Raw genomic sequence first — 243,334 nt, forward strand, 5'->3', positions numbered from 1 at the left:
GGGGCCGGGCGTGGTACTGGCCACCAATCCCCTTCGTGTGCCGTGCCGGCCTTCATAGATGCTCGCTCACGGCACTTGTCCCAACAGTCTGTTAAGTCTATATGGGGGATCTTTGTCTTTGTGCGCATTCTGATGCAGTCAGCGTAACGGTTTCCAGTTGACACCCTGGTGACTGTGAAAATAACGTGGCATCCCAAAAGGAACGGAGGAGGGGGGGGCTTTGCCAAACACTGTGGGCTGGATTCCGATTCTCAGTGGGCGTATTGCAGGCACCTCTCACTTTTCTCATTTCTCACTCTGGGTGTGGCCCCGAGACATTTACGTGAATTGCAATGGGGTCTACAGTTCAGTTGACTGCAAGTTGTCACAATCTGCATGGGAAACGTTGCATTCCCATGTAATTATCACAGTAGTGTAATAGCATTTATGGAGGCCATTTTCGAGGTAACATTTATATGCTACAAAACAATGAAATTATCTTAATTATGTGTAGTCACGGGAATGCGGACCGCAAATATTCTATAATGTGTGAAAAAATGCCGTTCCCTCGTTTCGCAAAAAATGCATGATGTACCAGTGTCTTCAGCAATGAGTTTATTTCAGTGGCCCCAATAACCACAACGCGTTAGCAGGATGTAGCAGCACTATAACTGATCAAATGCACAGCCAAATATTTCAGAAATCAAGCAGAGGTGGAGACAACATTCCTGGTCACCACTGATGGTGAGCATGATTTGATTTTCTGTATTGCGTTTTTAATGCTTTGCAACTAAAGTCAAAAGTGTTCATGCATTCGCTGTGTCCATCTGTCTATCAATTTGTGGGGGGGGCGGGGGGTCACAACCCTAAGTCATGCCGCAATAAAGAGTCGAGTCCCGAAAGTGCCGACTGGCACAGAGTATAGTGAAAATGATTAACCCCTACTCTGGCACTGCTTGGCTCCGAGCCAGTCAGATGGTTGTTAGGTCAGCTTATCACACTTTGGTGTTCGCTCTGTAAATAACCAGTGGAAAACCACCCGTAACATAATAGCCCCGTGCTGGCATGGTTCAAATGTGCCAGTGGAAAAGGGGTATGATAGTCTTGGTAGGTGAAATTAACTCGTGGGTGGCGTCAAACACTCTAGGTAGAACTCTTGGAGGGAGAATCAGCTGGTGGGGGGAATCAATTATGCATCAGTGAGAGAATAAAAACACCCTAAAATTGTTTAACTTACATTCACCGAAGTAGCAGCTTGATAGCCAATGTTGTCAGTTGTTTAATAACACATCGGCTTCATCAAACAATAATTATATGGGACTATTGTAAATCACACAAGTAGGTTTAACAGTGCTGCTATTTTTTTATTTTGGAAGCCAACATCGGACGTAATTCTTGCGGAGGTGCTTAACAGGTACCCATCTATCCCCGCCCACCTCCCCCCCACCTGACTGCCACATTTAGATAAGCTTCTCCCCCCTCCCCTTAACAGTATATAAGATATTGCCTCTTGGACTTCCCTTCACTTGATACAGTAAATTTGGCTGTGACGGTCCCACCTGAAGACGGAGACTTGTGTTGCCTCCGAAACGTCGTGATTTAATTGATTTATTTTCATTTATTATTATTTTATTTCTATTATTTTTTACCGACGTGACTTTACCGAAACAACATAAGAGTACACAAGTAGGTATAATACTACAATCTCTCTCAGGGACACCATGTGCCTTCCGGAATTTTACTGCTGGCTCACAGTAGTTGACTTATAAATCTCTTTGCCGATACCTCGAAGAATTAAAAAAAATCGCACAGTGATTTAGTGCTGTTGTCCCTTTCAGTGATAATGGCTGCAAAGTGCATAGCAGCCACTCCCTAAGCCAAGGCTTGAGGCATAAATATCCAGCATACAAATGTAATAAGCCGCCAGATCACGAGGACACAGGTTTGCCAATAGCCTCGTGATGGTTTTGTTCAGCTTTGAGCCAAATCCACCAAATTGTATGACGCATTGTTCAAGCACTGCGTTAAAGACACACACAATCTGGCGTACCTGTGTGTACATTATATGAGTCAATTGTGATAACATCTCAAAAGTCTGGTGAAACTAAAAATTTAATGAAATATTAGCGCAAAAGGAAAATGTCACACAGTGGTTTTTACACTCACTCATCCCCAGCATTCAGCTCTAATTCAGCAATGAAAATTCCACACGCCATGTAATCATGATATCGTAGGTGAGGAAATATATAATGCATGCCTTGAATCATCAACTTGTAGAAGCGGGATTTAACAACAAAAATGCTTTCAACTTTTGCTCTTCTTTTACCGTCTACAATAATTCAGATTAAAAGACTTTGTAAGATTGGTTCCATTTAAAATTATTTAATTTTCTGGAGGGAAAATTCAAATTCAGCTGGCCCCAATGGTATCCCGGAATTGTTATTAAAGTCCGCATCAAACTCCATTACAAAGCCTCTGTGGAATATTTGAAATCTGTCAATTATCTTCAAACTCAGTACCTAATTATTTGAAATTGGCAAATGCAAATCCCCTTCACAAATGCGGTGGAATTATACATCCCCATCATTTTAGGGCCTCGTGGAAACGTGCTCAGTCCAAAATCCAAGAAATACTATCTACATTCTTAAATGGCACGCAATTTGGTGTCATATCTGGGCAAAATACTATAACTGCTACCTCCACAGTACCAACTGAAATTTAGATAACAATAGGTATATTCAACCATCTTTATTGATCTCAAAATAACATTTTATGTGGTTGACCAAGATGCCCTGCGCTGCCACAGACATCTACCTAGGTCTAAGGCCACTCTTCGACTCTGATTAGTCTAAAAGGGCCTAGTCCCAGCACACTATCTCTTATACCTACATATAACATGATACAATATTTACATTTTATTCAGGTGCTAAATGCTCTTCAAAATATCTTGGAGTAATCTCATGTACCTTGGGTTCCAGTGTATTTTTCACCAACAATTTGAATTAACGCATGACACAATATGGTATTTATACTAAATAGTTATGTTCAAATGCAATCCTACATTCCACAAATACTACTTGATGGAAATTGGTCAAATGCAATTTTCATAGGTGTACATTTGATGAAAGAGGCTGTAGCTATTTCTCATGCATCCCTTACTCACATATTTAACTACATCTGAACTATGTCAGCTTCTGTTATGTAATAGCATGCATAATGAGTTAATGTTGTGCTTCAAGCCATGCAACTCTCCCATGCTTTAATTTGCCACTGGATGTTATGTTCTTAAATAATGTATTCATCCGGAGCCAGTGGAGGGTGGGGTGGCACGTGCCCCCCCCCCCCCCCCCCCCAATGATCCGATCGAAATTCCTAATTTCGATCGGATTCCTAATTTCGATCGGATCATTGGGGTTTATTAGTAATAAATCGGCATTTTGCGACCCCTACTGCCACTGTGTATCGTAGTATTACGTGCCAGGGCGCCTATGAGATGATAGGACAATAGTCTGAGACCATTATAATATTAATAGTATGTGCCAGGGCCTCTATGAGATGATGGGACAATAGTCTTAGTCCATAACTGGCAATAAGTAACGGAAAAGCAGTTATAAGTGACTCAGAATTGCGCGCAGTTGCGTTTACAGTACACGACTTCCCTGAAGGCATTCACCTTCAGCGAACTCCGAAGCCATGTCTCCATTATATTGCCAGCATGGAATTCGTCTGTCCTACCATATATGTATATCACTGTGGACTCAAAAGTCAAAGTTTCTCCCTGTTCAAGTAATTGCGGGGTAGTCATCATTTCCACTGGTAACAATGATTCAGTATTGGAAACTGTGCATTCCTGTACTTAGTATTGCTAAAGTTGGGATAGTCTCTCAATGAGAGAACTGCTTTTGACTATTTTTCAATATTATGAAATGCCAAAACATGTGATGAATGTATGTTCAACTTCATTCACACAGTACATAGCCAACTGTGTTAATCAGAGGTGCTAATCGGGATGTTATGAATAGAATATAAATTTAATCATTTATCAATTAATATATATTTAAGACTCGCAATGCGTGCATTGTATTATGTAAGCCAGGCATGTCGAAAGTCCGGCCCGCGGGCCAATCACGGCCCGCGGTCAGATTTCATACGGCCCGCAGCTTCGGTCTTATAATGTGTTAGTTATGGCTCGTCAGCTCTGTCAGAATAAATACATCATAAAACTCATGGAAATTTAAGGTATTCTATACAGTTTGTTCAATGTTATCTGACTGAATGAAAGGCAGAATTGCGTTTTTAGAGTTGTTCCCGTCTGCCTGAGTGGCTTATATTTGGTTACATTGTCATTTGAAAAATAAAGATAATTGTGACAATGAAAATTGTTTTATAACAGTGTGTATTTCCACGTAACTTTTGTGGTTAAAACAATGACAAAAGGAACTATTGGCCCCCGGGCATCTTCACTTTATCAAATGTGGCCCTCTTTGCAAAAAGTTTGGACACCACTGATGTAAGCGAGTAAATGTTTTTAACAAAATGATATGCATGTGAAAAGCCAATGTTACATTTTATCTAACACCTGTACAAACGAGACCGGACAAATGAGAAACAATCAAATCATGAGAGTAAAAAAAACGAGGCTTAAAACAATCTGATTATTGGGTTAAATCGCAGCCAGTGGATCGTAATAATGCGTAGAATGGTGGGGCAGTGAGGTGGGGAGGGCGAGGTGACCCGACCCCGAAAGTGAAGCTCCACTTCTGAGCATTGACTTCTGAAAAGATAATCGCGTGGTGCGCGAGACACCGGCGCAGAACAGGAAAGGCAGTGCATGTGACGCGATTGATGTCTTCATTGGCAGAAGCGCTGGGAGTTCCTCTTCGAGCACAGAACAGCAAGACATTAACAGCCGTTTAAAAAAAGGAGCGCTTCCCGGCCAACGCGAACTTGCAAACTACAACATAAACGTGAAAACAGAAGACTTATATGTATGTGCTGTGAAAGTCAACAACGTTCACATGTTGGCCATTCGTTATAACAATTGAGATAATAGCGACTTAGATAGGGAATATTGTGCTCTGAGCAACAGTGAGCAAAATACATTGTCTTTGTTCATCATCATCAGCATGAGTATACTGATAGTCCATATATAATGCATGATGTGCACATCTGTGGAATCAGAAATGTGGCCCATGGTGGGTTTAAGAAAATCGGTTATTACCAACTGGAACTAAAATATGAATTTACACAATATCGTTTTTCGACTGTACTATCAAGTTATCATTTCAGTCATCCTGTGCAAAATGCTAAACTGCTATGCATCTGCCATTTTATTGAGGGACTGTTTTGTTGAGGGTTTTGCTGCCTTGCTCAAGCTTGATAAATCGGAATTATATAATAAAATTATATTTAGTGAGCTGCGTACCATTTTCACTATTTTGCAATCATATCGTGTTTGCTGTTGTAATTTGCTGACCCGCCCATACAGGACATCTGTGAAAAAGAGCTTCATAGCTCATCGGATTACTCCAGTCTAAGCTAGAGATTCTGATTCCGATGTTGGTTCCGTGAAAACAACGTTATAAATTGGAGCCCATTGCTCGAATGCTGCATTTCTATATATAGAGTATACGGAAATTGTCACGAAATGTTCTTGACAGATTTGCTTACAGGCTTGTAGTACGGCAGTGACCCCAGTAGGCTAAAACAAACCGTATGTGACCACAGTTTCAGGCTGTATTCAGTGTTCACTTTCTTATCGTAAAGAAATGCGTGCCTTGTGCTCGCTGCAATCCATTTTAAAGGGGATTTTTTTTTGTTACATTTAATACAAGTCGGAAATCATAGCAAATTACCAAAGGATCAAGTGGTACAAAGTGGGTGAATAACAAGCTCACATTACATTTTGGTGATTTAGTTTTTATGTTAATTCAATTAAATGCTCAATGTGCACCGTAGTGAAAAACCATCCGAGAGACGTGTCCCAAGTGTACAACTGCATATCTAATTTTACTCTCACAATTACCACCAATTTTATCATTCCACAATTGTGGAATGGGCTCCGAAGTGGGGCCTAGTTAGGTAGCGAGCCAACCGCGAGCGAAAACCTTCCACAAATAAGTGGAAACGTTCAGCCACTGTGTGGGATCCCACCGTCTCACATGTATGTATGTTGAACTTCCTTCGCACCGTACGTGGCCAACCGTGCTAATCGTTGAGAGGGCCTGTGGCCCATTATGCACAAATTCGTGTTCACGTTTGGCGCCTCAACTACGCAATGTTTATTCTGCGCTTGTACGTAAACTTGAGAACAGGTTTTTTTGTTCTCAAAGCTCTAACTTTGTGTGAAAGTGGCGGAATGAAAACAAAAGATAATGAAGATGTAAATGATATTATGATAGTTATAACAGCAGATTGTATATGAAGATAATGGAAAGTGATTATGTTTATCGCATGAATGATGGCTTATGAAGTTGATGGAGAGATGGCGATAATGCCGATGGTGATGCAATTCATATTGCTGTTGATGATGTTGCCTCTGCTTACAGATGATGGTGCACTAGAGTGTTCCAGGGAGAGCATCACTGCAATGAGTCCCAATACTTGTTTTTAAGAGTGTTTGGTATGTGGGACCTCAAACAACAACACATTCAGCTGAAATCAATGTGAAGTTAATAATTACAACTACTAATATACACATTTTATACTGGTAGGAACCACCTGGTTCCACCAGCCCACAGGGGTTTATTGTGTCCGTCCGTCCGTCGTGAATCCAAAAATGGGAGGGGTGGGGCTGGGTGGAGAGGGGAGGGTGGGGAGGGGCTGGGTGGGGAAGGGAGGGTGGGGAGGGGCTGGGTCGGGGGTGGGAGGGGCTGGGTAGGTGGGGCTGGGTGGGGAGGGGCTGGTCACCCCGTGGTGCCCTTATAAAACTCAACGTTTAACCTACTCACGCCGGCTTGTGCCCGCCCACACAGTCGGCCATATTTGCGGAATACACCACGCCGCCGTTGACCCTGCAGGCCATTGACCGAGCAACCCGACGTTCCTACCAGCTCCCTCCGCAGGAATGTGTTAAATGCATTGGCAACGGCATTACAACGGAAGCGCGCGGTGCTGCACGGGAATTCCCAGCGTGTTAGGCAATGCACGTGATTGACTCGACCCTAATTACAAAGTTTATTGTTAATTACGTCTTGGCTTAGGCATTTCACAAAGAGAGGTGGATGGGAGGAGTACGTAATAGGTTTTAAAAGTGCGTGCGTGTTTTATGCCTCTAAAACGGCGGGGCGTGTGTGAGCCCGCCACACTTTGTGGCCGAAAGTCGCAGTGGGAACCGCCGGCGTCTATGGCGGGGAGATTTGGGAAGACGGCGGCAGCATCCGGCCCGCGAGACATGGAAGCGGCCCATCCCCGAACACTGACAGACGGAGTGATGATCCAATCTCCTCCTTAAGATTATTTCTTTTCTTTTTTCAGGATGGACCTCGCATCACCTCGCGTCGACATCCTGCTGGCCAGTCAACTCTGCAAGCCGCCGCTGGGTGAAAGTCCCTCCGTTCAGGGTCGCTGTGGCAATCGTCTAACCACCACCACGACCACCGCCACTGCACAAGGCAACAACAACGACGACGACAACAAGAGCCACTGCCTGCCAGGTGAGAGCCGAGGACGCGATCTGGCGCGTTCTCTGATGAATGAGTCACGCTCCTCGTTAATTGGACACCCGCGCGGTTACAACCACATCCGTCGTCGACACGAAGCGAGGAGTTTGTACCAAGTGAGGCTGGGGGATGGGGGCTACTGCTGCGTTCGACTTGCGCGGAGCCCCCCGCGGGCGCCAACGGGCTCATAGAGGAAGCGGCGTTGGTGGAGCTTCCTTCCTGTCATTGTGGCTGCACCTCCCCCCCCTCTCTCCCTGTTGCAAGGTGACCCCCACCACATCCCCCCCCCCCCTGCGTGGCCGATCGTCACGAGCTGCGTGCTAACAACACTTCCCCTGGAACAACGGGCAGAGCAACACCGTAGCCAAGGGGGCAAGCGGGTTGAGAGGCGTTTTTGGATCCAGCGGCGCCGGGGAGGGTCAGGGTGGTGAGAGGATGTTGGATGAAGTCGCTTAGTTGGGGACTTCTGGGAATCTCGGCCACCCCTTCCATGTGAACTGTCGCTGTTTTCCTCGCCTCTGTAGTTCAAATCGTCTCGTTGCGGTGTACCTCGCCAAATTTATGATGAAAAACAAGATCTGAAAAATTGGTGAAAGTTTTGGTGGGGGGGGGGGGGAGCGTGAGGGTTGGGGGGGGGGGTCCCCCTTTGGTCCTGAGCACTGCACAGATGGACCCACATCCAGAGGGCCGCTCTGTGACTGCGGGTATTGCATACCTGTCGCCCCATACGGGTTTACGCGTATTCTTGTGCAGGGAAATTGAGTTATCAGGTCCATACGGGGTACATTCGTTTCAATATGGGCTAAACCCCCTTTTTTGTCAATTTGTTTGTATTTATACCTTGTGATGGGACTCTGTCGGATGAACTTTGAGGTTTTTAAGGGCACGGGGTGACCAATAAGGTCTGAATTGGTCTGTAATAATGTATGCATTGATAAGGGGTTGACGGGTATGGGGCCATCCATAAATTACGTCAGGCGATTTTGGACGATTTTTGACCCCCCCCCCCTCGTCACACGGCGTCACAAAAAGTTAGACCCCCCCAGGTGTGTGACGTCATTTATGGACGGCCCCTATGGTATTGCACGGGTTGGTTACGTACGGTGCTAAAAGACGTTCAACATAAGGTAGAGTGAAGTGCCTGCGTCTGTTGTGTTAGGCGTTGAGGGATTGGATACGAGGGATTGGGTACGAGGGGGGAGGGGGTCCCAGGGTGGGTGTGCTGACAGTCTCGTTGAGCATTGGATTTTTCTGACAAGCTATGAATTCTGCTGATATTTATGACGGAAGATGGTAAATCCTCTGTGCCAATTGGAACGCATTGCTGGCAGATTCATTCTCGAGATCACTGTCTCGTGATTGCAGTAACATCTTAAAGAAAATTGAGGTGTACAGTTTTTGGTCTTGAATCTTTGAGTGTTGGGGAAATTCGCATTCATTCATGTGATCAGGACAAATTATAATAATAGCAATATAACAATGTAATATCTTATTTTTGTTATGACTGTATCATTATCAGAAATGACCAACATGGTGAAGTATAGGTAAACAAAAGAAAACGCCACCGCATGGTGTGCAGTGAGGGCCTCATCCAGCAGTGCCTTGACAAAGGGCTTGCTGTACAAGTACACATTGTTAGTACGCACTGCTGTAAGCTGAGGTGTGGACTCGAGTCATGTGACTTGGACTCGAGTCAGACTCGAGTCATGAATTTGATGACTTCAGACTCGACTTGGACTTGCATAACAATGACTTTGTCCCACCTCTGGCTGTAAGTATCGAACCGGAGCACGGCATGCCTCGCATTGTCTTCGGAAGAGAGTGTTGTATTTTGCATTAATTCATTGGGTCAATTTAAGCCAGCAGAGCGGCATGCACACACACTGACCTACTTTAGAGGCGAGCACCATGGGATGTGTGTGAGCGGCAGCAGGGAGCAGCTGGCTGTTTGTGTGTGTGTGGACGCACTGAACACGTCTCCAGACGGTGGGGGCTTGCGCCCGAATCAGCAAACCTTGAAATAGAAGGCGAGCATGATTTCTCCGTGTGTCTAGCCCACATGCATTATTTGTGCGAGCTATGAATGTTTGTTGAGGCATTTAAACAAGGTGTGTGTGCGTGCGCTGCGTTAACCACGGCATAACGAATGGGACACGCCAACCAGGGCTCAGGCTGTGTCCCTGTGATCGTCAACATGCTCAAGGCCTCCTCAAACCGTCAATAATCCTCACGGTCACGCCATGCAACAATCCATCGAGCCGCTGCTACGCGAGGTGATCTCGTCGATCTGTCTCTATGGTGGACGTCCTCTCGTCTTCGTCCCTCGTTTGGCTGCCACTCTGTTGTTAGTCTCCACCACTGGCGATCGTCCCTTATAGCGACGGGTGATGCCAAAGCCCACTTACATTTTTTACCGGTCTACGTGCCGTGTCTACCGTTTGTATATTCTATGATCCACGTGATTGTCTTTCTGTCGCTGTACTGCCAGGCATGTACCTCAGATTACAGCCATTTTTCTGTAGGCACTAGTAAGTTGTTATTTATATTAAATAACAAAAAATTCCAAAAGCATTTGAACCGGTGGTTATCCACCACTTAATTTAATCAGTTTGAGTCCCATTCTCTCTTCAGTAACTGCCCTATGTAAACACACTACTGTGTTTCCCAACTGTGTCCAATTCTGTCCCTCAAACACATACCCTGCTTTTTTAAAGCAACTGTTACTTTACTATTGTTTTGTTCGTTTTTATCTGGAGCCTAACTTGGCAGTTTTCTTCATTACAGATCTATTAGATTATTATTGATCGTGACGATAATTGGGAACAGAATATCAGAACATGTAGGGGCCAAGCAACCACATGAGCAAACTGGGAATACGAAAGGATTCTCAATCATTGACCACATACATTTGATCAGATCCTGAAAAAGACTCGCATCAAATATCATTCTGCCGAGCCTGTGTAGCGTATGGAACAACATTTGATTCGGTGTAGATTTACACAGTCATCCAGATTCTCGCAAACCACAGCCTAGATACAAATAATATATACAGCAATCCCGCGCCAACCGTCCAATCATGTATACAGGATTTATTATATGTATAACAATTTACCAACCATGGAATGGAAATGTTGAGTATCCACGGGTACGCACGAGTCCGCAACACGTATTTACATATTTGGCGGGCCCGCGGTTCTCCTCCATGCCACAAATCCACCCGTGGCCACCCGTGGCGCTGCGTGGCTTATTAGCTGTCCATCTGCTTTGTTGTACTGTTTCGCATAGCAACCGCATTCACATTAACCCTTTCCCATTGCGAGACGTCAGTAAGTTGCAGGATTGGTCCCGTTTACCGCTGAATCTCGGAACGCGCAAGTAATTAGCATTAATTTGATTTTGAGAGGCATAATGCCATTGTTTTTAAATACATTGTACTGTCCTCACCGCACAGAACTGTAGCGACATGACCACACTATGATAGCTGGCGCCAAACTGTGCCATACACCCTTCCGAATGGCCTTGTGGGAGCCTCGGTATCTGAAGACGTACCAATAAAGTTATTTTAGTTTTTCTTTTGATTAAATTTCGATGGCATACACGTGTAGTGCTGTACTTTATGCGGACACCTTTTTTTCCGTCGTCACTTTACATTCCGCCACCCAGACTCCAGCGCGTTCTCCGCTCGCTCGCCGCGCTCCGCTAGCCTTGCTCGCTCCATTCCCTCCCTCTCTCTCCGTCTCTTTCTCCCCCGACTCTCCTCTCTGCTTCGCCCGTCTCGGCTTCGATCGTCTCACTCTGACTGCCTCTCTCTCCGTTCCTGTTCCACTACTAGCCTATCCTTCCTCGTGTCTCTTCTTCTCCTGCTCCACTATTCTATCTCTCATCTCTTCTTCTCTTGCTCCATTGCTAACCTATTCTTCTTCTGCTCCGACCGTCTCCATCCAGCTCCCAGCACAACTCCCCGTCTCACTCTCACGCTCCCGTATTTATCCCCGTCCTTATTAATTTCCAATTAATTAACCGTCGTCCCCCCAGCCCCCGACCGCCCGCTGCCCCGCTGCCCCACCGCTACCTGCCCACTCATCTGTCATTAATAATCCAGATGAAGAGGGAGAGGGTGGGCTGAGCCCCGCCTCTTTCTAACTACCCCTTCACCCATGGTCTCATTGTAATCATCATTGTTAATATTAAAAGTACGAAAAGTTAATGTAATGTTAATTTGTTTTATTATGTTATTCTGTATTATACTGTTTTATTCCCTGTTTACTTCATAAACCGGCAAGTTAGTTAAGCTATGACGAGTCTGACTGTGTCCGTTGGTTCCCCTAACCCCCAATTTCCCATAGGCCCCTGTACTTTATCAACCGCGGATTTGCCTACCGTGGCCTTTTTCAGGAACCAAACCACCGCAGTCGGTGAGGGATTGCTGTACAGGCGAACCTTGCTCAACACTGCTTTATCGAATGCATGCTTTGGCTCTACACGGTGTACGTAATGGGGACTGTTTTATGAAACATGTGGGTGATGGCTGTGCTGGTAGCATAAAAGGAGCCGAGAGCGGGGGCTCGAGGCTGCTGGTTCTGGGAGTGGACTCGTCTCGGCGTTGTTGTCGTCTTGTCACCGTCTTCGCTGCCGTCTTCGCTAGATATTGCGCTACAAGATAGTAGTTGGCTATCTCAGTCAGCGCCGTCGGTGTTAGACGGTTATGTTGTGTACACGCTAGGCTAAGCAACTGTGGAGAGTGTGTGGACGAGACCGTGAAAGTTGTTAAATGAATAAGCTTCCTCCACCAAACCTTGTCTCTGAATCAGACACTACACATGAATAACGTAGAATTGATCCATTTTGGTATTTTTCTGACTAATATACATCATGCATTAATAGTATTTGTAAATGCTAATGTGGATATACTGTATTTTAGGTATGTGTGTGTCTATGTATGCAAGTAGCGTTGCAGCAATTCGTACACAGCGCTACAGTTCTGAGTTGGATTCCTGGCCATGCACATCATTGGAAAGAGGTTTCTGAACCTGTACTGGACATCACCGAGGTCAACTCAACCTCAAATAAGTAGTTGGTGAAGTTTGTAAATATCAGCAATGGAGGGAAACTAAATGTGGCCGGGCATGTTGCTGGCCATGGAATACCCCAATTCCTGTGCCAACCTTAAAAGGAGCCCGCTAACCCCACTCATCCCGACGGTCTCCTGGGCGGAATTGAAAATGTACGTCTTGGTGTATTATTATGCAGTACTGTGTACGTATATTAACTGTGCTTGTGTTCAAATTTAAATTAAAAAAATACATATCATAAGGACTTAGAGGTGCGAGCACAACTTAATTCCGAGGTTGGCGATTTTAGCTTTTATTTGTGGTCGTGTGTGCGGTAGGGTGTTCATACGATGGGCGGCGAGCGTGGAATACATGTGCGAGCTTCGTCTCCCAGAAGATGGGCGTATTAATGTTTACACTGGCCAGGAGTCAGAGCTGCCCCAGCTAGCGTGGCACTGTACCCTCGCTCGGTGCACCGGCATCCCAGCGAACCTTCCTGCGTTTGTCTCCCAAGGAAGTGACTGCACAAGGAAAACAATGGTCTGTCACATTGTGTTATGCGGCTGCTCAACCGGATCACTTAATTATTAATGTTTGTGATTGCACGCAAAAAAGGACTCGCTGTCGACGTTACATCTCGCCGCAAATCACCGGGCCTTCAGACAATACACGTTGTGGAAATTTGAAAATATTAAAATAATTTCACGCGCTTGGGATGGAGGAGAGGAGTGCTTCGCTTAGTTTCGTGGCCAAAATTAAGTGTCGAGTGTAATTGGGAAAATGTTTTGGCGGAAAGACAAAGGGCCACCTGCAAAAACAGGTGAAGGTATTATTTTCGCTCAATCGTACGTTTTAAAATTAGTGACCTACTTTTTTTTTATTTGGCCTCATGTTTTGGACAGTCATACAGTGAAGACCAATTTGGCGATGGGGATTGATTGTACACTTCACTGACCTGTCGCATTAAGGAAGCGCAGACAGCAAGATGGGAAATCGGGGTCGGTTTGTGGGATCCGGCCCTTTGTTAAAGAAATATTCTGCAAGCTGGCTGACTCGCCGGCGCGCCTCTATGTAAGAGTGCCATGCTTTAAAAAAAAGGAAAAGAAAGAAAAAAAGTACATAATCGTTTATCCAAATGTAGGGCAGCCAAGAGCAGCTGGGGGTGTGTGGCCATGTGTGGCGTTTTCTGTGATCTGCGCTCACTATTAGCCAGCGTTGCGTTTTTTGTTTTGTTTAGATTTTTTTTCTTTCCCCCGCTGCATGTAGCCGCAGCGAGGCCGGCGCAGCGGTGGCGGCGGTGTCGGACCATGGAAACGTTGGAGTCGGAGCTGACCTGCCCTATCTGCCTGGAGCTCTTCGAGGACCCCTTGCTGCTGCCTTGCGCGCACAGCTTGTGCTTCGCGTGCGCCCGTCGCATCTTCGTCTCCCACTGCACTTTTGGTGGCGGCGACGGCAGCGGCGACACTCCCGACTCCGTTTCGAGCGCCTTCCAGTGCCCAACGTGCCGCTATGTAATCACGCTCGGTCAGCGTGGATTACAGGGGCTCAAGCGCAACGTCACTCTGCAGAACATCATTGCCCGCTTCCAGAAGGCCTCCATGAGCAGCAGTGGCCTCAGCTCGCCCGGCGGCAGCCGGGAGGAGATCTCGCCGGGAGGGTCCTTCTTGCCGGATGCCAACAGCGGCAGCACTGGTAGTGCCGGCAGCACCGGCAGCGGCAGCAATGGCAGCACGAGCGGTGGTGGCGGTGGAAGGGGGGGCGTCGAAGTCCTCTGCCAGTTCTGCGAGTCGGAGCCACCGCGCCCGGCCGCTAAAACGTGCACCACCTGCGAGGTGTCGTACTGCGAAGAGTGCCTGCGCGCCACCCACCCCAATAAGCGGCCCTTCACTGACCACCGGCTCACTGAGCCGACGGCCGCGGGAGGGCCCGCGCGGGGCCCCATGTGCGCCGAGCATGAGGCTGAGAAGGTCAACATGTACTGCGTGACCGACGAGCAGCTCATCTGTGCCCTGTGCAAGCTGGTGGGCCGGCACCGCGAACACAAGGTGGCATCGCTCGCTGACCTCTACGCCAAGCACAAGGTGAGAGGGGCACGCGATCTGCCTGTGTCAACAGGGCTCTTGGTCCTCTGATCTTATTTGTAAGCAGTTTGTGCATCTGGTTGCTTTAATGCCATCATTTGCTAATTGTGTACACATCATACACAAATATGCAATTTATTTAAAATCATAATTCTACGTGGAGAACGTTAATTTACCTGCGTTATGTACTGCAGATGGAGACCAATAAGTAGCCTATAAATATAGTGTCTTATACAATGTGTATGCTGTATAGATGTGGTGTACGTGAGCTGCTGTGGTGTAAAAGTTAGCGCACTGGACTTGCAATCCGTGGTCGCCAGTTCGATTCGATATCCCGGCGCAGCAGTTGAAACAATGGAGCAAGTTTCTTAAATCTTCCCACCTCTGTCCACCCAGGAGTAGAAATAGATACACCAGAGTTTGTCAATCGGCATGTCGTGTGTAGTGGGGTCCAAGCCGTCTGGCTAGCATGGAAGAGCAGGCCACTTGGCCTGTAGAGGAGCCTTCTAGAGCTCCCTCGAGCGCAAGTTATTTCATCATCAGTGGCATGAGCAATCAATTGCGGGGCTGTGCCTTTAGATGTATTGTAATATATATGTATACCCTCATTATTTACCTGTGTGAAAACTCTTCGAGATGTATTATTTTGTTTTCAAATAAAATACTGGCAATCACAACTACAATGGGTAAAATACTTTTTTATTAATTCATCTGGACATTTGGGATATGGGCTATGACATTGTGTGTGTCTTTGGATTCCAGTGCATGCACGGCATAACCCTTTCTCCTACTCGAGCTGAGCGCAAGAAGAGTTTAGCACGAGCGTGCAGCACTCCGTCGCTTAAGCTTCCTTATCCTCATACAGAGTGAATGCGGCGGGGAGGGGGGGGAGTCTTCACTCATAATGATTCCTACTTTCTCCATCCGCAAAATCAGCGAAGGCACGTACGTGTATTGCATAATGTATTTGCACATGTACGCTGTACAAATTTACCGTTGCTCCAAGATGCGTGTGAAGGCACGATGTTTCATATTAACGGGTATTACTGTTTAACTATTTAAAATATATTCGTAAACATATACATTATGTTAGTAATGTGCAGGTTCAAACAGGACTGAGTCTACACTGATAGGTTCATCCCTGTATTCTACCTGTTAATTTATTTTGGATATTTCAAAATCACTTAAACGTTTTAATGCAAGTTTGTACAAGGAGGCATCGGGTCACTTGGGATTTGTTTGCCAATATAAATCACGTTCCTAGCACCAAAAGTTTTCTAGAAAACTCAATGTGAAACCTCGCAGTATAATGTGCCACGACACAGTTTGGTTGGTCTGAATCACCGTCTCTTTGTGCAGCTGTTGAAAGAATGGAGCAATTATCTTAATTCATCCCACCTATGTCCACCAAGCAGCATAAATGGTTTTGCCGCAGTTTGTCGATCAGCAGGTCGTGTGCGGTGGGGTAAAGTGTTGGAACGCTCACCTCTCTCACCTAAGACATTTGGCCAATGTAGAAGGATAGGCCAAATACCCTTGGGTTAGAGTGTGGCTAGAGAGCTCCCTCAAGTAGATGAATCTCTGCCAGAAGTGGCGTGAGCAATAAATAGCAGCTCAGTCGGCCGTGCAGGAATGAGTCGTGAAATTGTGAGCTCAGAACCCAGCCAGGGTGAACTCAGCCCTCCCGTTCCTCGGAGGTCACCATAAAGAGAGATTAAGCACCACCTAATGAGGCTGCACCCAATAGCATCACCAAGAGGCAGAATGGCAGAGCCACTGCTTATTTGGAGCAATGGTCACAAACGTCGATTAAATACGATGGCATACAGCTACAGAATCCACCCTGTTTTAAAAAAATCTATCTGTTCTCATGGCAGTCTTCATCTAATTCTTTGTGCGACCTCTCGATTTTCACATTCAATATGTTTTTGTGTGTATTATATGTGGCTTGTTCTATTTTCCTCTGCAATGTTTTTTTTCCCATTCAAGCCATTATTAAAAACTTAACAGCTGGGCCACTGAGGTTTGAATCCCTCGGGGTGTTACGCTGGGTTCCTGTAGCATTAATGTAGTGAGAGAACGAAAGGGCTCAAGAAAAAAAGCAATTATAAGGCTGCTGTCTTGAGTTGGGGTAAAAGTTATTACCGGCAAATATTTGTTTACATCCTCTAAGCTGTTGAGAAGGCACTGACGTGGTTAAACTGTGGTGGTGAATCATAGTACCTGGACTTCACGGACGACTGTGCATAATTATACAATTACATTTTAGATGAAGAACCCATTATACCCAATAGCAATGACACCACCTCGCCTCACCATTATTGCTGCCTTCCATCTGACAGTTCCCACAGCAATTGCACAGTCAGCGCCGACTCCCATCATCTAAGTCAGGGTCTTCCCCTTAGGTCTCGGACCTCTTTCTGCCATTCCATTGCCTGTCTCCGTAACTTGCCTCTTTATCTGTCCTGACTTTATCAGAATACTCAGATCAGAGTTGTGGAATCGGCAAACAATGATATTGCAAGGTTGCAATTGCCCACAAATTATATTATCCATGTGACTTACTGCAATGCTTCTTATATGATCTGAATAGGAAATGATTAGCCGGGCGGTGGTGGTTATGCTGCACGTGGCCTGTAATTCAGCACTGTTGAGGCAGTGTGGGTTCGTGGATAACACGTGTTGTGAAACTCATTTCCCTTGGGCGTCAAAGAGGTGCCTTACCCTGACTTGCCAGGAGAAAGCGGAACAGAACATATAAACTCTGCCTATTCCATCTGTATGGGATAGTGTTGTCCCCTTGCACGCGTGGGATTTCTCCAGGCACTGCGATTTCTTCCTACATTGATTGGCTGAAAATATCTTCATATATAGGAGACAGCAGAGCTTGGGAAATTGTTAGTGCTGGCTCATGGCCTGATTGTCTGGTTCACTCTCTTCGAGAATAAGCGAATACTGCATGTTACAATGTGATATTAATTATCATTACATCATTATGATGGAATCTGCATTACTTCACAATGGTTATTATAATTTAACATTCACAGTATTATTTTTATTCACTGCTGGATGAAAGCCTCTCTGCACCATGCCAAATTTGAAACGAATTTTCTAGATTAGAATTGTTTTTTGTATTTAGTTTGTCCTTACCCTGCACCTTTGATTAGCACGGTTAGCTACATACAGTGCAAAATAAATTCAATATGTACACACACAGTTATGGGGTTTGACCATACTTCACCATAATGGTCGGTATGAGTTGGTGGAGAGGTGTCCTGGAACCAGTTCACGTGCCACTGACGTGAGCAGTGTTGGGGAATCGAACTGAGCCGGGTTCACCTGGCACTGTCCACACCTTGTCGCCACCGCTCACAGCCCATTACTAATTTATGTGATCGGCACTTTAATATTGAATAATTGCTAAGATATAAAGCACTGGTTTAGCTGCTTTATATATTTACAAGACTTATAGCAATCATGCACCTTGCGTCTACTGCCCCTGTAACACCACGGGACACGTTGCGCGTGCTGAGCAGGAGTTGCAATTTTTAGGACATTTTACTTCTATATTCTGTCATCACCACAGATCTTTGCTATTATTATTTGATGATACATTTTGAGATTTCTTGTCAAGGGAATCATGTAAGGAATACGGTTCAGGACATGCGTTCATTACCTTTACTGCATCCACTTGCTATGAAAAAATGTAACGTTTTTACGCAGATAAGTGGCCTTTTAACCAGTGGGCTTGGAAGTTCCTAATTTCTATCGTGGGGGCCAGTCTCTCCATAGTTCAACCACTGTTGACCTATTTTTATTGACGCTGCATGGGGTTAATCGGCTCGGCCGACTCGACGGGCCAGGGTTTGAGGCAGCAGCGGAGCAAACAGCCCCATCATCCTCAGCCAATGCCAAACAGATGCGGGAATGGCACTGCCGGCGTCACTCAAACTGGCTCAGCGATCGTCATCATTGTCAGCCGTGGTCAATCCACTGCTGGACGAAGGCCTCTCCAAGCTGCCGCCACCTCTCGCCATCCCACGGTGTAACAATCTACCTGGCACCTTGCACGCGAGCTGATTTCATCACTCCATCCCCTCGAATGACTTCCTCTCGGACGGTCTATTTCTTGGCTGTCCCTCCTTCATTACTCTTGACCGTCTTCCACATCTCTCTAGCAACGCACCCTGCTCAAGCCCACTTACTTTTCTTAAGAGTGTGGATGATGTCATTAACCTGGGTTTTTTTTTTAATTGCGCTGGAATTCCAAGCAATGCACCTCTCCTCACTTATCTACGAGATTTTCATTTTTTTTTCAATATCTTTTATGAATGACCGTGGTGGTGGTTCTGATGTTTCTGAGCCATATGCCATTAGCAGGATGAGTCCAGACTGAATCAAACCTTTCTGCTGTGGGCGCATTGGTATGTTAGTTTTCACGATCAATTCCAGCTTGCTCATCACTTAACCGTCCCTCCTCTCTTCACATCAGAATGGCTCTGGCGGCTTTATTCCCGGAGCAGGCACTAATTGGTAAATGACTCGAGCCCCTGTCTGGTCGCGGCACTGTGGGAATGCCGCACTTAGCGCAGCTGCGTTGGGGGGATTTTTCAGGGCAGAGAGGGCCAGGGGAGGGCCAGGGGAGGGCAGTTGCCCCTCCCCCCCTTCAGACTCCCGCAGGGACCACCATGGCTTTGTTTCACGATTATATCCCTTGAGTGCGTCCAGGCAACTATAGGCTAAAGGGTAAAACAACTCGTGGAGCTGTGTAAACGTGATAAGGCTTCACCAACAACTGATGAAGGCTCAGGTTTATTTAGGACCTGTTTTTTTATATTTGGCCAAAATAATTGTAGCCGCCATCATGTAATAAATCTAAAACCTGGCCGTATGGTTTTAATGGAGCGCTTATAGTGCACGGCATGAAATATAATCTATACGTTTATATAAAAAAACAGTGCCATCGGTTCTTCTACAAAATTCACACCTGACGTGTTCAACACGTGATACCGTCTATTTCCAACTTACGCATGATTTTTTAGTATACCGTATATGCATGACATTTCTAACGAAATTAAGATTATTGGAAACAATTGTTGGCACAAATACGCATAGTATTGTATGAAAAATACATCTGTACTATAATTTAAGCACAGTAGAGCTGGATATAACCACACTGGAAGCGGAATTATAAGCAATACATCCTTAAACTCATAATTGATGTTTGGGTTAGGTCGGGATGATGGTGGAGGGTCTTAGGAAACACATTTGGCCAGATCTTTGTGCCCTAACCCAAAAATCTATGATGGTTCATAATATTGGCTTTGAAGACCTACGTGTTGAAGTATACACATCCCTGCATTGCAATAGTGGGAGAAGGCTGAAGACAACTTTTTATATAAGCACACTACTTGGGATATAAGCACAGCTGGATTTTCTCCCAACGGGTGTGCTTAAATCCAGCGTCTACTGTACAACTATCAAATAAACGTTTTGAGATATTCAACAAATATCGAAACAGGGATACCATGGTGACGAGATGTTATCTCCCTCGCCAGCTATGCAGGAGCTCGTGGGTTCGATCGCGACCCGGATGATGCCTTTTCTCCCCATGGTAGTCGCATGGATTTTCTCCAGGTTCCTCCGGTTTTGCCCTCAACGTTTAGATTATTTGGCCGCCGCGATAAATTCCCACTTGTGATGATCAGAAAGCCACTTCGATGAGCTACCATGTGTGGCCAGGTCACCTCTGGACAACAGCTAATAGTTCAGTGGGCTTTACCTGGTAAATAAATTGTTTCATTTAGTCTAATATTACAAAGCCACGTTACATACAGCGCAGTACTATGGGTGAGCTATAGCCCCACTTACTTTCCGTAGAGTTTCCCCATTGCATGCATGTGTAATAAAAGACTCCGTCAGGCGATGCTGGTCTCCCTTTGTCTTTTATTCAGGTTCTTCTCCGCACCCCCACTGGCCTCCTCTCGGACCAGTGTCGTCTCGCGTGCCACGCACGCTCTCTCTCGCACGTGCTACGCACGCTCTCTCTCGCTTGCCCCACACGCTCCTCCGTTTGCTCCTCTATTCCCGCACTCCGCACACCGCTGGCCGATGGCATGCTGAGGTCCTTTGGCCACGTGGCCAATGGCGCTGATCTTTCCTCACCACCCAACGTGGCTCAGCCTCTTAACTTCCCCGACTGCCCCGATCTCTTCCGGGCTCCCACTTATATACATTCCCCCCACGTGACGATCCGGCCTTCCCATACTACCCCGCTGGCTCCGCCCCCATTCACCTTGCCTCCCATTGGAGCCGAGGTGAACGGTGGCCCCTCCCTCACGCCCCGCAGACCAGGCTCCGCCCCCCAATACCCCGGGCCGTGTGATTGGACCAGAGCCCAGCAACAACCCCATTTACGCTCGCATTACACATGCATGAATAAAAAATGTGCGGCAACGCAAACGAACATGGAGAGGTTAAAAACAGAAGCCAAAGTGAAATGGTTTCAACGTGCCACGATGCACGTCTCATTCGAAAATAATTTCTACACACGTTCCTTTTGATGTATTCCCAACGTGTCACACCCTGTCAACTGGATTCCATTGATTTTGAAATCCTTTATGAAGGAAAACATGTTTGTTTATTTGTATTGTCTGTGCATGAGTAGCTCATGATGCGAAGACACGTTTAAGTGATGGCCACATAACTACCGTACACTACTTGACCGACTGAAATGCCTTTGTGAACTATATCCGGTCTCTTATTTTACAATCTGTTGTACTTAAATGTTCATACGGCACACAATCACAGTATAACACAGTATAATGCACGACCGTTAATGCTGATGTTTACAAGTTGCCCTTGTAACTGAAACCACCAATCGAAAAACACGTTACGTTGGACAGGTGTTTAGTTTAAATCCTCTTTAAATCCAGGATACAATTCAGGTCGGGTACCTGCAAACTGGTGCCATTATTCTAAGCCTCTGTTTCAGTCTCAGACCATCTATTATTCGTCACAGCCACCTGTGTAAGCATCCTGCTTCTATGCCAGGGCCATGTGATCATTAAGAAAATATGTACAGTACGCTACTACTGTCCAATACTTGGGAGGCAGATAAAACACAAACATGCGAAGATTTCACTCCAGGCGTAGGCCGAAAAGACCGCCGCTGTAATGCACCAGCAATTATGTCATTTTGTTTAATAATGGGGAATTAGAGTACTTGTTAATTACTGGGAAATTAACCCACTTGCATTCCAGGCAAATGTAGGAGCTGCACAGACATTTGACATGAAGCAATGTCTGTGCATGCTAATACACATGACAATATACTGCGTGATTTATTGTGGCGTAACACACGAGGCTGGTCATCCAGCTTGCGTTCAGTGAGCATTCTTTCACCATCACCTGATGAGAAATTACAGTCTCCCACCACGCACTACTGAGGGGTTTAAAATGATTCGTCATGCAATGGCTTTTTTAATGTTGTTGTACCAACAAACCATGGCTAGAGTACAGTTGTGCATGATGGCAATAGCCAACACTGGGGCTGAGGAAATAAGTTTTTTTTTTTACAAAAATCTGATCTACGTAGGCATAACGCAACCGGTCACCAAAACTCTGGCTTTAGGTGATGCATGTTGAGAAGGAAAGAGCCAGAAACCACTCGGAATCGCCGATTTGTTAATGATGTTACCTCTAGTCTCATGTCATAAGCTCAGGTGGCAGCGAGTGTCATGGGTGGGATGACACGCGATAGCATTGGGCAACCGCAATCGGCAACCATAACGTAATGTCATTTGCTAACAATCTGATCTGTGTACAGAAAACTGCGGCTATTTATTGCTATTTATTTACTTGACTGCTATAAACTTCAAAATGTATAAGCCAGCTTCTGAAAAATAACTATATAGCTCAGTGGGCCTTACCTGGTAACATTAAAAATAGCAGTTTAATACTAATTTTAGTTTATGCATGAAAATAAGCCGTTCATCTTTCAATGCATCGATCTGTCCATCTGTCAGCTTATCCCTCCATCCCTTAGCACCATTATTGGCTGAAATTAGATCACAGTACAATATGTATGTATGTATGTTGAACTTCTACCGCACGGTACGCAACCAACCATGTTAATTGGAGATGTGGGGGAAGGACAACAAACTATAGACAAAAAGCAGTTCTAAAGAAATGAGTTGTCAATCTAGATTTAAAAGTGCATAGTTCCAGTGGTTTCTTAATATCGGAAGGAAGGGCATTCCAGACGGCCGAAGAAGCGCATCTGTAAGCGAGCGATGCAGTGACCGTTTTTGTTCGATGGCGAGGATAACCCAGAGAAGATAACCCAGATCAGCAGCAAGGTAATTGTGGTTCATTTATGGCAAGCACTTTGTGTAATGAGTGCGACCTTATAATGTATTCGTTTGGCAACCGGAAAAGTATCTGTACTATAGTGAATTCAAATTGTTAACAAAGGTGGGGGGCACATTATTTGTGGGAGGGAAAATAGGAAGGGCTGCTGGGTAATGGGTGAGTGCATGGCTGCCACTATTGCACCTGCATACAGTTCCAGTAGACAGTTCCAGTCTCAATGACAGCAATGCGTTACAGTATATTTCTAACTTATTTACTGTGCGGTAATTATCAACAGTTTAATTATAAACTAACTAAATTTAATTTGGAGCTTTCGTGACTTCAGGAATTATTCTTTGGTTCTTTCGGTAAAGTCACATATAAAGATAAAATAATAAATTAAATTTAATACTAGTGTAATGCGGTTGTAAACGGCCCTTCTGAGGTGCCGTCAGGGGGGGAGGAGTTAGGTCACGTGGGGGGGAGAGGGGTTGAGTATAGAAGGAGGGGAACCGGAAGAGCAAGGGAGTGACGGGGAACCAGGAACAGAGGAAGGCCACGAAGGGCGAAGCGGGGTGTGGCGAGATCGCCACGAACACGGGGGGAGCGAGGATCGGCACCGTTGGCCAGCGGTGACCGACCCGAAGCAGCGAGGAGGCTGCAGTCAGCAGCGGGGCTGCACAGAGAGAGTGGGCAGCGGGTCTGCATACAGTGACAGCCAGAGGGTCTGCACATAGGGGTAGCAGCAAGTCTGCAGGGAGGAGGTTACAGTAGATGAAGCAGAGAGTCAGAGGGGTGAGGAAGCTATAATAGCAGTGAATAGCCGGGGGCTACAAATACAGGAGTTATAACAGAGTGCCGTGTGGGTAAAGACGTGAACCTGAATAAAGACACGAAGACAGAAAGAAGTGTTCGAGTCCTTTTATTACACTGGAGTCAGAAGTGAAACGGCATGGCGAAACAACTGAGGAAGAAGAATATCCCATCTCCGGCGTCGGCTTCATCATCGGACGACGACGATCTTCCTCCTGAGGTCGGCTTCACTTCGGCGGACGGAGAGATCCGTGAGGGCCCGGGTGTGGAGGAGGTTGCCGCTGCGCCCGACCCATCTGCGTTGAAGGACGAAGATTTAAGATGGACCTGGATGGCGGAGCAACTGGCGACCCTAAAAACCGTCATCACGGAGTTGTGTGACCTTGTCACGCCAAGGGCGGCGTCGGAAGGTGATGGTGGTGATCGGCAGGAGCCCGGGTCGTCTTCGATGGCGCCGCCATCGACCACGCGGCGTGAAGACGCCATCTTGGGCGTGGCGCACCACGGAAGGCGGGAAGCCGCCATCTTGGGGCCGCCACGAAGATCGTCCGCCATCTTGGCGACACCGCGTTGCGACGCCTTGCTGAACTTGCCGCCGGAAGAGTCGGTGACGGACGGAAGCAGGCCAAGGAGCCGCAGTCGTCACCTTACAACTGTTAAGGAGTTCTCCATCGGGGGCGATTGGAGTGCGTTCGCTTGTCGATTTTTGGCGGCGGTACGAACGGCAAGGTGGACGGACGCCGAGGCGCTGGAGGTGCTTCCGACTCTCCTTGACGATGAGTCTGTTCGTTTTTTTCGCTCTATAAAAGCTGCGAAGAAGAAAACATTGCGTGGAGTGTTCGACGAAATGGCGGACGCGTACGAGCCACCGGATGATGCCCATCGCCGCTTCGTGCAGCGGCAACGCGCACCGGAGGAGTCGCCTGTAGCGTACAGGGGCGCCGTGCTGGAACTCGCGATGGCCGCTTACCCGGAGACGGAGCCTGACCTGCTGGAACCTCTCATCTTGGGGAAGATGTTGGAGTTATCCCGGGATCTGGGCATCCCTATGCCGGCTTGCGGTCACGAGAAACTCACGTCCCGGACCGCGGCTAAGTGTTTGGACGCCCAGTTCAATCTCCGCCGCTGGAAACAAGTCACGGCGTGGACGGGCGGTCCTGTCGTCGATGGGGGGGCCGTAGGGTGGGACCCTACAAAGGCCGTGTACGTGCCGGATGCGACCGGCCCAAAGGAGCTGTCGGCCGCCTCCACTCCGTGGCCGGCTCGAAGCGAGCCGGGGCCGCGGGCTCCACCACCGGCGCGGCCACGTCGGGACGGGGTGCCTGCTGCGCGCCGACCCGACGTCGACTGTTTCCGCTGCGGCCGTCGGGGCCACTATGCCAGGGACTGCTGGGCCCGGGTTCCGGGGCCGCCCCAGCAGGAGGCCTCGATCGCGGACGTCCCAAAGAAAGACCCTCCGGCACAGGCAAGTCGGTGCGCACCAGACACCCGGCAAGGCCTGACACCTCACTCATCGCCGTTGTTGTGCGACGCGGATGTTCTAAAATATGGGAGGCCAGTATCTGCGCCTTGTCGCTCGATAACGCAGTGGCGTAAGTTGGCTCGGCGGGTTGTCGCGGCCGCTACAGGTTCGTCCACTGTACCGGGGTCGATCCAAGGGGTGGACGTGCGTATTTTGGTGGATTCCGGGGCGTCCGCGACCATTATTTCGGATGTCATATTCCATCTTTTGAACATCCCACCGGGGGCCGTGAGGCCGGCTTACGCTTCCTGCATCGCTGCGAACGGGGGTAGTATGGGCATCGTGGGACAGGTGGACGCTAATATTTCTATCGGGGGGGTCTCGGCCTCGGGCGTTGTGTTAATTTCGAGGTCCCTGGCGGTTCCTTGCTTGTTGGGCACGGATTTTTTGGCTAAGATGCCCATTTTAATTAGAATCAATGAAAATTGCATTGAACTGCCAGGGGGCCGCAAATTGGCGTTTTTACAGTCCACCTGGGGGCGACCGGCTCCGGTTGCCCAGGTGCAGGCGTTATCGGAAGTTTCAGTTGATATTCCACCTGGCTCGCAGATGCTCATTCCCCTACGATACCGGAAGCCGGTTCCGGGTCGGCAGAGTGCTTGTGGAATTTTGCTGTCGCCGTCCGCCGCTGTTACGGGCGGATTGGCACTGGTGGGGGCGCAAACCATTGTCCGTCCGGATCAGCGCCCGTTTTTGCAGGTGTTAAATGCGACTTCTGAGAGCGTGTGTGTGCCGGCTGGTACCGTTGTGGCACACGCCACTACGGCGTTTACGGCTCAGAGTGACATTCCGGACGGGGGGCTGGTGGGTGGTGTTTCACACGACGGAGGGGTGGACGATCGTTGGATCGCCGAATTATGTGCGGAAAATTCGGCCCTTTCCGCTGAGCAGCGTTGTGCGATTCATAAATTATTAGCGAGCTATTCCGATGTGTTTAGCTCGGACGATTTGGACTTGGGACGCACCTCGCTGCTCTCTCATCACATCGAAACGGGGGACGCGGCCCCTATCCGCTTGAACTCGCGTCGGATGAGTCCGGCTGAGCGTGAGCACGTTCGAGGGGCAGTGGAAGACATGTTGAAAGCGGATATTATATCTCCGTCTAATAGCCCGTGGGGTGCGCCTGTCGTGTTGGTTAAAAAGAAAGATGGTAAATTACGATTTTGTGTGGATTTTCGGAAGTTAAATAAAGTGTCGGTGGCAGATGCGTATCCCCTGCCGCGTATGGACGATTCTCTCGACGCCTTGTCAGGGGCTAAGTTTTTTTCAACGCTAGATCTCTCTTCGGGCTTCTGGCAGCTTCCCCTTGACGAGCCCTCGCGGGAAAAGACAGCGTTCCGTACGCCGCAGGGGTTGTTCCAATTTAACTGTCTGCCGATGGGGTTGAATGCAGCCCCTGCCACCTTTCAGAGATTGATGGAGTTGGTATTGACGGGGTTGCAGTGGGAGACATGTCTCATTTATTTAGATGATATTATTGTCTTCAGCCGCACATTTGATGAGCATTTATTGCGGTTGGAGGCCGTTTTTGCCAGAATGCGTTCTGCTAATTTGAAATTCAAGCCTAAGAAATGTCATCTACTGCAACGTTCCGTTCGATACTTGGGACATATTGTTAGTGCGGACGGGGTGGCCACGGATCCAGAGAAAACTGCGTGTGTCCGGGATTGGGCAACCCCCGCCACGGTGGGTGATGTGCGTCGGTTTTTGGGGTTCGCCTCATATTACCGGAGGTTTGTTCCGAATTTCGCTACTATCGCCAGGCCTTTGCATCTCCTTACTGGGAAGGGGCACAAATTTGTGTGGGGACCGCCGGAGGAGGCGGCGTTTCGGAGCCTGCGCGACCTACTGGCTACTGCGCCAACGTTGGATTATCCGGATTTTGAACATCCCTTCATTCTGGATACTGATGCGAGTGACACCGGGATTGGGGCGGTGTTGTCCCAGTCAAAAGGTGGTGTTGAGCGTGTGGTGGCGTACGGGAGTCGGGTTTTGTCTCCCGCGGAAACTCGTTACTGCGTCACTCGCAGGGAACTTTTGGCTATTGTGTATTTTCTCCGCCAATTTCGACCGTATCTGTACGGTCGGTCGTTTATTGTCCGAACGGACCATGCGGCCTTGCAGTACGCTCTTAAGATGGACCAGCCATCCGGACAATTGGCGAGATGGCTGGACACGTTGCAAGAATTCTCCTTCCAAATTCACCATCGGAAGGGTGTGCGTCACGCTAACGCGGACGCACTGTCCAGGTTGCCGCAACAATCCCCTTGTGCGTGTGCGTCGGGGACGCATAGGTGTGGACCGGCTCAGCCCCCCCCTCAGCCTGTCGCGCGGGCAGTGGATGTTCTCGAACCTCCGCTTACACCGGGACCGGTTGAAGGGGGACCGGCTGACGGGATTTTGCGTCTTCCAAGGTCTGTGTGGGTTCGGGAGCAAATGTTGGACGATTCTTTGGTGTCGTTACGGAAACGAACGGAGAAGGCGGGTAAGGAAGTCGGTGCGGGTGGTAATTCGGAAACTGCTCTCCGAGATGGGTTACTGATGTGGAGGGAAGGGATACAGGAACACTGGCGTCTCGTTGTGCCTGCGTCATTGCGCTATGAGTTGATTAGATCTTTGCACTGTGACACACTTTTACACCTGGGGGTGCAGAAAACCCTATTGACGCTGCAACGAGACTATTATTGGCACGGCATGACGACGGATGTCGTCGGTCACGTTCGCGCGTGTCCCGATTGTGCCCGCCGTAAGCCGCCTAAACATCCATATGTTCCGCCGATACAATCGATTAAAGTATCTCGGGTTAATGAGTTGGTGGCGTTAGATATTTTGGGACCCTTTCCGCCATCAGCTAAAGGGAATAAGTATTTACTGGTGGGGGTGGAGTACCTCTCTCGCTGGCCGATGGCCTGGCCCTTGCCTGACCAGTCAGCGGCGTCTATCACGGACGCCTTTCTATTTGGGTATGTAATGGACAAAGGGGCTCCGGAGAGGCTCCTTACGGATCAGGGACGTAACTTTTCGTCTAAATTGTTGGGGGAGGTGTGTGCGGCTCTTGGAACTAAAAAGATACGGACGTCCCCCTACCACCCGCAAACGGATGGTATGGTGGAACGGTTGAATCGGACTCTGTCCGCCATGCTGTGCCATACAGTCGGGGAAAACCAATCTGATTGGGATTTGCATATCCCTGGGGTGCTTTCGGCGTATCGCATGACGCCGCACGCGGCTACTGGATACTCGCCGTTTTTCCTTATGTACGGCCGTGAGAACGTGCCGCCGATTCATGACCAGTTGGGAACCGGTGCGAGGGGGCCTGTTAAGCCTCTTCCTGAGTATATTAAGGACAACGTTCGGCGTGTCGCTGAGGCGAGGGAAAATGCCCGCATGGCTACTGCCAAGGCTCAGGCCAGGAATGAGCGGTGTGCCCGACGTTCAAAGGGGGAGTGTCCCTGGAAAAAGGGGGACCTGGCCTGGCTTCATTGCCCACAGGTGCGGCCAGGTACATCTCCTAAATTACATCGACCTTGGCAGGGTCCGGTCCGCCTCATTGAGGTTCCCAACCCACAGTCGGCGCGTGTTCAGGTTGGTGCACGGCGTTGGTTCGTGCACACGTCCCGGTTGAAGCCATACATTGCCCCACGGCCGGATGCGTCATCTCCCCAAGTTGCCTTGCCGGGGTCTGTTGCTGCCGACTCGCCCTTGCCTGTGTCTGCTGACCTTGCGAGAGCGCCTGTCGTACCCTTCACAGACAAGCCGGCCGTGACAGCGCAGGGAGGAGGACCTTCCGCTTGTGGGACGCCGACCGGAGCCGCAGAACCCACGGGACCTGCAGCTCTTCCTATCCCTCCGCGGACGCGAGTACGGGATGTTTCTGGACGCGAGCGGGACAGTGGCGGGCCTCCAATGGCGACGGAAGAACTTGCGCCCGTCGCCCCTAAAACCCTTCCACGTTCCCGCTCGGCGGGTGGGCCGCCGACCGTCCGGGACGGCCCGGCTACCCGTACTCGCTCGAAATCCCTCACGTTTCGTTAGATTGTGTTGTGTTGTGTTATTGTTATAATGTTCTTCAATGCTTCGTGTCTTTTTGCGTGTTGGCCCTTTACACCCGCATTGCTTTTCAGGTTGCAATTCAGCCGAGGTCGGCTGGATTTTCTTTAGGGGGGAGGGTGATGTAATGCGGTTGTAAACGGCCCTTCTGAGGTGCCGTCAGGGGGGGAGGAGTTAGGTCACGTGGGGGGGAGAGGGGTTGAGTATAGAAGGAGGGGAACCGGAAGAGCAAGGGAGTGACGGGGAACCAGGAACAGAGGAAGGCCACGAAGGGCGAAGCGGGGTGTGGCGAGATCGCCACGAACACGGGGGGAGCGAGGATCGGCACCGTTGGCCAGCGGTGACCGACCCGAAGCAGCGAGGAGGCTGCAGTCAGCAGCGGGGCTGCACAGAGAGAGTGGGCAGCGGGTCTGCATACAGTGACAGCCAGAGGGTCTGCACATAGGGGTAGCAGCAAGTCTGCAGGGAGGAGGTTACAGTAGATGAAGCAGAGAGTCAGAGGGGTGAGGAAGTTATAATAGCAGTGAATAGCCGGGGGCTACAAATACAGGAGTTATAACAGAGTGCCGTGTGGGTAAAGACGTGAACCTGAATAAAGACACGAAGACAGAAAGAAGTGTTCGAGTCCTTTTATTACACTAGCATACGACGTTTCGATTGCAACACAAGCAATCATCATCAGGTATAAATTAAATAGAAACACAAATCTAGTATACTTAGAAATGTAATGTAATACAACAGAGAGTCGGATAACATAACGGTCAACACCCTATCTGGTTGATTACGCTCTTCCTGAGAATCCAAAATTTGAGAGAGAGATTAAACACAGAACCAGAAACATAGACAGACATATAAGCAGACAGATATCACAGAGATACATAGAGAGAGCAAACATAGGCACAAAGAGAAACTGCGCCTTTGTGTCGAGGCCTTAAATAGAGAAAGGGGGGGCGGGGGCGGGGAGAGAGGGAGGGGTTAGAGAAATTAGCATGTCCATGAGTGGAAACGGTGAGTGGCAAGGTGTAAAAAAAACTTGAGAGAGGGGGGCAGGGGCGGAGAGAGGGGGGGGTTAGAGAAATTAGCATGTCAATGAGTAGCACGATGAGTGGTACGGTACGAAAGCTTGAAAAAATTAGGAGGCAAGGAGAGAGACACTAAATTAACGGGAAAATGTCAAAACTGGGTGGTTTTTAACTTTTGCCGACAAAACTGGATCCCAAATGTCAAAACTGGGTGGTCTTGGAAAACGACAGGCAAAACAGGGTGGTGCTTTTTGATATGACAAAACTGGGTGATGTTCAATGTGGACAAATGTCAAAACTGGGTGAAGAAGGTGTACGATTTAATGTATCATTTTGTACACGTTTAGGTCCTTGCGTTATTCATCCATATGTCGCCACAGATTTAGAGCGTTCCAAATGATGTTTCTCGTGGCTCATGTTCCATACCTTGCACCACAAACTTCCCGTTTGCATACTGGCACAGTGTGCCAGCTCGCTTACTTGCCGTTTGTATACTGGCACAGTGTGCCAGCTCGCTACTACAGTAACACTTTCAGCTCGCGAACATACACGAACTTGCCATTTGTATACTGGTACAGTGTGCCAGCTTGCATGCTACACCTACTACAGTAGAACAACGGTAGATAGTGTTTGCGTCGAGAAGTATGGTGCTGCACACTTAGAACAAAACATGTTTGTTACATATATATAACTACTTCGACGGGCAAGAGCGCTTGTTGTGGCCCTTGGCGCGACAGAAGGAGCACCGCGTGAGGCCCAATGGGCCACCTTCGCCACGGTTGCGAATCCGACGCTTCTTCGGGCGGCCAGCCTTCTTCTGGCGAGGAGGTGGCATCATGGTGTTGTCGCGTTGCAGCTCCTCGGCAATGGGCAGCTCGATACCGGCAACCGAGGTCCATGTCGTGTTGATGGCAGAGACTTGGTAACACACCGCACATGCGTCGTAGAGCTCGGGCATCCGCCCAAACGCCATGAGGGCACGAATGTAGTGCCGACACGGCAAGCCCATCTGCTTCATGTACCCGCACGTGCACGACCGAGAGCTGAGATCGACTCGGCGCTTGGCAGAGGCGTAGGCGTCTGGATCCTTGACGTATGCACGCGTCGAGGTACTCTCGTAGACCTTGTACCTCGGGGCCAACGCCTGCTGAGCGTCGATGAGTCCTTGAGCGTACGGCGTAATGACACGCCCTTGAGCGGCCCACTTCTCGGCGTCGCTGCGGTGGGCAAAGGCCGTCGTCATCATGTCTTCCATGTGGTGCATGAGGAAGTGGAAGGGGTCCATCTCGCGAGCCGGCAGGGCCTCGCTGTTCGTGGACTCCACAAAGTTCGTCGTGCGCCAGCCGTACAATGGCGTCGTGTGCAGGTGCGGGTAGAGCGCCCACGTGTGGGGGTCGATCTTATTGTAGTACGTGGCCGCCGCAGGCAGAGCTACGCCCAAGCAGCCCAAGGAGCTGCGGAACGCGGCCCCGGAGGCGCACCCTTGGGCATCGTAGATGATGCCTTGGAGGTCGGGCGTGAACGCGGAGCCGATGTTGTCCACGCCGTTGCAGATCAAATGCCGCGTGCAGTGGATGAGCATGAGGTCCTTCCAGTCGGAGGCTAGGATGCCCGTGCCACGATCGCAGAAGACCGGCGTGCCGTCGAGCTCGATGTCGTTGGTCGTGCAGCAGTTGAGAAACCAGTCGTAGGCCGCTGCCGTCTCGGACGGCACCAGCGCCACGGCGAGAAGGACGTTGCGGTTGTTGCCGTCGCGCCCAACGAGGACGAGCATGGTTCCGTTGTAGGCGCGCGCCTTCATGTGCGACCCGTCGATGCCGACGACGCGTTGAAGACTTGGCTGCAACGAGCGTGCGATCGGGTTGCAGATGAACGCACCCCAGAAGATGCCCGCGTCTTCTCGCACACTGCAGGTCGTCGCGTTGAGCTTGCCGAACGTCTCCACCAGCGAGTTGATGAACTCGAAGCCTGCATGGGCCGCACTCTCGTTCGCCGCGATGCACGTGTCCTTGGCGCGGTACATCATCCGGGTCGGGACAATGACGCGAGCAACGTCGGCGACCTGGGCAATGACAGTCGGTGCGGAGGTACGGGGGTTGGCGCGAAAGGCCGAACGGGCTGTCGTGTTCGCCTCCACTTGGCGCTGCGTGATCTTGGTAGTGCCCGTGCAGCCGTGGTGATCCGTGCACAGCGCCGAGACGCGGAAGCCGCGTCGTTCCCCCGTGAACTTCGTCAGCTTCACCTTGAAGAAACAAGGTGTTGAACTAGAGCAGACGATGGCAACGTGCCGTCCGCCGCTTCGCTTGAGGTCAAGGACCGCGCGCTTGCCTTGTTGCAAAGCAAAGTCTTGGATGCCGTGGATGGCCTCGCGGCGCGTGGTAAAAGTCTTCTTGTGGTGGAGGGTTGCCATTCGAATGTGAGCCGCTCCTCCACCTGTTTCGTGAAAAATGCTTGTGAAAAATCACGTTTCTACGTCTACTTTCAATTTTTGCACGAGACAATGTCTATTTTCATTGCCAGCAATTTGATTTTTCACACAATATTTCCGCCAATCACCGTAACGGTGGGCCAAAGGATTGACCAATCAACGAGATGCGCATTCGTTGGTTTGTTCCGCACCATTGGGACCATGGTCAGGAGCGTCAAGCAGGCTGGTCCATCTCCCAAGGACGTCGCCTTTGTCTCTGTGCTTGGTCGTTTGGCGGGCTATGGTCGAATGCATGGCAAATTTAAGGGTGTACAGTAGCGCGTAGCATCAACCAACAATCCAAAAGTTTGGTATTGACGCGAGTCACTAGTCTAGGTCATCACGCAAGGTGGCAGTGCGCCCGCCTGGTCGCAAGCCCGCCCCGAGCTCGCTTCCGAGTCCGAGCCGTAGCTTGAAATGTTGGTCGTTGGGGTGCTGGCACACTGTGCCAGCATACTAATACCAAGTGTTTAGATGAATGGGGTGCTGGCACAGTGTGCCAGTATACAAATGCCAAGTGTTTGGATGAATGGGGTGCTGGCACACTGTGCTAGTATACAATTATCAAGTGTATTTGACAAATGTCAAAACTGGGTGCACCCTGAGTGTCCAAAACTCAAGTTTTTGGCCACCCAGGGTGCACCCAGTTTTGACATTTGGGATCCAGTTTTGTCGGCAAAAGTTAAAAACCACCCAGTTTTGACATTTTCCCACTAAATTAACTAACCTAGCAAAAATTTCGAAAATGTAATGCAATGCAACACAGAGGGTCGGTCAACACAATTAACGCATAACGTAATCAACCAGGCTATGCGTTAATTGTGTGTTGACCGACCCTCTGTGTTGCATTGCATTACATTTCGAAATTTTTGCTAGGTTAGTTAATTTAGTGTGTCTCTCTCCCTGCCTCCTAATTTTTTCAAGCTTTCGTACCATACCACTTATCGTGCTACTCATTGACATGCTAATTTCTCTAACCCCCCTCTCTCTCCGCCCCTGCCCCCCTCTCTCAAGTTTTTAAATCCTTTATATTAAGTTCGCTTGCTTGCTTGTGTGCTTGCGTGCTTGCTTGCTTGCTTACGACCATGCAAATCTTTTGGTCGTTTTTTAACCCACTTCCCGTGATCCAATCGAGCTGATATTTTGCACACAGACTCGTTGTGCGAGACAATTAATGTTCGTGAAAATGTTTTTCCAAAATTTTACACTGTTTAGGGAAAACAAATTAAATATTTAATTACCAATTGCTTAATGCTGGCAGACAATCATCTGACCCATAGGTGGCAGCCATCTCAAGCCAGAGGACGAGAGGACTCTAGCCGCCACGCATATAAAGGATTTAGAGTGAAAAACTTTGTTTTTACGGGTTATACTTATTTACACCTTGCCACTCACCGTTTCCACTCATGGACATGCTAATTTCTCTAACCCCTCCCTCTCTCCCCGCCCCCGCCCCGCCCCCCCCTTTCTTTATTTAAGGCCTCGACACAGAGGCGTAGTTTCTCTTTGTGCCTATGTTTGCTCTCTCTATGTATCTCTGTGATATCTGTCTGCTTATATGTCTGTCTATGTTTCTGGTTCTGTGTTTAATCTCTCTCTCAAATTTTGGATTCTCAGGAAGAGCGTAATCAACCAGATAGGGTGTTGACTGTTATGTTATCCGACTCTCTGTTGTATTACATTACATTTCTAAGTATACTAGATTTGTGATTCTATTTAATTTATACCTGATGATGATTGCTTGTGTTGCAATCGAAACGTCGTATGCTAGTATTTAATTTAATTTATTATTTTATCTTTATACGTGACTTTACCGAAAGAACCAAAGTATAAACTAACTAGCTTTACTACCCGGTTTCGCCCGAGTCTTGGATTCTTGTCTTGGATTAATACCGACACACATTCTTAAATTTCCCTTTTTATATATAGATGATGGGCGGAGGGGGGAAGCAATGGGTGATAAAATTGTGGATCTTTTTGTTATTGTGACAAAATGTGAGAACCGGTACAACCCACTAGTGAACATTAAGGGGAGGGGGACCCAGAAAATCCGTGAGAATTCCGACTTGGCGAAACAGGACCATACATAGGGGAGAGGGTATTGGGCCCCACTGAAATCGTGGAATTTTACAAACAGGGATCCGGTGCTCACGTAAAAATCCTTCCCCTCGAGCCCCCACAAAAACGTAGCTCCTCTGCTCATGTCTGCGGACGCCTGGCCTTGGTTGAGTCTCCAAGAAACTCTTGCTCTAAACGTGTTTGAAAAAATATCACAGCTCCGGGCGTGAGTTTACAAAACATCAGAGACTCAAAGCATTTTCAAGATCAAAGCTTCAGTTGAGCATTATCCGCTTTACTGACAATTCTGAGAAACTAGAAATACCCACTCAATTCCTGACGTTCTGTAAATCTCTAGTATAAGCCCTGACATTTGAGATCTGGACCACGAACTAACATCAGCCAATTGAATGGGTTGATATACTCTGCGGTCTATTGGCGCACTTGGCTGCCACATGCCTTCCCGCCGCAGTTTTCTGCCGTTGACTGCAGACACTGGGTTTTGCTCTGCAGTCACGCAGGGCGGCCGCACGTCCGTCAACGTTTTTAAAATGCAGATTGTGAAATGCCAAGCCGTGGAGTCTACGCGCCATTAACGCTGATGCGGTAAAGGGAGCTGTGCGTGCTCACAGGAAAAGTCGCTTTTAAAAAGTGGATAAAAACCCGTCACATACTGGAGAGCGATACACGACTCTTGCGGAGAGGCTCACATACGTGCACGTTATACCTGCGTGGTTGGTGATAATTATTTTGACAGTAGAACTCCTTCAGATACCATCCCCCCCCTAATCCAGGTAACCCGTTGCACACACGGAGATGAGTGATTATTCCCATCAAGCCACGGTTGGCTAAAAAACAAATCTGACATCAGGAGAATGAAAATGTCATTGTTACCATGGCGAAGTCCGCCGTACTGCCTCGGCAGGTGCACACACACATTCTTTCACAACCCTCACGCATGCAGAACAATTACTGTGATGTTCTGTAATAGCAATTAACATTGTCCGTAATAACTTATGACCTGTCAAAATCACCAGGAAATGCGGGCCTGCTTGCCTTAGCACTTTCTCACATCTGTAGTAACATTCATAATGTACAGCCTCTTTGTCAATCTACTGCTTTATGATGGCCTTACCACATCCTGTCGGTCATAAGGTTAGTATGACCATACTTCACCACGCTGGTGAGTATGAGTTGGTGTAGTGGGTGCCCAACACCGGTTCAGATATCACTCGCCACTAAATTATCCGTGATCGGGAATTAAAATTAGGCTGCTGGGTAGATAGCACAGTGAATTATCCACTGTGCCACTACTTCCGCCAACCATCTATTTAGCAAGTACTGAAATCTCTTGTGTCGGTTCCAGCTCATGCGAAAACCTGGCATGGACTTCGCTTTCCTTTGGGCTTCTACAGAATGTAAGCAAAATGCTTTGTCCTGTGATACTAAAATTAAAAACCAAACAATTTTTTATTTTACCAGGTAAGGCCCACTCAGCTATCTAGCTATTTTTCAGAAGCAACAGGGCCTTAAAAGATTATTCTACGAAGTATCACGTGGGAATTTATAGCAGCCATATACTCTAAACTCATGTTTATTCTCTAAATGTGGATGGAAAAACCGGAGCGCCTGGAGAAAAATCTACGCAACCATGGGGAGAACATGCAAACTCAAAATATATATGCGCCAGTTGTCAGGATTGAACCTACGAATTCCTGTATACCAGGCAAGGTAGCTAACACCTCGCCACCGTGGCACCCTGTGCCCAGGTGCCAGTCACATAATTATTATGAAAGTTCGGTTCAGTAGCCTTTGTTGTTGAATGTCGGGTGGTGGAGGGTTACGACACATTTATAAATAACGCGATCTAAACCCAAAAACGTTGATTATGAATAACATTGGTCGCGAAAGCCTACGTGTTAAAAAGCCTTTGTTGTTACTAGGTGGAAGCCCATTGAGACAATAAGCTTCCTTAGAAAGTAAGACAAAGTGAAGAGACTGGTAGGTATTGCATTCAAGGGGTTCTGGTTCTCATGCCAGGGAGGCTCAAGGCTTGCAGGACACAACGTGTATAGACAAGCCACCATGCTGGCAACAGCGGCGGCGCAGAGGCGCAGGGCAGCAACGCCAGTGGAGCGACGCTGAAGTCCACATGACTCTCTGGGACTATAAAAGGCTGCTGTTTAATAATAGGCTGTTACAGTGTAAATAACTGGCTGTAGATTATACACGTGTAAGGACAGTATGGGGTGATGTAGGGACAGTATGGCTTCCCGTGGCCATGGTTACTAATTAAAAGTAATGGGAACAGACAGGGTCACGTTAGGGTAATGTCGGACCTAAGTGGTTGCTAATAATGATTTATGCCACAAGCTTTGACAGGGTCACGTGAGGGGAAGCACGGGACCTAGCGGTCGTAAATTGTAATAAGGGCAGAGACGAGACAGGGCCAGGTGCGTTGAGAGAGTGTTCGGGAATAGGGGCATGGCCGGGTCGTGAGAAGGATAAAAGCTGGCGCGAACCAGGGCTCTAGGCTGCTGTAGTCTGGGAACTGCCGTCGCTGTCGTCACCTTGAAGCGGGTCGTCTTCATCATCCTGGAGTAAGCACCTTGTAGTCTTAGAAGGCTAGAGTTATGTTGTCTCAGAATAGAGTTATCTAAGTTTCCCAAGTATATATAGTTACCCGCGGTTACTCGTAAAATTTTCAGTGAGTCGGCGGACTTTATTTATAATAAATATACATATAACTGAACAAGACGGTGTCTCTAAGAGCTACATTACACACGCACTAATTAAATAATACAGTGTTATACATCTAAAATTAGGGAGGGGGAGTGGGGGGTATTCCCAGACACGCACAAAAAAATAGTGCAGGCACCCCTCTGGCATCAAGTATATATGCTCTGCTGCCTCTGAATGTGAAATAAGATGACACACAAAGACGTATTGGCACTGCATATTCAGTGAAGTACAAAAGTGTGTGCTGGGAATGAATGTGTATAGGTCTGCTGTCGCTTGCTTGCCAGCGTGTTTGCTTCATTGGTTCCCCCGAGAAGAGCGCATGTGGCTTTTGTTCCGTCGTTATGGCCTGAGGTTACACTCGGTGGCATGTTGAGTACCCACGCTTGGTCATGAGCTTTTAATCAACCAGAACGTTCTGTTGGGTTATTGGAATGTACAAATGACTGCATTTACCCTGCTCTTCATTTTACTTTACACGAGGAATTTAGTTTTGTTTAAAAAAAAGTCATTCGATCACACTACACTTCCTATCCACCACCCTTATATATTTGTTTCATCCGTCTTCAGATGAAGACATCGTGTAAGCCGTTGTGTCATAACAACGTCGAGAAACTCTCTTGTTAGTGCTGTTTAACTTTCTTTTGTGAATTCTTATTTTAAACTTAAATTTTTGCAGTATCTCTACACGGACATTTCCAAAAATCTCTGGACTGAACTATAGTTTTACGAAAGTTTAAAATGTACGAATAAATGTTTTATTGCAGCAAAAGTGCCTTCGCTACACTTTCCACCCTATCGTGCGGTGTAAGTCATAGGCCATAGTACATGCAATGTAAGTGCAGTTGTGTAACAATACTTGGTCGTGTGGAGTTGATATATGTGAGTTTATTTCAGCCTGACAATATGCCTCGTGATGGCCTCAGTAATGGCTCCATTAACGGCCGTGGGTCACACACTCCGAGAGAGCCAAAGCCAGGCTGCTCACTCTGGCATGAGTCGCGTTGAGTTGAGTTGCCCTCCAGCCTGCCCTTGGACCACTCACATGGAGTCCTGAGACCATGACTGCGGTGGCTTAGAGCAGTCTCAGAGGGCCTTGAACAAAGGGGGTTCCACAGAAATCTTAATGCACCACTACTGCAAAGGTAAAATGGCAGCAATGCATTTTTGAACAAACATGGCTGACCCCTTGTTGGCTTCTCACTCGGGCGTTGCTACACCCGGGCATAATGCTGCCTCCTGTGGCCTGCGTGGGGCGATCGTGAATCCGATCATTACACGCAAAGTGCTTGCCACAAATGAGCCACAAATGAATTACAAATGAACCACAAAACTTTGCTGATCTTGTCAAGGAGCATATAAACTATCACGCAAACGCCGCTCATCCTCGCAATAACGACTTTTCGTTAACCATCGAACGAAGAGGTCACCGCATCGCGCGCTTTCAGATGTGCTTCTGTGGCCATCTGGAACGCTCTTCCAATATTAGGAAGCCATTGGAACTATGTACTTCTAAATCTAGATTGAAAACTAATTTCTTTAGAACTGCTTTTTGTGTTTAGTGTGTTGTCCCCCCCCCCCACCTCTGATCAGCACAATTGGCTACATACAGTGCAGAAGAAGTTCAAACACATACATAAGTGCCCATATATGTGGAGGTGTGTCAACCATCTGACTCTCGTGCCTTGCGGTGGCGCGCCACTTGTTATTGCACGTCACTTGTTATTGCACGTCAGCATTAATCAGTGGGGGAACGAAAGTATGAATGTGTGGGTTGGAAGCACTTAAGATCATGCTGGGTATGTGCTGATTATTTGAGTTGAATCTACATTAAAGTAATTTGATCGTATACTGAGATATTTCAACGAATATGTTTTAGATAAGCAGATTCTGTGTTGCAAATCAAAGTGACATATGAGTCGAAGGATGGTTCTGTTCCAGGTTTAGACTGATGAATATCAGATGCCAGTGTTTTTCTATGCCCTGCTGCATTTGTCTTCCCAGGGTTAATATTTAAACAACACGGTGTACTCATTTTAGACTGAATCGACCTAGAGGAAACTAAAGGTAGGTTTAGATGAAATGTAAATATTTAGGGATGGTCAACCAGCTTAACAAGGTGTGCCCTTACACTTAAAGCAGGACAATTTTGCAAATCTCACTCGCTGGGGACTGAGCTATTGGCGGTTGCGTGAAAGGGTCATGTATGTGAACATCTACATAAAACGACCGCTAAACCGCCACGCACAAACACTGTATTGGGTAACGGCAGTTACTTTTTTAGGGCAGATATGTGACAATCGGACATGGCACGTTGTTTCAACATTGTTTTGGTACAGAGGACATACACTGCTTTGGTAAAATCGTGGTGCTTGTAGAGTACAGTATTTAAGTGAGGATACTTAACACATGGACCACACACAGATGCACGCAACCACACACACAACTGTGCAATATGCAATGATGTGGCTTGCCATTAGACTCAAATGTCCATACACCCTGTAATACAGTACGTATCTGCGCATTTGAATTTCAAATGTTGTAAGCGGCTGTGCCCCAAAATATTGCTTCCTGAGGTGGCACTGAATTTGGATGTGTGATGGAGACTCCCTTCAGTAATTGTGCATTATGTATTATGGATATTTTGTCTCACTTGACCTAGGTGAAGAAGATTAAAGCTATTAATGTCATACTCGCAAGTAAATCCACAAAGCTCTTTTTGTGGCGTAAATTCATGAAACCGTCAGCAGAATCTACACACACCAAGCTGTCACCAAGTGGATAGATAGGAGTGTGTCCAATTATAACCATACAATGCAAAGATTCAATTTTTTTTTTTATTTTACCAGGGTAAGGCTCGCTGAGCTATAAAGCCTTTTTTCAGAAGCGACTGGCCACAAATAATAGCTCAACAAAGTAGCTTATCATGTGTAAATTTAAAAAGCAGTCAAATAGTCTTCATGCATGTTGATTCTAAATGTGGAGGGATAAACCGTAGAACCCGCAAAAAATCCACAACACCAAGGGGAGAGAGATATTCAAGCTCTAAATAAAGTATACAGGTGCCCGGGTCGGGATCGAACCGATGGCCTCCTGTATACCAGGTGAGGTAGTTAACATCTAGCGACTGTGGCGCCCAAATATAATGGTGCTCGACGATTGTTGATGTACTGCTGGTGGAATGACACGTGACAATTTCGGTATCCACTGCAGGAATCGTGAGAATCAGAACCTGTTCAGAGCTGGTGCAATGCCATCACCAGCGGACGTGGAGGAGTAATATGGATGGTACACCCAAGCAGATCTGAGGCCAATGCCTCAATATTAGTGTTGCGCCATACCAAGGCGCTGTAGGTCTTCTTATGGTCACCACCCTCACAGGCCGATAGGGGGCGGCCGAGAGAGTGAGCGGGAGGTGTGGTGGTTGACCTGGGGTAAAACCCCCCCCTGGGTACCCCATGACCGGAGGTGGAGACCCCAGACCCCCAAGGGGTGGGGGGCTCGGGGCTAGGGACCAACGGTTCATTTCCGACCCTTCCAGACACTTCTGGAAGGTTCGGGGTAGATGTGGTTAGGGGCAGGGTAAGCCCCAACTTGTGTATAAAAGCCGGTCCTCTCAACGGAAGACCCGTGAGAGCGTAGCCCGGAGTGTGTAGGGCCCGCTAGAAGGAAGGCTGTACCTCCCTTATGTTTTCGGGTGACAGGGCCGTACCTCGTAGTGTTACAGGGGCCATAGCCGTAAGTGTTATGTCTATTGGTATTATCGTTTATCGTAATAAACGTGTTGCCTCCAGAGAGAAGTCTCGCTCCACGTTTATACCCACAACATTAGTATACGTCCATCAAGCAGCAGGTAGAAAAAATCCCGTTGTTAGCAATGGTGATATATTTATTCATTGTATTATTAGTAATGTATTGCCCTTTATTTACCCTGCAACATTTAATTGGTCTCGACAATGTACCCACATTGGTACGTTTGGCCAATTCTATGAATGCTTGGCATGTGGGAGTGCCCTGAGAAAATAGAACAAAATCCAAACATTAACGATTTCTCTGCTGCACTACCATCTCCAGGCCACTTCACAACTAAAGCCTACATCACCTGATATTCCCAGGCAGACTCCCATCCAAGTGTAATACGAGAGTTCACCGCCGATCGGTGGGATAGGCTCCGCCGCCTGGGCCATCAACCAATCAGAGGGATGAGCCAAAGTTCAAGAGCGGTGCTCAAAGGCCCTGGGGAGTAACCATCTAGAAAGGTCGGGAAGGGGTGTGGCTGTAAGCCGGGCTTGGTGACGTAGGTCAGGGGATATAAGGGGAAGCCGGAACGTCGTGAGAATTATTTTATTATGTTTTATTTTTATTATTTTATTACTTCCCTTCTACTTGACTTTACCGAAAGAACCAATAAGATGAATCCCTGCAGTCACGAAAGCTTTAAATCGAAATTTAAAGATGGAATCAGATCACGGATTTTATGCACTGTACTGAATCGGACTTGGATCTTATGTTTGTTTAGAATTTTGGAGATCTTTTTGGTCATGCCTGCTATATATGGTAACGTGATAGTTTTGGTCGGAGTTTCATGTGGCTGTTTCTGTATGGTGGGAGAAACAGCTTGTCGGATGGTGCGGTCAGAGTATCCGTTCATCCTGAGGGCCCGATGTACATGTCTTAATTCACCGGTCAGGTGGTGTTGGTCAGAAATGCCATGGGCTCTGTGGTATAGCGTTTTGATGAGAGAATTCTTTTGAGATGGGTGGTGGTGGGAATCCGGTTTTAAGTAGGAGAGAAGCTCTGGGAACCAACCCAAAGGTTCTGGAAACGGGGCGTGGCCAGAGGTGGAGCTTGGTCGTGCCATGCAGGTATAAGGAGCACCGAACCTCTGGTTCGGGGCTGTTAGTGTGGGGTCTGGGTCCTGGTTGCACCGCTGCTGTCGTCATCTCTTCGTCTTCGACCACGTGGCTGTTCTTGAGCAAGACCAGCTCTGTCACCGCCGCTAAGCTCGTCAACCAGCCAGCATAGCGCAAGAGCGGAGATGGGCTGCATGTTTGGACAGCCTAGGTGTAGCTGCGTTATGAAGCGTATCGCCCTGTGTGCTCTTAAGGCTTCTACTCGACGTGTGTCGGAAGTCGCTCACTACACATGTAAATGTAAACCATAATATATTGCGATTTGGTTGCCAATGCCTTTTGTACAGCAATGGGTAATGGTCTGTGCATGTTGTGCGTCTCTTTGTATTTATGTATGTGAGCAAGTATCTGCAATTGCAAGCACATCCGTAGCAAGTGTGCCTGGCCAGCTTCTGCAACAATGTGCTTTCGGGTGAACTGCACACAGCCGACGGGCACCATCTTTCGGTTCACAGGTCACAATTGATGCCAGATCTGATCGCAATTTGAAGCGATTAAATATTCAAGCCGGAGTGAAGAGAGCCGTGCTAATTCACTGCATCGTGCTGCCCTGCATGCCTGGCTGTGCGCAGTGGGCGGCTGCCGCTTTGCGTGGCTGCACTATGAAAGGGTTCTTTCCTCCTCGCTGCTTGACTACTCGCGGTGTTCAGCGAACGAACGTCCCGTCAATAATTAATCAACGCTATTATTTTTTGGGGCTGCAAAAACTTACCGAAACTTTGACAATTTGTTTCACCTTTGTCACTTGTTGGGTGCTCTTCTCTGGGCCTGGCAGATTTTGTTTGTTTCCACGTATTTTGGGGACATTGGTGCAAAGGCTCTCCGCTGGGCCAAAATTTCCCATGTAATTAAATATCTGAAGCAGTTAAATGGAACGGGCTAGCATTTTTATAATCTGATTTTAAATGTAATGAGTTCCATGGTTTTATGGTTTTCACTTAAAAGTAAATAATCATAATACATTCCAAACCCCTACCAAACAGCTTTAATAATTTATAATCCTGTGTCGCGCTTGTGAGTACCATTAAACATATACGGGACTGTACGTTCATATTCGCGAAAGCATGATGGCTGATATAGCAATGGCCTAACAAGTTTTACATTTACATATTTGGAGTGGTTTTACCACAGACATTCACTAAAGACCAGTGGTCAAAATGGAGATTGAGAAGACCCGATGTGAGACCTATTCGTCATGTGGCCCATGTTCACTGCCATTTCCCATCAAAAATACTTATGTTGCTTGAGATTACAACGTTATACAAAGTGCCAGTGTGGACGTGTTTTTGCATTCTGAGAAGTTCCAGTGTGGCATACCATCTTGTACTGGGTCGTATAGACCACAGCTAAATATACCACAGGTAATCCAGCAGTGGGAGATAGGAATGGCTTCCCAGGAGTTGGACCAGCTGTACCCAGGAATTCTTGGACATGCACCAGAGGTTGGAAATACACGTCAGAGCGGTATACACAAGTACACATTGTGTGGTTTGTGACGTGTACGAATGAGGCGCGGATACAAGTGTGCACCAAGAGTGCTCTCTGGCCGCTGGCTTGATCGGAGCCACGCCGTGTGGGCCGGTGGCGTTGATCACCACTGCTCAACCCGAACTATAAATACTCTGACACTTGCATTGCCTTTGTACTGTTTGCCTTTTGGGGTTCTCTGGTCTGACACAAGTGAGAATCTGCCATGGTGTAGACTAATTAGTTGCAAAGACAATGCACATATTTTCAGAGCATGTTTGTTTGCATGTTCACCACAAGTACGTGTGGTCAATGCAGACTTGATGCCTTGCAAAAAGTATCTGTTTGGTGTTTGAGCATATTAACACCTGTTTAATTGCCAGAAAGGCTAAAACAATCTATTCTTATTTTTTCATTCTCTTCTGTGCATCTGTGGCATTGCCGTGCTCCGTGCGGCCGTGAGAGCAGCAAGCACTGGAGGCAACGCTGGGGCTGCTGGCGACGAGCAGCAACGAGCTGGAGCTTCTGCTCGCTCGCCTCCTCCAGCTTCACCAGCAAGTGGAGGTACGGAGGAGGAGATGGCCGCGAACCCACCCCTGTAGAACACTGCTCATCAGAGCATTGCAGTGGACAATAAGAATCTATGCTCTTCTCCTGGAACTGCATTTCAATTAACTTATCTTTTACTAGTGACCATTTACCAGAGCTCGTGCAGTTTGGTGACAGCTTGACGCATTGTGTCTATCCACACAAAGACAAAAAAACTAAAGCAGTTGATTTATATTGCCCTCAGTTGTCTAATTCCTTGCGTACTGCCATTAATCGCTGATCCTCACAAACGTAACAAGGTAGGGATCAATAACAGTCAATATTATTTATACCGGCTTTGAAAATATTTTCAACAACTTTGCAAACAATGCAGCCGACAAAACTTTCACTCAAACACGAGTGAAACTCGGAATTGCTGCGAGCCTGACCGGAGTGGAGCTGCTACCCTCTTTCTCTTTACGCAACAATTGTAATATACGTGCACTTACGTAACTCAAAGTCTCGCCATTTGACATTAAATAAATTTGCCAGAGTTGAAGCAATTTCTGAAATTGGAGGTGGTGGGAAGGGGGGTTAGTTTTAAATTGAAAGTGTTAGTCTTTTTTCACGTACATTGATATCACATTTAAAGGCAAGTCATATAAAATCTTACTCGGCACTTTTGTCTTACAATTTAACATTAGCACACAGGCGAGCAACATACTCTTGAAAATTTATTTTACATCCAAAATAATTGGTGAATCGTACATATAAATAAATAAAAACTGCTTATGTAAATGTACTCGACTTATAAACATTTACTGTAATAATTAAACTACTGCAAGATACAATTTAACCCGAAAACATCTTAAAATGCAAGAAGATAAAACATTATTAGAGGCAGTCTGTTCTCCGATAACGCGGTAGTTGCGTTCCTGAAGAACACTGCATTATGGAAAAATTGCGTTATAATAATATATATGTAGTGACATCGCGAGATGTCACTGTGTAATGCCGGCCCTCGAGAGGCATGGCATGTGGTGTATTGACATCGCAGACACCATTAGGATGTGGGTGCAGTACCGGCCCTAGAGAGGCTTGGTGAGCGCTGATCGATAGCACTGGATGGCACCACGCTTGGCGTGCAGTGCCGGCCTCTACAGGATAGGATGTGGGAGTGCCAGCCATGGAAATGGAGTTACTAAGGGCCGTAGCACTCTAGGGGTGGTCACGTGTCAGGGCCGAGATCCTGCTCGAGGATTCTGGAAGGTGGTCGTGGCCAAGGGTGGTGCCACTCACGCGACAGAGGATTTAAGCCGGGTCCCCCAGAGGGACCGGCGCTGTTGTTCATCCTGAAGAAACCTTCGTCTACGTCCTACGTTCTACAGGTCTCCAACATGTGGACCTGGACCCGAGCTGTTGGTCCTGGTCTATTGAAGCTAGTTACGTTGTAATTAGTGTAGTTAGACTGGTGGTACACCACCCTAGGTTGTTATTCTGTGAAGGGACAGTCGGTGTTAAATAAATGTGTTGCCTCCAAGAGTACGTCTGCGACTCAGTTGAACTCACTACATATATAATATAGGGTAAAGCACAGTCTGTGATAACACGTGAGATGCTTACGCAGGCTGAACAAAGACTGAGGAGCATGGGTAGCATCTAGAAGCATCCAGCAGCACCCGCCTTGTGTGATGTTATGCCGAGGCAGCCGCACAACTGTTGATTCCTACTCGCACGACGTAGTTCCGTTAACTAAATCGCGTTATATACAATTCGCATTTACGTTATAAAAAATGTGTTCTCTCATACATTCATCGCATTATATTACATTCGCATTATGAACACATGTGGCGTGATAGGAGAACATACTGCATTACGCAAATTAGAGACATCGTTTTGGCTGTGACTAAACGTGCTGAGTTGAGCAGGACACCTCATTGGAGACTCCAGCTTGTTTAGAATGCAGCTGCTAGAGTGCTTAGACATACACCATTCCGTGAGCACATTACACCAGACCTCTTATCTCTTCATTGGCTACCAGTCAAATTCCGAGTGGATGTTAAGACACTACTATTAACCTATAAGGCTTTAAAAGGGCTCAGCCCACATTACTAGCAGGAACTTATACATTTGTATATTCCATGAAGGTCCTTAAGATCTTCTGATCTACAACTGCTCAGCACTCCTAGGTCTTGGTTGTGCACTCTTTTGGTGATCCGACTTTTGTTCCTGTGGAACCCAAGCTATGGAACACCTTGCCACTTGAAATCAGGCACTCAGAGTCGGTAGTTATATTTAAGTATGCTTTGAAAACCCATCTATTTAAAGTGGCCTTCCCTCTATAGTGTGGTCGGTTGCCATTGTTGTGTTTTTGTTTCCTTATTTTCATGCATTGTGTATTTAGATCCTAGGATGGAATGCGCATTATGAATTTGAATTATCATTATTATTTGCTGGTGGTCAACACTAACGATGGAGTAGGAGCCAAGAAAAGCAACATGCCAGAGAGCACATCCACTGAGGAGATGGAGTGATGACACGTGGGTGAAGTTGGATTGCTACATCGAAGGACCATGGGAGATGGGAACAGCTTGGGGAGGCCTTCATCCAGCAGTCGATTGATCATGGCTGATTGATGATGATGCTTTATGGTTCTTAAATTATACTCGCCTTTTGCCCGTCCAAGGACGGGTGTATTTCAGTAAATCTGAAACTTGCAAGCGAAAAGCAGACTGCGACGTGATATTCATTGCATCCATTCGTGTGAAATTGGTAAGGCCGCGGTGACACAGACTTATTTCATTTTAAGATTATAATCCCTTGTTCATTATGACGTCCTTTTTACTTCTGTCTAAATAGCGTTACGGAGATCGCGTAACGTGAGGGTTCTGCTTGTAGTGAGGGTTGTAAGTTGATGCTGAGGAGGGGGGAGGAGGTGCCTCACCCCCCCATGTGGAGTGACGTCACCCACTAATTAATATTAATGGGAGGGAGGTGTCCATTTGGAAGACGTCACCTCTTCATGATTAATAATGTGGGGGCCTGTTCGATGTGGAGGACGTCACCTGTTCATGAGTATTAATGAAGGGGGCTGGCCGACATGGAGTGACATCACGCGCGGGACACACAGACATTCTAGGCTCATTATAGTAGTAAATTCCAAAATGATAAAAAAAATCCTTCAGCTATTCTACTGCCTACGCAATAGCAAACATCATCACCACTGCCACTGGAAGGCACGAATGGAAAATGTAAACAAGTCTCGCTTCCTCACTTCACTCACAGCGCCAGACAACAAACAAAACAATGCCTAATGCAATGAAGTAAACAACAGCAAAATACAGTGACAGCACTGGGTCTCGGGTCAACTGAGTTTAAATCGCTGACTCGTGATTCAGCTGCCCGTTCTTCCAGAGTCATGAAATAAAGGCCTCCATCTTACAAAATTGCCCACAGCCAATTTTCACTGTATGGGAGGTCGCTCCTTCTCGGCTACTGCTCCCGCTGTCTGGAATTCTCTTCCCCTTGAACTTTGCGCCGTCGAGACTGAGAACATTAACACCCCGTTTGTCTTCATGTGCTGGAGCCAATTCCTTTGTTTTGTAAAGCGACTTGAGATGTGTTTGCGTTTAGACGCTCTATAAAATGTAAATCGTGTAAGTAACAGCTTTGTGAACAAAAAAACAAGCGTCTAATGGATGTTGGGCCTTGCCACAGGTATGTGGAATTTTCACCACGGGCTTGGCGTCGCTGGGATGGCCCGGTTCTTGTTTAAGCATGGAGAGACTGACTCCCCGTGTTGTCTCTCCTCTTTGTTCGTGAAGGAGAACTCGTCGATTCAGGAGAACAAGCTCGAGGGGGAATGTGAGAATCTGATGCAGATCATCCGCCAGAGGAAGCAGGCGATCAGCACCCGCATCCACGAGGGCAAGGCAAGTGCTCTCCTCCTGCTCTGTGAGAATCTGAATCGGAAGTTGATTTCTCCATCAAGTAAAGCCCATTGAGCTAAGAAGCTCATTTTCAAGGGTGACTCGGCCTGCTTTGAAGAAGACAACTTCAAAGCAGACATGACTATAAGAGGGTTCAAAGAGGAAGCTGCAGAGTTGCATTCACCATGATAATCGCACCCCCTGATTTGGCACGGTTGGCTACGTCCCGTCTCAATGAGAGGTACACTCTTATTGAGACGGGACGATGGGACGATGGTCCAGAATAATGATGGAGCTGCAGGCAAGGAATGGAATACGTCCGAGATGGCACCTACTATGGAGACGGAGCGATAAAATTCTACTCGTGTGCCGGGACGAAGTGGTTCTTTACATCGCAGCGCCGTGAGAGATGGTGATAGCTTGGAGAGGCCTCCGTCCAGCAGTTGACGGATCATGGCTGCTGCTGATGATGCTGATGATTGTGATTGCCCCCGTGGTGTGCATGCAGTTTGCACGCTTGAGGAAGCTGGAGCAGCAGATGTCCGACTGCAGGCAGTGCCTGGAGCACTCTACCCTGCTCATGGGTCAGGCAGAGTATGGCCTCAAGGAGGCCGACCATGCGCGCTTCCTACAAACTGCCAAGGACATCACTGAGCGGTAGCGTCTCTCAATCACCCGCAGGCCTCACAGGCTGTTTCGTCTCCTCCACACCGCGTTCAGCTAACCCCGTTGCAGCGAGCTCGCAGCACTCCTCTTTCTGCTTCTTCCCTCGTACTGCTCCGCTTCACAAACTCCTCCCATTGTCGCTTCTGTCCCAAGCTCTTGCTTGACATCAAAATATAATGTTTCAAAGTAAAAAGGTCAATATTTTATAATAATTTGGCAGCATGCCTGAAAATCACTCGCTTCGCTTATATGACGCTTACAAATCACGTCCGCGAGCCTGGGAATCATACTCTTGGAAGGTGCCTATGTGATTCAAGACATTTGTGTGCACGGCGCTTTGATGGATCCCATTTGAATCATCGATTTGCGTAACGCTGCTTCTTCCACGGCACGCGATGTGGTGCAGGTTGACCATGGCCACCGCCACGTCCCAGATGCTGCTGCCCGAGGTGACGCTCAGCGACTCATTCGATCACCTCACGCTCGACTTCACCAAGGAGAAGAAGCTCCTGGAAGCCTTGGACTGCCTGACGTGTAAGGTTGCCGAGCCGTGTTACCCACGGAGAGGCTACAAACAAAAACACAATGGGGAGGGGGGTGCAATCACGCGTGGCCACGCCGGGTCGTGTGATGATACAGTACTCGGTTGGGAGATGCTGAAGTAGTAACTAATTGACACGTTTTGTTTACATGATAAACCTTACGAATTTGCTGCGTCGGGTGATGGCGGGTTGAACGACACATTTATATTGACGCAATTTAACCCAAAAAACCCTTTATTATGGATAATATTGGTCGCGAAAGCCTACGTGTTAAACTATAAAGAACATGACTACGGACACAACCAACATCCCATCTTGTCAGATCTCCGAAGCTAAGCATGTTTGAGCCTGGATAGCGTTGGCATTGGTGACCACCTTGCATAAAAACCGGTGATGTAGGCTGCCGCAGAGCACCAATCTGGATTAACCCACATGGTGAAGTATGGTCAAATGACCTCTACGACCCTTATCCAGCAGTGGATTGACAAAGGTCCACACGTGTGTATATATAGAACATACCGATCTAACTGACTGCAATTCAGGAATGTTTCATCAGCCAGGTGAGAGTCCATTGCAAAGCAGATCTATCCCCAGTGGCCTGTCACTCTGAGGCCTTGTCAACATTCCTGGTTAAAACGAGACCAGAAAAAAGAATACCATTCGGTCAGCAGAACTGAATGAACGCCTCGCCTTCACTTGAAACATAGTTGTATTATTCAATGCGAGACTAACATTTGAACCCATTTTAGGTCCCGATATGGTGTAACCTCATCCTGGAACACACATTTGTTTACATAACAAATTTTGCTTATCAGTAGAACTGGATAACAAGGGCAATGTAAAAAATTGCTTCCTCCACCCTGCTTACCAAGGTTCAGGAAGTTAAACATTTGCAAGTCCCTTTGATAGCTTTGATCCCAGCATTCCTTCGGAGCTTCTCTAATCCCTTTCAAATGGGATTTGAGCCCAGGAAATCATCACCAAAGTGCATAATGCAAATTATAACTCTATTGAAATTACAATTGAACCTATAAATGCTTCACTAAGTGGATTATTATATATAATTTTAACCTTCGTCAGGAAACATTATTACAGTAGTTTAATTCTTATCAGGCCCCCATGGTGTATCGAGTGCTGTCCCCAATTCTAATCCACTCTACATCTCTCTATGTACTGTAAAGAAGGACCATTGCCCAAAATGTCACCGATCATATACTGCCAAGTTATTGACAGGTCACGGGTTATTTTGGATCAATGTTAATTCCCATTACAGAATATCACAGTAATTGTTCTGGGTGCGTGAGGGTTGTTAAAGGATGTGTGTGTGTGTGGACCTGCTGAGGCAGCAAAGAGACTTTACCGCGGTGACGATGACATTTTCATTCTCCTCTCAGAATTTTTTTCTCGCAAACTGGATGATGGGAAAAATCACTCGTCTCTTTGTGTGCACCGGGTTACCTAGATTACGGGGGAGTTCCGCTGTCATAATAATAATTATCCCCAACCACGCAGGTATTACGTGCATGTGTGAGACTCTCCGCAAGAGCCGTGGATTGACAAAGGGCTGAAAATTATTAATTTTCTACACATCTCTCCCCTCCGTCTTGTAGAGTAGTGCATTCTCTCCCACCTCATTTACTTTCACTGAAATACCCATCGATTATATATCCCCTCTGCCTTATACCACCCTCAATCTGAATGCCCCAAACCTCTCATGCTTTACAGATGCATAAAAAACATTTTAATTCTGCACCGGCGTATTTTTGTTTCATAGCTCCTCTGCCGATAGAGACCATTGCAGTAGAGGCAGCCCTCTTGGCTGTCGCCCACGGCGCAGGAAGCTTCGCGTGAGAATGTTGGCATCTGTGCGCATCAGTGGTCATGGAATTTAGTGAACGATGGTCCAGTGTGCTCATCCTCTGGAAATTCACACCGCATCTCCCATAGCTCTTGACTGGATATCAAAACTTAACAGATGTAAAGTCTAACTATGGACAGTTGCTCTTCCCCCGTAGGACATCATCAGTCATCACGGAGGGCTTACCACATAACAACAGTGCACCCATAACGTAGTATGTGTCTACCAGCTACTATACATTGCCTGAAGGAATTTTAGACAAAATATCTCTCACCCGGCTCTGAACGGATATGAATTAATCATTTCACTACAGTTCTACAGATTAAATGATTCCACCAATATGATGCTAAACAGTGCGACAGAAAAGACTAAACTGCTAATGTATGTTCATAAAAGATGTCATGAAGCCATTCATACACAATACCTGTTACATCTTTTAATTTTGGGTGTTTTTATCATGTAAAAAACTACGTGTTCACTATTGTGGCAAGGCGGTGGAATAGTAGAGCACTTAACCCACAAGGGCAATGTTGTCAGTTCAAATCCACACGTGTTCTCACGTGATGAACATGGGTACCACTCTGTACAAAGTCAACAGAAGTCCTCAGTGGAGAGTCTCACCCTCGCCATAAGAAATTGAAATTTCCACCACCAGATCAGGACCACCAAAAGAGATCAGCACTACCCAAATCTCATCTCAGTATACATGTTGGATATATATGTTCAGTATATGTAAATTTATATATAATTTATAAAATGCCTCTGGGCAGTGTTGTTATTGTTCAGTAGCTTGTAAACGGAGAGAGACTGGCTTCTGTCATAGGAGAGTGTAAAATCGATGAACATCACCAGCTCTCTAGGTCACCAACAGCAACGTACGGACACTACCCCATCGTCGTCCATTTTCTTCGAGGAGACGCGTTGCCCTAAACTAAAAATTATTTATATTTTACTCGGTAAGGCCCCCGTGACCTATATAGCTCTTTATCAGAAGCGATGTGGCCACAAATGATAGCCCAATGAAGTGGCGTATCATGTAGAGATTTATAGCAGCCAAATACTCTAAATGCATTTTTCTGAATGTGAGAAAATTCAGGGACCCCGGGGAGAACATGCAAACTCCAAATATACAGTGGGCGCCAGATTCTGGGTTGAACCCACAGCCTCCTGTATAGCAGGCAAGAGGTAGTTAACATCTCGTCACCGTGTAGACCCGAGGTGTTGTGACGCGTGTCGTGGCAGCACCCAACACGCCAGTCATCAAGAAGGACCTGAGCATGGCGTCGCACGACAGCGTGACGGTGCAGTGGGTGTCCGATGACGAGTTCAACGTGGAGTCGTACGAGCTGCAGTACACCATCTTCACCGGACAGACGAACCTCCACAGTGAGCGAGCAGCTGCCAGCCAGCACATTCGTCATGCGCTCATTTGCACTCAAGCCAATTCTGTCATCACAGAGTGTGCGCATGCGCACACACACACACCTGCGACCTGTTTGCATAGAACGAGTGTCACGAAACGATGCGCTATTTGGTGGCCAATCAAACCGTGGTTTGTCCTACATCTATATGTATGTTGAACTTCTTTTGCACCGTACATAGCCAACTGTGCTAATCGGAGGTGCAGGGGACGGACAACACACTAAACACGAGAAGCCTTGTTCCCTGCCGTAGGAATGTTGGGTTTTACTACCCGATAAAAAAATATCTATACCGGGTAAGGTGACCTGGCCGCAAATGAGAGAGCTTAATTAAGTTATAGCATCTAAATACTCTAAACGCATGTTGATTCTAAATGGGGAGGGAAAAACTGGAGGACCCAGAAAAAAATCCACATGACCACGGGGAGAACATGCACATTCCAAATATACAGGCATCTCGGGTCAGGATAAAACCCGTGGCCTCCTGTATATGAGGCGAGCTAGTTAAAATCTCGCCGCCATGGCAAGCTGTTATGAAGATGGCCAAATGCTCAGGATCGTTTTGTGCACTCCTCGGTGACCAGGCTGCCACGATCAAGTTGCTAAAGCTGCACAAAAACTCAATGTGTTGCCGTGGAGCATTGTATATATTCATAACTCCATTCTGTATCTACACATATACATTAAACATATATTAATTTTATATATATGTGTAAACTGATACATTTTTTAGTTTTACATGTAGGCTTCCGCAACCAATATTCATAATACAGGTTTTTTTAGGGTGAGATCGTGTAAATATTTACGCGATCTAAAATACATTTTGTATTTATAAGTGGAATAATAGATCAGAGTTCTGTTTATTTACTCTTTTACCCATTATACTTCACGGAAATGCACAACGTTCTTGTATATGGTATTACTTTGTGTGTTGAACAGGGTGCAGACATTGAAATAGTCCCCCTTGGCCGTAACTTTCGGTATTTGTTTAACAAGCCTGATGAGGCCCAGAAGGTCAGAGCTGGTGGAGAGTTTGCTCGCTTAAACAAATGCTGCTTGATATTGGTCTGGAAAGCCAATGGGCCAATGGACTGATGCACACGTTTGATTAATAGGCAGAGACACAGACCCAAGCTTTGCTTGAACTTTCTGAACCTGAGAACGTGGTTTAACTCGTGGCGTACGCCGGCCGCCTCTCCGCGTAGGCCTGTGCAGCAGCATGGACAGCTGGCTCATCGTCCCCAACATCCGGCACAACCACTATACGGTGCACGGCCTGCAGAGTGGCACTCGCTACATATTCCTTGTCAAGGCCATCAACCAGGCCGGCAGCCGCAGCAGCTCCTGCGTCACACTCAAGACCAACAGTGAGCGCCACCCCGCGTCGCGCGTTGAGCCTGCAGCACCGCGAAACGTCGGCGTGCCATTAAGACATGTGCCCGCGAGTCTTCACCTGCAACGCGCCCGCTTCTGGCTTTTGGCTAACTATGGCACGAAGGCGGTCACCACATCGCACACTTTCAGATGCGCTTCTGCAGCCATCCGGAACGCTCTTCCGACCGATATTAGGAAGCCACTGGAGCTATGCACTTTTAAATCGTCTAGATTGAAAACTCATTTCTTTACAATTGCTTTTTGTGTTAAGTTTGTTGTGCTTCCCCCGCACCTCCGATTAGCACGCTTGGCTACTTGCGGGGCGAAATAAGCTCAACATACGTACAAGCTGTTTAAATACAATGTTGTACGCGTTGATATACAAGGGGACAATAACTTCCATGGTCTCATGACAAGAGTGAGGGTATTATGGTTTCTTGTTTCAAGATATGTTTTGCTTCAAGGATTCCAAAATTTGTATTTTACTCTCCGTCAAGAGTGTACATTTCCATTTTTACAAGTAATCAGATGCTACCAAGCGTAACAGATTTATTTGCATTTAAATGAAGAAGACCATTGTGACTTTGAACAGGCAAAACCTGATCTACTCATGTTACATACTTAATTTGGAGCTTTCGTGACTGCAGGAATTACTCTTTGGTTCTTTCGGTAAAGTCACGCACAAAGACAAAACAACAAATCAAATACCAGCATACGACGCCTCGACTGCAACACAAGCAATCATCACCAGGTACAAACGAAATAGAAACACAAATCTAGTACACCCAGAAATGCAATGCAACACAACAGAGAGTCGGACAACACAACAGTCAACACCTACCTGGTTGATCACGTTCTTCCTGAGAATGATAAATTTGAGAGAGAGATAAAACACAGAACCAGAGACATATAGACAGACATATAAGCAGACAGATATCACAGAGATACATAGAGAGAGAACAAACATAGGCACACAGAGAAACCACGCCTCTGTGTCGAGGCCTTAAATAGAGAGAGGGGGCGGGGTCGGAGAGAGGGAGGGGTTAGAGAAAATTAGCATGTCAATGAGTAGGACGACGCATGGTAAGGTGCGCAAGCTTGAAAATTAGGAGAACGGGAGAGAGACACACTAAATTAAATAACCTAGCAAAATATCGAAATGTAATGTAATGCAACACAGAAAGTCGGTCAACACACAATTAACGCATAGCCTGGTTCATTACGTATTTCAAAGATTGCTAAGTTAGAATTTAAGTGTGAAAATTCCAAAGAGAGACAAAACACAAATCACGAGGAACGGAGACACACAGACAGAGCAGAACATAAGAACGACAAAAAAACGAGTGGAGACAGAAAAAGTACAATAAATCAAATAAAACCTAGCAAAATGTCGAAACTTAATGCAATGCAACACAGAGGGTCGGTCAACACACAATTAACGCATATCCTGGTTGATTACGATCTTCAAAAAATTTCTAAATTAGAAGTTAAGTGTGAAATTTGAAAGACACAAACACGAAGATCGATACACAGGCAGAGAGAGAAAACAAAAATCCCAGAGAGAGAGAAAAAGATTAACTTCCCCGTAGAAGTGGTTCAATCTTAATTTGGAGCTTTCGTGACTGCAGGAATTACTCTTTGGTTCTTTCGGTAAAGTCACGTATAAAGATAAAATAATAAATTAAATAATAGCATACGACGTTTCGATTGCAACACAAGCAATCATCATCAGGTATAAATGAAATAGCAACAAAAATCTAACCAGAAAACTATAGACAGACATATAAGCAGACAGATATCACAATTTTTGGAAGATCGTAATCAACCAGGATATGCGTTGTGTGTTGACCGACCCTCTGTGTTGCATTGCATTAAGTTTCGAAATTTTGCTAGGTTTTATTTGATTTACTGTACTTTTTCTGTCTCCACTCGTTTTTTGTCGTTCTTATGTTCTGCTCTGTCTGTGTGTCTCCGTTCCTCGTGTTTGTGTTTTGTCTCTCTTTGGAATTTTCACACTTAAATTCTAACTTAGCAATCTTTGAAATACGTAATGAACCAGGCTATGCGTTAATTGTGTGTTGACCGACTCTCTGTGTTGCATTACATTACATTTCGATATTTTGCTAGGTTATTTAATTTAGTGTGTCTCTCTCCCGTTCTCCTAATTTTCCAGCTTGCGCACCTTACCAAGCGTCGTCCTACTCATTGACATGCTAATTTTCTCTAACCCCCTCCCTCTCTCCGCCCCCGCCCCCTCTCTCTATTTAAGGCCTCGTCACAGAGACGTTCTCTCTCTGTGTGCCTATGTGTGTTCTCTCTCTATGTATCTCTGTGATATCTGTCTGCTTATATGTCTGTCTATAGTTTTCTGGTTAGATTTTTGTTGCTATTTCATTTATACCTGATGATGATTGCTTGTGTTACAATCGAAACGTCATATGCTATTATTTAATTTATTATTTTATCTTTATACGTGACTTTACCGAAAGAACCAAAGAGTAATTCCTGCAGTCACGAAAGCTCCAAATTAAGATTCCCCCTGATCTTGTCACAGAAATGAGTACTGCGTCACACTTAATTTGTGATCAATGATTGTGAAAATTAAAATGTTTATGTTTATGAAAAATTACATTTTTCAGGATTCGAACCCAGGATCTCACAAAACTCCATTTATGAAACATATAAGTTTTCATTAAATATAGTTTTTCATAATCATTGCCGGGCATGGAGAACTGTAGTTTTATGGATTACTCAAGATCAAATATAGTTAGGAATCGGTGGATATGATGAATAAGTTGATTGGGAAACTGCAAAAAAACATTGCACCCTACTGGTAGACTAATGCCCACTTGTAGGCCGGAGCTGAATTCACCCTGGGCCTCACACTGGCGGTCCCTTGGCTAGGCTGCAGCAGAGCATTGAAACCATTGAGATGGGATGTGATTTAAGGGGGCTTTGAGTTACTGATGAGTTTAAGCAAGCACCACTATAAAATGAAATGCTTATCCTTGCTATCATAGTCGGTAATTACTTTTCAGAGGCGAGCAAGTCTCTGCAAAAAAGAAAAAAATACGTATTTATATTTAGTGACTTGCTTACCATTTTTTATAATTTGCACTCCTCCAGTTTTTTTTGTATTGGTTGCTGTTGTAACTTGCTGAGCCACCAAAGTACCGGACATCTGTGAAAAAGAGCTTGATAGCTCATCGGATTCCTCCTCCAGTCTCAATAAAGATTCTGAGGATTGTGAACCAAACGCGGGGTTTTGCGATGCACCGTCTCAGTCACAGCGTGGGCGTCCCTCCTCGCGCAGGCCAGCCGTTTAAGCTGGACCCCAGCTCGGCCCACAAGAAGCTCAAAATCAGCAACAACAACCTGACGGTGGAGCGCGAGGAGCCGTCTAAGAAGAGCCACACCGCGGAGCGCTTCGGGGGGCACAGCTGCTACGGCGTGGCCGGGAACGTCCTCATCGACAGCGGACGCCACTACTGGGAGGTGCTCACCAACGGCAGCACCTGGTGAGTGGATGCACATGCAAGCGAACGATGCTATAGTAGTTAGTTAACATTAATAACATACCGAACACTTGGTTTTAGGTACAGTTACCATCGTAATGCCATCCTGCTATAGGCCAGTTTATTCTTGAGTGATAATAAACAATGTACAGAATTAGATTCAAAGCTTACGTGACTGCAGGAATTACTCTTTGGTTCTTTCGGTAAAGTCACGTCGAAAGAAAAGAAATTTAATAATAATAGAATACGACGTTCCGATTGCAACACAAGCAACCATCATCAGGTATGAATAAGAAAACAAACATCTAACACAGTCAACATCCTACACGGTTAAATTTCGATTTAAAGCTTTCGTGACTGCAGTGATTCATCTTCTTGGTTCTTTCGGTAAAGTCACGTAGAATGGAAATAATAAAATAATAAAAATAAAACATAATAAAATAATTCTCACGACGTTTCGGCCACAACGCAAGCAGCCGTCCTCAGGTGGAGAGCAGGTCTGTCGAGGAGACAGAGTCTGAATGACACACTCCAGGCTTGGAGCGACTATTTAAGCTGGGATGGAGGGGGGAAGGGCGCCTTGACAAAAGAATTTGCATATCAAGAGGAATTTTGCATTTTTATGGGAAATGCAGATATGCGATTAGTACTACTTGTAAAATGCGTAGGAGGTTTGGTGGGGGGTTTAAAGTCATTATGCCCGTGCATTATGCAGGCTGCTTGCGTTGTGGCCGAAACGTCGTGAGAATTATTTTATTATGTTTTATTTTTATTATTTTATTATTTCCATTCTACGTGACTTTACCGAAAAAACCAAGAAGATCCTACATGGTTGATTGCGTTCTTCCAAAGAATGCTAACAACAACAACAACCGCCATTCGCCACTAAGTGGCGGTGACATCACCACGACGCTTGTGCCAAGAATGCTAAACACACACAGACACACACAGAGAGCATTCTTTGGAAGAACGTAATCAACCAGGTAGGATGTTGGCTGTTGTGTTAGATGTTTGTTTTCTCATTCATTCATTCGTACCTGATGATGGTTGCTTGTGTTGCAATCGAAACGTCGTATTCTATTATTATTTAATTTATTTTCTTTCAACGTGACTTTACCGAAAGAACCAAAGAGTAATGTACAGTGTTCATAATTGGCAGGGATGAATTAGAATATATATACATGTTATTATAGAATATGATATACTCATCTGTAATGGTTAATATCTAGTTTAAATCGAATTATTATTGTGCTGTCATGACATCTCTTTAAGAAGCTGGATCAGGTGACACTTATTCTGAATTCGTGGATTTTATTCTGACTTGGCTGTATGTTTTCCTGAAAAAGCTAATTTGTAGTTTCATGCAAGAGATATCTAATTGTTAAATTCACTTTTGAGAAATTTCCTTCAGCTTACTGGTGAACTGGATCCTACCAACTTTTAAATATACAATTATACTCACATGAGTAATCATGCAGAGGTAATCCTATTATTCCTGTTCATGAAAATAATGTCAGATATACATATATTAATTTATGGATATATGTGGCTAGGATGCATTTTCCACGACATCCAGGTGACTCCTTTTTATTCAAAATAAGAATAAGTTTTACTTTTCACATACATGTAGTTAATGCAGACTTGATTCCTTGCAAAGGGTCTCTATTTGGTGTCTGAACATCTTAACACCTGTTTCATTGCCAGAAAGGGTAAAACTTATTCTTATTTTTCATGCATTGATACTGGCAAAAAGGCAACCTAGATATGACTCCTCTTTATCTGCCAAGTCGTGACATTTCTGTTAGACCACTTTATGGCAAATCACCCGCGCATAAACACGCATAATAGACGACTTTGCTGCCACTTATGGGCGGCTCCTCATATCTGCAGATAAGCATTGAAAATAAATGTAATACATTTTGTAGCTCTTCATCGTGAGAGCAGGAGGCTTCGTTAATGATAAAAACAAAGTAAAGCCAAGGTCGCGAGCACTGGCACACAGTGCTCCCGTAACGTCACTGTGCTAGCCACCTCACGATGCGCAGTGCGGAGTGGAGCCTCACTGCCACGTGAATGGGGCTCGGCGTGCACAGGGTACGTCAAAGAGAGAGCCGTGCTGAATCCAGGAGAACATTACACAGGGTGCCACAGTAGCGAGATGTCTGGTTTGCACGAGGGCGTGGGTTCGACCCTGATGCCTGTTGTATATTTGGAGTTTGCATGCTCTCCCTGTGGTCACGTGGATGTTTCCTCCGGTTTTTCTCTTCAAAATTATAAACATGCGTTTAGAGTATTTGGCTGTTAAAAATGTCCATGTGATACGCTACTTCATTTAGCTATCATTTCTGATAGCCAGGTCGCTTCTGAAAAAGAACCATGGAGCTCAGTGGGCTTTACCTGGTAAAATTAAAAGAAAATAGTTTGAGAGGTGAAGTGTAAATTGTCTATTAATTTGTGTGGATAATCGTTGCATTTGTAACTAAATAAAACAATTTGAGTTTGTTAGGTTATGTCTTATTTTGCAAATAATAAATATCATTTAAAGCTGAGCAATATGACCACAGTTATTGGTTCCTCTTCTGATTTCTGTTTCCAAAGAAACTCACTACTTCTACCACCCTTAAAAAATAATTATTTATACTCTTTGGTTCTTTCGGTAAAGTTACGTAGAAAAATAATAATAGATCACGACGTTTCGATCGCAACACAAGCGATCGCTCTCTATCCCACCTGAGGACAATCGCTTGTGTGGCGATCGAAACGTCGTGATCTATTATTATTTTTCTACGTGACTTTACCGAAATAACTAAAGAGTATGAATTCCTGCAGTCACGAAAGCTTCAAATTAATAATTATATATTTAAATGTAATAGGAGCATAGAGGCAAATAAAAGCATGGTGTAGTCCATTTTGAATACTGATCTTGATATGGAAAAGCAGCACACCCATTGTGCCTTAAGCTGAAATTATTCAATCACTGGATTTTGTCTGCTGTGTGTGAATGCATCAGACACTTGGACACTGACAAAAAATAAACAAAGCTAAAAGGAAGCGTGAAGAGATGGATAATCAGAACTACACTGAGAGACAATGAGGAACGCATGGATGAGTGAAAAAACACACATCAGGGACGTCATATTGGCTGTTAAAAATGTCAGTGGGTTTGGGCAGGATACACCGCTCGAAGGGATAATTGGCGATGCATGATAATGGCGACAAGAGTGGCAGCCAAAGGAGAGAACACCAAGAGGATGACTACCACAACACCCATAGAATCTCACAAAGTAGCATGAGGGTTGACCTGCAGGACTCAAGTGTCCACACAGGTGGTACGAGGGAGGCATATTGTTGTCACACTTCTCAGCCCTCGGGCTGATTAATGCAGCTTGTCCATTTGTTAATATGACATGGCAGAGCCCTCTTCAGTACAGCCTCACTCCGAAGAGCAACTCAGTCAGATTCTATCTTTCATATGCACGCATCTGTGTAGCCGAGCGATGGGCTGAGAACATTTGTGTTTCTTGCTTGGGTCTATTTATATTAAATGGAATGTTTCTTGGTTAAAAATTATGTTCTACGACTACTTCCCAGGATGGGACTATTAAAAAAAAATCAGCAATTTTATATTCCAAATCTTACATTTTCCATATTATCTTGAATCAGATATACAGTAATCCAATTTACCTTCATTGAATAACCATACAATTTGTACACCTTAGCAAATGCACAGGCTACAGCATTGTACCATATCCTAACTTCTACACGTGTGGTGTTGTTGCGTGAAGAGCATGTAAAAGAATGTGATTTATTTTGCAAGTGAAGCCTCAAGACTTTTAAAGAAGGTTAATGCACTGGGATGTTTGGCCAATTCCTTAAATGGCTTGCACGTGGAAGCAAATCGGAGCAGCCAGAAAACCCCACGCATCAACGGAAAACACTCCAAATCATCAGGCACAAGGTCAAACACCCATTTGTCAAATGCCTGGGGCAATGGGTGGTGATTGACCCCCTCCTCCCCTCGAAACCCTGCAAATTGGTACAGTACAGTATGTCATGGATATTTGGCAGAGAAAATAAACATTGAATTATTTCTTTAAATATATTTCGATGTCGGGAAGTTTCAAGATCTACTTCTGAATCCACAAACCCTACCCTGCAAAGCACCGGTTAACAGCAGTGTACCACCTCCCGTGGGTACGCTGTACCGAGGCTTATGGTTCTCCCTTGACCTCACGGCACGTGACCTCGCTCATTCTCCCACCCTCCACCCAACAACGTGGCTTGTGCAGGTTCGCGGTGGGCATCACTTACCACAGCACTCCCAAGCACGAGTGGATGGGCAAGAACCCCTCGTCCTGGGTGCTGGGCCGCTGCAACAACTCCTGGGCGGTGCGCGGCAACGGCAAGGAGGCGGCGCTCGAGCCCCGAGCCCACCTCCGGCGGCTGGGCCTGCTGCTCGACTACGACGGTTGCCTGCTATCGTTCTACGATGCGGCCACGGCGCAGCACCTGCACTCGCTCTCCATCTCCTTCGTGGAGCCCGTGCTGCCGACCTTTGCCGTGTGGAACCGCTCCATGAGCGTGCTCACCGGCCTTCCTGTACCCGATTACATCGACCAGGATGACCAGATGCCCGAGTGAGTGTGGCCTGGGCCGCTACCCTCCAAGACCAGACGCCGGTTGAACGGCCATTCACCACGCCATCGCCATCGTTGCTCAGCAAGCTCGCGGTGGCGAGATGTTAACATCCTCGCCTGGTATGCAGGAGATTGTGGGTTCGATTCCAACCCTGATGCCTGTATATTTGGAGTTTGCATGCGCTTCCCATGGTCGTGTGGATTTTTCTCCGCGTGCTTTCCCTCCAGATTTAGGATCAACATGCGTTTAGAGTGTTTGGCCACTATAAATGTCCACGTGATAAGCCACTTCGTTGAGCTATCATTTGTGGCCAGGTCGCTTCTGAAAAAAGAGCTACATAGCTCAGTGGGCCTTACCTGGAAAAAATTAAATAGTTTAATAGTTCATAATACAGGTTTTTTTTGGGTTAGATTGCATAAATAAAGAAATGTCGTGAAACCCACCACTACCCAACACAGCCAATTAGTAAGGTTTGTTACGTAAACAGAACATGCCAATTAGTTACTTGTACAGCACACCGGTGTGTCCACAGCCACTCTCCCCAAGAGCATCCGATGGACAAGTTTAGCACACATTCCTAGTTTGTGGCAAAGACACAACCATTCCGAACTTTCAAGAATAAAGAGCTTTGTTATCCCTGGATGCATCACTGTTCAACCGTTCTGCTGCCTGACCTGTTTATCAACAACGATGGATATGCTTCACCAATTCAGCTGCATGCCCACTTAGTCGTTTACGATTAAAAAGGGACCACCACTGTCAAGAACACAAAGTGGCGTGCATGCAAAGACTGAATGCCAAGCTTGGATGACAACATAAAATAGACATTTATATATGTTTTAACATTGGTAAACAAACATAAAACCCACGAGCTCACTTGAACAAGACATTAAGCACGTTTCTGGAATAATAAAATGAGGCCATAGAATTCTGTTTTACTCGTGGGAAAACATCACCGCACGTGTGCAATTGTTGGTCGAAACGAGGATTGAATCTACTCAACTGGCAAACTGTATCGCAGCCAACAGGAGCCCGACATGTCACACGCCGCTCAAATAACGATGTTGAAAAGAAATTTCGTCATGTACAGACTGCGTACACACATAAGTATTCATCCAACAACCCCCATGACATTTGTGGTTTTACTTTGCGAGGAGAGAATTCGTAGAATGTGGCTTTGTTTGGTATCATAATTGTGAATTATATTACACCTTTATTTATAAGCTGGTGAGAGCCAACTGAGGCAACATGACTCATTTGCAATGGATATATGCGATTAAAGACAACTGTAATTGTGAGTTGTAGCAATACAGCAATGGACATATGTAATATTCAATAGAGAGTTAATATCTAATGTGTTTGCAGTGGCAGCGTATAGCTCAAATTTGCCCATGCAATACACTTCGAGCCTTGGATATTCAAGTCTGAGGAGACAAGTTCAGATTATTAATTGATAAACAGACTGTTAAGGCACAAATGATAATGTCTGGGTGCTTATCATTCCATAGATCGGCACACCCAGGAAGCTACGATGACTTCATGTGCTATGAGTAGGATTGCCACAGTATGGCGAAACGATGATATATTGTACAATATGAGATCTACACTAATCGTATTGTCCTTTCTTCTAAATATCATCATACCCATATTGTCGTTGCTCATTCTACTTTGTTAAGTATTGAATTTTCTAACAAAATATGTTATTAATTGTAAAGTTACAATGATTACAAGACTCATTGCAGGCACATGTTAAGCGAACTGCAGTCGAATAACTTTCAAGCAATCTTCATTCGAGGTTAAAGTGCATCAATATACAAAAACAAGACGCTACAAATACTGAATACAATTACAAAGTTATTGCAATAATTAACATTTCGTGATATTTAAAAGTGTTGTTGTGAAAAGTTATTGCGGCAATCCTAGTCAATCCCCGTTGTGCATTTGTAAGTCGAAAACAAATACTGTCAGGTGAATAACATTTTGTTTGTGCAGTGCTTTCCCCAGGGCTCCAAGCAATCTCGTGACCACACCACTAATTTGATTCATGGAGAGCCATACTCTTTAGGTGAAACGCATCTTTAAAAACCAAGACACAACCTGTACAACTGAATTATGCAGTTACGATCCACACAAACCCATGCTTACTCAAAATAACATTTCCATCTACCTCTGGCTAATTACTACAATTTGGGATCAATAGACACATGCCCTGTGCAGTTAAAATCTATACAGTATTCAAGAAGTAAATATTTTATCTTTTGCAATTCCACGAATAAAGTTGCCCCATTTAAGCATTTACGCATCACTATCTCACTACAAGCGATAACATTTGGTCTATACCTTCTTTCATTGTCAACAACATGTCAAGAGAGTTGACCTATATCAGTGGATTAACGCACAAGGCGGGCATACACTCAGAGTCTATGTATTCACAAAATGCAGGGGAGAATTGAGTGACCATATTTAACAGAGGGTCATCACCATCAACAGCCATAAACTAATATCCAACGCTGGATGAAAGCTGTCACCATCTCTTTTGGTCTCACAATGCAAGAATCCATGTAGCTCCAGGACATGAGCTGATCTCATCACTCCATCTCCGTGGAGGACGCAAACCCGGGGGTGTTCCCTCCTTTTGCTGCCACGCCTTAATATTGACCACCATTGAGTGATGTGTCCCACCCAAGGCCACTTTTCTTAACGGCCGACATAAAGCTTAAAACTTGTATTTGTTCTCTGATCCATGCAATCCTGTCTCTCAGTGTACTTATTCTTCAGTGTCCATGTATATGATGCATGTCATAGCAGGTAATATACATTGATTAGATATTGAAATGAAATTATCTGCTGGAGGGACAGAAAATGTGCACCTATGGCAGGTATTGGTGGTCGGCACGGATACAAATTATGAAATGAGGTGGGCGAGAGCAGGTTGGAATGCATTTGGAAAACTAAACTTGAAAACTAAAAGCCACACCCAGAGTAGGCCATGGATAATGCAGTGCTCTTCAATGTAACAACCCAAGGTTACTTTTCAGTCGTAATTAAAGATTAAAGCTGTAATTCATCGCAGGCGTGGCATTACAACATTTACAATCTGTATCCACATTTAAACTTTGCCTTGTTGCATCTGGAAACATTTTAAAACAAAGGACAGATGCAAAGGCGCCATGAATGTTATCATTCATTGCCTCTTGAAAAATTACACAGCCTGAGGACAACAAACTCATCGCTGTTTGTTAGATTAATTTTGACTCGTGGGGAAAAACGCACCGTATATAAAACAAACTAAACAAAGATGCATGTTACATTTTTTTTTATCTCGGCAGCTATCGCTGGTGTCTCAGGGTGCCGATCTGTTAACAGATGGTGTGGATGTTGTGAGTGCAAGAATATAAAGGAAAAAGTCCAAAAGGGCACACCTCGGAAAGTAGCCAGAGGGTTTAAATAATGTAGGTGGATGGGTGCAGGAACCACATCAGTGTTGGTCAGGGGCCACTCTCAAGTACTGTATAACGCCTGAATGCATGCATGGCCTTGACAGCTTTTACACGCTCTTGCACCGTGACGTGGCCATTTTCAATGCCCAATTCATGGCATGTGCTTTATTTGTATTTGCAGTTTCTGTAGTGTAGTTCGGATTACATTGGCTCTATCACAGTTTTTTTTATATAACATGACACTTTAAAATAAACGATCGTTAATGTAAAAAAATAGAAAATTTACTATAGATGATGCACTTCTCGATAATAACATTCACGAATTTAAATCTGAGAATGCATGAACTTGGTGGTGTGTGGACGTGTGCAACAGCATAGTACTACCATACTATGGTCGTGGCAAAACACAATTACAATCCTTTGTCAATCCACTGTTGGATGAAGGCCTTCCCACATCATACCACTACGATGTTTAGTGCGAGTTAGTGAAGGGAGGGTGGAATGTTCGATTTTAAAATTAACTCTGGCTACGGGGTTCATGAAACGGTGTGCTAACCACTGCCCCCCCCCCCCCCCCCCCCCCATTAGTCATGGTATTGTATTAAAACATCGTTTATAAGGATCTTTTCTGCATCTCAGGGCCCAAGCATGTGTTTCCGAGTTCCGTGGTCCCTTGCTGGATTTTGTCCCATACCAGCCCTTGCAGAAACCAAGCAACCATACCCACCAAACGGGTGCTGGTGACAAGGTGCAGGATAGAAATATTGATTGATTTTAGATTTCTGGAGTGCAATTTAAGCTATGGATATTGATCTTAATTAGATATATGGAACGGATTGTATTATTTGTATATTTATGAAATGTAATGAAGGTCACTTTTGTAATTTACCAGGAATATTTTTTGCATAAAATGTGCTGCACTATAGCAACAGTAAGTAGAATGTGGTGTCATTCAAATAATTGTATTAATATCGCAAAATATAATAGTTCCTATATAGTTTTACTAGAGTATGAGTATAATGCATCATTTTATGTGATCACTTATATTTTAGCATAAGATTCACTTGCATAAATGTAATAATGATTTACTCGTTGAGTAATGCCACTGTCACTTTTCATTATGAATCACTGTAATACTTAACACATATACGTAAGAGTGAAGTGGGGAAAATAGACGCACCGTCGCCAGGGATTGATGCATGTTATGAGTTTTGCTACAACAGAGCTGTGGTTCTCATACTTGGGTCCTAGGAGCACACCCCAGTGAGCCCACGTTGTCAGCCATAATACAGATGAATGTATCCAGCTTGTATAGGAATGGATGGAACATTACAAGCAAGACTGGAGTCATGCCAATAGACCAAAGTTTACAAACCAAGTTTATGTTACGAAGATAGAGTTGCTCTGTACATTAAAGTTTAAAATATGAAATTTGGTTTAAAGCAATGGTGGATTTGCACACCTGTCCTGGTTTTCCAGAATTAATTCTCTTTTTAAAAGAGACAGCTGTCCTGGGAAATGTGTACGTCTTCCCAGGACAAAAAAACCCCCAGGTTTATTCAATTGAATAATAATATACCACTCAAGACGATGCATTTCAAAATCATAATCTTTATTTATCCTGGAGAAATGAGCTATGAAGCTCTTTTTCACAGATATCCAGTACGAGTGTGTCAGAAATTTACAACAATAAAAAAAAACTATAGGAGTGCAAAGTATAGGAAAGGTAAGCAAATCACTAAAAACAAATAGGTAAACTAAAACGAAACTCTTTTCATTTTACCAGATAAAGCCCACTTAGCTATTGGTTCTTTTCAGAGGCAACATGGCCACATTATAGCTCAACAAAGTGGCTTATCGTGTATAAATTTATAGCAGCCAGATAATATAATAATTTACTCTGTAGCTATACCCTTTGCTGATATTGAGATATTATTCTTCCCATACATATTGGTGTTTTGTACCTCAAGAGGTGGCAATCCGAGGGCGGACACTCAATGCTAAACACGTATTTTAAAAGGGCATTTGGATTCTGTATTTAGGCAAAGAGGTTCTGTTCAACTTTTATAATCTATGAATTTGTCATAATATCTAATGTGAAATTGCACTAAAGACTACATTGACGCTTCTGATGGCAGTTTGTATATTGTTTTCTCACAATTGAATATATTGTAAATGTAGCAATATATGGGTGCACCCTCATACTGTAGTTATTCTGAATTAAAGATTTACACCAACACAAAATAAGTCTCTCTTATCACAAAATAATAATCGTATTGCTGTGTCTCCGTGTCTGTGTTTTGTTTTTCCCTCAAATTTAGTTCTACATGATGACGGTTGCTTATGTTGCAATCGAAACGTCGTTATTCGATTATTTAATTAATTTTCTTTCTACGTAACTTTACCGAAAGAACCAAAGAGTAAGATTTTTTTTTTAAAAATCCCCCGTATAGGGGCCGTCCATAAATGACGTCACGCGATTTTTGACCCCCCCCTCGTCACACGGCATCACGAAAGGTCAGGCCCCCCTCACCTCAAATATGACGTCACAAAGCTCCCCCCCCCAAAACCATATTCCATTTTGAATATAAAACATCCTTCAAATCGCTTTAAACTATTGTCATTGTAGTGCGTGTTGAATGTGGCGCTGCATTCTGATGTTGTAAAAAGGAGGCGTTGGAAAGCTTAAATTTAGCATAAAATTCACGTCTAACTAAAACTGCAGATTTCGATTAAAATTTTTCGTGACTGGAGGGATTTTTATTCTTGGTTCTGCAGATGTTCAGAATTTTATTTTGAAATTATCTTATGATTATAAAATATTAAAAGTAATTATAACTATAAAAAAATACTTGAAACTTTGTAGTAGAACGAAGCAAAATGCAGAGTACAATTATAACAATCATATATTCATTCCACAGAATGAAAAGCCCTGGTAGAGTTATTAGAATCAAGATGTTTAATAACAATCATTAAAAACTTTTTCAAAATGTATGCTTCTCCATTCTCCCATGGAGAAGCAAAATGCTCCTTCATGGAATAAATAAAAGGTGACCTTAGTAAATATAAATAATCAAATAGTTAATCATGAAAAGTAATCCAAATGAGTGTTATAACAAGTCTATATTTATTTAAAGTTGCGCTTTTTGATGTGACGTCACATTTCTCACCCCCCCCCCCCATCGTCACAAATGTCGGACCTCCCCCCCCCCCCCAGGTGCGTGACGTCATTTATGGACGGCCCCATAGACTTACAGGTGGTTTGGACAAGTGATGTTAGCAAGCTCCTATGAAGGCCGAAACGGTACACAAGGGGGGGGGGGGGTTGGCCAGCACCACGCCCGGCCGCCTTTGTCTCATCCAGAGTGGCGACGATTTTACACACCGCACCAGGTACTAATTTTTGGCTGAGTCTACCTAGGGGAGGCCAAGGACCGGTTAAGATAATCGTCAACTGGGTTGGTAGCAGAGCGCGCCAAACGCCTTGCAGCCACGCTCATGAATATTCGTGAGGTTGTGGCGCCATCTTGGTACGGGGTTCACGACAATCGGTCCGCCATCTTGGTACGGTCCCCCTCCACACAAACACGCCACCATCTTGGTACAGGGCTCCCCCCCCCCCCCACACAACCGGTGTGCCATCTTTGTACTGCGGCTGCACCGATTGGCTCGCACAGCGCACGTGGCCTCCGATACAGCTCGCGATTGGTCGTCTGTCGGCGGCTGGCTGGAGAGGAGCGGGGGGTGTAGCAAGATGGCGGGCGGGAAGTTGCGAGCCGTCGTCGTGTCCGTGTCGGCGCTGCAGCAGCAGCAGGAGGCGTCCGTGGCCCTGCTGGCGCTGGCCGTGTGATGGTGCCCGAGGCTCGGGAGGGCGGCTCCCCTTGTCTAGCATGACCACCACTCGCGGCGGCGTGAAATTAAAGTTTCAGAAGGGGGAACGCGTGCTGTGCTTCGAGCCCGACCCGACCAAAGCGCGAGTTCTCTACGACGCCAAGGTTAGAGGCGGATGATGATGATGAGGAGGAGGCGAGGATGATGGTTCACCCTCGTTTCTTCAGATTGAACACTGCAACGTCTGGGCATCGGGGGGGGGAGGGGCGTTCAGTGCGCTTCGTGCTTCCACTGACTGTGACCGAACCGCCCTCAATGGTGCGCGCCAGCCCCCGGGGTCACAGCTCGGAAGCTAAGCGGGGTTGACCCTGGGCAGTGGTTTTTGGATGGGCGACCCGCCTTGCATAACAGGTGTCATAGGCTGCTTCGTGGCAGCCAGCAGGGGGAGAGGGGTGGAGTGCTTCGAGCTCGATTGCTGAACGGCATTTTACCTGCGCGCTGCCACGTGGTTGTGCTCCCGACAGGTGCAATCCAGTTGCTATAAACGTCGTGTGTTTTGCTCGTAATCGTATTGCTCAGGTGCCGAAACATTTGTTTCTACGTACGGGTGAATGTTACATGGTGTATGGTTCTCTGCCTTTCGCGTGTTTGTAGGTGGTGGATGTAGATGTTGGGAAGGATGACAAAGGGAGGAAGATTCCTGAATATCTCATCCATTTCAACGGTTGGAATCGAAGGTGCACGCAAATCTGCTGCAACTAAACGTAGTTGCAAAAACACATTTCGGACCATCGCAGCTCCTTTCCATCCGACTTTCGAATAATGGAGCGAACTTAATAGATGTTGACGTGAGGGGAAGGGTGTTTCTGTTATTTGTAGTCGTATGTTCCCCGTCGCGTGATCTAAACACAACCTTCAAAGCTTTCCTCGTTGGAATTGAATACAGCGAAGATGAATATTAACTTGTTAACTCGACGCAACTAAAGTAGAGTGTTTGCTTGGAAGGAAACAAAAACACCTGAGCCAAACTACAATTCTAAATGCGCAGGAAGGCAAATGCTGATAATGTGACCCCAGGACGTTGAGTGCAAGAAGCAGCCGCAACCAAAGTCATCTCCTGGTCACCTGCGACCTCGTTACCAGCAGCAGCTCGAGACCCACACACCGTGCACCGGTGTTCTTCACTCATTTCCAGGGAGTGGGTTGGGGGCGCTTTCACCGATAACGCATCATCCGCGTGAGGGCCGCCACACATTTGAATCCATTATGGGTTGACATGTTGGCGACGATGGTGTTTTCAGAAGTGTTGTGTATTGTCAGGGGCCGCACTAAAGGCTACCAGGGGCCGCCAGTGGCCCGCGGGCCTTGCAATGAACAACACTGCCATACACCCTACGTGGCTTTTTCCATTGTGATACATAATGAAAGGCATTACTCAAAACATGCAGGAGATTGTCTACATAATAGGGCTACAAAGCAAACCTGTTTATATTGCACATCAAGGTTACATTTTTATACCAAACTTCCTAATTTTTTTTTTATGAGTTACGAGTTGGCTTGGTGGTGGCTCAGAGATCAGGGCACTGAGTTGGCACATGGAATCTCAGTCATGTATGTAAGATGCTATAAATATAAGTGCCTGGTGAAAAACATGCATTTTGATCAACTTTAGTTTCTGTCTTTTTAAAGGGGGCTCTGCTTTCATGTGGTTAAGGGAGTTTGCGAGCCTGGTAGACTTGATTTGTTACAGGATATGGGCACCCATAGACATCACTCAACGAATTGCAAGATTATGTGCTTGCTTCATCCTGTGCTGACCAGTGTGGTGGTGGATGGTCAAACATCCGCCTTGACCAACACTGACACAGTGGGGAGACTTTCATCCAACAGTGAATAGACAACATGATGATGGTGACTTTTAAACTATGCAGGGTTAATATTCCTGAATGCTTCTATTTGAAATTTGTGTGGATTGCATGCAACTGGCAAAAACGCCATCCAATTGGTGTGAATTGGGTGTGTGTTGCTTGCAGCTGGGATCGATGGGCAAAAGAGGATCACGTGCTGAGAGATACTGAAGAAAACCGACGTCTACAACGTAACCTCGCCAAGAGAGCAGTGGCCAAGATGTAAGTGTAACCAGGAGTTGCATTCCCCTTTGTAAAAAATGTTTATTCACCACTTTGGCTGGGATGGAGAAAGCATCCATGAAACAAAAACATTGTCTTTAATTGTGTCGGCATATCTAACCTGTAAAAGGCATTTTTTTTGTCTGTCTGTCTGCGTACGCGCGCTTGCAAAGGATTTGGCTCGTGAACCGTGGGGTTTACGTGAAAAAAAATTAGCCGGGTACCACGCCGTAAGGCTAGTAAGGTTAATTAGTTAAAATAGCGTTTTTGTGCGATAGCTATTTATTTATTTCCCTGCCCTGCTCAAGCTGCACGGGGGTTGCACTGCTGTAATCATAGTAGGTATCACCACAGTCAGTATTCACTGTGGTTATCATAGCAGGTACCACCACAGTCAGTATGCACTCATAGCACGTACCACCACAGTATGCACTGCTTAATCATAGCAAGTACCACCACAGTCAGTATGCACTGCTGTACTGAAAGCAGGTGCCACAACAGTCGGTATCCACTGCTGTAGTGAAAGCAGATACCACCACAGTCACTATGCACTGCTGTAGTGATAGCAGGTCACACCACAGTCAGTATGCACTGCTTAATCATAGCAGGTACCACCACAGTCAGTATGCACTGCTGTCACGAAAGCAGTTACCACCACAGTCGGTATGCACTGCTGTAGTGAAAGCAGGTCACACCACAGTCAGTATGCACTGTTCTAGTGACAGTAGATACTGCTATCGAGTTGGTAGATACTGCTATATAGAGTTAGTAGATACTAAAACAGTCAGTATATACCACTATAGTCAGTAAATATTGCTACAGTCCGTAGATACTACTATACAGTCAGTAGATACTACTACAGTCAGTAGCTACTAGAGTCAGTAGATACTACTATAGAGAGTAGATACTGCTATAGAGTTAGAAGTTACTACTATAGTCAGTGGATACTACTATAGAGTCAGTAGATGCTACAATACAGTTAGTCGTTACTACTATAGAGTCGGTAGGTACTACTGTAGGGCCAGTAAATATTACTACAGTCAGTCGTTACTCCTACAGTCAGTAGATAGTACTATAGGGCCAGTAGATACTACTTTGGTCAGTAGTTACTACAGTCAGTAAATACTACTAAACAGTCAGTAGCTACTACTGGCTCAGTAGATACTGCTGTACAGTCAGTACATACAACTACAGAGTCAATAGATACTACTTACTCTGTTGTATGTAGCGTGTGTAGGTATATATACCTACGCGGGGGTAAATATATTTTTTGAGGGGGGGTCGACAATTTTCAGAAACCTTTTCGATCAACCATTTACCCCCCCCCCCCCCACTTGTGCAAGCCTCTTATAATTTTATTTTGTTGGTGGAGAAATGGACAATCGGCCCACCGGGCTTTCACAATAACTTAGTATGTGTGTATGTATATGTAAGGTTTTTAAGAGAAGTTTTAAAATATTTTTTTCGCCCAGGCAATGCCGGGTACTTCGCGCTAGTATGTTATGAAAGATCCCTATTACCCAATTATATGCACCCTCCAGGCCTTCACCAACATGCACTAACGATCTTAGTGCAGCTCATCAGCAGCGTCGGACCTGTTAAAAAAAATTCTGCGATGTGGCTAACGATGGAGAAGTGTGGCCAAATAGCCCCCACAGCTTTCATGCCATCGGAAAGCCCTCGTCAGCAATGGATAGACAAAGGGCTCCACATGTACATATGTTGAAGTTTAACCCGGTGATAGCGTTATGGGGGGGGAGTGGTGGTGCAGTGGTTCGCACACTCTCCTGTGAACCTAGCAATCTCAGTTTGATTCCTGGCCTAAGCTAACACCAGTGGCAAGTGATGGCAAGTGATGTCTGATCTGGTCCAGGGTTCCTCTCCTTCAATCACCCACTATGGTCCAGAACCACTATGAAGGCCTTCATCCATAATTGGATGAAAAAATAGCTGTACATTACTGTAATATAGTTATATGCTAATCAATAATAAACAAAAATTCAGCCAAAGAGGTTACCTGATCAATTGAGCATTGAGGTACTCATCTTTTGGACCTCAGAATTTGAAGTTGCAACCTTCGGATTGTGAGCCGCTCGCTCTCCGACTGACCTTCCAAGCCAGATAATAAACAAACGGGAAAGATATTTGATGGATTGCCAGATAATAAACAAACGGGAAAGATATTTGATGGATTGCCAAAAAAATGACATTTCATTTGTTGACCAATGTGTTTTCCCCGATGAATGCACCTTGATAGCATATAAACAAATTTTACTGTTTGTTTTGATTAAACATCTTCTAGTAGTAGGTTTTTACCCTTTTAAACTGGTACAAAACTGATACCTTTTTTCAAGGCATCATGTTTGCAATAATCACAACACAAGTAGTCAAAAAAGCAAATAAAAATAAGCAACTCTGATAATGATAATAGTATGCACTGTCCTTGAAGTTGATTGGTCCACACCCGAGACGGCTTTCTTTAGAGCCTAGTCCCCATTGGTGTTGGACCAGATGACACCAGAAGGCGTACAACTCAAACACAGTGCAATATCAGAGTATTGAGAGCTCGGGTTAAGCATTTACACTATGAGATCTCTTTTACCAGTGGCTATTGCAAACATGATGCCTTGAATAAAGGTGTCAGTTTTGTACCAGTTTAAAAGGGTAAAAACCTACTACTATATTTTGCCACTGGTAAAAGAGATCTCATAGTGTAAACATCTGTTGGAATATATTGGCCTGGAAGGTCCATTATCAGTGAGTTAAATGTTTTTATTTTGGAAATGAAACAGACACCTGTTTATTAATTTACCTAATTATCCATAATTAACATTTCAACAATCACATTTGATTGTTTATCTTCGACACGACAGAATGCACAAGGTGTTCATTGTAAGCTGGTGTTGAGCCTGTGAAGTCAGTAAGTAGAAATCTGGCTTACATTTCTATGGCATGAGTACTTGTACACAGTTGCCTCTTTGCTGGCTCATTGACTTTAAGATGAAATGCAATTTAATGCCCCTGCAATGGTACGTGCCTGGTTTACAGCCATGCCTGGTTTACAGCCATGCCTAAGTTCTTGAGAAGCCATGCTTACAGGATTTCTATTCCCCGCAGGAGAAAGAAGGGGAAAAAGAGACGCTGCCACGTCCCTGGTGTTGATTCTGTGCTCAAAAATGTGGCAACTGATGCTGAATTTCAAGAAGAAGAGGAAGCCTGTAATTATCCTACCCACTGCACACACACAAATATGTACATAGCACAATTGTTGGTTGGGATCCAATAGTGAAAATAGGATACTTTTATAACAAGAGCTTGTGCTAAATAGTGCTACTAAAATGTATTGACTCTGGAGGTGATAATGAGCTGAGTTTACCCTAACCAGACTTTGAATTCACAATCTTAAAATTATTCAGATTTCTACCCAGCCTCCACTTATTGAGTACTCGTTCTGCATGCAAACTGTTATGAAACCATAGGGATTTAGAGTTTGTTAAATAAATTACCTCATGTTAATGTAGGTTTAATTAATACACTCATGGAGTTAGTCAGCTGGCCTACATTTTACAATATTTATGTCCGTAACAGTTTGTTAACGTAAAATGCATTATAAGTGAATACATCTCATAAATGTGTTATCCCTGATATAGGAAGTCTTAGAGTATATGAATGGCCTACCATATTTTAACTCAACGTGACAGTTGATCAAGCCACTATTTTTTCATGCAAGAGCTACCGAGACACAGAGACTGTTTTACGGGACGTCGTCTTGGCCAAAATGCACATTGCCACCTGTGTAGTGTGACATTCAATTCAGACTTGAAAGAGGTGCGGATGGGAAACATGAAATGAGCTTAGGCACCGACAAGGGGTCAAGTTGCTTTTAAGAGAAAGGGCACAGTAGCTGTGGGGAACTGATAAAGAACCATGTGGCTTTCAAAATTAAGCTCTGACCTTCAAAAATACTGCAGCCACCTACTGTTTGGTTACAATTAGGATAATTATACATAAGCCCCGAGGTGCTTGCTTTTTATTGCTGAATTGGTGTAATTTTAGCCTTAAACCAGCCTAGTAAGGATCCTTGGGTTCCTGAAAGTACAGAATCCAAGTGATATTTAACTCTTTAGTTCTTGCGAAAAACAACTAAATAGTCATTTTTAGTAAGAATAAACTTGAAAGGATTTTTTTTCAAAAGTGAACATCATAAGAGCCTATCTTCATGAATAATGCATTACAGTCAAGTTAAGTCAGCATAAGCGCGATGAAGAGAACGTGCTACAGTTGTCATCTGTTGTTATCCCCACTGAGCCAATAGTGGAAGTTACACATTCCTGGACTCGGAGATAATTCCGGCACATGATAACCATTCTTTATTTACGACAATTTTTTTTTTAATCCTTGGGAGACGATGGGATAAGTCGTCCTATGGCTGGGATTTTCATTTTTGCGAGTCGAGCACTCCACTACGGTACTTCCCGGCAGGTTTACGTTGTTTGTATTATATTACTTTATGCATATATGCACGTGAGGTGAAGAGAAACATACATAAAATATTTTTTTACATATTTCAGAAAGCATATTTCCTGAGAACTGTACAATCACAAACGTGGCAGAGAGGCATTGACTAGATCATTGCCTCTGCAGCATTCAGCAGCAGCTCGGACGTGGAAGAGGATGCAAGCGAGGAGGAGGAGGACAGCAGTGACGAGGATGAGAATGTTTTGGATATGAATGTGAGTGCCAGTGCCCCTTAATATTGTGTCGGGTTAGGGTTTTTCTCTTAAATCAGGGGTCTGAAACCTGCGGCTCCAGAGCCGCATGCAGCTCTTTACAGACTTCTTCGTGACGTTATGTACGTGTGTATTCACATGCATTGCGGCTCTTGAAATATTGAGTTTTGTACCGAATTCGAAAAAGGTGTCTCTTATTATTTTGGTTGACGACCCCTGCCTTAGATGCTCCTTAACTGTTATCACCCTTGCAGGCAGTGGGTAATGAGGAAGACAAAAACAGGGAGGAATCCAAAACGAAATCAATTGTCGTCGAGATTCCGGAGTCGCTGAAGAAGCAGCTGGAAGAGGACTGCTTTCTCATCAACAAGCGTAAGAAGGTGGGTAAGCTGCTCAGAACCATATTGTCTGGATGTCGAAGCTTCATTTAAATAGTTTTGTAGAGAAAACTCTGGGGAAAGAGAAAAAGTGTGACGCTCAACACTGCCCTCTTAACTGGGGATCCACAAATCCAGAGGGCACTTTCACTGCCCGCAGTCCACCATCCCTGAGAAATAAATGCTGATGATGTGGAAAAAGTCTGGCCTGAGGAAGAAACCTGGCATTAAAATCCAATGCCAGATCTGAAAGAGTAGCGTCAAATTTTATTGGGTCTGTGAAAGTCCAAATCGGACTTCCACTCTGCTCTGATCACAAATGGTGCCGAAAGCCCTAAAATAATATTACGTACAGCTGGTGTATTAACATCTTAACACCTGTTTTGTAGCCAGAAAAAAGGGGAAAACCTATTCTCATATTTTGGTACTGGCAAAGGAGATCCCATGATGTAGCTGCTCACCCCGAGCTCTCATTACTCTGATAGTGCTTGCCTTTGTGCTGTACATCTTTTGGCGTCTTCTTGGTTCTTTCGGTAAAGTCACGTAGAAGGGAAATAATAAAATAATAAAAATAAAACATAATAAAATACAATTATCACGACGTTTCGGCCACAACGCAAGCAGCCATCCTCGTCGGAAAGACTGCCCCTTTCCGACAGCCCTGTTCTTCACCTGAGGACGGCTGCTTGCGTTGTGGCCGAAACGTCGTGAGAATTGTATTTTATGTTTTATTTTTATTATTTTATTATTTCCCTTCTACGTGACTTTACCAAAAGAACCAAGAAGATGAATCCCTGCAGTCACGAAAGCTTTAAATCGAAATTTAAGTTTTTTGGCGTCTTCTGGTCTAACACCGTTTTGAGACTAGGCTCAAAAGAAAGATGTCTCTGGTGTGGACCAATCAGTTTCAAAGACAATTCATATATTACCAGAGTGTGTTTTTTGTTTGCATTCTGACCACAAGTATTGTGGTTAATGTAGACATGATTCCTTCTAAAATGTTTCAGTTTGGTGTTTTAACATCTGTTTTGTTGCCAGAAAAAAGGGGAAAACTAATTGTCATAATATTGTGTACTGCATTTATTCTATACATTACAGTGGTGTTTTTGTCTCTGTAAATTTCGATCATTAACACACTTATATAATTTGTTAGTTGTCGTAGGTAAATGGTTGGCATTCTGTGGATAATGTAGCCGCTTTAGCCTGAAGGTTTGTTTCGTGATGCTGACTTAAGTGTACTCGTGCGCAGTTGGTAAAGCTGCCGTGTTTGCCGAACGTCATCTCCATCCTGGAGAACTACGTCAAGCACTTCGCCATCAACGTGGCCTTCACGGGGAACGAGCGCCCACGGCACCCGGCGCAGCCAAGCCCCCTCACGCCCGCCTATGTGCAGCGCTGCACCCCGCCCGAGAAGAAGTGAGATCCTTCACCATACCCCCCCTGTGCCACATAGTAGTGCCTTGCCATTCCTCCGTGGTTGGCACCGATACCTGGTTATGCCTAGAGGCAGCTCCCGTTGCCTCCCGGAGTCTGGTACTTGTCTAATCACTCCTGTTAATGGCCACGCTGAGATGTGTCTATTTGTGCATAGCAATGCCTGGAAGTGTCTAATAATGTTAGTGGTGTCCAATGCTTCGTACATCACATTATATTTAATGGGTGTATACTGATGCTTGGCTATGCCTAAAGAAGCCTGATAATATACTGTATAGTAGTAGATGATAGTTCTTTAGCAGGTGAAAATGTGTTACAATTGTGCTGTCAGCATTACGTCATTAGATAAAGAATCTAACGGGAAATATCAGAGAGCACAGTGCCCCTTGTGTCATAAAATATTCCTTGGAAGTGAGTTTTTTCACAGGCCTTCAGAAAAATCCTTCAAGTGGATTTTGTGTTTACACATTAAGGGGAGAGCTCTTTCACACAAGCCTTGCTATGACATTGTCACATGACTGAGCTGGAAGTTAGCCCAATGGAGAGCAATACGAAATTTAACAATAACTTTTTGGGCAGTCTTTGGTGATGAGCGGACATCATTAACTCACTACACTTGAAAACAATTCATCACCGGCAGCGAAGATGCAGATTCTAACCCCGGGTCAATGCTATCCTGCCGCCTTAATAATGGATTGCTCCAAGACATAAATAACTATTTTCATAAATGGACATAATTTAATATTTTGGATTTTCTGTAGATTGTGTGTTTGGCCTAGAACACAGCATTCAATGGCAAATGCTTTTATGTAGTGCTTCATAAAGTCTTCTCCTGAAATCATAAGGCAACAGTGGCAGTTGAAATGTTGACCCCAGCAAATAATATACAGTGATGTCACCAGGTCACTCTTGAAAATAATACTCGTGAGAATGTACCATTACATACTTATTATTGCAGCTCATTTATCGCTCTTGAATTGTAAGCTGCTTGCATTCATAACTGAGTTAAAATATACTTTGTAATGTATAAACAGAAGTATACGTTTCTCAGTTGATTCTTGATGTACACTTACACAAGGGTTTTGTTGAAGTATCTGCTATTGTCATTATGTAATGTGTGTGTGAAAAATGGTGATCTGTATGGCTATAACAATGCATTAGTTAATGCATTATGCATATTTATACTCATGATAAGGTCAAATAGATTGTACATTTAAGAAGACATACCTTTCAATTTGTATACCTTGTATAAATGCATTGGATAAATATGACCCATACTGTCATTAGAGGATGCTACATTCGCCAGCAATAGAAGATATAATTGCCTCTTGAATTTTGACACCGAATAGTGACACTTCATCGATTCATAAGGGAGGCATTCCTTGTGACCAAAGTTATTTTCTTCGAAAAATACATGGCTCACAAATGCTGCCAGAGCCTGGCCTGGGGCTCTTTCATTGACATAGCTGTCAGGGAAAGGAGAAAATGCACAGGACATGAAGGTTTGGGCATGGTGTTCGTCACGTGAACTGTTCGCTAAAACTCCAACTTTAGTGCCACTATGACTTAAATCGGTTCTCTTTAACAGTAATATCCCCACGAGTGTGTCCATTCCAGTAGGTAGGTCGTGGTATTCATCATTCCTGCATGCTGATATGTGTGCTTGTACATGTATGTGTTTGTGTTTCCTTACTCAAGTGTGGAGCTGTGCAAGGAGATGGTTGATGGGCTGAGGATCACGTTTGATTTTGCTCTGCCTGTGGTGCTGCTGTACGGAGTGGAGCATGCACAATTCAAGAAAATCTCCTCGTCCAAATTCTTCTCCGCGGCTAACCAACATAAACGGGATGACTCCTCAACAGCCAGGTTTGTCAAGCTCAAGGTCTTTGAGTGCAGTTGACAGCAAAGGCCTCCAAACCTGTAAGATTGTGTTGTGATCTACATGAAGCATATACTTAACAGTATATTGAACAGACTGATGCATGAATTCAGTTTTCAACTCTCGGTCCCCCATTACCTAATGCAAGAATCTTGCCTGGTATCTCCCACGACAATTTTTACATTACTGGTTCACAGTTAAATTAAACTTGGCTGCAACAATCCTCACTCATCTGCCACCCCCTTGGCTCTCAGTCTTCTTGGCCCAGTCTCACCATACATCAAAACCCTCTGGCGGCCTTGACAGGAATTTTCACATCCTGTTGCTGGGGCCCAGGGAGAGAGACTACTAATAGTTCAACCACACCAACACCACTAATTACCCCCACCCCACAACACACTATGATGGCTACATCCACCGATACTCTCACGACTACACATATCTACAATGACCCTCCCGCACCTACTTCCTACTCTTTCAAACTTCCTTGCTACTCCGCTCAAGACCTTTCTCTTGCCTGCCTCTCACTGACGGCTTCATTTTCCTAGGATGCGGTTGCATTTATACGCTATATAAATTCAAATTGTGTTAATGCCAATGAGTGTTACTTTTCTCTGCATTGCAGTAAAGATTTGCCTGTCCTCGCAAAGCAAGCTTGCTTTATTGGGGAACCTTCAAACCAAATAGAAAATATGCATTTACAATGTGATGTGGGGAATGTCATTTATGAATTAATAAATAAAGCGGAACCTTCACAAAGCCAGCTAAGGAATTTCCCCTGTGATCTGAACATCCACAGGCCACATTGTTTTAAGTATTTTAGCCTAAATTATGATGAAACGATGATCAACAACGGATAATGACTGGAAATGCATTTGAGGATTTAGTATGGTACAGCACTTCCCAACTGTGAATGCCACAAGCAGTATTTCAGCTTCATAGTTGTATTTAAAACATTTACGTCCCAGATGACTGAAGTCTTTGCAATCTGACGAACAGCTTGTACTTTCTTCTTGGTTCTTTCGGTAAAGTCACGTAGAAGGGAAGCAATAAAATAATAAAAATAAAACATAATAAAATAAAATAATTCTCACGACGTTTCGGCTACAACGCAAGCAGCCGTCCTCAGGTGAAGAATGAGACACTACCAAGCTAGGAGCTTATATATACGCTGCGTTGGAGGTGCAAGAGCGCCTTAACAAAAAGAATGTGCATATGAAGAGGAATTTAGCATATTCATGGGAAATGCGTAGGAGGTGGGTGGGGGGGGTTTCATAGTCATATTATGCCCATGCATTATGCAGGATCAACAGCACCAAGGGGGGGTGCAGTAGCATTAACAAAGGAAAAGAATGTTAATAGTATGTAGCTGCAGTTACTAAACAACAACGTAGAAAACTAAAGTATAAACTACATAAAAAACTAAAGTATAAACTGCATAGCACCATCAGTATACTTACTATACTCTACAATAAGCTGAGTTACTAACAGCAAGTAATAAATTACAATTCTACGTCGTAAAAATTATATAATATGCTTCCATCTAAACGTTATTCTCTTACATCACACGAGCATACACCGTACTATATACTGCCATAGATAAACCCAACATTAAATTATATACTGTATTGCTATAAACCACCCTATACCTTATACATTTTAATATAACACTATGTATTATTCTACTCACCCTAATGTGTATCACACTGCTATATGTTTACTATACAATTACGATACTATATATTACTTTGTACATTGTATTAAGCATATAAATGTTATACTATTTGTTATTATACGCTGTACCATTGACCGTCGTATCAATGGGTGAGTCGTGGGGGGGAAACTTGCAGCGGAGCAAAGAATCCATTCCCTGCGGAGAATACAATGCCAGTGAGTGGAACGCGGTCTGAAAGTCACCGTAAACGTGAACACAATCAATTAAGATCCCAAATGGTTTATTACGTCCTTCCAATGATTGCTAAGCCAGAATCCATCTTCTCGGTTAAAATTGTCTCTGTGTTTGTATATGTGGATCGCCTCATGAACGAATCTCTCATGATAGCCAGATGGCTTGCAGAGAACCTCTGTCTTGGAGAAGTCAATGTCATGTGAGCCCACTGAGTTGTAACAGTGATCTGCCACGGCTGAGGTGTTTGTCCTACCGTGTTTCAAGTCCGCTTTATGTTCACGGATGCGGTCCGAGACATGTCGTTTGGTTTCCCCAATGTAACTGCTACCACAGAGGCAACTTAGTTTGTAGACGCCAGGGTACTGTATGTCTGGAACCACATCTTTTACAGACGGTACCAGATCACGGATTTTATGTACTGTGTTGAATCGGACCTGGATCTTGTGTTTAATCAGGATTTTGGAGATCTTTTTTGTGACCCCAGCAATGTAGGGTAAGGTGATGGTCTTGAAAGGCTCCTCAACAGGATCCTTCTTGATGGTTGGAGTGATGGCTTTGCGGATTGTGTAGTCGGAGTAACCATTAGCCTTAAGAGCTTGGCGTACGTGTTTGAGTTCACTGGCAATGTGTTCCTGGTCGGAGATGCATTGGGCTCTATGATATAGAGTCTTGATGAGGGAATTCTTCTGGGATGGATGGTGGTGGGAATCCGGTTTTAAGTAAGCATCCGTATGGGTGGCTTTCCTGTAGACAGAGTGGCTCATGGTTTATAGCAATACAGTATATAATTTAATGTTGGGTTTATCTATGGCAGTATATAGTACGGTGTATGCTCGTGTGATGTAAGAGAATAAAGTTTAGATGGAAGCATATTATATAATTTTTACGACGTAGAATTGTAATGTATTACTTGCTGTTAGTAACTCAGCTTATTGTAGAGTATAGTAAGTATACTGATGGTGCTATGCAGTTTATACTTGAGTTTTTTATGTAGTTTATACTTTAGTTTTCTACGTTGTTGTTTAGTAACTGCAGCTACATACTATTAACATTCTTTTCCTTTGTTAATGCTACTGCACCCCCCCTTGGTGCTGTTGATCCTGCATAATGCATGGGCATAATATGACTATGAAACCCCCCCCACCCACCTCCTACGCATTTCCCATGAATATGCTAAATTCCTCTTCATATGCACATTCTTTTTGTTAAGGCGCTCTTGCACCTCCAACGCAGCGTATATATAAGCTCCTAGCTTGGTAGTGTCTCATTCTTCACCTGAGGACAGCTGCTTGCGTTGTAGCCGAAACGTCGTGAGAATTATTTTATTTTATTTTTATTATGTTTTATTTTTATTATGTTATTGCTTTACCGAAAGAACCAAGAAGATGGATCCCTGCAGTCACGAAAGCTTTAAATCGAAGCCTGTACTTTTTTTTAGACTGCATAACTTGGCCCATTATTCCCTTAAATTTAAAAAAAAACAGTCTTCATGCATTTGAATGTCCAGTTAACTTGGTGAAGCCAGGAATATCAGTCGAGATTAGGACATGAAAAGATTATTAACACCACCAACAGAGAACCATATAAAAACCCATAAAAAAGCAAATATTAATGAAAACAGCTTCCATTATATACATTTTGGGTTTCATAATTAAGGCTTCGGATATATACCTTCTACTCTTTTCCATGCAATATTTTAACCATTGGTTACAATAAGGGCCTGAGTGTGCCCTGCTGCAGTACCCTATGGATTTATAGGGATCCTGTAACAAACTGTCGTATATTTGGCACAAGGAACATAGATAGTACTGTGGAGCAGTGTAGGTAATATACTACGTTTTGTCTTGATATAATTCTACCTTGCACAGTGTTCGCATAAGTTTAGCATGTTGCCATATTTTAGTTGTAATGTTTAAAAAAAAATAACATTTGCACCTAACTCATTCAGCCTTCGACCATAGGGGCCAGTGCTTTCTGTGAGCGTTTATTAAATCCATTTTGGAATACCAGGTTGTGTAGTCGGCACCCATCCTCTGCTATTGTCTCATCTGAGTGAACTTGGGGGGGGAGGTGTCCTAGTGAGGTAAACTTATCAACTTCACATGGATGAAAATTGGACCTGAAATGTCTGGAACTCCTTAACCGCACTACTTCTGTAATATAGTCCATGGGCCAAAACCATTCATTTTCTTTGCACCACCCAAGGAGGAAAACACTTAAAATAAAAATAGTACGCATAAGCTGCTCATTTATAAAGGCTATCACGTCATTCACTTTTATTGACTATATAAAGAAATTGGCACCCATTAAAGTTTTGAAATCTCAGGTGGTACCAATTCCACAGTGGCACGTGGACTAATACATTAGAATCTGCCTTAAAGCTTTCGTGACTGCAGGAATTAATATTCTTTGGGTCTTTCGGTAAAGTTACGTAGATAGGTTCAAATTAATGAAAAGAAAAACAAAAAACTACCACGTTTCGATCGCAATACAAGCGGGCATCATCAGGTGGGGAGAAAAGGGGGGTAAGCCTCTAACTGCAACTGTTTATAAAGGTTTAAAAGTGGGCGTAGCCCAAGTGTCAGAACGGAGTGGGCGGGGCACAAGAGTCTAGGCCAACAGTGGATAGAGCATCCTATAGAGATTGAGTCTGGGCCATGATAGAGCCAACGCTATAGAGATGGAGCCTAGGCCAGCAGTGGATAGTGCATGCAATAGGCATGGTGTACTAGAGGTCGTCTAGGCCAGCAGTGGATAAAGTATGCTATTACTAGTGGTAGTCTAGGCCAGCAGTGGATAGAGCAAGCTATAGCTTGTCTATCCACTGCTGGCCTAGACTACTGGCGATGGTCATTCCCTCCTTCCACACTTTATTATGTTTTATTTTTATTATTTGATTATTTCCATTTTACGTGACTTTACCAAAAGAACCAAGAAGATGAATCTCTGCAGTCACGAAAGCTTTAAATCGAAATTTAGAGCAAGCTATACAAGTAGTAGTCTTGGCCAGCAGTGGATAGAGCGGGGCTCCTCACTTCAGCTCTCTCCCCAGCGGTTGCAGGCGGAATGAGTGGAGAAGGTTGGTTGCGTGAGGGGTTAAAAAACTGGTGAGCATCGGAGAGTGTTAAAAATGGAAACAAGGCATCCATATATACAAACACTAGTGGGAAGTACCTGGCGTTGCCTGGGCGAAAAAGACAGACACACACATTGATTTACACATACCTACAGACATTGACCCACACACACAAACACATGGACTTACACACACACACACACATGGACTGACACACACAGACATCGACTTTAGATACACACATGGAGTTACACACACATATCGACGTACACACATACAGCAACTCACACTCACACATCGACCTAGACGCATATATGGACTTACACACATATCGACTAAGACACATACACATGGACTTACAACAACAACCGCCATTCGCCACTAAGTGGTGGTGACGTCACTACGATGCTTGTGCCAAGCTATGTGCACCTTGAGGCCACGTGAAGTGTCGAACACCCGCTGGCAGGAGCTCACCGATGGGACTTTTCCCAGAGCTTTCAAGAATTTGTGAGCTCCTCACACAATCCAGCCTGGTTAACCCAGGATGGATCGTAGGCAGGCCAGCCTAAATGTTTCCAATCGGCGAAGATGCTCCATTAGGGGGGTCCACGTTTCGCAAGCATAGAGAAGGGAGGGAATGACCATCGCCAAGAAGACTTGAAGCTTCGTGCGGAGCGACAGACCAGTTAGCTTCCACACAGCGTTACGCAACCGGTGAAAAGATAATGCTGCTCGACTGATTTTGAGTGAGACCTCTGCTGTCAAACCGGAGCCGGTCATGAGCACACTGCCAAAGTATGGGAAACTCGCCACTCTCCACAACCCCATCACCGATTTGGGAGTTGTGGGGGTGGAGTGCCCGTTGGTACAAAATACCCAGGCAGATGCTTAGTTTTGATGGGGCTCTTCGTGGCACGCTCCAGTTTCAGCAGCAGCGCCTCCAACTCCTCTGAGTGAGCGGAAATTACCAGATCATCGGCATACATAATGTGGTTGACCAATAGGGAGCCTTCCCTTGACCGCACCCAGGCATCGATCAGCCTCCCATTGTATCTGTACCAGATGGAAATTCCTCTGGTACAGCCATCAAAGGCTTCACGAACTACATGGTCGAAAAATATGTTAAATAATGTGGGAGCCAGAGGACATCCCTGTCGCACCCCAAGGTGAACACAGAATGGCTCCGACTCCCGGCTACGTAGTTTTATCCGGGCCCGCTCACCATCATGAAGGTCCTTAATGATCATGAGCAAAGGGTCAGGGACTCCGAAAGCACGAAGAACATCCCAGAGCCCAGGTCTACTGATGGTATCATAGGCCTTGACCAGGTCAATAAAGCAGAGATGTAGGTCTTGTTAGAATTCCCTACACCTCTGCTGTAGAAAACAGACAGAAAATATGGCATCTGTGCAGGACCGCCCTTTCCTGAAACCACATTGAGGCTCCGCAAGCCTCTCAGCGTGCCTGGTAAGGCGATGTTGAATAATCCTTGCCAGGACCTTTCCCGGCACACTGAGGAGTGAGATGCCCCTGTAGTTGTTACAGTCTGTACGGTCCCCCTTCTTAAAGAGGGGGACCACAAGGGGCATTCTTCCAATCCTGCGGAACCCATCCAGTGGTCCAGACTGTTGTTATGATGTCATGTAGGGCAGTCTGTGCACAAACGCCACCCTCCCTCAGCATTTTGCTTGGGAGATCATCTCTGCCCGTTGCCTTTCCTCGTCTCAGACTCTGGATCACCTTTAGTACTTCCTCAACAGATGGCACCTCAACCTGCCACTCACAGGGGGTGACTTATTCCTCCAATATTTTAGGCACCGCAGCCTCAGCAGGGTCCATCCCCTCTTTGTCCCATGATGTTTTCCATGTTGAGGGATTTCCTCTCCCCCAGGACTTCACAGAAATGCTCAGCAAATCTGCAAACCTGTTCCTGAGGGTCAGAGATTGGATCACCGTTTTTCCCCCCTAATGATGGTAATAGGTGTGGTGCTGCAGGTTACATTTTTGATGGAGTTAAATAGGGATTTGTGATCGCGGGCCATTGAGGCTGACTCCATCTCCTCAGCAACCCGCGACCACCACCCATCCTTGCAGCACCTCACGGCTTTCCGCACCTCCGAGCGAAGGCTGCGGTAAGCCTCCTCATTCTTTGATGTGGAATGCTGGAGACGATTAGAATGGGCCTGTCACTTTTTTTCAGTCATCCTGAACACATCCTCTCAGCCAGGATCTCTGGGGACCGCGTACCCAAAGTAGCCATTGCCGCTGCCTGAGTCACAGTTCTAAACCTCGCCCATTTACCTTCAACATCTGGAGGAGTGGGGGACGATGCCAACCCCCAGCCGCAAGCGATGCTAAAATTCTCGCTTGCAACTTTCATCAGCTAGCTGAGACCAGGCCACCTTAGGTGTGAATGGGGTCCTGGGTGTACACCCACCACCGGAGTGGAATAATGTCATTTCCTGGTGTTAAGGAAATGGGCCCGCATCCACTGTTCTATCACTATGTAGTCCTTCAGATGTTCTTGCTTGGACCCGGCATGCATCCATGATGTTGTGTGGATGCGCCGATGCCGGAACAGCGTATTGGTAATTATAAGCCCATGGGCTGCACAAAAATCTAGCAGCCTCCTACCGTTGTTATTGAGCTGATCTGGCCCATGCCTTCCAATCACTCCAGACCAGGTGCCAGCATCATGACCAACTCGGGCATTGAAGTCACCCAACAAGATGACTCTATCTCGAGGGGCCACTTTAGCCAGCACCTGTGACAGGAGGTCATGGAAGGCATCTGACTCATTGGCCTTGCCTGCATTTCTCCACGAATGTTCGTCTTCGGTGGGGGCATAGGTAACCACAACCACCACTCTCGCCTCCGGTTGATGGGAAGGCGAGCCCAAAGTAGCCTGGGGCTTACAGCTCCCCGCACCTCACCGCCACACTCCCACTTCCCCTTCATTCTTTTGTTCAGAATAAGAGCCATTCCCTGTTGTTTGGTAGTCTCCTGCCCCGAGTAGAGGACTGTCCACCCCTCGTGGTCGCAGGAGCCAGAGCCGGTCCACCGGACCTCCTGAATTCCACAGAGATCCAGGTGGTACTGGTCCAGCTCCCGGCAGAGGAGTGGCAGCCTTTCTTCCGCAGTGAGCGTTCGAACATTCCACGTGGCCATTCGTAGTGGCTTTTTGTTGTTTCTGGAGGAGCCCCGAGGGTAAAGATTCAGTCTCCTGTACCAGATGGAAATTCCTCCGGTACAGCTATTGAAGGCTTCACGAACTACGTGGTTGAAATAGATGTTAAATAATGTGGTCGCCAGAGGACATCTTTGTCGCACCCAAAGGTGTACAAGAAATGGGTCTGACTCCCGGCCATGTAGTTTTACCTGGGCCCGCTCACCATCATGAAGGTCCTTAATGATCATGAGCAGAGGGTCAGGGACTCCGAAAGCATGAAGAACTAGCCAGAGCCCAGGCCTACTGATGGTATAATAGGCCTTGACCAGGACAATAAAGCGACCCACACACACATCGACTTACAAATACACATAGCGACTCACACACATGGACTTTCACACACACATACATTGACTCACCCACATCGATTTAGACACAAACACAATTTATTTAGTATTCTCACACACACATTGACTCACACACACACACACACATGGACCTACACACACCTACAAAGAAATGGACTTACACACTCACATGGAGCCATGCACACGCATCGACTGACACACACACATCGACACACACACAAATATTGACTCACGTACACAGACATCGACCCTCACACACACACATCGACTCGCACACAAATCGACGCAGACACACACATCGACTCACAACGCACGCATGGACTTAGACGCACACATAGATATAAAAAAATATACGAACTAAATTTTTTAATATTAGTTGTCTACACATACACCACACACACACATTGACTAACACTGAGTGACACACATATGAACTCACACACTAATCGACTCACACGCACACATGGACTTAGACACACACAAAGATATAAAAAACATTGTAACTAAATTTTTTAATATTAGTTGTCTCCACACACCACACACACATCGACTCTCTCACACACCGACTCAAACACCCAGATACATCGACTCAAACACATCGAGGCAGACACGCACATCGACTCACACACACACACATGGACTAAGACACACACGTAAATATTTAAAAATATACTAACTAAATATTAAAATATTAGTTGTCTACACACAGACCACGCACCTACATTGACTAACACACACACACATCGACTGACACACACATATCAACTCACACACACACTAATGGAATCACACGCACACATGGACTTAGACACACACATTATTAAAAAATGTAGTAACCTAATTGTTAAATATGAGTTGTGTACACACATACACCATGCACACACATTCACTAACACACACACATCGACTGACACACAGACATATCAACTCACGCACACACACATCGACTCGTACACACATCGATTAATACACACACACACGGACGTGACACACATCGTCGCAGACACGCACATGGACTCACGTACACAAGGACTTAGACACAGTAATAAATATATAATTAATTGCCAAGTTACTTTTGAAATATTCGTTGTCAGCACACAAACCAAAATATTGTAATATTTTTAAGGTGATTATTAAAATAATAGTTTTCTATGTACGTGAGTTTAGCGAAAGAAGCAAGGAATAGGAATATTAGTTGTCTGCACGCAAACATTATTAATGTAATATTTCCAAGATGATTATTTAAATAATAGATTTCTATCAACATGAGTTTAGCGAAAGAAGCAAGAAAATTGTACTTAACATTGCCGTGGTGAGGCCTAGTCCCGGCCTCACCTAGATTGCCCAGCCGGCGGAGTTGGCACCTTGGCACGCTGGGGCTGGGCTGCTACTCCCCCCCCCCCCCCAGCCACAATGCCCCCGCGCGTTCTGCAGTAATATTTTCGGCCTATAGTGGTAGCATCTACCGACTATAGTAGTAACTGCATGCATCGGGGTGGGGGGGACATCACACTGTGAATAATTTAGCTCGGCGTTTTGTGTATTTTTATAGCATTTTTAACATGAAAGAAAATGTCCCCCTGACCCCCACCGAACACGTGTGACTTTGTAGGGGCCGTCCCCTCCACCGAAGTTGTGTGAGTTAGTATGGTCGAGCGCACGTAATAAATAAATAAAAACCTCACTAAATCGCTAATTTTACTAATTTGAAGTTGACGGATGGAAAAAAGGAATAGCGCTTGCTCACCATGGGGTTTACGGCGTGGTACCTGGCTATTTTTTTAAAACGTAAACCACCCCGTTTGAGAGCCAAATCCTTCGCAAGCGTGCGAACACACACACAGACAGACAGACAGACAAAAATGTACATTTATATATAAGACTAGCAGGAAGTACCTGGCGTTGTCCGGGCGAAAAATATATTTAAAAATGTATCTTAAAAACCTGACAAACACACATATACTCAGATATTGCGAAAGCCCGGTGGGCCATTTGTCCATTTCTCCACCATAAAAAAAATTATAAGAGGCTTGCAGAAGTCCAAAAAGTTATAGAAAGTGGGGGATAAATAGTTGATATGAAAGGTTTCCGAAAATTGTCGACCCCCCCCCCCCCCCCCGCTTAAAAAATATTTTTACCCCCCGCATAGGTATAAATACGTACACACCCTACATACAACAGAGTAAGTAGTGTTTATTGACTCTGTAGTTGTATATACTGACTGTACAGTCATATCTACTGAGCCAGTAGTAGCTACTGACTCTATAGCAATTTTTACTGACTGTAGCAACTACTGACCGTAGTAGTAATTGCTGGCCCTACAGTAGTATCTTCCGACTCTATAGAAGTGACTACTAACTCTATAGTAGTGTAATGCGAGCAAGGATTGAGGAGGGGTGGAGTCTGGGTCACGTGGGGAGTGGGTGGAGTTAGGGTCACGTGGGGGGAGAGGATTTAAGGAGAGAACGGGAAGGGGAAAGGGAAGTTGAGACAGAGTGAAATACGAGGAGGCCACGCTGGGCAAGAGGGAGAGTGTGGCGCGGTTGCCACGTGGTGGGAGACGTCGACACCGACGGCCATCGGTATCAGACGCTAGAGAGCGGGGCAGCGGTGTGGCTGCAAGGATCGCCTGACGGGGCAGCAGTGAGACTGCATATTGGAACAGCAGGGAGCCTGCACAACGGGGCAGCCGAGGGCTGTGGAGAGGTCGTCGAGCGGGACGCGGGCCTGAGCGAGACGCCGTGGTACGGAGATTCTATGAACCCAATAAAGGACAACGGAGATCGACATCTGAGAGAGAGTCCTTTATTACAGTAGTATCTGCTGACTCAAAAGCAATATCCACTGACTATAGTAGTAACTACGAACTCTATAGCAGTATCTACTGACTATAGTAGTATCGACTGACTCTATAGCAGTAGCTGCTGACCGTAGTAGTATCTACTGACTGTATCGTAGTATCTACTGACTGTAGCAGTATTTACTGACCATAGTGGTATATACTGACTGTTTTAGTATCTACTAACTCGAAAGCAGTATTTACTATCACTACAGCAGTACAATACCGACTGTGGTGGAACCTGCTATCACTGCAGCAGTGCATACTGACTGGTGGTACCTGCTTTCACGACATCAGTGCATATTGACTGGTGGTATTGTGCTATTGCTACAGCGGTGCATACTGACTGGTGGTGGTAACTGCTTTCACTACAGCAGTGCATACCGACTGTGGTGGTACCTGTGTAGTAGGTTCAAGGAGACTTGGACGACGTAGTCGGAGGCACACTTATTTATTGAACGTTCCACTATATACAGGCCAAGATATACAACACTCGAAGGGGTATCAGCCCCTTCACCCGTCTAACAGGGAACCCCACAATCTCTATCCCGGCTAGCCTACTCCCAGGTCCTCCACTACAGAGCTAGGGGAGGCTAGCTGACCCAGCTCTGGCCAAGCTGGGATTACGGCACCCTGAGTCCCCAGACCGGCTCTTACAAGAGCATCGGTTCTGGGCTCTCGGGGCCACGCCACTGGCTTGCCCTGGTCGGTCCTTAGAAGGACGGCGATCCAGGGGAGTCCCAGGGCCTATCTAGCCGGTCTTCCTTCTTCGCTGGTTTAAGCTAAACACTCAACCCCGAGCCCACCGGCTCACCGCCTTATATAGCAACTCCCCCATCGAGGGGTGGGGCCGTGGGGGATCACAGCACCGTTTTAGCCCCCCAGGCTAAACGGTGCGGACGTGGATGTAAGCATCCTTCCGCGTGCGGGCATAACCACCCCTGGTGTGTTTGTTCGCCCTCCCGTAACACCTCTACATCTGCTTGAATTACAGCAGTGCATACTGACTGTGATTGTACCTGCTTTAACTACAGCAGTGCATACCGACTGTGGTGGTACCTGCTTTCACTACAGCAGTGCATACTGACTGTGGTGGTATCTTGCTATTGCTACAGCAGTGCATACTGACTGTGATGGTACCTGCTTTAACTACAGCAGTGCATACCGACTGTGGTGGTACCTGCTTTCACTACAGCAGTGCATACCGACTGTGGTGGTATCCTGCTATGACTACACCAGTGCATACTGACTGTAGTGGTACCTGCTATGATAACAGCAGTGCATACTGACTGTGGTGGTACCTGCTATGATTACAGCAATGCATACTTTGGTGACCTGCTTTCACTACAGCAGTACATACTGACTGTGCTAGTACCTGCTGTGATTACAGCTGTGCATTCTGACTGTGGTGGAACCTGCTTTGATAACAGCAGTGCATACTGTGGTGGTACCTGCTTTCACTACAGCAGTGCATACTCACTGTGGTGGTACTTGCTATGATTACAGCAGTGCATACCGACTGTGGTGGTACCTGCTTTCACTACAGCAGTGCATACTCACTGGTGGTACCTGCTAAGACTACAGCAGTGCATACTGCTGTGGTGGTTACTGCTATCACGACCGCAGTGCATACTGACTGTGGTGGTACCTGCTATGATTACAGCATTGCATACTGACTGGTGGTACCTGCTATGATAACAGTAGTGCATACTCTGGTGGTACCTGCTATGATAACAGCAGTTCATACTGACTGCGGTGGAACCTGCTATGATTACAGCAGTGCATACTGACTTTGGTGGTACCTGCATTGATTACAGCAGTGCATACTGACTGTGGTGGTACCTGCTCTGATAACAACATTGTATACTGACTGTGGTGGTACCTGCTATGATAACAGCAGTGCATACTATGGTGTTACCTGCTTTCACTACAGCAGTGGATACTGTGGTGGTACCTGCTATCACTACAGTAGTACATTCTGACTCTATAGCCGTATATATCGACTCTATAGCACAAACTACTAACCTGCCGTGGTGAGGCTTAGTCCTGTGCAGAGCTCCCGGCCTCGCCTAATTGCCCAGCCAGCCGAGGTGGCACCTTGGCAGGCTGGGGGCTGGGCCGTTACCCCCCCCCCCCCACCACCATCCCCCCACCACCATCCCCCCGCCCGCGCTACAATAATACTATCTAAGCGCTATAATATTAGTATTAGTATCTACCGACCCTATAGTAGTAAGTGCACATATTTGGGTGGGAGGGGGGATAAGAGGACATGACACTTTGTTGAATTAACCTCAGCGATGACGCTTGTGCTTTGCTAGGGGCAACCCCCGGGGCAGTTTTAGTGCTGCGCGAGGAAATAATAAAAAAATTTCACTGAATTGGTTATTTAACTACTTTAAAGTTGACGGGTGGGAAAATGTAATAACGCTGGCTCACCACGGGGCTTATGGCGTGGTACCTGGCTTCTTTTTTAAACGTAAACCCCACGGTTTGCAAGCCAAAACCTTTGCAATTTCGTTTACACACACAGACAGCCAGACGGACAGACAAAAAATTACTTTTATAGGTACTATAGACATAATTTCAACCGAGATGATTGGTACAAACTCAGCAATCACTGGAAGGATCATATCAAACAGTTTAAGTCAACTGCTGTAATGTTTCCATTTTTAACACTCTCTATCCACTGTTGGCCTAGACTACTGCTATAGCTTGTTCTATCCACTGCTGGCCTAGTAATAGCATACTTTATCCACTGCTGGCCTAGACGACCTCTAGTACACCATGCCTATTGCATGTGCTATCCACTGCTGGCCTAGGCTCCATCTCTATACCGTTGGCTCTATCATGGCCTAGACTCAATCTCTATAGGATGCTCTATCCACTGCTGACCTCGACTCTTGTGCCCCGCCCACTCCGTTCTGACACTTGGGCTACGCCCACTGTTAAACATTTATAAACAGTTGCAGTTACAGGCTTACCTCCATTTTCTCCCCGCCTGATGATGCCTGCTTGTATTGCGATCGAAACGTCGTAGTTTTTTGTTTTTCTTTTCATTAATTTGAACCTATCTACGTAACTTTACCGAAAGACCCAAAGAATATTAGAATCTGCCTTCATCTGAATTTCCAGCCATTCACGCTGTGTGCATGGGTACGTGCATGCGGGCGGTCGGGCGGTGTGCACCACAGACCGAAGGAAGAGGGGCAGCACTCGCCCCCCTTGCCAACGCAGCCTTCCCAGGATTGTTCGACTCCAGGAGGGGGTGGTGGCGTACGCGTCAAGATGGAGCCAGACTCGACGCCGTCGCTGCGGCGTTCCACGCGGCGTGCGCCCACCGGGGGGGAGCGCACACCGGAGGGGGGCAGTAGCCCCCAGGCCAAGCGCCGTCTCATGGACTCGGCCCACATGCCTCGCCTACTGCAGCAGCTGGACAAGAGTAAATGCTCACATTTGCTTTCTCGGCATGCACTGACCCTTCCACACAGCCTCCTGCTGCTTCCGCCGCTGCTGCTGCTACAGCAGCTCATTGAGAGGAATTAGCGGATGTATGTTGAATTTCTTTCGCACCGTAAGTAGCCAACCATGCTAATCGGAGGTGCGGGGGAACGACAAAATAAACACAAAAAGCAGTTCTGAAGAAATGGGTTTTCAACCTTGATTTAAAAGTGCATAACTCCAGTGCCTTCCTAATATCGGAAGAGCATTCCAGACGATCGCAGAAGCGCATCTGAAAGCGCGCAATGCAGTGACCATCTTTGTTCGATGGTTAGCCAAAAGCCGCTGTGAGGATGACCAGAGTTTGCATGATGGTTTATGCTCCTTGACAAGGTCAGCAAGGTATTGTGCCTAATTTGTTGCAAGCACTTTGCATGTATAGATGACGCTCATGCTGTAAATGTGACGTTATGTGTGCTTTGCATAATGGCACAACTCATTAATAATCCTGTGTTAAGTTTTCGGCCATCACGCACCCACATCTTGCATTGTCTGCTCTTTGTGGTCGGATCGTGGGTTGCCTGACATTGATGTATGCCCTAAAGGAGTTCACTCTTGTGTGCGTATGGGCTATACATGTATTTAGTGGGAATACAACATTTCATCAATCAATTGCAATTCATGTAGCGTGTGATTGGTTCATGAAAGCTTTGCAGCCACTATAGGGTCTACATTGAGCACAACGGAAAAAAAATATTTAATCGCTGGAGAGACAAAATTGGTTTCACAGTTTTCATTTTGGTTTACATGTTGTGGACGTGTTTGGTTTGTTTATTGTTGACATGTTCACTTTGTTCCACTATGTAGCTATTAATCACATGCCTCGTATCGGTCTACCAGCAACCTGGATAATGTTCAGTGAGAGATTTAACCTTAATAATAGTCACTAGTGTAGTGTTCATGTTAATCACTGCACCCTCTGAAGCAATAATATAATTGATTGCTTTATAAGTTACTAGCGGTAAGTACCCGGTGTTGCTCGGGCGAAAAAGGCAGACACACATGAACTTACACACAGACATTGACCCACACACATAGAAACAGACACACATGAACTTACACACAGACATTGACCCACACACATAGAAACACATCGACTTAGACGCACACACACATATATGGTTAAACCCTGGATGGATCGTTAGTAGGCCAGCCTAAATGTTTCTAACCGGCAAAGATGTTCCATTAGGGGGGTGCACGTTTCGCAAGCGTAGAGAACGGAGGGAATTACTGTGGCTGAGAAGACCTGGAGCTTCATTGCGGAGTGAGAGACCAGGTAGCTTCCACACAGCGTAACGCAGCCGATGAAAATATAATGGCGCTCGACTGATTTGGAGTGAGACCTCTGCTGTTAAACCGGAGCCGGTCATGAGCACACTGGCCAGGTATGGGAATCTTGGCAATCTCTCCACAACTGCCGCATCACCAATTGTGAGTTGTGGGGGTGGATTGTTCGATCGTACAAAATACCCAGGCAGGTGCTTCGTTTTTGTGGGGCTGATGGTAAGGCCCCATCTCTTTGTGGCAAGCTCCAGGTTCAGCAGCAGTGAGTAGCAATCACCAGAGCATCGGCATACATAACATGGTTGAGCAATAGGGAGGCATCCCTTGACTGCACCCGGGCATCGATCAGCCTCCCATTGTATCTGTACCATACTCTTAGGTTTTTTCGGTAAAGTCACGTAGGGGAAAATAAATAAATAAACAAAAATACAAAATAATAGAAATAAAATAATTTTTATTTCTATTATTATTTCTAGTATTTTTATTATTATTCATTTATTATTATTAATTTTTTATTATTGATTTTTTTTTTACCTACGTGACTTTACTGAAAAAACCTAAGAGTATGAATCCTTGCAGTCACGAAAGCTTCAAATCTAGAATGTATCTGTACCATATGGTAATTCCTCGGGTACAGCCATTGAAGGCTTCACGAACTACGTGGTCAAAAGATATTTTAAATAATGTGGAGCCAGAGGACATCCCTGTCACACCCCGAGGTGTTGAGGGAATGGCTCTGACTGATGGCCACGTAGTTTGACGTGGGGCCGCTCACCATCATGAAGGTCCTTAAGGATTGTGAGCAAAGTTTTAGGGACTCCGAAAGCATGAAGAACAACCCAGAGGCCAGGCCTACTGATGGTATCATAGGCCTTGAGAAGGTTCACTCACACGCACACATGGACCTACATACATGCTAAGAAATGGACTTACACTGACATGGAGCCATGCACACAAAGCGACTAACACAGACGCCCATGGACTGACACACACAGACATATCGACTCACACACACAAACACATGGACTTACACACACATATGGACTCACACACACATAGACATGCACTTTAGATACACACACATGGAGTTACACACACATATATCGACGTACACACATACAGCGACTCACACACACATGGACTTACACACACATACATAGACTGACACATACATTGCCCTACACACACAGACATGGACTGTGACACACAGACATCTACTTTAGATACACACACACATGGATTAACACACACACATCGACTGACACACATAGACACACAAACGCACATTGACTTACACACTCAGATGGAGCCATGCACACACATCAGCTCACACACACGCATTGACTTAGACACACACACATCGAGTGAAACACACGTATGGACTTACACATGTGGACTAACGCACACAGCGACTGATACGCACACAAATGGACTGACACACACAAACACTTGTACGTACACACAGACACACATGGGGCATTGTCCGTTTGAAAAAGACAGACACACACATGGTCTTACACACAGACATGGACCCACACACATAGAAACCCATCGACTTACACGCACACAAACACATGGACTCACACACAGACATCGACTTTAGGGACACACACATAGTTTCTGCACACGAACATTATAATTGTAATATTAGGCAACGTATTAGTTTAATAATAATAAACAATGATACAGAGTTGTTATGTGCACACAAACATCATTGTAATATTTGTAAAGGTATTTGTTTAATAATAGTAAACAATAAACCTGAGTTCTTAGCGAAAGATGCAATAAAATAGTACTTTACACTGGCGTGGTGCCGCCTCGTCCCGTGCAGAGCACGTGGCCTCGCCTAGATTGGCACGCAGGAGGAGGTGAGACATTGCCAGGCTGCGGGCTGGGCCGCTACCCCCGCCCCCCCCACCATCCCCTCGGCCGAGGCAGAATAATACTATGTAAGCGCTTTAATAATATTAAATTAATATCTAAGGACTTTATAGCAGTGACTGCACGCATTGGGGTGGGGGGGGAAGAGGACATCACACTGTGAAGAGAAATCGGCAGCGTGATGTGTATATTGTTTTCCATGTTAAACGCGTAAAAGAAAATGTCCCCCGTGAGCTGGAGGGAACGCACATCACTTGGCAGGGTCCGCCCCCCCAGGCAATTGTCGTGAGTTGGTACGGTCGATGTCGCGCAATAAGTAAATAATTAAAATAAGAATGCCATTATTTCGTTAATTAAACGACTTTAACATGTACGGACGTGAAAACGTAATAGCCTATTCCCAGCACGGGGCTTAGGGCGCGCCGACTGGCAAATTATTTCGGTCTTAAACCCCACCGTTCGAGAGCCAAATCCCCTGCAAGCGCGAGCGCGCGGAGACTTTTATATATACGAGATGATGATTTCAATTGTCAATAGTAGCTTTAGTGTAAAGGTGTTGTGTTTTTGTGCTGTTTTTAGATTATAGTGATGGTGTTTCAGTGTTTTACGATGTATTGGCTTTCATGCCGTTGTACTTAGTGTATTGCCTGTAAGTAGAATTATTGTTGGATATGTGGATGTGGATTAACTGAATCCTTTCATAATGTGGAATTTCACTCCTGGCACAGGACCATCAACAAATAAGTGTTTCCCCATGCTCTTGTGAGTATGGAGGCACATTGACTTCTTTGGTTGCTGTAGTTATTGTGTGTGTTGTCTTTGTGGAAAGTAGTGTGGCATGCTGCCAGGGTTCAGTGTCACTAATCGTGGTGCTTGTATGTGTGTATGTTGAACTGCTTTCGCACCATGCATAGCCAGCCGCACTAATCGAAAGTGCGGAGGAAGGACAACAAACTTAACATGAAAAGCAGTTTTAAAGAAATGAGTTTTCAATCAAGATTTAAAAGTGCATAGCTACAGTGGCTTCCTAATATTAGAAGGAAGAGCGTTCCAGACGGCTGCAGTACATCCATAAGCGCACAATGCAGTGACCTTTGTTCGATGGCGAGCCAAAAGTCGCTGCGAGGATGACCGGAGTTCGCGTGATGGTTTTATGTTCCTTAACGAGATCAGCAAGGTATTGTGGTTAATTTGTGCCTTAGAGCTGACACCAGGTGCAGCAGGAGGCGTCCCCTTACCTGGGGTGATCCACAAAGAGGGCCTGGTGCTTGAGGGCCGCAAGGGAGCAGAACTCAATGAGGTAGTACCAAACAGCACTGCACAGCCACACCGATGCACACTTCCACCAGATTGGACCTTGTTTTCTGTTCATGCTCATAATTCAATGGGTACATTTCCCTGTGCCAGAGCATTTAGCAAAGAATATCGTTAGTAGAAGTCCATGGAGACCGAGAGATTTGTTTTTTGTTGCCATGTTTCTACCACCATTGGGTACAAGTCCAGGTGGTCAGGCCTGGAGCACATCCACAGCAGCCCTACTGTGCCTGCTTTCTCATTGTAATTATTGAACTGCATCCTTATTACCTGGCCCAACCACAGAACGTGTTATAATATCACACGCTGTCACTGGAATTGATCTCTTGGTTTGGCGTCAGCAATGCTTTTTTGCGAGGGAAAAAAGAAACTGCAGAAAGTTACAGATAATGTCAGCTGAGGACAACATAACCTTCGGCAAGCACGCGTAAGTTATAACAATTGTTTTAATATTGCTTCCTTACGGCCATCGTGGGTGGGGAGGAGCCGGGTGGGACTGAGCAGAAACAGCTGAGTCCATGGAGCCCCATGGCTCATAGGATGTGGGAACGCCGATTGCAGCTGTGACGCTGATCCTAGGCTGCCAAGCCCGCTTGCCACAATGGTCTTTGGAAATGTAGTATCGTTGGCCTGGGTAGCCAGACCTTAGATACTTAGTGAGATACCCTTTTCAATGTAATTACGACGACACATTTCATAATTTGGGATTTGTGTCCATTACACAATCGCACCGTGGCTTATTCTCATCAGTGTTGTCACAGGGTCATCAATGTGCGCTTTGCAACAGACTTTGGTAATTGTCTGCAGAAAATACCCAGCAGCTGTGGGAATGAAACCGGCGACTCCACGCAAGCTGGCTCAGTTGCGAGCACGCTGACCACTAGGCTTTCCAGCCGACTAAGTGTACGTTTTTCACAACACTCGGAAGCACTGTGATGCGCAGTATCACGTCTCTAATTCCCTGTCCTCATTAACTGCTGTGGGGTCTCGCAGGTGCTCAACTGGAGGCTTTTGCCAGAAGATCACCCGCGCTATGACCATCCGCCACCCCCATCATGCATTTATGGCTCCCAGCATCTGCTACGCATGTTTGGTGCGTTACCATACGATACAGATGCCTTGCACAGCACTCCCAGCAACTCCGACCCAGCTTAACTATTCGCTAGGAGTACGTCATCTTCCGAGAATAGATTATGCCTTTGCTGATTTGCAGCCTGGCCTCTTTCCAAACAGTTTAAATGGTACACCATAGGTGAATTGCAGGTTTGCGTGTTGTGGCCTAAAGTGTGGGTATGCCCTCCTCCTTCAAGATGTCTGGTCAGTGTGGAGAAGGGTAGGCCAGGTACCCTCTAGACAGACTATGTAGAACTCCATTTTGTGTTAGCCCAAAGTCCCCATTGAAAATTAGCATTTATTGCCCAATGGGTCTTACCTGTGCCAAACTTAAGCTAAATAACCTAAACCTTAACATATTTAATCACTAAGGCCAACCCAGTATTCTATATTAGCAACTACAGCTCGTATAGAGTGCCCATTGTTGATGTTAACAACACTCAACTGTTACGTACAAAAAATACAATACGATTGACCAAATTCCCAATTAGTGAAATTACTAAACTTAGCTAAGCATAGTAAAAAGAAATGTTCATGCCCTATTCAAACGGGTATAAGTTGTGTTCATTCCTATTTACATCCCTGAGCCATTGGTTTTAAGTCTACATTGTATGTATATTGAACTGCTTTCGCGCACCATACGTGGCCCACCATGCTAATCGAAGGTGCATTGTTATGGCAGGGGCAAGTCACTGCACAATTACTCTTGACTTTCCACAAAGTGTACTCACTTTATTAACTACAGAAAAATCAAGCTACTCAGCAGCTTTCAATTATGAGCCGCGTGCTCAATGCACAGTACCACCTGGCTGGTTTAAGTGTAGAGCAGTGCACTTGCCATGTGTTGGAGATGGCACTCGTTCACACACACGCGTGTGTGTGTGTGCGCGTGCATGTATGATCGCAGTGAAGCTTCCGGAGCTGTTGGTGAAGATGAATCTACCAGAGAAGAATCTCAAGGCCCTTTTAAAACATCTTGAGCTCTTCCTCAGGCAAGGCAGATGTAACAGTTGTGCAGATTGCTTATACCGCCTCTTTAAGACTGTGAACGGGACAAAACATTTACATCAATAAATTATTTGTGCATTATTTGAATGCTACAACTTTCTACAAAGCATACAGCTATTGCTAAACTTAACCCAACCACTATGATTGTTATCCATTTCTTTACTGTGTTTCAATGATTTTTTATAAAGTGTAACATTAATCTAACATTCAAGGGGCTAGGAAAATAAGACATGTCTGGGAAGATTTTGGATTAGAGAAAGCCATTTTGTGCCATAAAAATAATGGATGCAATGCTTTTTGCTTCTACTCTGCTTTTTGCTCTTTTTTACTTTCTGCTTCTCTAAGGCTGCTTATCTCTTTAAAGATTACATCTCACTCAATTCTTTTTTTGCTGGATCTGCTTATTTCTCAATACATCTCCTTGTCATCCATGCCATGTCTCTTTGGACCTCACTCCATAAGTCTTCTTGCTGCGTCTTTTTCTGTTTGTCTCGCCCCATATATCTCCATGTTGGGTTTCGGTTTCTCTTATTCCATGCATATTTTGTTCCACGTGATTCGAAGGGCACGAATGACGCTTCGTTAGTGTCAGACCACATGGAGAGAAGTTGAGAAAGGCAAATGCAGTGAATGTGGATGAGAGGGGCAGACGGCACTAGAAATGCTTCAAGAGACTTAGGGACAGCACAGAGATACACGGAATAATAGAGGCAGGGATACAGCACGTAGATGTATAAGCACTGATTGGCTAAAACATCTTAATAGAGAACTGCGGAACAATAGTTGTTGCCAGCTCATCGCCTGGTAGCCTTCCAGCTTGTCTGTGGTTCCTCAGCAATTGTGAGATGCATTTCCCATGATCAACAATGCTGTTTAAACATTTTAATTATTATATATTTTTAGATCCATTGAGTGAAAGAAGAAGTGCGTCACTATGCCGTGTAACTCATCACATTATTGTTTGACAAATTTACCAAATAAAAAAAATTTGTAAAATGGTCGTGACAGACTTGAGTTACATGCAGGGAAATGTGAGATGGGGGGGGGGGGGGCTTGTAGCAGAAATATTTTACATTCATGGCATTTGTGGAGATTTTTTTTTAGGACCTAATAATTAGACAATAGGTGCAGGGGAAACATAACAGGAGCATTATCTATAACATAGTGTAGGACTTGTGCATAAATCTATCAATTTATTTTTCTTGCCTAAATGTTTAACTTGGCTTGCTACATATTTGGGGAAAATAGGAAAGTAAACAATATCCCCATTGCTCTAAACTCCTGTTCACTTGAATGTATGAAAAGTTGCCATCTGTATTTTAAAGCACTATGGATTTCTTCCAGCAGGTTTTTGGCAGATTACCAAGAGGACTTTTTTCCAGAATCGGCTTATGTTGCAGCCTCAGAGGCTTACTACAGCAGCAAGCATGCCGCCACTATCTTCTGACGCTCCATCCGAGGCAAACACGAGCCCGCTTGCCTTGTGTTGCCTTCTACCGTCAGCAGCCTCTTTTGACAACTCCCAGTGCCACCTTAACGCCTGAAATGCCCTCCGCCATTTCTTATCGGTGTGCTCCTCAAGCACCTCTTGACATGACTCAGCATCGCCGCCAACATCCGGTGGATACAGTTGTGAACTCACCACTTTGACCTCCCCCACTGGATGCCCCTCAAAGCTACTGATGGCACCTTTCAACTCCCGTCTGTTGCTTCTCCCAATACCTGTGGAAGTATTGCAGCAGGAGTGGCCTTGTTAAGGGGGACATCGGAGGTGCAGGAAGCTTGAATGGGTGACAATTATACCTCTTTGTACATACTCGACAAATGAGCCAGAGCTGCGGTGGCAAAAGGCACCGGCCAACAGCGTTATCAAAACATGCGCTCCGTACACCCACCTTTACACAGGTTTGTAATGTCATCTCGTTTCTGATGATGTGCAGTTGGAATGCTGCCCTTGGTACATTTTGCATGTTCTGACCACTGAGCAGGAAGTGACATTCCACAATTGCCTTCCTCGCCCTTGGAAGAGGGGTTCTACAGAATCAGCAAAGTGTTTGTGCTCTTTTTCATAACAATGGACTTCAAACCTTCACTTCACGCTTGTGTGTCTTTACCACATTGCAAGTGTACCGACAGATTGACATGGTTACAGAATCCATTTAAATCTAGAGTTAATGGTGCAATGTCATTGTTGCTTGAAAAGGGTGTTTATTTTATAATAGCACGTGTGATTCTGTGGATGAATAATGAAAAAAAAATGCACAAGGCTATGAAAAACAGAATTGTCGATCTGGATGACCTCAACGTTATTACGCTATTGGCTCCATATCTCACAATCCACCTGTAAATGAGTGAACATAATCGCAATATTAGTGTTAAGCTGACATGGTTATCGATTAACAATCGCAACTCGAGCATGTGAATTGACCAATGCTGTGAAAAATGGTCTGAAATGTAGCCCATCTGTAACCTTGGCACCTTGCATCCCTTTTGTCTGCAATTCCAGCAACATTTATTTTGGGGTTTCCCCCCCCCCCCCCAAACACTCATCTGTGGTTAAATGTGTTGGAAAAAATGCATCAATGTAACATTCTTCTTTACTGCTGTGTTTCATTGAGCCTGGCGACTTCGATTTTCTTAACCTTTGTTTGAAAGGCAAGTTCGAGTACATTACCGGCAAAAATACTTTTGAACAATACAGCCCCCTTGGAATACTTAACATGCAGCAACACCTGGCAATGATGATCGGGAACGGTGAACGCCATAACAAATAGTATGCTGAGGTTTTGAAATGGCATCAGGACCAAGATATTGTTTTATATATTTAAATATTTGTTGTGCTTTGATTAGGTGCCATACTTTTACGAGCAAAAACTACAATGTATTCGCCACCACTTTGTCCTTTCAAGTTAATGTGTTCGCTTTTTTAAACGTTAGTTTGTAAACCAATATGCGAAAGAGCCCTGTATGTTCTTGCCATCACGGCTGGACAATCGAATCATCAATATAACATTTAAAATAAATGTGTTTTTGTGGCCACTGATGCAGATATATTTAAGTGTTAAAGATACATTTTGTGCTTAAGTATTTGCCCTTAAATCCTAGTTTAACCAAATTTGGCATAAAGTTTATTTCCTGAAATTACCAACTGCAGGTCTATAAAGTTCCTGAATATTTGTCCCTTCATCAGGGACACTAGCTCACAGGGAGCGAAAATATAATCTTGTGCACCAACAGGTTATCCCATGAGTCACAGCACCACACTAGATGAAAATGTAAATAACTGAGCACAAAAGCAAGAGCATAATCTACCTGGTACTGTAATTATCACCTGCACAAGTTTCAGCAGAGCTCTAGGTCAATGTTATTGACATATGCAAGCTTTTTGTTATGTGTGCTTATGCACCACTGCCAATGCAATATCAGAAAAAAACATTGCTCTACGGTGTGGGTTGATGCGATGTTATTCGGTTATGGCGTCCTTATGTCATATCAGACGGATGTTTATTCATCGCTACCAATTAAGATCTGCTGCCATATTGCAGACTGCCTGTTTTTCCCCCAAATTGCTTCGCAATAGCAAGTGGAGACTCAGCCACACTTCCTCTAGTTTGTCATTACTGCATCCCAGAAGTTATCGTCCACTCACGCAACACAACCACTGTGATGCATGAATCATCAAAATATGCCCCACACTCCCAACACTTGTATGTGGTGAGATAAAAAAAGAGTTATTCGAATCAGGAAACATTTTAATGTAACGTCCATAATTAAATTTGAACACTTAAATAAAATGTAGACATGTTTATTTGTACAGGATATCTTTGATTTGCATTAGGATGGAAATGCAACGAGCCATCAGTGTTTACTGAATGATGTGCACACAAGTCAAGGCAAACCACTGCGGACATCTGTAAAGGCTTAGTCTGCAATTCAGTGGCTAAGGTTAGACAGCTGTTTTGGTGATTCTTGCAACTGTGATGTAAACAATGTGAGTGAAGGTAAATAAAAAAAAATGTAAAGTCCCATCTGTTGATTCAGGGTCTTTTTTATTTGTAAACTTAAGGTACTGTAATTTAAAAAAATGATTTTTGCGCTTGTTAAAATGAACAAACCACCCTTGTACAAGAGATATGCATAATCCTATCATTCAAAATAATATACATTACTTTATTATTTGAGCTCCATTGTAGGGTGTGGACAAATCTGCAAGCAATAAAGGTAGTCATCCCTGCAGCCGACGAGCAGGCAGTCCCCCCATGCAACGGGCGAGGAGAACACTTCCCCCGGCAGTCTGTAGGAGCATACAGGATTACCCTGCTCATCAAGCACACACACCAGCCCATCTGTGCCTGCCGCTACTACAAATCCAGCTGGGCAGACCTGGCAATGCACTTCGGTGGGGCCACTAAGGCCAACTGAGGTGCCTGGGTTTACAATTGGAATTTGAGGCAGTTCGTGGCTTGTGAATGAGCCTGTGGATGCAACGGTGTTATATTGCAACAGGCAATGTATGGCATCTTTTTTTCTGGTATTATGATCCGCAGCAGCTCCTGTCAGGGGGAATCTCTCTTCAGACCCCTTCACTAAACCAATGGAATCTTCCAAAATGCTCCCAGGTTGCCACGTTGTGCCAGTGGTGTATGCACTTTTTGCATCTTTTTGAAAATCCAACGCTGTTGGCGAAACATCCGTACTTGTGGATTTAAGAACACGGTCTCCATCCGTTGCCGGATTATGACCGTGGTCGATGTCCTCCGAGCCACCGTAACACGTGATTCGGCTTCTTGAAGGTTGAACGGCGTTGAGGTGTCCAATGCATACCCAGGTGCACGGCGTCGCATAGACTGGTGCGCCGAGCTGGTGCTTCCACCGCAGCTCCCCGCTCGCCGACACCGCATACACGCTGCCATCGTGCGATCCGAACACCACATCCAGGAGATTTCCCACAATGCACGGCGACGAGAAGACTGGTCCATCCGTCCAGAATTGCCACATCTGCAGCAACAACCAACGAGCACCACGTCCGTTTCCACCCACTGCAGTCGGTGACCTTGGATGGTAACTTGGAAGATAATTTAAATGTATTCAGGAGCACGTGAACATTTTATGATTGGCCATGGAGATGGAGTATTACAATCACACTTGATTACCCAGGAAAGCCTCACTGAGTTAGAAAACTTTTTGAGGGTCCTAATTTGTTAGCAGAAGGAAGCGACAATTGTTATGCTTTTTTGTAAGTAATCCAATTTGCAATTTTTTGTAAGTAATCCAATTTCCAATTTAGACCGTGAACCACCACTGGTTGCAATCTTCTGCAACCAGCGGTGGACGCACTACCACTGGTCGGTATTATGTATATGTACTGCACTGATTTGTTATTCGATTTTTATGCAAAATCCATTAGAAAGCTGGATAGCTAAACAGTCATTGTGTTTCCCAATAAGTTCGTTTGGATGGACAGCGTTGGTTCAGTTTACACAACTGAACTGCCGAAGCATGCCACATGCTTTAAAGTGGATGCAAAAGTAAGCACGGATGAATCGGTAGAGCTGGTAAATCTCACAACCCTGTGCCTGGAATCGCAAATCCATTCTGAAAACAGAATGTGATTCTTAAAACAATGTGATTCTTAGAGGCGGGTGGGGGGAGCTGCGCATAGGTCACTGTGGCATTCAGGCATTAAGGGAGGGCCCGTTGGGGCCTGGCCGGCCTGGGTATGGTCATGGATTGTGCCAATTCATTACAATCCTGGGAAGGGTGAATCATTACATTCCGGACTAGGTAAGCCTAGCGGGAAGGCAGGCATTAGTGGCAGGTGGAATGTTTATCAGGGTGCCAGGTTGTATTAGTCTGTCACCTTGTCTCCCACGTGGCTGAAGGTGTACAGACTCCCATCTACGCAGCCAACACACACATATGCACAGGAGCACGCCGGCGAGGAGAACAGAGGTTTCCCACAGTCGCGACTCCACAGCATGGCACCATCATCCTGCGACACACAAAGAATGCACACTGCATGCCTGTACACGCCTGTACACGCACGTAGCAGCGACTGGCGAGTCGTACCACAGCTAGTCGGGAAACACGCTCTATGGGTGACATACAGCATAGGGGGCAGAAGAGTCAGCATGGCAATATAGATATGCCCCCTAATGCATAGGGGCCAGGGGAGGCGGTAGTGTAGCTGTTAGCATGCTGCACTCCAAACCTGGTTGCTCGAGTTCGATTCCTACTAATGGCTAGATTATCTGAACCTGGGCCTCTCCTAGATCGACTCAGCCTGAAATTAGTACCTGGTGCGATGTGTAAACATTGCCACTGTGGAGACAAAGGTGACCGGGCGTGGTGCTGGCCACCCACCCCGTGTACCGTGCCGGCCTTCACAGGTGCTTGCTAACAGCACTTGCCACAACAGTCTGTTAAGGCTATACGGGGGATCTTTGTCTTTTAACTTCTTTCGCACCTTACGTAGCCAACCGTGCTAATCGGAGGTGTGGGGGAGACAAAAAGCAGTTCTCAAGAAATACGTTTTCAATTCAGATTTAAAAGTGGATAAGCTCCAGTGGCTTCCTAATATCGGAAGGAACAGCGTCCCAGACGGCCGCAGAAGCGCATCTGGAAGCGAACGATGCAGTGACCGACGTGTGCACTCACCGGATTCACGGCCAACAGACGTCCTCCCAGGGTGCCGACGTATGCGGCGCGTGGGATGAGGCTCACGCAGGGTGACGAGAACACGGAGCCCCCGCCACAGTGCAGCCGCCACACGCACGTCTCGTCCTGCGACACACGGCATTCCCGGGCGCCTGCGGTCAGTACGGCCCCATCGCACGCGAACGCGCTCATACGTGAAGGTGACGGTGTGAAAGGCATGTACCCTATGGCAGCCATAACCTTTGCGAATGCGTGATCATACATAGCCATGCAATGTCATAATTAATTACAAACTGGTATTGCTGTTTGGCTTCTATTGCATATGTTGAACGCCTGCTGTTATCTGCATGATTATCCTAAACTGTTTTGAGCCAAACGTGCACAAACATATTATCAACTTAGCCTTGACGTATAGTTGATAAGGTATTGTATTGTACTTATAAAAGGCCGAGACAGCAAACAACACTGAACCTGGCTGCCTTTACCTATTTTCGTCTGATGTTCATATACGGAGCACATTTCTCATTTAAGGCCAAGTCAATGTAGAAGCCCAGACCTGGTTCGGATACAAAATGACACTGGCATTGTCCAGGGCCACAGATTGAACCCAGATGTGCTGGGATCATAGCTTTCACTATGCTACCACTGCCCAAATATACACTGCATACAGAAATACGATACACTCACACACAAGATGGCTAGATCGCTCGGCGAGGCGAGTGTCTTGCCAGAGCAGTGACCTGGCACTGCTGGAATCCTGGGTTTCAAAGTGGGCAGCCATCCGTGATTTACATCAGGTTCTCAAGTGTAGTGAGACAATGAGCTCAGCGTGTCACCAATTCTCACAGACACACACAAAAGCTATCATTACATTCGTTCTTTCACAATAGCCAACCTTTTGTAGCTCTTTCCTGTGCATATGAAAGGTGTGTTCCAATGATATATAAATCGGCCTCATTAAGTTATTTCAGAAGTGGTTCTGCGATGCCATCATACTATAGCTGTTCTCTGACGCAGCAGTGATATGACAGTGATGGCACAACTGGAGATAAATGGGAGAAAAAAATATAAAATACTGTAAGTGTAAGGAGTACACCCTCCAAGTGATTAAATCTTGCAGAGCTAGACAAACTAAGAGACTTGAAACTGGTGGAGGCTGGGTGGCTCAAAGGTCAGAGGTCAGAGCACAGAGCTGATAGCGCCAAGATCCTGGGTTCGAATACAGGCAGCCATCTGCGATTACATCAGCTCACTAGACTTGCGATTCTCAAGTCTATTGAGCTGTTGGTCTCAGTCCGGTCACCAATGACGGCACTTAATTTGGCTAAAGTCAAGTTCTGAGAATTATCGTGTGACAATCATTACTTTCACATGTGCAGATGGACCTCAGAGGCTGCTCTGTGATAGCCTATTCCGTGGACCATTATCTAAACATGATGGTTTGCACTGCTGTACGAGAGATCCGATTGGATTCTTTATCTCATTATGTGACACTGATAGCACAACTGGGATAAACCTGTGGGGTGGGGGGGGGGAATATTAAAACATGTTATAAAAGACATGAAACTGGGGAATGCAGAAAAGAGCAGTGTGGCCAGTGGTGGGCAGAGCACCGAGGGACGGAGGGCGTAGAGCAGCTGGTCGTGGGAGCCGACGAGCAGAGCGCCGGAGACGGGGTCCAGGGCCGGGGAGCTCTTCACGGGGCCCCCCGTGCGGAAGGCCCACGCCACGGCGCCCGAGTCCGCTCGCAGCAGGTACACGCAGCCATCATAACATCCTGTGAGCGCACACGCCATTGAGCACTTGCCTCAACACTCGTCCACGTGCACGAGCCCACTTTCCAACACAGCGCTGTGCACACACCGGAGGCGTGGCGATTTGACTTGACGATTTTCCGTTCGAGCTCTGTAGCTTTAAATCATCTCGATTGAAAACGAATTTCTTGAAAACTGTTTTTTGTGCTTAGTTTGTTGCTCTTCTCCCACACCTTCAATTAGCACGGTTGACTACGTACGGTGCGAAAGAAATTCAACAAACATACCACGCGGATCCATTACTGCATTGAATCGCTAGATCGATTCATTCATGAGGCGGTGAATTGTTATATCCACGTTACACACAGCAACCGAGATTCAACAGATTCAACAGTACCTTTACTCTGCTCACTACTGCATCATTCACATCAGCTCTATTCACCTTCTAGATATGTAATATTTAAACTCCCATTAATTCAGACGGTTGCTGCAATGCTATTCTTTCGCACTGGCTAAACAGGCTACAATATACCTATCCTTACACTCCTTTCACTAGCTTCCTATTCACATGCACACGAACTTAAATATATCTGGGTATCCTGTACAGAGACTGGCCCCTGCCACAGGAGTGTGGAATTTCCATTCATAAAAGAGCATCGTAAATGAAAGCATTCAACGGCAATAACGTGCACAATGTCCCAATGCTTTGAGATTATCCATTCCACAGGGCACATCATGAAGTCAGCCCCAATTGTGGTACATGAGCTAAAACAGCAGAGCTTTAAAGTTTCCCCACTGCTCATCAAAATGATGATGATTAGTACTGAGCTCTACCAAGAGCGTCGTAAAGCCCGGCCGACACAGCATCATTAATTAAAGCGCTGCCATACTGGGCTGTCATGGGACAAATTGGTGTAAAACTGAGTGGAACATAGCAGATGGGATGTGGCACCCAAATAACGCTCGGTGGGAGCACAGGACGACCTTGAGATCCAGGCACGATGCTCTTCAAATAGCCACATTACTATTTGCCGCCCGGTTTTATTGCGCGTCATCACGGGGCTGCCCGTTTGGGTGAAGAAGAAGAGAGCGGCTGTGATGGTGGCGCATGCCTGTAATCTGGCATGGTGATGTCAAGGGTTGGTGGATCGCACAAATGTTGATAAATGCCCTTCCCATGGGCTTCGAGGAGCAACAATACCCTGGGGCTTGCCACGACAATGCAGTCCAGCAAATGTGGATTCCACTTGTTCCATCTGTATAGGATAGTGTTGTCCCCTCGCACGTGTGGGTTTTCTCCAGGTGCTCCGGTTTCCTCCCACACGTTAACACTCGTTAATTGGGTCATCTCAACAATTCTTCTTATTTTCCCAGGTAAGGCCTAATGAGCTATGTAGCTCTTTTTCAGAGCGACCTGGCCACAAATGATAACTCAACGAAGTGGTTTATCAAGTGGACATTTATAGCAGCCAAATACTCTCAACGAACGTTGATTCTAAATGTGGAGAGAAAAACCGGAGGGCCCGGAGAAAAATCCACGCGACCGCAGGGAAAACGTTCAAACTCGAAATATACAGGCTTCGTCAAGGCCAGGACCGAACCCACGACCTCCTTCATACCAGGCGAGGGAGATAACATCTCTCCCCCACCGCGACTTGTGAATGTTATTACCGAGCGCAACGAGCGTGCCGCACTGAGAGAGGCAGGCCGACGACTCGACGCGATCGGGCAGCTCGGCCGTCCAGAGCAGGCGGCCACCTGGCCACTCGGCGCAGAGCACGCGGCGCGAGTGGGAGCCCACGCACACCGCCACGGCCTGGGGCGGGACGCACGGCCCTCATGTGAGCGGCGCTGGAGCATGCACGCGCACGCGCACACTCGTTCATACATAACTAAGACGAAGATCCCCCCCCTCTGTATAGACTTAACAGACTGTTGCGGCAAAGTGCCGTTAGTGAGAAATTTACAAAGAGCAACACGGCATAAGACGGGGGTGGTGTGAATATCGGCCATGCCCAGCCGCCTTCGTCTCCAAAGTAGCGATGTTTGCACACCGCACAAGGTACTCATATAAAGCTGAGGTAACCTAGGGGAGGCTCAGGACTGAGTCTAATATTTCCTCACCGATGTCGGCCATGAGCAGGAATCGAACTCGGTTTGCCAGGTTTGTAGCAAAGTTCGCTAACACGACACTTCCAATCCCCTTACATATATACTGTACACACATGTACGCATATACTCGCACATACACTGAATATTCTTTCAATGCACTTGTGGATTTTCTCTAGAGACTCTAACCCTAGCCGGAAAAAAAATACTAGGACAAATGGAGGATTTTCATGGTAAATATTGCAATTGTCTACTCTGACCTGAGACACCACATGAAGGGCACTGGTTATAAAAATGGCAAGAAAATGAGTACAATTAGATAAATACTCTGGTGGGGGTCAGCACAGCTCTTGATTGCATGTAATTGAGGTAGCATTCACACCACTCCAGTTGCCCATTCACCACAACCAACAATACTCTGCTTACATCAGGCAATAACCATGCAGCATAGCTCCACTTTCTCTTCTGGGAGTGCAACTTCAAACGCGCACGCTCCCACAAAGATTTTATATGCTTCAAAATCCCACTAAATTAAAACCAGCAGCTAATGTTTAGCCTAAGCTTGTGGAATGAACCAACTAATCTGCATCTATCGGGATTTATTTGTTTGCCCATAAAGGCCTCATGAAATCTTGAGATGCTTTTTGCATCTTTTTGGGAAAAACCACATGAAGGTTCTATGTGAAACATAGAACCTTCATGATAGCCTTGAGTCGTAAGAACTGTGCAAATACCAAAATGTACTACATTATTCGTATTATTTAAAATGTGTGAAAACCAGACAGTTTGGAGATGAAAAATATGGTAAACAGGTAAAAAAATACCCACAGATAGCGAAAGTCGACTCTCCATCAGTGCAAGCCTCTTGTGGAAATGTAATGCGTCTATAACATGGGATTTAAATATAAACTGCAAGGAATTCAGGCGGATGGTACAGACGTTTGAGTGTACACCACTCAAACTCCAGTCAGAGAACAACCCGGCCCATCACCTTTCTGAGATGAATAAAAAAAATAGTAACACATTCTGGGAAATCAATAGTGGCCATCCTGTGGAAAAAACAGTGTCCACCATAACGTGGAATAGCCAAAATTTGCTGTCAATGAGTAGGAGTGTCACCCCAACGTTCATTGGAGCAGGGAGAGGCTTTAAAGTGACTGCCCTTGGCGTTTAGTTTGTTGTCTTTCCCCCGCACCTCTAATTAGCACAATTGACTATTTATGGTGCGAAAGAGTTCAACATACAGTACATACAAGGTGGCTGTACGAACGTGGCTGTGCACGAGCGTTGGGTGAGCTTTGTGGCCGCGCTCACCGTGCCACGCGCTCGCAGCATCAACAAAGGCGAGGCATCCACACACTTCCCCGTGTCGCACTTCCACAGCTCCCTCAGGATCACACCGCCTGTCCCCGTCACAACGGCTCTGTTACGAGTGCTCCCACAACCCGGCCATCCTGCGCTCGTGCTGCACGCTCGGCCATCCACCACGGTCACCCTGCTGCCCCTGCTCAGGGCCGCCACCATCTCATCCCTAGGGGGCGGCTCGCTCACAGCTTGTTGTGTTTGTGCACGGTGCGCCAGTCTCCCGATGTGGCGGCTGCTTGTGTGTTCAGATGGCATGACTGTGCGTTTGCCTTCAGGAGCTTCCTGCTCAGGAATATCCCCTTCTACCTTCCTCTTTAATATTTTACGTGGCTTTTTGCCACTATTCTCAGAGTTTGTGTTGGTAGAGTGCCCCGTGTTTTCAGCAATGCCGCTGCTGCTGTATTCCAAAAGGTGCTCGTCTGTGATATGGTCCCACGTAGCGCCCTCTCTATCCCCCAGCAGCCGGCCAAGCCTGTACAGCTCCCGGGCGCAGTAGCGAAGCGCCCAGCCAAAGGTGCGGTGCAGCAGCAGATCGGGCAGCCCGGGCAGGGAGGTGCCCAGACGCCGCTCCACATCCCCACTCAGGCGAACAACGCCAAGGGAATCGCCGCCCACGCGCAGGAACGTGGCCGTGAGGTCTGCCGCTTCCGCAGAAACTCCCCGGCCCAGGGCTTCCTTCGAAAGGGCACAAAAGCATTGAGGGCGAAAGCATTATACATTTAAGACAAACCAGCACAGAGGCAGAGATCTCCCAAGTGGTGCCGGCGAGCACCTGTTGAGGCCGGGACAGCACACAAGAGGGCGGGTGCAGCCAGCACGATGCCCAACCGCCTTTGTTTCCCTAGTGCTGGCATTTATGCACAGCAACCGGCACTTATTTAAGGTTGACTTGACCTGACACCATAGCCACTGATATAAGTTCAGGATGCTAATTGAACTCGGGTCACCGGTTTCACAGTGCATTGTGCAAACCACTGAACCAAAGCATCCCACCACCGCTCCCAACACTCACAACTCACACACACAGCAAAATACATGCAAAGGCAGGATGTGCATAGCTAAGCTTGTAAATATGTGTAGTGATGTTATACGGATCACTACGGCACTTTGTGCTGTGTGTGTGTGTTGTGGAGATAACTAGCAGGGTACAGTACCATGCACGTGACGGGCCGGGGTGAGGTATAGGGGCACGTGAGGACAAGTCTCCCCGGCTTGGGTTGAGCACGTGACGGGATGGGCGAACAGGTGCAAGGGAACTAGAATTGGCCAGATGAGCCGAGGGGAGGGGCGGCCGAGGGAGGAGCGGGGGCAGTGGGGGATAGAGGATATAAGGCAAGTCTCGAGCGAGGTTCGAGGCTGTTCGGTGGATAGAAGAATTCTGCTCGTCTGGGTCCATGCTCTCCGACATCGTGGGTCAACAGCACGAGGGCTGCTCTGACCAGAGATAGTTATCCCGTCCGAAGTGGGTCAACAGTATGTGGCTGCTCTGACAAAATATATAGTTATCCTGTGCGGAAAGTATAGGTGTACGTAGCCATCCGAAGTGAGTTAGGTGGTATAGTCCCGTGTGTAAAGGTGTAGCGTTGTATGAATAAAAGTTGTTGCCTCCAGACAGTGTGTCTGCAAATGATAACACTACATATGTATGAAAGCACTTACAAACTAGCACCAATCTCAGCCAAGTAAGAACAAGAATGAACTACTCAATTCTTACGGCGTAACGAACGTAATAAATACATAAAACCAGCTGAGTAGAGCTATGGCTAGCAAACACAAATCATTGTGAGAAATCAAGTGTCATCCCATGGAGTGACTGGCCCCTACCATAGTAATGTTGAATTTCCACCACTGACTCGGGACCGTAAATGGGGGATGAGTGCTATACTCCAGTTTTTGTAGGGTGATTACTTTTATTTTTTTTAATCAACATATATGCAGACAAGCAAAAGAGCATGGTCACCAAAACTAAACAGCATTCTATTTCAATACATATTCATGATAACAACACAAATTGCTTAAGTGCAGCACGTGCAGGCATAAATGTATTGGGCAGACCTCCAAACTCTTTGACAACCTATTTGTGGGGCACCACTGTGGTGAGATGTTAACTACCACGTCTAGCATGCACGACATTATGGGTTCGATCCCGACCATGACGCCTGTATATTGGGAATTTAGGTGTTCTCCCTGTGGTCGTGTGGATTTTGCTCCGAGTCCTCCGTTTTTTCCCTCCACATTTAAAAACGACATGCATTTAGAGTATTTGTCTCCAAAAAAATTCCATGTGATAAGCCAAAAAGTTGAGCTCTCATTTGTGGGCAGGTCGCTTCTGAAAAAGAGCTATATAGCTCAGTGGGCCTCACCTGGTAAAATAAAAATGGTTTAGTTTTAGAGTTTGGAATTCCTTTGTAATGCCGCCCTAAACCATGTTGCGCTGCAGATAATTATGCAGCACATTTGCAGGGTGGCTCCTAAAGAGACACCAGTGACATCCGTACCTGCCAACACGCCCAGAGGGTCCGTTTCAGCTGGTCTGGCTCCCATCGCTTTCCCACCCTTGAGATCTGTGCGTTTTCCACTTCGTACAGGGCCAGCAGCTCCGCAGACGACACTTTCCCTGCAGTCAATGCAAAAATTTGTGTCAATACAGCCAGGGCATCCATCAGCAGGTTCATGAAACATCCTAAACCCTCTTGAAAACTATACGGTTTAAAAAATTACACTCAAGTATCGATGGAATCTAAAGTAACTTCATATTACAGCGCAGAGGAGGCCCTGTATAAAGTCTTTGAGGCTCATTTCGTCACTCGTAAGACCAGGTTAACCCATTGTCCAACATTAACATATATAGCGCCACATAAGATAACTGCAATCACAATCTCAATTAAGCTTATTAAACAAGAAATAAACAACCTGCACTGACCAGCGTGGTAAAATTATGGTTGAACAACCCCCACATGACATGGCGCAGTAACTACTCAGGGTGGGGGAGGTTTTCGACCGTGCCGACACTGAGATGACTCATGGTCAGAACACCCATTGGTTAGAAATGCATGAGCGCCGGCCAATTAGGTGCGACTGAGCTCTGATAGGCTTAACTTGCAAATGTGGGGAAGTGGACTATCACTCGCAAGAGCAGCATTACCGACTTGCTCACGATTACTGGTGGGAGTTGGTGGAGTGCAATGTATTGTACAACAATGGGTGTTGTTGCACTGCCCTAAGGCTGAGTAGGTATCCCTTGACAGCACAGGTCATAGGAATACAGCTGAACACATGTAGCACTATGTAATCTCCTAGTTGGCAAAGTAAAGGGCATCGTGATAGTGAGATGTTAACTAGCTCGCCTGGTATACAGGAGGTCGTGGGTTCGATCCCGACCCTGACGCCTGTATATTCACATTTTGCATGTCTCTCTGGGTCCTCTGGTTTTTCCCTCTAAATTTAGAATCAACATGCTTTCAAAGTATTTGGCTGCTATAAATGTCCACATGGTAAGCCATTTCGTTGGGCAACCATTTGTGGCCAGGTCGCTTCTGAAAAAGAGCTAAATAGCTCAGTGGTCCTTACTTGGTAAAATAAAAAAATATATATATCGTAAAAAATAAAATGTTTAAACGTGACGTAAACCCATCTAACCCACGAAAATTCTAAAAAACTATGGGTGACCGCAGGACAGTCGTCCCACCCCGGCGCGTATGCCCCAGACCGTGTGAGGTGAGCGGCAGCGTGGAGATGAGCATCACGGAGTCGGGTCGTGCGTGGGAGGGGAGCAGCGAGGCAAGCTCCCGCATGATGCCCCCTCTCAGCACATCCTCCAACTCCCGCTCGCCGAGCTGCGGTTCACCCAGCCGCTCACTACAACGCTCGCCTGCAAACGCGTGCACAGTTGCGGCAGGGAGGTGGGGAGGGGGTGATAGAGGTCAGCACATCACCACAAAATCACATCGAGATTACATTTACCTTCAGCGTCAAGGCTGCTCTTGTTTCTCAGGCAAATATATTCCGCAGTTGTTTCACATTACGAGTCGAAGTTGCTCTTTGGTTTTACCCAATTCGGGGTTTTTGTTACGTTTTTTATCTGTCATCACCATAAGCCCCACTTGCAATTAGCATGGTTGGCTATGTACCGTGAGAAAAAAGTTAATCAACATATATGTATACATATGTATGTTATTCATAATCAACGTTTTTGGGTTTAGATCGCGTTTATTTATAAATGTGTCGTAACCCTCCACCACCCGACACGGCCAATCAGTAAAAAAGTGTCACGTTGACAAAGACAAATAGTTCACTGCTTTAGCCCACCGGTGTGTTGAAGCCACAACATTTACAATTTGAGTACGACGTTTCGCTGGTAATTGCAACCAGCATCATCGGGCAATTCACCATTCTGGCGCCATTCTGGCGAATTGCCCGATGATGCTGGTTGCAATTACCAGCGAAACGTCGTACTCAAATTGTAAATGTTGTGGCTTCAACACACCGGTGGGCTAAAGCAGTGAACTATTTGTCTTTGTCAACGTGACACTTTTTTACTGATTGGCCGTGTCGGGTGGTGGAGGGTTACGACACATTTATAAATAAACGTGATCTAAACCCAAAAACGTTGATTATGAATAACATTGGTCGCGAAAGCCTACGTGTTAAACATATGTATGTTGTTCAACTATGTATACATATGCATGTTGAACTTCTTTTTCGCACCGTATGAAACCAACCATGCTAATCGGAGGTGCAGGGGAAGGATAACAAATTAAACACAAAAAGTAGATCTAAATAAATACGTTTTCATACAAGACATTCTCTCTCAACTGTCGGAGAAACGTTTCAGCTTGCTGCCATTATTGGCCGTGGCTCTGCACAGTCGCAATCTACATCACTATTATATCAGGACACGATTGTGGCAATGGATTCTCATTTCGTTGCAATGAGGTCCACATACTTGGGATGTGTTCCGGAGTTTGGATTAATGGAAAGCTAGATATGCATATTTTATGATCCAAAAAAATGTTGAGTTGATAAGACAATGCAGTCTCACAAGAAGTGACATAACTGCTATTTTAACACAAGTGCCATCATGTTGCCTCATTGTTATAAAAATACTTTATATTACATACAAAATATTCTTTTCATTATGGAACCTTGCGTAAAAACAGCAATGATTCATATGTAAAGTTATTAAAATGTAAGGTTTCAAATCTGTCAATATAAACTAAAATTGGGCCTAAAATAAAAAAAAATCTGATATCTGAAAATATTTTATCTGAATGACATCCCTGAAACCATCCTATGTTAGATCATGGCTCTTGTCTTCACTGCCTTACCATCAGCAGATTTATCTACGCTATGGGTATTCTGTTTTCAAATCCACTTTTTTATACTTTTGTCCATTGAGGTTTTTTTTTCAACGTTATCAATCTGGGCTTCTTTGTGGATTTTGCATTGACCACAGCAATGATTTATCAATGCTGCAATTCTTCCTTCTTTATGAAATATCTGTGCTTGTTCACCACATTACTCAGAAGCCATTAATGTTTCCTAAAAGCATTCCACCCACCCTGGTTTACTTCCTTCATCAGCACCATTTCTCTTTTCACCGCAACCCATGATAGTTCCCATTCTGCAAAAGCGTGACGTTATAAATCTATATTTGTTGTTAGAGGGATTAATATTTGTTGTTAGAGGGTTTAAAGTACATTCGTATGACCTGAACATAATAAGTTATGAATGTAATCAATAAGGCATTTCATATCCAAAAGTCAAATGGAAGTGGTTTGTGTAAGGTTGAAAAACAAGCGTTCGTCTAGAGAAGGAGTGGGGAATCTTTTTTCTGCCAAGGGCCATTTGGATATTTATAACATCATTCGCGGGTCATACAAAATTATCAACTTAAAAATTAGCCCGTTATATTTGGTCAAACATTTCATTAACTCACCCCTAATGTGATGGCTGGAACTGCTTCTCTTTGGTGAGGCGTGTGATGTTAGCTGGTATTGATGATGTTGCTACTCGCAACTGCTTTTCCAGGTTTGCTCCTAGATTTATTGAATTTCGAGTCCCGCCTACGGTTGCCTTGGCAGGGCCAGACTAAATGATTTTGTGGGCCTTATACGGCCCACGGGCCGGACGTTCCCCACCCCTGGTCTAGAGTGTATGTAGCAGTGTGATTTATGGCAATGGATGAATAGTGTAATCTTCAATTCGTAGAATTTGAAATCAAATTAATTTTCATTGTGTAGAACCAAAAACAACTATAATAATTGCAACGTGTCTAGTCACATCTAAAATATATGAAAAACAATAGAATGCATACTTGCCATATTTATATTATGTTTATTATGAAAACCAAATTGTATTATAATGGAGCCATTAGACTAAGAGGCAATGAGTTGCCAATTAGAAGCACATTGGGTGCAGTAGTTAAAACAGATTTAAATGATTTCACTGTGGCTTCAACCATCCCTGTATCTCGCACAGCTGCAATCATCCATCCAGACTGCCCATCTCAGACTCAGTCCCCAATGATTGGTCTTGAAACAAAGTTATCATGCTTAATGCAAGGCCAAAACTGCCTCGGGTGGTTCCTTTCAATAAAGCTGTTGACCTTTTGCAATCTGTTCTGCAACACGAGCGGGACATTACAAACACGCAGCGCTCACTCCCCGCGCGCGTCCCCCGATTGCTCGACTGCTGGATGGTCCCCAAACGGTGGCGGCTTTTCATGATTGCAGCTGTGCTCCCCTGCCTGCAAATGCACCTGGCTCGCGGGGTGGAGGGGGCGAAGGGGATGGAGGGGGCAGAGTGCCGCGCGTGCGAGAGCCATCCCGCTGTGACCCAGATCGGCTGCCGGGGGACATGGCTGGAACCACGAACAGCAATAGCAGCGTCTGCCCGGGTGTCATGACGGCCGCACATGCCTCCACTGCCGCCAGGCATTCGGCCGTCTGTGCACAAACACCCGCGCACACGCGCACGCATGCACACACATGAGCAGACAAACAAAAACAAATATCCTTCGTCCGCATCTAGAGGCGGCTCGAGAAACTTCCCTAGGCAGCCACGGGGGGAAAGGTCTCTGAAATTTCAAGCTTTTAAAATCAGGCCCAAAATAAATAAATAAAGCATTAAATGTATTTTCTCTGGTATGCAGTAAAAGGGGGAGAGTGTGTTTGCCCCACATTACTTACCGCCCCCCCCCCCTCTCCTCCCACCCTGCCACCTCCCCAACCTTGGATCTGCCATGCCATTGACTTCGTCTCATATGATCTGGGGGTAAATGCTGTTAGTGAGCACTTATTAAGGGTGTGAGGGGGCCAGCACCATGCCCGGCCACCTTTGTCTCCACGGTACTGATGTTCACCAAACGTACCAAGTACTAATTTGAAACTGAGTTCAACCAGTGGAGGTCCAGAACAAGTCTAAATGCCACGTGTGTTTATAGTGCAATTCCCAACAGCCATGCCATCACACCCCACATACTGTACGCACAAACACACTAATAAAAAGTCGAAGAGCGGTATGCACAGACCGACACGTGCAATCACCTGTACGCACAAACACAGCACAGCAGTAAATACAAGCTCACACATACTCGTAGAGAGAAGCACATACACGGGCACATACAATGCAATTACACACACACACACTTGCATGCATGCCAGCCCCACGGATGTCTGTGACCATGGCTACTGGACATTATTGCCGTGAGGCCCAGTTATGCATGGGCAGTTAGCAAAATCAAGTTTGAAAAGACAAGGTCAGGTTGAATTACAATTATTATAGCTTCTGCCCAGGCACTGATATAATAATATTAATAGTGATAAGCCAAAGTTACGATGACGAATAGGACCAGGGCACGGGGTGCAAGCCAGCTGCAGCTCTTAAAGGTAATGTTAATTTAGACAAATGATACAAGTCCATAAAATGCTGTATGCCCTATACATTTTAATTTGCAGGCAATTTGTGCGGCTAAGGGAAAAATTGCATAGGCATGCGGCTCGTGTTATACAAGCTCACAAAATATAAAATGCGTGTGCAATATATGTAATAATATATATCATTTTAGAATCAATCTCATTTTATACGATTAGGTCTGTAGTGAATTTTGTTGTACTTCAGTTATCTACCATGCTAATGTTGGTGTCTGCAATGGTTCTATAACCTGTGAAGCCAAAGCTATGGAAAGAAATAATTCTCCTTGGCAAGTTTTCTACGTAAAAATTAAGATAGTTATTAATACATTCATTATCTTTACAAATCCTTCACATTTGTGTTGATGGAATAATGAAGGCAAGAGGACTAGGAGGAAGATAGTCTCAACACACGGCCCAGTGTGAGAATAACCCTCGTATGTCTGTGTCACGATTCACCCCAACTTCGTCTACAGCGATTCAGGGTCATGATTCAAAGATTATTATTTTTATTGTATTGTGGTATATTGTGAATGTAATGGCTTCTCGCAGCTGCAGAGGTCACATACAAACCCAAACACATCGACTCTTACGCATGCAAATCAACGCATGTCCCTTGACGTTACGAGTCGATATAAAGCGGCGGATCGTCGATGTGTCGTTACACCCTATTGGATGGCGACAGCAGAATAAACATTGCCGCCAGGGTCTCGCATCAGGGAAGGGTCCCTATCGGATATTAGCCATTGACCCGGGCCAACGTGGCCCATACCTGCTGCAAGAGCAATGGGTCCAGCTGTTGGCCGTGCCTCTTGACGAGTCCGTCCGACCGCCCCACGTAGTACACCAGGCGGCCGGCCACCCTGCCCACGTCTCCGGTGGCGCGCATGGTGCCAGGCACCAGCTCCGCCTCTCCGTCCAGCAGGCACGTCCGCCGCTCTCCACCTGGTCCCCATCGTTCATTTAGTAATTTATCAAAAAATGTTTATTAGTCATGGGGCAGAAAATGATGGCCTTCTCGCGGTCTTCCCAGTTGCTTATAAAACGCAGCGAATGTCATAATAACAGGTGACTGAGCAATGCTAATTGGTTAGAAAAAGCAACGGTCCCCAATGAGGGCCAAGGTAGCGTGAAGATCGATCGCACCATCACTGTGCATCATCCAGCGAAATGTGGAAGGGAATCTTGTGCATAATGCGACGACCTCGCCAAGGTGCCGAACACCACAATATGAATGCGAGTCGTAGTCTGTCTAGTTGAGGATAATTTGTAAAAAGTCTTAGCCTGTGGATTTCAAGTAGTAATGTTCATCTCAACTGAAGTACAGAAAATGTCCATTCTTATAAGACCAAAATTGACCATTATAAATAAATATTCTGATTATTGTTGGTATGAAGGGTGTACAATCTCTCGCCCCTCCTGCCCACAATTTTATCAGCTCAGTCAATCAGTTAACTTGGTAACCTTTTTATCAGCATACATAAACAATTCCCATGTTTGGTCTTCCTGATTGCACTGCTGTTTCTGAGAATGTTTTGATATTATCTTGGTCCGTGTCTTCCTTCAAACTCGTCAAGGTAAACAATTTGGTCTTTTGTGGGCAGTGGTAGTCATCGTCAACGTTGGTGTTTTTCTTCCACTCACTGTTGATTTATATATTTTTTTAAATCCTCTTTGTTAATAGTTATCTTATTCACTAATTTTGACCACAAAATAAACACCTAGCTTTGACTACTTAAAAGGTGTGCATTGCATGTGTAGTGGCATAGAATAGTAGTGTAACAGTATAGCGCTGGCTGCTGGCAGGGAAGGGGATCTGTGGCTTACGGCAGCCCTGACATCAGCAAGCCACGTGATACACCAGAGGGGGATCTAGGGGAAAGGTCACAGAAGGTGCACACCAATAACCCGCTCGTAGGTTCTAGAAAGGGGGCATGGCCGGGGGCAGAGCCAGGCCACGCTGACAGTATAAGAAGGGCCCCTGTAGGGGACCTTAGGGCTCAGGGCACTAATGCTCATATCAAATTCCTGAACCGGTGTAACTGAGACCCTGGGTTTGGATTTTTGTCAATCACTCGTGATATAAACCATGTTGGCAAGTGTAATGAGCTGGTATGTGCTTGCATATCAATTAAAACTTGAAAAAAAAGCATGAAACGACTGACTTTTAACACAATGGCTTTTATCCTAGGTCTGTGAACTTAAATCAAATGATAATTATAATCACTTGGCAGTCGCCTTTGGAATATGTCATCAAGGACAAGGTCAAGAGACACCTTTTAGGATTCACTGAAAGCACCTTACATGCACGCATGCAAAGAGTAAAGTTGGACTTATTAATAATTAGGTGAGAAACCTGAAGTCTCTTTTGCAAGAAAGGGCTTGGAGTATCAACTAAAAAAAGTATGGAGCAAAATATTAATTGTAAAATAGAAACAATTATATGTGAGAAAAAATATCTTAACAAAATAAAGAAAACAGCATGAGTAAGAACAAACATGACTCAGTGTTAAACTACGGTCCCTTCTCCATTGTTTCCTCATGAACACTGTGCTCCAATTACCAGTGAGGGAACCCGCACTTGATCGCTTTGACTTCAATATTTAAATGTTATCCCATCATTTTAATGAAAGACCCAAAAAAGTGATTGTTTTTTTACCTTAATTTCCAAATGAAACCTGCTGCAACAATGCATTGTTCATTTGATCATTCATAATACTGCACCTTTTACAGGATAACCACTAATACGGTGCCATATATCACAGTTGTCCCATTGGGACCCAGAGGAAGGTGGCACTTTTTTTTGTGCATAATAAGTTTGTTGCCCCCCCCCGCACCTCCCATTCGCACGGTTGGATACATACAGTGCAAAATAAGTTCAACATACAGGGACTCCTCTACTTACGAACATTCGAATCACGAACTTTCAGAGATATAAACAAACCTATCCATATGTCCAGTTTGGATCAAGAGTCGTAAGTTCAACCAAAGCACAATATGTGGTGGTGGTAGCATTTACACCTGCAGAACATGAAGAACCAGTGGCATCTACATCTACAGGAGATTGTACAACTTTTAAAGCCATGTTTAGTGTACATGCCGCACATGCTTGGAATCGACAGGAGTAAACAAACAAACCGACTTAGGAACAGACCTCTGGAACCTAACTTTTTCGTAAGTAGAGAAGTCCCTGGCCATACACACATCAGCATGTGAGTCTGCAACGGTGGGCCACTGTCACATAGTGCTTGCCGGCGAGCGCTGCACGTTAGTGTAAAGCCACGAAGGGGATTGACTCGTAGGAAATAAACTGATAATGAATCCAATCAGGCTGGGGGATGATTACATCTTAACAATGCTCACCTGATTGGGAGGAGAGGGCATTCGGTACCCTGGGTGTGCCTGGGGTAATTGGCTCAGCTGCTGCTCTATAAGAGGCCCTATAGAAGCAAGAGAGATGATGGGAGGAAGATATGGCTGTGGATTGCATAAGCTGATTGATGATGATTTTGCTAATGTTCGCTGATAGTGCTATAAACATCTTTTGTCAGTGATTAATCATCAGCCATGATCTATCCCCTGCTGAATGATGGCCTCCCCAAGCTTTTGCCAACACGTACCGTCCTTGAAGCTGCGTCCCCTCCTTTGGCTACAACTCTGAGGATAAGTCTCCACTCCCGACTATCATTGATGCTCGCAATGTGTTCTGACCAAGCCCACTTGATTTTCTTAACAAATTATGTCTAAAACCCTCTAGAATCCACGTGCTCCTCTTTCTGTCGGAAGTAATCCAAGCACGCACCTCCCCATGCATCTTTAAGAACTTTTCAGTGGTCACACGTAATTTACACTGATTAAAATCGTTATTCTTTAGGCGTAAAGGTGTAGTTTATCAATAGAAAATTCTGGTTTACAAAAACACTCTAAATCTATTCTCACCAGTGTCGATTTTATACCCTCATTTTAAGCTGCTTTCAGTAAACTGTCGCAGGTATAAATACTCTGTTTTCCAACTGTGCCCCTCTAATTTGCTGATCCCGTGCACCTACTGGACATGTGAAAATCGAGCTTCATTGCTCATCAGATTCCTCCTCCTGCAGTCTAAATAGATATTCTAATTCTGAAAATGACTTATTTAAATTGTGACGTATGAAACCTCATGCTCTTCATCTGAAAAAGTGTTTTATTCCTAGAATATCATTGTTTTTGTCACCGAAACCTGCATATTATTGGTTCCATATATCTCTTTAAGGGTTACTACCATTTGTGAATGGCAAATCATCCATCTCCTTTGTGGTGCGCGTTTGTGCTCCCATTGCTTGCTCGGTCTTCAATCATCATGCGATGTGTTCAGGTTGATTCTCCCCCCCTAATAATAATCAGGTTTCTGTAGAGTAAAATTTTTTCAGCATTTTCACCTCATTTCATATATCCCCTCTTCCTCGATATGTGTTCAATGGTTTCAGGCAATTTCTTCTCTGCTTTTTAAACCTTAGCTCCTCATCACCACTTTCTAAACACGATCCATTACTATGCTCGTCACTGCATCATAAAAGGTGACAAGATCCGTGTCATCAGTTTGCTCCTCGGTGCATTTCAATATATTGCTTTAGTATAAAATTGGCTACCTCCTGATTTAAATGTTCATGTTAACTATCTTGGTTTTGCCTGCAGTAAGTTTTTGCCTCACTTTGGTGACGGTGAAGTGCAACCTGCATCACGCCAGCCTGTGATTACTTCCTGTTGGGTTTTTTTTACTTAAACACCTGGCAAACTTGGGTTTGGCTATGAAACTCAAGTCACATCTCATGTATAACTCCACCTCCTAGAGTCCTTGTTTGCAGGTGTCCGTGATTTGCACGTTCTCTGCTGGTTGTGAACTCTAGCTCTCCTCTTACCATCACTCGCCAGTCATCCTCTTGTCTCTGCAACATTAAACTATTTTTGCGAGGAAATAAAAGTATTTCATGATGATGTCGGGATGCCTTTTACCATTATTTAGATGTTTGTAAATTAAATTATACATCTTCCATCAGGAGGAGGCTGCAAGGTGGGCCAAGGCAGTCTCTCTTGCCAAACAGGGACAGTGGACTCGATGGGACAGTGTGGAGAAGAGGAAGATCAGCTGGAAGGATCTGTGGGCCATGGAAGCGAGGCGGTTGAGCTTTTCCATCAGAGCAACATATGACGTCCTTCCAACACCAGTTAATCTTCACCAATGGTATGGTGAAGATCCGGACTGTGCCCTCTGTTCCATGCCAGCCAACCTCAGGCATATTCTCACAGGATGTAAAACAAGCCTCACCCAAGGACGCTACACTTGGCGTCACAACCAAGTCCTTAAAAACCTTGCGTCCGCCCTGGAGGACAAGCGAGCTGCCACCAACTCCCTACCACCCCCAGCAGCATCACACCCCTTACGGACGACCTTTGTCCGCGAAGGGGCTAAACCACCGAAGAGCGGCTCTACATCAATACAGCGAGACCAGCTGCGCTTGGCCCGCGACTGGAAAATGCTAGCTGACATTGGCCGGCAACTTGTGTTTCCTCCGGAGATCGCAACCACCACCCTAAGACCTGATATGGTGCTCTGGTCCCGTTCGCTCAAGAAGGTCTTCATCATTGAGCTCACAGTACCCTGGGAGGACTCAGTAGATGAGGCTTATGAGCGAAAACATCTGCGCTATGCCGATCTAGCTGCCGAAGCACGGCATCATGGCTGGAACACAGAAGTCCGACCAGTGGAGGTGGGCTGCAGAGGTTTTGTGGCAACATCTACAACCAGACTGCTTAGAGACCTGGGAATTAAGGGCCAGAGCCAGCGTTCGGCAATCAGAGCTGTATCGGAGGCGGCAGAAGGCAGCAGTCAGTGGCTCTGGATGAAGAGGAAAGACCCCAGCTGGTCCCCAAAGTGAGAGGGCCAGGAGGTATGCAGTCAACAATACTTGACTCAGGGAGGAGGACGCCCCTGCCATGTATAGTCCCATGGGATGTTGGCTATCAACAACAAGGCAACTCCTATGACTAATTGGGAATGGGACGCAAGCGTAGAATTGATCACCCTGTCGCTGCCCGCCTTTGGGGAGGGTGTATAGTATGAAAGGCCGAAACACCCTAGGAACCAAAGGTTCACTACTGACGATGCGCTCCCCAAATTTCACCTGGCTCACTGTTCATGAACTCTTGGAAGTGCTTGCACAAAGGATAGTAACATCTCATCCTGTGTTCTTTGGAATCTTCAAGGCTTGCTGTTTGAGCATATTACATTATTTTAATTTGCAAAGCCTTTATGTATGTAAGCTCTATGACTATGTAACACGATGAAAGAACAAAAATAAGTGTTAAGACATTGTCATGTTAAAGTGGATTTTAATATAGCATGTAAAAAGAATTACAAGAATAGCTCCCTATCCAAATGTCCCCATTGTGAATATAAAACCAAATTGGCTATTCAGAATGTGCTCTCAAAACTACCAAGGAGTGACTTTACAAGGTTAACCGAGAGCTTGTATGCTCTTTTACCAACGGGGAAGCCCTAAAAGTGTCAATCAAATCAATAAAATAACTCTATTGTACTGCATATGGTCAATAAAAAAATGAAATGTCTTCTGTATGACCGTGATGACTCAAGCGACAGCAGTAAATGTTACAGACAAGTTGAAAAAGCCACGGTATAATAAATCTGTTTGAAGGTCATTCACAGCATAAATCAAAGATAATTATAATTTATAATAGAGTACATTGGTATTTGTGTCATTCATAATGGGGGAAAGGTAATAACTAAGTGCTACGTTCCGTATTGTCTGCAGTAGTTTCACAGTAAGGGGTAAAATTGCGATGTTGATGTGTGTAATTCATCTTTAGTAATTTGGGGGTAAGTTTTCAAATTTGGCAATTTTTTAAAATGTACTCTGAAAATTATTTCATGGGGATTACACACAGTAGCAGCAATCATCAGCCCTCACTGGCAGATGAATGCCTTGCTCACAGGCCAGGTGCTGAGTCACCTTGTGCTGCACAGGGACAGCTGCCACTGCTCTTCGAATTGTTCCAGATAAGGCACTTTGACTTGCAGATCCATTTAAGCGACACTATATAAATACAACTAGCTGTACTACCCGGCTTCGCCCGGGACTTGTATCCACCACGGCCGGCCGCCTTTGTCTCCCCAGTGGCGATGTTAATACGCCACACCAGTTACTCGTTTGAGGTTGAGTCGACCTAGGGGAGGTTCAAATAATCGTCACCGGTGGTGGCCGTGAGCGGGAATCGAACTCGGTTCGCCGGGTTTGTAGCGCAGCGTAGCGTTAAGCACTACACCCACCACTCCTCACACACCACACACGCACAGACACACACACAGACACACACACAGACACACGCAGACACACACAGACAGAGACACACACACACAGACAGCACGCTAACCACTACACTACCGCTCCCCACACACCACACACGCACACACACAGACACACACACAGACACACACACACAGACACACACACACAGACACAGACAGCACGCTAAGCACTACACTACCGTTCCCCCTACACAACACACGCGCGCGCGTCCATAGGTACACATACACGCGCTTGCTGCAGACACATACGACTTTCAGGGTGCGTACGGCAGTAACCGACTGAAATAATAAAGCGGCAATGCTGCGCGAGGAACGCCTTAGACCTGCAAGACATTTGTGTAATGCGAGTGTAAACGGACAAACACATACAAACACATACACACACATACACACAAACACATACACACACATACATACACACAGACACACACAAACACACACATACATACACACAAACACATACACAATACACACACACATACATGCAGACACACAGACAGACACATAACACACATACATACACACACATACATACACAGAAACACATACACACACATACATAGACACACACATACATACACACAAACACATGCACACACGTACATACACACATACATACAGACACGCAGACATACACATAAACACATAAAAAAAAACCCACATACATACACACACACATACAAACACACAAACACATACACACATACATACACACATACATACAGACACACAGACATACACATAAACACAGACACACATACACACAGAAATACACATAAACACATACACACATACACATGACCCGGCTTCGCCCGGGACTTGGATCCACGATGCCCGGCCGCCTTTGTCTCCCCAGTGACGATGTTCACACACGACAGCAGTTACGCGTTTGAGGCTGAGTGGACCTAGGGGAGGGCCAGGTCCGTTTCAAATAATCGTCAGCGGTGGTGGGCGTGAGTTGGAATCGAACTGGAGTCGCTCAACCAGCTTAATGACTATTTGTACAAAGAACATATAAAGAATGGATTATAATAAGCAGGCTACAGTCGACATTATAGACTGCCAGTACACGCAGTCAGCTTCATAAGCAGGCTAGAGTGTACATGATAGAGTGGCAGTACGCTCACCGAGCTTAATAAGCAGGCTACAGTCTACATGCTAGACTGGCAGTACGCTGACCCAGCTTAATGACTATTTGTACAGTGAACATTTAAGTAATCGATTGTTGGCGCGTTGGGTTTAAAAGTAATATTAATTGCACACATTGTGGTGGGGGTGGAGTGAACAGTAGGAAAAACTTTGATGAATTTACCTCAGAGTGGCGTGGTGGGTGTCGAGGCCTAGTAGCGTGCAGAGCCTGCGGCCTCGCCAAAATTGTCCACCCGGCAGAGGCAGGGTACGGGTGGCGTGCCTTCCCCCCCCCCCTCAGCGCTCCAACAATACTGTGTAATGGCTATTATTTAATTTTTTACGGAGCCTATGAAAGTGGCGAAGGCGTGGCTAGCCCTTGGCAGGGGCAACCGCCGTCCAATGAAACTGCAGCCCTTGGCGAAGGCGTCGCTAGCCGTTGCCAGGTCCAATGAAAGCGGCGAAGGCGTCGCTAGCCGTTGCCAGGGGCAACCGCCGTCCAATGAAAGTGCGTATGGTCCGAAATCCACACACACACAGACAGACATCCACGATTTTATATATATATAGATGCTTAGTGTTAATTAAATAATGAATTGACGATTGTACAAAAAGTGTGTCGGTCAGGTTATTCCTGTAACTAAAACCAAGTGTGCTTACCTTAAAAACAGCCAGAAGAAGTAATGTAACATCTGTCTTGCAAACGCACTGCTGATTCCTTTAACTCACCTCAAGAGCTTACATTGTATAGTGGGCTTTTTTTCTTCATGCAATTCTATTTTGGAACGGATGGTAACAAAGGTGGGTAATTTAATATGCATTAGGCTTTGTGGCCGGGGGAATATTATGGTTATGAATGAGCAGATAAAGACATGCCAGATGGGCTGAAGGACCCTCTTGACTTCAGTGAACGAACCAAAAGTAAGACTGGAATATGAATGTGTAAATGCAAGTTCTCATCCATTTGTCGCGAGTACCTCCGCATAGACAAGTATTTAATAATGGCATAACGTATTCTCCCAATTATAAAACGCATTATTTTCAGCAATATTTTAGCATCAAGTGTTGGGGATGCATCTCATAATGTGGAGAGTAGATTGTCTTTTCAAAGATGTGTTTTCATTGAATTGTTCAAAATCGCCATCCAGCAGCGAATTAATAATCATATTCCAGAAGACCTCTCTCGTCATTTCAAAGCAGATAATTCATCGTGATCTTTCGGAAGACTGCTCTCCATCGTACTGTATTCTCCCAATTATAATCTACACTTTTTTTTTCAAAATGACCCCAAAGTTTGGGATACGTCGGAGTCTCTAGTGCATCATTATCCGGAGAATATAATAGTACATCTCTGTCAGCAGTGTGAACGTACTGCTCAGCTGTCCCGAGTACTCACCAATGTATATCTGCCCTTGCCCATGGTGCAGAACCTGCCCCGCCCCATCCCTCACCTCCACACGGGTGCCCAGCAGGGGTTTGCCAACAGGGACGGCGCACTGCTCACACCTAAAAAATGGAGAGATGGAGATCGCCTCGTCAGCCCGATTGGGCTACTGGGACACGTGCTACTTGGTATGGTCATTATAGGACGCTGACTGGCAAGCAGCCAGCACTATGGCCTGCCACCTATGATTTTCTAAAAGTTATGAACTCCACCTTTACATTTCGAGCATTAACAATCCCCAGGCAACATATTACGACCATTACTCTTGTAAGCAGGAGCTCCTTATATCAAAAGGAAAAGATTGCTGGGTTTAGAGACTTGAGGGCAAGTGCTGCTAATGAGCACATGCTTAGAATAGTCACACAAGGAAGAGGTGGTGTGGCCTGAACCACACCTTCGCCGCCTGTCTTCTCCCCTGTGCCGATGTTCACACTCTACACCAGTTACCCATGTAAGGCTGATAGATAAATTGGATTCTTACGACAAGTTCAGAGCTAGGGCACAATGGACTGCAATTTTTGCTCTCCTGCCAAATGTCAAATTCCTAATGCAGTAGCCTGCTGGATCTGCAATTGAAGCTGAATAATAAAGGCTTAGTGATGTAGTAAAATCAAGAAGCAGAGATTAGTGAGATATGCGATGATGGGAGAGATGCATCGAGACACCGGAATATAAAGTAGATACATGTATTCATTAGAGATAGGACAATATGTGCATAAGATATGGAAAAGTTATGTATTCAAGAGACAAAAGAAAGTACAGATATATTCATAATACTGTATATAGTATAACGCTTGTAGATGCATTCCGGAGAAGTAGAAGAGAAGGGAGAGATTTGTATTCAGGTAAAAGATCAAGAGGTTAGCAAGGTAGGCAGCGGAGTGGCACCCTGAGGTGCGTTGACCAAGGGAAGACATAACAGCCAGACTGTGGGATACTCCAGGAGATACCTTGGCGGTATCATCTTTGCAAAAACTGCAGCAAATAGAGGAAATTAGGAATCTGGCACATTGTGTTGGCATCAATGGCCTTGCTGCCTCCGTATATACATGTATACGGCGGCTGCTAGCCCCATCAACGAGTATCTCCCGGGACCCCAACACCCGTGGGCGTTCTTACGTATGAAGTCGTGCATACCCCGGAAGCAGGTGCTGTGTCGGGATTTCGTGGCACGTGGCCCAGCATGACACCTCAGTGATGCCGTACAGGTTGAAGAGTCGCGTGCCGTTGCCGATCGACTTCCAGGTGCGCAGCGCGGACAGCGGCGGAAACGGCTCCCCGCCCAGCGCCAACACCCGCAGCGGGGACGCGGACGCCAGCACTACATCACGCAGCACGGCCACCCCGAACCGCCGCAGCAAAGTCGGTGTAGCCTGAAAAACACACCGTCACGCTGTTGCCATGCGACCACACACGGGTGATGGTGGGAAACATGGAACGCTGCACCTGGGTCAGTGTGGTCTGCTCACCCGCATATACTTTGGTGTGGCACATGCGGCTCGTAGCGGTGAGGCACACGGACCACAACTGTAGGGTCACCGTGACCGCAGCATAAGTAATTGTGGCATTAAGACTGAACAATCATCTGCCTTAACCAATGCGATAATTAACCCTTGGTCCTACTACACTACTGTGGGTGCCATGAGCATTAACGTGGGTAGGTAACCAGCAGTCGGTGACCAGAGGAACGACATTCAACCTCGGAGGTCATGTGTTGACTACGCAACAAGTACAGGATGTAACCGAATGAAGTAGGAGATTACAATATACAATGGTATCAATGGAAATGGTCAGACCTCCTGACCCTATGTATATATAACGATATTATTGCGTTGCCGTTAGTGAGCACATATTGGCTGTCACTGCATACCGTACTCTGATACCACGAACAAAGTATATATGTATGTTAAACTTATTTGTGAATCGGAGGTGTGGGGGAAGGATGAAACAAACTACACACAAAAAGCAGTTATAAAGAAATTAGATTTGAATATAAATTTAAAAGTGCATAGCTCCAGTGGCTTCCTAATATCAGAAGGAAGAGCGTTCCCAAACGGCCACAGAAGCACATCTGCGATGCAGTTACCGACTTTGTATGATGGCCAGCCAAAAGCCGCTGCGAGGATGACCAGAGTTCGCGTGATGGTTTATGCTCCTTGACGTGATCTACAGCCTTTGCTTTCCAATGCTATTGCGTATCACTTAATACCGGGAACTCATTTTAGGCCGAGTTAATCTAGTGGAGGCTCACGCCAAATTTAGATAATAATTGCAACTGGTGCTATACATTGCCAGGATTAAACGTGGGTCACTGAGATCGTACCAGTGTGAAAATCGCCACGCCGACACTCCACGCGTGCACACACGAGGACACCCGGCATATGGGCACTGCAATATTCCACACCGATGCATCATGCCTTAGCAGGTGTAAATATACCGTATATGGCTTTTTGCACTCGTAATTCAGCTTTTCGATTAACATCTATTTCTCTCCCTTGCCTCCATTCCCCACTCAAGTGCTGGCATTGGCACTTAGCCAGACGCATTACTCATTTGCTGGACTCTTGGGCACTGATGCATGACGGGCAGCTCGTCTGTGAATGTGAAGTGATTCAAAACAAATGCCATTTCACTTAATCTTCATTTTCTACTAGGCCAGAGGGAAAATTGAAATTAAAGCTATTGCGTCCAGAGGAGTTTAAATTCAAGACGCAGAGGCTGTTGTGCCGCCATGTAAACAGGTACCATCAGTAGCATTCGTATTTACAAAAGGGTAATGATGCATCTACAAAATGAATACAACATTTAAAAAAATTAAACACAACGCATGCTTATGACCTGAAACGGTCACATCTTTTAAAATTTGATTACAAATCCACTTAAATTTTTTTTACATATTGAAGCTAAATTTGGCTGCTGTGCAGGTGAATGCATCAACATGTTATCCGCATGGTAATGTCTGGTTTTAATGATTATGCGCTACCATTACTTCTCATTTTATGTGGTCATTTGTTTAATGGGTGTGTGTACATTGTACGTGGTTTCAAATAATAATTGTAACGTAAGTTAGCCTAAATGTCATTGATTTTCTATCTCACCATCAGAACATGTATGTTCTTGTGTTCGAGACAAGCGACTTATAGACCAGTGCTAATTTGAAGGTATTATCATGCATTATCCTTTTTCGACACATTGTAAATCACGGTTACAAACTTGCAGCATAATTGCATTTGAAGAAATTAAATTAATCATGTAATCTTTAAGAAGATCCCACTTCCACTTGGCAAGTGATACAATCCCATAAAGCAGTGTAGCTGATGGGATGTTTTAAAAATATATATTTTATATGGAATTATGGATACATGTGAAAAGCCTACTGTCTACTTGTTTATTTTGTTATAGTCTCCACAAGCAAGGAACATGCCAACCATAAGATAATATATGCGAAATTTGGTAAAATTGCTAAGAAAACAAGAAATCAGAGTACACATCACAACTTATTAAAAATATCATACAAAAACAATGGGCGCAAGTAACGCAAAAAAAGAACGTTAATGATTGGTATCTCACAAATAGGACGTTTAAAGAGAATGATGAAACCAAAACACACGAGTCAGAATCTTATCATTAATGGAGGACATATATGCAGATCTCGACAGCAACAAGAAAAACATCCAAATGCTAGAAATCCAAGATTTTTCAGAAAGGTGACAAACATGGAAGCACCAGAGCAGAGACTGAGAAGCAGGCCTAGGAAGGGGTAGTTCTGAGTGGTGAACCAGGATGTGAAGGACTATGCAGTGGGTGTGGAGATGGTGGTCCAGGACAGGAATGAGTTGAGAAGAGGAGTGGGAAGGCAGCTGACCCCATACATGAGAGGACATTTCTAGGAAGAAGGCAATATTAATGGCAAATCTGGGAAGTCTTTTTTTGGTCTTGTGGCTGCCCACCACTGCCAATGCAATGCCTTAATTTTGTCAAGTTATTCAACGACGTTTTCAGAACAAAGTGTTACAATATTGAAGCAATGACACTCACTTTGTTGCTGTAGCCATATTAAGTGAATGTAGAAAAACAGTAGTCATGTGATATTATCATCAGGTCATGTTTGTATTGCCTCTGTTGGTGACCCTAAAATCCAGGGGTAAAAATGACACATTCCCACAGCAGAGACCAGTCTCTATAGGGTGACCACTGTTACTTCCCAATTTGTGAGATGCCGTAGGGATGATGGGCTGAGCTGTATCCAAATTGGTATTATAACTCACAAGCTTCCAATTGCAATTAAGTCTAAAACAGATTTTGTTCGTGCATTTGGTGAAGGCCAAATTATACCGGTTAGTGACCCTAAACACACTTCTGGCAATTAACATAAACATGGGAATTACGTTTGCAAGTAGCATCCCGCTTGTGCGGAACCATTAACCAATTTTTATATAATGATGAAGTAAACCTGCTGGCAAGTGGAGCTTGAGGGCAGCGTGCAATAGTATTAAGCAATGGAATGGGGAAGTGTCCAGATGGCCTCATTACAGCGTTGACCTTGGTGTGACTGTGCTTGCTTGCGTGCGTGGCGGGCTAGGGGTATGGGGGGGGTGCACCTGCAAGACGGTAGCCCGGCTGCGCTGGAACAGCACGCGCTGCAGGTCGCGGGGGCTTCTGCGCACATATGGCGGCACCAGCAGCAGCGTCGCACCACTTGCCAGCGCCAAAAACAACTCCACCACCGAGGGGTCGAAGGTCAGTGCCGACACCAGCACCACCACATCCTCCGGCGACATCGCGAACAGGGACCTTGAAGTGGACACGCGGGCAATTGCCGTGAAATTGCCTAACGCTCAATTGTTACTCATTGTCCAATTTGGTGGCATATGCCGATGCATCAGTGACCCCTTGGCACCGATTCATAGATCCAGCTTCAGAGAGACAAGCCGACATGCTTTAGAAGGTAATCTTATACGCACAGGTCTGAACAGAATGGGACACATTACCGATTTAATAGGTACTGCAAATTTACAAGTGTGCCGCTCAAATATACGTGAAGTGATAAATCATCTTTATATCTGTGACCTGGATATCTGAAAAGCAGTTGGCTGATGAATGAATATTCTAATTCAAATACCTCGTGGTTTACTGTGGCCAATTGTTAAAAGGTTTGTGCAAGCACATTTGTGTTAATTTGTTATTTTTGGGTGCTTAGGATCAGTGTCTTGTCATGTGGAAAGACTGGCCCCACCATAGGCACATAGAATTTCCACAACAATAATGAGCACTGCCCCAGGCTTATTTGAGCATGCAGATGATTTGACCTTGAAGAACATTTTAATTATAAGAGGGAATGTGGTCTACTGTTAATTTAAATGAGACCTCCAAGAATCTGTAATGTATTTTTTTTCCTTTTTGATGCACCATTTTGTCTTATCAATTTTAGAAACCATCACGCAAACGCCGGTCATCCTCACAGCGGCTTTTGGCTAGCCATCGAACAAAGAAATCACTGCATCGCACACTTTCAGATGTGCTTCTGCAGCTGTTTAGAATGCTCTTCCTTCCGATATTAGGAAGCCACTGGAGCAGAGGAATGCACTTTCAAATCGAGATTGAACTCATATCTTTAGAACTGATTTTTGTGTTTAGTTTATTGTTCTTCCCCGCACCGCCGATTAGCACGGTTGGCTACGTACGTTGCAAAGGAAGGTCAACACTGTACTGTCAATGCCGTGTTGTGAGATGAAGATATATCCATTCGGTATTATGAACGCCCTACTATAAATCACCAAATTATTTATCAAATGGCAGTTAAACTGAAATTTTGTCAATTTGGGTAAAAATTTAATGTATTTTGATGAGTTTTTGCAATCATAGGTGTCTGAGCTGAGACAGCAATTTATAACACTAGTCGCTGGTGCAGGAATGTTTTACTGCAATTACTTCCTGTTGCTTTAGGTTGCTCTCATGGAAATACACGCATCTTCCATGGGCCATCGCAGTAAAGGCACTCACCGTAGGTGCGTGATGTTGGGCACAATGCAAGCATGGGGCACATGCACAATCTTCGGGGGGCCCGTTGTGCCGGAGGTGTGGAGCACATAGGCGATGGCGTCTGACCCCACAACGCCTCCCTCCTTCCAATGGTCAGGCCTGCAGGTGGCCTCCTTACCATCCTCATCAGCCCCTTCCGTGACCACACTGGGCTGTTTTGACCCAAGAATGGAACTGTCACGGTCAGGGCATACTTTGCCATACACAGCAGAGTCAGGGCAGTCTGTACCAATGCCTCTTGTCCCTGAGTTTTCACGACAAAAGGTTCTCTGGCTGTCTCGATTGTGTGCTGGAGCTTCAGTACGGTTGGAAATCTCCCTTGTGTCTCCTGGCTGAACATCTGCCATGTGTGTTGTAGGAAGGGTTTCCTTCCACTCAATTCTGACCAACCCAAGACTGAGCCCCAAGCTTTTGGAGTCATCTTCTGTGCTCTTCTCACCACCAATGCAGAAGACCTCCAACCATTCCTGGAACTGGATGCGGAATGCCTAAACACGAACAACAACAGGCATGGAAATTGAAACACTTGCGTGAACTAAACACGCCATGTATTTGTTAGACTGGCAATGCCTCCCAGAGTTTCAGACAATTTGTCTTGATATTTTTGCATTTCCCTTTTCTAGTGCACCATCCATTATTATGCTAGTTGTCACCATATTTAAACTGGTCACATCCTTTTTGCTCTACCTCATGACCTAGATTTATTCATGTTAACTAGCTTGTTTTGCCTGGAATTAGCTTTGCCCTCGCTTTGGCAAATGGCGAAGCATGATTTGCATCGCATCAGTCCGTGATCACGAGCTGTGTTGAACTTGTTGGGAACAGACATCTCTGACAAAGCATGGTTTGTCCTGATCAGTTACTCTAGCCTTATGGAACACAGACTCTCAAGCATACTCATTTGCATTTAGAGGAACTATTTCACTTTTGGCCATCATCATCTTGCCTCAGTTTTGTTACTGAAGCAGTTATTAATCATTTTACTTAAGTGCTTTTTTAATGAGAAATTGGAAAAATAAATGTTTCTTCATCATATAATAAGCTGGGCTGTTGGGAGCTTGCATTATCAATATGCTGGCAGTCCATGGCACTGCAGAGCCTCATAAATGGGCTGATTACTAAATTTGTATGATTACCACAGTTATTCTAACATTTAATGTATATGCAGTGACATATCTTTCCATAAATGTCTTCATCTATTTCCCAGGCATCAATGGGCATCACATTTTGTTAAAAAGGGCACGTTGCAGCCAGTGCAAAAAATCCATGAAATAACTTTTCGCGAAAACCATGAATTATTGAAATTTAAATTCTAAACTTCACCTTTCACTTTTATAAACCAACGCCATTGCACGATCCAGAAACTTCTATTCCAGCCCTCTCTGTATGCACCATGTCGACAATAATATATCTATAATACAGGCTGCAAAGAGCAAATATTGAATGGCTGTACGGATGCATATTTCTGGGTTGTTTTCATTGTTGTCTAAGTGGGTTTCCACTTGGTTAAAGGAAAGAAGTGTTTGTTTATAGTGTATTGCAATACATTGTAAACAGAATTTCATAATTTATTCTAATCTTGGCTACATTGCAAAATGTATTTTTAAATCGCTTGGAATAATCTTCTGTGACTGCTAGTCAAAGCTCATTATTAATGTTGCACAAAACATTAAAAAAATAATTAAAGTAAGAGTTGCCACAATACTGAATCGCAGAAATGTCTTCCTGATTTTTCTTCTTTTTTCGGATTATCCTAAATTCGGGACTTTGTACAAAAATGTCAAATCTAAATAAAAATGGTTCTAATTGATCCTAAATATGACATCACAGGAGGTGACATTACGTCCAAGCTTTCCTGTCAAAACTGGATTCATGTCGCCCTGAGCCAGTGGTAGAAATTCCGCATTACTTCGGTGGGGCTCGTGAATCCATGGTAAAACCAATGTTGAATTCTCCACAAATTAGTCCCTATTTTATTACCTTCAGAGAGATGATGGGCTTAGTCACCCCCCCCCCAACCCAAGGATTTGAACTCGCAACCTTCCGATTGCGAGCCGCATGCTCTCCCATTAGGCTACATGGCTGGATTATACTCTTTGGTTCTTTCGGTAAAGTCACGTAGGTATAAAATAAAATAAATCACGACGTTTCGATCGCAACACAAGCAATCATTATCAATTGGGAAACCACAGCAATATTTTTTTTTGCTGAATTAGGAGAGAGATGCCGTGGTAAGAGGTTATATAGGTGAGAAAGGGGGGGGGGGCAAGGGGGGGAAGAGAGGGGGGGAACGGGGGAGGGGAACGCTGCGTGGAACGCTAGGAGAGGGACGTGAAGCTGGACGGGGGGAATTGGGCGGGGTTGGAAGTGGAAGGCCGAGAGAGCTGGGGATGCGGGGGGGGGGGTAACTCGGAGAGAGAGGGGAGGGGTGTGGGGTAGGGGCTCAAAGGATCAATCAGCTTCACGTCCCTCTCCGAGCGTTCAACGCAGCGCCCCCCCCCCCCCCTCTATCTCCCCCCCCCTTGCCCCCCCCCTTGCCCCTCCCCCCTTTATCACCTATATAACCTCTTACCACGGCATCTCTCTCCCAATTCAGCAAAACTATTTTTCGTGCTGTGGTTATTTTATACCTACATGACTTTACCGAAAGAACCAAAGAGTATAGTCACTAAAGTTTTACATCTAGATTGGCTGGATTATATTTATACTTTTACAAAACGTACATGAAATGCGAAAATCCGAAAATATATCTGATAGTGTTATCAATTTTTTTACTGTAAGAGAATAAGAAGAAAATTTACACAAATCTATCTCTTTAGCAGAACAGTTTCTATAGCAGGAAAATGTGCATCTGTAATGGTAAGTGTCAGAATATAGGAAGATTCCCAGCATCAAAGACACATGCGCAGGAATACACACGAAGGCTGTACGCAATTGTAGTTTAAAAACACAACTTACAATCAGCAGTAGTCTCAGTATAAGACTGGATAATTCATTCAAGTTTACAAGTGCAACTGCATAAAAAGCAGGGTTTGCATCGGTTTAAAATGTAAATAAATAGCAAGTAATTACACTGCCGTTGGGTTGCTTTGTCCTGGTATGTGCCCTTGTTGGCTTAATGTACAGCGCACCACATGACTGAATAATCGTTATGATAGGGTTGCATTGTATAGTTGTAATAGCTTTTCAGTTCAATGTATGAATGGAATATAAACAGCTGATGCATTTCGTCAACTGGCTCTTTTCAATGCAATGTCGCAAATAATTCCCACAACTGTGATTGCAACAATGGTGGGGATTCGACACTGGAACAAAAAATTTTAAACATTGAAAGTTTCATTTTTTTATCTGACTGGTCTGAATAAACCAAAACTCAAATTCAGTTGGCCTTCAAATGGAAGGCAGGGTTCACTTGTCAGGTCATAAGAAGGACTCAAATTTATCCGTGCCAGATCAGAAAGCAGAAGATAAAGCTCACCTGTATGAGGTCAACTTGTATATAGGCGAGTTGCATCGATGTCATTCGCATCACATGCGCCGTCAGTTTAGAAGGGCCTTGAGGATTTAGTGGAACGTAAGCTGCGCCAGCCTGCAAAATACTATTACAGCACAAACACATTCAAAATAATAACTGTAATGAGGAGTCCATGGGGCTGAGTGAGCTGGCATTGCCAAGATATCGAGTTTGAAACTGGGTAGCCACACATGACTAAACTGTGTACTTCAAGTATGTGTGATAGTTTTATCACGATCACCAATGACTGGATGATTCCAGCTCTGACAACTTAACAGTTTGATTTGATTGACATGCAACTGGTGCGCCCTTTGCACAGTATGTAACTGGTATGCCGTGAGTGTAGCTGAACAGCCTACAGAAGTCAACTCTCTTCCTGGGATATCCTCTAAGCCACGAAGGTGCAATATGAGAGCTACAACTGTCAACACCTCCACAACTTGTGATACGACGCCGATAGCACAATTGTCATATAATTGTCTAAAAGATAAAAAAAAACTTTGCAATGTTGAACAAGATTTATAAAGTTTTACTCGTATAAATCATTATTGTTTAGTGACATCGCTGGATGTCAACATGTTGCGTGCAGTGCCTGCCCTAAAGAGGCACGGCAAGTGGTGTAGTGACATCATGGATACCACAGGGGTGTGGGTGTAGTGCCGGCCATTGAGGGGCCCGGTGATCGCTGAATGATAGCGCTAGATGGCACCACGCTTTGCGTGCAGTGCCGACCCTACAGGACAGGGTATGTGGGTGCCGGCAGAAGGATGAGGTTACTCGAGGCCATGGCAATCTGGTTGACCCGGGATGACACGTGACCAGTTAAGTCTGCAAAGGGGCCCCAGGAGGGAGCTGGGGGTGGTCACGTGATTGGGATCCAGATCCTTCCCGAGGATTCTGGAAGGTGGACGTGGCCAAGGGCAGAGCCGGCCACGCCACAGAGAATATAAGCCGGGTCCCGAGAGGGATCGGGGTTGTTGTTCATCCTGGAAGAAACCTTCATCTACATCTCCGTTCAACGAGTCTCCAACACGTGGACCCGGGCCGAAGCTGTTGGTCCCGGTCCGTAGTAGCAGTTACGTTCTAACTAGTGTAGTTAGCCTGGTGGTCACCACCATAGGATGTTATTCTATTAAGGGGAAAGTTACCCCGTGTGTTGGAACTGAATAAATGTGTTGCCTCTAAGTCTACGTCTGCAACTCAGTTGAACCCATTACAATTGTATTGCCAAAATAAAGACATTCTTCGTGTTGCCAGGGCTAGAAATATTATTGAATGTCATTCGTTACTTTTGTGTCCATCATATCAACGTAGATATGTAAAAGGACAGCGATAGTAAGAGTATTCCATGTCCAACTTCACTCTAGTGAGGAGGTGTAATTAAATTAACTTCTAAAACTACAAAAAAAATCCTTTTATTTCACTGGGTAAGGCCCACTGAGCTATACAGCTCTTTTCAGAAGCGACCTGGCTATCACAAATGATCGCTAACAATGATTCTCGCAGGCGACTCACGACAGCAGTGAAAATTGCGGGAGTAGTGCATAACAAGGTGCATCGTGCAACAAAGGAACTTATTTTTAGTCACTTGCACATTACAATCTCATCAATTATCTCTGCTTTTGTGACTACAATGAAATACGTTAAGTCAGTGACTGGTAGTCATGCACGCAGATGCATTGGGAGCGTGTATGCTGATAATCACAAAGGAACATTGCTATTCCCGTCATCTAAATCATCCAGAAATACATTTTAGAGATTATATTTAGCAATTTCAACTTTTTAATATTGTAAATGCTTCGTCTTCGATAACACCATAAAAATTAATTAAACTTGCCCTTTATATTACTTCTGAATTTTTTCCCAAAAAGGTTATCTGCAATATATTGCCTCCCTTTGTTAGAAACCTCTATTTTCATGAGCTTTCATTTGTAAAATAGATGTGCTTCATTAACATGCTGTCAACTAGATAATATAAATAATAATTTAAAATGTACAAATGTAGCACAGGCTGATGAATAGATTATTTCACAGTTTGACATTTTAATGAAGAGGAAACTTATAGCTTGTAAAACAGATTTAAAATATTGAAAGCAGCGTGCTATGGTACAATTATAATAATTACTAACCTCGGAAGCATCAATCAGTACAGTATTACGACGTTTTGGAAAGAGGGTCCTGCATTGGGATGTTTAATAAATCCCTTCATGGTTATATCACATGCACAGTATAAGGAAACCAGGCTGGCTGCAAAAACACACATCAAAGATTGATCATGGCAGATGACATCACAGAACTATTTCTGAATTCCCTTCAATGGGCTTCTCTATCCACTCTACGAGTACACCTTTTACATTATCTGCAAATACTGTTTTCATACTCCTCAGTGGGAGTTTATGCAGATATAAGGGTGACCAAGCTGAAACCATCAATTCACTGTACTTGAGAACCCAGTTCAATCACAAGTGGCTGGCCAGATCAGATTCTAACTCAGGAAATCTGCAGTGCTGGCTCAGTGTTCTGACATGGAATTTGAGCTCAGTCACCCCTGAATGAATATTTGCTCGTTTGTCTTTACGATATGCGTGTGCATCTTAGAACACGTGGCTAGAGGAGGAGAAGCTTTGCTCACCCGAGGATACAAGCGGGAAGTTGAAGCACAGGATTCGTGAACAGTCCGACCACCGGGCTCGGATCTTCACGCAAGAGCTCGAGCAGCTTGGCACACACCTGCGCGGCCTGCCGGCACAGCTCGCCATACGTCACCTGCAGCGTAGCCTCCCCATCGTCGTAGCGCACCGCCACCGCTTTCGCGCGCCCCGATACTAGCGAGTGCAGCGTGGAGCCACAGCTGCCCAGGTTATCGTGGCCACGGTGTCCTTCATCACTGCACATTGCTGTGTACGATCGAAGCGCGTTTAACCTGTAATAAAATCAATACATTAATTATTTTAACAAAATTACATTTTATTAAACCAGGTAAGGCTCACTGAGCTATAGAGCTCTTTTTCAGAAGCGATCTGGCCACAAATGATAGCTCAACGAAGTGGCTTATCACGTGGGAATTTATAGCAGCCAAATACTCTAAACTCGCGTTTATAAATGTAGAGTGAAAAACCAGAGGACCTGGAGAAAAATCCACTCGACCACAGGGAGAACATGCAAACTCCAAATATACATGCGTCAGGGTCGGGATCAAACCCACGACCTCCTGTATACCTTGAGAGGTAGTTCACATTTTGCCACCGTAGCTCTCAAATGCGAGTGTTGCTCAGCGTTATGTCCAACGTTTGCTCCACATGCTGGGAGCTTTTCTGAAAACAACCAGTGCCACCAGAAAAAATATCGGACCACGATACAGCATAACCACAAAAACCTACACAGTAATTAACTCCTGTATTTCGTTTGGTGTCATGCAGTAGCCACTAGCAAGAGAAACCTGGGTTACTTTTACTGCATTCACAAATTTGTTCTTGATAACTGTTGAAGTTTACATATGGACGTAACTGCGGCATGCAATGAACTACAGTAATAACGTGAAATGTCAAGTGGCCTTCAATGTTAATACTGCAGCAGATGGCATTCCTTTGCATATGCCCCGGTGGGATTTGAACCATCGAACCCATACAAATTGGCTAAGTGACAAATGCGCCAACCACCCAGCTATCCAAACATTGAGATAGTGCCATTGAGCTACGTAACTCTCCCAGGGTAGCTAAACGATAGTTTTTTTAGTAATTAGTCATCCTTATTTAAGCATCTGTAATTATACGAAGCGCACATTTTTTTCTGAATACATTTGAATGTCATTTGGTAACAGGGGAAAGAGAAATGCCTGAACTGGATCACATATTGATGAGCCCTGGTACGGACTTGAACCCAGCCACTGGTGAGACTTTATTTGGTCAACAAGGCAGCTGTTTGTCAGTTTAAAGTTATTTAAACACAAAATAGAACTCAGTGATAATTAAGACATCTTATGGCGTTTGGTGTCCCACAAATAATAAATACCCAATGTCTGTAAGTGATGGTTGTACGTGGACAACAGTCAATCGTCTATAAACACATCTGGTGACAAATATTCCTGCCATCACTTCCACCTTTTGCTGCATACAGATATTTCCCATTAACTCCACTTTATGATATTCATTGATGGTTGCTGTATTTTGCATGTGGGAGGAAATCCGATTTTTTTCATCCACAAACAAGCCAGCAATCCATTACAAGCATGTTTTAAAAACAAAAACCTGCTGATGACGTTGTGATAAATCAGTCCCTCCAGAAAAACGCGGAGTTTTTTGGTGATTGTTGCGGGCAAAAATCGTTGATTATGCGGCACGTTTTCTTAAAAAATGCGATGGAATATGCGGGATATTTATGCAATTTTATGCGATTAAATTGCGGGAACTTGCAAAAATTGCGGTTTGATGAAAAAGAGAAAAAAAAGTGATTCCCCCAACACCCTATTCACTCGGCTACTACTTTAATGTAAAGAGTCATTTCTTATTACTTCCTATGATAAGCAAGCATACTACATCACAGAAAGTGCTGGGAATATTTAAGTTCTCATCTTGTTTTATTTCAGACCTTAACAAACAGATGGCTCAAACTTACAAAACATTGAGTCGAACAAGTTCTGTAGCTTTACAAAATGAATATGCTACAACTTCTGTAAAAATGAATAAATAAAATATTAAAAAATAAAATGTGTGCTTCCTGTTTTACAAAGGTAGCTATACAAAACAGACATCTTCTGTTAAAATAAGTGTTTCAGTGCACAGTAACGTAAGCAATACAGTAACAGTACAGTCTTACAGTAATGTAAATTTACATACTACTAACAAAAAAGTGCAATCTTACAACTGTAATGAGTGACGTCACTTCATAACGTTCCCATGGCAACAGGGGAAATGGCTGCGCTTGTGTGAAGTAAACGCAACATTTTTCAACTTTCTGCTAAGATATATGTGACTTTTTGCAACGAAAATGCGGGGATTATGAAATCATGCAAGCCCGCATATTTTGCGCGCGGAAATCTGCAATTTATGCGGCGAAAGTGCGGCGTATTTGAAAAAACGCGCCCCCCGCATAAATATGCGGACTTTGGCTGATTTTGCGTGGAAACTTGCGATCGCATAATCGCGTTTTTCTGGAGGGACTGATAAATCAAAACCAGCCCAGGGCTCGCGGCTTGAACAAATGCTGCTGCCATACTGGCCGCTCGTCCAAGGGCCCATGGGGGGAGATTGATGTTATTTTATATGGTTGGTGAAACACTTGCCTCCGCTTAAAAATATTAATTGTTAATAATTATTAATATCCATCCTTTTGTTAATGCGCTGCTTAACGAAGGCCTCCCACACCTTTCGGTCATCGGGTTTGTTTGACCATAATTTATTGATTTGTTTACATTTCCTATACTTTGCACTCCTGTCATGTTTTTGTATTGTTTGTTGTAACGTTTTTGCCCGCCCTTCCTGGGCATGTGATGGAATGTATAGCTCATAGGATTCCTCCAGTATAAATACATATTCTGATTCTGGGTGCCCCAGGTCTGGGTGAGTAGATCATCGCTCGCCACTGATGACAGACGTGGCCAGGAATCCGACTCGGGTTGCCCGGCTTCACAGCGCAAAGCGCCACCGCTCCATCACGTCGCAATGTACAATGTCAACGCGACTCCCGTGCAGTGCTGTACGTGTCCGTTATAAACACAATGCCACGTTGTTACGGAGTTTTGTCTCTGCACAGGAATAACCAGTGGACTTCACACAACACGTTGCCACTAATTGTATCGACCTCCTGAGTGGTGGGGGAGGCATTTATCCAGCAGTGGATAGGTTAAGGTAGATGAGTGCCGTAAAATACACCGAACAACCGTCTTACCTATGAGAAGACTCCGCTGTATTAATTGCAACATTCTAGCGCAACTAAAACGCGTGCGGTCACGCCGAATTGACGGGAACAGAGTGCGGAACACAGCAAAGGGCACGACGCGAGCCGTCCCTTACCAACATGGCCGACCAGCATGCGTGCGACGGAAGTGACGTTTAACATAAGGCCGGATGTGTGACGTCACCATGTTAAACTGCCCCCCCCCGGCACCCTGTAGCCCCACCCACTGTTTCTTTCCCCGCCTCATTTATCTAGCCCACGCCTCTTTTCACTTTAGACACGCCCCTAATCCCCTGTAGCCCCGCCCTCTCCCCGCATAGCCCCGCCTCCTCCCCACAGCCTGTCAAGCTGTCCACCCGCACGCGTCTCGCAGACCAATCAAGAGGTGTCTTGGCGGAGGGCGCGCGCTTCGTTAACCAATCATCAGGCGCGTAGGCGGTGGTGGGGGAGAGTCTCCTCCACCGCGTACAGTGGTGGTGGTAGCGTCGCGCCGCACACGCGCGGCGCCCGTCTCGCGCCTCCTGTTGCCTCGCCTCTCCTCTTTGCTGCCGCCTATCTCTCTGACTCTTGAGTGCGATTACTACGAGTTGGTCGCGGCCGCAACGGTACCCGGCACCCGCTGCCCGATTCGTGTCGCTGTCCTCTCGTCTCCCTCCTCCGCGGCGGCCGCCGCCGCGTTTCTGCCGCCACAGAGCGCGGGGGTATGGAGCACGCGTGGCCCCCGTGAGCGGTGAGAAGCACGGGGGAGATGCACGGGGGAAGGAAGCGGTGATTAGTCGTGGGGGGGCGATGGTGGTACACGGAGTTTCGCCAGCAGCTTGGAGGCACGGGGAGAGGTACCACTCGGGTAGATTGGTAGAAGCGCGAAGGGCACGAATGAAGGCACCGGGAGCACGTTGTTGAAAGCACGAGGGGCACACGGGGGTAAGAAAGTATAAAGCACGCGAACACGGGGGCAAGCACGGTAGGACATCATCATCCCTCGCCATGTAACAATCCATCCAGCTGCTGCTGCTGCACTCATCAGTCGATCGCGTCGCTCCATCTCCGCTGCAGCTGTCCTCTCTCGTCTGTTCTGCTTCCTTTGGCTGCTGCCACCTCCTCGTCAATGTCTTGACCACCGTGACGTGTTCTGTCTGAACCCGCTCACTTTTCCCTGACTGTGCCATGTGGTGTCGCTAACTCTGCGTGTGTTGGAGGGAGCGGTGGTGCAGCGGTTAGCGCGCTGCGCAAAAGGAACCCGGCGACCCGAGTTCGATTCCCGCTCACGGCCAACACCGGTGGATGACGATTATCTGAACCGGTCCTGGGCCTCCCCTACGTTGACTCGGCCTCGAATGAGTACCTGGTGCGGCGTGTAAAATTGTCGCCACTGGGGGAGACAAAGGCGGCCGGGCGTGGTGTTGGCCACCCACCCCCTCGTGTGCCGTGTCGACCTTCATTGGTGCTACTCCCTCACAGCGCTTGCCCCAACAATCTGTTAAGGCTACACGGGGGATCTTTGTCTCTCGCGATCTGTGCGCTCTTCTTCGTGTTGCTCAGTGCAATCCACAATCGTGCAAAATAGCTACATTTCACGCTTTCGCAGCGTTTTTGTCGCATTATTTCTAATGCTAATCCCTTGTTTCTCACCCGTTTGTCATAAGCAGGCCTTCTTTGTATGCGCATTGATGGTGAAACGCATGCTCGTGTTTTCGGCGCATTGCTGTGTTTGCTGTTCACTACCAAGGTCACTTTTCCAAAATATCGTCCTCGTCAGCCTCTTTAATTCATCATTTTAATCCAGGCACACCATCGATAATAGCTGCCATAGGTAAACGGGTAAGCACACGCTCGCTGTGTGGTCCACTCGTGTTTCCCCGACAGTATCTTCATTGGGTTTGTGATCCTTGTTCTACTTGACAACAAGGATTTATTTCGCTCCCTATTTATGTTGAGCCCAACTCTTGCAGGTCTCTTTATTACGTCGTAAAATCATGTTGCCGCTGGTTGTTACAATGACGTGTCATTTAGCAAATCACAGATGGTGAACGTTTGTCTATCTGGTTGGCCACATTCTTCCCAATACATTTTTTGGAAGACTCGTGTCACTGAATAAGTTGCGAAATGTGATCCTTACCTGGCTCCCCTTCGAAAATTGTGTTTTATTACGTGCTGTGAGGATGGGCCGTTGCCCGGAACGTTGCCTATTATGTATGTTTACTTTTAAGGTTACCGTGTTATTGTCGAACGTGTTTTTTTTGGCGTTTGTCACGCTCTTCATGCAATCGAGGTTTGTGAAACCTTGAATGGCCACATCTATGTCTACAGTCCCAATTGCCTTTTTACATAGTCAAACATTGCTACACATAATTGCGTTTGATATATTAGTATCTTTCAGAATCCCAGGAATGGTTGATCGATGGTAGAAAAACATTTCCGAAATCCAGCTTCCTCTCACGGTTTTCTGACCTCTAATTTGTAATTCTGGTCCCAGTGATTCACGTGACCAGTTGGTATACACGTGAAGAGAGCTACATCACAACCACATTGTCAGTCTACTGCAGGATGAAGGCCTCCCCACGCTATTTGCAGTCATAGTGGTTGTGTGACCATGCTTCAGCACGCTGGACAGTGCAGTTTGGTGACCGTGGGGCCCACCCACAACCCGTTCAGAGATAACTCGCCACTGACGTTGGCTGGATATTGATCTCTGGCCACAGGGGTTGACACTGCAGTGTGCGAACCACTGCACCACCGCTCCCTAAATAAGGCGGCGAATTGTAGTTCTTCAAGTTGGTTTAATCTCCCTTTTTTTAATCGATGAATGATTAAAGAATTTAATTTCCGTGCACACGTATAGTAAATAGATCCATCAATTTTGTTCCAACAACTGGCCCTGCTTCTGTGATGTGCACGGTTATACCATCTGATCCAGTAACTTTCTCTTTTTAATGCTATGAAGGGGAGTATTTGCTTTAAAAAGTGATATCTGGATTTTAATCTTCAAAACTCCTTGATGCCTGGAATATATGGGGCGTTTTCCCCTGCTAATTATAGTCCTCGGTTACCTGCAACTATGGTAGTGAGAAAAGTGCTATTATGGTGAGGCACAGAGGAGTGGAAAGCAATCTCTATCAAAACTAATTAAACTATTTTTTATTTTACCAGGCAAAGCTCACTCTTTTTTCAGAAGCGACCCGGCCACAAATGATAGCTCAACGAAGTGGCTTATCACGTGGAAATTTATAGCAGCCAAATACTCTAAATGCATGTTGCTTCTAAATGTGGAGGGAAAAACCAGAGAACACGGAGATAAATCCACTCGACCACGGCGATAACATGCAAACTCCAAGTATACAGGCGTCATGGTCAAGATCGAACCCACTGACTCCTGCATACTAGGCGAGATTTCGCCACCATGGCACCCTAAATTAAAGAAATGATGATCCTGTGTCGGCAGTTGTGCACAAGCACAATAAAAAAACTCAACACAATCTTCGATAGTACCTCTAATTAGCACAGTTGGCTATGTATGGTGTGAAGGAATTTTAACATACATACTTAAAATAAAAAAATAGGTCACGTTTCGGGAAATGTGAGAGATCGCTCTTCTCTGCTGCCCCCAGAGTCTGAAACTCTCCCCAGCCATCTGTACTGTTGACTGCCACTGATCAATACAATGCTCAATACCTTCCTCTTGTCATCTACTCAAGACTGTCTCTAATTAAATTACCGAATTACTATGCATCCTTTCCAGAGAACACCCATGTCCCACTGTTCTCTGCACTGTCTTGAGATGCAGTCGCATTTTTATTCTGCGAATATATAAATTATACTTGTTTGGGGGAGGGACATGAGGGAAGAATGACCGGGCTGCACGAAGGAATACAGGGCAAGCAACAAAGCACTGGGGAAGAAAAGCAGAGGTATGGGAGGAGGTGGACTGAGTGAAGAGCATGTATGTTGTATGTTAAACTTCTTTTGCACCGTATGCGGTCAACCCTGATAATCGGAGGGCACCGGGTAAGAAGAGGAGTGGAGCAGCAGAGTGGAAGCCCCTTGTGGACGAGCCCAGGGCTTTGCATGCTTTTGCTGTCATGTGGCACAGAGGCAGTTCATCACATGATAGGGTGAGGCAGCATCATAAGCACAGCATGGGACATTGGGAGCAAGGATTTTGAAGGGGGTCCGCATCTTTGCCCAGGAATTAGTGGAAGCAGCTTATATTTTGTAACGCGAGAAGAAGCGCGTAAGCCTTCTTGCTTGGATATAACTGGTAAGGTGAGGAAGCAACTGCATTGCTCTGGCATGTTAAGGAGGAAACGGTCATTGGTTTGTCGTTGCAAGTTACAGGGTCCATTGCGCTGGCCAGAGGGGAAATTGTTTTATTGGTCTGCAGATCTTGATCACCTTTGCATTCCCGCGGTGAAGGTTCCGTTCCATGGGGGACCGAGCTATTGCCTGCACGGCCCCTCTATTCTGGAACGCTTTGTTAAAACACATTGGGGATTCAGCTTCAATTGAGCTGTTTAAGTCTCGACTTAAAACATTCTTATTCAAGAAGGCTTTCACTTCATTTTATCTTCAGGCTCTTGCTCTTTTATTATTATTAGAACATTTGATAGGTTGTTACGCTTGTGTTTTTTATGCATATTGTGCACAGTGCTCTGTGATCCATGAACGAAGAGCGCTATATAAGTAGTATTATTAATGTATTTGGAACAGCTTCGTTGCTATGACTAGAAGGGGAGTAGATGCATTGCCCTAACGTGTGGAGAGGGAGTAGCGGCAAAGGAGGGAGCAGCTCTCCTCATTGCTCTAACATGGGAGGGAGCAGAGTTCATTGCTCTGGTATGGGAAGAAATGGGCTACATTTCCTTGGCACAGGCAGGAAGGAGGACTGCATGGGAAACGGCAGCTTCACGAGTGGTATGGACAGGTGCAGCATTGTAGGAGACAATGCAGGCAGATTTATTATGACATGTTGAGATACTCGCACTCCACCAGGGATGGAGCAGGCTGCTGCTTTAGTTTATGGAGGGAATGTACAGACAAAGTGGGAAGTGGTGGCACATCTCATTCAGGTAAGGGAGAGGAAGCAGCATGCAACATCCTTGTGCGTGACGGTGTAAGTTTGTTGCATACGGAACATACTGCATTAGCCTTGTACGGGAAGGCACAGCAGATGGAGCATGCTACATTCGCCCTGTTAGACGTCTGTGTGTATAGAATTGTAGTGGTTGTGCGCAGGCTTCATTATCCCAGTAGGAGATGTTCATGCAACAGCATGCTGGTATATGGAGTGTGGTACAGATAACACACCATTGTGCGGCCCTTATCTGTTGAAGCAAACAACGGTTGTCCTTCCCATGCACCTCCGATTAGCGCGGTTGGCTACATACTGTGCGAAAGAAGTTCAACATGAATACAATGGTGTGTGTGACATGAAGGAATTATGTTTACTGTCAGTAAATGTAGTCTGCCAAAATATGTTTTGTAGGCAGGTGTGAAGTGTTTATTCTGCTTGTGTACAGAAGTATATTTTTATATTCTGAAATACGCATATTTTTGGAACATACATGATGTTAAGTGATTTGCTACATTTATAAAAAAAAAATTTATAAGAAATGTTAATTCAGAATGATAATATTTGGATCTTTAAGCTACTTAGCATTAAAACAAAGTATATTTTAATCTTTAATATCTTCAGGTTATTGATGTTTATTTTCAAAAATCAGTTCTTGTTAATACCGTACTCTTTGGTCCTTTCGGTAAAGTCACGTAGATAGAAAATGAATAGATCACCACGTTTCGATCAAGCGGTCGTCCTTTTGTGTAGCGATCGAAACATCGTGATCTATTATTATTTTTCTACGTGACTTTACCGAAAAAACCAAAGATTATGGATTCCTGCAGTCGTGAAAGCTTCAAATCAAAATTTAACTCAAGTTTGATTAGCAACTTAAACGCCATTTGAGATCTCGAATTTCACGAAATTTTTCCCATGGTGACAGTAACATCAGTTGAGTTTGTACAAGAAACACTGTACCTTATGTCTATAGCCATTATTTTTTAAGCAAAATAGGCACGGTAAGATGGGTTTGGGTCTGTTCATCTTATATGTATGGGCTCTGTCTACCCTGGTTTCCTTCCTACAGGAATAATTATATCTATAAGGAAAAAAGTTTTGCTGGCTGACTGGAGGGTGAGAGGGGCAGACGAACGGACGCAGCCAAAGAACGTGCCGGCTGCGAGTTTATATGTATAGGGGAGCTGGCCAAACATCTCAATGCAGGAGGAGCCTCATGAAAAAGTGTTTTGAATCTCAGTGAATCCTTCCTGGACAAATACATTATTGTGTATTGCATTGGAGAATGAGCCAAACGGTAATGCCGTGGAACACTTATCTGCGATGGTGTGAAAGAAGCCTGTTGCAGATAAGCAACATTGGAGTTGAAGATGACTTCCCTTACCTGTGAAAGAGATTTCAGATAAATGCAGATAATTTAAATCTAGCATACGATGCAATTCCACGGCTGTTACCCGCAATAGCTGCGGCCAATAAACATGAACTGTAAAATGTGGTTGCAAAGATGTCGGCGGAGACACTGGAAAAGCTGACAATCCAAACGTCGTTGAACATCACGCACAATTTTTGTCATCATCGTCGTCTGTGGCTATTGCGCCGTCGGCACTGTCACGCAAGGTCTTCTACACGACCACTTGGGTACAGAGCACTCTGCCATCTCCTGTGTAGTTTCCAGCTTCAAAGGGTGCCACCCAAGCCAACACCCGTTGCGGTAATGATCTTGCATGCATCACCACTATCTTGTCATTATTGACTAGATTATTGCCCATTATAGGATGAATGTAACGCCTTGCTTTCCATAAGGAACTGCGGACAATAGGATGCTTTAAGTGCCCTTCCAGTGACTCCACATTATTTGTGGCCTTGCAGATACTAGGAGTGCCGATCGGCAGGTAACGGGAAGAACCATGGATTGGGTTGTCCACGCAGATTATATTTTCTCGTATAAAATGCCAGGGTTGTATGCCCCCACTGAAATTGTTGGTGAAATTTTCAGCCAAACACCTGCAATGAAATACTTGTTATACCTGTTCCAGTGACTGACACACACTAGACGTGTTTTTTTTATACAGAAGATTTGTTTAGTCGGGTAGGTGTGTGACACAGATGTTCGTTTCTGAAGAAAGCATTACTGGTATAGAGTGTAAGGCTTTTATTACATGCTGATTCAGGGCAACAAGTTCTTAGACAAAGGGACCTCTGCTCATAACTGATCAATATCGACCTGATATTTTTATCAATTTGAACTGATAACTTAAAATAATTTTCTCTTTGATTTACAAATACTGTATGTATTTAAACAAATATTGATTCCGATCTGATCTGCCCCTTGAAAATATTTTTAATGATGCAAGTCGAGATGCATAAATATTTCCCAGGGCTCAGCCTCGGACAGCTCCGGATGAAGTTGAGCCCTGGATTCACCGATACAAGTGATATTGTTTCAACACGACTTCCACGCTCATGTACATATCCTTTACCATGTTGGCCCCACAGTGTTACCTGACATGGTCGGCTTCATCATGGCATCATCTGCATTATTTATATCTGCAAGGTGTTGCAGCCAATTCACATTTTACAGTGGGGCCGACGTGAAGTGGTTCTTTGTCTCACAAATGTCGACCGTTGCAAAAAAACAATTCCTTATTGAAGAATTTATAAGCAACTGCAAAGATAAAACAAGCTGCAAATTCAAAAACATTTTATTTCATTAAATAATTTTTGTTTACATACGTGTATATAACTGTGCCATAGTTACATCCTGACATTTGAATTCCACATCCATCGTGTAACCTTTATACAGGTAATCCCTCGCCAACCACGGGGGTTAGGTTCTTGGAAAAGGCCACGCAAATCCGCGGTTGGTAAAGTACAGGGGTCTATGGGAATAGGGGGTTAGGGGAACCAACGGCCATGGTCAGACTTGTCATAGCTTAACTAAGTTACCTGTTTATTAACTAAACACCGAATAAAATACAGGACATTAGACAACATAATAAAACATAAGTAAGCATTGCATTGACTTTACATAGCTTTAATATTAATGATGATGACAATGAGATGATGGGGAAGGCTTGGTTAGAAGGAGGGAGAGGCTTGGCCCACCCTCACCCCATTTCCTCTGGGTCATCAATGACATGATTAGGCAGGCGAGGAGGCAAGCACAGTGGCATTGCTGGCTGGATCAGTGGTGCTGGCAGCTTTAATTGGTTGTGCTGGTTCTTTGAAAAAATAGGATGGATGGCTGCTGCATTTTTTTGTAAGTCTCGGTACACCACCTCCACTGTATGGTTACGATGCAACGTGGCCTATGCCCTGCGAAAATCGCAACAAAACAGGTGATAAGCTACAAGACAGCGCCATGGAGGAGAAACCGCGGCTTCGCGAAATTTGTAAATGTGTGTTGTGGAACCGTGTGCACTCGTGCGTTGTTTACACACTGCAGGTGTATCCGTGGATACTCAAATGTCCAGGCCGTGGTTGGTAAATTGATATGCAAATAAACCGTGTATACATGAATTCCGCAATTGGAAAGTCCACTTTTGCCGAGGGATTGCTGTATATCTGTACGCAATGGCAGAGCATCCAAGTCCTTTAAATCCTTGAGATGTTCAAATATTGTCGAAGCTCTGTGGTTGAGTCATTGCTGTCCTGATTTCTGATGCAGAAGATGCAAGTGTGCTTTACATTACCTTTTTAAGCATTAATGCTATTACCAGTGTGAACTTATGCAAGAGTTTCAATACGGTTATAAACTGTAAATCAAATCTGCGACGTAATATCCACTTATTAGACCGTCGCCAAATAAAAAAAAAGCTGCACAAATAGCTAAGTACAGGTGCCGCTTGATTTACGAAAGGAATGTGTTCTTCAAAATAACACGTGTAAAACGAAATTTCGTAAAATTGGAAGGGCTTTTCCCAGAAATGTAATACTTCAAATGAGGCATGCGTTTAGGATGGATGATAGTCTTTGGTTCTTTTGGTAAAGTCACGTAGAAAGAAATTTAATTAAATAATAATACAATACGACGTTTCGATTGCAACACAAGCAACCATCATCAGGTACAAATGAATGAGAAAACAAACATAGTAAACTTAGAAATATAATGCAATACAACACAGAGTCGGCCAACAAAACAGTCAACACCCCACCTGGTTGATTACGTTCTTCCAAAGATTGATACATTTGAGAGAGAGACAAAACATAGACACGGAGTAATTCCTGCAGTCACGAAAGCTTCGAATCTAGTTAGATGATAGTCATTTGCAATCTACTCTTTACCTAAAATATACACCTCTATCACTTTACACGATACAAAACTAATAAAAATCATAATTATAAAAACGATTGGATAATGAACCTTTTCAGGGAACTCGCCAAAAGATCTGCATGTTGGAATGACTGGAAAGGCGATGTGGCGGCATTACTGTTGCACTGCAGGGACACTGGCGCTGTCCTGGATGGATGACGACGCAGCCTCCCGGGCGGCTTCTTGTTTGCTGATCTCGTGGCACGTGCCGTAGTGAAATTTTGTTCACACAGAAATTCCATTTCGTTAATCGAAAAGTGTCCATAATCTGTCAATTGAGTTAACGTGAAATTTAGTAAATCGAATGTTAGTAAATCGAGGGATACCTGTACATTGTTCTAACAATATTCTGCTAATAACCAAATTACCTGAAATTCACCTGATTTCACAGGGTCTCATGAGACAAGCAGCATTGAGCCTGGGAATACAGTCCTGGATTGGTGACCACCAAAAACACAAATAGGTTATTATTGGGTAGCAACTCTACAAGCTGGGGAAGCAGAGGGTGTGCAGCAATATATATTATACTGTATGCTCCCACGTCTATGCTCCCACCTTCAGCATCCAGCACTGACCAGTTTGGCTAAGTATGTGCAAATAATCCCCATGACCTGCGCTGCTCGGGCATGTTCTCATCTAGCAGTGGGTTGACAAAAGGGCAGAGGAGGGAGGATAGGTGACAAAACCATTGTAAGACTCATTCATCACGTTTTCATGCCCAGATGATGTATCATACACGACCCATTCGGTATTTCTCCACAATTTTGACATCGAACATATTTTTTTGAATAGATTTAAAGCAAGTAGTTAATATTAGGTATTTAGGCAGTCGTGCAAAAGGGATCACATCTTTAAAACAAGTATTCCTATAAAAAGATAACCAACACATCTAAAATGGAACTGTATTGATTCCTAATTTGAGGGAGGAAATATTTACCCTGACAACCTCTGTTCACCCTTAATTTTCTAACGCAGCAGTGTTAGAAAGCAGTCTGGCGAATTCTGACACTTTCCGCCAGAAGTGAACGTCCTATTGCCGTGTGTGTTGCGTGCCTGCCGCGTCATTTGGGTGCATTGCTCGCACGCTCGCACGCACGCACACAGATAAGAGGCCATCGGGCTGGCACTGCTTTGCTTCAAGGCTGGGTGGTGACCAAAAACAGATAAGGGCTCTTTTAATAGTTACAAGAACCATTATAGGGTTAAACTGTTTTTTTTACTTGTCCACCACATAAAATATGGCAATTGTGTTTAATGCTGTTTCATATCTGAACGATCAGAACTGCTGAAATTGCGTCACAAAATGTGACTTCAGCGAAGATGGTAGCCAAAAACGCCCTTCAAACGCCACGTTTACATCAGAAATGTTTTTGAAATGCTGTACCGTGTTGCAGCAGTTGCAGAAGAGTGTGCGGAATGCAGGTTTAACGTAGCATTGACAATGTATGAGCATTTATGAAACATATGTAGTGAGTCCAACTGAGTCGCAGACGTTATCTTGGGAGCAACACTATTTATTTCAGTAACTCAACGTAACATAAGACAACCAACACTTGGGTGTTGAATGCCCATCTCGCCACGCTACGGCAGAACCAGACACGGTTCGCTATCCCGGCCTTGACCACAAGCTGGCTCCCGGACCGCGTGGTTAGATGCTTCTTAACCCGACGTGGAACTTCTCACCAGCAACACGAAGAACCCCGAGCCACTCACGGGGCCCCCATTATATCGGCCTGGGCTGGGGCTTAGCTCCGTCCCTCACCTTGCGCAGCAGCTTAGATGAAAAATGTTGATCCTGGTCAGTGAAAAGCTGCTCTGGGGCACCCTTGTCCAACACGTAACCGAGTAGTAACAAGTCAGCAATGGATGCAGCTGTCTGATCTGGGAACGGCCAAGCCATTGGCCACCTGGTAAATATTCCACCCCCACAAGGAGAAATTTGTTACCCGTTTGTGAACACGGAAAGGGACCCAGGATAGAGAGCGTGACCAATTCGTTGATACGGGACACCTTGATGGACTGCAAGGGGGTTAGAGGTTCTCTTTACAACCCATGACCAGGTGATGGACATTGGTTAAATTCCAGGCTAATAAAAATCGAGTGACAATCAAACGCATCTTACGACGTCCAAGGTGCAGTATCTTATTGTCATGCACCGCACGTGTCGACTTACCCCGTAGGGAATTGGGGACCACCAGGCACCGATGCTGGGTGACCCCATCCCACCGCATCAAGTCTCCGTCGTGCTTATCGAACCACGAGACTCCCGCCGAGGCAGGAGTATCCTGCTTTGTTTTAGCATGACGCCACAAAGCCAACAACGAACCATCCTCCATCTGCAGCCGTCCCCATTCCGCAGCCCCATTGTGCTGTCGCTATGCACATGCACCACGGTAGGCTCTACTTCCCCCAGCGAAGCCACGACTGCCGGCGACACAGATGCAAATAGTTTACACCACGCCCTGCTCGACACACATGCACACAGTTCCCCACGAGGCAGCCGAGATAACGCGTCCGCGTTATTGTGTCTTGCTCCCTTCCTATAGACCACCTGGAAGGAGTACTCTTGTAGTATTTCCAGCCAGCGTGAGAGCTGGCCGGAAGGTTGGTCTACCCGCAGAGAGTACTGCAGGACCGCATGGTCAGTGCAGACCACAAAGTCCCTGCCATAGAGGTAGGGCCTTTATTCATCTTCTTGGTTTTTTCGGTAAAGTCACATAGAATGGAAATAATAAAATAATAAAAATAAACCATAAATAAATTCTCACGACGTTTCGGCCACAACGCAAGCAGCCGTCCTCAGGTGGAGAACAGGTCTGTCGAGAAGACAGCGTCTGGGTATAGGACAGTCCCTATACCTAGGTCACTCGCGTCTGTGTCTAAGATGAAGGGCAGAGAGAAATCGGGATGAGCCAAACGGGTTGCATTGGAGAGGCAGTCACATAGTGCGACAAATACAACCTCTTCCTCTCCCCAATTTAACTTCTGGATCTTAGCAGTCAATGCATGCAAGGGCTTTGCAACGGTTGCAAATTGCGGAACGAAGCGTCACAGACTTTGGGGTCGGCCAATCCTGCACACACACCATTTTGTCGGGGTCTGTCGCTATTCAGGAAGTACTCGCAATATCCCAAATACTGTACAGAGGATTGCAATACATGACATTTAGTGGGCTTCAATTTCAAATTAGCAGAGCGCACCCTGGATAACACCATACGCAACCATTGCAAATGCTCTTCGAATGTGCGACCAAACACGATTACATCATCCAAATAAATGAGGCACGAGTCCCATTGCTGTCCTGCCAGAACCAACTCCATGAGGCTCTGGAATGTGGCAGGTGCCGAATGCAACCCATCGGGAGACAAACTGATACAGTCCATGAGGTGTACGGAATGCAGTTTTTGGTTTAGATGACTCATCCAGGAGGAATTGCCAAAACCCGGACAGTAAATCTGGCGCAGAAAAAAAACTAGCACCCGACAATGCGTCCCAACGAATCGTCCTTGCACGGAAGCGGGTATGTGTAGTGTTCAAGACGGAGGCACATACTCTGGACTGGGAGGCAACACTTTTATTTAACAACTTCTCTGGTGGGTAACACTGAACGTAACTATGTGAGGAGCGAGTTAACTTTAGACGAAGACCCGGAGACGACGAGACGCGGGACCCAGGCTTGATTCCACAGACGAACCAAGAACACTCTCGGGACTGCCCCTATGCCCCTGAGCGTAGCCTCGCTCCGCCTTCGGCCACGCCCCCTTCGAGACCTTTTCCGAAGGATCTCGAATGAGCATCACGTGCCCACTCAGGCTACCATGTCCTCACTTGCCCTCAGGCCATCACCAGGACTATGCCCCCTAGGGCTGTCTGACATGCCGTACTTACTCTGGTGATAGAGAAAGGCTCCAGACGCACAGTTGCACTCCTGTAACAGTAGCTTGCACGAACACTCTAGTGACACCATTTACGTCACTACATATGCATCAGCCACCAATACCTTGTTCAGTTTACGGAAGTCAACAGAACCTCAGACTACCGTCTGACTTTTTCACCAGCACCACAGGGGCACCCCAATGATTAGTTGATGGAAAAATTGGGATTCTCGTCACAGAGGGTTTCTGCCCATGTTTCATCTGACTCGGCTTTCTCCGATCGCTCCCACGATATGTCGCCGCTGGGTCTCCCGCCTTGCAACACACGGGCATCGCATGAGCCAACAGCCCTCCTTCCACCCACATTGAACACTTGCAGGAACGGCTCTTAGGATCGTCTGTGCACCCACCAACGTAAGCCCGCGGGTCGCTCTGTTGGACGGCGTCGGGAGAACTGCTGCATCTGGGTTGGCAGATTGCAACCCTTTGCGCTTTCGCAAGGGAACCAACATCTGCATACCCGGCGGGATCTCTTCCGATTCCCTCACCAAGGCCTGAATCATGACGTTTGCACCCGCCTTCCAACAGAATCCAATAAAAATAACCGCTGCCCCGACGGCATCTCTAAACACCTGATCCATCAAAATTTTGAGGGGCATTTTATTTAAAAAGTCGGTGCCCAACAGGCATGGGACAGCCAGTGTTTTTGAAATCACAACGGGCCCCGAGATCGGAATCCCCCCAATCCTTACATACGCTTCAACCTGGCCCATGATCCCCATGCTTCCTCCGTTAGCCGCTACACACGCGCTCACAATCGGTCTTTCAACGGCAGCATGCCGTAATCAATTCCGAAATAATGGTGGCCGATGCGCCAGTGTCAATTAAGACACGCACCTCTATCCCATCAATGGAGCCGACCACCGCTGACGTGCCTGCGGCAGCCGCCACCACTTGACGAGCCAACCTCCTCCATTGAATGCCCGACTTTGCCCATCCGCCTAGAGTTGAAACCCACCGTTCACCCGCGACCAACACGACCGACGCGACCGACGAAGGATGCAAGGTGATAATGGAGCCTGGGGGACGCGATTGCCTGAATGTGTGAGGTGATGGTTTGTGGTGTCGCGACTCGCCGGCCGTAATTGTGGAGTGGCCATTGGCGAGAAGATGGATGCTGGCGACGTCGTAGTCCAGGTGTCGTTCCGACATCCCCACGCAATGTTGACCGCACCTGAAGCAGGCGATGGCGGGCCTTCGTTGCGGAGCGGTCACCTTCCCCCTTGGTCCCCATCCTTGAGGGCGTCGCAAAGTCTCTCCCCGGCGCAGGCCCCACCCGTGTACTGCTGCCGTCACCTCTTCCCCAAGCTCTGGATCTTCCTCCGTGGACGTCCCTGCACTTCCCGCTGACCGGGCTGTCAAGGCCCCATCCGATATCGGATCACCCGACCATGCCACCACACGAGGCCGCCGGTTCATCCCCTCGTGCACCTGTAGGCATCATGTCACCCACAGGGAGATCTGCACCTCCTCCACAATTGGCAGCACGACCCCCATCTCCTGTGCCAACACCAGCATTTTCTCCATCGCCAGAGGATCCAGCGCTGTCTCGTTCAGCCGCGGGTATGCTACCTGGTCCAGCGCCATCACGTGTTGCGATAAGTGAGGGGCGTCTCGGCCTCCCCACTCTTTCGCTGCAGGAACTTTCTCCGCATATTTGACAGGGGATAAAACAAGGCCGCCATTTCACCATACGCATTTTGTAGCATAGCCCTTCACTCCGGCACAGCTCGGAAACACCGCGAGGGCATCGTCATCGCTTCCTCTTCCGACCATCCAATCGCTTGATACGCTGCCTCGAACCTTCGAGTGAAGACGCCCCAGTCGCCTCCTGCTGCTACAAATTATTTTACAGGTGTCATCCGCCGATGGTGGTCAGTTCTTTCCTGCGCTGCATTTGGTTAAGTCGCGAAATGGTGACCATCGGTTGAGCGGTTTCTATCGCGGGGACTCCCACTCTGCTGTCCGCTGCTCCTCCTCATCGCAGCCGCAGCAAGTTGCACGGTGAGCTGCGAGACCGCTGCTAACAGCCAGTCCAGCTGTCCCGTTACTTCGTCCCATTCTTCATTTATTTGTTTCTGTCGGCTGGCCTCCTCCCTCCTTATTATCGCCGCCGCTCCCTCCTCACCTGCAGGGTTGTTCACCGGGTCCCCACCGCCCAGGGTTTGTTGCAGGCGTCGGTGAGTTCTCCTTGCGGCTATGCTGTGGCATGATGACACCCCACTTCTGACACCATTTGTAAAGACAACTTGACACACTTCTCTTGAGATGGCACTTTATTGAAGACACGTTCACTTAACACAGGCGGAGACTCCACTGCAACAGCCCCGAATCTCCCGCGCATCTCCCCTATATACGTACCGAGGCCACATCCCCCTTCCTGAACCTTCTCGCTGACTTTAGACGCTCGCTCCACCAGCGGACTCCACCATCCTCTTCCGTCACCTGACCGTGCTCCCTTCTCGATCATTCCCGTAGCCACCAGTCCCTTCGCACTCACAGCTGACACCGATGTCATTACCTCCCGTACCACTCACACCACATGTATACTCTACTGTCAAAACAATATAATTGATTAATAGTAATTACATCTGCATCTATGGAGCATATCTCTAAATGTCTAACATCAGCCATGACCAATCCACTGTTGGATGAAGGCCTCTCCAGAATATTGCCATCCCTGACGATCCTTGCAATGCAATGATCTGCCCAGCACTTGCACACGAGTCGATCTCATCGCTCCGTCTCTGTGCTAGATGTCCTCTTCGGTGCGTTTTTTCATACCACAGTTAGTCTAACCCAGTAGTTCTCACAGTGCGGTCCCCCGTACCACCGGCGTACCGCGACGGTCGTCCAGGTGGTCCATGGGGCTGTGATGCAGATGCCGGTTGATTTGGACAATAGTGACAATGTTTATTGTACCTTTTTTTTCGGAAATTAATATTTTGCTCATGATATTTAATTTGAATGAAGTAAGGTAAACTACCCTGATTTAACTACCCTAACCCTAAGATCTAAATGCCCCCCCCCCCCTAAAAAAAACACACCCCTATAGCTGCATTTCAAAAACAGTGCTTATGTTCTGGTAATAGGAATCACTTTATATTACTGGTATTTAAAGAGAGAAGTGAATGTGTTTGTCTCCAGGGGTGGGGAAGGGGGACTAGGTGGTCCACAGAAATGTTTGCAATGGCTGAGTGGTCCGCGTGCCAAAAAAGTTTGAGAAACACTTCCTGGGACTAAGGGCCATCATTGCCTTCATCATGGTGCCTTGCACTAGCCCACTTTCTCTCTTTGAGCAGTGGATTTAATCCGTTTAACTTATGTTCATATATCCATGTGTCCCCATTTCTGTCTCGGTAGATAATTTCACGCACGCACCTCTATGCTTTAATTGCACGCTTTTCTGCATTTGTGCAATGTTTCTTATCCGTATGTTATTGTAGGTAATGTTTTCATAAGGTAACATTGCTGTACATGTGAATCAATATATTTTATACATGTAATCTTTGTTAATAAAAAAAATACCTACTATAATCACCCGGGAATGTCTGTCCTTAAAGCTCGTGACGTCACTCCACATTGACCAGCCCCCCTCATTAATATTCATGAGCAGGTAACGTCCTCCAAATGTACCCCCCCCTCATTAATCATGAACAGGTGCCGTAACCTCCAAATGGGCACCCCCCCCCCCCATTATTATTACCTACTATAATGAGCCAAGAATGTCTGTGTGCAATGATCGTGACGTCACTCCACGTTGACCAGCCCCCATTAATAATCATGAACAGGTTATATCCTCCACATGGACCCCCACCTCAATAATAATGAGCAGATCACGTCACTCCACATGGAGCACCCTCCCCCCTCATTAATAATCATGAGCAGGTGACGTCACTCCACATCGAACAGCCCCCATTAATAATCATTAACGGGTGACGTCCTCCAAATGGACACCCCCCCTCCATTCATAATAATTAGCGGCTGACGTCACTCTACATGGGCGTCAACTTACAACCCTCAATACAAAGGCAGAACCCTCGCGTCACGCGATCTCCGTAACGCTATTGAGACATCAAAGTAAAAAGGACGTCATGATGAACGAGGGATTATAACCTTAAAATGAAATAGGTCTGTGTCACCGTGCCCTTACGAATTGCACACGCATTAATGCAATTAATATCACGTGACGGTCTGCTTTTCGCTTGCAAGTTTCAGATTTACTGCAATACACCCGTCTTTGGATGGGCAAAAGGCTAGTTAATAAGATTAGTTGAAATAGTCAAATATTAGAAAGTGATGTCATTGTTTTCCAACATGTTTTTTTAAAGTATAGTAATTAAGAATGCCGCCATTTGGATCCCCAAATTTGAGGAGTGGTTTGTCTGACAATGTAATTTGTTCAAATGTAATTTCATGTCTTTAGAACTGCTTTTTGTGTTTAGTTTGTTGTTCTTGCCCCACACCTCCGATTAGCACGGTTGGCTACGTACGGTACGAAAAAAGTTCAACATACATACATAATTGCAATGTCTTACAACCTGTATTTTTTTCCATATCATTTGGTGATAGTGCAACAAACCACCCAACACAGTGGCCTTAAAAGGAAAATTACATAATAGGCGATGTTTTTGGCAATGGCCCTTCTCCATACCACGGGGATATAGAGGCCAGAGAGATGGAGTGGATTACAATAGTTTAATACGTAGGGTTTCACGACCAATATCCATAATACAGGTTTTTTTGGGATGGATCGCGTAAATATGTCGTTAAACCCTCCACCACCCAACACAGCCAATTAGTAAGGTTTGTCATGTAAACAGAACATGGCAATTCGTTATTAGTGCAGCACACCGGTCTGTTGGATAGCAAAGCTGCAACATTTACAATCTGAGTACGACGTTTTGCCAGTAATTGCAACTAGATGAAGCTACTTGTGAAGCAAGTTGTAATTACTGGCGAAACGTCATACTCAGATTATAAATGTTGTGGCTTTAATTACCGGTGTGCTGTACTAGTAACGAATTTGCATGTTCTGTTTACTTGACCAACCTTACTAATTGGCTGTGTCGGGTGGTGGCGAGTGTAACGACATGTTTACGCGATCTCACCCAAATTAACCTGTATTATGGATGGATTACAATAGTTCGAGACTGCACTTTGCACCATGGGGCCTGATGAGACTTAAATGTTTAAAACGTTTGCTATATATGAAACACATGTGCCGCAAGTGAACATCTTTGTAAAATCACGCGTATTGCCTCAGTGTTTGTGTGCATTATTTCTAATGTTCGTATTACATTGTGTTGCATTGCTGTCACAGGCGTGCATAACGCCACAGACAGATGGCGTAAATCTACTACATTGCAGCGGCAGCAGGAACCAGAAACAATGACTCCAATAACAAGAAGCATGGAAAAGTGCAGCCATAATGTTTCCGCAGTGGTGTGATGAAAATTGCTTGAAGGATTTTAGAACCTTGGAAAGTTTAGACGGTGATAGAAAATGACAAGCCTTTATTGGTTGAGTTCATTTTTTCATTTTCTATAAAAGTTATATCCTGTGCATCGTGGTGGGTTTTATATGTTATTCTCTGTAGGGGCATTCTTATGTAATCTAACAAATGGCTGATCAAAATTCTGTAAATCCGAGAGGCTATTGCAACTCTTCTGAAAGCGATAATAATAAGGTCCAGCCCTTTGTCAATTCACTGCGGGATGAAGGACTCCCCACTTGGTCCAGGCTTAGAGATTGCTTTGTCATACTTACCCACGCTGGCCAGTGTGGGTTTGTCTAGCGGGGATACAGTCCCGGCTCAGATATAAGGTACCATTTGCACAACATGCTGGTTACAGGGAAACATAACCATAATCTCATACCACATTTTTTTAAACTCAATATTTCGTTGTACAGTCTAAACAATACAACACATACAATATACATTTAAAATACAACTAGCTGTACTACCCGGCTTCGCCCGGGACTTGGATCCACCACGCCCGGCCGCCTTTGTCTCCCCAGTGGCGATGTTCATACGCCACACCAGTTACTCGTTTTGAGGCTGAGTCCCTCACCACTCTCCCTCCCTCACCACTCTCCCTCCCTCACCACTCTCCCTCCCTCACCACTCTCTAGAGGACGTGAAACTTTGATGAATTTACCTCAGAGTCGCGTGGTGGGTGTCGAGGCCTAGCACCGTGCAGAGCCTCCGGCCTCGCCTAAATTGCCCACCCGGCTGAGGCTGGGTACGGTTGCCGTCCCCCCCCCCCCCCCCCCGCGCTACAATAATACTGTCTAATTGCTATAATTTTATAATCTATCGACCCTATAATAGTAATTGCACACATTGTGGTGGGCGGGGAGTGAAGAGGACGTGAAACTTTGATGAATTTACCTCAGAGTCGCGTGTTAATGCGTGCGCCTATTTTTAACGGGAATTAAAAATGGCGTCCACCCCGTGGCGAAGGCGTCGCTACCCGTTGCCAGGAGCAACCGCCGTCCAATGAAACTGCGTATGGTCCGGCGACCCACAGACAGACAGACAGATTCGCGATTTTATATATATACTAGCTGTACTACCCGGCTTCGCCCGGGACTTGTATCTACCACGGCCGGCCGCCTTTGTCTCCCCAGTGGCGATGTTAATACGCTACAGTAGTTAAGTTACTCGTTTGAGGCAGAGTCGACCTAGGGGAGGTTCAAATAATCGTCACCGGTGGTGGCCGTGAGCGGGAATCGAACTGGGTTTGCCGGGTTGGTAGCGCAGCGTAGCGTTAAGCACTACACCCACCGCTCCTCACACACCACACACGCACAGACACACACACAGACACACACACAGACACACGCAGACACACACAGACAGAAACACACACACAGACAGCACGCTAACCACTACACTACCGCTCCCCACACACCACACACGCACACACACAGACACACACACAGACACACACACAGACACACACACACAGACACACAGACACAGGCAGCACGCTAAGCACTACACTACCGTTCCCCCTACACAACACACGCGCGCGCGTCCATAGGTACACATACACGCGCTTGCTGCAGACACACACGACTTTCAGGGTGCATACGGCAGTAAACGACTGAAATAATAAAGCGGCAATGCTGTGTAAGGAACGCCTTAGACCCGCATTATACATTTGTGTAATGCGAGCGTAAACACACAAACACACACAAACACATACACAATACACACACACATACATGCAGACACACAGACAGACACATAACACACATACATACACACACATACAAACACAGAAACACATACACACACATACATAGACACACACATACATACACACAAACACATCCACAGACGTACATACACACATACATACAGGCACGCAGACATACACATAAACACATACAAAAAAACCCACATACATACACACACACATACATACACACAAACACATGCACACACATACATACACACATGCATACAGACACACAGACATACACATAAACACATATACACATGACCCTGCTTCGCCCGGGACTTGGATCCACCACGGCGGCAAAACCGACATACATACACACACAGACATACACACAAACACATACACACACATACATACACACATGCATACAGACACACAGACATACACATAAACACATACACATGACCCGGCTTCGCCCGGGACTTGGATCCACCACGGCGGCAAAACCGACATACATACACACACAGACATACACACAAACACATACACACACATACATACACACATGCATACATACACACAGACATACACATAAACACATACACATGACCCGGCTTCGCCCGGGACTTGGATCTACCACGCCCAGCCGCCTTTGTCTCCCAAGTGCCGATGTTAATACGCCACACCAGTTACTCGTTTGAGGCTGAGTGGACCTAGGGGAGGTTCAAATAATCGTCACCGGTGGTGGCCGTGAGCGGGAATGGAACTGGGTTCGCCGGGTTGGTAGCGCAGCGTAGCGTTAAGCACTACACCCACCGCTCCTCACACACCACACACGCACAGACACACACACAGACACACGCAGACACACACAGACAGACACAGACAGACACACACACACACAGACACACAGACAGCACGCTAAGCACTACACTACCGCTCCCCACACACCACACACGCACACACACAGACACACACACAGACACACGCAGACACACACAGACAGACACAGACAGACACACACACACACAGACACAGACAGCACGCTAAGCACTACACTACCGTTCCCCCTACACAACACACGCGCGCGCGTCCATAGGTACACATACACGCGCTTGCTGCAGACACACACGACTTTCAGGGTGCGTAAGGCAGTAAACGACTGAAATAATAAAGCGGCAATGCTGTGCGAGGAACGCCTTAGACCAGCAACACATTTGTGTAATGCGAGCGTAAACACACAAACACATACACACACATACATACACACACATACACACAAACACATACACACAGACATACACATACACACAAACACACACATACATGCACACAAACACATACACAATACACACACACATACATGCAGACACAGACAGACACATAACACACATACATACACACACACATACACACAAACACATACATACACATACATACACACATACATAGAGACACACAGACATACACATAAACACAAACACACATACACATGACCCGGCTTCGCCCGGGACTTGGATCCACGATGCCCCGCCGCCTTTGTCTCCCCAGTGACGATGTTCACACACGACAGCAGTTACGCTTTTGAGGCTGAGTGGACCTAGGGGAGGGCCAGGTCCGTTTCAAATAATCGTCAGCGGTGGTGGGCGTGAGTTGGAATCGAACTGGGGTCGCTCAAGCAGCTTAATGACTGTTTGTACAAAGAACATATAAAGAATCGATTATAATAACCAGGCAAGAGTCCACATTATAGACTGCCAGTACACGCACTCAGCTTCATAAGCAGGCTAGAGTGTACATGATAGAGTGGCAGTACGCTCACCGAGCTTAATAAGCAGGCTACAGTGTACATGATAGACTGGCAGTACGCTCACCCAGCTTAATGAGTATTTGTACAGTGAACATTAAAGTAATCGATTGTTGGCGCGTTGGGTTTAAAAGTAATATTAATAGCACACATTGTGGTGGGGGTGTAGTGAAGAGTAGGAAAAACTTTGATGAATTTACCTCAGAGTGGCGTGGTGGGTGTCGAGGCCTAGTAGCGTGCAAAGCCTGCGGCCTCGCCTAAAATTGTCGGCTTGGAAGAGGCAGGGTACGGGTGGCGTTCCTTCCCCCCCCCCAGCGCTCCAACAATACTGTGTAATGGCTATTATTTAATTAAATACGGAGCTTATGAAAGTGGCGAAGGCGTGGCTAGCCGTTGGCAGGGGCAACCGCCGTCCAATGAAACTGCAGCCCTTGGCGAAGGCGTGGCTAGCCGTTGCCAGGTCCAATGAAAGCGGCGAAGGCGTGGCTAGCCGTTGCCAGGGGCAACCGCCGTCCAATGAAAGTGCGTATGGGCCAAAGTCCACACACACACACACAGACAGACAGACATGAACGATTTTATATATATAGATAGATTGCACGAAGTAAACCGACTGAAAGTGCGGTTAAATTAAGTATACAAATGTCCTTATCCGTTGAGTATAAACATGCATGGTAATTTTGCAACCTCCGATTCGCACGGTTGACTACGTTACGTTGCAGAAGAAATGCAACATACCTACAATTAAAAGTAAGAAAATGAGAAATTGTATGGTCGGAATGTTTACTTTGCGGTGATATAGTTAATCTTTAATTCACATCTTGACAAATGTTCACATCTCCCCATCTTTGTGAAAATGGGCCAATGTGTCTCATGACTTGCCAACTGTGAGCCCCACTTCACACACACAGTGTGTGTTTTGGAGGTGTCGTCAAGATGTGAACCTTGACCCATGGTGTACTCTCTATTTCTGTATTTTATCAAACTCCAGCGTGGGAGAGAATGGGCTGGTTGTCTGAATTTCAATAGTAATGGAAGCCTCCATGATAAACTGGAAACTTTATTAATCTCGAAAGCTGTAGTGGCATTGGCATCTAACAAAATACCAGGGGGTGTGTAAAGAGAGAGAATAAAATAATGAATTCACGGGGGATTATTAGAAATAGGTCCGGGTGAAGATTGCAACACGTAGCGATACCTCAAAATTACGCCGTGAGGTCCGCAGTAATTGTATCGTCCGTTTTTTTAATATGAATATCGTAACTCAATTTTACGTTAATGTTTTTGTCAAAATACGTTAAACAATTATTATAGTTAACACAAATAAAGTTATAAAGAACATAGTTATTGCTCATTAACTTAGTGGTATGTTAAAACCACTAAGAATTGGATGGCATAATAGTGGAGGTTTTTTCATCTATCTTGTTTAGCCAGGAAAGCCTCTTGAGTCTCATGCTGGCTGAGAAAAAGCGACAGGCCCACTCTCATCGTCTACAGCATCCCACGTCAGAAAATTAGGTTTACCGCAGCCTTCGGAGAGCCGTGAGGCGCTGCAAGGATGGGTGGTGGTCGCGGGTTACTGAGGAGGTGGAATCTGCCTCAGTGGCCCGCGATCACAAATCGCTCTTTAATTCGATCAAAAAAGTAACTTGCAGTGCCACACCTATTACCATCATTAGGGGAAAGAATGGTGATCCAATCTCCGACCCCCAGGAACAGGTTTCTGTGAGGTCCTGGGGGAGAGGAAATCCCTCAGCCTGGAAACATCATGGGGCAAAGTGGGGATGACCCTGCTGAGGCTGCGGTACCTGAAATATTGGAGGAAGAAGTCACCCCCTGTGAGTGGCTGGTTGAGGTGCCATCTGTTGAGGTACTGAAGGCGATCCAGAGTCTTGAGACCAGGAAAGGCACCGGGCAGAGATGATCTCCCAAGCAAAATGCTGAGGGAGGGTGGAGTTTGTGCACAGACTGCCCTACATGTCTTCATAACAACAGTCTGGACCACTGGATGGGTTCCGCAGGATTGGAAGGATGCCCTGGTGGTCCCCCTCTTTAAGAAGGGGGACCGCACAGACTGTAACTACAGGGGTATCTCACCCCTGAGTGTGCCGGGAAAAGTCCTAGCAAGGTTTATTCAACATTGCCTTGCCAGGCACGCTGGAGAGAAGCTTGCGGAGCCCTAATGTTGTTTCAGGAAAGGGCGGTCCTGAAAAGATGCCGTATATTCTGTCCATCTGCTACAGCAGAGTTCTAGGGAATTCCAACAAGACCTATATCTCTGCTTTATTAACCTGGTCAGGGCCTATGATACCATCAGTAGGCCTGGGCCCTGGGTTGTTCTTCATGCTTTCGGAGTCCCTGACTGCTCACGATCAAAAAGGACCTTAATGATGGTGACTGAGCCCGGGAAAAACTACATGGTCGGGAGTCGGAGTCATTCCCTGTTCACCTTGGGGTGTGACAGGGATGTCCTCTGGCTCCCACATTATTTAACATATTTCGACCATGTAGTTCGTGAAGCTTTCGATTGCTGTACTGGAGAAATTTCCATCTGGTACATATGCAATGGGTGCGGTCAAGGGATGGCTCCCTATTGGTCAATCATGTTATGTCAGTCGATGATCTGGTAATTAAGTACCACACAGTGACATCGAGCGATGTCACTACATATGTATGTACCATATATTTTTTAAAGTACTGTTTACGGTTTATAAACCAAGAATAAAATATTAATGAGAGGTGTTTTGTTTTGTTTAAACAGGTGGCCTATTTAAGTTATGTTTACATTCAGAAAATAACAAAGAAAGATATAATAGAAAACCGTTAATTACTCCCAAGGACAATAAAAAATATATTTTCACTTGTGTACCCAGGAAAGCTTCGCTGAGTCCCCCACCCCAGCTTTGTTCGCAAGAGGGGGCGATGCTGCCGCCGTCTTTTATTCCAATTAAGATAATTAAGAGGTGTAATTAAAAATAGAATTTGCACTGTGCCGCGCATCGATCTTAAGCGCTCCAAATAACAACCCTCTTATCCTCTTATATGGCCATAGCCACGTTTTCTCAAGCGGCCTGTAACTCGCACACACACGGCAATCTCTTGTCCTCCAGGTAACAAGAAGGCAACAATCGTGCTGTACTTGGCAACCACAGCACGAGTTAATTATCCACAGAGCATTTTCTAGGGGGAGGAGATAACAACAAAGGTCAGGTTAAGGGCCGTCCATAAATGACGTCACGCACCTTGGGGGGTGGGGGTCAGACATGTGTGACGAGGGTGGGGGGTTGAGAAATGTGACGTCACGTAAAATGCGCAACTTTAAATAAATATAGACAATACGTTCTACTTAATTAAATAGACTTTTTAATAAATGTTTTCTCCCACATCAGAGTGCAGCGCCACATTAAATACGCACTACAATGACAATAGTTTAAAGCGATTTGAAGCATGTTTTATATTTTTTTTTGGGGGGGGGGGGCATGGTTTTGTGACGTCATATTTGAGGGGGGGGTCTGACTTTGTGACGCCGTGTGACGAAGGCGGGGGGAGTCAAAAAAACTCCCGCGTCGTCTACAGAGTGTCGTCAGATCCTAGATGCGGTGCCTCACTTGAAAGGGCTTCGTGAATGTAAGCAAACCGAGAAGAATGGAACGTGGGTGTTGGTAAAAGCAGTGGCTGATGTATTGGAAGGAGCCGTAAAGTTGTTTTTTCGGCGAGCTCGAGGTATGCTGCTGTTGTGCTGTGGAATGGGGTTCCTGTTGGCGTGGCTAAGGTGGGTTTGCAACATCTGGAATGTGTTGGCCTCAAGCATAGGGTTTTTTGTAGTCTGCGTTAACATTCACGCAATCGCCAGAGTTTGATGGATTTTTTTATGCAGTGAGTTTTGTGTGATCTGTAAAGCAGTGAGCACCTGCAATTGCAAAACATTTTTTGAAAAATATAATTTTCAAACGTATTGCAAGATGTACTTTGCATGTTCTAATTTTACGTTTGCGTGTATGTTTTGAAGGTGCGTTATTCACTTGTATACTTGTGTATATTATATTTGCACGTTGGTAAGACTGGCTAAAGTAATACTAACCATTTAGTGATTAAAATGCATGTTGGGACTATTAAGGCCATGTCTTTTTTTGTGGGATGTTTAATTATTTAGGGAAAACCACATTGACCTTGACGAAGGGTGCCACGGTGGCGAGATGTTAACTACATCACCTGGTATACAGGAGGGTGTGAGTTCGATCCCAACCCTAACACCTGTATATTTGGAGTTTGCATGTTCTCCCTGTGATTATGTGGCCTTTTATCCGGGTCCTCTAGTTTTTCCCTCAAAATTTAGAAACGTGCGTTTAGGGTATTTGGCTGCTATACATTTCCACATAGTAAGCCACTTCGTTGAGTTATCATTTCTTGCCAGGTCACTTTTGAGAAAGAGCTACGGTATGTAGCTCAGCAGGCTTTAACTGGTAAAATAAAACCAAAGTTAGTTTTAGTATTTTAATGAGATGTGACAAAATGTATTGTTTGGGTGTGAATTGAGCTGTTCAATAAGGCACGTGAGCATTAGCGCTAGAGACCATTTGTTTTTTCTTCTTGGTTCTTTCGGTAAAGTCACGTAGAAGGTAAATAATAAAATAATAATAAAACATTATAAAATACAATTCTCACGACGTTTCGGCCACAACGCAAGCAGCCGTCCTCAGGTGAAGAACAGGTCTGTCGGAAAGACAGCGTCTGAATGAACACCACCAAGCTTGGCAGCATATTTTTAAGCTGGGTTAGAGGAGGAAGGGCGCCTTGACAAAGGAATTTGCATATCAACAGATGAATTTAGCATATTTATGGAAAATGCAGATATGGGATTAGTCACTACTTGTGGAATGCATAGGAGGTGGGGGGGGGGTCTCAAAATCATATTATGCCCGTGCATTATGTAGGATTAGCAGCAACAAAGGGAGGAAGTAGGGTTAGCAGTAATAAAGGGAAGGAATTTTATTAGTAAGGAGCTGCAGCAGCCAAACCACCACGTAAAAACTAAAATATAAACTACATCAATATAGTGCGCTGTTTTTGAATTGTACGCCTTTTGGCGTCATCTGGTCCAACACCAATGGAGACTAGGCTCTAAGAAAAGCTGTCTCGGGTGTGGACCAATCAACTTCAAGGACAATGCATATCATTATCATCATCAGAGTTGTTTATTTTTGTTTGCATCTTGACTGCTTGTGTTGTGGTTATTGCAAACATGATGCCTTGTATAAAGGTGTCAGTTTTTGTACCAGTTGAAAGGGTAAAAACCTATTACTATATTTTGCCACTGGTAAAGGAGGTCTCATAGTGTACATCAATATCAGCAATATACTAAATATACTCTCCAATAAGCTGAGCTACTAACAGTAAGTCATACATTACAATTATTTGTCGCAAAAAATATAATATGCCTCCAGCTAAACGTTTTCTTACATCACACGGACAAAACCAACATTAAATTATATACTGCATTACTATACACCACCCTATACTTTAGACTATACATTGTAATATTACAGTATGTATTATTCTACCCACCCTACTGTATACCACACTGCTGTATATTCACTATACAATTACGATGCAATATATTACCTTATACATTATATTAAACATTACACTTTTATACTATTTATTATTATACAATCTGCTGTACACTATACCATTGACCGTCGCGTGAAAGGTACGAAGAGGAAGCAACTAAATATGTCAATGGAAGAGTGGTGGTAGGAGACTTGCAGCGGAGCAATGACTCCACTCCCTGCGGAGAATACAAAAGATATATAGTCAATGCCAGTGAGTGGTCTGCGGTCTGAAAGTCACCGTAAACGTGAACACAATCAGTTAAGATCCGAGATGGTTTATTACGTCCTTCCAATGATTGCTGAGCCATAATCCATTTTCTCGGTTGAAATTGTCTCTTGTGTTTGTATATGTGGATCGCCTCATGAACGAATCTCTCATGGTAGCCCGATGGCTTGCAGAGAACCTCTGTCTTGGAGAAGTCAATGTCATGTGAGCCCACTGAATTGTAACAGTGATCTGCCACGGTTGAGGTGTTTGTCCTACCGTGTTTAAGGTCTGCTTTATGTTCACGGATGCGGTCCGAGACATGTCGTTTGGTTTCTCCAATGTAACTGCTACCACAGAGGCAACTTAGTTTGTAGACGCCAGGGTACTGTATGTCTGGAACCACATCTTTTACAGACGGGGCCAGATCACGGATTTTATGTACTGTGTTGAATCGGACCTGGATCTTGTGTTTATTCAGGATTTTGGAGATATTTTTTGAGACCCCCGCAATGTAGGGTAAGGTTATGGTTTTGAATGGCTCCTCAACAGGATCCTTCTTGATGGTTGGAGTGATGGCTTTGTGGATTGTGTAGTCGGAGTAACCATTAGCCTTAAGAGCTTGGCGTATGTGCTTGAGTTCACTGGCAATGTGTTCCTGGTCGGAGATGCATTGGGCTCTATGGTGTAGAGTCTTGATGAGGGAATTCTTCTGGGATGGATGGTGGTGGGAATCCGGTTTTGCGTAAGCATCCGTATGGGTAGCTTTCCTGTAGACAGAGTGGCTCATTGAACCATCAGGTCTCCTTTTAATTAGGACATCCAAAAATGGTAGCTTGCCATCTTTTTCGACTTCCATGGTGAATCTGATGGCTGGGTGTATGGAATTGATGTGGTCGAGGAATTGGCCTAGAGCAGGCCGGCCATGTGGCCAGATAACAAAAGTGTAATCTACGTACCTCTTCCATAAGGTCGGGCGTAGAGTGGCAGTCTGGATGGCGTCAGTCTCAAATTTCTCCATGAAAACGTTGGCTACAACGGGAGATAGGGGGGAGCCCATTGGGGTGCCCTCAGTTTGTTTGTAGAATGTTCCATTCCAGATTAAGTATGTATTGGTTAAGCAGTTTCTCACCAGGGCGGGTACCTCAGTATTCAGTCCTTGATGAACCAAGTCTTCAATGATTGCGATGTTGTCAGGTACAGGTACTTTGGTGAATAAGGATACCACATCAAAACTGACAAGCAGGTCGTCTGGGGACAGGGAAATTCCCTTGATTGTTGATTCCAGGTGAGTGGAGTTTAGTACCGCAGAGGTTGTTTTTTCCAGTGAAAGGCCGCAGGATTTCAGACAAAAAACGAGCCAGTTTGTCATTGGGGGAGTTGATAGAGACAATGGGACGAAGGGGTCTATCTTCTTTATGTATCTTTGGCAAGCCATATAATCTTGGTGGCCTGGCTGCAGAAGGTTTCAACGAGAACTGTTTTGTTTGATCAATTAATGCGGTTGAATCAGAAATGATTTTGTTGGTTTTAATGACGAGGCTGTTGGTGGGGTCTCTTTTATTTTTATATAGCTGCCATCGTTGAGTAGTTCTTGAATTTTGTTGTTGTATTCTATTTTGTCCATGATGACAGTGGCATTGCCTTTGTCGGCTGAGAGGATGACAATGTCATCCCTCTTTTTCTAATTGAGCTAATTCAAAACGCTCATCTTTGCTGATGTTGCTAGCTGGCATCTTAGCGTTTTTAAGGGTTGCAGCGATTTCAGATCTTGCTACGTCTGCAGCGATGTGACCCAGGCCCTTGAGAGCCACATCTACTTGGGCAATGATATCATTAACTGGTATGTGTCTAGGTGTGACTGCAAAGCTTAGCCCTTTAGCTAAAACGGATTTCAGACCATCAGAAATAGACTTGTTAATGCGATTAATTACTACTTTGTTAACGTCTAGCTTTTTGGTGTGTGGGTCCGGTGTCTTGTTGGAGAGGAGGTTGAATTTGGAAATCAAGTTGTCCTTACATTTGGTCGACATAGTGGCAGCTGAAGGGGCAGTCATATTGTCTACATGTTCCCAATCCGATGTGGACATTGTTACAGTCAAAGATTAGTGTGATTTGTAGAGTGTCTTGTCTAACTGATCTAGTTTGTTACTTACATGATGGTTCATCTGGCCGTACCAGACTGGCCACATTTAAAAACAGTTTATATCCATCCCGCCCGATAAACTCACCACCTTCTTGGTTCTTTCGGTAAAGTCACGTAGAAGGGAAGTAATAAAATAATAAAAATAAAACATAATAAAACAATTCTCACGACGTTTCGGCCACAACACAAGCAGCCGTCCTCAGGCGAAGAATGAAACACCACCAAGCTTGGAGCGTATATTTAAGCTGGGTTAGAGGGGGGGGAGGTGGGAAGAAGAGTGCCTAAACAAAATAATTTGCATATCAAGAGGAATTCAGCATATGGAAAATGCGTAGGAGGTGGGCGGGGGGGGGGTTCCAAATCAATACTATGCCCGTGCATTATGCAGGATTAGCAGCATCAAAGGGGGGGGGGGGGTAGCATTAACAAAGGAAAGGAATGTTAATAGTATGTAGCTGCAGTTACTAAACAACCACGTAAAAAACTAAAGTATAAACTGCATAACAAACTAAAGTATAAACTACATAGCATCATCAGTATACTTACTATACTCTACAATAAGCTGAGTTACTAACAGTAAGTAATACATAAAAAATTCTACGTTGTAAAAAATTATATAATATGCTTCCATCTAAACTTTATTCTCTTACATCACACGCGTCTATACCGTACTATATACTGCCATAGGCAAACCCAACATTAAATTACATACTGTATTGCTATAAACCACCCTATACCTTATACATTTTAATATAACACTATGTATTATTCTACCCACCCTAATGTGTATCAAAATGGTTTATTACGTCCTTCCAGTGATTGCTAAGCCAGAATCCATCTTCTCGGTTAAAATTGTCTCTGTGTTTGTATATGTGGATCGCCTCATGAACGAATCTCTCATGATAGCCAGATGGCTTGCAGATAACCTCTGTCTTGGAGAAGTCAATGTCATGTGAGCCCACTGAGTTGTAACAGTGATCTGCCACGGCTGAGGTGTTTGTCCTACCGTGTTTCAGGTCAGCTTTATGTTCACGGATGCGGTCCGAGACATGTCGTTTGGTTTCCCCAATGTAACTGCTACCACAGAGGCAACTTAGTTTGTAGACACCAGGGTACTGTATGTCTGGAACCACATCTTTTACAGACGGTACCAGATCACGGATTTTATGTACTGTGTTGAATCGGACCTGGATCTTGTGTTTAATCAGGATTTTGGAGATCTTTTTTGTGACCCCAGCAATGTAGGGTAAGGTGATGGTCTTGAAAGGCTCCTCAACAGGATCCTTCTTGATGGTTGGAGTGATGGCTTTGCGGATTGTGTAGTCGGAGTAACCATTAGCCTTAAGAGCTTGGCGTACGTGTTTGAGTTCACTGGAAATGTGTTCATGGTCGGAGATGCATTGGGCTCTATGATATAGAGTCTTGATGAGGGAATTCTTCTGGGATGGATGGTGGTGGGAATCCGGTTTTAGATAAGCATCCGTGTGGGTGGCTTTCCTGTAGACAGAGTGGCTCATTGAACCATCAGGTCTCCTTTTGATTAGGACATCCAAAAAGGGTAGCTTGCCATCATTTTCGACTTCCATGGTGAATCTGATGGCTGGGTGTATGGAATTGATGTGGTCGAGAAATTGGTCTAGAGCAAGCCGGCCATGTGGCCAGATGACAAAAGTGTCGTCTACGTACCTCTTCCATAAGGTCGGGCGTAGAGTGGCAGTCTGGATGGCGTCCGTCTCAAATTTCTCCATGAAGATGTTGGCTACAACCGGAGATAGGGGGGAGCCCATTGGGGTGCCCTCAATTTGCTTGTAGAAGGTTCCATTCCAGGTGAAGTATGTATTGGTTAAGCAGTGTCTCACCAGGGGGGGTACCCCAGCATTCAGTCCTTGATGAACCAAGTCTTCAATTATTGCGATGGTGTCAGGCACAGGCACCTTGGTGAACAAGGAAACCACATCAAAACTGACAAGCAGGTCGTCTGGGGACAGGGCAATCCCCTTGATTGTCGATACCAGGTCAGTAGAGTTTAGTACTGCAGAGGTGGTTTTTCCAGTGAAAGGCCGACAATCAAGGGGATTGCCCTGTCCCCAGACGACCTGCTTGTCAGTTTTGATGTGGTTTCCTTGTTCACCAAGGTGCCTGTGCCTGACACCATCGCAATAATTGAAGACTTGGTTCATCAAGGACTGAATGCTGGGGTACCCCCCCTGGTGAGACACTGCTTAACCAATACATACTTCACCTGGAATGGAACCTTCTACAAGCAAATTGAGGGCACCCCAATGGGCTCCCCCCTATCTCCGGTTGTAGCCAACATCTTCATGGAGAAATTTGAGACGGACGCCATCCAGACTGCCACTCTACGTCCGACCTTATGGAAGAGGTACGTAGACGACACTTTTGTCATCTGGCCACATGGCCGGCCTGCTCTAGACCAATTTCTCGACCACATCAATTCCATACACCCAGCCATCAGATTCACCATTGAAGTCGAAAATGATGGCAAGCTACCCTTTTTGGATGTCTTAATCAAAAGGAGACCTGATGGTTCAATGAGCCACTCTGTCTACAGGAAAGCCACCCACACGGATGCTTATCTAAAACCGGATTCCCACCACCATCCATCCCAGAAGAATTCCCTCATCAAGACTCTATATCATAGAGCCCAATGCATCTCCGACCATGAACACATTTCCAGTGAACTCAAACACGTACGCCAAGCTCTTAAGGCTTATGGTTACTCCGACTACACAATCCGCAAAGCCATCACTCCAACCATCAAGAAGGATCCTGTTGAGGAGCCTTTCAAGACCATCACCTTACCCTACATTGCTGGGGTCACAAAAAAGATCTCCAAAATCCTGATTAAACACAAGATCCAGGTCCGATTCAACACAGTACATAAAATCCGTGATTTGGTACCGTCTGTAAAAGATGTGGTTCCAGATATACAGTACCCTGGTGTCTACAAACCAAGTTGCCTCTGTGGTAGCAGTTACATTGGGGAAACCAAACGACATGTCTCGGGCCGCATCCGTGAACATAAAGCTGACCTGAAACACGGTAGGACAAACACCTCAGCCGTGGCAGATCACTGTTACAACTCAGTGGGCTCACATGACATTGACTTCTCCAAGACAGAGGTTCTCTGCAAGCCATCTGGCTATCATGAGAGATTCGTTCATGAGGCGATCCACATATACAAACACAGAGACAATTTTAACCGAGAAGATGGATTCTGGCTTAGCAATCACTGGAAGGACGTAATAAACCATTTTGATACACATTAGGGTGGGTAGAATAATACATAGTGTTATATTAAAATGTATAAGGTATAGGGTGGTTTATAGCAATACAGTATGTAATTTAATGTTGGGTTTGCCTATGGCAGTATATAGTACGGTATAGACGCGTGTGATGTAAGAGAATAAAGTTTAGATGGAAGCATATTATATAATTTTTTACAACGTAGAATTTTTTTTATGTATTACTTACTGTTAGTAACTCAGCTTATTGTAGAGTATAGTAAGTATCAGAGGTGGGACAAAGTCATTGTTATGCAAGTCCAAGTCGAGTCTCAAGTCATCAAATTCATGACTCGAGTCTGACTCGAGTCCAAGTCACATGACTCGAGTCCACACCTCAGAGGTGGGACAAAGTCATTGTTATGCAAGTCCAAGTCGAGTCTCAAGTCATCAAATTCATGACTCGAGTCTGACTCGAGTCCAAGTCACATGACTCGAGTCCACACCTCTGGTAAGTATACTGATGATGCTATGTAGTTTATACTTTAGTTTGTTATGCAGTTTATACTTTAGTTTTTTACGTGGTTGTTTAGTAACTGCAGCTACATACTATTAACATTCCTTTCCTTTGTTAATGCTTCCCCCCTCCCCCCCCCCCCTTTGATGCTGCTAATCCTGCATAATGCACGGGCATAGTATTGATTTGGAACTTCCCCCGCCCACCTCCTACGCATTTTCCATATGCTGAATTCCTCTTGATATGCAAATTATTTTGTTTAGGCACTCTTCTTCCCACCTCCCCCCCCCTCTAACCCAGCTTAAATATACGCTCCAAGCTTGGTGGTGTTTCATTCTTCGCCTGAGGACGGCTGCTTGCGTTGTGGCCGAAACGTCGTGAGAATTGTTTTATTATGTTTTATTTTTATTATTTTATTACTTCCCTTCTACGTGACTTTACCGAAAGAACCAAGAAGATGAATCCCTGCAGTCACGAAAGCTTTAAATCGAAATTTAAACTCACCACCGCACGTAATTCTACATCCACAAAGTGAAATACTGGAATGTGAAAGTTAATAATGGTAATAATTTAGCACATTTGCTGCTCGCTTCATGTTATAACGCAGGACTTTCACAAAGTCGCTATGCTGATGTAGTGACATATGACGTCACTACTGTACCGGCTCTGTATACACATGACGTCACTGCCATGTTGGGTCTGTATGCGTGACGTCACTGCCTGTTCGGTTTGGAGGCTGTTGATGGGTGCCACGGGGGTGGTGTCAGGCCATGGCACTCCGAGTGACCCCGGCTGGACACGTGACCTAATCCAAGAGGGGGCCTGGGGGACCCTGGGGGTCACATGGTTAGGGAGTGGAGCCTTCTCGTGGGTTCGAGAAGGGGGGCGTGGTCAGGGTGTGGCCGGCCACGCTGGAGAGGCTTATAAGCGGACTCAGCGCGCAGAGCGGGGCTGTTGGTGCCTGGGATGAAGCCATCGTATGAAAACTGAAGAGAGAAGCCTCCAGTCATCGTGGCCAAGCAGAAGCGCTCCTGGCTTGGCCACGCCAAGTAGTGCCCGAGTGTTAGTGAGAGTAGGACGGTGGTCACCACCTTATGTGTGGGGTGTGTTGCAGTTGTGTTAAATAAATAGTGTTGCCTCCACATAAGTGTAAGTGCCTCTATCGAACCATTACACTTCTACAAACGGGATATAGCCAGTAGTGAACAATCTTGCGGTGTGGAAAATCTCAATTAGGTACCTTCGGGACGATTTGACTAAGGTTGACCACGACGCCAGGCACACAATAGCCTCTTCTTTAACAAATAAAACTGGGAGGTCTTTAAGGAAATAACCAGGGAATCCTGCTATGTTACTGATAAGACTATTGACATACGTTTGGAAATAGTTATTGCTAAACAGCGCATTACAGGCAAAGGTTTTGTGGGCGTTTGTGCATATCAGCCTTGGGTCAGGTTCAGATCCGTTTGTTGTGGAGAGTAGTCTTTTGGCCTTTCCAGTTGGCAATTCAGTTAGGCCAAGAAAAATCCTCGCTTCAAGGCCAACATGTGACATTTTACATTGCTTATATATTTCTTAATTTTACACTTGATAGCCTAGCTTATCTTTTCACAAATGACTTTTAAATGTTGAGTTTGTGCCATTTGCAATTTCTGTCCCGATCAAATGTATATGCTGCAGTTTAGATACAGCAATTATAGAACTTTCAGGGGTTTCAAAATGTGCATTTATATACATTTCTTCAGCGCTTGTTACATATTTAATTTTAGGAATCTATTCCCTCAAGCTTATGATAATTATTTTATGGGCAAGTCTATTTGTGTATTTTGTCTTTTACAGTACACTAACGCGTTGGAACCAGTGCTTGACGCTCTCATTTAATTGATGACAAATCAAGTGTGATTTGTAACGGGTAGTTGGAATTATATGCGTAACGTTATCGTTACCCTGCATGCATGCACACACTTGTTTTCAACAACGACATCAACACAGGTATCGGTAAATGTAAGTGAACGTAACCACGTGGAAGCTTCGAAAGGCCATGATTTTATTTAATTTAAAAAATGTATGTCCCACTTTGTGTGTGTGTATATATATTAATAGGGGATCGATTGTGTAGCGGTTAGCGCGCTGCGTTACAAACCCTGTGACCAGAGTTCGATTCCCGCTCACGGCCAAAACAAATGACGATTATCTGAATCGGTCTTGGGCCTCCCTTCGGTCGACTCAGCCTAAAATGAGTACCTGGTGCGTTGTGTTAGCGACGCCACTGGGGATACAAAGGTCGGGCATCGTGCTGGCCACACCTTGTTGTACCATTCCAGCCTTCATAGGTGCTCGCTAACAGCACTTGCCCCTACAGTATGTTAAATGCTATATGGGGAATATTTGTCTTTATATATTAGAGCAACACTTTCCAATTGCGGTACGGTATTTAAGTTATCGATTATTATTTAAGTACAGTATTTGATTGCTTTGCCAATTTACGGTTCGATTACTCGACTATAATCGGAACAGGAGGTGATGGGCGTTGACTTGGTGACAATTTGCATAATCGGCTGGGTCACGCGAGCAGTGGCTTGTAAGGGGGTTTCCTGCCTTCGGGAGACAGGACGTTGGGACCACTGCCATTTTTTAAAGGGGCCCAAGTAATCAACTCTTATGAGTGATCAGTTTAAGTCGGGGTTGTGATCCTGGAAAACACGACTTAAACTGATTCGACGTTAACTGGTTAGCTATTTCCCATAACGAATAACTGAGATACAGGAGATACGTTCCAGCACTCCAATACTCTGTTTGTAAAGATTTAATAAAATCTCAAACCATACAATTTAGTGAGGAAGAAGACGTATGATAATCACCCAGGAATGTCTGTCCTTAACGCTCGTGGCGTCACTTCACATTGACCAGCCCCCCTCATTAATAATCATGAACAGGTTAGTTCTCCACATGGACCCGCCCCTCATTAATAATCATGAGCAGGAGACGTTACTCCACATCCAACAGCCTCCCTCAATAATCATGAACCAGTGACGTCCTCCAAATGGACACCCCCCGGCCAATTAATATTTATTAGCGGGTGACGTCACTCCACATGGGGGGCGTGGCGTCTCCTCCCCCCTCAGCGTCAACTTATAACCCTCACTACAAAGGCAGAACCCTCACGTCACGCGATCTCCGTAACTATTTTGAGTAAGTAAAAAGGACATGATGTACAAGGGATTATAACCTTTAAATGAAATAAGTCTGTGTCACCGCGGCCTTACAAATTGCACACAAATGGATGCAATGAATCTCACGTCGCGGTCTGCTTCCTGCTTGCAAGTTTCAGATTTAATGCAATACACCCGTCCTTGGGCAAAAGGCTAGTAACACTATACATAGGAAAGTAAGTACAAGACATGGTCACACACATATATTATACAATATAAGACAATAGGTACACATAGTTTCATATGGACATGACATAGGGTATATATGCTCGCATTTACATGAGGGGCGACATGGCTTGAGTGAGTCGAGGTAGATGGAGAGTAGTCACAGTTACATATCCAGTAATTACTGAAGTGGCAATAAGTAATCCAGGTATGTTTTGAAAGGTGGCGGCAGACATGGGCGAATGACAACAATAAATTACGCAGCAGAGTACCAACTTCACTGCTCACAGCAGGAGTAAGCAGGCGCAGAACAAAAACACTTGGTAGTGAGAGATCGAGCAACTTACAAGTGACAGTAAATAGTTTTGACGACGATGGAAAACTGATCAATGGGCTTAAACTGGTAACAATGTCCCCCTATTTGCCAACGACGACATTAAAATGATAATTTACAAACTGATACGAATTAAACTGGTCATTTCCAGTACAATAAAGTACAATTATTCGTCAACAAATGTACTTCATTGCCGAATCATGGTTGCTCTAAAACAGGACTCACAAATGCAGTGTATTATATTTGATTCATTACTAATATCTGTACCGTATAACATCTCTACTGTTGCAGGACACCCATTAAATAAAGCCGAACGACTTATTGGGCCCTTCCTGTTGAAATAAATATATTTATCATGGTTTCAATCCAAAGTAGCACGTTAACTTCCTGCGTTTGAATATTCTAGCAAACAAAACTGTAAAGAACAAGGCGGGTTGTTTATGTTCAATGTAGCTTAGCTGTAACAACACACATTCTGTCAATATTGTTTTCAGTTTCCTGAAATTTTCCCTTATGAGATTATTGATTTAGTTTTTTTTCCCAAATGTTAGGTAATTTTTAGAATTGGGCTGGGATATTGGCCGGAACATCTTTTCCTATACATTTGTGAATCATGCCAGGTGTTTAATGTGGACACAGAAAGACACAAAAAGCGAGAGCTTTTTTTACAGTAAAACTTGTTTTTTGTTAAGTTACATTTTTCCACCTTTCAAAGCTCCCAACTGCTCCCATGCCAAGTGGTCACATGGAAGATAGGGGTACCCCAGGTTCTGAACCCAGATTGCTGTGACTTGGTCCCCCTTTTCAGTAACCGTCACCACCATTTCCACTGCAGACCAAACCCGGACGTATTTCTCGGTTGGCCTCCTATGTCTGTCTAAACTGTGCAGTGACCTGTGTAATAAAGTTCAACACGATGCCGGTACAGGAGCTCAGAACAAATAAATTGCTGCAACTGAAACACGGGCCAATTCCTTAACTATCCAGGTTAATTCTCGATAGTGGACCTTGCCAGTAGATGGTAAAGAAATCTAGTCCCAAATTGAGTTGCACACGTGAGAAATTTGAACTTTGACCTCGTACAGGGCAAAAAATTACTTTGAAATAAAATCCGTGCCCATTTTCTGTGAAATCGCCACCATGTAATGTTAACAAATGCCTCTGGTTCGACCTTGCATAATTCCAAATACCATCCAGGAATAAAAAAAAAACCCCAGCGCTGTAGTGCGTCACATGGTACAAGTGTAGTGACTGTGATTGTCACTGTGGTGTCGGGCTTACGAAGCCACGGCGGATAATGTGTTGGCATTATGTGTAGCCCGCTTACCGGGCGTAGTACCAGCCCTAGCGGGGCTTGGGTGAGCGCTGGTTAGCGCGGAGGCACCACGTACAGTGTGTGGTGCGGACTTCCGGTGAGGGAGCGAGGGGGAGTGTCAGCCAGCCAGGGTTACGTTGGGGCATGATAAGCTGGTTGACCTGCCGACATGTGACCGGATGATATTGGAGGGGGGGCACCGGTGGACGGGAGCCGCTGGTCGGTCACGTGGTATAAAAGAGCTCTCAGAGAGCCTTCGGGAAAGAGCTCGAGAGATCTAGAAGGTGGGCGGGGCGAGGGGCGGAGCCAGCCCCAACCTAGGCCGATTTAACGGGGACCCGTGAGGGGCTCGGGGTTTTTCGTGTTGCTGGTGATGAAGTTTCACGCCAGGTAAAAGAAGCCTCTAGCCACATAGTCCGGGACTCGGCTTGTGGTCTGGGCCGGGATAGCAAACCGTGTCTAGTTCTGCTGTAGCGTGGCTAGATGAGCATTCAACACCCAAGTGTAGGTTGTGTTATGTTATGTTGAGTTATTGAATAAATAGTGTTGCTCCCAAGACAACGTCTGCAACTCAGTTGGACTCACTACACAAGTGACAGCAATATGCGCTCTTTACAGCACCGAATTACACCATACAGCAGCAGAAATGCAGTGCACTACATAGCACAAATTACAGTACAATAAACACACTATTGTAAAGTATTTGCAATAGAGGCAGTTTTTTTATTATGCGTCTGAACGTGTGCATTTAATTTTTTGGTCCCAAATGTTTTTGTTTGAATAAGTCTACGTAAAAAAGGCGTTTCGCGCTGACAATAAAATAATATATAACTGTTTGAAAATTATAAACGTCCGGATGGCAGTGGTAATGATTATCCATTGGACGACCGGCTTAGTGGCACAGGTCACGGACATCCTGGGTGAGGGGAGTAGAGAGTGGAGGTGGTGGTGGAGGAGGAGCTGCCGCACTTGTCAGTCGCGTTAATTGTGGGAAAACAACTGTCGTGTGTTGTTGAGGAGACGCGAACAAACAGAATGTTGTCACTACGACCATGTTTCAAGAGGCGTCGTCGCTTGATGTGTGAAGGACGAGCGTTTGATTCCCCGGATCAAGTTATTCATGGTATTGGGGTCAAGGGGTTGGGTTTTTTTGTTCATTGAAAATGTACTTTTAACTTGTAATTGGCATTTTAGTGATTGTCAGTTCCAAAAATAAAATCTTTGTTCATTATGAATAACCCGGTATCGTTTTCCTAACTATGCATCACTACAATATTTGTTGTTTCTCATGTAATACTGTTACCATGCTGTGTTTCACATTTATGGAATTATAATGAAATACGATTGCTTCTACCCCCCTCTCGCTCCTTTCAACCATCTCTGTTGTTGCCCACCGGGATTGTATTGAGGGACAAATATGTATTATTCACCACCCCCCAGTTATGCCAATTGGACTTGGGCGCAATGTCTGTCACGGGTTCTAAATCAGGCATCTGGGGATTTCGCAAAGGAATCTTCCACCATAAGAGAGCCATATATCTAGATTATAGTTTTATTATTATATATTTACAAAGCTATTTTAAAATATATATTTAAAGCTAATTTTATAGAACTGCTTTTTGTGTTGAGTATGTTGTCCTTCCCCGCACCTCCAATTAGCACGGTTGGGTATGTGCGGTGCAAAAGAAGTTCAACCATACATACATAAAAAGCTAAGCGGAATCCGGACTTTTAGGTCAATCCGTATGGGTGTGGCATGACCATAAGGTTGAAAAAGCTCGCTTTCGGCCATTGTAAACATTCAGTGTGTACGTTCCAGTTTGCAACTCGGAAGTGCTCATTGTTAAGGACGCTTATTGGTGAACCTGAGCCTGCAAGGGTGTGACGGTAGATGGTTGTGTATGAGGGGGCATTAACATAAAGATGCGTCTTATGTAAACCACAGGCCATGTTTTGCTTGTATCGTGATGACCCCACAGGGATTTTCGTTTCATCCCTAGAAATAAAAACTGCAGCACTGTGGATTCTCGCTGTTCCATGAAGACTTTCCCATGGGTGCCATATTGCAATTACGATTAAAGGTTTTTATTTTTTACATCTAATCAGTGTGCATCCTCAGGTATCTTGAGGCAGTAGAGATCCGCTTGCCCCCATGGGTATTTTAATTATAATTCGAGAAGAATAGTTGTGCTGTATTCATTATGAAGCGTAATCTGTTGCTACTTGCTCTGAACAAAACGCATCAATGTCATAGACACTTTCATATTGAAGCTTTGCCCTTTGCACTGCTCCGTTCATACGATGCTATTGATAGTCTTTTATTTAAAGATTGCAGCACACCCCAGCGGCCCCTTCACACTTATCTCCCAAGTCCAAGCTTCGGCAGCTGTGACCTGGTATGAGCCTCTGCCGTGTAGCTGTCGGGTGATAACGTGCCGTAAGATAATCATTCTGAGTGGATGTCTCTTGATCTGACGCGTTAGGCCCGTGTGTGGTTGTGTCTTTGTCCAGTTTTAATGACAAATCGCGTAAAACTGTGAACAATTGGCAAAACGTACCTAAAAGAACGTTTATGATTCTGAATATTGCCAATATTTACTCAACAAAAATAGCCAAACCTCAACAACAATAGTATCTGCACTTACAATCGATTCACGACAGTGTCACTGCTACTGTTACTGCCAGGATTGACATACTAAAAAACCCGCCTCTTGTCTAGATTCCAGGCCGCATCATGATGGAGACGTTTGCAGTCTTGTTGATATCTGTCTTTCGGCGTTGAGGCCTCCGTGAATGTGCCGCTCGGCCTCGGCTTGTCAACATAATTCGTGGCCATGAACATCAAGAGTCGGAGGAAATTAATACACCACTTGGTTGTTTGGTGGGTAATTGATATATTCAAAATCTGTTCACATACAGAGCTCCCAAAAGACCAAGCGCTTAAAAGCAACGATGCGCGGCAACCAACATTTCTGAGGGTATCCTTGCGAGAGCCATTTTATCCCGAAAACGTTAAATCGTATGTTCAAAGCCGTTTCCGCGCCAAAGATTCCGTGCAGAAAACGGCACAACTCAGGACCGTAAACATTTTACGTTATTAATAACCTTTACAGGTAATCATGCGTGAAGCTGTTCCACGATGTTTACATTTATGTAAGTTACACGTCAGGGTTAAGGTCCATGCTTTTCTCGGTTCTGTATGCACGTGTTCATTTTCGACTGGGTATCGTGACCAGCATAATCAAGAGGCCTTTTAAAGTGTGTAAACACATTCCTTTAATTTCCCCCCCATCTCCTTGAATAAAGTAACATTTATTAACATAATCAACGTAGATATGACGATAAAATAATGCAGCGCTATATACTCAAAAGACAGAACATGTGGTAAAGATGGTAAAAATTGTACGGTCACATAATCATGACACAGAATTATCATGTCACATTTAGTCTAGACTAATTATTTGGATGGGTCATAAGCACCTTATCAACCTTGCTCTTAACAATTGAGATATATATTGTTGCATTCCAAAAATCTATATAAACCATTAAGTTAATACTACACAATCTAAATATAGACATTGCATATGAAGAGATTCTTAAAAGATATATTTTTTGATAGTTTTATGGCACACCGGTATTATAATTGAAAATAAAATTGCTTGTGTATGCGTGTATTGTTAATAGAGTCACGGCTATGACAGGAGGCCATTGTATTATAGATAGTTTACTTTTTATGTTGCTATGATAAGGATTGACTCAACCAAACTCAAAGCAACCCGATTTGACAAAAACTATAGCCACGACAGCTCTCGTTTAGACTGTGCGCATCGTTCGATGTAAAGGTCTAAAGCTGCATGAACATAATCAACAAACCTGATACATTCAGTAATAGGTGAATGATTCAACCAGGCTGCACGCTGAGTGAAAGCCACCCTGCACGTTAGTCATGCAAGCTTTAACGGAGAAATACAATACTGGATGTCTCTAGCAATTTTATCGAGATGAGTAAAGGAGACATCGGTCTATCAGCTTGAGCTATGCTTTGATCACTCTTGTATATTGCAATGACCTTAGGTATTCTTATCTGAGGATACATCCATCAAGCCAAGGGACAAAATCATTAACCGTGTTGTGGCGGCTGTAATTGCTGATACAGCCAATTTCAAAAATAAAGACTCAATGTCACGAGGACCACAGGTGTATTAAGGTTTAATCATAATGGCAATGAAATGCCCATTTTTAAAACTACATTAAAATCTTGAATGCTCGAATTATGAACACGGTCCATTTTCTTGTTTTGTGGAAGGCCATTAAATTAGGATTCTGCTTGAAAAACACATTTGCAGAGCAAATTAAATATTTATCAAGTGGAACCAATTTGGCCTGCACGGGATTGAGCCACTCTCAGAGTTCAACCACATTTACAGCAGCAACTTTTCACACCAACCCGTATCCACAACCTTTCCCAAATAGGTAGTTTTCTTTGCGATGTTTTGGGGGGGGGATGAATGCGACGCCTTGGAATGTACAATCTTATGGTGGGCTTAGACGTGATCAAATTTGAAAATCACGTCTAAATATCAGCTGTTTATTTGGCACACATCCCACACCTAGGCCCGTATTACATTGGAGTAGAACTGAGTTATCCGAAACGGAATTGATGCAGTCATCCAAGCATTTTGTAAACCAAGGCCTCAATAAAAAACATTTAGAAATAATACAAAAAAATAACAAAAATTTAACAGCTGCATAATATTGCTTGTAGAAATTTACATAATGAAGAATATTGGCCTAAACGGTAATGTTGGTGTGATATATTCTTGCTTGGATATGTGGAATAATGTACAACTCGCCCCACAGTTCCCTGAAGGCCACAGAGATAGTTCCCTCACTGCTCGTGTTATTTTCAAGGACCCTGCGAGAGAGAGCCTCTTGTGATGTTCATTACAGCCTCACACACTCCCCTCGACACTAGCTAAATACATCATCTCATTTCACAGGATGCACTGCTGAATTTTAAATGATTCATCTCACCATTTTGCCAAAACATTACAGTTATGTAAAGAGGTCATTCTGAAGAGAAACATTGTCCATCCTGCAAGCAATCCACAGTCACAATTTGCATGAGCTCCTTTTCCCTTCTGTATGAAAATACCTTCCGGATTTCCTCACACGTCCTGCAGTACATATTCACTCTCTTTAATCTGCAATCTCTGCTTTGCCATGTGCATAGACGAATTCCTTCACGTGTCCATCTCTGTGTTTATTGTTTTACCCATAACGCTTAACACACTCCAAGCCTTCCTGTGCAGTTTTCTTTATTCGATCATAATTTTCCAAATCGTAAACTCATTTCATGAACGCTTTCTAACTAAGGTTGAAACATGGGAGTCATAATAACCCTTGTATAGATAATTCACATGATAAATTAGATGTTGGTATGAAGTTGTGTTTCTTATAGGGATTTACCCTTGAGAAAACCAGAGACATCGAGCCCAAATTTAACCCAACACGGCGATAAATCAGCGATCAAGGGTTATCCTTCTCGGCCAATGTTATGGCATCACACGCCATCTCCTGTGTGTTCTCCTGATGGCATCGTTCACGTTGGCGTAATTATGTTAGCTAATTAAATCCTTCCGAGACCAACGCATGTTCTAAAGCATTACCGAGTACATGCGTATGCGTGGTTTTTATTCGTTATTAATAGTATAATTACTCAATGCGCACTAATTGCTATTGGTAGTTGCGTTAAAATCACGGTAAAATATATTGTGTATACATTGCACTTGCACCAATTTGGGTTACAGCTGCTGTATAATGATTCATATCTGACCGCAATCGAACAGCCAAAGCTATTTTACAGGTTCTGTGTATTGTCCTCACTTACGTCTCGTCTCATGCTCGCAATGAATGTGATCAGGTCAGGAGAGATGCCTCCTGCAGTTACAACTTTAATGCAGGCCTGTCCAAATTTTCGGCGTAAGTGTCATTATTTTGTACGTTTCTGACGAGATCTAGACATCGTAAACTTCACAAACAAGATAAGTATTTAACATCTGGTATAGATTCATCCGAATCAAAAGTAAAAATGGCCATATTCGTGTTGAAAATGCAAACTAACAAGTCCATTACTCCACGGGCATGGGTTGCCTTGTTATAGATTGAACTGACCTAAGAAAAGTGACTTGTTTCGATACTGTGGAACAGAAACTAGAGCTGGGACAATTAGTCAATGAAAGTTACTGAATCGATAAAAACAATTCTAGGCTTCTGCTTTTTTTGTGGTCGATTAATCAGCCCCTCCTTTAAAAAAATGGTGGCTGCCACCACAGGCGACGTCCATTCTTAACCTCCCGTCCAGCGGCATGGGTGGGAAGAAATTGGAGGGTTTTTAAGCTGTTATTTCATTCTTATAATTAGTCGAATGGTTGAAATGATAATCGGTATAGATCATCGATTGCTTACATAATTGGACAGCCCAGTTTGAATTGAAATTAGTATTCAGTTATTCAGATTGCAGTAAAAATGAAAGCATTAAATACCAGTGCAAGCAGCAGCTTATGCTGTTATGAACCACTAGAGGACAGTGGTACAATATCAATGTAAAAAATAAAGAATGTGTTTCAAATTCATTGCGAATGTCCGAGAGAGCTGTCCAGCTAAACTAAAGCCATCGAACCCCACATTGTTCAGGTGTTGATTTTCCTTGTAACATTTAATTCTCCCAAAGCGCTCAGTCCCAGCTCTCATTAGCCTCTTTATTTCATCATTTTGTAATAAAGGACTTCGCCGACACACTGCTTGGTCTCTGTCACTCTTTATTCCCGTTAATGCTCGCACTCCCCTGGTCCCGACAGCGGACCAGCTGCTCCTCGCGCGCCCCGCACGCGCTCTCCCGTCAGTCACTCCGCTCCCCCGCTCCCGCACACCGCTGGCCCTACGGTGTGCTCAAAGCTCCTACAGCCATGTGGCTGATGGCGTGGATCCCCTCCGGCCACCCAACGTGGTCCAGCTTCGTGACTCTACCAACTGACCCGGAGCCCTTCCGGGATCCCACCTATATTCCTTTCACCACGTGATCCTGTCTCCTCCCTCTCACCACGCCCTTCACCGAACCTTCCAGATCCGGCCTCCGCATAGCGCCTTGCTGGCTCCACCTTTAGGTTCCGCCCCTGCTCACCTCGCATCCGATTGGACCCGAGGTGAGCGGCGGACCTTCACGTATGCCCCCATACTGGGCCCCGCCCCCCAATACCCTGGGCCGTATGATTGGCCCAGAGCCGAGCAGAGAACCCCGCTTACGCTCGCATTACAATTTGATCTTGAGTTGCATCCTGCTAAAATATGTTGCTCACTCGAAGTGAAGGACGTGGGCAGGTGCTCCAAATCGAGGGAAAACACATTTATTGTGGTAATCTGTAAAATGCAACAGCACGTATATCACACAGCAATATTCAACCGAGTCGCTATTAACCACGTGACTGGCATACAGGTCAGGTTACTCTAACATTTTCCCTTAAAACCATTCCACTACTGATAACCATCTTTGTCTTTAATCATAACCTTTACACTTCACTATCAGAATATTACTTTAATCCTAAACTGTATGTCTATCTATACCATCCAATTGATATCTTACACCCATCATCTACACTGTGTGTACAGTATACGGTACTGTACTTGTCACCATTGTACAACTTACTACCGTACATGTGTTCTATTCTTCATAGCATTGCAAGTAGTCATACTCTGGGTGCATGAGCATGGTTATAGAATAAACAGTATTAGGGTTAGAGAATTACCAGTATGAACTACAGTACGTAATCCTTCACAGTGTACAGTGCTAAACCGCCTTCTATTGAACATATCACAAACTACCAATTCACAGCCAAGCTTAAAGACTATACCATTTCTATAACTATCAAAAACAACATTTGGATCCTTTACCTGTAAAATCCAACAGCACGTGTCAGAAATTCTCAACAAAGGTCGCCATTAACCATGTGACTGGTGTACAGGTCAGGTTACTCAATAACCTTGTCCACACATGCATTGATGTACTGCACAGCATATAAGGACCTTCAAAAAACCACACTTTACTCCATTGCTTCACGATTAAATAATTAAAAGAGTTGTCTATTCCTAATGTGCCACACAAACATTTTCCAGTTAAATTAGATTTTGCACTAATGCCATTTTGATTGAATAAGAACAGATTTGTAAACCTTGTAATGGAGATCTTACCTTGATATTTATCAAAGTGATGACCATAAAACAGTTGCCGACTGTTTATTGACAGAGGAAAGCGGAAATAAATGACATGTGCAGTGGACACCTACTGTATATCTGTCCATGGATCCTGATGATGAACATAGAAACTTGTGTCGGAAATATTTTTGTTCGTGTTCCACTTCTCTATTATTTTTCTCAACGTCAAACACTTTAATGCAATGATGAGAAAGAAAATTATTCCTATATATATGTTTTGTTATAGACATCAAGAATAGTGACATTCAAAGGTTGGAGCAAATGCATATGGAAAGCATTGAATTTTGTCCTAGTTTTTAGAGCTGGCACCGAAACAAAGATATTTACATTAATAATTAATAATTATTTTATCCAGGAAAGCCATGATGAGACCATTTTTTTCCAGGAGGGTCCTGCATTGGTTTATTATTTTAAGATGTTTTCAGCCAATGAATGATGAGTGTTTATTATGCACGTGAGAGGGAAACCGGAGCACCCGGAGAAAAACCCCGCATGCGAGGGGGCAGCCACGCTATCTCTACAGATGGAAACACATGGCGATTGGCCAGCACTCGCTGTACCACCCTCTCCCGGCGAACCAGGGTATATGGCACCTCGATGCTCACGGGTAGAAGGGAGTTTCACAACATTTGTTGCGGCGATCCACCAACCCTCGCTGCTGCCCTCCACAGTGGTAGATAGCAGGCAGCCACATTGGTGGCCACCAGCGCCCGGCACTCAACGTGTTAAGTGTGAGCTGCGGACGTGCATTTACACAAATATAAGCTAATACAACAGTGCTGCAGAAAATCATTGTCTTTTGTGCATCCTGTGCAAATCACGTATATGCCAGGTTTCACTCGGATAGATTATTTCCCCCGAAAATCACTTTTAAAAGTTCAGCAAAGACATATTGGTTTAAAAGTGGCTCAGGGCACAAATGCTCCATGTCAGAGCATTGAGGTAGTGCCGGGTTTCTTTTTCCGTCCCTGTTACTCCATGCAACCTGTACCACTCCCGGTCTGCTGTCATCTGCACTGTGATGCCTACTTTATTGAGGGTTAGATCTGTGCAGCCGCCTACAATTTGCACCAAATTCGCAATCAGTCGGGGAATTTATCCGACGGCTTCAGAAATAAAAATTTGTACTTTTAGTCCCTTCGTTTAATTGGACTGTGAGGGCCGAAGTTCATATAACCTGGGGTGTTCACTCCGCTCAGACGTTTACGGTTGTGCTTTACAGCTCGCCGATTTGTTTTCGGGTTGTACCATATGTTGTACGCCACTCGGTTCCTGAAGAAGCTACCAGCACGGTGGAGTAAAACGTCAGACATCGTGCCGAATATCACGCAGTGTAACCCAAGAACACAAAAGAGAATTGCAGCGCGTTTTCACGTGGAGAGGAAGACTGGGGTGCAGCAAGCCGAATGGAGAGCTGCTCGGTGTTACGTAATAGGCCCTCTGAAGTGACCCTACGATAAGTTCTGTGCTGTCAATCTTTCATGGATCTTTCCTAACCTGATGTGATGCTGTGCTGGCTGTGAGTCCTTGGAGGACATCTCTCTCACCCAGTGACATGGCCTGGCACATGTGGGACAGTGCTTGGTGATTACATTAAAACGGATCTGTTCAGATTACGTATGGATCTTTTGAAATCACTTATGAAATATTGGGGTTGGGGAAGTTGCTCAGGGCCTAGTGCACTGCACTGTGAACCCCGCAAGCAGAATTAGATTCTCGTTCATGGCTAATATCAGTGGTAAGTAATATCTGAACCAGTCCTCGCCCCCCCAATCCGCACTGGTAAAGTATGGTCACTACATCTCTCTGGCCTCTATATCCCCGTGCTATAAAGAAGGGCCATTGCCAAAACATCGCCTATTATATAATTTGTCTTTTAAGGCCACTGTTGGTGATAGTGCTAGTGATAGTGCCAATGCACTATCACCAAATTATTTGTAGATCAAAAATGTTTTTTGCACCGTTCGTAGTCAACCGTGCTAATCGGAAGTGTGGGGGGGGGGGGGAAGGACAACAAACCTAACACAAAAGTCAATTCTAAAGAAATTCGCTTTCAATCTAGATTTAAAAGCGGATAGCTCCAAGTGGCTTCCTAATAGCGGAAAGAAAAGCGTTCCAGACGACTGCCGAAGCACATCGAAAGTGCACGATGCAATAACCGTTTTTGTTCGATGGCTCGCCGCTGCGAGGATGACCGGAGTTCGCGTGATAGTTTATGTTCCTTAACAAGATCACTGACAACACGCTGTCAGCCTTGATCCAGCAGTGTATTGAGAAGGGGCTGAAAATGATTCTTACTAAAATATTAAACTGGAATTTGGTAAAAACACGCATACATGTTTTAAATCGCAATGCAATCGTTCAAGGCAATCCTGGCTTGCACTCACATGTCTGGTTGAATTCATCATCCCATACAAATCATCTTGGGCACTGCTCTCCGTGTCTCTTCTTGTCGTCCCAGCGTGCCACTATGTGTCGCTAGCTGGGCTTTTGCGAAATTTGCTCCAGCACTATTGAGCAGTCTTGTGGTATACCTTCAAGCGTGTGCTTCCGCATCTTCTTTGGAGACTGCCCATAAAACGTATGTTTTAAAATTGGCGATATTCATAATTGTTAGCACTGGCTCCATTATATGCATATGTGTCATCCTTTAAAAATATATAATTTAATATTTTTATACACGATATGGCGGGTGTGCACAGCGCTGTGTTTGTGGGATTCTCTCTGGTATCGTAGCATGTATCGGCGTGAATGCATCTCCCGGTGTAAATGTACGCAATTGTCAATTGGTTGGTGAATGTCGTTGAAGAATCTGTATATTGACTTGACGAATGTGCTGAATATTTTGTATGTCATAAGGAGCCTTGGAACTGTCATTCTACAAAAGGTGTAATAGAAATATAATTTAGTAAAACTTGTTTTTGATGCATCTATTAAAGCGCTGCAAGGAAGCATGTATGTATATGCGGGAATGTGTATGCATGTGTGGGAATGGGTGTGTGTGTTCTCCCCGTGGTCACGTGCATTTTTCTCCAGGTCCTCCGGTTTTTCTCTCCACATTCAGAAACATCGTTTAGTATATTTGTTCCTATACATTTCCACGTGATAAGCCACTTCGTTGGGCGCTCATTTGTGGCCAGGTCGCTTCTAAATAAGATCTAAATATCTCAGTGGGCTTTAGTTGGTAATATAAAAATTGTTTCATGTAACGACCTGCCAGCGAACCTTCAACACTTCAGGTATCCTCAACGTGCACCTAGACTGGCACAAGCGCCGTGGTGACGTCACCGCCACTGAGTAGCGAATGCCGGTTGTTATGTGTGTGTGGACAGCTTGGCTGAAGGGGGCCACCTGGCTCTGGGCAACTGGGAGGGATGCGACTCTGGTGGGTGCTGAGCTGTGCGGTCACGTGGGCCGTCCTCGCCGTTCTGCTCCTCAGCAGGCTCCTGTCGATGAACCGGCCACCTTACCGGGGTACGCACCACACCGCCCGCCACCCGCTGACCACACTGGCTTACCCGTTCGCCTGCCCGCCCATCCGTCTTCTGTTTGTCTCCATGTCCTCCCAACGTGCTGTCCAAAGCAGATGTATTCACTTGGGATTTTTTCACATTTCAAGTGCCGTCACCTACCGCCGTTATCCTCAGAATACCCCCCCCCCCCACTCGTGGGGCGTATTGAACATTTTGGCTGTAGAGGTTACCAAGAGAAGATGTGCTCTTTGCCGCCCCCTCTAGTCGACTAAGTGGCCTTCCATTGCAGGGCCAGTGGCATCGCTGGCTTCTGTGTATTTAGCCGACCCCAATGGAGCTCTTCACTTCTCCAAGTGAGATTCTTATTTTCGGGTCAGGTATATTTTTCTAATGTATATAAAGGTCCAGTCCTACTATTGCCTGCTCACGCTCACTGCTGGCGGAAGGGCCTCCTCTAGATGGAGCTCCAGAGAGCCCCTCTGGAGACTATTTTGGCTAATTGTCAACTAGTCAGGCATCTTGGAAGAGGTGGGGGGTACCCACACTTTACCCCACCACACGCGACCTCCCGATCGACTTAACTATGGTGTAACAATTAATACTGCTGGGTGGACAGAGATGGGTGAGGTTTAAGAAACTTGATCATTGTTTCAACTGCCATGCCGGGAGGTCGATCGAATGAGTGACCTGTGGATTGCATGTACTAACCATTACACCATGGCAGTATCCCTCTTTAATAAAGCACTTCGACGACGATCTGTAGTTCGTGTTAGATATTGTCGCTCTGCTCCCGCACGCCGCTGGCAGACGGCGCGCAAGGAGACGCCTCCGGCCCGCCACGTGGCCCACCACGTGGCCGCTGGCATGCCAGAGGCGCGAAACGTGGTCCCGCCTCTAGACTCCACACACTGACCCCGAGCTGCTTCCTGCTTCCCCTTATAACCCTTCACCCACGTCACCAAGCCCCGCCTATAGCCACGCCCCCTCACAAACCTTCTGGATGGTTACCCACAAGAACCCTTGAGTTCCGCCCTTGAACTTGGCGCATCCATCTAATTGGCTGATGGCTGAACCGACGGAGCCTATCCCACCGATCGGCGACCGCCGGTGAACTCTCGTATTACACATCTATAGAAAGCATTCAATATCCAACTTACGTAAATTGTTTACATATCAGATCAACAATAATACTGTATGAATTAAGGCACTTCTACAATAGTGGAACACCGTTTTGTTTATTTTTTTTAACTTGGAGAGAGCTCAAAAGACCATCACCAAAATAACAAAATAATCTCGAAAAGTACAATGATGAGGAAATATAATATCGTGACTCAATGGATGGCAGGGTGGTGATGCAAGAGTAACACTTGTGCCTCATAGCACGAAGGGCTGGGTTCGATTCTCGACGCAGGAGTCTCCGGATTTGTCACGGAGGTGTCCACAGCTGCTTAGCCATCCCAGCAGACCACGAGGTCTGTGACGCCACCCTACTGCTAGGGTTGCCACCCATCCTGGTCCTCCCAGGATCATCCTCACTTGGCGTTATCTGTCCTGGGAAACCTGAAAATCCTCCAAGGACATATAAAAGTCCTTGTTGTACAATAAAACGCCACTCAAGACACTATATTTCCATGCAGTTCCATGAAAATGCATTTTCATCTTTTGAAGATACGTCCAATTTTTTTGCACGTCAAGAGGTGGCAACCCTACTTTACCCACCACGTGCGAAAGTGATCTCGTCACAGAGCAAAAACCATCACACGAACTCTGGTCATCCTCACAGCAGCGGCTTTTAGCTGGCCATCGAACAAAAATGGTCACCGCATCGCGCGCTTTCAGATGCACTTCCGTAGCCGTCTGGAATGCTCTTCCAATATTAGGAAGCCGCTGGAGCTATATGCGCATTTAAATCTAGATTGAAAACTAATTTCTTTCGAACTGCTTCTTAGTTTGCCACCACAAATCATTGGCTGTGAATGGTGGTGTGAAAGAGGTTCCACATAGAGTACATACATACGTACAAAAGTGTTGAGGGCAGTGGGTTTTTAGTGGCTGGAAAAGTATTGTCGGGCATTACTGTCATAAGACTCCGGTGTGCGTGCACAGCCTCACTTGGGCAATGGCCAGCATAGAGACGGGAGGCGCGCCGGCCAGGTCGTTGTGCTCCAGCAGTGTAGTTTGGCCGGTTTAGCATACGCAGGGCCGGCTCACGAGCCAGCACAGGCAAAACCGTCCGTCACCACTGAGCCAATGCGTTCATACGCGAGCCACCTGCAAACACAGCACAATATGCAAGGGTCTGTGGCCTGAAAAACTATTACAGGTTTGCTGTTTCCTGACTCGAATATAATTATTTGTAATGGCATAGCATATTTAAGTGTATCATATAAGCAGTATATCATGTTTAAACTGCATCCGTTTAACGTCTAGTTTCCTATCCTCAATCTTCTATTCTGCATTTTATCCCATCACAGCCGAAAATATCTGTCATTTTGATCCTTGTAATGGCTCAGCCTTACTCTGACATTTAAATGAAAATTGCATTGGTCACACTCAAGTTATATTTCCCCACTCCAAATATCTTAATTTCTCGCTCCGCAGGTAAAAACTCCGTTTGAAGTTGAGATGGCATTTGACATTTCCCTGTTCTGTCCCACAATCTGGCCCCACAAGTGTTCGCACCGCAATGCTTCGCTCGAATAAAACGACACTACATCTGGGCCTCCACTTGTCATCTCTCTCACATCGCGATCAGGTTTTTCGTTTCTCAGATCGCCTCTCCTGTTGGAAATAGTTGTGGACTCTTAGCATGAAGACTACCATTCACTCAAGGCAATATACTCTGATCTGTAACAATTACTTGACGCGTATTTGATTTGCATGCAATTGTAATTTATCGATATTTCTTTTTTTACTTTGCTTGCGCATTCGTGATCGACTGGACACATAAGAGTGCGCAATAACAAATGTTCTTATTTACTTGCGTTTTTTACTACATATTATTAAAGTTTTTCAAAGTGTTTTTACACGGTTGACAGGTGTTACTTTTAAGTTTTTATTTTATTCGCTCATTGTCTTGCATGGAATGTGTTGCTCTTCTGTAACATCGTACCCTGTAATTTATCTCTTTTCCAGCATTTTATATATCCTCCGAGGGCACCCTTATTGGGCCCACAACCTGTTATAAAAATGTGCACCCACCCAGCTCAACCATGGAATTGTTACTTTCACTCGTACATTGGTAGCATGATTTAGATTCATTGTGCATTCCTATAGCACAAAATGAAATTACAAAAACGGGTGCCACTATGGCGAGATGTTAACTACCTCGACTGGTATACAGGAGGTCGAGGGTTCGATCCTCGCCCTGACGTCTGTATATTTGAAGTTTGCATGTTATTTCTGTGGTCGCATGGATTTTTCTCCTGATTATTTGTTTTTTTAGAAACATGCGTTTAGAGTATTTGGCTGCTGTACATTTCCACGAGATAAGCCACTTTATTGAGCTATTGTTTGTGGCCCGGTCGCTTCTGAAAAAAGAGCCATATAGCTCAGTTAGCCTTTCCTGGTAACATAAAAAATAGTTTTAGGTTTAGATATAACATGAAAAAGGCACTACTGCGAAGATGCTGATGATGACTATCCCTCCTTCAGTGTTGACTCCATTTGGAGCCCACATGAACACCCAATTGCTTTCTTGTATATATTGCCACAAATGAACCACAATACCTCGCTGATCTCATCAAGGAGCATAAACCATCACGCAAACTATGGTCATCCACACAGCAGCAGCTTTTGGCTAGCCATCGAACAAAGACGTCTGAAATGATCTTCCTTCTGACAATGAAGCCACTAGAGCTATGCACTTTGAAATCTAGATTGCAAACTTATTACTTGAGGACTGCTTTTTGTGTTTAGTTTGTTGTCTTTCCCCGCACCTCTGATTAGCACGGTTGGCTATGTACGGTGGTGCGAAAGATTTACACTTCTGTTCAGAAACATATCATGGGGAGCACCATTTGCTTGTGTTCCAGCCAGTATTTCCATTTATAGACCCAGCTACACTGCGTTACTTGGCCAGTGTTTACAGTTGCGTGCAATTTAAGTGCTCGTTACGATGCAGGGACACATTAGGTTATAGAGTAGATTGAGGACTTGGTGTTGATCCACATTATCTGTGTCGGAGTGACAGCGATGGGAAGTAATAGCTATTCGGGTCTTGTGCTTGTAAACTTTTCACGTTGAATGCTGTTAAGTGCTATGCTTGATGTCTGCCTATGAAACATCGCATCGCCATCACGGTGCCAAGTTAGTGTCTTCAAATACATTGCTGTCTGAAAATGAGGCATGCAAATGAGCAGAATGTTAACGGAAAGGTGATTAGACTGGTCTACAATTTTTAGATGTCTGATTCAGAGAGTAAATTATGTATTTTGATGTGCTGAATTCAAATATGACGATGAAAACAACTGATTGGCTACTTCTTGGTTCTTTCGGTAAAGTCACGTAGAAGGGAAATAATAAAATAATACAAATTAAACATAATAAAATACAATTCTCACGACGTTTCGGCCACAACGCAAGCAGCCGTCCTCAGGTGAAGAACAAGACAGCGTCTTTCCGACAGACCTGTTCTTCACCTGAGGACGGCTGCTTGCGTTGTGGCCGAAACGTCGTGAGAATTGAATTTTATTACGTTTTATTTTTATTATTTTATTATTTCCCTTCTACGTGACTTTACCGAAAGAACCAAGAAGATGAATCCCTGCAGTCACGAAAGCTTTAAATCGAAATTTGATTGGCTACTGTTCCCAAGATATTTAAGTTTTTACATTTTACGTCTATGTATATTGTGTAGATAGAGTTTTACTCATAAATTGTAAACCTAGGTATTTTCATCTGTTTATGGTTGTTTTACATGCTAGCATGCACCTGTCCTGTTCATGTAACACTTTAAAAATCAGCAAAATGGTTATATAAATAAAATGTATTGTGAAACGAAAGGCAAAAAACGATTATGTATATATAAATACATCGTTTAGTCCATATTCAGTGTCTACTCAGCGCTTCTTGGCTTGTCTCTTGTATTCATTAAATGGAGCATCTCTTGTCACTATCCAGCAATAGGTCTGCAAGCATTGATGGGCTCCATTTGGCTTGATAGCACTTCTCCACTGTTGCAATGTCCTGGTGAATTCGCTCGCCATGCTCGTCGCTCACTGCTCCGCAGTTCGGTGGGAAAAAATCTAGATGAGTGCAAAAAATGTATCTTTAGTGACATGTTGCAACCAAGGCTTTTGTATACCTTAAATAGGTTTTCCACCAACTCCCTGTAGTTGTCTGCCTTGTTGTTTCCGAGAATATGTGTTGCCACTAACTGGAAGGATTTACATGCTGTCTTTTTCTTGCCACGCAGTGCACTGTCAAATGCATCATCTCGATGAAGTTCACGAATCTGAGGACCAATAAAGACACCTTCCCTTATCTTAGCTTCACTTAACCTTGGAAATTTTCCACGGAGGTACTTGCAAGCTGCTTGTGTTTTGTCCATGGTTTTGACAAAGTTCTTCATCAGACCCAGCTTGATGTGTAAGGATGGTAACAAAATATTCCTTGATTCAACAAGTGGTGGATGCTGAACACTTTCCCTCCCAGGCTCCAATGACTCAGAGTGGCCAATCTATCTTGGTGTAGTGGGAATATCTCGCGCGACTATCCCATTTGCAGAGAAAATAGCAGTACTTTGTGTATCAAGTCTGCAGACCAAACAAGAGAGCTACAACCTTCAAACCACCACAAAGCTGCCACTGATGTTGGTCATAGTTTATGCACCTCAAAAGTTGTTTCATGTTGTCATAGGTTTCCTTCATATGGACTGTGTGACCAATTGGAATTGATGGTAAAACATTGCCTTTATTCAGCAAACCAGCTTTAAGACTCATCTTCGATTAATCAATTAACAGTCTTCACTTATCTGGATCATGAACGATGTTGAGGGCTGCCATCACACCATCGATGTTATTGCAGGCTACAAGATCACTTTCCATGAAGAAGAATGAGACAAGATCCTTTTGACGGTGACGGAACATGGAAACTCTAACAACACCTGCCAGGAGATTCCACTGCTGCAGTCTAGAGCCCAACAGCTCTGCCTTAGTTCTAAATCCTGTTCACCTTGTGTTATGAAGTGTGGTTCAGAGCAGGAGGGTGGGAGAAAATCTGGGTCATGTGACCTTGATGGTTCAGGACCAGAAGTTTCATCCTCTTCCTCGTCTGACTCAAGTGAGAATGATTCTGGTGCATCAGGAACCGGCAGTCCTTCTCCGTGGGGTACTGGGCGTATAGCTGATTGAATGTTTGGATAATGCACAGTCCACTTTTTCTTCTTTGACACACCTTTTTCAACTGGAGGCGCCATGCAGAAATAACAATTGCTGATATGATCTGTTGGCTCTCTCCAAATAATTGGCACTGCAAAAGGCATAGATTTCCTTTTTGCTGTTCAATCGCTGGCGAAGATTTGTTCCACAAGTGCTGCAGCATATGTGTGGGGCCCACATCTTGTCCTGATTTCCAATTTTGCAGGCAAAATAGCGGTGATAGGCTTTCTTAACCATAGTGGTTATACTGCGCTTTTGTGATACAAAAGTCACTTCACCACAAACATAGCAGAAGTGATCTGCTTTGTTCACATAAGTACGAGGCATCTCTGCTCCCTTTGGCTAAATAGAAATGTGTCCCTTTGCAAAATCAAACACTTACAAATAAGAGAGCACGACACTGTATTATTTCTAGAGCTGATATTGGGCAATTTGTTCAGCAGAGAGATGCAAGCCTAGTTATGATTGCATCATCCATGACTTCTTGGAATAACATGGTAAAATTCATATCATGTACGATGCAATACCAAGTTCAGATTGCATCATTCATGGTTTTGCTAAAAAAACAAGTACTGTCCAAACCCAGTCATATATGTATTCATAGTTCGAGTCAAAGAGGTATTTTAGTAATTTCTGGTTTAATTTGAGATCCCTTCCCTTTATAACTCACTTATCCTTCGACATTCCCAAGTCAAGGGTCGTATATACTGGCCCAGTAGCATATCTTTAAAACTAGAGCCAATCAACAATTTTAAGCATAATTTTCATTTTCAGTGACCCAGAATTAGTAAGGTTGGTCTCCATTTATTTCGGAAACATTTTGGCTGAAGACCAGTGAATTATCGGCTGAAAAAGTGTCCTGCTCCGGGATGTTTGTTTGGTATTTTATTGGAATATATGTTTTATTAGTATAAGGCAGAAAAGCTTGTCTGTGACCAAATCACCCAGAATGCTCCCGATCTCGTCAGACTGCAGAAGTTAAGCAGGTTTGAGACTGGTAGGTACCTGGATGGGTGGCCACCATGCACGGCAGGTTGTTATCGGCTGCGTCACAATTAGGTCGGCAGCAGAGGGCAGTGCAGCAGCAGCTATTGTTGCTTTGTGCTTCTATACTCTCTGCATTCACCAACCCACACTGACCAGTGTGGTGAGGTATGGACAAACCAAGTTTCTATTAATTGTACAACATGGCGAGGCCCTCATCCAGCAGTGGATTAACAAAGGGCCGTGCACGTACACATACATAACTTATGTGCTTGACTGAATATGGGACTTGTGGTTTGGATACTCTTTGGTTCTTTCGGTAAAATCGCGTAGGTAGAAAAATTTAACAAAATAAAAATAATATATCACAACGTTTCGATCGCAACACAAGCGGCCATCCTCGGGCGTGATATATATTATTTCTATTTTGTTTAATTTTTCTACCTACGTGACTTTACCGAAGGAACCAAAGAGTATGGATTCCTGCAGTCACGAAAGCTTCAAATCAAGATTGTGATTTGGAGTTTGTGAGTTGGAATCTAATTTCAAGTGATGAATTAATATCTCGTTGTAAGCCTAGTGGATGTCACTGCGGCTATATTTACAGAGATCAGATCTTGGCATTTTCAAACCTGGAATTTATGGAGCATGCGATGTATGACCACTGCCAGTAAAAGCAGAAGCATGTCTAAGCTTGTTGACCTTTTCATTGAACGCAACAAGATCTGCCGTATTTCCAGCATGGGCTGAAAATACTGTGTGTCATCGTGTCTTGGTGCGATATAATTTCATGTTATCAAAGTGTGAGAACTATTACCGAGTGATGGACACAAACGTCACGCGCTCTGAAGAACCAACTTGCGTGGAAGTAATTAATTGGTACACTTTTTGTCTGTAATGATAAACATATACTTTTTTTATCTTCTGCCAATTGTTATATCGTTATCAAATTAAAAATATGCCAAATATTTCTCTTGAGAATTATTACAGTAAAGCATTGCACGAGCTCGTGTAATCGTGCACAGGTTGATCAAACTTGGTGTCACAGAACTGCTTCTGAATTTGCTTCCATTAGCCTCTCTTTTTTTAGTGCCCTGCAAAGAGTGTCAATCGTATGGCAATCAAAGCAATTGTCTTCATCCTCAGCACTGGAATATGCTGAGTAAAGTGACAAAACAAATGCAATACGATATTGTTTTATTCACTTAGTCATTATTAGCCATCAACGCATTGCACCTGAGGATCTGTGTTTGTTTTCATCTCTTGGCTGACACCCGTTTATGATCCAAGGATCTAGGTCAGTTCTCTTCATTGCAAGGCCCGCAGGCCACTAGCGACCACTGGTGGCCTGTTAGTGCGGCCTCTAACATGCGGCCCCTGACAATGCAAACATGTGAAAACACCCCCCCATCATCATGCTTTCAAACCCCAATGGTTTAAAATGTGTGGCAGCCTTCACACTGATGATGTCTTATCGGTGAAGGTGCCCCACCCCTGTGAAAATTGTGGTACCAGCGCCTTATGATGACAATGGTATCAGCCCTATGTCACTCGGCCACCACATTGATTTCGTACGAATTGATAGTCCATTCATATTTGTGTTGATTGGAATAGTGTTTGTTTTGTTTCGAATCTTTTAAGTGATGCAAACGTCTTGGTAAAAAAAAAAGCTTCTCGACAACAATGCTAATTTTTATCCATGTATTTTTCCCGAAGGTCTTACCACAGAGTTCTTCAGCAGAACAGAAATTGGGAACTTTTCAAGGAGTGCATCCAGACCCAAGCAACACCTGTCCAAGGTGAGCATGTGTCACACATGACAGTCCCATGCCCTCAGAATTACTTTTATTTTTAAACACACATACGATGTAATTGGCATTGACCAAACATTCCCAATGCTGAATAATTACCGGCAAATTACTCAAATTGGGATGAGACATGGCAACATTTTGCCGGGCGGTGGTGGTGGCAGCTACACACGTGGCCTGTAATCTCCGTTTCTGTCGGCGTGGAGGTGCCCTAGCCCTGGCTCGTCAGGAGATGGCGGTACAGCAAGTGGACTGATCGCCATGTGTTTCCATCATTATGGGGTTAGAGCGTGTTGTCCTCCCTTCACGTGCTACAGTTTCCACATGCGTGGACACTCGTTATGAATTGGCTGAAAATGAATCTCAAAATAAACACCCAATGGAACACGACCCTCCTGAAAAAGAGTCGTACGACACATTGATTATATCCCGGGTAAAGAGGCGTAAAAATAATGATCCGTTTAACACTTAGTGTTTCGCGACTAATATGTCATTCTGGAAAATCGCCTGATGAAGCTGGTTATTGTAATCACCAGCGAAACGTTGTACTCAGATTGTAAATGTTGTGGGTTTACTTTCCCAACACACCGGTGTGCTGAAGTAGTAACTAATTGGCACGTTTTGTTTGCGTGACAAACCTTACGAAAATAAATTGGCCGTGTCAGGTGCTAATCTAGCCCATAAAACCCTTTAAAAAAAACTTCATTATTTAACAATAACGATGATGATAATGATAATAATACATTTAAAAACATTACAGCATTGTCAGTAAGGCTCGGCATTGCAGAGCTGTGCTGCGCACGCCGGTTAATGCGAGCTGTGCGTGGAACGACCAGGAGTCGCCGGGTCGCGTGGAGACGCGGAGCACGGTGGAGGCGGTGCAGCGCGAGCGGCAGGAGCTGCTGCGCCGCGTGTGCGCCGACCCCGCGCTGCACAACCTCACGCACACCAACGTGTCCCACTTCGTCCTCAGCCGCATCTTCGTGTGCGACCGCTACCGCATCCTCTTCTGCCAGACGCCCAAGGTTGGCAACACGCAGTGGAAGAAGGTCCTCCTGGTGGCGAACGGTGAGCGCTCCAGCCACGCGGGAAAAGGTTTCGTGAGTTGGCCAACACGAACCGAAATTTGGGGCAGTAACCCGGTAGAGGTTGGTTGGTTACCTTGGCTGCGACGGTTAGCACATCGGATTCATGACCTCGCAGCGTGGCAGTTGAAAGGATAATCAAGTTTGTTAAATCTCCCACCCACCCCCAACGCCAGCACAAATAGTATCCTCTCTTTAAAATAATGTGATGGGATTTTGAATTGTCTACTGTGAAGCAGACAGTAAATGATTATGGTCAATAACCTGTGGTGTCAATCAGGGCGGCTGCTAGACTCTGATCACGGATCTCTGCAACAGCAGAAATACGCTACCATTCGACCACGTCACCGCTCCTAGAGAATCTGTTGCCATATTCGCCATTAGCATCAAGCGGCTGCGATAATACACGCAGTCCTCGACGTTAGTACTCACTGTGGTCAGACCGCACCTATGGCACGACACCAACTCAGGTGACACCAACTCAGGCGCGAGTTCTGTGCACAAACAAAGATCCCCCATTTAGCCTTAACAGACTGTAGGGGCAAGTGCTGTTAGCGAGCACCTATGAAGGCCGGCACGGCACACGAGGGGGTGGGTGGCCAACGCCATGTCCGGCCGCCTTTGTCTCCCTAGTGACGATGTTTACACACCACACCAGGTACTCGTTTGAGGCTGAGTCGACCTAGGGGAGGCCCGGGACCGGTTCAGATAATTGTCACTGGTGTTGGCCGTGAGCGGGAATCAAACTCGGGTCGTCAGGTTCATAGCGCAGCGCGCTAACCGCTACACTACCGCTCCCAATGGGATACCACGTCAGCGAGATGGTCACTACCTTCCCTGGTATGCAGGAGGACGAGGGTTCGATCCCAACCCCGACGCTTGTTTGTTTGGAGTTTGCATGTCTCTCTCCCCGTGGTCACGTGGATTTTTCTCCGATTCCGCCGGTTTTTCCTTCACATTTAGAAACATGCGGTTTAGAGTATTTAGCTGCAATACATTTTCACGTGATAAGCCACTTCGTTGAGCTATCATTTGTGGACAAGTTGCTTCTGAAAAAGAGCTCTCTAGCTCAGCGTGCCTTACCTAGTAAAATAAAAAATTGTTTAGTTTTGATAGTTTTAGTTTAAAACTCTGTTCATTCTCAGTGATGTTTTAACGTGTTGGCATGGCTCATGTGCAGCAAATAGCGGTGGAGTTAAGGTGACTCTCGTTGTGGTAAAGCAAATGTGAGATATTTGTGATTTTGTCGTTATTGGCGTTGAAGGACACGTGTGACGTATGTGCAATGCAGGCCGCTACAACAGCACGAGCGACGTGCCTGAAGACATCGTGCACCAGCACGACAAGAACGGCCTGCCTCGCCTCTCCAGCCTCCCTCCTGGGGAAGTCTCCCTGAGGTAATGCTATACGGCAACTCGCTGGCGAGCGGGGAGGGGGTGGCAGCCACTGTGGATGTTGTGGAGCTGTCTGAACACCTTCCCTGACATATGTAGACATAGCTCAGACACAGAGCCGAATAAATAAGCCTACAGGCACAGGCGTACTTCCTGCTTCTCCACCCAAACTATGCTTTTCCACATTGTTTGCTGGTAAACACCCTGTTGTGTATCAGTTTGTTACACAACAAAACTGTTTTCAACCCTGTATTTCAGAATTTCGTCCTGAGCTTGTGCCCGGTAATGTTTAGTTTTATCAGGCTCTGCTAAGAGACAACCTACAACATACATAGCCAACTGTGCTAATCTAACGTAGCGAACCGTGCACGAACAGAAGTAGGCTCGGTAGCCGAGACAGGAGCCGCATGGATTGAATACAACTATAACATTTGTGATGAAGTGGGGGGAGAACTTTGCAGACCCCTTCGGTGATCTACCCAATCACAGCTTGGAACCGATAGCTCGGAAGGACACCAACAACTTCCTGCGCCTGCCTGCACCCCCACCACCAAGGCGAACATTTAGCTCCCATAGTACCTCCTCCTTGTCCTCCCACAACTTCCTCTTCTATATTTGCTATGCCTGGAGTTGCCACGTAATTAATCACTTCACATATGACCTTTGCAGTGTTGCAAAAGTCAGCAGAGTTTTCAGAAGTCTTAACTTCAAATCGATTATAGTTTGTTTACCTACCGAGGAGAAGCATCTGGGGAAGATGGAATGCTGTGTAACTTGATTATGAAGGGATTCCTGTATTGAACGAACGTATTGCCAACTTTCTGAAATGTTGTCAATATGGGGTACAATACAATCCCAGAGACATTGAGAAGTGGATATCACATTTTGAAGTCGTAGCGAAATGAAGCCGCAATATCTCGGCAGAAACAAATTGGGACATGCTGCTGTATGGCCTAGTTATGCAGCCATTGTTTGATGTCAAAATTAGCATCAGGCCCTTGAGCCAAACTATCTATATACTGCCATTACAAAATAAGTCATAAAGACTGTATAGGAATGTTATACATAATTAAACACCCCTGCTTGAATTTAAATGATGAGTAACTTTGGTATTTGTGCCATTCGTATAGCGCAAAGCTGTCACTAAAGCGCTATATTTAACGGATGAATATATTCCACTTTAGTTTCACAGCAGGGGTGATGTTCCAACAAGGTTTGTACCCATTTGGGTAATTTGCGAGTAGTTTTCACAAACTGGCTGGTTACATATGGCCTATCTCGATCGAATGACATCCCTGGATCCTTAACGTTCACTGTTAAGCGGACCGTGCATTTTTGTTTGTTTGTTAATACACCACAGTATTGACCAGGGTGGCCACTGCGATAAAACTACGAGCCTCTGCAATAAGTGGCAAACACCCCCCCCCCCACCGCCCGGTCACGTTAGCGTCCCCAAGCGAGGCTGGAGCGAGCTTTAGTTGCGACTCTCGCCTCTCGCGAAAACTTTGGTCCCACAGACTGACACACGTGGATGCACCGTCCCATCCTCCGCAGGCTACGGACATACTTCAAGTTCCTGATCGTGCGGGAACCGTTCGACCGCATCATCTCGGCCTTCAAGGACAAGTTCGTGAAGAACCCGCGGCAGGAGCCGTGGTACAGACAGAGGATAGCCCCGGCAATTGTGCGCCGCTACGGCTCGGGCCCCGCCCGCCGCCACGCCCTCCGCTTTGAGGACTTTGTACGCTACCTGGGCGACGCGCAGGCCGAGCGACTGGACGCAGCCTTCGGCGAGCACATCATCCACTGGGTGACGTACGTGCGGCTGTGCGCGCCCTGCCAGATCGACTACGACGCCGTGGGGCATCACGAGACGCTGGAGAGCGACGCGCCGTACGTCCTGCGGCAGGCCGGGGTCCCGAGCCACGCGGCCTACCCGCCCATCCCGCCCGGCGTCACAGCGTTCAACCGTTCCAAGGTGCAGCACTATTTCCGCGGGATCAGCCCCACGTGGATCAGACGACTCTACCGCCGCTACGAGGGAGATTTCCGGCTCTTCGGATACGAGGAGCCCTCGTTTCTCTGGATGTGAATGTTGGCGGCGGATAACGGCCGTGATTGAGCGGATCAGCCCAAAATGACCAACGTTTTGTTTTGTTTTCATTATATTTTTGTACACATAATGAAATTAGAAGCCTTTTTGGAAAAGCATTTATGTTTTAGTGGTATTACACAAAAAAACGTCATACATTGAGTGAAATCCATTTCTGTCTATGTGCTCTGTGCATACTTATATTTGACAGTCTATCCTGAAAATGTATGTTGATGCACAAAAAGTGGAAACCACTGTTCTCTTTAGACGTCCAAACCTTCATTGTCATACCAAGCTAAATGGTGCATTTCTATCCACGTACCAATGTGTTTTCTCAATCTCCATGACCTGATCCCATACTGGAATGAGTCACTTGCAATATTTATTTAACACCATATGCTGTCACAACAAGCGGCAATGCTACGGATTTTTGCCTGGCATTTTAAACGTTGACGTTTGTAACGTGGGCATTGTTTTCTGAAGAAGGCTGGAATAATGAAGCAGGACCGTGACGCTGGCTGTGTGTATTTGGCTGGCCTCACAAACGAAAGTGTTTGGTGCTCGCTTGGCATTTAAAACACACGTGTGGTCGTCCTGAGATTCTGTACTCGGGATGCACAACTGCACTACTGGAAGTGGTATAGGTTTATACCTACCAACCTCCCCTCACTGATGTATATAGCCTCTTTCTGATCGGTGATAAGTTGGCAATTCACACACCGTTAACTGCAAAAGGGATGTGTGAAGCCAAGAATCCAACTGAGTGTCACACATTGCACGTGGCAGCACAGATTGATTTATGGATGTTTGAGACAAATCCTCGAATAACCAATAATAATAAGAAACCGCAAGTGGCACATAGAGACGCGACGGGGACTCGGCACAGCACTGCTGTTATAACCCTGTTCACCGTCCCCAGTTTGTCGTTGTCATAGTTGGCGACTTTTTATTGATCCTCAGCTCGTTGAGAGAGTGAGGTGTTTGAACAGTAAATTGTGCCGTTGGGCAGTATTGAATTCGGTGGAAATTCCCCAGTGGCAAAATCCTCTGTTTTAGAATAACGACTGTAGGCTGCTTAATGAGGCTAATATACCATGGTTTAAAGATAAGTCCAAGAAAGGGCATTGCTTTCCACAGTGTACGGGACATTGAGGGCAGTGACTAGGGAACATGCAGAGATTATGTTCGGATGTGTTGGAATTAAGTTTGATTCCCATGTTTGGCTGTAACTTTAAACATGGTACGTGGGCTATCGTGTCATCTTATGTATTATTATTTTGCACTTCATCCTGCAAATGGTGTTGTTGAATGAAACCAGATGACACTGTGTAGCAGTTAAGAGCGATTGGCTCGCATTCAAACGGTTTAGAGGTAAAATCCCGCATGGGGCAGCCTACTCAACCCATCAGTTTTATAGCACGAATAAAATACATACCACTCTGTGGCTTGTGGCTTATCTGCCCGCAAGGTGATTGTCCTATTACCCTGAAAGTGTGGAATTTCCACCGCTGCCTCATGGCCACCAATGGAAGTGAGTGCTCCCCCCTGTGGTTAATCCAGCAGAGAAGAATGGGGGCACGGGTGAGGTGGGACGGTTTCTGTAATTTTGTTACTAACGATAATAACAAGCAGTCAAAGTAGGGGAAATTGTATTGTTAAAAAACCAACAGAACTAATGGCTTGAATTAATTAAGATGAGCTTGTATAAATGAAGAAATTGTATTTAGTGTTTGTATAATAATTTATCAACTCGCACAGGGATTTCCATAATTACACCGTACTTGTCCACGGAGCTTGCCTGTCTGCAGCGGACGGGACCGTTATGAGCCGTGTGGACTGCGTTTCTTAAGTCTCCCATCGGTCGTCGCATGTATGTGTGTATGTTGAATGTCTTTCGCACGGTATGTAGCCAACCGGGCACGCCTGTCGTTGCCGCCATTTCAGTGGCGTTTGCGATCCGTTTACACCCGTTTTTTAAACGGGGCATTCAACGGCACCATCCGTTTGCCGTGGGCCTGGTTGCTTTACGGCGGATTAATCGAGGCGCACATTTCGTAACATTGCGAGGAGGATTTTAGATTTGCACCTTAAGAGGGCAGCACCAAGACGTGCTGGTTGTACTCCATCATTTAAGGAATCGTGTTGCTCAACTTAACTCTGGCTAGTGGTTGATGAGCACAGTCAGGACCGTGTGGCTTTAGTTTTGCTTAAAGGTGCCATGGGGTGAAGTGCACTGCGATGGAGTTTGAATGTGCAGGTTGGCGTGTGGAGCAGACTGGGATGCGCAGCGTGGAGAAATATTTTTATCATTGCTGGCAGCTTCCATTTCCACTTTATTTGTTGAACATTTTTGGAGACGATGATGATGACGACGTTGCCTGCGTGATTTAAATTACCAAGCACTGTAGATGTTGAGTGAAGGGAAGCTTCACAAACTTAGTGTTTAGTTAAATTTTAAAAGTAGCAAAGGTATCACAGCTCCTAATGTAAATGTATCTACAGCCACGGTAGCTTGTGCTTTCGTCGTGGCCACATTAGAGTGCTTTCTCTTCTGATCTGACCTTTCTGTTCAAGGTTGCAGTCAGCTGGCATCCCTGCTTGGGGCAGAATCAAAACCGCTGTAGCCAGGGAGACCACGCTGTACGACCACTCTATATGCGCTTCACACTCGAGAGAGAGAGAGCTCTTCGAAAGTTTGGGGACCGCCGTCTGCAGCGATATCACTCCGTGGGAGTTAGCTTTGGTGCGGCTGCCTTGGCGCAGTGCGGTGCTGTGTTGATGCGACTTTGCTTGAGGAGACAATGGCATGCACAGTCGTATTCATTGGCCTGTGGACTTGATGCCACTGAACACGGGACAGGTCGGCCGTATAAAGTACGCTGGTCTGCCAGCGATTAGCAAACGGAAAACGGTGGCAGTTCAAGCAATCCGAGCCCATGCATATGTATACTTGGTGACTGATAGGCGGAACACGCGCTGAAAAATACACAGAGGTATGAGGAGAGGTGCATGCTTGGAATTGCACCGAGAGACTGAAGAGGGAACAACGTAGGTCAGAGAAAAAAAGCAAGTGACAGCCATTGTGTTGACAATGGTAAATGGGCTTGGGCAGGACAAATCACGAGGCCGGATGACGACTGATGATGTGACTGGGTGGATGGATTAGCAGCCAAAGGAGAGAACGCACCCAAGAAGATAAACCACCGCCAGAAATGCGGCGATGAGTTCGGTTCATGTGCACAAGTGAGGTGGGCGGTAGCAGCACCAGACGTGTGAGGGATGACAGCAGCATGGGGAGGCCTTCATCCAGCAGTGGATAGACAATGGCAGGATGGTGGCAGGAACCACTTTGTGGGGTGTGACTTCACTGAGAACAACTTTAAAAATTAAAATCGTGCTGTGTGATTCACTATTACACAATGGCTGTGATTATGGCCGAGGTGGAATCCACAAATTACGTATTGTGATTGAGTAATAGTGTTACTTTCAGTTACAAATTATTATTGTTGGGAAAATGTATTAATGACATGAAGATCTTTGGGGGAAAGAAATGTTGAGACAGTAATATTGTGCGATTGAATGCCAATGCACGTGTCGTTTCATTTACATTGTGATCCAGTTCCGCAGTCCAACAACTGGCTCTGGGAAGGGCGACGGTGTGCTCTAAGTGTACTGTATCGAAGATGATGATCACTGGTGGCAGGAATGTCTGTCGCGTAATTCTAGGCCAGCAACATCCTTTGCCCGTCAGGTGATGTTACTGCGAAGCAAGCCGCACCGAGAAATCGTTATCACCTTTCAGTTTGTGAGTAGTGGGGTGAATTTTAATTCGGTCACCAGTCACTGTAGCACATGGCCACATGTTGGTGTGTGTGCGTGTTATTCGTTTTGCACTGATCACTGAAAGAAACCGAACAATTATGTAAAACAGTGGCTTCTTTTTTATTCCACTAATCGGATGTACTGTATTTAAAAATGTGTGTAAAATAAATCTTTAAAAAATCGGTCTTGTTTTATCATCCTGTTATCACACCGGGGCCTAAAGTAGTTAATCCGAAGAAGATGCTTGTGCTTGCCATTATAAAGTGTCGCGTCCATCACCAGGTCATGGCCACCAATTGAGCTGAGCGCTTTGTAATTACACGCTGTCTTTTGAATGTGTAAAACTGCACAAACAAATGTTCATTTACAATTTGACTGCCATTACATCATCTTGGAATGCTGACATTATGTCATGCATGTGTAGTGACATCGGGGATGTCACTGTATAGTGCCGGCCCGGAAGGGCCATGCCGTTTGATGTTCCTACATCGTGGACGGCACTGTGTGGGTGGCTGTGTGTAATACCAGCCCGAGTGGGGCTTGGTGAGCACTGGGATAGTGCGGGCACCACGCACAGCGTGTGGTGGGGGGGCTCCCGCGAGGGGGAGTGGGTGAGCGTCAGCCCAGGGGCAGGGTTTCCCCGGGGGCATGGCACTCTGGTTGACCCCGTAGACACGTGATCCGGAATGTCCACACAAGGGCCCACAGGTGGGGGGGGGGGGGGGGGCTATTGGGTGATCACGTGTCCGGGGAGAGCTCTTGAGAAGGATCGAGAGGGGACGAGAATGCTCGAGAGGGAACGAGAATTCTCGAGAAGGCAGGCGGAGCGGCCCCGACCGTAGGGGGATATAAGGCGGGTCCTTGAGAGTGACCGGGGTCGCTTCATTCTCTAAGCTGGAAGCTCAACATCTATAAGCGGGAAGCTCTACGTCTCAAGCTGAAGCTCTTCGTCCTATGAGGCAACCACGTGGTCGGGGACCCGAGTGAGGATCCGACCCTTCGTAGAAGTAACTCCTCTGTATAATGTAGTTATCTGGGTGGTCACCACCCTAAGCTGTATCTGGTAAGGGGCAGTTACCCCTTTGTGTTACGGTGTTACAATAAATGTGTTGCCTCTTAAAGGAACAACGTCTGTGACTCAGTTGGACTCACTACACATGCTGAACTTCTTTCGCACCGTACGTAGCCAACCCTGCTAATCAGAGGTGCGGAGAGTTCACACTGGACTTGCAATCCTGATATTGTTAGTTCAGTTGGATCTTATAGCGGAGGAGCTGAAACAATGGTGCGAGCTTCTTATACGCACCAAGCTCTGTCCACCCATCAGTGTGCGTACAACCACTGTTAGTCGGCGGCAAGTCGTGTGCGGTGGAGTAAAATTGTGGGTACTCCCATCTCTTCCAATATGTCGAAGCAGGGTGAATGACACGGCCAATTTTTCTCGAGGGGGGCTCTATTGGGCTCTCTCTAGCCAGACGCCCTTCTTCCAGCAGTGGCGTGAGCAATAAATTGCAGGGCTGCGCATTTACCCTTTGCACCACCACAGCGCCAGTTGTCGGTCAGGCTCGCATCCCCGTGCATATGCACACACAGGCAAACTAGGAGTTTATTTAGGAATATTTTAACGTTGTGCATGCATGTTGTCTGCCCATTGCGAGGTGGTCATCAAGGTTAACAGGGTTGAGCTCTGATATGCGCTCAGTGGCGCTCGCCAATGCATGACGGGGTTATCAGCTGTGGGGGCAATAGGGATGCTGCTGTCGGACAGTACTGTACAGTGCCACCACGATGACCTCCCCCCCACACGACAAATCACGTGGGGCACGCAGCACAGCACAAATGGTAGACAAACAGCTCCACCCCCTGCCATCCATGGGGCGCATATCGATCGGTCTCCGCTCGCTAAGCTAACATTTTGCTCGTTTTGCGGACAAATGGGTATAAATAAAAATGTCTCATAGTAAATTCTCGTAGAAAGAATGCTCGTTAAGCGAGACACGTTTGTACATAAATATAGAATTACTCCATTGTACAGCTATGCTCCCGTGTATATACTCCCATCCAACCAGCACTGACCCTCCCTTGCGGTGTGGTACGGCCAAATGACCCACACAACCCACAAGGCTTGGGACAGCCCTAGTCCACCAGCGGATCGGCGTCTGGGCTGTGCATGTACACATGGGACTAATCTACATGTGTACGTGAATACCTCGTCCGAGTATAATAACAGACAGAGAGCATGAGGGAGGAGAAGGATGATCCAGGCTAGTCAAGCTAGACAACCATGTCAGGAGCAGCGGAGTGTATCACTGTAATGGTGTGTTTTGGATGACCACAGCCGCACACTGGAGAGTATTTTTATTTTCCGTTTGTGCATCGGGTATTGCCATTTGCCATGGTTGGTGCCAACGGATGCGGTTTAGGGTGGACCACGAGCTTCGCGGAAGATCAAAACCCAGGGATCATCAGCACTGTCATGCCATGCCAACTAAATTGCCGGCAGTGCACGGGCTGTCCAGATATGTAGCGCTGTCCACTGGTGCGCGTGCGTGCGAATCAAACGCAGGTGTTGGCATCCCGCGCCAGTGAGGGCCGAGCACACGCAAGGCAGCTTGGGTGGCGCGGGTGGGGACGTTGTGGTTCTGCACGGAGTTGTCTTTGTGACAGACGCCCGCTCTCTCCTCTCTCACTCTTCATGAAAGCACATGCAGTGTTTCCGATCCATTTAGTTCCGTCAGTACACTGTGGGGTTCATGCTGGGACGTACGCATGGTTTAGCAGTTTGACGTAATAAAGTACCAAGATGGCGATGAAATTGAATCTTCACTGTAAGGGATGCGCAGTTTGTATTAGAGTAGACATTCATTTTGATTCTAATTATTTTTAAATAGTTCACAATGTTAATACGTCGATTGGATGGCGCTTTAAACGTGCTTGTGATGTGTAAGGTGGCCACGTTATGGAAATACTGTTGGCTGCTCGATTTCATTGTTTAGTGCATGATTTCACATGTGAAGTATGGGAAATGACGGCAGGAACTTCTTGACGGGTAACACACTTTTATTAAATCTTGACGTGTCACAATACGTGTGGTCTCTATTCTTCTGACTATACACTCCACTTAACTCGTGTAGACTCTATGCCTCTGGCTACACACAATGCACTTGACTCGTGTAGACCCTATGCCTCTGGCTACACATAATGCACTTGACTCGTGTAGACCCTATGCCTATGGCTACACACAATGCACTTGCCTCTGGGTTACACAGAGTCCCGGTCCCGTTAGGACAGCGGGACTAGGTACCGCAGGGCCCTATCTCTTCAACCCCGTCTTCATTCTTCGCTGGTTACATACTGCCCTTACGCCTGTGTGCATCCCCTTTTATAGCCCCTGCTCACGGGAGACGGAGCTGATGCGGACGTCGACGTGAGCATCGCTCCTTAGTTAACCAATGACGACGCGCTATCTCTACGATCCGTTTTCCCCAGCGCGTGTTACCACTACTCAACCAATCACACCGCGCTGCCACCCGATCACTCCCTCTCAGCGCGTCACCGGCACACAGCCAATCAGCACCACGTAACCCACGACCCCGCGCTGACCCCTAATCCTTCACCGTCAGCGCGCGTCACCACATACACAGCCAACCACTACGCGCTGGCACACGATCCCTACCCCAGCGCGTATCACCACTACACATGTATGTGCTTAGACCTTGTTTAGTGTAAGAGGCCGTCCATAAATGACGTCACGCACCTAGGGGGGGGGGGGGGTCAGACATTTGTGACGATGTGTGACGATGAGGGGGGGGGTTGAGAAATGTGACGTCACATCAAAATACTCAACTTTAAATAAATATAGACAACACGTTCTATTTAATTAAATTGACTTTTTAATAAATGTTTTCTCCTACAACATCAGAGTGCAGCGTACGCACTACAATGACACTAGTTTAAAGCGATTTGAAGCATGTTTTATATATATTTGGGGGGGGGGGGGGCAGAGCTTTGTGACGTCATATTTGAGGGGGGTCTGCCTTTTTGTGACGCTGTGTGACGAAGGGGGGGGGGGGTCAAAAATTGTCCAAAATCGCGTGACGTCATTTATGGACGGCCCCTAAGTGTAGTGACTAACTCGGAGACGAAAGGAGTTGGAGGCACTTCTTTATTAACAAGCACCATCGGGGTGAACACTTTATAATTAGTCCGTCCTTTTGTCGACTGTTACTCAGTCAGGACAGTTGGTAGGCTACCTGACTGGTGAAGACAGAGACGATGACAGGAACGACGGTGAAGACGACGAGAAGAATGGTGACGAAGACTTCAGTAGCACGACGGGGATCCCACTGCACACAAGAGCCCTCAGGTCCCCTACAGGGGGCCTTCTTATACTGTCAGTGTGGCCTGGCCCCGCCCCCGGCCACGCCCCCTTTCTAGAACCTACCAGCGGGTTCTTGGTGTGCAGCTTCTGTGACTTTTCCCCTAGATCCCCCTCTGGTGTATATCCTGACCTGCTGACGTCAGGACTGCCATAAGCCGCAGATCCCCTTCCCTGCCAGCAGCCAGCACTATGCTGCTACACTACTATTATTCTATGCCACTACATCAGTATCAATGACAGTTTGTTGATTAGGACATTGCATATTTCAAACAGTGACATATAAAGGTGAATTTTATATTGCAGAGACTGAAAACAGAAGGAAGGCATTGCATGTTAAGGAAAGAAAGCATTTCGGATGGGATTGTATGTTGAACTTTTTTCACACCGTACACCAACCGTGCTAATCAGAGGTGCAGCAGAAGGGCAACAAACGAAATACAAAAAGTGGTGTTGACTGTGCCCAGTGACTCTGATTACAGTACTGAGCTGGCACTGCTAAAATCGTAGGGATCTGAATCTGGGCAGCCACCCATAACTTAACCAGGTTCTCAAGGCTGTGTGCTTATGGTCTCAGCCTGCCTACCTGCACAAAAAAGCATGCTTTTTAGTTTCTTCATCATATGATCGTTTCTGATTCGATGTCGACTTCCCTGGCAATCCTGTGGCACAGGGTAACGCACCACTTCCTTAAGAGTTTTGGGTGGAAATGTACTCACATCGTGACGTGATGCCGACAGCACCATTTTTGTCAGCAGGACTGGGAGGGTAGGGCCCAGGGGTTTCGGGTCGGGGATACAGTGGAGAAGCCAACTGCGAAATTTTCACTTTGACAACATCTTCACGTTGTTGGTGAAACACTCAACAACCCTACATTCGTTCTGGGGTTCAACAGTAGTCATCCTTTGGATAGACTTGCCCTGCCATAGGAATGTAGAAAGTTCCACTACTTGGCTCAGGGTCACCATTTGTTGGTTAGTGCCACCCTAATTGCTCATATGAGCGGGAAGATGTTGGCCGAACTGCCGAAACAAGGATTTGCACTAATATTATATGCAGGACATGCCCTACTGGATGAACGGAAATAAATTCTACCTCATGTTTCAAGTTACCAGTTTAACCAGAGGAGGACTCAAGAGGCCAGGATGTCACATTTGTAAAAAAGTGACCTGGATTACCAAATGAATGAAAGCAAAAGTTAAAAAAGTACAGAATTTAAGTAAACAGCAATCAGAACAAAAACTAATATTTCTTGACTGAGTGCAAATATTAAGTTGAAGTGTTTGATTACCGTGCCACGCCATATGTAAATGCACAACTGCCATGTATTGTGTTGTTAACCTTAATTTATATGCATTCGAATTGGGTGGAGGGGGGGGGTCGTGGACTGAGATAGGAATAGGAGTGCATTGTTTATTGGGGTGGTTATGAGCACAATAAAATAGCTAATAAATCGCAGCCTTCTGGCAAGTTTTAAAACAGATTATTAAGTGCTTAATGTGCCCACGTTGGCGTGCCCAGCTGGGTTTGTCCATGAGGCTTCACTTGATCTCTATACACGATATCCCATCACTCCCCCACCTTCACCAGATTGCTAAGTGATGTCGGGCAGGCACCACAAGGGCGTTTGGGTTTGTGTGAGTTCACGTTTTTTGCAGGTGAAGTCCACTGACAAGAGACATTACTAATCGGCACAGCATCCAGACTGAAGCTCAGAGCCAAGCTATTTTCTGGGAACGCTTCTGTAGAACAATTTTAATTGAAATCTTACGTTTCCACATCATTTGGAATGTGGCATCGGAGTGATGGCCAAAACACTGCTGCTGGTTTTGGGTCTGCATGGTATAATTAATATGCTTACTTTTTCAACATGTTACGTTTTTTGTAAAGTGGCGAATGTATTGGAAATGTAGTGCAAATGCAGCAATGATACATATGTAGTGACGCTGACACATGTTCTTGCTTTACTAAGAGCCTTTATTTTGGACACAAACACTATCCTAGGCCCGGTCTTCAGTTCTTGATGCTTGAGCTTCGTCTTCTGTCCAACCGTCCCTTACCCATGTGTTTTTCCCTTTCATATTCCTCCAGCCCCCTTTCTTGAAGGTTTTCTCACCCAATTTCTCTCAGCCAATCCTCCTCCTTCTGTAATGGTAGTCAACCGTTACCCTGACAGTCCACCATCGTTTCCCTGCCTTTTACATTTGAATCCCTCCACCAATCAGTTCAACTCTCTGGCCATAACTAATCCTATTTGATGCCTCCCTGCACCAATCAGAGTCATTTAACATACTTCCTGACTGTCCATTTGCACACATACTGTGTTAGGTAAGTAGTCTGTTTTCGGTCTTAATATCGCCCCTTCCCCCCTTAAAAAAGAGCTGTTCCGGCTAACGCCAGGGGAGAGACTGAAAAGCACAACAGACCACGGGAAGCTGAGGAGACGTCCACCTTCAAGGGCCTCGTGTTTCTGCGACCCATGTGAGCCCCTGTGGCATGACCCAGCAATAATGTGCTTATGTGTCCAACAATGGCAATAAACATTTCATGAACAACCTTGATCTTTTGTCTGTGTATGTGTGAATAAATAATCGTGCGGCGAGTGTATTAGCACATTCCACAATTAGTTAACAACAAACAAGACTGTGGGAACAACAAGGCGCAACAATCCCCTGCTCCATCCAAGAACAGTGTTAACGTAATCATGCACATCTTGTGTGGGTCCTCGTTGCTGTCGGACCGGCGTACACTGCAGGGTCCCGCGGTGAGCCGTCCTGCATTAGAATCGGTCATGTGGGTGGCATAGGTTAATGTACAGGTAATATAGGTGCTCCGGGCATCTGCAGCGGTTTGTCGGACACCCCAGACTCCGGCCGAACAGAGTATGGAGGTGAGATGCATGGGTGATGATAAAGGTAGGCTTTAGGTGCAATGGGTGAATATACAGTGAGGGAAAAAAGTATTTGATCCCCTGCTGATTTTGTATGTTTGCCCACTGACAAAGAAATGATCAGTCTATAATTTTAAAGGTAGGTTTATTTGAACAGTGAGAGACAGAATAACAACAACAAATCCAGAAAAACGCATGTCAAAAATGTTATAACTTGATTTGCATTTTAATTAGGGAAATAAGTATTTGACCCCTCTGCAAAACATGACTTAGTACTTGGTGGCAAAACCCTTGTCAGACGTATCTTGTAATTGGCCACCAGGTTTGCACACATCTCAGGAGGGATTTTGTCCCACTCCTCTTTGCAGATCTTCTCCAAGTCATTAAGGTTTCGAGGCTGACGTTTGGCAACTCGAACGTTCAGCTCCCTCCACAGATTTTCTATGGGATTAAGGTCTGGAGACTGGCTAGGCCACTCCAGGTCCTTAATGTGCTTCTTCTTGAGCCACTCCTTTGTTGCCTTGGCCATGTGTTTTGGGTCATTGTCATGCTGGAATACCCATTCACGACCCATTTTCAATGCCCTGGCTGAGGGAAGGAGGTTTTCACCCAAGATTTGATGGTACATGGCCCCGTCCATCGTCCCTTTGATGCGGTGAAGTTGTCCTGTCCCCTTAGCAGAAAAACACCCCCAAAAGCATAATGTTTCCACCTCCATGTTTGACTGTGGGGATGGTGTTCTTGGGGTCAGAGGCAGCATTCCTCCTCCTCCAAACACGGCGAGTTGAGTTGATGCCAAAGAGCTCCATTTTGGTCTCATCTGACCACAACACTTTCACCCAGTTGTCCTCAGGCAAACTTTAGACGGGCATGTATATGTTCTTTCTTGAACAGGGGGACCTTGCGGGCACTGCAGGATTTCAGTCCTTCACGGCGTAGTGTGTTACCAACTGTTTTCTTGGTGACTATGGTCCCAACTGCTTTGAGATCATTGACAAGATCCTCCCGTGTATAGTTCTGGGCTGATTCCTCACCGTTCTCATGATAATTGCAACTCCACGAGGTGAGATATTGCATGGCCGAGAGAGATTGACAGTTCTTTTGTGTTTCTTCCATTTGCGAATAATCGCAGGAACTGTTGTCATCTTCTCACCAAGCTGCTTGGCGATGGTCTTGTAGCCCATTCCAGCCTTGTGTAGATCTACAATCTTGTCCCTGACATCCTTGGAGAGTTCTTTGGTCTTGGCCATGGTGGAGAGTTTGGAATCTTGATTGATTGATTTCTTCTGTGAACAGGTGTCTTTTATACAAGTAATAAGCTGAGATTAGGAGCACTCCCTTTAAGAGTGTGCTCCTAATCTCAGCTCGTTACCTGCATAAAAGACACCTGGGAGTCAGAAATCTTTCTGATTGAGAGGGGGTCAATTACTTATTTCCCTCATTAAAATGCAAATCAAGTTATTAAATTTTTGACATGCGTTTTTCTGGATTTTGTTGTTGTTATTCTGTCTCTCACTGTTCAAATAAACCTCCCATTAAAATTATAGACTGATCATTTCTTTGTCAGTGGGCAAACGTACAAAATCAGCAGGGGATCAAATGTTTTTTTCCCTCACTGTACCAACGGTGACGTCCTGACTGTACCCGCATGCATTGCGGCCGATTCACCTCGATAATTTCGACCGTGCCCTCCCATGGGCCAATGCAATTTGGGAGGGGTACGTAATGGGACCTGCCAGCAATGCAACCATGCTTTGTCGCTTACTGCCCAGGGAAGTGTATGAACCCATGGCATTGTATTTTGCTCATTAGCAGCCTGAGCTTTCGAGGCATTCGCCCTTGCCGCTGTCCACGCTTTGTGCAGTCAGTCAAGCATGACCTGTAAGGACGCACGTCGACCGGACACGCCTGCAGGAGGCTTGCCTAATTGAGTTCCTATGGGAGGTTCAGGTTCCCTGCTGTACACGAGGTAGAAGGGAGAAAATCCGGTGGAGGCATGTGGGGCCAGCCGATATGCTGCCAAGACTCCGGGAACATGGAGATCACAGTCGGTTTGCGTCGTATCTACGACTTGGTAGAACATCCCTGTTAGGGTTCTGTTTAGCCATTCCACCATACCATCCCTTTGAGGGTCGTATGGGGAAGTGCGCACCTTCTTTGTGCCCTCCGCTTCGCACACCTCCCATCGGAGTTTTGATGAAAAAATCCGTCCCTGGTCGATGAGGAGCTGCTCTGGAGGGCCTTTATCCATCATGTAACCGTGAAGGAATGCATCAGTAGTTGATGCTGCCTTTTCGTCAGGCAGCGGCCAGGCCATCGGCCACCTTGTGAAATACTCAACCCCCACCAGGAGAAATGTATTTCCACTTGGTGAGCATGGGAAAGGCCCAAGAATATCGAGAGTGACCAATTCGTTGACCCTAGAGACAGCAATGGACTGTAACGGAGGCTGTGACCTGTGTTCAGGTGGCTTCCGACGTGCATGCTCCATGAAACTTGTGACCAAGTCATTGACATCAACAGACATACGCGGCCAGTAGTAATCATGATGCAAAGTCAATAGTGTCTTGCGACATCATAAATGCAACAGCTTGTTTACATGTTCCTCCTGCATCAATCTGCCCCGCAGGGATGTGGGCACTACCAGACATCATCTGTGAGCGATTTCGTCCCACTACATCAACAGTCCTTCATATAGTATCAACTGAAATCCTACTGGTGAGGTTGATGCAGATTAGGTCTGCCTTTACTCGGCAGCACAAAGGTAGCAGGTTGGCATTGTGAACCTGCAGCTGTCCCCACTCTGTGTACGTTATAACCAATGCATAATCCCTGCACGGTTCCTCTGCTGGTGGCTCCGTGGGCTGAACCACTGTTATCGTCGCCGGCGCCTCCAGAATGGTAGGCCTACATCGGCCAGCGCACGATGCACGTGCACACAGGTTCTCATGAGGTAAACTTGACAATGGGTTGGTATTCCTGTGTTTTAGACCCTTCCGTACAATTTGGTAGATGTACTTCCGAAATGTCTCTATCCAGCGCGCCAGCTGACCCATGGCTGCTCTATGTGCAAGGAGTACTGTAGGGTGGCATGATCAGTGCGGACTGTGAATTTCCTGCTGTATAGGTAGGGTCTATATTGCTGTACAATGTACACAATTACCAGCAATTATCGGCGAGTTACACAGTAACACTGCTCCGCCGGCGAAAGAACGCGACTACTGTAGGCAATGATCACTTCGACCCCACCCTATCACGTGAGAGAGAACAGGCCCTATCCCCAGATAACTGGCATCTGTATCTGGGATGAAGGGCAGGGAGAAATCTGGTTATGCCAGGGGCAGAACATCTGTGAGCTGATCGCGCAGCGTAACAAATGCAGTTTCCTTCTCCACCCCCCAATGAAACTGATGATTCTTGGCTGTCAATGCGTGCAAGGGCTTCACAATTGTGGCAAAATTTGGGACAAACTGGCAATAGTATTATGTAAAACCAACAAACTACTCACAACCCACCAATTTTGGGGTCGGCCAATTTCTCACGCACAACGTTTTGTCGGGATCTGTGAAAACACCCGACATGCTCACAATGTGACCCAAATATTGTACAGACGTTTGCATGAGATGATATTTGTATGGTTTCAACTTTAGGTTGGCTGTGCACACCCAGATAATACCGTGCGGAGCCAAGGCAGATGTTCGTCAAACGTGTGACTGAAGACGATGACATCGTCCAGATATATAAGGCACGAGTCCTACTGCAATCCTGCTAGAACCAACTCCATCTGCCTATGGAACGTAGCAGGTGCCGTTTGAAGCCCCATCGGGAGAGTTAAAATGGCACAGTCCTTGAGGTGTACGGAACACCGTTTTAGACTTTGAGGACTCGTCTAAGGGCAGTTGCCAAAATCCCGACAGCAAGTCCAATGTGGAAAAATAATTTGCTCCAGATAAGGCGTCTAAGAAATCGTCAATGCGTGGGAGCGGGTATGCGTCAGCCAATGTTACCCGATTAAGGTGGCGAAAATTCATTCAAAAACGCAGACTGCTATCTGGATTTTTAACTAGCACAACAGGAGCCCCCCAAAGGATAGTGGATGGAGAAATGATCTCCGCCGCTAGCATGTCGTCCACCGGGCTCATACGATATGAATGAAACCAAATAGGCAGCAAATCTCCCATTTCGATATGATGGGACATAAAGGACGTGCGGCCTATATCATGCTGCCCCCTGCTGAACACATCGGAGAACTGCAGGAGTGTTGACCTTAATTAACACTGTCGCGTTTCCAACAGCTCCGCATTTTCTCCACAAAGCTTTTCTAACCAATTTTTCACTGGCTGATGGCAGTTCTTTATCGACTCCTGCGACCACCGTTTTCATTGCATTATTCGACTCTAAAGATAAAGGTACCACATAAGCTAGCACTGTCCCGGCCTGAACAGTGGTCGGGCCCTCCCCAAAATTAAGCACTTGCAGGAACGGTCTTTGGTCCGTGTTCAAGATTGTCTCTGCGCCTACCAACGTTAACCTGCAGGTCGTTACCTTCGATGGGGAGACCACAATCAGCAAGCCACCTATGGCTGCAAAGTTTGGTAGTACATGTTGTTTACGTCGTTTATTGTGAAAATTCGGTCACAGTTCCTATGACCACTGTTTCATTGCTTTTATGGCTTTATTTTGGTGATTTTCGAAAAGTTTTTTGGTTTGGCCATGTTTGTTTGTTGTAGTAGAGTTAGACTGATGGCCTTAATCTAAGTTGTCTTGTGGTTGTTGTTGTTTGACTTGCATCCCACTGGGATTTTTGCACACAGTGTTGGTGTACGGTGCTTTTTCTGCAATATTTTGCTGTCTTTTCTTGGATTTTCTGTTTGCACATAGTCACTAGAAGATGTATTCCTGTTCATGTTTTTTGTTTGTTGCAGTTACACCTGATTCAAGAGCCGAATGGCTCTCACAGGGCTATACCAAATAAATAAACTTGAAACTTGAACTTGAGTGGACGCTCCGGTCGGTTGCTGCAGCTGCCCCTTTTCTGTCACCACTGGTGCCGCCGCAGTCTCTCTCGCATCCCTGGGACATTCTGGATGAAGACTTCATTATCGTCGGACATCGCCGGGGGTTCCTTCGTCGGCTTGGGCGCGACATTTTTCAGAGACCCCACTTTACTGACACCAGTTGTATTGACGCCAACACATGTTCTTGCTTTACTAAAAGCCTTTATTTCGGACACAAAACTATTCCTAGGCCCGGGCTTCGGTTCTTGATATTTGAACTTCGTCTTCTCCTCCAACTGTCCCTTCCCCTTGTGCTCTTCCATTTTATATTCCTCCAGCCCCATTTCTCGAAGGTTCGCTCACCCTATTTCCCTCAGCCAATCCTCCTCGTCCTCCTATTATCTAACGGTTGTCAAACGTTACCCCGACAGTCCAGTCTCGTTTCCCCACCTTTACATATGAATTTCTCCATCCATCAGTTCAATTCTCTGGCCCTACCAATCTTCTTTGAGGCCTCCCTGCACCAATCAGAGGCCTTTAACACATTTCCTGATTGTCCATTTTCACACGTACCATGTTAAGTGGTTTGTTGTGTTTGGTCTTTACACATACGTTAAATATATTTAGGCCGTAAGGCCTGGTGCAATTCCACACGATATATTTCCGTTTGTTGCTGTACAATTGCTTCAAGGCCTTTTTCAGCAGGTGGCTTCAGCGGTAGAGTGGCTCAAAATCGCATAGTTGGAAGTTCAAATCTTTGATGCATACCTCCATGGCAGATGCAATAGGTACGTACCACTTTGTGCAAAGTCAAGAATGGTTGTCCTATGCCATAGGAATGTGGAATTTACTAAACTGACGAGCATTGCCTCAACACTCATATGAGCAGGAATCAGTTTTGTTGCCTGATCGCTCAGCCAAATTTCTATCTTAATGCCTGCCATCAAAGTGCTGTATTATGGGAAATCACTAAATATGTTGCATCCTCTATAGCACATTTAATCATAGTGTGTAATATGTAAGCACAAATATATGTCAATATCCTGGTTGTCTCGGCCTCGCTGTGCGCTGCGTTGCACCGCTATCCGAGTAGTTAACTTCGCGTCCAATAAACCCTCAGAGCCAATAAACCCTCAGAGAACATCCGACTCCAAACGTCATTTATTGAATTGAACGAGGTAAAACTGGTAAGAAAACAGCACAGATACAGCATCTGTTAATATCCGGAATCACCAACACAATGAATGAACACCACAGCATCATAACATTGCCTTAGATAACATGTTTCTCAACAATAGATCCTGGATGGACCAGGCACCTACATTACCACTGAATAGCTATACAAGAGCATAAGCTACTGTGTTACATAAAGGCACATCGTGTATTCATCACACTGCACCCCAAATGTACCGCACTGCATATAACACTTAACTGTGGATGATACATTTTTTCATCCTTGCTCTCAAGATCGCAATATAGTTATTTGGGTACAAGTTTGACTCGACTTATTCGATTACAAGTAACATTCAAAATAAGGCAAGTTGCAGGCTTCGTAGTTAACTAGGCCTCGTATTTATCATAACAATTTTACAGCATTATAAAGGCATGTACAGCATTGTAAAGGTCATTCTAACATTATAACAGCATTGCCAGTATTATAAGAACATAAATGAACTTACAGACAATGCTTCTTAAAGTCCCACAATGGACAATTACAGCTGGCTTCACTGAGACGCGATGTTTGCCGCCATCTTGAATTCTGTGCAATGGCGGAACCCCAGCCTCGTGGTTGAAAGACTGTCAAATAGTAACTTCCTGTTCACGTGACCAAACTCACCCTCAAAACAGGAAATTCCTGTGTACTCACACCCCCACTCCCGCATTGAGCAAAACACCTGCCGTGAGGCAGAACACTGGTCATTACACAATGAGTTTTACCCATAGAAAATTTAGATGGAGCCATATCCATTCGATATTAAAATAGCCTTCAGGCAATGATCCATGGCTATGTTTAGTGAGTGCCAAAAGGTAGAGTGTACGCATTTGATGGCATACTGAAATAACTCCATATTTATAGTTCAGAATTGGATCAACTTTTTGCTTTCCCAATTACTTAGTTTGAATATTATACAGTACAGTATTGGCATAATTGGATCATGTGACACTGCAGCGGTGCTGTCCACATTCACGCAAAAACATCCACGCACACATGGACACGTGCTCATGTACACGTGTAGACACCTGCATGCAAAAGACAAAGACAAAAATCCCCCCCCCCCCCCCCCGTATTGCCTTAACAGACTATTGGGGCAAGTGCTGTTTGCGAGGACCTATGAAGGCCAGCACGGTACACGATGGGGGGGGGGGGGGGGTGGCCAGCACCACGCCCGGCCGCCTTTGTCTCCCCAGGTGCGATTATTTGACACACCATACCAGGTACTCATTTGAGGCTGAGGCCCAGGACCGGTTCAGATAATCATCACTGGTGTTGGTGGCCATGAGCGGGGTTTGAATTCATGTCTCCGAGTTCGTAGCGCAGCGCGATAACCACTCCACTACACCCGCATGCACACATGTACATACACACACAAGCCCCCATACCCCATGTCGCCGTGTGGGCTATTTAGAGAAGGGTTCGTGGAGGTGAGAGGGGGTGATGGAGAAAGGTTGGGGGTGGGGAGAGAGGACACCACGAACTCCACAAACCAGGTAACCTGAATTGTGAAATTTTGAAGATCCAATCAAAACCATCACCTTGCCTTACATAGCAGGGATAACTAAAAATATTTCCAAAATCTTGAACAAACGCAAGATCCAGGTCCGATTTAACACAGTGCATAAAATTCGTGATCTGATCCCATCTGTAAAGGACAAGATTCCTGACATGCAATATGCCGGCGTCTACAAACTAAGCTATATCTGCAGCAGCAGTTACATTGGGGAAACTAAACGACATGTCTCGGACCATGTTCGTGAACATAAGGCAGATCTGAAACATGGCAAGACCAATACTTTTGCCATGGCTGATAATTACTTTAATACAGCTGGCTCAGATTCGTTCACGCAGCCATCCATATATACAGACACAGACACAATTTCAACCGAGACGACGGTTTTAAACTCAGCAATCATTGGAAATATGTCATCAACCACTTTGGGTCATGACTTGATTTGTGTTTTCTTGTCAACCTCTACCGTCAGAAGTGTAGATGTGTATAACGAGGTGCAATGCCCCCCCCCCCCATCTACACCCCCCCCCTCTCTCCCCCTATCTCTAACCCCCTTCCTCCCCCCATTGTCTACTCCTACATTAGCACTGGCTGACTTACGCCGTGCATCTATCCTGCTCCCATCTCCCCCAGTTTACTCCGACATTGGCACTGGCTGACTGGCTGCCCCGCCCATGCTGTTTGCGCCACGCAGCCCTCCTTCTCTCATCTCGTCCCCCGCCCACTCACTTTGGAAGCCCTTATAAGCAGTTTAATTTTTAGGCTTGCCCCCTTTTTTTTCTCCGCCTGATGAAGACCGCTTGTTTTGCAAGCGAAACGTCGTGGGTTTTTTGCTTTTATTATTTTCAATTTATTATTTTTATTTTATTTTTTATTTTCGATCGACGTGGCTTTACCGAAATAACCAATACTCTGAATTGTGAACACAATGTAATTGTTTTACATTAAAATCATTGTTACTGGACAAATTAGTGTTTATTTTTTATATTACATTGTCAATTATAACATTTTGTACATTTACTCCAAAAATCTGAAACGTAAAATAACATAAAAACCAAAATTGGCCCGAAAAATCCTAAACCTTAGACTAGTATCCAATGCCTTACACATTAATTACGAAAGTTTCTTCATAATTATCTTAGATAATTATTTTAACGACCTTTGAGCTCCTGTATAATTATAGGTGATAAAAGTCGGTCATATTATTGGCCCTTGATGAGCTGTGATGAATGACCATGTCTGTGATGATTTGGCTCATCGTATGGCTGGGTGATGCTGATTGTAAACCACTCAACTCAGAATGGAAAGCTTTTGAGTTCTCATTGCAATCGGGAATCATCCCTCCAGGGTTGATAACATCATAACCTCGTAAGGAGACTGACCTCCGTCATAAAAAACAAATTTTAACTTAGCATTATTAGTTGCAAATTGTGTCTCAAAAAACACTCACAGATTTTACACAAGGGCACGGGGAACCAAAGACAAGCGGGAAGGCAGCCAGAACTGGTGCCAACAAATTGCCCAACTTCTGTCGTCCTACATAGGGACGTTTGTCCAGTTCCAATGTGGAATTGGAACTAATGTCTTACGGCCAGGAACAAGGTTTAGCAGCACCGCATGCTGGCATTGACTTTTTGACTAACTTTACATTGTGTATCACTTTGGCCATGTGGAGCGACTACTCCTATTGCTGTGTGAGGCTGATTGCTTTGAGGTTTGATTTTTCTGTACCCCCTATTCCCTCCCCTCCCCCCCTGTTTGTCAAAACTTGGACAGGTTTGCAGGGGCGGTTTCTTCATTAGGGCGATTGGGCGACGCACCACCAATGTCATTCAACCACAGAGTCATGCTAGCCGTCACTGTCAGCCTCTGGATATAGTCCAATCAGCGTCATGTCACGTTCTGTGGAGTACCGCCTCTTTTTGGGCGATTTCACTCCGGCTGAGAATCGCCCCGAGTGGCCCCATAGACTTACATTCAAAGATGTTTTTTTTTAACGGGGGCGCTGCAATGCATTCTCTATGGCTTCCGGGAGGGCATGCACTAACGTGCTTACGTCATCATACGTGCTAACGTCATCATACGTAAGCACGTTTCATCCAACAATATAATTTATCGCCACCTAGTGGAATCTTTAATAAAATACACTTGAGTGGTTTGTTTTAATAGTGAGTATATAAACAAACAAGATGTATTGTAAGAGTCACTTTATTTTTCATTAATATTAAAGAAGTGAAGTTGCCTTTACATGCTTAAGTTGTTAATTTATTCATTGCATGAGTGGACCTTATCCTTATCAATCATCCAGACATTTGCCCCCCCTGAGAGATTTTGCAGGAGCCGCCACTGCAGGTTTGTTTGACACGTGCTCCTGTTCATGTGTATAATTGTTAAAGAACGATTCCAAACAATTGTTGATGTGTGCAGCTCCCAGGCTCGTCCTCGTGTGTTGAAGACTGCAAGCACAGGTGTTTGCTGGGTTTGTTTAAGGAAACGCTTTTGGCAAGTCAGCTCGGTTCATGAGAGACACTCGTGAGAAAGAGCACATCCCTAGACCACATCTCAGAGCCAAGTCTGATTTTTTTTTATCCACTAGGATGGGTTTTATGTTTTTCACTTTTTCACGTGAAATTCGAGTGAAAACCCGCTTCAAATTAGACTTATTTTAGGTTTGATATCACCCTACAAGCATCTTCCGAAAATTAGGTCAAAGTGTATTTAACATCCCGATTACAGATGGGAGCATTTTTGCAGTGCTCCATGAAAGAAATACAAAATAAAATTATAATAGTCAAATGCAAATTACTATAACAATGAATTTGATTCTTATATTTATCTTTGCCTTTTGCTTTGTAGTCATCTTTTTTAAAGTTATTCAGTCATTTTATGCAACTAATATTCATTGGTTTCTGAAAATCAGGAATACATCCCTCATAATTAACTAGCCTTTTGCCCGTCCTCGGACGGAAGCTGTAACATTTACGAAAAATTTTGCAGAGTATAATTGTATCTTGTGTCAATTTAATGGCAGTGAAACTTGCACAAACGTACGTCATCAAACACTTCACTGCCGTTCACTGTAGCACTGTATTAATGGCAGTTATTCTTGCACAAAACTACGTCAGAAAACACCTGACTTCATGTCACTGTAGCACTGTATATAACTGACCTTGAATTTGTTCAAATTCACTGCTCTGATACTTTATTCTTTTCGGCTTTCTGTCGCTGGGGTAGAAATAAATTGGAAATCGATAAAATATCTTGGAAAATCACCGAGAAATGTCTATTTTACCATAATGTAGAAGCATAAATTAGACTTACCTTTTGAAATAAAGACACCAAATCCACTTTGTTGCTGCGTAGAATTTTTTTATTAGATTCACTTTCAATAAAGAAACGTGAAACTTAAAGCGAATTTGCGAAAATATATATTTCCACTCGACCTTCTTCTGCGTGATTGTAAAAATCCCCCCGCTCATGAATATTAATAACAGGGGTGCGGCATGTGGAGTGACGTCACGCGCGTTACACACAAACATACATTCTTGGCTCATTATAGTAGCAATATACCCTTATTCGTGCGCTGGAATTACAGCGCTCTTCATCTGATTATTATTTTATGTTGGTAGCACCCATTTAATCGAATTGTCCCTCTAGGAATGTAAATATCTTGCCTCAAATCAGTCTCAACTCTCCTCTCATCTGAACGAGACGTTTTCTGTGAACTGTCTTTGTTTTGCCACTAATTAGCTTGGTTCACACATTGGCAACAAATTGGCTGAACAAGAGAAATCGCTCGTTGGTGAGACGCAACTGAGAAAGACGGTAGAGTATTTTTTATCTCGGGCACTTTGTGAATGCGAGCCGCGTTCAGAGGAAATAAAGAGGCGAGCGAGAACAGGGTGGAGTGCTTTATGAAAAGCAGCAGATCAATGTAATGTAGGCTTTCGTGGACCAATATCCATAATAGAGGTTTTTGGTTTAGATCACGTAAATATAGAAATGTGTCGTTAAAACCCGCCACCACCCAACACAGCCAATTTCAATCTGTGCGTATCTCTTGCTATGACGTGGATACGGACAAAGAACATCGAAAAAAAGCTGTGGTGTCTGCCACAAGGAGAATGCAGAGATGGAGAAAAGATGTCACGAATTGGGGAACAAACACGTTTAGAGAAATCGCATTTACTGTCATGAAACGTTAAATGGGCTTTGGCAGGGAACACTTTGAGAAGGAAAGATGGATACGACTGGTGAGGGGAATGGCAGCCAGAGGAGGGAATGTGCCTCAGGAGGATTGTCACTGCAGAGATACTATTTAACAATTTTTATTTTACCAAGTAAGGCCCACTGAGCTATATGGCTCTTTTTCAGAAGCGAACTCGCCACAAATGATAGCTCAACGAAATGGCTTATCACGTGGAAATTTATAGCAGCCAAATACTCTACACGCTTGTTTCTAAATGTGGAGGTAAAAACCAGAGGACCCGGAGAAAAATCCATGTGACCACGGGAAGAACATGCAAACTCCAAATATACAGGCAGCAGAATCGGGGTTGAACTCACGATCTCTTGTATACCAGGCGAGGTAGTTAACATCTCGTCACCGTGGCGATAATGGAGGCGTAAGATCGACGTGTGCGGGAACGAGGTGGATTGTGGCTTAGCGGAATCGTGAGGGATGGAGACAAATCTTGGGAGGCTTTCATCCAACAGTGAACAGATAATGGCTGCTGCTGATGATGACATACAATGCTGGAAACTCTATATTGCGACTTTCGTGTGTCCCTGGATGGTACGAAAGGTGCAAATTTAATGTCATTAAAGACTCCACGATTGTAAACGATACTAATGAAATAAAGTTGAAATAGAAAAAATATAAATTTAACTGATTAAACAAATTAACGTAATTGTAGCACTTACTTCAACGCCTACCTAAAGCCGAGTCTTCAGCAAATATGTTTAAAGAGAAGAAATACACATTTGATCTAATTTTAAGATAAAAAAAATTTCGAGTGAACAATGTGCCCCGAGATCTGCTGAACCCTCGCCAAGCTCTCTCGGCTTCCGAACGTACTCTTCATCGTTGTCTGTCTGTCTCTATCGCTTGCCTCTCCCTTTCTCTCTCGCTCCTTGCCCGGTAGCCGAGTGATCTACAGCATCCATTGGGAATTCATTGGGTGCACCTGGGTTTGCTTGAGGACAAACTTTGAAAGGAAGAACGTCAGACAGACTGTGGTTTGTGAAGTGTGCCAACAGTTCTCAGAAATATTTGCATGCAACCCCTTTTTTGATTAAAGCCTCCGTTGTCTCGGAATTTCGTCTCAAGGTGATGGCAAAATGCCTACACCTTCACGCAGTAAATATAAACTAAATTGCAGACATTACTTAGCCATCTGCCTTTTTGTCCCATAAAAGCCCACCCTCGAAAAACATTAAATTATTTCTCGTCCGAGTTCTCCGTACACCGCCCCAGTCGACCTTGCGTTCCAGAGAAAAACGCTGACGTTGCGTGAGCAATCTAACACGTGGGATCACACTTTGTTACCTGCGACCCATTCCCTCTGCCACGTCGCATTTGGGCCACTGAGCATGGTAAACCCTGTCGGTCAGCACGCATGTCGCGAGGCCAATTTGCAGCGAGTGGACAGTTCAATCCCTGCGGCACCCTGCATCGTCTGCAGGTAATTACCGGAGGGCACGGTCTGACTTCGTAACCCCAAACACACCGCAACGGGAAAAGGTACAACCCCGCAGATGATGGCTCACACCGCTCCTTGGTGGAAACGCCTCAAACGATGACTGAGCTCTGGAGGATAATTTAGTCTACTCTTCCAAGCTGACCAAGAGTGTCAGAAGAGGTGAGAGTACCCACGCTTTACCCCACCGCACGTGACCTGTGGATCGACGAACTCTGGTGCACCCACGATTCGGCTGGGGTAGACAGACGTTGTTTCAACTGCCACGCCGGGAAATAGAATCAAACCGACGACTGCTGGATTGCAAGTCACAGCGAGCCAACCATTACATCACGGAACCTCCCCTATCAAAAGAAACACCGTACATAATCATGGGTGGTCATACTCAGTTGTGAATGTACTACACTGTGTGAAATCATGGCAAAACTTAACGTTGCTTTCCTGGCTTAGGAGTGTCATCTACGAAGGCAAGCAAAGAGGCTCATTGAGTCAATCGGAAAGTCAGTTTAACACCGAGTAGACTTTCACGACCAACATTATCCATGATAGAGGATTTTTTTAGTTAAATTGCGTAAATATAAACGAGTCATTAAACCCGCCACCATGCGACAGAGCCACTTACTAAGGTTTGTCACGTAAACAAAATATGCCAATTCGTTACTAGTTCAGCACACCAGTGGGTTAGAGAGTAAACCCACAACATTTATAACTCGAGTACGAAGTTTCGCCGGTAATTACAACCAGCCTCATCAGGCAACAGCCAGAGTTGTGGTGACAGCCAGAGTTGTGGCTGTCACCTGATGAGATTGGTTGTAATTACTCGAATTGTAAATGGTGTGGGTTTACTCTCCAACACACCGGTGTGCTGAACTAGTAACGAATTCATGTTCTTGGTTCTTTCGGCAAATTCACGTCGATAGAAAAATAAGAATAAAAATAAACATTATACTAATTAAATAAATAAACATAAAAAAACACTAATGTAGACTGTAGCGTGGTTCTCATCGGAGTGAGTGTACTGGCAGTCTATAATGTAGACTGTTGCCTGGTTATTACGTATAGAAAGCTGTGGAGGGTAGTGACGGGTTTAACGACACAATTTATACTATGGGGACCTCATTTGCCAGTAAAAATATGATAATTGGTTCTTTACCCTTCTATCTGGCAACAAAACTGACACCTTTTTACAAGGAGTCATGTTTGCATAGACCGCAATACCTGCAGTCATAAATACAAACAAAAGACATAACTCTGATAATGACTCGTGCGCCTTTTGGCGTATTCTGGTCCAACCCATGTGAGACTAGGCTCTAAGGAAAGCTGTCTCGGGTGTGGACCAATCAACTTCAAGGACAGTGCACATTATCAGAGTTATGTCTTTTGTTTGTATTTATGACTGCAGGTATTGCGGTCTATGCAAACATGACTCCTTGTAAAAAGGTGTCAGTTTTGTTGCCAGATAGAAGGGTAAAGAACCAATTATGACACAATTTATATTTACGCGATCTTACCCAAAAAACCTCTCTTATGGACAAATGGGAAGTGTTAACTCAGTTGGTCTGAGAGGAACCCGGAGAACAATGAAGGAAACCCTTGCAGCACGAAAAGGCGTCCAAGTCAGGACTTGAACTCAGGGGTTTCTTGCTATGATGCTCTAGCGTTAGGATTGTGCCACCCTGCCCGCCCAATAAGTAAATAAAAAAATATATTAGCCATTGCGAGACTGACAGAACAATCTCATGTATACTGACTGACGGGTGGAGCGGTGGAGGATTTAAGAAACTTAAAAAATTGTTTCAACTTCCGCGATATCATGTTTTCCATAAATGTGAGCTTTGTACTTATTATGAGAAAACACCACCAGCTTTGTCTGTCTTTTGCGATGAAAAGTGAGCACCAATATTGCACATTACGGTGTGTTTTATTGAAATACAACTTAACATAACTTACATGACAGCAACAACAAAAAGTACAGGTAAGAACATTACAGAGGAATGCAGTGCATATTCTCCATTACTCAATCCCTTTGGGTTGCTCTTTTTGTTTGCATAAAAAGGAAATTGCCGAATAAACATACGGATTTTTTTTTCCATCACCTTCAATTTTTTTGTCAAATCGTTGCGACCATGGAACCCGTCCATTGACTGTTGGCACAAAATCACCTCGTGAGGAAACTGCCCTGGCATGAGGCACCCCTTATGCTAGGCTCACAATCAACAAACTAATTTTTTCTCTGCCCCCTCCCTCTCTCCGCCCCCGTCCCCTCTCTATATTTAAGGCCTCGTCACAGAAACGACCTCTCTCTCTTTGTGCTGATACGTGTCCTCTCTCTCTGTGTGTCTTTGTGATGTCTGTCTGCTTGTAAGCCTGTCTATAGTTTTCTGGTTAGATTTCTGTTGCTATTTCTTTTATACCTGATGAAGATTGCTTGTGTTGCAATCAAAACGTCGTAGTATGCTATTATTTAATTTATCATTTTATCTTTATACGTGACTTTACCGAAAGAACCAAAGAATAAGTGTGAGGACAGCCACACATTTGAAAGCATTGGGGGTTGACACCATTAAAACCGCCACCACCCGACACAGTCAATTAGTAAGGTTTGTCACGTAAACAAAACATACAAATTCGTTACGAGTTCAGCACGGTGTGTTGGAGAGTAAACCCACAACATTTACAATTCGAGTACCGTGACATTTCACCGGTAATTACAATCAGACGCCATCCAGACATCCACCCTACGTCCTTCCTTATGGAAGAGGTATGTGGATGACACTTTTGTCATTTGGCCACATGGCCTCCCAGCATTGAACCACTTCTTGGACCACATCAATTCCAGACACCCATCCATCACATTCACCATGGAAGTGGAGAAAGATGGCAAACTACCATTCTTAGATATTCTGTTTGAGAGGAGACCTGACGGATCATTGGGACATTCTGTCTACAGGAAAGCTACCCACACAGATTTCTACTTGAAACCTGACTCCCACCACCACCCATCTCAAAAGAATTCTCTCATCAAAACGCTATACCAGAGAGCTCATGGCATTTCTGACCAACACCACCTGGCCAATGAATTAAGACATGTACATCGGGCCCTTAGGATGAACGGATACTCTGACCGCACCATCCGCCAAACTGTTTCTCCCACCTTACAGAAACAGCCACTTGAAACTCCGATCAAAACTATCACGTTACCATATATAGCAGGCGTGACCAAAAAGATCTCCAAAATTCTAAACAAACATAAGATCCAAGTCCGATTCAGTACAGTACATAAAATCCGTGATCTAATTCCATCTGTAATGGATGTCATCCCTGACTTGCAATACCCTGGAGTCTATAAACTGAGTTGCAGCTGTGGTGATTGTTACATTGGGCAAACGAAACGTCATGTCTCTGATCGTGTCCGCGAGCACAAGTCAGATCTGAAACACGGAAAAATTGAGTATTCCGCCGTTGCCGATCATTGCTACAACGCTGTGGGTTCTCATGATATTGTTTTTTCCGAGACCAAGGTGCTCTGCAAACCCTCTGGCTACCATTAAAGGTTTGTACACGAAGCCATCCAGATATACAAACACAGACATAATTTCGACCATGATGATGGGTACAAACTGAGTAATCATTGGAAAGATGTTATTAACCATGCAAAAAAGATTTAACTACACATTTTTGGACCATCTTATTTGACAGGTACTATTCTACTTCACCGAGTGTTAACATCCACAGCGTTTAACAGTACTCTCCTTTTTTGTATTTGGGCTGTCACCAACACTGGGTTAAACAACATACGCAGTGTCGCTCGCTCGCTTCTAGCAGGTGCACCTTTAACATGTGCACATGTTGTTCTCTTTTAGCACCCCCCCCCATACGTTCCATTAATTGGCTACCACACTCAGATAAGCTCATTCCCCACCTCCTCCCCCCCCCTTAACTTGTATTTAAGAACTTGTATCTTGGAACTTTTTGCCCCACTTGATACAGTAAATCTAGCTATGACGGTCCCACCTGATGACGGAGACTTGTGTTGCCTCCGAAACGTCGTGATTTATTATTTTATTTTGTTTCTATTAATTTAAATTTTTACTTGTATTTTTTACCTACGTGACTTTACCGAAAAAAAACTTAAGAATATGAATCCTTGCAGTCACGAAAGCTTCAAATCTAGAATTACAACCAGCCTCATCAGGCCATAACAACTAAATTTGTGGTAACGTTAAAGTGTATTTTTTTTATAAACACAAGTTACACCTTCACATACGCGTATGCACTGGCCATAGGACTGTGCTTACGTCGTTATGGCTGATGTAATCATACATAAGTGTTAATGATTTTGTGACTTTACGCAGGTTAAACTGTTTGTGGTTGTATGAGTATTATGCTGGGCCTCCCGTAGGTCGATTCAGCCCAAAATGAGTACCTGGTGCTATGTATGAACATTACCACTGTGGAGACAAGGGCGGCCAGGCGTGGTGCTGTCTACCCACCCCATTGTGTGCCGTGCCGCCTTGAAAGGTTCTCACTAACAGCACTTGCTCCCAACAGTCTGATAAGGCTATACGGGGGGGGGGGGGGGGGGGGTAAGTGCGTGCATGAAGTGTGTAAAGCGCCATTTTATTGAGTTTCAAGTAGCATCGAAGCGTTACGAAGCTACAGAAATACAAACCAAACATAAGCAGAATCTTATAACCCTATCATAAAATTGTGCACAAAAGCGCAGAACTCAGCACTTGCATCCACCTCTACAATCATCAGTGCCTACAGCTGTAGAGGTGTGTCTATTCTGTAGAATAATAATCATACTGCCGTTACAATAATAATTCCACACATCAAACCACCCAAATATGTTTACTCTGCCCGGATTCACACTGGCCAATCTAAAGCAGTAACAACAGGCAGTTTCACCAGCATTGGTTCAAGCAAGCCTGACTGTTGATGAGACTGAAAATGGTCCAGAGTTGTTCTTGTGTTGAACCAATACTTCTGCACTCCCAGGCCATGTGGCTGATGGGATGTGTAAAATATACTTTAGTTTTTATATGGAAGGACAGTTATGTGAAGGAAAACTACGTTGTTCCTTGTTGTCTTCACAATGACGCTCATGGTTATTTGATGTTACAGCGGTAACCCTGTAACAGTTTGAAAACTCTGCTCCAATTAAATTTGAATTGTGCTATCGGCGTCAGGTCACGAGACAATGTATCTGCTTGGAACTCTGGCAGAGTGCATCGCCCCGTGTCGGAGAACAGCCCATGGAAGAAGGCGTCAATGAACGACATCCTCACACCAGGGGACACGCACTTCCACATGACAGTCAAGCCGATGTGTTTCATTATCAAATATGAAATTTGGCCAAATTAGATGAAAAACCAAATGTAGTATTATGGTGGGTGGGGGGGTCTTTTTGTGCAGTCATTGGTGACTGGGCTGACACCACCAATGCATTGCACTTGAGAACCCAATCTAATGAAGCGTGGTTAAAAATTAAAATATAACCCAGCACCTCTGGTGCCAGCGAAGTGTTCGGACCCGTGGGCCACCGCGAGGAAGACTGCACTCGAAGGGAGATGCAACCGACAAAGCACAAGTCTTGCCCGGTACATACATAGCCAGGCCGTGTGTGCTCGGCCGTGTACAGTGAGGGAAAAAAGTATTTGATCCCCTGCTGATTTTGTACGTTTGCCCACTGACAAAGAAATGATCAGTCTATAATTTAATGGTAGGTTTATTTGAACAGTGACAGACAGAATAACAACAACAAAATCCAGAAAAACGCATGTCAAACATTTTATAAATTGATTTGCATTTTAATGAGGGAAATAAGTATTTGACCCCCTCTCATACAGAAAGATTTCTGGCTCCCAGGTGTCTTTTATACAGGTAACAAGCTGAGATTAGGAGCACTCCCTTTAAGAGTGTGCTCCTAATCTCAGCTCGTTACCTGTATAAAAGACACCTGTTCACAGAAGCAATCAATCAATCAGATTCCAAACTCTCCACCATGGCCAAGACCAAAGAGCTCTCCAAGGATGTCAGGGACAAGATTGAAGACCTATACAAGGCTGGAATTGGCTACAAGACCATCGCCAAGCAGCTTGGTGAGAAGGTGACAACAGTTCGTGCGATTATTCGCAAATGGAAGAAACACAAAAGAACTGTAAATATCCCTCGGCCTGGGGCTCCATGCAAGATCTCACCTCGTGGAGTTGCAATTATCATGAGAACAGTGAGGAATCAGCCCAGAACTACACAGGAGGATCTTGTCAATGATTTCAAGGCAGCTGGGACCATAGTCACCAAGAAAACAGTTGGTAACACACTACGCCGTGAAGGACTGAGATCCTGCAGCGCCCGCAAGGTCCCCCTGCTCAAGAAAGCACATATAGATGCCCGTCTGAAGTTTTGCCAATGAACATCTGAATGATTCAGAGCACAACTGGGTGAAAGTGTTGTGGTCAGATGAGACCAAAATGGAGCTCTTTGGCATCAACTCAACTCGCCGTGTTTGGAGGAGGAGGAATGCTGCCTATGACCCCAAGAACACCATCCACACCGTCAAACATGGAGGTGGAAACATTATGCTTTGGGGGTGTTTTTCTGCTAAGGGGACAGGACAACTTCACCGCATCAAAGGGACGATGGATGAGGCCATGTACCGTCAAATCTTGGGTGAGAACCTCCTTCTCTCAGCCAGGGCATTGAAAATGGGTCGTGGATGGGTATTCCAGCATGTCAATGACCCAAAACACACGGCCAAGGCAACAAAGGAGTGGCTCAAAAAGAAGCACATTAAGGTCCTGGAGTGGCCTAGCCAGTCTCCAGACCTTAATCCCATAGAAAATCTGTGGAGGGAGCTGAAGGTTCAAGTTGCCAAACGTCAGCCTCGAAACCTTAATGACTTGGAGAAGATCTGCAAAGAGGAGTGGGACAAAATCCCTCCTGAGATGTGTGCCAACCTGGTAGCCAACTACAAGAAACGTCTGACCTCTGTGATTGCCAACAAGGGTTTTGCCACCAAGTACTAAGTCATGTTTTGCAGAGGGGTCAAATACTTATTTTCCTCATTAAAATGCAAATCAATTTATAACAGTTTTGACATGCAGTTTTTCTGGATTTTTTTGTTGGTATTCTGTCTCTCACTGTTC

At 45.3% G+C, this 243,334-nt stretch overlaps 4 protein-coding genes across 13 annotated transcripts; 3 read left to right on the plus strand and 1 right to left on the minus strand.

Annotated features, from left to right (window-relative positions):
• Positions 1–7,094: 7,094 nt before the first annotated feature.
• On the plus strand, positions 7,095–68,319 carry MID1 (midline 1). 2 transcript variants are annotated; one of them, XM_061563733.1, is made up of 10 exons: positions 7,095–7,634; positions 13,958–14,772; positions 44,644–44,739; positions 48,528–48,635; positions 49,141–49,289; positions 49,705–49,832; positions 52,941–53,084; positions 54,325–54,486; positions 57,807–58,011; positions 62,298–68,319. In XM_061563733.1, exons 1-10 carry the CDS (start codon positions 7,457–7,459, stop codon positions 62,647–62,649), a joined length of 2,337 nt encoding a protein of 778 aa, XP_061419717.1. In that variant the 5' UTR covers positions 7,095–7,456; the 3' UTR covers positions 62,650–68,319. The 2 variants fall into 2 exon arrangements, with proteins under 2 accessions (XP_061419717.1, XP_061419718.1); XM_061563734.1 differs by lacking the exon at positions 7,095–7,634 and adding an exon at positions 13,348–13,511.
• A 1,510-nt stretch (positions 68,320–69,829) lies between these two features.
• MSL3 (MSL complex subunit 3) lies at positions 69,830–105,956 on the plus strand. Of its 4 annotated transcripts, none has more exons than XM_061563737.1 (14): positions 69,830–70,081; positions 70,572–70,654; positions 71,951–72,046; positions 75,164–75,264; positions 76,691–76,779; positions 77,031–77,156; positions 78,403–78,569; positions 80,286–80,453; positions 95,022–95,269; positions 99,696–99,793; positions 100,615–100,710; positions 100,801–100,900; positions 101,828–101,912; positions 103,276–105,956. In XM_061563737.1, exons 1-14 carry the CDS (start codon positions 69,977–69,979, stop codon positions 103,373–103,375), a joined length of 1,662 nt encoding a protein of 553 aa, XP_061419721.1. In that variant the 5' UTR covers positions 69,830–69,976; the 3' UTR covers positions 103,376–105,956. The 4 variants fall into 4 exon arrangements, with proteins under 4 accessions (XP_061419721.1, XP_061419722.1, XP_061419725.1 ...); XM_061563739.1 differs by lacking the exon at positions 69,830–70,081 and adding an exon at positions 70,256–70,441; XM_061563738.1 differs by lacking the exon at positions 100,615–100,710.
• On the minus strand, positions 105,935–147,248 carry AASDH (aminoadipate-semialdehyde dehydrogenase). Of its 2 annotated transcripts, XM_061563736.1 has the most exons (18): positions 147,104–147,238; positions 144,437–144,531; positions 143,850–144,140; positions 141,182–141,302; positions 137,665–138,191; positions 136,263–136,455; positions 132,799–133,034; positions 131,614–131,723; positions 122,499–122,671; positions 120,574–120,760; positions 117,523–117,684; positions 116,312–116,430; positions 113,763–114,488; positions 112,011–112,155; positions 110,199–110,362; positions 108,586–108,711; positions 107,789–107,920; positions 105,935–106,926 (listed from the first exon to the last, which is right to left on the minus strand). In XM_061563736.1, exons 3-18 carry the CDS (start codon positions 144,110–144,112, stop codon positions 106,102–106,104), a joined length of 4,209 nt encoding a protein of 1,402 aa, XP_061419720.1. In that variant the 5' UTR covers positions 144,113–144,140; positions 144,437–144,531; positions 147,104–147,238; the 3' UTR covers positions 105,935–106,101. The 2 variants fall into 2 exon arrangements, with proteins under 2 accessions (XP_061419720.1, XP_061419719.1); XM_061563735.1 differs by lacking the exon at positions 144,437–144,531 and having other exon boundaries at positions 147,104–147,248.
• A 347-nt stretch (positions 147,249–147,595) lies between these two features.
• CHST10 (carbohydrate sulfotransferase 10) lies at positions 147,596–218,497 on the plus strand. Of its 5 annotated transcripts, none has more exons than XM_061563743.1 (6): positions 147,596–147,842; positions 197,785–197,926; positions 207,006–207,088; positions 207,934–208,165; positions 209,474–209,579; positions 211,131–218,497. In XM_061563743.1, the coding sequence occupies exons 2-6, from the start codon at positions 197,827–197,829 to the stop codon at positions 211,666–211,668; spliced, it is 1,059 nt and encodes a 352-aa protein (XP_061419727.1). In that variant the 5' UTR covers positions 147,596–147,842; positions 197,785–197,826; the 3' UTR covers positions 211,669–218,497. The 5 variants fall into 5 exon arrangements, with proteins under 5 accessions (XP_061419727.1, XP_061419729.1, XP_061419728.1 ...); XM_061563745.1 differs by lacking the exon at positions 147,596–147,842 and adding an exon at positions 148,018–148,036; XM_061563744.1 differs by lacking the exon at positions 147,596–147,842 and adding an exon at positions 172,993–173,057.
• The last annotated feature ends 24,837 nt before the right edge of the window (positions 218,498–243,334 follow it).

This window comes from Lethenteron reissneri, chromosome 32, assembly GCF_015708825.2.
Source record: "Lethenteron reissneri isolate LAM-NWPU_2019-01 chromosome 32, ASM1570882v1, whole genome shotgun sequence".
NCBI classification, from domain to species: domain Eukaryota; kingdom Metazoa; phylum Chordata; class Hyperoartia; order Petromyzontiformes; family Petromyzontidae; genus Lethenteron; species Lethenteron reissneri.

Bases quoted from the DNA above. Each gene is read 5' to 3' on its own strand.
- CHST10 (XM_061563743.1), top strand. From the start codon at position 197,827: ATGCGACTCTGGTGGGTGCTGAGCTGTGCGGTCACGTGGGCCGTCCTC. The intron at 197,927-207,005 runs GTACGCACCACA...TTTTTCCCGAAG, and splicing joins GAACCGGCCACCTTACCGGG to GTCTTACCACAGAGTTCTTC. The intron at 208,166-209,473 runs GTGAGCGCTCCA...TGTGCAATGCAG, and splicing joins GGTCCTCCTGGTGGCGAACG to GCCGCTACAACAGCACGAGC.
- AASDH (XM_061563735.1), bottom strand. From the start codon at position 144,112: ATGTGCAGTGATGAAGGACACCGTGGCCACGATAACCTGGGCAGCTGT. The intron at 136,456-137,664 runs GTGAGTGCCTTT...GTCCACTTCAAG, and splicing joins CCCAACATCACGCACCTACG to GTCCCTGTTCGCGATGTCGC. The intron at 133,035-136,262 runs GTGCACCCCCCC...TGTGTTTTTCAG, and splicing joins GCCGGGCTACCGTCTTGCAG to GCTACACCGACTTTGCTGCG.
- MID1 (XM_061563733.1), top strand. From the start codon at position 7,457: ATGGACCTCGCATCACCTCGCGTCGACATCCTGCTGGCCAGTCAACTC. The intron at 7,635-13,957 runs GTGAGAGCCGAG...CGCTGCATGTAG, and splicing joins CAAGAGCCACTGCCTGCCAG to CCGCAGCGAGGCCGGCGCAG. The intron at 49,833-52,940 runs GTAAGGTTGCCG...GTGTCGTGGCAG, and splicing joins AGCCTTGGACTGCCTGACGT to CACCCAACACGCCAGTCATC.
- MSL3 (XM_061563737.1), top strand. From the start codon at position 69,977: ATGACCACCACTCGCGGCGGCGTGAAATTAAAGTTTCAGAAGGGGGAA. The intron at 77,157-78,402 runs GTGGGTAAGCTG...ACTCGTGCGCAG, and splicing joins TCATCAACAAGCGTAAGAAG to TTGGTAAAGCTGCCGTGTTT. The intron at 80,454-95,021 runs GTTTGTCAAGCT...TGTGCACCACAG, and splicing joins GATGACTCCTCAACAGCCAG to ACCGAAGGAAGAGGGGCAGC.